Source organism: Onychomys torridus, chromosome 4, assembly GCF_903995425.1.
Source record: "Onychomys torridus chromosome 4, mOncTor1.1, whole genome shotgun sequence".
NCBI classification, from domain to species: Eukaryota; Metazoa; Chordata; class Mammalia; order Rodentia; family Cricetidae; genus Onychomys; species Onychomys torridus.
The window spans coordinates 1,773,677-2,062,034 of record NC_050446.1 but is presented as its reverse complement, the minus strand read 5'-3'; the positions used below and the strand labels follow the sequence as shown (position 1 = coordinate 2,062,034).

The following is a 288,358-nucleotide window of genomic DNA, read 5'->3' as shown; positions in this document are numbered from 1 at the left end:
TGCATCCCCTCAAGTCCTTTCTTCTAATGTTGTTTCTCCCTCTGATAATTTCCCCTCTTCAGTCTCACCCATATTAAATTTCAAATCTGCATCAAGTGCCCTCTCACATAAGCTTGCTGAATTAATCACTTGAACATAATTAGCTTTTCTACTGAGCAGCACATCTTTTCACCTACTCCTATGTATCCTAATGTTTTAAAAGAAGAAGAATCATACACCAAATGAGTTTGCACACATTTGTACTCTGAGGATCCCAGACATGAATGTAGAAAAGCAAAGCATGGGTTCCAGGCTAGCCTGATATACACAACATGGCCTGATTTAAATAGATAGATGATAGATGATAGATACATACATACATACATACATACATACATACATACATACTGCATACATACATACATAGATGGATACATACATAGATACATAGATACAAAATAAAACAATACACAAGGGCAGGCATACCTTAGAATTAATTCTCAAAATCTTCCGTTCGCTTTGAGGAGTTTGGTAGCCAGCTTCAGACAAGTACCTTGAGTGTTCATTATCCTCAAATAGACATATGTTATTTTCTCCCTACTCTTCCCTGGGTGCTCTAAGGCATTCCTGCTAGAGCTCTGGCCAACCTTGCCTGTAGCTTTTTATGAGTCTAACAGGAATGCAGGATCCCTTCTGGTTTTTGCTCTTCCCTTTTATCCTTATAGGGGAAAAAAAAGCCTTAACCCAAGTGTTCTCACGTTTTGATTCCTCATCTCCTTTCCTAAGGTATCAGCTATTACCTTCTCAATGAGACCTTTCTTCTGCTTAGTAAATAAGTCATTTTTTTCTGGAAATAGTTGATAAAGAAATATAAGCTATTCTAAAAATATGTGCTAAGTCTTGATTCAGAAATTGTTTAATTTTCCATGAAAACAGTAGACACGCATTTATTAAGATGAATATCCTCCTAATATTAAAAGAAGGGTTTTTAGCTATATGATGCCTTTAATTCCAGCACTTGGGAGGCAGAGGCAGGTGGGTGTCTGAGTTCAAGGCCAGCCTGGTCTACAGAAGTTCCAGGACAGCCAGAGCTACACAGAGAAATCCTGTTCTGAAAAGAAAAAAAAAGTGAGGCGGGGAGTTCATTATCTATAAAACTAAATCAAAATATTCCTCTTGAAATAAGAATCATCGATTCATTTATCTATCTATTGAGTGTCTTGTCCTCATAAAGACAGTACAATTGACCAGGTTATTACAAACCTGTAATACCAGAATCAATTGGTTTAGAAGAATATACCCAGCTAGTAAATAACTCTTTCATAATAGCAGAAGGCACAGGAGCCAGAAGCAGAGTAACAACCATATCTCTGCCTTCGTATTTCTAATAAGTAAATACAGAAAGCAAGAGCTTTTGCAACTTGATGCACATATTTGAAGAGCACACAGTTAACATTATTCTTATTCATAAAAGAGAGAGAAGAAGAAGGAGGAGGAGGAGGAGGAGGAGAAGGAGAAGAAGAAGCAAAGTTAAGGTTGGAAAGAGGACTCAGCAGTCAAGAGTACTTACTGCTCTTACAGAGGATTCAGCTTCAATTCCCAGGACCTATATCAGGTGGCTCACAATCGCCTGTAACTCCAGTTCTAGGAGATCAGAAGTCTTCATCTGGCTTCCTAGAAAACCTGCTTTACATGGTTTACATATACTCTGATACCTACACACACAGGTACACATACACATGTATAAATAAATAAATGAAGGAAGGAAGGAAGAAAGGAAGGAAGGAAGGAAGGAAGGAAGGGAGAGAGAGAGAGAAAGAAAGAAGTCTTTATGAGAAAAAACTTCCCCCTAAATGCAAGGATAATATAAAGATTGTCAATCTTATCACTTAAATTTCAATGTAGTAAAGGTTCTAGTAACAGCAATCAAGCAAGAAAAGGAAGTTTAAGGCTTCCATTTACAGGGAAAGGAATAAACAAATGAAAGATGACATGTGCGTGCGTGCGTGCATGTGCATCCTAAGAAATAAACCAAAAATATATTGGAAGTGAAAATTCCAAGTAATACAATCCCTTTAAAGTTTCAGCTGTCTCTTCCAGAAATTGACACGCCATTCTTAAAATCCACACACAAATGAAAGAGATCTTGACTGGTCCACTATCAAGAGAAGGTTCATCCTGTAATTCCCACATTTGAAGAGCAGTGTCTGGGCTTCATCTTTAGACTGAGTCTATTGTTTAACACGGAGCCATGGTAAGGGCCTGAAGAAAAAAAATCACCAGTCAAACAGCCTGTGAGCAATATGCCAAAGCCCCAGAGTGGGTTATAGCTGCGGGGGGGAGGGGTTGGAATAGCCTTTTGTATGCTGCAAATATGTGTTGCTTTTATTGGTTGATAAATAAAGCTGCCTTAGCCTATGGCAGGGCAGAATATAGCTAGGTGGGAAAGCCAAGCTGAATACAGGAAGAAAAAAGGGTAGAGTCAAGAGAGATGCCATTCAGTGATCCAAGAAGCAAGATGCCAGCAAACCAGTAATGCCACAACATAGATTAATAGAAATGGGTTAATTTTAGTTGTAAGAGCTAGCTAGTAATAAGCCTGAGCCATCAGCTGAACAATTATAATTAATATTAAGCCTCTGAATGATTGTTTTATAAGTGGCTACTGGACTGGGCAGGACTCGGAAAAGCCTCCAGCTACAGTGGGAAGTAGTTGAAAAGAGGAGAAGGGCAAGACAGGACAGCTCTGAGAACTCAATGAAGGAAGTTAAGCTCAGGCTCAATGGAAGCAGTAGTCAGTAGCCCTGCCTTCTTTGGCAAGGAACTGACGTGCTCCCCTGGGTCTAACACTGTGACCCAATCTCTGGAGCCACATTTCCATCATGGAGTCCAGTGCTAGCAGTACTGAGAGCTTCTGAGGCTCCCTTCCTTCCTTCCACTGCAGTGTTTAGTGTGGTGTGAGTTTTAGAAGCTGAAGCTCCCTTCCTTCCTTCCTCCCTTCCTTCTGCTGCAGTGTTTAATGTGAGTTTTGGAAGCTTGCAGACTTCCCTCTTGCACAAATGTAAGTGCACTCTTTTCTCCCTTCCTTCCAACAAAACTACAGGAGTCAAAAGATGCCTCTTAATAATAACCTTAAATGTAATTTGTATTATTTCTCCAATAAAAGATGTACACTAACTGTTTAAATTTTTTAAAAAAGTCCCAGGGGCTGAGATATGACTCAGTAAGAGCACTGTTGTTACAGAGGACTTAAGTTCAGTTCCCATCACCCATTTGGGTGGCTCACAATTTCCTGCAACTCCAGCTTCATGGGATTCCATACCTCTGACCTCCATGAGCACCTGCACTCACATGCACAATCCACACACAAATTCACTCAAACATGCACATAACTAAAAATAAAATAAAATCTTTATAAAAATAAGATACAGTTGCTTGTTGTGTGCAAGAAGTACAGTGCAGCTGGAGAGTCTCTCCAGCTCCTGCCTGGCTCAGGGTTAGGACAAATCTCTCTCACCCACCAGTCCCGCAGCTGCTCAAACCCAACCAAGTAAACACACAGAGACTTAGATTACTTATAAACTGTATGGTCATGGCAAGCTTGTTGCTAACTGTTCTTATATCTTAAATCAACCCATCTCTATTAATCTAGAAGTTGCCATGTGGCTCATGGCTTACCAGTATCTTAACATCTTCTCATGGTGGCGGCTGGCAGCATCTCTCTGCCACAGCCTTCCACTTCCCAGAATTCTCCTCTCTGCTTGTCCCACCTACACTTCCTGCCTGGCTACTGGCCAATCAGCATTTTATGTATACAGAGTGATATCCACAGCAGAACATCTCACTAGCAAAGACAGACTGAGAGTACAAAAATGAAAGTCAATATACCAAGCAAGGAAGTCTAAAACAAACATGAGTAGCTATATTCAAATCTGATAAAGTAGACTTCAAGCCAAAATTACTCAGTAGAGATAAACAATGTTACTACATATTAATAAGGGAATGATCTATGAAGTAGATATAACAATTATAAACATATGTATACCAAATGTTGGCACACCCAATTTCATAAAACAAACACTTGGATATAAATGGACAGATAAGTGTAGATACAATAACAGTGGGTGATTTAAATATTAAAGTATCATAAGTAGAGAAATGATCTAGACAAAATTCAACAATAAACTTCAGAGTTAAACTGCACCAGATAGCTTAGCAGACATGTAGAGACTATGCCAGCCAATAGCTGCAGAATCCATAGTCTTCTCAGTAGCTCAATGAACTTTTTCTAAAATAAATCACATTTTAGGCCATAAAACAAGTCTGGACAATATAAAAAAAATCAAGTGACTATTTGTATCCTTTATAATAATTGTGTAATAAAATAGAAATAAACAAAGCAAACTATATAAATTATACAAATATAAAAAGAAAACAATACATTCTTTTATTTTGAGACAAAGTCTCTATCCCAGAATGCCTTGAACTCTCAATGTAGCTAAGTGTGACCTTGAACTTCTGATCTTCCTGCCTCCCCCTCCTGAATGCTGAAATTACAGATACAGATTACCACCACCCTTGGTTTATGCAGTTCCAGGAATCAAGCTGGAGTCCCCATGAATGCTAGTTAAGCACCTTCTAAGCTATATTCCCAGCCCAAATTAAAAAAAAAAACACTTTTGAATGATCATGGGGTCATTAAAGAAATTAAGGGAAAAATTAAAGCATCCTAGAATCAAATACTACTGATTTGATCTTAATTAATTTCTTTCTTGCTTCTCTTTTGCTCACCTATTCCTATGAAATTTATTTCTTCCTGCAGTCTCATTATTGACTCTTTTTTTTCATTATTAAATCTTTTTAAATCTCTCTCCCATGTGCATAGGACTCCTTTAAATGTCATCTACAATGCTGGGTTGATGTAGATTGATTTAGACATCCTATATTGGTGTTTATAAGACACTGATAATTTTCTAGATTCATATAATCTTCCAAAATAAAATTGAAAGGATAAAAACAACTTATGCATCTCTATAATGATAAACAAGATTGAAGCAGTAACAAAGAATTTCTGAACTGGTAAAATCCTAGAGCCAGATAGATTTAAGCTATTAAACCACTGAAGAAGATCTAACACAAAATAATATGAAAGGTTATAGCTATGAGCACTAATTTTAAATCATCAGGGCAGGTTCAGATATTTAATTTATTGATGCATCTCTAAGTTTTTAAAAGCCAAACTATTTCACAAAAAAAAATTACATAAAACAAAGGGAAGGGACACTGCCAAACTCATTAATTAAAGTTAGTATTACTCTGTTACAAAAAAAAAACAAGTAAAGACATTAAAAAATTACAGTTATTATTGACCAATTTAACTGATATACAGATGCAAATATTCATAGTAAAATATTTGCAAACTAAATTCAACTAGACATGAAAAGGATCATACATTATGATCAAGTTGGTTTCATTCTAGGTATACACTGACAATTCAACATATGTGGGGTGCCCCAAAGGGAATAGCACTATTAGGAGGTGTGGCCTTGTTGGAGTAGGTGTGGTCTTGTTGGAGGAAGTGTGTGACTGTGGAGGCAAGCTTTGAAGTGTCCTATACTCAAGATACCATCTAATGTCACAATCCATTTCCTGTTGCCTTCTGACAAGATATAGCCAACATCATATCTGCCTGCATGCTGCCATGCTTTTCTGCCATGCTACCCAACATGATGATAATGGACTGAACTGTAAGCTACCACTTCAATTAAATGTTTTCCTTTATGAGAGTTGCTATGGTCATTGTGTCTCTTCACAGCAAGAGAAACCCTAACTAAGACAATATGAAAGTCAATAAATGTAATAAAGCACATAAATAAATTCCAGAACAGAAATCACATGATCATCTTAATAGATGACAAAAGGCCTTTGGCAATATTCAACATTCCTGTATGTAGAAAAGCCTAACAATGAAAGAAACATACTTTTCAGTATAATAAAGGCTATATATGGCAAGGTTATAACCAACATTATACTAATGGGAAAAATTCAAATTATTTCATCTAAAATCAGGGAAAGTATTCTTTCTACTGTAGTCTATGTAATATTTGAATTTTTGGTAAGCAATAAACAAAGAAAAAGAAATAAAAGGAGTTTCAAAAGGTTAAATTATTACCATATGCTGATGTTAATAAAGACTAGAGACTTTACACCAAAAAGAAAATTCTTAGATGTGATAAACATTGTATTAAAATAGAAGAATACAAAATTAAGATATAAAATTGATAGCTTTTCTATATATGAATAATGAACTTTCTGAGAAAGAATTCAGTTTTAAAGATCCATTCATAATAGCTTCAGAATAACTAACTAAATACCTCAGACCATAGCTAACAAAGGGAGTGAGAGGCCTCCACAATAGGAACTTCAGAATGCTGGAGGAGGAAATTAAAGCAGATAGTGGTGAGAATACAGAAAGACCTCCCATTCACACAGATGAGCAGGATCAGTACTGTCAAATGGCTACTTTACCAAAAGCAATCACCAACTCAATACAATTTCCATCAAAATTTCAATGACATCTTCACAGAACCAGGAGGAAAATCTTAAAATTCATATAGACACATAAAACATTCCCAATAGCAGATAGTTTCTGGAAGTACCACAATATCTGATTTTAAATTATATTCTAGAATCATAGTTAGAAAAACAGCATGGTACTGGCACAAAGATATTTACATAGACCAATAGAATATAATAAAGAACCAAGAAATAAACCCACGTAGCCAAAACCACCTGATTTTTAACCAAGGTGTCAAAAAACTTAGGCATTGAAGAAAACAGTTGGTGCTGAGGAAAACGGATACCTACATCATGATATGAATAAAACTAGGTACCTACCTCTCATCCTATACAGAACTCAATTCAAAGTGGATCAAAGACCTTGTCATAAGTCCTGAAGTCTAAAGCTGCTAAAGAAAAAGACAGTAAAAAAAAAAAAAAAAAACCATTTCAAAATACAGGGATGAGCAAGCACTGTCTGAAAATACCCCAGTGAGCCATAAAATAACAGCAAGAGTCAACAAAGGAGGTTTGACATTAACAGTTTCTACCCAGCAAATGAAACAATCAGCAGAGTGAAGAAATACCTACATGATGGAAGAAAAATCTTTTCAAACTATACATCCAACCCAAACACTAATATCTAGAATCTCTAAAGAAATCAACAAATTCAACACTGAAAAATCATCCAACTAATAGATAAACAAGTGAATTTAATAGATAGTTCTCAAGAAGAAATGCAAGTATGAAAGATGATCAGTATGCTTAGCCACTAGGAAAATTTAAATTAAAACTACTTTGAGATTCCATCTCACTTCAGTCAGAACGGGACACATAGAAAGATCCTGTTTCTGAAACAGATATGTAGAGGGAAGGAGTAACTCTGCCTCAAAGCTTGCTCTGTAACAAAAAGAATGGATATAAAAGGCAGGCAAAGATGTGGTGAGCATTACAAATATGATAACAATGTAATTTTATTAGAACTACAAAAATGAGTTTGTGTAGAAGGGCTCAAAAAATTTAAAGCATAATAAATAATAGTAATTGTTAATAACACATTAAAATATATGTTTGTATATTGTATTGATGTGTAAAATTGAGCAAGGGGACCCAATCGAAGCCTGGGGACTCCCTCAACCAAACTTCTACAATATCCCCAGAAGTCAAATAGAGTGAGTCATCTCTAGCATTCCCCAGCCGCCAGCTGTCACAGAATCCCCAAAGATATGGAGACAAGGGTCTCCAAAGACTCTGAGACTGTGGTGTGGAAAGGAGAAAGCAGAAAGAAAACAGAATTAGGTCACTCCCTCAGGGCCAGGAAGATTTTAAGGCCCCTTGTTCTTACTCCTTGGGTGGGACACAACCCTATTACCTTCCTCTGTTGTGGCTGCCTCAAAGGCTGGGCTGAAGTATCTCCACTACAAAAGCTCTCTGCACACCTCTGCTTCTTGGTATGTTCCCAAACCTGTAGCCACTAACCATCCTTGCTGTCTGGGATAAGGTACACTAAATGTCTGCATGTTGGGAAAGAATACAATGTTCGAATTAAGGAAAGGACATGATATATATTGAGAAACACCAGTCATTTTGCCCTCTCCAGATTTAAATGCATTTGTGAGTCCCTGGGGTCTGGATATAGGAGTTTCACAGAAAGAAGGGAGCTTGCAGGAAAGAGTTCAAAGATCCCTCCAGAAAACAGGAGTGCTGAGGTGTTACCCTTTATCACTGGGGTATCTACCGTGCCCAAGCCAGCAGCAGCAGCATCCTCTGCAACTTTGTTGGAAATGCAGAATCTCAGGTCACAGACTTTCTGAGGTAGACACTGCATTCAATGAGACCTCCAATTGGCCCTTATGCATGTTTATAACTGGGGATTGCTGCCAGGGAAGTCCAAGTCAGCTCTGTATCAATCAGGACCAGTACTTTCAGTTTTTTGGCTACAGACTTCTGAGCCTCACTCTAGAACAATTGTTGAGAACCTTGGAGCACTGTCTGTAGCAATCAGTTTTTTCACAAAGTTCCAACCTAAGTCCTAACGGCACCAGACCATAGAGTAGAGGTAGAACTGCTGACCTAGACCAAAGTACTCAATCTGAAGATGAGAGACTAAAGAAAGACACATAGAGACAGTATTGAGGTGTAGACAAGGAGGCTGTAGTTCATACCCCAATTCTGTCCTCCTTGTAGCTATACATCTTAGTCCTTTCTCTTCTTTTGAATACAATGTTCTTACTTTCCAGCTAAGATTGTCCTAAACAGAGGAAAGAAATGGCTTGAGGTTGTTACAGCAGAAGCTAGATGAGAATGCCTGCTGTGCCATCCACAGCCATCTAGCTAAAGAAAATCCTTTAAGGAGTATCAGGAAGAGAAGGGAAAGCTAGAATCCAATGAACATTGATCCAGACAGCCAGGCTGTTCTCAGTGAACGCTGAGAGAAGTAGAGAGTCAGACATATGAAGGCAAAGCCTTTCCTCAGCTAAAGTGGATCCCTCATGAACCTTGCTCAAGATGTGATGCTCATTTCCTGGGAAGAATGAATTATGTTTTGCTAAGTGTGAGTAGTAATCATCATGTTTTGCCTAAAACTGAGAAGTTACACAGGGCACAGGAATTTCAGAGGACAAAAAAACAAATCAACTTCAAAGTTCTGCTAATATTTTCCTCATCTTACAGATGGAGAAATGGAGAGATGTCCGAAGCAAATCTTCCCCTCAGTTTGTAAAGGTGAGTGATGTTTGCTTTTCATGTGGAAAGACCAAAATGTACAAGGGGTTGGCTATCAGCAGTTGACTTCATTCATGACAACATGTATATCTAGATGGAGCTGGAGCCTCATTGCTATTTTGCTAAACATAATATCTGCAGTTTTTACATTTTCCTGCAAGTGACAGAATGTCATTTTTCTTCATGGCTGAATAAAATTTATCAGTTACATTTTTCATTATCCATTCATCTGTTTGATGGGCATCGAAGCTGATTCCACATCTTAACTATTGTAAAAATATCAGCAATGAACACGAATGTGCAAGCATAGCAGGTGTGGCTCTGATTCTAGAGAGCAGAAGCTGGGGCTTCGGGTTCCTGTGTTTACACTGCACTGTACAGAGACATATGGATAGTTACAGGAAAGGGGACAGTTTAAGGGGCATATACAAAAGAGCAATATCTACCTGTGGCCTGGTGCCCAGAGAGCAAAAAAGTGGGGTAAGGTCTGAAGTGAGCTCTACAGTGATTCACAGGCATCAACAAGGTATCACAGCTTCCAAATTCTTACAGATTCAGCCTTTCAGAGTGTGCGCCCTTGGCTGAATGACACTCAGGTACACTGAAGGGCTGACAGTCTTTCACCTACAGCAGTCTCCTCCTCTCGTTGCCTAATCTCCTACCTCAAAAATATTTCTGGGATAGGATATTGAGTCCTTTGAGTGTTCAGGAATTGTACGGCTGATTACAGTAGCAGTTAGGTTTTAGTGTTTTGAGAAGCCTCACTCTGCTTTCTGTAAAGGCTGTACTAGTTTGTACTCCCACCAACAGCGGTTAAGGGGTTCTCTTTCCTACATCTTGCCAACGTTTATCTTCCTTTATTTTGTTAGTAGTGGCCATTCTGACTAGAGTGAAATGAAATCTCCAAGTCATTTTAATTTGCATTTCTTTGATGCTAGATATTGAAGGCGTGTTTAAGTTTTTAATGTCAATTTGTATACCTTATTTTGTGAGCTGTCGGTTCAGATCACTGGCTCATTTACTGATAGGTAATTTGTTGGGGTTTTTTCCTGATGTTTAATTTTTCTGTTCTTTGCTTGCTTGTTTGTTTTATTTTTGTTTTGTCGAGACAGAATTTCTCTGTGTGGCCCTGGCTATCCTGAAGCTTGCTCTGAAGATCAGGCTGGTCTTGAACTCACAGAGATCTGCCTGCCTCTGCCTCCCAAGTGCTGAGATTAAAGTAGTGCACCACCGCCACCCATAACTATTTTTTTAATAATTTTTATTTAATTTGATAATTTCAGATATATATATATATATATATATATATATATAAAATGATATTTTGATCATAGTCATCTCCCATTGCTTTCTCATATACTTCTCACTCCTTTGTCCCAACAAGTCCCTCTTTATTTTCTCTTATTTTATTTATGGGTGCCTGTGAACCACATGAGTACTTGGTGCCCCTAAAAATCAGAAGAGGGCCTTGGATCCCCTGGAACTGGAGTTTTTTTTAACAGTGTGAGCTGCCATTGGTACCGGGAATTGAACCTGGGTCTTCTGGGAGATCAATCAGTGCTCTGACCCACTGAGCCATCTCCCACACCCTAATTTTTGCAGTTCTTATATATCTTAGCTATTGATACTTGTCTGAAATATAGCTGGTGAAGAGTTTCTCCCATTCTGTAGTTTGCCTTTCTATTCTGTTAAGTTGTTTTGCTGTGGAGAAGTTTTTTAATTTCATGTGACCTTATCTGTCAGTTCTCAGGTCTGGTTCCTGTGCTACTGTATTTAGATTGAGAAATTTGTTGGCCATACCTGTGTCCTAGAGTGTTTTCCTAGGGTGTTCCTTTAGTAGTTTCGGCATTTCTGGTTTAGATGAAGGACTCTGATCTAGTTTTAGTTGATTTCCTGCAGAGTGAGAGAGAGGAATATAATTTCAGGCTTACACAGTTACAGGTGGATCTAGTATTGTCAGCACCATTGGTTATAAGACTGTCTTTTTCTAGTGCATATTTTTCATATCTTTGTCAAAAATTAAGTGTCTAGGGTGTATCTCTGGGTCTTCTATTGTGTTCCATTGTTGACTAAATCTTTCTAATATGTATATGTAGACCATAGCATCACATTCCATCCCTTAATGTACTCAGTTATTTACCCATTTAAAAAATTTTAGTAGGGGAGAGATGATTCAGCAGTTAAGAGCACTGGCTGCTCTTCCAAAGGACCTGAATTCAATTCCCAGCAACCACATGGCAGCTCACACCTATCTGTAACTCCAGTTCCAGGGAATCCAACACCCTCACAGGCATATATGCAAGCAAAACACTAATGCACATAAAATAAAAATAAATATTAAAAAATTTAGCAGAGGCTTGAGAGATGGTTCAGCCATTAAGAGCATGCACTGCTCTTCTGGTGGACCTGAGTTCAACACCCATATCAGGTCCAGGAAATCTGATGCCTCTAGCCTCTTTGGGCGTGCGTGCATGCGCACGCGCGCGCACACACACACACACACACACACACACACACACACACATATATATTTAATTACAAATAAAGTAAATCTAAAAGTTACTTTAATTTAAAAATATTTTTAGGCCACATGTGGTGGTGTACACCTTTAATCCCAGCACTTGGAAGGCAGTGACAAGCAGATCCATGTGAGATCAAGGTCAGCCTGGCTACATTGTGAGTTCTAGCATAGTCAGGGATGTGTAGAAAGATCTTATCTCAAATTGATAGATAGATGGATAGATAGATGAGTGAGATAGTAAAGTGGATATATGCTGCAGCAGGCACAGATGAGATGTTCAGTTTCCTTTGGGTAAATTATAAAGGTCTTCACACTGGAGATACACAAAGAAGTGAGTCCATGGATCCTAGATAAAGGAAATAAATGAAAAGACACAGGTGTATGAAGCAGCATTGCCCTGGGAGAAATTCACTATTTTTGATTACCTTAAAGCTGTTTCATTCCTGTATTGAGCTGCTGCATCTGATTCTGTTCACTGAAACTTTCAATGAAAGCTTGTTCTGTTCTAGGAGCTTTGTGAGATCCTTCACACACATTCTCTTACTCAGTCCTTGCCTCTTCCCCTCATTAAACAGAGAAGAAAAAGTAAGGCTCAGGAAAGTAAAGAGCCAACAGTCCCACCCTCATCCCTTCCACACCCCATTGTCTTCCCAAGACACCTGTCCACTCCCAATGGAAAGAATTTCTCTCCACAAACCTTAAATATTGCAATAAATTCACAAGAGTCTGGTTAAGGAGTATTAGGAAAATTTATTAGGGTAAATTGAGGAAATACACTCAAGAATACAGAACGGAGTAGACAGCTGAAGTCATCTTCTGATCTGACCAGAAGCGAATCCATCTGGCAGTTTGATCAGACCAGGCAGCAGGCAGCAGGGAGACAGGGTTTGTGACCTTTCTCCCTTTCCTTTTAAGAGGTCACATACAACAGCAAGCAGCATCTCCTCCTTTGGGCCTATAGCCCAAGATCATAGGTGAAGCAAACACCACTACACTTAAAGGCCATAATAGGGAGACAGTTTCTGCCCATTGCCTTCTTTCCTCCCTGGGAACTAGAGAAGAAAATGCACATAGAGTCATGACATTTTCAATCCCTCTGCATCCCATTCACCACCACACATTTTACAAGTATTGACACTTGCTACATGCCAGGCAGTGTTCTCAGTGCTGAGGACAGAGAAGTCAGAAGGACTTCTGCCTTCATGGAGATGGAGCTGCAGTGATTTCTCAGAGTTTGGAATGGGGTATGATAGTTATGCAGCTTGTCAAAGGCTACATGAGCAATTTTGTCCAGGAAGACTAGAAGCTGGATACAATTCTTCCTCCTCCATGATAGACAGAGCCTTTCTCTCATCCCCTCTTGCTTTCTCTCCTCTCAGTCTCTACCCAACAGGATGAGCTCAGAGAATTTCACATGGTCCAGAGTTACACCAGATGAATTCATCCTCTTGGGGATCACAAATCATTGGGACCTGCGCGTGACCCTCTTCCTGATATTTCTACCCATCTACTTCGTCAGCCTGCTGGGAAATGTGGGCATGGTGCTACTCATTCGTGTGGATGCCAGGCTCCACACACCCATGTACTTCTTCCTGGCCAACCTCTCCCTGCTAGATGCTTTCTATTCCTCTGCCATTGGCCCCAAGATGCTAGTTGACCTCCTAGTGTCCCATGCTACCATCCCTTATGTAGCCTGTGCCCTCCAGATGTTTGTCTTTGCAGGGCTGGCTGATGCTGAGTGCTGCCTGTTAGCAGTCATGGCCTATGATCGCTATGTAGCCATTGGGAACCCTCTTCTCTATACCACAGTTATGTCACCCCGTCTATGTCTGGCCTTACTAGGGGCATCAGGCCTGGGTGGAGCTGTAAGTGCCTTTGTACATACAACCTTCACCTTCCGTCTGAGCTTCTGCGGCTCACTGGAAGTCAACAGCTTCTTCTGTGATATTCCTCCACTGCTGGCCATCTCTTGCAATGACACCAGTCTGAACGAACTCCTCCTTTTTGCTATCTGTGGCTTTATCCAGACAGCCACGATATTGGCTATTGCTGTGTCTTATGGATTCATCGCTGGAGCTGTGATCCGCATGCAGTCAGCTGAGGGCCGTTGGCGGGCAGCTTCCACATGTGGCTCTCACCTCACAGCTGTGGCCATACTGTATGGGACCCTTATTTTCATGTACCTGCGTCCCAGCTCCAGCTATGCCCTGGACACTGACAAAATGGCATCTGTGTTCTATACTCTTGTCATTCCAGCTCTCAACCCACTCATCTACAGCCTTAGAAACAAGGAGGTCAAGGAAGCCCTTCGGCGTAGCTGGAATCGGTTCTGCAGTCCAGGACGGAGCACCAGTGATTGGTCACAAGAAGTGGGTTAGAAATGAAGACACTCTTTTTGTCGCTGTGTGTAAAGATAGGTGTTCCTCAGACTTGGATGTCTCCTGTCATTATTGAAGAGGCTATCAAAGGGGAGGGGAATGAAAACATACAAAAGGGAGGCAGAAACCTAGATATTCTAGAGCAAGACCTAAGAAAGCACCAAGCTGAGCTAATGTTGCTGTGGATGTTCCTTGGTGTTCAAAACACTTAAGTTCCTAGATATGACCGGGTGAAATATCAGAGATTTGTTTCCACCTGTGCATGTAAGATGCTGATTCCTAGAGACTCCAAATGAGATCCACATTAGTTCCAACTATCCCTAGATTCCTACCCTGGTAGATTCCTTCACTGCTGGTGGCCATGATCTTTGCTCCTCAGAACTTCAGGAAATTATCTTTGGAAACTATCACACCACAGTGAGAATGAATATGATGGAACAGGTGCCCAGCCTTGCAGCCTGTATGCTCTGTGTCCTGCAAGTGGATGAGCAAGTGCCATTCTGGGAGGTTGAAGAGGTCATAAGGGGCCATAGGCAGGTGAGAGAGACTTTTTCACCAGCACACAGGCCACTATGCAGACAGCCACCAGCAGACACACACTGACACACAGGCCAGCATATGGGTGGGCACAGATACACACACAGGCTACATGGAGATAGGCACATGTGCCTACAGAGAGACATACATGAAGACTGGTGAAGTCTAAAGTAAGACAAAGAACTCAGCCCCTGATCTCAAGGTCACATTTATACAGAATTCCACAATAGTGACATTCTGCCAGGAATAGTTATATAACAGGTTGTATCACTGCTTACTTTGGGGGTGGTTCCTGAACATTCAGTGTCAAGCATTTTGTGCCCCCTGACTGTCCGGTGTCAGTCATGTTTTAGCTGACTCATACCAAATATCCACATTAGCAGCATATTGTCTGAATATAAGTTTTTCCTATGGCCTTCTGTTTCCACCATTGAGTTATGGCCAAAAAAAAAAAAAAAATAGGTGTCTGATTGACATACTTTAAGTTACTTTAAACTTTTGGATAATTAATAGTGGTTAACTTTTCTTTAAGCTTAATAGTAGGGCTTAGTTTGTTGATAAATTTATCTAAATTTCATCAGGGATTACAAGTACTCTCAGATTAACATATAGATGGGCAGGGTTAACATCAGGGTTGGGTGTTTTGTGTTATGATATGCTATACAAAAATAAGATTGGGGTTAGGAAAAGAAATATCATAACTCTGACCTTTTGGGCAATGGTTACTATATTAGTTCTATCCTTCTTTTATTATTTTAGACAAAAAAGGGGAAATGTGGTGATATATTGTTTCTCAAATAAATTTGTCTGAAGATCAGAGGACAGAGCCAGCCACTAGATTAGAGGCCAGGCAGTGGTGGCACACACCTTTAACTCTAGCATTCTGGAGGTAGAGATTCATCTGGATCTCTGTGAATTCAAAGCCACCCTGGGCTACGTGAGATTGATCCATTCTAGGAAAGAAACAGAACCAGACAGTGGTGGCACCCACTTTAATCCCAGTACTTGGGAATCACATCCATTTAACGGCTGGGTGGAGAAAGGTATATAAGCCACCGAGTGTCCTTCCCACTCCCAGATCATTAATCTTCAAACTTTTCTTACCTGCTTTGACAAGAAGACAGTTGAACTGAACTTAGAGTCACCTGCTTACTAAGCTGATGTCACTTCCAAGCCTCCACACACACTTGCTCCCACTCCCCACACACTTGCTGCTTCTCAGTTCTCACCGTGTTATGAAGACCCACTGTATGCCATGAGTGCTCCTAGCAACCCCCTCCTCACTCCTATTCCAAAGTGCGGCTGTCCTCACAGTCTTCCTAAATGATGCACAAAGGAGTTTAAGAGGGAAATGCCTCATCTAAATTAGATGAGCCATACTAAGATAGGGAGAATTCTAGGGTAGGAACACATCTTTTTCTTCTTTAGTCTCCAGGTTCAGCTCTGTTACTGTCTCCCTGTCCCTTCCTCTTCTCATTAATTTATTTTCTTATCCATAAAATAGGCTCAACATAAGATGGCTTCATGTTTCTTTCAGTTGATTTTTAGACTTATAAAATTATGTATCTGACTTCTCCACTGATGTTAATTGTGTGGAAAGACCCAGGTACATCCTTCAGTACTAAGATGATGGGCAGTATTATGTATCTCTGGAAAAATTTTCCTCATCAAGGTGAGTCTTCATAGGGGATCTGAGCAGTACCAGGGTGTTAGGAGGACTTACCCTGTCCTCCTCTGGTCACACTCTCTTGGGATATTGTGTAGATGTTCTCATCATGTCAATTTAGATAGGTCTAGTAGTACACACCTGTAATCTCAGCTATTTGACAGGTGGAGGCAAGAGGATCACAAAATTTTGGCCTGCTTGGCTATAGAACAAGTTCAAAGCCAGCCTGGGTAACTTAGCCAGACCAAACATTTAAATAAAAAAGAGGTCTGAGAATCTAGTGCAGTGGAAGAAAGCTTGCTTAACATGTATGAGGCCCTGGGTTCAATCCCCACTACCACCTCCACCCAAACAAAAGGTTCTAATTCATGAGGAAATATTGCAATTAACCATCTTGCCCAGGACTAAGTATGACCTTAGGATATGGGACTTAAAGTTTAAGGCTGAACTAATTCTGAGCAAATAGGAATGAGGTGTTGGGATACCCATGATGTTCTTTAAAATGTAAGTAACTGTCTTAGCCATATCCTTTTCTTCATTAGCTAGTAACAGCTAAGAATACCATAGCTATACATAGTTGTACATATAAAGAAAAGATAGACTGAGAGAGGGAGAGAGAGAATCTTGTGACTGAAGTATTTATTATTTCTTCAATCTAAGTGCTAGATGACTGATTTCTTCTTGAAGTGGAGTATGCAAGGCAAACCCAGCTGTTGCATGAATCCTAAATGATCTTATAATAAAAACCTGGAATCATATATTAGAGTAAATGCTGAAAGATCAGAGAGACAAAGGAACAAGCCACTAGAGAAACTTCACACCACTACCAAATTCTCAGGCCAAATGGAAGGCAAGATCCTATCACCACAAATCCTCTAACTGAAAGCCTCTGAGGCCTCAGCTGAAAAGCCTCTAGTTCCTATCTCCTCTCACCCTATATGCCTTTCTTCCCCCAGCCATATCACTCCCTTCCTAGTGCTGGGATTAATGGTGTGTGTGCTTCCCAAATACTGGTAGCAAAGGCTTAAGATCTCAAGTGCTGGGATTAAAGGCATGTGACTCTCAAATACTGGGATTAAAGGTGCCACTGCCTGGCTCTGTTTCTCTCCTAGACTGGATCAATCTCATATAGCCCAGGGTGGCTTTGAATTCACAGAGATCCAGATGGATCTCTGCCTCTCGAGTGCTAGGATTAAAGGTATGTGCCACCACTGCTAGCCTCTATGTTTAATCTAGTGGCTGGCTCTGTCCTCTGATCCTCAGACAAGCTTTATTTGAGAAACAATATATCACCTCATTTCCCCCTTTTTGTCTAAAATAATAAAAGGTTATAACTAATAAAAGAAAAACTATATGCAGTATGTACAATAATAATATACAATATATATAGTCAAGAATTACATTAACAATGTCCAGTTCATTAACATTTGACAGATTCAGAGAAAATACTCCATTATTTGTCCTATTTTGGTGAGTCCAAAATGTTGTACCTAATTCATTTTCTATCCTAACTTGTATTACCAACCCAAAACTATCTTTTGATGATTTTTGAACTTGTATACTTTATATCTCTTTAGTGAGTTTCTTTTCAGAATTTGTTAATGAAGAAAACTATAAATATAACTATCTAGTCTTCAACTCCTTCAGAGACCCAAGAAGGAAATAATATTAACTGAGTAAGCAGGAAGTGCAAACAAATGACTTCAAAAAATATGAGAAATAACAGAAACAGCTGACTGCCTGGACAGTCACCCAAGTTTCCTCTGCAACATTGGGGCATCCATCTTTGGCCTACAGACCTAGCATATCTTATAGACTTTTCTGTGAAGAAGGATTTTCTGAAGGGCTTTCCTACATTGTCTTGGCAAAGTTTGGCTGTCACATTCTTTAGTGTCCTGCTTGTCCATTTTGGACAGCATACTGTCAGCAGTCTAGGCAAGGGCACTTTCTTGCCCAGTGGCTAAATTTTGCCACAAAGAAAGTAAACTCTATGTGGAGTTTCTTTGATGTTCATCATCCTCTCTGAAGTAGATTGGTGCTGCCAGGAGCAGACGTTTCACTGTCATAAAAAAAAGAATCTATGTTATTAAAACATCTTAAATGTTAAATCTGTAGATCTCTGAAGTGTTTGAAAGTGACCTGTGTCTAAAATATATGTTTGAACTTGAAAACATACCTAATCTGACAAGTTCCATTATAATAGATGACTAACAACTAAACTGCATTTTTTATTATCCTAAATAGTTGGTAATAATGATTTTCAAGGACTAGCAATGTGTATTACATTGTTAAATTAGCTGTATAGGTACAATACTTTGAACAAGAGTAGAAATAATATGTACAGTATGTTCCAACAAAAATAATCTCAAATTTGTATCAATATATACAATTTGTATATAATATACAAAAATCTAATTTCACTGTAAAATATTTAAAACTAGTAGATGCTTTTTAAAAGTAGATTCAATACTCTACCTTTTTAAATTTATCATATCCATATTCTTCCTCTTTTTCTTTTCACAGTAGATTCAATAATCTATCTTTTTATCCTATCATTTCTTTTTTTTGGGGGGGGTGTTCTGAGACAGGGTTTCTCTGTGTAGCTTTGTGCCTTTCCTGGATCTTGCTCTGTAGACCAGGCTGGCCTCGAACTCACAAAGATCCGCCTGCCTCTGCCTTCCAATTGCTGGGATTAAAGGCGTATGCCACCACCACCTGGCCTTATTCTATCATTTCTATATCTCTTTTTTTCAGAGGACATTCAATAATTTACCTTTTAACTTATCATATCTATATCCTCTTTTTTCTTTTTCTTTCTTTCTTTTTTCCAAACAAGAACCCTGAATCTAATCTTCTTTGTTTAGGTTTTTTTTCTAACCATTACCAATAACAACTTGTAATCATCCACCAAAACAATGACAATTATCCATAACCCATTGAATCACCAAAAATCACTCACTCTACCTCTTGGGAATGTGGGCATTGTGTTCTTTAAATTACTTCCTGCTGTCTGGGGGAGATGGCATCTTTAGGGGACTCAGAAAAGAAAACTTTGGGTTAATTGTCAAGTCCTGGGAGAGGCAGCTGTGTCATTTGTTATTCAGCCTCAGGGTAGTGAGAAAGTTCAGGGTTTGTCTCAAGTCCTGGCTAGAGCAGTCTGTGAGGCTGGATCATCTCAGCTAGCCATCTCAAAATTGATCTGAGCAGTTTGTAGTCCAAAGCTAATCTTTGGGTGGTATTTGTCAGCTTAATGGTGTTATCATCATCCGTGTGGAATCATCATTGTGGCATCTCACTATCCTTTTGGAAACTTCATAGATTGCATTAGGTCAAATTATTTCTTTTCTTGATTTTTTTTTCTGGGTAGTTTTCTCTTCTTCTTTGGATGCTTATTTGTCTGAAGGTCTTTAAATTCTTCAAGATGGTTATTTTTATTTTCTTGAAAAGACAAAAACAAAATCCTTCCCCAACCCTAGCTTTGAGAAGTTTCCAAATCTAATCTTTATCAATTTTGATTTATGGTTTCTCCTGATTTTTTTGTTCTCTCTTCTATAGTTGTTCTATCATCCAAAGCAATATGGTTTTTTACAATAGGCATTAGGTTCTTTAATAGATCTGGAAAGGGGTTTCTTCTATGATATCAGGAAAGGATTGAATGGAATGAGGCCCTTCAGGGAGTTCCTGATGACAAAGGCAAAGGATGACCTTGTCTGTCCCTTGTTGATCTGCATTCATTAGTCCAATGTCTGCCTTTACCACACCTTCTACATAATCCAGAAGGGAGGGGTGTTCTGTTGCCATTGTTCTTTGAAGAAATATTGTTTCTAGGAATGCCCTAGTTATAGCCCCTTTTTAGGTGACCTTGTTTATGGCAAGTAAAACATTTGACATTACTATTTTTCTTCAAACTTCTGAAATTCACCTCTCCTATCCAAGCATTATCATTGTTATGAGATTCAATATTGATTGTATCTTAGATCCATTCCTCCAAGGGTGCTGATCTTGCCTTTAATGGCCAAATTAGCCTTTTACATTGTGTATTAGCATTTTCAAAAACCAGAGATTCAATTATTATTTGTCTAGCTTCTGAATTTGGTATTATTCTATTTACTGCTGAAGTCAGTCTTTGTAAGAAATCAGTGAAGGTTTCTTTTGGGCCCTGTATAACTTCAGTAAATGACTCCATTTTCTTCCCTACTTCTTCAATTCTGTCCCAAGCATTCAAGGTTGCCATGCATCATGAAGATAGGGTGTGGTCATCATATAAAGATTGTCTTTATATATCAGCATAATTGCCCTCTCCAAGAAGCTGATCCTGGGAAATTTCCATACTCTAGCACTACTTCATTGTTCAATGGTCTTAGCCTCATCCTTCCACCAGGTCCTCCATTGTAATTGGGGAACAGTCTCTAAGACATCTGTAACCAAATCTTTCCAGTCTTGAGGGAAAATTCTATTACAAGTTGACCACGAGTTTAACATCTGCTTCAGATACATGAATGTATACCACATGAGACTATCACTTCTTTGAATTTCCTCAAATCTAACATTTGCACAGGAGTCCAATCAGCCCATACACAGTCTTGGGATTTTATATCACTTGGCAGTTCCTATAAGGTTATTGGATGAATTAAGGGATTTTACATCACTTGGCAGTTCCTATAAGGTTATTGGATGAATTAAGGTTGCCTGTTTGAAAGACTTAGGCTGTTTCTCCATAACCTTATAATGCAATGTTGAGATTGGTTCTCCTTTAAATTCCTCTGCCTGGGTCTGAATATCTCTGCAATCTGTTTTAATAAATTTTTCTAAGCCTTGTATCTTGGTACTCACATTAACCAACTTTTTAATGATAAAACAGAAATGATCAAACAAGTAATATTTATAATTGGCATTATATAAACTCCATCAACATTAATTATTCTCTCATTTAATTGTTCCATTTTTAGACCATCAATCACATTATCAAACAGAGACCAAACTCCTTCCATTGTAATAATGTTTCCCATTTTTTAATGTGGGGGAAAAAATCTCTTTTAACTAATTCCTCCTTTTAAGAAATCCTAATTGACTCACCAAATCTTCTGACAATGATGATTCAGATGATGATGTGCCAGCAGCCTGAGGAGGGGACCAGAGAAAGCCAAAGGGAAGAAACTAAAGAGCCAGCTGTCTGAACAGAGGAATGTGTGAAGAGAAAGCAGCTAATTCTGGCATGTTTGAAGCCTGAGCCTGGGCCTGGGCCTGAGCCTGGACCTGAGCCTGGACCTGAACTTGAGCATGAGCCTGGGCCTGAGTCTGAGCCTGAGCCTGGGCCTGGGCCTTGGCCTGAGCATCTAGCTACAAAGCCATAGGCAAATGGCTTTTTTGTGAATTTATGCCCCTAAAGTTGGATGCCAGATATTGCCCAAATGGTGAATGGTCTTGTAAAAACCCAGTGCCAGATATTAGGGTAAATGCTGAAAGATCAGAGGGACAAAGGAACAAGCCACTAGAGAAACTTCACACCACTACCAAATTCTCAGGCCAAATGGAAGGCAAGATCCTATCACCACAAATCCTCTAACTGAAAGCCTCTGAGGCCTCAGCTGAAAAGCCTCTAGTTCCTATCTCCTCTCACCCTATATGCCTTTCTCCCCCCAGCCATATCACTTCCTAGTGCTGGGATTAATGGTGTGTGTGCTTCCCAAATACTGGTAGCAAAGGCTTGAGATCTCAAGTGTGTAGTTGGAGAGCTTCTCTCCAGCCCCCGCCAAGCCCTATTAGTCCAACAACCCATTTATAAAATAAACACACAGACATATATATTATTTAAACTGCTTGGCCATTAGCTCAAGCCTACCATTGTCTAGCTCTTACTCTTATATTTAGCCCATTCCTATTAATCTGTACTTTGCCACATGGCTTGTGGCTTACCAGTACCTTATATCTTGTCATGGCAGCGGCTGGCCGTATCTCTATGCCTTCCCCTTCCACTTCCCAGAATTCTCCTCTCTCCTTGTCCCACCTATACGTCCTGCCTGGCTACTGGCCAATCAGCATTTTATTTATATAGATCAATATCCACAACACAAGTGCTGGGATTAAAGGCTTGTGACTCCCAAGTACTGGGATCAAAGGAGTGTGCCACCATTGCATGGCTCTGTTTCTCTCCTAGACTGGATCAATACCATGTAGCCCAGGGTGGCTTTGAACTCACAGAGATCCAACAGCTAGAGATGTAGGTACAGGACACTGGGTTCAATCCCCACTATCAAGGGGGAAAGAAAGTATGGGGCAGGGAGACTGATGTTAACACCTTAAGTTAAAAACAGAAAATAAACACACACACACACACACACACACACACACACACACACACACACACATTATTCCCTTCCAAACCCTCCCTTTGAAAAAGCTTTTACTTAATCTGGAAGAATGTTTCAGTTCAAAGGCTTTTGTAGCCCTTTTCCCAAAGGCCTTTGAGCTATAGAAAGAAATCAAATGACTGAGTGAGGAGTGTCCCCTGTCCTCTAGTTGGTGCTATTAACTGAATTGTGTCTCCCAACATTTGTACGTGAAAGCTCTAAGCTCAAAAAGACTGTATTAGAAGATAAGAGCCTATGGTTAAGTGAGGTCAGGTGTTTCATGATCTCCTCCTCAAATGACTGGCCTTTTCAGAACTGATTCAGCTCACCCCCACCTCCCAGCGTTGATACTTTCAACCCTACAGTCCATTCAAAATAATGTCTATTTTTTTCATTCAGAAAAAAAAATAGTTGCAGTTCAAGAAAGGAATTTTCAAGTCTGCCATCTACAGCCTCATTTTTAATATAACTTGTATCTTTATAGAATAAAACAGTCTTCATGTCAAAGGAACTGGAGAGATGTTACTAGAGAAGATCACTCAGATCATAAATGCAAACTGATTACTCTTTCTAAAGATACAAAAGTCCAATAGTCTATCTCCTTTCCAGGGCTTCCACAGGGAAAAGGCAGCCAGTAGAGCTGCAAAACGAAAACATGTTTTTCTCTATATAGAAAAGATTGCTTTAGAATTCTACAAATGGATCAATACTCCAAGCTGTTAAAGCAAGCTGTTAGCTCAGCATAAACAATTACTTCCTCATCCTAGCACCCCCACATGCCTTCTGCCCTGTTCCCTCCCATCCCTTTTCCCTTACATGCATACCCTATTTTCATGGGCCTTGGAAATTATATTTCTACTTCTCTCCCTATAATCTTTATCTCTCTCCCGAGAGAGGAACTGAGCATGTATACAAAAACCCTTGCCCTCACATGTATGAGAACCATGAAGCTATGGTCAAAACCAAAGGAGGTGTGGGGTTCACACCACTACCTCACCCCATTCTCCCCAGTTCCTCCATTCTTTCTGCTCCTTCTCCTGCCATGTCACTGAGCTATAGAGGGTTATATCAATGTCACATTCATGGCTGGGCATCCAGTCCCAATGGCTTCCCATGCTTTGATCAGTTAGTTGTTAGTCTCTGTAGTCACTACTGACCATGACACAAACTTTCTCTAAGCAAAACTGACAAGAACACTATACTACACTATTCAAAAGACGTCAACACAGCTCGTATAAAAGGTGATTGGGTCAAGGCAGAAATGATATATTTTGAGCCATGAAAATAACTTGCAGCCAAGATTATTGTACCCCCAAAACTTACCCTTGAAAAAAACCAAAGAATTAGCCACCTTTAATCCCAGCACTCAGGAGGCAGAGGTGGATGAATCTCTATGAGTTCCAGGCCAATCTGATCTACATAGTGAGTTTCAGGATAGTCACGGCTACACAGAGAAACCCTGTCTCAAAAACCTAAATAAACAAACAAACAAATAAATAAATAAATGAACTAAACAACACACATACCTCTTTACATATTTATTACAACCCTGTTCAACCAAGTTGTAAAATCAGCCCAAGTACCCATCCATTGGTGAATGGATGAAGAAAATGTGACCTTTACACACAATGGAATTTTGTTCATTCACAAAGAACTATGTCATGTGCAAGAAAATGGATGGAATGAAAGATCAGGTGTTAACTGAAATGAGCCAGATTCCAAACAAGAAATACCATGTTTCCTTTCATATGTAGAATTTAGGGTGGAGAGGCATGAAAACAAAAGAGGGTTATCAGGGGTGTATAAGGAAGTGGGGATAGAAGGCAAAGCAAGAAGAGATGAGTGCAGTCTATTAGATCTATCCACGTGAATCTATACAGTGGGCAATAGGGATTTATTAAGATATAAATGGAGGAAATACACTCACAAATACAGAACGGAGTAGACAGCTGAGGTTGTCCTCTGATCTGACTATGAGTGAATACACCTCATAGGCAGCAGGGAGAAGGGGCACATGACCCTTCTCCTTTACCTTATAAGAGGTCACATACAATGGCAGGAAGCACCGCCTCCTTTGTGCCTTATAACCCTAGGTCATGGGTGGAGCAAATATCACTACAGCAGTCCAACTACATCATATTCATATTTGAAAATTTTAAAACAAAGCCCATTATATTGCAAATTAATATATGCTAATTAAGCAAATGGGGTTATGGGATTTTTTAAGGAATATATTTGGAGAAAAAAGATGGCCACAGTATGTTATGTAGAAGGCAAAGTTTCAAGCAAAGAGAGCTACAGCCCCTCAACCACTAACTGCTGTAAGTCATGCCATCAAAATGAAATGCCAAGGACTAGAAATCCAAGAGCATGGTACCATCAGGTTGGCCTCTGGTGAGGGCACCCTACCTGACTTGCAGGTCCTCAAGTGGCCTCTTCTATGGGTACATTCAGGGAAAATGGGTGCACAGCCCTGGGTCTCTTCCTTGTCTTATAAGGGTATCAGTCCTGCTGGATAACAGCCCCATCCTTCTGATGTCACTTAAACATGGTTACTTCCTTAGAGGTTCTAGGTCCTAAGAGAGTTATATTGTCCTACTCCCTGAAACTGGAGTTAGAGGTTATTGTGAACCTCTCAATGTGAATCCCAGGGACCAAACTTAATTCCTTTAGAAGAGTAGTAAACTCTGTTAACTGCTGAGCCATCACTACACACACACACACACACATACGCACGCACGCACGTGCGCGCACACACACACACACACACACACTATACACACTCATACACAATATACACTATACACATTCTCACTATACACACTCACTACACATACTATACATATGCACTCACACACTATACACACACACACACACACACACACACACACACACACACACGCCTTTATTTTTTAAAACAAAACCTCTTATTAACCTAGAGCTCATCCACTCAGCTGGGCTGCTGGCCAATGGACTTCAGGGTTCTATCAGTCTTTGCTCCCTCACCCCTGAGGTTCCAAGCTCACCCACTACATTTTCTTGGGTTCTGGGTATTAAAATTCAATTCTTGGTGCTTGCAGCAGGTTCTTTGCCAACTGAACCATCTCCCCAGCCCCACGGCAGTTCCATGAGAAACCTCCACACTGATTTCCACAGTGGCTGCTTGAGGCTACAGTCAGTGTAGAAGGAAGGCCCTCTTTCCCCAGTTTCTCCCAGGATTTGTCATCATTTTGTTTCTTGATAGTAGCCATTCTGACAGGGTACTGTAGAATCTCAAAACACTATTTTTAGCTATTTTTTAAGTTAGCATATAAAGCAGTGGGCTTCATAATGGTATTTTCTCGCATATATGCCTTGATTTCCACATTTAACTCTTGACTTTACTCTTCACTAGCCCATTGACCTCTGAAAAATTGCTTAACAAAAATAGTTTGGACACTATCATTCAGAAATTGTTGTGAGAATTATATAATATAATTCAAATAAAGCTCTCACACATTGACATAGTAAGTCTCGACGCATTTGGGCACACTCACTAACTCAAGCTAACAAGTAATTAGACTGAATTTGAGCTAAATATATGAGCTCCCTCTCATCTAGGGAGCTACATCTCTGACCAACCTCAAACATCTCTCTTCTCTTTCTTGGCCTTTCTCAGCCTACTTAACTGACCAGAATCTGAAGGTAGTGGACATGTTGTAGTCACCAAGTAACATTTTATTTTCGCTCATCATATAAAGTGTGGGAGCTTGATGTTTTCTTGCCCCTATTTCTAAGAACAAATTCTCTGAATGTGTTCATGCATATTGCCAAACTACTAGTCTGAGGTGCTGATTAGCTGCCAGCAGCTAACCATTTATCCCTACTCCTCTGCTGCCACCATGTGACTGTAGCCAGTCATAACCAACACTTCCATGTGACTTGGCAAGATCTGGATTTTTTTTCTCCTCTTTTTATTTATTATATTTTTGTTTTAATTTTACACATCAGTCATGGGTTCCCTTGTCCTCCCCCCTCCAGCACCCCCACACACACCTTCCCCTTATCCCCTCCTCTCCATTCCCATCTCCTCCAGGGCAAAGACTCCCATGGGGATTCAATTCAACGTGGTGGATTCAATACAGGCAGGTCCTGTCCCCTCCTTCCAGGCTGAGCAAAGTGACCCTGTGTAAGCCCAAGGTTCCAAACAGCCAGCTCATGCACTAAGGATTGGTCCAGGTCCCACTGCCTGGGTGCCTCCCAAACAGTTCAAGCTATTCAATTGTCTCACTATCTGGAGGGCCTGATCCAGTTGGAGGCTCCACAGCTTTTGGTTCATAATTCATGTGTTTCCATTAGTTTGGCTATTTGTCCCTGTGCTTTTCCAGTCTTGGTCTCAACAATTCACATTCTTAGAGTCCCTCCTCTTTCTTGACAATTGGACTCCTGGAGCTCCACCTGGGACCTGGCTGAGAATCTCTGCATCCACTTCCATTAGTTATTGGATGAGAGTTCCAGCACGACAGTTAGGGTGTTTGGCCATCTGATCACCAGACTAGGTCAGATCAGGCTTTCTCTTGACCATTGCCAGCAGTCTACAGAGGATGTATCATTGTGGATTTCTGGGAACCTCTCTAGCACTTTGCTTCTTCCTGTTCTCATGTGGTCTTCATTTATCATGGTCTGATATTCCTTGTTCTCCCTTTCTGTTCTTGATCCAGCTGGGATCTCCTGCTCCCCTAAGCTTTCTTTCCCTCAAATCTTGCCCTTCATTACTCCCACTATCGTCTGAGTTGTTCATGTAGATCTCATCCATTTCTCTGACATTGGGCAATCCCTGCATCTTTCCTAGGGTCCCATTTTCTAGGTAGTCTCCCTGGAGTTGTGTAGCCGTCTAGTCATCTTTTGTTTTACATCTAGTATCCTACTATGAGTGAGTACATACCATGTTCATCCTTCTGAGTCTGGGTTACCTCACTCAGGATGATTTTTTTCTAGATCCATCCATTTGCCTGCAAACCTCATGATGTCATTGTTTTTCTCTGCTGAGTAGTACACCATTGTGTATATGTACCACATTTGATTTATCCATTCTTCAGTTGAAGGGCATCTAGGTTGTTTCCAGGTTCTGGCTATTACAAACAATGCTGATATGAACATAACTGAGCAAATGCCTTTGTGGTACGATTGAGCATTCCTTGGGTATATGCCCAGGAGTGCTACAGTTGGGTCTTGGGGGAGATGGATTCCCAATTTTTTAAGGAAGCTCCATATTGATTTCCAAAGTGGCTGTACCCATTTGCATTCCCACCAGCAGTGGAGGAGAGTTCCCCTTGCTCTACATCCTCTCCAGCATAAACTGTCTTCTATGTTTTTGATCTTAGCCATTCTGACATGTGTAAGGTGGTATCTCAGAGTCATTTTGATTTGCATTTAATGGATAATTAGGGATTCTGAGCAATTCCTTAAATGTCTTTCAGCCATTTGAGCTTCCTCTGTTGAAAATTTTCTGTTTAGTTCTATAGCCCATTTCTTAATTGGACTGTTGGGCATTTTGATGTCTAATTTCTTGAGTTCTTTATATATTCTGGATATCAGCCCTCTGTCAGATGTGGGGTTGGTGACCTTTTCCCATTCTGTAGGTTGTTGCTTTGTCTTGTTGATCATGTCCTTTACTCTACAAAAGCTTCTCAGTTTCAACAGGTCCCATTGATTGATTGGTTCTCTCAGTGTCTGTTCTACTGGGGTTATATTTAGAAAGTGATCTCTGGTGCCAATGCATTCAAGACTACTTCCTACTTTCTCTTCTATCAGGTTCAGAGTAACTGGATTTATGTTGTTTTTGATCCACTTGGACTTAAGTTTTGTGCATGGTGACAGATATAGATCTATTTGCAGCTTTCTACACGTTGGCATCCAGTTATGCCAGCACCATTTGTTGAAGATGCTTTATTTTTTCCATTGTACAGTTTTGGCTTCTTTGTCAAAAGTTATATGTTCATAGGTGTGTGGGTTAATGTCAAGGTCTTCAATTCGATTCCATTGGTTCACATGTCAGTTTTTATGCCAGTAAGAAGCTGTTTTTATTACTGTAGCTCTATAGTAGAGCTTGAGGTTGGGGATTGTGATGCCTCCAGAGGTTGTTTTATTGTACAGGATTCTTTTGGCTATCCTGGGTTTTTTGTTTTTCCATATGAAGTTGAGTATTATTCTTTCCAGACCTGTGAAGAATTGTGTTGGTATTTTGATGGGGATTGCATTGAATCTGTAGATTGCTTTTGGTAAGATTGCCATTTTTACTATGTTAATCCTGCCTATCCATGAGCATGGGAGGTCTTTCCATTTTCTGACACCTTCTTCAATTTCTTTTTTCAGGGACTTAAAGTTCTTGTCATATAGGTCCTTCACATGCTTAGTTAGAGTAACCCCTTAGGTATTTTATATCATTTGTGGCTATTGTAAAGGGTGATGTTTCTCTGATTTCCTTCTCAGCCTGTTTGTCTATTGTATATAGGAGGGCTACTGATTTTTTTTTTTTAGTTGATCTTGTATCCTGCTATGTTGCTGAAGGAGTTTATAAGCTGTATCAGTTCCTTGGTTGAATTTTTAGGGTCACTCATGTATACTATGATGTCATCTGCAAATAGGGAAAGCTTGACTTCTTCCTTTCCAATTTGTATCCCCTTAATCTCCTTATGTTGTCTTATTGCTCTGACTAGAACTTCAAGAACTATATTGAATAAGTATGTGGAGAGGGGACAGCCTTGCCTTGTTCCTGATTTTAGTGGTATTGCTTTGAGTTTCTCTCCATTTAATTTGATGTTGGCTGTTGGCTTGCTGTAGATTGCCTTTATTATGTTTAGGTATGTTCCCTGTATTCCTGATTGCTCCAAGACCTTTATCATGAAGGGGTGTTGGATTTTGTCAAATGCCTTTTAAGCATCTAATGAGATGATCATGTGTTTTTTTTCTTTGAGTTTGTTTATATGGTGTATTACATTAATGGACTTTTGTATGTTGAACCACCCTTGCATCCCTGGGATGAAGCCTACATGATCATGGTGGATAATTGTTTTGATGTGTTCTTGGAGTCTGTTTGCCAGTATTTTATTGAATATTTTTGCATCAATGTTCATGATGGATAACGGTCTGTAGTTCTATTTCTTTGTTGCATCTTTGTTTGGTTTAGGAATCATGGTAATTGTAGCCTCGTAGAAGGAGTTTGGTAATATTCCTTCTGTTTCTATTGTATGGAACAAATTAAAGAATATTGGTATTAACTCTTCTTTGAAGATCTGGTAGAATTCTGCACTGAAACCATCTGGTCCTGGGCTTTTTTTTGGTTTGGAGACTTTTAATGACTGATTCTATTTCCTTAGGGGTTATTGGACTATTTAAATGGTTTATCTTGTCTTGATTTTACTTAGGTATGTGGTACCTATACAGAAAATTATCCATTTCTTTTAGATTTTCCAGTTTTGTGGAGTAGAGGTTTTTGAAGTATGACCTGATGATTCTCTGGATTTCCTCATTGTCTGTTGTTATGTTCCCCTTTTCATTTCTGATTTTGTTAATTTGAATGCTCTCTCTCTCTTTTGGTTAGTTTGGATAAGGGCTTGTCTGTCTTGTTGATTTTCTCAAAGAACCAACTCTTTGTTTCATTAATTTTTTTGTATTTTTCTCTTTGTTTCTACATTATTGTTTTCAGTTTTGTTCTCTTCTGTAGCCATTTAATACTTCATGCCCACATACCTATGTATTTATGTGGGCGGCACATCTTCTTTATCTATTCAGCCACTGACAGGCACCTAGACAGATTCCATAAGTTGACTATTATGAATAGTCCCATGACAGACATGAACACATGGCTGTCTCTGTTAATGTTGCTTTTGACTCCTTCATGTATAAACCCAGGAGTAGTGTGACTGGATCATATAGGAGGTCTACCTTTAATTTTTTGAGGAACCTCCATGTTGATTTCTATGTAGTTGGACTGGTCTACCTTTGCATCAGAAGTACATAAGGTATCCTTTGCCTAGAGAACCATTATCCTCATCAGCATTTGGGGGGGTTTGTAGTGGGTAGCCATCCCAGCATTGGCCTGGAAGTTCCAACCCCCACTGAGGCTTCGGTAATGGTCACGCCCACAAGGCGGGGCAGAGGAGGAAGCGGAAGACGAAGGATCGGGAAGAGCTCTGTCTCTTGGTTCCCGGACTCTGGATGCTGGAGGTAGACCGAGCAGAGTTCTCCAGAGAACACCGCCGGACTGCGCTATACCCTTGCCAGACCCTGTAACCTACCCCTTCATTTGTAAGTTACCCCACAAAATAAACCTCCCTTTTAACTATGTGGAGTGGCCTTAATAATTTAACCAATATCTGGCGCTCACGTGGGGCAAATTCCAAAGGCCTAGGCGGCTCCCTCCCTCAGCCTCCTCCCCGGCTGGCGGGTACCTAAAACCGCCTGCAAAGTTCCATTTAACCAGGGGACACCTACACGGTTCCATTCCCAAAAAAGAGAGCAGCTAGTCCAGTCTCAGTTCCCTAGCTTATCCCCCAGACCAGCGAAAACCGCTGTGAGTGAGATCTTCCCACTCCTCCGAGTGCCTTTTCCCCGCCATCTTGGCTCCTGCCTTCAGCTGCCGCCAGCCAAGGTTGCCAGCAGGCCCTGCTTTGGAGCTATACCAACGCCTCCTGCTGGCTGAAAAGTGCTATTGCACCCACAAAAACCACGGAAAGGTAAGCTTCTTTCAAGTAAAAGTACTTGATAATTTTACACCTTAAAACTGACTAACAAATTTTGAGTAATTCTTGTAATATGGCTGACAACATTACCTCATAAGAATTTAATAACCTTTTTGCCTGTATGCTGAATGACATTTTCCTGGAAATATACGACCTCCCTAAGACATATCTGGCCTGTACCATTTTGACATTCATTGTAATAATTCACACAGTGTTCAAACACTGGTTTAATAATAAGAACAAAGATGAGTCATTATTGGGACTGATACAGGCTTTAAAAGATAACAATGAAGGCTTACAGAAAAAGATTCTGTCTATGGAATCTGCTGACCAGGACTTACAGAAAAAGATTCTCTTTCTGGAATCTGCTAACCAGGATTTACAGGCTTTAAAAGTTAGCAATGAAGGCTTACAGAAAAAGATTCTGTCTATGGAATCTGCTGACCAGGACTTACATAAAAAGATTCTCTTTCTGGAATCTGCTAACCAGGAATTACAGGTTTTAAAAGATAGCAATGAAGGCTTACAGAAAAAGATTCTTTCTCTGGAATCTGCTGGCCAGGACTTACATAAAAAGATTCTCTCTCTGGAATCTGCTAACCAGAATTTACAAAACAAGCTTGTACCCAAAATTGCTTTTATTGATAATAAATATGAGTATTTAATGGATAGAACACTAACTCTCCAGAGTGAAGTTGTAGCTACTCAGACAATATATAAGGAAGAAAAATTATCATTACTTGATAAGATAAGGTCCATGGAATCATGTGTTTCAGAAGAACATAAAAACTTCCATGATTCCATGAAAAATCTGGAATCCCTTACAAGAGAAGAGGTTTACTCCCTGGAACAGACCCTAGGTGCTCGTTTACAAGCCCTGGAAGAAACTCTAAATAAACATGACAAGGGACCTAATAAGCAGAAGGGCAAGACCATACAGGTTGTAACATCTCCAAATGGCTCTCATACAATGGCTTATCCTGTTATCATCCATGAGAAGCCAGCAGATGACACACACCCCGAGCCATATACGACATATACATTACAACCAATTTCAACAAGGGACTTTAAAAATATAAAGGAAGCAGTAGTTACATATGGGATACACTCCACATACGTAAAACAGATGTTAAATTCGTGGTCTACCTCACATAGAATCATTCCAGATGACTGGCATCAGTTAATTTCAGCTGTTCTAGAATATAGCCAGCAGTTACAGTGGAAAAGCTGGTTGAGAGAAGAGGCAAGAAATTTAGAACAACAAGGTAAACTCAGAGGTTTTGAGATCTCCCAAGATCAAATACTTGGTGAGGGATGTTTTGCTGACAGGAATGTACAAGCCATTTATGATGAGCATACAATATCCCTATGCCGTACAGCAGCTCTAAATGCTTGGGAAAAAATTCCAGAACCTGGAAAAGCAACTGAGGTATACACAAAGATATTTCAGGGACCACATGAACCCTTCACTGATTTTTTACAAAGGCTGAACACAGCTATAACAAAAGCTGTATCAGATAAAGAATTAAGAAAAGTATTAACTGAGTCCTTGGCATTCGACAATGCTAATGCAGGATGCAAAAGAATACTTACACCATTAAAGATCAGATCAGCTCCTTTGGAAGAATGGATTCAGTATACTAATAGTGTTGAATCTCTTAACTACAGTAATGAGGCTTGGATAGGAGAGACAAATCCCAGAGGTGAAAGAAGGCCCTGTGGTACCAAATGTTTTAAATGTTGTACACTAGGTCATATAAGTAAAAACTGTACATGGGGTAATCCTAGAAGTAATACTCCTTCTAGGAATAGCCTAAACAGAGGATCCCAACCACCTCCTGGATTATGTAGAAGATGTGACAAAGGCCGATATTGGACCAGTGAGTGCAGCTCAAAAATAGATATAGGAGGCAACCCTTTATTTGTGGGAAATGCCTTAGGGTGCCTCTTGCAGACCCCCAAATCAAATGTGGTAAGAACATTCCCAGCCACTGTGGAAGACATTCCTCTCCAGGACAACTGAATAAACCAATGTCTAATGTAAAAACTGATTCTGCAATGGATGATAAAACAGCTCTGATAGACGAATCACAGTTTACAAAGAACACAATAAAACAAATATTTTGGCAGACTTCCATAAGTGAACAAAGGCCAAAGCTTAGAATTCGAATTAATGGCTTGGTTCTGGAGGGCCTGGTAGACACAGGTGCGGATGTGACTGTAATTACACCAAAATCATGGCATCCAAATTGGCCTCTTCAAGAGGTAGATGTCCAACTTTTAGGAATTGGCACCCTATCTCAGATAAAACAGAGTTCGAGATGGGTTGAATGCATAGGGCCAGAAGGACAGAGAGGAAGGCTGAAGCCATATGTAGCAAATGTAGCAGTAAATCTATGGGGCTGAGATCTGTTACAACAGTGGAATACCCAGATTAAAATTCCTACACTCTCAGAAAAGGAATACAGGCCAATGCATGTTTCTAGGAATAATCTCATAAAATGCTATAAAAAACAGTCACCAACCATTCAGGCTGTACACAAACAGAGCACAACTGCTGTTGAACTCTCAGAAGTACCAACTGCCTTACCTTTAAAATGGCTAACTAATAAACCTGTCTGGGTTGGACAGTGGCCTTTGACAAAAGAGAAGCTACAAGCTTTAGAACAGCTGGTTCAAGAGCAGTTAAATGCTCAACACATTGAAGAATCTACCAGCCCTTGGAATTCTCCTGTATTTGTTATTAAAAAAAAGTCTGGTAATTGGAGAATGCTGACAGATCTGAGAGCTATTAATAAAGTAATTCAGCCAATGGGCTCCCTACAGACTGGGATGCCCTTGCCCTCTCTGCTACCCAAAGAATGGCCTATAATAGTTATTGACTTAAAAGACTGTTTCTTTACCATACCCTTACAAGAAAATGATGGAGAAAAATTTGCCTTCACAGTTCCTAATTATAACAATTCTCAGCCAGTCAAGAGATATCAATGGAAGGTCCTCCCACAGGGAATGTTAAACAGCCCTACCTTATGCCAATACTTTGTGCAAAAACCATTGGAGTTAATTCGTGTAAAGTTTCCACAATCCATAATTTTTCACTATATGGATGATATCCTATTAGCAGATCCAAAGTTAGACACATTAGAAAGCATGTTTGAAGAAGTAAAAAAAGTTTTGCCTCGCTGGGGACTGCAAATTGCTCCTGAAAAAATATAAAGAGGAGATTCTATTAATTACTTAGGATATAAGATAGAGTTACAAAAAATTAGACCCCAAAAGGTACAGCTGAGGAGAGATCGATTAAAGACTCTTAATGATTTTCAAAAGTTGTTAGGAAGCATTTCCAACTTACTGGGTATCATGGGAATACCCAAAGATGGACTACAAAATTTGGCTAATACTCTAGAAGGGGACAAAGAATTAAATAGCCCAAGAGAATTATCAGCCAAAGCTGAGAAGGAATTGGCTCTAGTAGAAAAGACAATTCGAGAAGCACATGTGGATCGTGTGGATCCAGAACTTAAATGTATTCTTGTCATATTCCCCTTCAGACATTCCCCCACAGGTATTTTGATGCAGAGGGAAGATATTATATTGGAATGGATATTCCTACCACGTAAACCAAATAAGAAATTAAAGACTTATATAGAAAAGATCTCTGATTTGATTCAAAAAGGTAAATTAAGACTTCGTCAGTTGACAGGAATGGACCCAGCAGAAATTGTAGTACCTTTAACTAATGAGGAAATTTCGTCACTATGGAAAGATAATGAATACTGGCAGAGAGCCTGCAGTAACTTTTTGGGAGAGATTAACAACCATTATCCCAAAAGCAAGAGAATAGAATTCATAAAGAAGACTGAATGGGTCCTTCCTCACATTGTACGACACAAGCCAATTTCTGGAGTCCTCACATTCTATACAGATGCAAATAAATCAGGGAAAGCAGGATACAAATCAGGAGACTTAAGTAAAGTAGTACAAAGTCCATACAGCTCTGTACAAAAGGCAGAACTGTATGCCGTTCTTATGGTACTGATGGACTTCACAGAACCCCTCAATATAGTCACTGACTCTCAATATGCAGAGAGAGTTGTTTTACACATTGAAACTGCTGAATTTATTCCTGATAATACAGAATTAACTTCATTATTCATACAATTGCAGGAAATCATCAGAAAAAGGGAACATCCTATATATATAACACATATCAGATCCCATACAGGTCTGCCAGGACCTCTAGCACAAGGTAATGATGAGATTGATCAGTTACTAATAGGTAATGTGCTAGAAGCCTCAGAATTTCATAAGAAACACCATGTAAATAGCAAAGGTTTGAAGAAGGATTTCTCCATTACTTGGCAACAAGCTAAGGATATTGTGAAAAAATGTCCTACTTGTTCCTTCTATAACCAAACTCCATTACCTGCAGGAAGCAATCCAAAGGGTATACAAAGAAATGAAATTTGGCAGATGGATGTGTTTCATTTTGCAGAATTTGGAAGATTAAAGTATGTACACCATACCATTGACACCTATTCAGGATTTCAGTGGGCAACTCCTATGAGTTCTGAAAAGGCTGATTCTGTGATTACACACCTATTAGAAGTTATGGCCATCATGGGAATACCTGTACAAATTAAGACAGACAATGCCCCAGCATATGTCTCCAATAAAATGAGACAGTTCTTTGCTTATTACAATATAAAGCATGTTACAGGTATACCACACAATCCCACAGGCCAAGCAGTCATAGAAAGATCCAATCGAACTTTAAAGGATATGCTAAATAAACAGCAACAGGTAACAATGACTCCTAGAAATAGATTGCATAGTGCTTTATTAACCTTGAATTTTCTCAATGCTGATGAGAAAGGAACAACAGCTGCAGAGAGACATTGGACGACAGACAAAACTCCTGAGCTAAACCAACCGGTTTATTTCAAAGATGTGTTGACCTCAGAATGGAAACCTGGATATGTCCTACGTTGGGGAAGGGGTTTTGCTTTCGTTTCTACAGGAGAAGAAAAGCTATGGATACCAACAAAATTAATAAAAATTCGATTCGAACAGGAGAAACCCCTTGATGAGGAGAAGTAAAAGATCATCCACCAATGTGACATCTCTTCAGGTTGTAAGAAAAAATTAACAATCAAAGGTTGGGGTAGGGTTCTGTTTTTGTCTTTCCAGGATAATGGAAATACCCATCTTCCAGAAATCATAAGGCCTTGGATATCCAGATGTTTACAGCAGAAAGAAAGAATCTATTGGTACCAATCTACACAGGGTAAGATATCACTGTCTAACATCTATATCTCTATCAATCTAGAATAGTTGTGGTTCCAATTTAATTATAAACCAAGCTGGATTTGGAGATGGAACTGGCTCACTCCTTCTCTAAACCCAAGAATATTGATAAAAGAAAAGGTTGAGAGATTCTTCAGTCCCATATCAGAAGAGCCCTCTGGTGTGAGACAGAAGGAAACCAATTATAAGGGACCATTATCTTCAAGATTCTAATTCTCTCCATGCTTACTCTTGATTTCTTGGAATCCTTTCTTACATGTCATGACATCTTTAAATCCAAACCTTCCATTCTGATAAAAAAATAAGTTTTTTCCAATAGCAATCTCTGAAGTCTCCAGAAGGAAGATGGGGCCCCAACAACAACAACTCTACCCAATCCAGAATGATGCCATGGTAATCATCATCATATTACACTTCTTGCCAAAATTTCAGACAATCTTACCCATTACTCTGAGAGTTGCTGCAGAATCTACAGTTAGTCTAACTGAGATTTAACTATCTGAGCTTTCTCACAATACCCAACAGAGAAACCATCGCTTCCTAAACAGCAGGAAGCAATTCTAAGAAAACGACGCCCCTTCTCCCTAAGGTTTCATATTTCTCAGGGTTATGGATAATGGTTCTAGGGTTGGGGGTGGAAGAAACTGTTAAACTCAGTACTCTCCTTAAGGAAAGAAAATATGTCTCAAAAAAAAAAAAGGGAAAAGAAGAAATGGAATGGATAGGTATAAGATATTATGGTAGACTGTCATATACATTAGTAAACAAATTTAGTAATATACCAGCCTTTGCACTGTTATGAATTCTTATATGTTGATACAAATATAAACTTTTTACATTCCTATTTAAGATAATTTGTATATTGATACAAAAACAGAACGATGTTTGTTATATTGTACATATATTTTTACTCTTATGTGAAATATTTGTATATTGATACAAATGTGAATTTATATCTGTCATACTGTATGTATGTTCTACTTCTGTTTAAGATATTCTGTATACTGATATATATTTAGGATTATTATCATATTGCATATTGCACTATACATTCCTACCTCTGTTAAAGATATTTTGTGTATTGTCACAATTTAAAGTCATTGTCCTTTTACTGTGCATTTGCTTACAGACTGTTTGCCTTATTTATAGGAAGCTTAGTCCTTAGGTTGTTTAGGTAGACAAGACTTACATAGTTATTGTCACCTATGCTTGTCATCTCTATAATTATGTTAGTTAGGTCATCCAGATTAATAAATACATAGGTCAGATGGACAGGTAATCTTCAAACACTTCATGGACCTAGAGAACATGGCATTTAAATAACTTAGAATTCTGTTGACGTGAGACACAATTGCTCCTGGCAGCACCAATTTGTTCCCGAGAGAATGTTGGGCTTCTAAGACATTTCCATTTGGAAGTTTGTCTTCTTGGCACAAAATGGCCTACTGGGCAAAGAACTGCCCTTGCCTCAACTGCTGACAGTACAAATGCTGTCCTTTCTGGACAAGCGGGACACAAGGAAAGCGACCACTATACTTTGCCAAGACAGGGTAAGATGGTCTTTCAGAATTCCTGCTTCTGAAAATGGTCTGTCAGATACTCTAGGCCTGTAGCCAATTTGAATGCACCAACGATGCTGAGAAACATTAGGTGACTGTCCAGGCTGCTAGCTGTCTCTGTCTACTCTTGCAAGACTCCCGAAAGTTGCTTGCATCCTTCTCCCATTTCTCAGGTATTATTATATTCCTTCTCAGGTCTTTGATGAGGTTGGAGATTAGCAGTTATAGTTACAACTTAGTATATATACATATATAATATCTTAGATAGGATATATTAAGTATTAGACTCAGGTTCTTTAGGATAGGACACCTTTTGGAATGATCTTTGTAATATGCCACCTACCCATGCCCTAGACTTCCCTGGATTTTACTATGTGTTTTTTGCTTGATATTGTTTGTACTTATTGTAATTCCAACTTATCTAGGTCATTATCCCTCATTACTCCTAGACAATATTTGATAAGCATCTCTTTGTATATAGTCTTGTATTAGGTTAGAGCTTTCTTATTTAGACAAAAGGGGGAGATGTAGTGGGTAGCCATCCCAGCATTGGCCTGGAAGTTCCAACCCCCACTGAGGCTTCGGTAATGGTCACGCCCACAAGGCGGGGCAGAGGAGGAAGCGGAAGACGAAGGATCGGGAAGAGCTCTGTCTCTTGGTTCCCGGACTCTGGACGCTGGAGGTAGACCGAGCAGAGTTCTCCAGAGAACACCGCCGGACTGCGCTATACCCTTGCCAGACCCTGTAACCTACCCCTTCATTTGTAAGTTACCCCACAAAATAAACCTCCCTTTTAACTACGTGGAGTGGCCTTAATAATTTAACCAATAGGGGTTGGTGCATGTGTGTGTGTATGCGTGTGCATGTGCGTGCGTGCGTGCGTGCGTGCGTGTGTGTGTGTGTGATATGCATATGAAGGTCAGATGACAAATTTCAGGAGCTGATTCTCTGCTTTTATTATGTGGACTACTGGAATGAAACTAAGGTCCTCAGGCATTGGTGTTAAATGCCCTACTGAGATACTTCAGAGGCCTATTCTTTAAAAAAAAAAAAAAGAAAAAAGAAACCAGTCTCATTCTGTAGCCCATGCTGTCCATGGCAATGTTTGTACCTTAGCTCCCAAGTGCTAGGATTATAGGTACGAAGCACCACACTTGGCATTGCTTTTATTTTCTCAGTGATAACCATTCTGCTTAAGTAGTAAGATGAAATGTCTTTGATTTGTATTTTCCTGGTTGCTAAAGATGTGGAACACTGAAACTAGATTCCTACCTCTCACCTGTTCAAATATCCACCCAAATAGATCAATGACTCTAAAGGTCAAACCTGAAACTTTGAAACAAGTAGAGGGGGAAAAAACACTTCGAGACGTGGGTATAAACAAAGACTTTTCTCAATAGGACTACAGTACCAGTGTTGGATTTCCTGCATGTAGTTTATGAGTGTGGCTGTACATAAAGATGTGAAGATGAAGACCAGGAGATGCCAGGAACATGTGACAGTCACCAAGGGAAACTACAAGTAACAAGTGGACCAAGCCCAAGTGAGAGTCATGTGTGTTACAAGCACACATGAGGGTGGGACTACCAAAGCCTTTTGAAGACCAACAATACCACCACACCCCATAAGCCAGATGTGGTACCATTGGCACTGGTATTCCCATGCTGGGTTCAGTCTTGTTTGGTCTAGTATTTTCTTGCTATGTTCCCATTTTCTTCTTTGGAGTAGGGATGGTTACTCTGTGTCATTGCATATTGGAAATTTACACAAACTTGTTTTTTGTAGAGGCTCACAATTAAGAGCCTGCTCGAACTTCAGAAGAGGCCTGAGAATATTCTTAGATCTGAGACAAAATGTACTGGTTGTACAAGATGCTGAGAATAAAGGGTGACTGAGGGCTCAGCTTCAGACAAGACATTTTTACCACCTCCCCTCATAAGACTCAGGAAATATTGTGGAAGAGGAAGTGGAAAAATGTGAGAGCTGGAAGGTGGTGAGAGTTGCTGAGAAATACCATCTTTTAACATGACATGGCCAAGGCAACCATGAACTCAACAGCAGCTGTACATGCTGGCCCTGGGTCCACAGACGTCAGGCCTTCCTCACAGTTACATGGAGTAGGAAGGGATGGGTGGCTTCTCTGTTTTTCCCCCTCAACTTTTTTGTTTCTGTGATAAAACACCATAACTGAAGCAACTTATATGAAATGAGTCTATTATGGCTCACAGTTCTGGGGGACAAGATTCCATCATGGTGGGGAAGCAGGGTAGCAGAAGCAGGAAGTTGGGTGCTTACATCTTTAACCACAAGCACAAAGTAGAAAGAAACGGCAAGCAAGAAGCAGGGTGAGAGACCTTAAGATCTCAAGCCTAGCCATAGTCGTAGTGCACATTCGGGAGACAGAGGCAAGTGGGCCTCTGAGTTTGAGGCCAGCACGGTCTATAGAGCAAGTTCCAGGACAGCCAGGGCTACACAGAGAAATCCTGCCTCAAAAGAAAAAACAAGTAAAAATGTAAGAGCCTGTGCATACTTACCAAGCCTTTTATTACCTGACGTGGCAGCAAGAAATTAAACCAGGCTTGGGCTGGAGGGGCCACAGCAAGACTGAGGTTGTTGCTGTTTTATTGAAAGCAATCATACTTGTTATACCTTTATCAGAAACAGAAGATAATGTCAATATCTGGGATCAAGACAGTTGTAGTTACCAAGATACAACGAAGATTGCAAGCTATACAGAGTACACAAGATTAATGTCCAAGACCAATTGTCCTATTAAGCTTCTATGCTTCCTTGACTACTAAGGAATCATACAGAGAAACATAAAGCAGCCTAAATGCTTCACTGCCTGAGAGTGTGCATCAGTCTCTCAGGAACCAAAAGGCACAGTGTCCCAGGAGCTATGACTCTAACCTTAAAAAACCTCAAGGCAGCTAGGCCAGGCCCACCCCAGTGACACACCTCCTTCCAGCAAGGTCAAACCTCCTACCCCAAACAGTTCCACCAATGGGAGCCAAGTGGTCAAATACTTGAGGGTCATTTCTCATTCAAACCACCACAGAACTCATGGGTCCATGTGCTGCTGATCTGCTGGCCACACACAGTCCAGTAGAGGGAAAGAAGGGTATCCAGCTGTATATCCCTTGGTGAGCCCACTAGGCTCTGATGGTAATTCCAAATTCAGGATCACACAGGTGCCCCTGATTTAGATCTATGGGACACTAAACAAAACCAAAATTAGTAAACAGGAAAAAGAGATTTATAACAGCAGAGGTTGGGGTGTTTTTAGAGAATGAAAAGGAAACTGGGAGGGGAGGACCAGAATACATAACACACATGTATGAAAGAATAAATGATGGCCATAGGCCTATGGGGGGGAGTAGACTGGAATGTCATGGCTTGGATATAAAAATGTCCCCCAGGCTTCTGTCCAAACAGTTGGCTCCCAGCTTGTAACACTATTTGAGAGGTTGTGGGATCTTCTAATATGAGGTTTATCTGGCAGATACGGCACCATAAGGACATGGAATAGCTGGTTCCAGACCTAGCTCAGGTCTCTTTTCCCTGACTAGTGCTATATGACAATCAGCTGCCATATGCTGCTACCAATAGAGCCACCTGGTGCTATGACTTCTCACTATACTGAACTGTATCCCTTGGACTGTGAGCCAAAATAAATCCTTCCTCCCACATTGCTTTTGTGTTCTTATTCTCTAAAATACCCTTGTTATTTTTGTTACACCCAATTAAGAGATCGCATCCTAGTGTGTTCCTAGTATTCTTTTTTTTTAGAATTCTGTTCTTAAAAGTCAAGATTCTGTTTGCATTTTTTCATCCCAACAAAAATAGGTTGTTGTTGTTTTTTTTTAATGTACTTTTCTGGGTCCCTAAATCTTTCTAATTTAGGGACCCTGCATGCTATGCTAATGACCTGGAAGATAAGACTGTTATGTTATAACCAACTTCTTACTGACTACATTTAAGGCCCACTTCACAGGAGGGAATTCATATCTATTATTTCAAACCTAGCCAAAAGCCCATAGCTGAGGAGGTCATGGGCTCTGGAAGGAAAGTTATTTGTGCTAATTAGTTGTTTGTTTGGTAACAACATGAGCTGTAGTCATTTGGGAAAGCAGAACCTCAATTGAGAAAATGCCCCCATGAAATTAGCCTGTAGGTGTTGTGGAATTTTATTTTAAGATATAGTACTTTTGTTTATGTTGCATTTGTTTAACTCTGTGAAGCTGTGTTACTGTGCCTGTCTAAAACACCTGATGGTATAATAAAGAGCTGAACGGCCAATGGCAAGGAAGGAAAAAGGATAGTTGGGGCTGGCAGGCAGAGAGAATAAATAGAAGAAGAAATCTGGGAGGAAAGAAGCAGCCAGAATAAGAGAACTCTAGCACCCAGCCACCCAGCCACACAGCCACACAGCAAGCCACAGAGTAAGAGGAAGATTTACAGAAATAAGAGAATGGAAAAAGTTAAGGAAAGCTAGCAATAAATAAACCAAGCTTAGGCCAGGCATTCATAATTAAGAATAAGCCTCTGTGTGTGATTTATTTGGGAGCTGGGTGGCGGGTCCCTCAAAAGAGTGAAAACAACCAACAACATTTGACATAGACAAGACAATGTGGCATTTTCTTATTAATGATGACTGTGGAAGGGCCCAGCCACTATCGGTGGTGCCACCCCTGGGAAAGTGGCCCTGAGTTGTATAAGAAAGCAGGCTGAACAAGAGAAAGCCAGTAAGCGGTGTTCCTACTTCAGTTCCTGCCTCCAGGTTCCTGTCTTGACTTCCCTTAGTGGTAGATTATAAACTGTAAACTGAAATAATCCCCCCCCCAAAGTTGCTTTTAGTTGTGCTGTGTTTATAATATCAATAGAAAGCAAACTGTTATGTTATTAATACTGCCAGCCAAGATGTGCCCACTTGTGAAATAGTGGCATGGCTGTTACTGAAATAACAAACCACTTTCTTACTGAATTTGAGGCTCAACTCCACAGAAGGAATTTAAGCCTAGTACTGTAAATTTAGTCAAAAGCCCAGGACAGGGATGTCACAAGCCCTAACTACCATTGGTTTGCTAAATGATCATGCTGCCAAACTGCCTCATAACTATTTGTTTATACCCATAGATTATTGCTGCTCTAAACCTTGATCAGAGAAGCTCCTGTCTATAGTAAACCAGTTAATGAAGACTTGTAACTAGTCAAAATGCTGAGTGGTTGTTGAACGCTTATCTTAAACAGGACATCCATATCAACCCCTCCAAGCCTCAGTAAACATTGCAGAAAGAATGTAAGAGCTAGAAGATGGGAAGAAGTGTTGTGAATTGTTATCTTCTGGACACATCAGACTGTTGGACCCATGAAATGACAGTACCTTCCCAAGACTGGGTACTGTGGGATGTCTTTCTTACACTGCGAATATGTTGTTCCTATTGGTTAATAAAGCTGCTTTGGCCTATGGCAAGGCAGCTTAGAGGCAGGCGGGTAATCCAAGCAGAGATACAAGGAGAAAGACAGAGTCATAGCAGACTCTTCGAGCTGTGACCAGAAGCAAGATGTGAGGGAACAGGTAATGCCACAAAGCACATGGCAAAACAGATTAATAGAAATGAGTTGAATTAAGTTGAAAGAGCTAGCTAATATAAACCGGAGCCATAGGCCATACAGTTTGTAATTAATATACACCTTTGATTAATTATTTATAAGCAGCTATGGTACTACAGGTGGAAGAGATCTGTCCAGACTGCTGGGCAAGGAAGGACCAGAGGAATTACAGCTACAACTGAGCCTATCAACATCCCATCATCGATAAGAGAGGGGCTGGTTAAGTCCTACCCATCTCTCTGGAGATATAGGCAGTTAATGTTTGCTAAGTGGGGGAATTAGCCACTAAGTTGCCTTACTCAAGCAAATAACACCCCCACCCATGCTCATATAAGCAATTACATGCAATAAAAAGTACACACACACACACACACACACACACACACTCACACATACACATAAACCATGAAAGTAAGAAGGGGATTCACTGCAAAGGGATTCAGTGGGAGGGTGAAGGAAATAAGAGAAGATAATAGAGAATATGATCAAATTTATATATATGAAATTGTGAAAAAAAATGAGATCATGGATGAGAGAGGAGCTCATGAGACCCCCACCCTTCCTAAGGAGCAGTTAATGGTTGCTGAGAGAAGGGAGACATTTTCTTCAGTAGTGTAGTTTCTGGCAAGTTACCCATGATCCAGTCAATAACCCCTCACTCATGTTCATGTAAACAACCCTAACTAAACTCAGTGGACCATTAAAACCCCAAAATAAGATGGGCATGGTGGCGTACGACTTTAATCCAGCACTTGGGAAGCAGAGGCAGGTGGATCTCTCTGAGTTTGAGGCCAGCCTGGTCTACAAAGTGAGTTCCCGGACAGCCAGGACTACACAGAGGAACCCTGTCTCAAAAAACAAAACAAAACAAAGCCAAAAACACATCAAAGTAGAAGAGGAACTATTGGGGAAAAAGGAGGTCAGCGAAGTGGGAGGAAGAACATCATCAAAACAGTATATGAAATTATCAAAAAATAATTTTGTGAAGAAAAAAACATTTTAAAATGTGCCTGCCCATTTTCACAGTGAGTCTTCTGGACATCTGTACCAGGAGTTATCCAAATCACAGTACAGATCACAAAGGTGTCAAGTGCCTTAGCAAAATGCTGGTGATTTAAATATGTAACATGTAACATATGTAACATGTTGGGCTGGCTCAACATGGTATGGTTTATTCAAACGGTGAATCGTAAGCCACAGATTTATTCTTTTATAACATACCAAAGTATTTTAGTATATACTATTACAGAATTCAGTAACTGTCAATGTTATTAAAATTACTAAAAAGATTTTTTAAAAAGACTGGGAAGAAATAAACCAGAACACTGACATCAGTCATCTCTGCCCCTAGTGATTTTCTTGACATCCACAATGAGCTCCTTAGTTAAGCAAAACGACACACTCTGTTTTTGTTGATTAAATCCAACAGGTATGTTCAAGACTAATTTACTGTTAGTTTCTGAGCAACCAAAAAACTCAACTGTGAATACTAATGCTAATTTTACTTCCAAGTTACATTTCATTTCCCCTGATACTAGAACATATAATTTAAGGAATAATCAAAAGGAAACGAAAGTTCAAATAACAATGAGTTTTATAAATATACATATATACATAAAGCTAGAAAGAGATCAGTAAAAATGATGACAGGAATTATTACTAGTGAAATTTTATGGCTTTTAAATACCTTTTCAGCTTAATTTTTATTATATGTTCTACAATGAACATATAGCTTTCATAATAAAAAAAAGTTTGCCATCTTTCTAAAAAATAACCACCAAGCAGATTACAGCATATCTATCAATGGACTATTAAAATGTTACAGAAGAGTATTTACTAATATGAAAAAAATTCTGAAATGTTAGTAAGTAACCATAAGACCAGACAGTATGCTCAGAATGATCCCAATGTCATTTAAAAACAAACAAAAGCATCTGTATACATAAAAAACACCTACATATGAAATATACCAAAGCATAGTATTTAGGTGGTAGAATTATATATATATATATATATATCTTTAAGCCATTTTTGCATCTGCATTTTGGCCTATTTTCCTCTACTAAATATGAATTTTTTTCTAATATGCAAAAAAAAGCTTTTTTTTAAAAAAAAAAAAAAACTAGGTTAAATAAGAAGTTACCTTGTTAAGTAACAGCAATAGACACTGATGAGCAAAACAGAAAGGTCCTCCTACTGAAGCTTCAAGCTCTACCCACACCAGTGTCAATCAACAGGATGCCTGCCTTTCAGCTTGATGAGAGCAGTCAGCAAAAACCATTCTTCCTGCTCATACTTGACCATGCTGGTCTGGACCACTGACTCGTACAGCAGCAGCCACTGCTAATGGCAGCCCAGGTATCTGAAACCTTGTATTTTGTTTACTTTTGAAAATGCTGGGAATTAGATCTCTTGGGGTCCTGTATATGCTAGGTCAGTGTTCACCACGGAGCTACATCCCCAACCTTGTATGAAGCCTCTAAATCAGACTCTGGTGGAGAAGGGTCTAGAGAGAAAAAAAAACAGAGCTATGAGTCTGATTACAAATAAACATCATTTTCAATCAAGTGATTATAGAAATGCACTATTTATACTGCACATAACACACTCACTTGGGAATTCTACTCTCATACCTGGTAGAACTCTGAGGTCATCAGAAGACAATTTTCAAGATATTGCCTTCAAGGGTGTCATGTCAATATTGACTAGAATCGTAACAGAGATGTTACGCCAGAAAAGTAAACAGCTCAAAAACCTAGTTTCCTGTTTATATAATTTAAAATCACTTTACTGCTAGCCACAAGTGAGTCAGCATTCTGATTTAATCTAAGAATTTCTTGACTTTCCATATACTAAACGAGATTACAAAGAACAGCTGTCAAGCCAGAAGATGCAGGAAAGACAGAAATAAATACAGACATGTGTCCTCCAGCCCAAACAATGACATAGCTATGGAACTAGATTATCAGTTCAATCTATTTCCAGATCGCTGTCATCACTGTGACAGGTGGCAGAGTTTCGCACAGATGTCAGCACCAAGACTTCCTTTTCTGGGAGCAATCCAAATTCCTGTAGGAAAGCTTCAAGGTCTACAGCAAAGAAATCTTCCCCCAGCTGGTCAGTGACGCGAACAAAATTGCCAATCAATTCACCCGCCTTGTAGATGAGCAGAGCTGGAAGGGCATTCCGGGTAAAACGACTGCTGGCCCCAATAACTGAGCTCCTCACTCGGCAGAATTTGACAGCCGGGTACTCTGTGGCAAGGCAGATCATACAGCCATTCATGGCTTCAGTCCCCGGGATGCCATCTTCATAAATATGAACCATGATAAGGGTGCTTTTCTGTTCTTTATCAATCATGTCTAAAAACCCTTCTCCACTGGGGATCTCAAAAACTTGCTTAAACTGAGGCCCTTTATGAAACTGCTGCCGCATCTCTTCCATTCTCTGCTTCCGGTACTGCTGCAGAAATTCTTCGTCATCCAGGTTCTTGTCCATGGTAGCAAACTCCTTCAGAGTCATCTGCAGGAAAACCAGCCGGTAACAAAGACAGACACGAAATTTAGTCAATGTGGAGATGTACCCTGTACTGAAATGCATGCGGCACTTTCAGTTAATAATGTTAATGTCTTATGCATATTATGTCATTTCTCTCGCTTTTAAAATTTAAAAAAAAATTTATGCCAGGTGGTGAAGGCAGAGCCAGGCGGATCTCTGTGAGTTCAAGGCCAGCCTGGTATACAGAATGAGATCCAGGACAGGCACCAAAACCAAAACTACACAGAGAAACCGGTCTTGAAAAACAAAACAAACAAAAAAATTTTATGTCTAGAGGTGTGTTACATGTGTACCATGTGCATGCTGGTGACTGTGGAAGCCAGAAGAGGGCACTGGATCCCCTGGAGCTGAAGTTATAGAGGTTTCAAGCCAACACATGGGTGCTGAGAACCAAACCTGAGTTATCTGTAAAAATCAATTTTAACAGCTGAATCATCTTTCCTGACCCTCCTGAAAGTTTTTCAATTACTATTACATTCAGGGGGCATGCCCATACCATGGTGCTCCTATGAAGTTAGTTCTTTCCTACCATGTGGGGCCCAAGAATGTCTTTTTTCCCACCTCTCATTAAAACAGGGTCTTATTATGTTGCCTGGACTAGCTCTGCCATGGCCTCCCAAGTAATTAGGACTACTTGCCCATGCCATCACCCTTGAATTCACCTATCACTGAATTCTCAAGTTAATCTCATAGAAAGAACTTTAATAACCCCATTTTGTAAATGTAGGTTTAACCCCAAGACTTTACATTATTTGCACAAATTCACAGAAGCATAAAAAGTACAAGACTAGGATTCAAACTGGACTTTTTAAAAATTTATTTTTATTATTTTTAATTATATGTATATGGGGGCGGTTAGTGCATGTGAGAGCAGGTGCCTGCATAGTTAAGAAGGTGTCAAGATTTCCAGGAGCTAGAGTTACAGACAGTTTAAACCGGAACCACACTGGGGTCTCTGTAACAGCAGTGCCCGTTCTTATCCACTGAGTCATCGCTCTAGGCCCTTAAACTGGATTTTAGAAACTCAGGTTTTCAACTACAATATCATATTGCCCCTCATTCCAAAACAGGCAGCGTCACGAATCAGTTCTCTGATGGACACTTTCTGTCTGTCTCAGCAAGTGCTCTTTTAGCCACTTTCCCTTTTGAAAAGACAACACATTACTCTTCCAAAGGAACACACCTCATTGCTGCTCTGCTCATACATCCACAGGGCACAAACTCTAAATGTTTTCTTTCTTCTTTTTTTTTAAAGATTTATTCATTTTATGTACAAGTGTTTTGCCTGCACGTATCTATGTATACCAAATGAGTGCTTGGTGCCTTTGGAGATCAGAAGAGGGTACCAGATCTCCTGGAACTAGAATTATAGATGGCTGTGAACCACTATGCAGGTGCTAGAAATCAAACCCAGGTCCTCTACAAGAACATGTGCTCTTAACCAGTAAGCCAGCTCTCCAGCCTCCTTTGGTTGTTTTTTGTTGTTGTTTTTCCTTTTTTTTTTAAAAAAAAAAAACATGGTTTCCTTATGTAGAACAGGCTGGCCTGGTACACAAACTACCAATCCCCCATCTTAGCCTCCCATGTACTACTAGGCCCAGCTTTTTTTTATTTGTTAGTCAACTGGCTGTAGTTGTCTTGCTTCTGTAGCTGCAGCTGTGGGTATCTCATAACCTGTTTTTGTCTCTAATTAATGTTAACAATACTACCTTTAATCCCAGCACTTAGGAGGCAGAGACAGGTGGATCTCTGTGATCCACTGCCTGGTCTACATAGTGAGTCTAGGCCAGCACAGTGAGACCCTGTCTTAAAAAGAAAAAAAATTTCCTCATGTTTCCGTATACATATGTCATACTTAACTTACTCCCAGCCTCATTTCTGCCAAGCACACAGCTTCCAGTTCTGGTCTACTATAGGCAACTCAACCGGTCAGGGACAGAATCTCTCCAATCTCATGACTGTCGCTTCATTCTGGTCTCTCTGCTCAATGGCTGTGAGCAGCAGGCACAGTGTGCTACAGTCAGCTTTCCTGACAGACATCTTCTTGGATCCAGCCTATTTGGTGTTCTGTAACCTTCTTGTATCTTCTATGATTTTGTTGAATATGTTTTCTGTGCCTTTGAGTTGGTCTTCTTCTTCTATCCCTATCATTCTTAGGTTTGCTCTTTTCATAGTGTTCCAAATTTCTTGGACGTTTTGTGTTACAACTTTTTTAGCTTTAGTGTTTTCTTTGACTGACGAATCTATTTTCTCTATTGTGTCTTCAAATGTCATCTCTTGCATTTGGTTGGTTATGCTTGCATCTGTAGTTCTTGATCGTTTAGTCAGAATTTCTATTTCCAGCATTCCCTCAGTCTTCTTTTATTGTCTCAATTTCAATTTTCAAATCTTGAACTGTTTCTTTCATATGTTTAATTACTTTTTCTTGGCTTTCTTTGATTTCTTCCAATTTTTTGTTTGTTTGTTTGTTTTGTTTTGTTGGTGAGGGAGCAGGAAAAGATAGCTGTCTGGTTCCTGGGGCTCCACTGGCTGGGGCCTAGGGGGTAGAGACTTGGTCTGCCGGACCAGAGATGGGGCCTTACCTGTTCCCAGTTGGTGCATAGTGGGCTTATGATTCTGGTGATCTGGTTCGGTGGCTGGGTGATACCTTCTCTTTCGTTCTCAGGTCGAGTTTTGCTCGCTCATCAACTCCTCAGCTGATCTTGTTTCCTCAGACTGCAGACTATAGGCTTCTAAAACTTCTCCCAAATGGATCTCAGCTGAGCAGGTTGATCAGTAGGGCAATCTCACCAGCACCTCCAAGTTGTTCGAATTTGTTTTTTATTCTTTTTTTTTTTTTTAAAGATTTATTTATTTTATCCATAGGAATACTCTATCTGCATGTACAACTTTATGCCAGAAGAGGGCATCAGATCCCAGTATAGATGGTTGTGAGCCACCACGTGGTTGCTGGGAATTGAACTCAGGACCTCTGGAAGAGCAGCCAGTGCTTTTAACCACTGAGCCATCTCTCCAGCCCCGTTTTTTATTCTAACTCAGATTGTGGCTGTGTCTTTTCTCCATTGGCCTGAACCCAACCTCACAATCCTATATGATTGTCTGAAAAGAATTGGCCCACTACACCAAATGGAAGATGGGGAGGGGATCACTGCTCCAGACCATCCAGTCGACAGACATCTTCTGCCTAATGTTGTATACACTAGGGGTGGTAACCAGGGACCACACCGGTGCAGAACACTGAGTCAGCACTGTGTCATAATTAATCAGCGCCCTCTGAACTCTGTCTTATTACCAGTGTTCTTCCCACCACTCTAACCTGGGGCTGTCTTGCCTGGCCAACCTAACGATACAGCTTTTGTCCAGGTTGTATGTCGTAAAATCATTCCCCAGTCAAATGATAAACTCTTGGCTTAATGCTTTATCTGTACCCTCATGTTGGCTGATATTTTTAAATGTCAATTTACGATTATTGTGTGTGTATATGCATACATGTGCAATGAATGCATGTGTACACACATGTAAATGTGTGGGTGCATGTGCTATAGTATGCAGGTAGAGGTCAGAAGACAGCACAGTAGATCTTGTTCTCTCCTCCCACCTTTACACAGGTTCTGGGGATTGAACTCAGGTCACCAGCTTGCACAGCAAGCACCTTTCCCCACTGAGCCTCCTCACTGGCCTGTGCTTGATATTTAAGCCACAGCTAATTGATCTTAGGCACTCCTGGACATTTCTTCCTTGGTCAGAGGGGACAAGAAAGACCTTTAATACTGATAAGGAGGTGTCAGAGACCTGGGCTCAAATATTTCCTGGAATGTCTGTTCTACTGTACTGCTTCCACAAAATAAATGCTCATGAATATGATTAAGAAAATAAGACAGACTCCACAATTTCAACAGGCCAATCTCTAAGATGGATATTTGACCTGCAGAACCCTGGGGAAAGGTAATGACCTTATTTAGCCAAGCCCAGATGCACCTGAGTTATGACAGGACTCTCCCCTTTGCCCTGCACTGCAAGTCAAATCCAGCTTCCTCCCCTCTCACCAAGCCCACTTCCACCAGCCAGGGAAGTGTATGAAGATGCCATCACCTTCCCACCGATTTTCTCCTGGAGGTCCTTCTGTTTCTGTTGCTCCTCCTCTTCGTCCAGATGGGACCTGCAGGTCATAGACAGCTTTTGGATCAGCCGCTCCATTTCCCGGCACTGCTCCTCCCTCTGCTCTGTCTCCAACTGCTTGAAGCGGCGCCAGTCATTGATGACACCTTTCGGACCTGAGGAGGGCAAACAAACCAAGAAGCTGACATCTGTAAAACTTACATCTGTATGAAGCTTGCTCTATCTACGACACAGCAGGAGCCTCCATACACCCTTACACAAGGCAGAATGTTCTACATACAATGAGGTTTACTACAACATAGTTTGCAAGAATTAAATGGCCAGCCTAATATCCAACACTGTATAAAGTATGATTCATCTACTCAAAGGTAAATAAAGACACATTTAGGAAGGGAAGGTAATTCTGGACAGAGCTTGATGGCCCATGCCTGCAATGCAAGCATTCCACAGGAACAGGAAGATTACATGTTCATGGTCAGCTTGAGCTATAATAAGATCCTTCTCCAAAAACCAAGGGCTGGGAATGTAGTTCAGCTTAGAGAATACTGACCAAGCACTCACAATGCCCTGGATTTGATCTGTAGTACCAAAAGGTAAGACGGGGCAGGATAAGAAAATTCTACATTTCTTGACATGAATGATACTCCAAATATATTAGGGAAGAAAAAATCAAAAACAAAAACAATGACAAGCTAGGCATAGTGGTACATACCACGAGTATGCTAGAAATCCCTACTAGAAAGCTGAGGATGGGGGATCATTTGAGTTCGGTTCAAGGCAAGCCGGGGCAACACAGTGAGACTCTCATCTCTAAAAAGAAAACAAAAATGGCTATTTCTAATCCAACAAGAAGGCACCAATCTAGAAAGTTGTTAACACAGAAGGGAAAAAGTGGAAGGAAAAATATTGTATTGCTTTCTGGACTCTTAAGCAGCACCTCAACTTATAGTGGACTGGGGGTGTAGCTCAGTTGTAGAGCACTTGCATAGCATGAACAAAGCCCTCAGTTCAACTCCCAGAAATACAAAGTTAAAAACTAAAAACAGCGGGCGTTGGTGGTGCACACCTTTAATCCCAGAACTTGGGAAGCAGAGGCAGGTGGATCTCTGTGAGTTCAAGGCCAGCCTTGTCTACAGAATGAGTTCCAGGACAGGCTCCAAAGCTACACAGAGAAATCCTGTCTCAAAAAAAAAAAAAAAAACCTAAAAACAATACACCACAGTGTAAGAGCCACTAAGGTGGCTCAGAAGGTAAGGACCTGCAGTCCAAGCCTGGAGCCTGAGGAAATTTCCTGGAATTTAACTGCAAAGGTGGGAGAACCAACTCCAAAAAGTTGTCCTTGTATCTCCATACTGGCACTTTGGAACATATGCCCACTCACACTGACCATACATATACAATAATAATAGATTTTAATTTAAAAAAACCAACGGTGTATATATACCATTACTAGGAATTAATCCTACCAGTCTACTCCCATGTATGACTTATGGATTCTGAAACCCAGTCCAGCCTGTTCCCTGCCATGCTGCCATGCACACAGATCTGTGCTGCACAGAGGAGGGATGGAAGCAAGCACAATGAATGCCAACACTGTGTTGTCTCTGAAGTGGGACTGGAGTTGGACAACAGAGAGCAGAAGTTTCCAGTGGATGCACACTTTACAGGCCCACTTTGTGTCAGTTTCCAGAGCATGGAGCTTTCCAGTACCTGTATTGATTGAAATGCCTTCACCTGCCAGCTCAGCCTCTGCAGGTGTGGAGCTTCTGGCCGGGGCTCCACTGCCTCTGTCTCTGTCTTCATGGTCACTGTCCTCATCCTCGCTGGTGCTGTAGTAGTACTGCAGTTTCTCCCCCAGCAGTTTATCATCCAGAGTTGTCATGGTTCCTAAGACGGCAATGTATCAGGGATTTCTTTCCAGCTTGAGCAAGGGCATGAATCTGAACCACACAAGGTGCACTCATGCTGACATCCAATAACTCACAGGAATCTAAAGTGTTCTCATCAGCAGAATCTCAACAAACCTCAACCCTAGCTCTATGCCACAGTTTACATTTACATATTACAGGCTTCTATTATAGAAGGCAAAACCAAGGCTCAACAACAGGTTCTGCTAACAGATCCCTAGAGCTGTGTTCCTGTGTAATTGTGTGCACTGGGTAAGAGCACACTGGTTTCTATTCACGTGTGCTTTTAGTTTTAAGACTGCTAGCTAACAAACTGGGGAAACATCAAAAGGACCACCAAGGGTATAGTTGTTCACTCTTCTGCCTCACTAAGCCTGGATATACGTCTCAAGCTGGACCAATTCTGACCAGCTAAAGCAAGTCTCCATGACAAGATCTAAACAATAACCAAATGTTTAAAGAAGGCCCAGCTATTTTGGGGAAAGTTCAGCTCCTTAAAAGTCTGTTTGAGGACCCGGCAGGAATGACTAGAAAAAAAAGAATACCTTGGGCATGATGGCACACGCCTGTAATCCCAGCACTCAGGAGGCAAAAGCTGGCAGATCTCTGTGAGTTCAAGGCCAGCCTGGTCTACAGTGGGAATTCCAGGGCAGCCAGTGCTAGAAAGAGAAACTCAGTTCCATAACCTCCCTACACACATACACATACACACACACACACACACACACACACACACACACACACACACACGGAAAGAATGAAAAAATACAAAGCAGCCCTTCCTCTAAGCATACAAACACCATGCTTCAGGAGAAACTTAACACGTGGCTTTTACACTACTACAATGTGCCTCTCTCCCACAGAGCAGGAATCCAATAGTCAAGACAGAGTACTGTGCAGGTCGAGGGGAAGAAAACTTAAAAAAAAAAAAAAAGACCTCTTTGACAGGGATGCACCAGAGGAACCAGAGATGTGCAATGGATCAGGAGAGTAGTGTGCTGAGCAGGCTGAACTGCTGAGGTGAGGAAGGCCTGCATTCTGGCAGAGAGAACAATACTATGTTGCGCAGAGCAGAAGGTAAACCTTAGGTGGGGACAGTAAGCTTAAGGTGGAGAATCAGGAAGAGGGCAGGGCTAAGGAGACAGAAGGCAGTGAGATAGGCAGGGCCAGGGATAGGCTTGCAGAAGAGGCAGGAAGGAGGAGGGCAGGGTTGGGAGGAGTGTTCCAAGAAGGTAGGGCAGTGAAGAGGACAGGGCTGGGGGGGGGGGGGGGCGCAGAGCAGGGCGGGGCGGAGCTTAGGAGACAAGCAGAGCTGGGAGGAGGGGGCAGAGAAGGCAGAGCCAGATGGGGGGGGGGTGCGTGAGGAGGGCGGGGCCAGAGGAGAGGAGCGGCGAGAAGGGCGGGGAGGAGGCGGGGCCGTGGAAGATGGGGCTGGGGAGGGGCGCAGTGAGGAGGGACGTACTGAGGGGGGCGCGCGGAGTCTCGCGGGAAGTAAGAAAGGCCCGAGGAAAGCGGGAGTCCAGGGGCCCGGCGGCAAAGTAGTTCGAACCCGGGCTCAGCCCTGCCCCACCCATGTCCAGGCCGGCCGCTCCCCACGCTGACGCCTGTGCAGTTACCTCGCCTCGCTCAGGCCGTTCCCTCCGGACTAGCAGCTCCAGCCACCAGAAAGGAAGGCTCGCTTAGAGAAAGAGAAGCGGCTGAAGGCCTTGGGCGAGAGAAAAGCCGCCGACAGTGGACTGTGCGGACCAATTAGGTGGCCTTCCGGCGTCTTGACGGACGCACGCTGCCCAATCACAAGAAGCTTCTCCGGCGTCTGAGGAGACGCTACCGGTCCTATTTTAGGACAAAACACTTCGAGATTAGGTTTGTACTATGAATTTCCAGCTTTGAATAAGAAAATGTTATCAACTTCCCTTCCAAATTTCGAAAGAAATTCTAAATGCATTTTCTTGTTTGTTCTTGTTTTTAAAATCATGACTTTTATAACGAAGAAATGAGCCGGGTGGTGGTGGTGCACGCCTTTACTCCCGGCACTCGGGAAGCAGAGCCAGGTGGATCTCTGTGAGTTCGAGGCCAGCCTGGGAACAGAGTGAGCTCCAGGACAGGCTCTAAAACTACACAGAGAAACCCTGTCTCGAAAAAAGAAAAAAGAAAAGAAAAGAAAAAAAAGAAAAATGGGGAAAAAAGCGAAGAAATGGCTCAAAAGCATTAATTTAACCCCGGGCAGTGGTGCCTTTACTCCCAGCACTGGGGGGCGGGGAGGAGGGCTGACCTCTGGAGGCCAGACTGCTCTACAAAGAGAGTTCCAGGACAGCCAGGGCTGTTACACAGATAAATACTGTTTCGAAAACAAAAACAACAACAAAAGATTAATTTCTTCAAGAATAAGTAAGAAATTAAAACTTAAAAACTACAGATCCAAGCCCTTAACAACCAAAAGCTTTCTGACATCTGAACTGGATTACTGGACAGGAAAAGGGTATAGACAACTGAAGAAATTTGAATAACTCCTATCAACTAATATTAGTTAAACAGTTGTTGAATCAATAATTTACTGCAGTTATGGATGGTAATAGCCTTTGAAATTTCTAGATAAAGAGGTCAAGAAAACTATCTGTGCAAAGTTTTGTTAAACCTTTGTTAATATGATTTAGAACTGTGAGCCTCAGTTGGGCTGTCCAATACACAACTGTGCAATTTCTTATTCAAAACTGTACACAAATTAAATCATATAAAATATGCTAGATATATATAAAATGCTCTGTTTAAAATGGGGTTCTTCATTTGAAAAAGGAGGATCACAATTTATGGTTCCAAGATCACCTAAATGTTACTGCAAATTTGTCTATGTGCACATTTTCTTTAGAAGCTAGTCAGGTTATCAGAGACAGCATCCTCCAGCCCACACACAAATACACACACACACACACACACACACACACACACACACACACACAACAATTTAAAACAGTTCATTTTAAAAGCTCCTATGGGAACTTTTATAGTTTTGTTTGCAGAATAAATACCTTATGTTTTTTCAGTTTTGTGTGCCTAGTAGGTTTTATGTTTGTGGTCTGCTTTAAGAGGCACAGCCAACACTCAGAAGGAGTGCCTCTGCCAAAAAAAAAAAAAAAAAAAAAGATCGCTATAAATTTTGTTTTTTTGTTTTTGTTTTTGTTTTTCAAGACAGTCTTCTACTGTGTTGCTTTGGAGCCTGTCCTGGAACTCAGTCTGTAGACCAGGCTGACCTCAAACTCACAGAGATCCTCCCACCTCTGCCTCCCGAGTGCTGGGATTAAAGGCTTGTGCCACCATCGCCTGGCTAAAATGCTACAAATATTCACATGAACATTTTTAAAGATCTATTTATTTATTATGTATACAGTATTCTGTCTGCATATATTCCTGCAGCCAGAAGAGGGCACCAGATCTCATTATGATGGCTGTGAGCCACCATGTGGTTGCTGGGAATTGAACTCAGGACCTCTGGAAGAGCAGTCAGTGCTCTTAACCACTGAGCCCTCTTTCCAGCCCCGATCCTTATAAATATTTTTAATGAATACTTGAGGGCCAGTGAGATGGCTCAGCCAGCAAAGGTGCCTGGGGACCTGAGTTCAATCCCTGGGACATGCATGGTGGAAGGCAAGAGCTGACTCTGGAAAGATATCCTCAGACTGCTACATAGGGTCATCCCTCACTCCCCATGTAAACAAATAAACAAATGTAAAAACGTTTCTCATATATATTTGGTAAATGCTTTTGCTTTCGTTTTACTTTTACTCAGTTCTCCCTAATGAGGCCGTCTTCTTCATATATAGCAGTACCTTGTCCTTTAAAACTCACTTCAGAGCTGCCCAACAATCCTCCACTTCCTTGGCAACTACTTCTCTCACTTTAAGAAATTCATATCTTTTCTTTCAAATTTCAATACCTCTTCTCCCCTCAAACAACTTTGACTTTTTTACCTGAAAAATAAAAACAATCAGAAGAGACCTGCACTTGATTCAACACCCAAAATGCACCCAATGTTTTCCTACAACCATTAACTAAATGAATCACTGATACAGCAGTTCCCCGTGCCTTGAGCTAATAACGCTGTTTTTCTCTTGCGTTATCAGGCTTCCTTTCTATGGCATACTAATACACTTTCTCATCCTTAAGACAATAGGACACTACTGTTTACCTTTCTGGTTATTAAAAGTCTAAAATTGAAGCCGGGCAGTGGTGGCTCATGCCTTTAATCCCAGCACTCAGGAGGCAGAGCCAGGCAGATCTTTGTGAGTTCAAGGCTAGCCTGGTCTACATAGTGAGTTCCAGGAAAGGCACAAAGCAACACAGAGAAACCCTGTCTTGAAAAACCAAAAAAAAAAAAGTCTAAAATTGAGGGATATCTATCAATATTGCAAATGTGTACCTTTTAGGCTCATTCCACTTATGGAGTTTCATCCTATAGATAGGGTTGAAGGTATATATTGTTTCATTTAATAATGACTTATTACTTATTAATAGAATAACTAATAAGAAGTGTGGAAGGTACATATCTGCAGAAGTCCTAGTACTCAGGGACAATGAATCAGGAGGGTCACTGGAGCCCAACACCAAGTTGGTCAAAAGAGACCCTATCTCAAAACAGCAAAATAAATAAATAAATAGATCAGTATATGTCAGTCTGATTTGTATATAAAAAACATACAAACAACATTTATTATACATACATGAAGACAAAGACAGAGGGGTTGGGGATTTAGCTCAGTGGTAGAGCGCTTGCCTAGCAAGCGTAAGGCCCTGGGTTTTGTCCTCAGCTCTGGTTAAAAAAAAAAAAAGACAAAGACAGAAAGCATTGGCAATTGGCAAATATATAAGAAATAAAAGTTACCTGTGAAGAACAAATGGGAATCAGAAGTAGAGGGAACATTTTTTTTCCAAGACAGCGTTTTTCTGTAGCCCTAGCTGTCCTGGAACTCACTCTGTAGACAAGACTGGCTTCAAACTCACAGAGATCCCCCTGCCTCTGCCTCCTGTTTGCTAGGATTAAAGGTGTGCGCCACCACACAGCAACAAGTTTTCACACTATTTTTATATGCAATTTTCAGTCATCTAAAAGGCATTACCTATTATAATAGTGTCTTGGTTGTGGTTCTATTGCTGTGAAGAGACATCATGACAAAGGCAACTCTTATAAAAGAAAGCATTTAATTAGAGGCTGGCTTACAGTTTAGAGCAATGTTTCTCAACCTGTAAGTCAAGACCCCTTGGAAGTCAAAAAACCCTTTCATAGAGGTCACATATCAGATATCCTGCATATCAGATATTTATTTACATTGCAATTCATAACAGTAGCAAAATTACAGTTATGATGTGTTAATAAAAATAATTTTATGGTTAGGGGCACCATAACATGAGGAACTTAAAGTGTTGAAGTATTAGGAAGGTTGACAACCACTGGTTTAGAGGGTTAGTTCATGATCATCATAGCAGGAAACAGACAGACATGGTGCTGGAGCAGTATCTAAGGGTTTTAAATCCTGATCTACAGTCAGAGAGTGACACTGGGCTTGGGGTGGGCTTTTACACATCTCCTCCAGCAAGGCCACACCTCCTAATCCCTCCCAAATAGTTCCATGAATTGGGACCAAGCATTCAAACATAGAAGTCTATGAAGGAGATTCTCGTTAATAATACCACCATAAATAAACAAACTCATGTTTTAAAAATATAAGCCACTTTCTCCCTCCCCCATCCCACTGATCATATCTCAGTTTTCTGACTCTTCTTATAAGACCTCAAAAGTTCTAGATATCCCTTCTTGCATTTATTTGTCACACACACTATAAGTTAAGGCCTGTTCCCACTAGTCCATTTTGAAGCCATGGATATCACAGTAACCATAGATTTCACTAGGCAGTCAGTCTTTGTAGATCCTTCTCTAGTTTCCTTTTTTGTTTTAAAGATTCTAAAACATTTTTTTGTTTTATTTCATTTTTTAAAAAAAGTTTATTTTGCTAGGCGGTGGTGGCACATGCCTTAATCCCAGCACTCGGGAGGCAGAGACAAGTGGATCTCTGTGAGTTCAAGGCCAGCCTGGTCTATAAAGTGACTTTCAGGACAGGCTCCAAAGCTACAGAGAAACCCTGTCTCAAAAAACAAAAAACAAAAACAAAATAAAAAGGTGGATTTTTTTTTAATGTATTTAAGTGCTGTATCTGCATGTATGCCTGCATAGCAGAAGAGGGCATCAGATGCTGTTATAGATGGTTGTGAGCCACCATGTGGTTGCTGGGAATTGAACTCAGGACCTCTGGAAGAGCAGCCAGTGCTCTTAACAACTGAGCCATCTCTCCAGCCCCCTATTTTATGTGTATGAATGTTTTGCCTACATGTATATATGTACCACATGTGTTCTGTGCTTGCCAGATAACTGTCATGTCACTGGAACTGGAATTATATACAGTTAACGCTGTCATGTGGGTGCTGGAAACCAAATTCAAGTCCTCTTCAAGAGCAGTGATTTTTTTTTATAAATTTTTTATTTAAAATTTTTTTTTCATTTTACATACAAACCCCTGTTCCCCCTCCCTCCCCTTCTCCTGCCCTCCCACCTCCCTCCATCCCCTCCTTATAGAGGGTAAGTACTCACTTGGGTAGTCAACACAGGCTAGCATACCATGTTAGGGACGGACCCAGCCCCTCCCTGCTGCATCAAGGCTGAGTAAGGCATCTCACCATAGGGAATGGGCTCTAAAAAGCCAGTTCATGTACCCAGGATAGGTTCTGGTCCCATTGCCAAGGGACCCACCAACACATCAAGCCATGCAATTTTCACCCACATTCAGAGGGCCTAGGCTCCCCAGAGGTCAGAACAGAGTCCATTAGCTCCTACTAGGTTGGGTCAGCTATCTCTGTGGTTTTTCCCATCATGATCCTGACCCCCCCTTGATCCTATATTCCTCCCTCTCTTCAACTGAACTCCAGGATCTTGACCAAATGCTTGGCTGTGGGTCCCTATATCTGCTTCCATCAGTCACTGGATGTAGGTTCTATGATGACAATTAGGGTAGACACCAATCTCAGTGTAGGGGAAGGCTAGTTCAAGCATCTCTCCACCACTGCTATGAGTCATAGCTGGGGAAAATCTTAGTTGTGAGTTCCTGGAATTTTTTCCTAGCTGCAGCTTTCTCCCCATCCCCATAATGGTACACTCTGTCAAGAGATCTCTTTCATTGCACTCCTCCTCATCTCTCCACCAACTCCATCATCTCAAGACCTCATGTTCCTACCTCCCATCCCTTCCCCTCTATTCCCCACTCCCAGTTTACTTATCCCTTTCCACTTCCTGGGGTGATCCATGTGTGTCCCTCTTAGGGTTCTCCTCTTTACCTAGCTTCTCTGGGGTTGTGGATTGTAGTATGGTTATCCTTTGCTTTACGTCTACTATTCACTTATGAGTGAGTACATACTGTGTTTGCTTTCTGGGTTTGGGTTACCTCACTCAGGATGATTTTTTTCTAGTTCCATCCATCTGCCTGCAAATATCATGATGACATTGTTTTTCACAGCTCCATAATACTCCATTGTGTATATGTACATTTTCTTTATCCATTCTTCAGTAGAAGGATTTATAGATTGTTTCCAGGTTCTGGCTATTATGAATAATGCTGCTATGAACAGAGTTGAGCAGATGTCCTTGTGGTGTGGTTGAGTATCTTTGGGGTATGTGTCCAGTAGTGATATTGCTGGGTCTTGCAGTAGGTTGATTCCCAATTTTCTGAGATACCATCATAATGATTTCCAGAGTCAGCCAGTGATTTTAACCACTAAGCCATCTCTTTAGCTCCATTCTCTGGTTTTCTTTCTTCATTCACTACTTTCTCCCATTTTTACCAATTCCATTGAGGTTCTTGGTGAACTCTCTGCTTCCTTGCCTCTAAATAATGCTTTGCCCCAGGACAGACAGACAAACACACACACACACACACACACACACACACACACACACACACACACACACACGAGTTGGGGGGGGGAGCCTCTTTCCAAATAAGATGGAGGTGGTAAATTATTTATATTCAAACATTTACTCAAGTGAAGAAGTTAGTAGATGTATGTCAACAAAGGTTTAAAAACTTAATTGATGTATAAAAGAGGTGGGGGCCAGGCAGTGGTGGCGCATGCCTTTAATCCCAGCACTTGGGAGGCAGAGGCAGGCAGATCTCTGTGAGTTTGAGGCCAGCCTTGTCTACAGAATGAGTTCCAGGACAGGCTCCAAAGCTACACAGAGAAACCCTGTCTCAAAAAAACAAAAAGAGAAGAAAAAAAAAGAGGTGGGGAAAGTGAAATGTTGAGAAACCAAGGTGAGTCTGGGAGAAATTGACAAGGAGGTCAGTTGGAAAGCAGTCATTATAGGGTGAGGAAGTTGGCCTTTGAGAGTGGCTCAAGTCGTCAAGGAAAATAATGATAGTTGTTTATTTATATTGTAAGCACCTCTATTTTGAATAGCTCTGCCATTTTTCCCTGTCAATTTTTTTTCACTATTGGTCAGAATTCTTCAGATAAAAAGAACCAGTAGGATAGATGGATAGACAGACACATCCATCCATCCATATATAGAGATATAAATGATAAGGAATTGGTCCATGTGATTATGAAGGTCAGATTTTTGTTGTTTGTTGTTGTTGTTGTTTTGTGTGTGTGTGTGTGTGTGTGTGTGTGTGTGTGTGTGTGTTTTATTTTTTGAGACTGGTTTTCTCTGTGTAACAGCTCTGGCTGTCTTGAAATTCTCTTTGTAGACCAGGCTGGCCTCAGACTCACAAAGATCCACCTGCCACTGCCTCCTGAGTGTTGGGCGTGTGCCACCAATACCCAATGAAGGTCAGTAGTTTTAAATGATGTATTTGCTCCTTGTCTGATGGGTTAAAAGTGGGCTATTATTATATAATACTATTTTGGTAAATGAATAAATTTGTAGATCACTATGACCTTGAGCTCAGAGATCTACCTGCCTTTGCCTCCCCAGTGCTGGATTAAAAGTGGGCACTACCCTGGCTTGGAAGATGAAATTATAATTATTGGCAATTGTGATATTTGAGTTTTCTGTGTATTATTTGGGTCACAAAGAAATATATATTTTATTTATATATATAATACTGCACATTTTGAGTGGAGCTTGCACTTGCGGTAATAATCCTAGTGCACGTCACTGAGATTTGGTACAGACTGATATCAGTGTGACAGAATGAAGCATCACTAAAGAGAAAAGTCTTCAGACATGCAGTAAGGGGTATCTGGCTAGGTTAATTGAGGTGGGAAGACCTATTCAATGGGATGCAGTCCTGGACAGAAAAAAATATAGAGAAAGTGCCGGGCTTGGTGGCACATGCCTTTAATTCCAGCAGTTGGGGAGGCAGAGGTATGTGGATCTCTGTGAGTTCCAGGACAGGCTCTAAAGCTACACAGAGAAACCCTGTCTTGAAAACAAAACAAAAAATGTCAGTCACAAAAAGACCTGTTGTTTCGTGTTTCGAGACTGTCTCACATTGTGGCTTCAGCCGGCCTGAAACTCATAGTAAAAGCCCTACCTCAGCTTCTCAATTGCTAGGATTGCAGGTATGAGCTACCATGCCTGCCTAAAGATTTAAGAAGCTGGAAATGTTAAAAAGATCTCAAATTCCCATTACACTGATGTTGAGAGGATAAAAGACCACTGAGTGTATGAGAAACATAGTCAAATTTAGTTCTGAGCCTTAAAATCATGTAACAAATGAGACATAAATATATTAGAAAACAATTGGGTTGTCATTTGTATTATTAGACCAATTATTTTTCTTTTTTTTAAGATTATTTATTTATTTTGTATACACATGCCAGAAGAGAGCACTAGATCTCATTATAGATGTTGTGAGACACCACGTGGTTGTTGGGAATTGAACTCAGGACTTGGGATCTTAACCTCTTAACCTCTGAGCCATCTATCCAACCGCCAATATTTTATTCTTTATAAAAATATTTCCCTTGAATTTCTTTACACTTCCAAGAAATGTAAGTGTAGCTATTAGTCATTGCTGTAATACAATGAATACCCTAATAACACCAGAAGAAAACAAAAAAACATGATTGCAGAGTTACGTGGCTCAGGTATCTGGGCATGTCTTGCTTGCTAGCTGCCTTTGCTCAAAGTCTCTATGATACTGAAGTCAAACTCACTGGAGCATCAGCTGGGGTGGGGCAACGGAGCAACAGGGCAATAGAGCAGAAAGTCACTATCAAGCTGGCACTCATGGTTGATGGCTGATTTGATTGCTTAACCATGGGTTTCCCCATAAGCTTATTTTCCCTTGTGTGTGGTGTGTGTGAGTACAGGTACACATGTGTGACATTAAGACTGGAGGTTGACTTCTAGAGTCCTCCAATCACTCTTTACTGAATCTACTCAGACAAGGTCTCTCATGGAACCTGGAACTCCTGATACAGCCAGTTTAAACTAAACAGCATTTGCAAGGATTCCATCTCCACCTTCCAAGTACTGGAACTACACAGGTGGGCCACCATGCCTATCCAGCTTTCTGAGATCTGAATTCAGATCCTTATAGCTGAGCAGCACAAGCACTTTAGCTGCTGAGCCATCTTCCCTGTTTGTTTCAGCTCTGTTTGTTTCCTTTTGGTTTTGGTTTGTTTGATTTGAGGTTTCTTATTTTGGAGTTCTTTTGGGGAGGTGTTGTTTGGGTTTTAGGTCTTTTTTTGAGACAGGAGCCTCACTCTGTATCCCCGGCTGACCTTCCAAGTACTGGAATTACAGGTACCCACATGCATTGCATTTATAGAAGGACACAGAAGAAAAAGAGGAAGAGGGAGAGGAAGAAAGAGAAGAGGACCAGGAAGATGGTTCAGTGGGTAGGGCTCTTGCCACCAAGCCTGACAACTAGGGTTTGATTCTAGACCCATATAGTTAAAGGAGAGAACTGAGTCCATGGCATATTGTGAACACACACACACACACACACACACACACACACACACACACACACACATGCTCACTCACTTTTTAACTATTTAAGGAGAAGAAATCCACAACTAAAATGGAGGAGCTGAAGAGGTAGCACAGATGTTTTTTTGTTTGATTGTTTGTTTGTTTGGTTGGTTGGTTTTGGTTTTTTTCAAACAGGGTTTCTCTGTATAGCAGCTCTGGCTATCCTGGAACTCAGTCTATAGGCCAGGCTGGCCTTGAATTCACAGAGATCCACCTGCCTCTGCCTCCTGAGTGCTGGGCTTAAAGGCATAGCACAGAGGTTTTAAGAGCATATACTGTTCTTGTAAAGAACTGAATTCTGTTCCCAGGATCCATACAGCTGCCTATAACTCCAGCTCCAGATCTGATGCCCTCTTCTGGGACAATGGGCACTGCATTCAACATTCACAAACCCACCCTCAGACATACACATATACATATATTTAAAATTTAAAAAAAAAAAAAACTAGCAAGGTGGTGGTGGCACATGCCCTTAATCCCAGCACTAGGGAGGCAGAGGCTGGCGGATCTCTGTGATTTCAAGGCCAGCTGGATCTACAGAGTCATTTCCAGGACAAGATCCTAAGCTACACAAAGAAAACTTGTCTCAAGAAACAAACAAAAAAGAAAACAATAACTAAAAAAACAAAAACCCAGCACCTAAGATCTAAGCCATGCTTTTATAATCCAACCTTGTAAATGACCTACTATTATTTGCCTAGGATGCTTATGTCCCTGGATTCGAGCCCCAACAATGGGTTTGGGAAAGTGAGCCAATGAGTCCAGCCCACATTCAATGGGGGAAGACTATTTAAGTCACAATTTTTACATGACTATGAAGTTAGAAAAGGTTGATTGTCATTATATTATTTGAAAAAGGCAACTTAAAAGCTTAAGAGAATTTATATGAAAGAAAGCAGTTGATACAGGAATCAATAAGATAAAACTCAAGAGAAAGAAGAGAAACTTAGAAAATACATGCAAATGTAATTTTATTGTGTATGCATGTTTGAATATGGGTTTGTGTGCATTAATGCACACCTCTTGGTCCAATGATGGCTCTTTGTCCAATGAGAGCTCTCTCTTTCTCTGGGCCATGTGGGAATTCTCTGGGCTTGATGGGAGCTCCCTGGGCCAGATGGGAGCTTCAGGGGATCTGACACTCAGGCCACCATTATTAAAAAGTGGAGGAAATCAATAAAGAAAATGAAAAGTCAAAAAATGAGAAGAACGCTATTAAAAAACTAGAAGAAAAGACAAATAAAGCAGAAGAAAACAATAAATTCCTTAAAGAAAACCATGAAAAAGAAATGAAACAGATGAGGGAAACAGTCCAAGACCTGAAAAGATAAACAGAAACAATGAAGAAGACACAAACAGAGGGAATGCTGGAAATAGAAAATCTGAGTAAACGAACAGGAAACACAGATGCAAGCAAAACCAACAGAATATAAGAGATGGAAGAGAGGATCTCTGGTGAAGAGGATACAATAGAGGAAATGGCTTTGTCAGTCAAAGAAAATACCAATGCCAAAAAAAATTATAACACAAAATGTCCGAGAAATCTGGGACACCATGAAAAGACCAAACCTATGAATATAGGGATAGAAGAAGGAGAAGAATACCAACTCAAAGGCACAGAAAATATATTCAACAAGATCATAGAAGAAAACTTTCCCAAATTAAAGAAGGAAATACCTATGAAGATACAAGAAGCCTATAGAACACCAAACAGACTAGACCTCCCAAAAAGTCCCCTTGCCACATAATAATTAAACAACTAAACGTATAGAATAAAGAAAGAATATTAAGAGCAGCAAGGGAAAAAGGTCAAGTGACTTATAAAGGCAAGCCCATCAGAATAACACCCAACTTCTCAATGGAGACTTTGGAAGCCAGAAGGACCTGAACAGATATAATGCAGACACTAAGAGACTATGGATGCCAGCCTTCACTAATATACTCAGCCAAACTTTAAATCATCATAGATGGAGTAAACAAGACATTCCAAGACAAAGCCAGATTGTAGTTAGAGTTTTCCTGCCTGGCCCAGTTAGGACAAATCTCTCTTACCCTCCAGTCCCACAGTCGCTCAGACCCAACCAAGAAAGCACACAGAAACTTACATTGTTTAGAAACTGTATGGCCGTGGCAGGCTGCTTGTTATCTACTTCTTCTCTCTTAAATTAACCCATTTCTGTTAGTCTATACTTTGCCACATGGCTTGTGGCTTACCGGTGTCTTTACATGTTGTTTTTCATGGCGGCGGCTGGCGGTGTCTCTCCAACCTTCTACTTCCCAGAATTCTCTACTCTCTTGTCCCGCCTATACTTCCTGCCTGGCCACTGGCCAATCAGAACTTTATTTACACAGAGCGATATCCACAGCACCAGATTTAAACAATACTTATCCACAAACCCAGGCCTACAGAAAAGAAAGCACTAGAAGGAAAATTCTAACCTAAGGAAGTCAGATACACCCTCAAAAATACAGGCAACAGATAACACCACAGCAGTAAACCCCACAGAAGAGAAGTACACACACACTACCACCAAAAATAACAGGAATGAACAATCACTGGTCATTAGTATCCCTTAACATTAATGGACTTAATTTGCCTACAAAAAGACACAGGCTAACAGAATGGATATGAAAGCAGGACCCATCTTTCTGCTGCATACAAGAAACACACCTCAAATTCAAAGATAGACACTACCTAAGAATAAAAGGCTGGGAAAAGACTTTCTAATCAAATGGTCTTAAGAAGCAAGCTGGTGTAGCCAGCCTATATCCAGCAAAATAGACTTCAAACTAAAACCAATCAAAGGAGATCAAGAAGGGCATTACATACTAATCACAGGAAAGATCCACCAAGATGAAGTTCCAGTTCTCAACCATTATGCCCCAAACACAAGGGGAACCACATATATAAAAGAAACATTACTAAAGCTTAAATCACATATAAAACCCCACACATTAATAGTGGGAGACTTCAACACCCCACTTTCACCACTGGACAGATCAGCCAAATTGAAACTTAACAGAGAAATAAAGGACTTAACTGATGTTATGACTCAAATGGACTTAATCAATATCTACAGAACATTCCATCCAAACAAAAAAGAATATACCGTCTTCTCAGCACCCCATGGAACCTTGCCTAAAATCAACCACATACTTGGCCACAAAGCAAATCTCAACAGATACAAAACAATTGGGATAACCTCCTGTGTTCTATCAGACCACCATGGGTTAAAGTTAGATTTCAACAACAACAAAAACTACAGAAAGCCTACAATCTCATGGAAACTGAATAATGCTCGACTGAATCACCATGGGTTAAGGAAGAAATAAAGAAAAAAATTAAAGACTTCCTAGAGATCAATGAAAATGAATACACCACATACCCAAACTTATGGGACACTATGAAAGCAGTACTAAGAGGGAAATTCATAGCACTAAATGCCCACATAAAGAAGTTGGAGAAATCTCACACTAGTGACTTAACAGCACACCTGAAAGCTCTAGAACAAGAAGAAGCAAAGTTTTCCAGAAAGAATAGATGCCAGGAAATTACCAAATTGAGAGCTGAAATCAATAAAATAGAAACAAAGAGAAGAATACAAAAAAATTTATGAAACAAAGAGTTGGTTCTTTGAGAAAATCAACAAGACAGACAAGCCCATATCCAAACTAACCAAAAGAGAAAGAGAGAGCATCCAAATTAACAAAATCAGAAATGAAAAGGGGGACATAACAACAGACAATGAGGAAATCCAGAGAATCATCAGGTCATACTTCAAAAACCTCTACTCCACAAAACTGGAAAATTTAAAAGAAATGGATAATTTTCTGGGTAGGTACCACATATCTAAGTTAAATAAAGACCAGATAAACTATTTAAATAGTCCAATAACCCCTAAGGAAATAGAATCAGTCATTAAAAGTCTCCCAACCAAAAAAGCCCAGTACCAGATGGTTTCAGGGCATAATACTACCAGATCTTCAAAGAAGAGTTAATACCAATACTCTTTAAATTGTTCCACACAATAGAAGCAGAAGGAACATTACCAAACTCCTTCTATGAGGCTACAATTACTGTGATTCCTAAACCAAAGATGCAACAAAGAAAGAGAACTACAGACCAATTTCCCTCATGAACATTGATGCAAAAATACTCAATAAAATACTGGCCAACAGACTCCAAGAACAAACACATCAAAACAATTATCCACCATGATCAAGTAGGCTTCATCCCAGGGATACAAGGGTGGTTCAACATACAAAAGTCCATCAATGTAATACACCATATAAACAAACTCAAAGAAAAAAAAACACATGGTCATCACACTAGGCACAGAAAAGGCATTTGATAAAATCCAACACCCCTTCCTGATAAAGATCTTGGATCGATCAGGAATACAGGGAATATACCTAAACATAATGAAGGCAATTTACAGCAAGCCAACAGCCAACATCAAATTAAATGGAGAGAAACTCAAAGCAATACCACTAAAATCAGGAACAAGGCAAGGCTGTCCCCTCTCCCCATACTTATTCAATATAGTACTTGAAGTTCTAGCCAGAACAATAAGACAACATAAGGAGATTAAGGGGATACAAATTGGAAAGGAAGAAGTCAAGCTTTCCCTATTTGCAGATGACATGATAGTATACATAAGTGACCCCAGAAATTCAACCAAGGAACTGATACAGCTTATAAACTCCTTCAGCAACATAGCAGGATACAAGATCAGCTAAAAAAAAAAACAGTAGCTCTCCTATATACAATGGACAAACAGGCTGAGAAGGAAATCAGAGAAACATCACCCTTTACAATAGCCACAAATGATATAAAATACCTTGGGGTTACTCTAACAAAGCATGTGAAGGACCTATATGACAAGAACTTTAAGTCCCTGAAAATAGAAATTGAAGATGTCAGAAAATGGAAAGACCTCCCATGCTCATGGATAGGCAGGATTAACATAGTAAAAATGGCAGTCTTACCAAAAGCAATCTACAGATTCAGTGCAATCCCCATCAAAATACCAACATAATTCTTCACAGACATGGACAGAATAATATTCAAGTTCATATGGAAAAACAAAAACCCAGGATAGCCAAAAGAATCCTGTAAAATAAAACAACCTCTGGAGGCATCACCATCCCTGACCTCAAGCTCTACTATAGAGCTACAGTAATAAAAACAGCTTGGTACTGGCATAAAAACCAACATGTGGACCAATGGAATCAAATTGAAGACCCTGACATTAATCCGCATACCTATGAACATATGATTTTTGACAAAGAAGCCAAAACTGTACAATGGGAAAAAAAGCATCTTTAACAAATGGTGCTGGCATAACTGGATGTCAAGGTGTAGAAGGCTGCAAATAGATCCATATCTGTCACCATGCACAAAATTTAAGTCCAAGTGGATCAAAAACCTCAACATAAATCCAGTTACTCTGAACCTGATAGAAGAGAAAGTAGGAAGTAGTTTTGAACACATTGGCATAGGAGATCATTTCCTAAATATAACTCCAATAGCACAGACACTGAGAGAAACAATCAATCAGTGGGACCTCTTGAAACTGAGAAGCTTTTGAGAGCAAAGGACATGGTCAACAAGACAAAGAGACAACCTACAGAATGGGAAAAGGTCTTCACCAACCCCAAATCTGACAGAGGGCTGATATCCAGAATATATGAAGAACTCAAGAAATTAGACATCAAAATGCCCAACAGTCCAATTAAGAAATGGGCCATAGAACTAAACAGAATTCTCCACAGAGGAAGCTCAAATGGCTAAAAGATATTTAAGGAATTGCTCAACATTCCTAATTATCAGGGAAATGTAAATCAAAATGACTCTGAGATACCACCTTACACCTATCAGAATGGCTACGATCAAAAACTCTGAAGACAGCTTATGTTGGAGAGGATGTAGAGCAAGGGGAACTCTCCTCTACTGCTGCTGGGAATGCAAGCTTGTACAGCCACTTTGGAAATCATATGGTGCTTTCTTAGAAATTTGGGAATCAATCTCCCCCAAGACCCAAATGTACACTTTTGGGCATATACCCAAGGAATGCTCCATCATATCAGCTTTGTTTGTAATAGCCAGAACCTGGAAACAACCTAGATGCCCTTCAACTGAAGAATGGATAAAGAAAATGTGGTACATATACACAATGGAGTACTACTCAGCAGAGAAAAACAATGACATCATGAGGTTTGCAGGCAAATGGATGGATCTAGAAAAAAATGATCCTGAGTGAGGTAACCCAGACTCAGAAAGACAAACATGGTATGTCCTCTCTCATAGGTGGTTACTGGATGTAAAACAAAGGATGACTAGACTGCTACTCACAACTCCAGGGAGGTTACCTAGAAAGCAGGACCCTAAGAAAGACACAGGGATCCCCCAACGACAGAGAAATGGACGAGATCTACATGAGAAAACTGGATGTGAGAGGGGGTAATGGTAGGCAAGAGTCGAAGGAAAGAGAGCTTAGGGGAACAGGAGATCCCAGCTGGATCAAGATTAGAGAAGGAGAACAAGGTAAATGAAGACCCCATGGAAATAGGAAGAAGCAAAGTGCTAGAGAGGTTCCCAGAAATCCACAAAGATACCTCCACAATAGACAACTGGCAATGGTCGAGAGAAAGCCCAAACTGACCTACCCTGGTGATCAGATGGTCAAACACTCTGTCGTGGTAGAACTCTCATCCGATGACTTATGGAAGCAGATACAGAGATCCACGGCTAGGCCCCAGGTGGAGCTCCGGCAGTTCAAATGGCAAGAGAGAGGAGGGATTGTATGAGTGAGAGTTGTTGAGACCATGATTGGAAAAAGCACAGGGACAAATAGCAAAACTAGTGGAAACACATGAACCAATAGCTGAGGAGCCCCCAACTGGATCAGGCCCTCTGGATAAGTGAGACAGTCAATTAGCTTGAACTGTTTGGGAGGTCCCCAGGCTGTGGGACTGGGACCTCTCCTTAGTGCATGAGCTGGCTGTTTGGAACCTGGGGCCTATGCTGGGACACTTTGCTCAGCCTGGGTGATGGAGGAGGACGTGCCTCGGCTGAATCTACCAGGCTGAGCTGAATCCCCAGGGGAGTCCTTGCCCTGGAGGAGATGGGAATGGGGATGGGGTGGGTTGAATGGAGGGTGGGGGTGGGGTATGTGGGCTGTGGGGGGTGGGAGGACAGGGGAATCCATGGCTGATATGTCAAATTAAATTAAATTATAAAATAAAATAAATAAAAAAGAAAGTGTGAGCTGTCTGATGTGAGTTCTGGGAACCAAATCTAGGTCCTCTAAAAGAGCAGTATGCACTCTTGACCCCTGAACCCTCTCTCCAGCCTTGTAATGGATTCTTATCCATTAGTGTTACTGTGACCAAAATATCTAGAGCATTCTTTGTTTTGGTTCACAATTTCAGAAGGCTCAGGCTATCATGGCAGGGCAGATATGGCCATCTGGTGTTCAAGGTTTTTATTCCATCTGGGCCCTAACCCGTAGGATGTTGCCATTGTGCTCAGCTAACAATCCATGAAAATACCCTCACAGACTGAGACATGCTTCAAGTTGGCCCAAGAAGATTTACCATCACTTCATTCAAAAGAAGCTGCTTACACCTGGTTTTCTTTTCTTTTCTTAAATCTTACATGAGTTTTTAAAATAGGCCTTCTTCTATCAGAGTATGGCTTGAGGTACCCACATTCGCCATGGCAAGACACTTTAGAATGTCACCTTCTTGCTCCCACTGGGTCATGGGGGTGATGGAACAGGAGGGCTGGATGGATCCTCAGACCTGGCTAAGCTTCCAAAGTCCACCCAGTTGACCCAGGATTAGGCTGGGGGTTGGGCCAGGCTCAGGAATGCAAGAGATCTCCTTAGGCCACCTCACTCCCACCACTACCCCTGCAATATGAGTTCTGTAGAAGGAAGACATACTGTGGAGCTCAGGTTGGCGTAGGCCTGGATACCTCCAGCTTGAGGGCCAGGTAGGAGCTAGAGTGGAGAGAATCTCAAAGGGGACCTGTGGCTCATTCAGGATGTTCTCTTTGGAAAGATGTTGACCAAGAAGACCATCTGCTGCTTTGATGACCTTCAGCTTAGTTTCAAGATCATGTGTAAGCTGAGGTCTCTGCTGTAGAAGTGTGTGGAGGAAGTAGACAAGAACCTTTCAAGAGAGATGCAAAGCAGAGACTCTGATGAAGGCTCACAAGAGAAAGCAAATGAATGTAGCCAATGGATGGGTTAGCTTGTTTCCACCCAGCACTTAGCAAGCCTAATTAGTTAGTTAATTAATTAACTGATTAATTTTGTTTTCAAGACAAGGTTTCTCTGTGTAACTTTGGAATCTGCCCTGGAACTCACTCTGTAAACCAGGCTGCCCTGGAACTCACAGGGATCCCCCAGCCTGTGCCTCCTGAGTGCTGGGATTAAAGGCTGCCCCTTGGCTAGCAAGCCTATTTTTCACTACAGCTTTTGTCTTACTCCCCAGTTCATACTCCAAATAATTAACTGATAAAGTCAGCTTGAAAAGAACATTACAGGAGATGGGGGTGGGGAATCAGAGATCACGATCACTCAAGTGGCCTTCTAATCTGTCATCTTCCTTCTGGCTTATAGAAATCAGTAATGGGCAAGTCCGGAGAGCCTGATGACCTGTGGACAGCATTGAGGCCATATCAAGAAGACTGATTATTGCAAGAGTGCCCATGGTGCCCACCCAGCTATGACTGAATTTAGACTCCTCAGAAGCCACATATAGTTTGCACTGTGACCCCGAAAAGGAGGAATTTGGAATAAAAGCCCTTCATCTTCCAACTCAATGGCTTGTTGCTAATAATGGCTTTCCCATCACTTTGTCTATTGACAATAGAACACCAGAACAAAATGTGGCACAAGAACAGAACCTTTTACAGTTATGTGATGAGATAACCCACTGCTAAATGTTGGAATTTACAGATATTAAGGTTGCTAATCATTTTACTTCAAAATAAATAAATTACCCTTTATTTTGTCCAAAATACAATTCTCACTTCAAAGGGAATAAGAAGAGAGTTTATTCTGGAGCCAAACATGAGTGACCATGACCCAGGATTCAGGCCACCACCAAGACCATGTTCAACAGTTTCATCAAGACTGTATATTTGCAGAACAGCAACAACAAAATCACCAATGAAGACACTTTTCTAATATATTGGTGGGTACATCAGGTAGGCAGGTTTGAGTAACACAAAGAAATCTCCGCTGCAGGTTTCAGACACTATCCAATGACATGCATTGCTTTTGCAATGGTGGAAGCTAGGGCTATACTAATAGATTTCTAAGTTTTACATGATTGTCACAGGATGTGAGGTCTGACAGAGGTGGACAATGAATGGCTACTAAGGAAGTTAAAGACACCCCTCAAGATTATTTGATTCTGGATCTACAACTCTCTACAGCCATAACATTGTAACCAATCAAGTAACCTTGTAGAATGTTTAACAAAGGTGTTTTGTTTTGTTTGTTTGTTTGTTTTCTGGCATGACAGAAGCCAGGAAGCATTGAAGTATACAAGGAATTTAACATTTCAGTTCCTGGTCTGAATATGAAAAGGGAACTAAGTGAGAGAATGTGGACAGTCTAAATAAACAATGAACCTCAAGGCTGGTAGCTTACAAGAAGATGGGGACTTGAGACATACAGCAAGGAGCTGAACTCTCTGGAGCAAAATAAGTGTAGAGGTGGATTCTTCCTCTAAATAAGTGTAGAGGCTCCAGACAGGAATGTAGGCCCACAGACATCTTAAAATTTCAGCCCTGTGGAAACTGAAATAATAAATTTGTATTGTTTTAAGTTAACAAAATGCAGTCATTTGTTATGACAACGAAAGAAAAAAAAAACTACACACTGTGCATATACACTCATACAGACATGTAAGCTGTAAGTATGTTTCTTTTTTAATGTTTAAAAAAGGTAGAAAGTGACTGACACCCAGTGTCAACCTCTGGCTACTACATGCATGCACACATATATTTCTATATGTACCAGCATGCATATACACACATATGAACAACGTAAAAAGTAACAGATGTTTTTTGTTTGGTTGGTTTTTCCAGACAGGGTTTCTCTGTGTATCCCTTGCTGTCCTGGAACTCACTCTGTAGACCAGACTGGCATCAAACTCAGAGATCTACCTGCCTCTGCCTCCTGAGTGCTGGGACACCACTATCTGACCACCTTCCTTTGTACATTTATAACAAGTCTTCCTGGATTATATTGTTATGTAAATTTAGCCATGTACCAAATAATGACATATTGGTTAATAAAGGGCTGCATGCATGTATGATGGCGGTCTTATAAAGATTATACTGTCTGGTGATTCATAGTCTTTTTAGTTTCTATAGCATGTTCCCAGAAATCCCCTAACGTGTGTACCAGAGTATGTCCTGCTTTAAGTGATGTAAGACTGTATTAAAGTCTTAGTACTATCTGAAACACCCAGTCTGGCATGGTCATCTCCCACCCATACTGCTTCTTCTCCTTCCCTCTTTTTCTCTTTAATTGTGTAAGAGGTTCCATTGGTTATGACTGAATGTCCTTTTTTTTTTTTTCTTCTGAATGTCTTTCTTAATTGGAAATCTAGAATAAACAGCCTTAAACTAGTATCTTTGGTATGGGCTTAAGTGAAAGTTCTTTAGATGTTGTATTATCTTAAGGCAACAATTAACTTTCTGATTAAATCATGAAAAAATTCACAAAAGCTTGCTTTCAAGGCCAGCCTGGTCTACAGAGTGAGTTCTGGGACAGCCAGGGCTGCTGTTACACACAGAAACCCTGTCTTGAAAAACAAAACAAACAAACATTTGTGGGGCTAGAGAGATGGCTCAGCAGTAAAGAGCACTTGTTGCTCTTGCAGAGGACCTGGACTTGGTTTCCAGAACCTACTGTCTAAATACATACACTGAGGTGTAACACTTAAACACATAAATGAAACTTTAAAACTTTTTAAAAAAGAACATTGGTGTTTTCCTTATTTCTGTATATAACAATTAGAATGGAGCTCCAATAAATTTTAAGAGACTTGGGGTTGGAGAGATGGCTCAGTGGTTAAAAGCCCATACTGCTCTTGCAGTGGACCAGAATTCAGTTTCCAGCACCTACAATAGGCAGCTCATAACCACTTGTAAGACCAGATCCAGGGGATCTGACACCTCTTCTAGCCTTCACAGATGCCTGTACTCATATGAACATACCCACACAGAGACATACACATACATGTAATTAAAAAGTCTTTTAAAAAAATTAAGGGACCCTCTAACAGAATATAAAAGCCTTATTCTGTTACTATGCTCAATTACAGATTTTCAAATTCAAAACCATCTTGCATTTCTGAAAAAAGCCATGTTTGGACTTGATACATTTCATGTTTACATACTAATCCTTATGTATATGATATATTAAGAACTTTTTACATCTATGTTCATAAAGAAGTTTTGGTAATGTCATTGTCTGGTTTTATTGTCAGAGTTACTTTGGTATCTTGGTTTGTTGACACAAACCTAGACATTATCTGGGAAGGAGTATTGAGAAAATGACTCTATGAGACTGGCCTGTAGGCAAGCCTGTGGAGGCATTTTCTTAGAGGTTGATGTAGAAAGGTCAAGCCCATTCTGGGTGGTGTGCCTCTGAGCAGGTAGTCCTGAGGAGAAGCAAGCCAGTTAGCACTCTTCCATGACTTCTGCTTCAGTTCCTGCTTCCAGGTTGCTGCCTTGAGTTCCTGCTCTGACTTCCCTTGGTGATGGAATGACCTGAGAGTTAAGAAAAACCTTTTCTCCCTGTTGCTTTTGGTCGTAGTGCTTCACCACATATACAGAAACCATAACAAAAACATGTGGTTTAATAAAACTAGTTGGAAGTTAACTCCTCCACTTTTTTAAGAGATTTTGTAAAATTGGTGTTATTTCTAAGTATTTAATAGAATTGACTTAAGAATGGGTCTGACATTTTGTTGAAAGGTTTTCTGTAACAAACTCCATTTTTATAAGCAAGTATAGCTTATAAAAAAGTTCTTTGGCTGATCAATTTACTGCCTGCCTCTCAGTTCCCAATTCAGTTTTCAGTCTAGACTCTGTGATGATGGCCAGAGTTCCTCAAAGATTTCTCCCTGCTCTGAAATGACACAGGGATTTTCTCAGTAGAGGGTACTGGAGGGATACCTGAGGTTTTCCTGCAGCCACATGGAAGGCCAGTGATGTTGACATAAGGACATCCAGTAGGGCACTCCCCCATTCATGCATCTAGCATGTGTGGTCCCTTGTGGGCACTTCAACCTAAGACTTTTCTGGTACTCTCTCAATGCAAAACTGGTGTCTTAAAGCCTTCTGCTCCCCTCCTCCACCTTCCGAAGACCTGCTAAGAACCCTAGTGCCAATTTCCTCCGCAGGCTGCATATTCCACCTGTGGCCTGGAGAATGGCTCTGCCTGCCACCAACTAGTTTGGGCCTGAGTAAACCAGCAATATTTTGCCTACTAGGCCTAGTATAGCATCTCCATTGAGGTCTTGAATCCCAGCCTTGTAAAATGGCCTCTTCCCAAGTTTGTCCTTAGAGACCCTTCCCTGAACCACAGTGTGCTCTATTTTATCTTTAATATTTAGTATTCAAAAAAATATGTCCCATATAACCACTACATGACTTCTGTCTCCTGATTGGACAAAATCCTACTCCCAAAACAAACCAAAAAACCTGTCTCTGGGATTCATGCTGTTGTATAAATCTCCTTGCCTCAGGTGTGGACTTGACCTAGGGCCTTTCTTCTGAGGACTATGCCACTTCCAAGATAAGGTTGTAAGACTAACTTCTCAGCTTTCTTGCATGCTCTATGGCTTTTCTTGCCACTTAGATGATCCAATCTCATCTAATATCCTACTGTGAGGTGTCCTAGGAGGTTTTTCTGGCAAGGAACTGGCAGCCTGGGCTCCAAAGAATAGCTAGCAAAAGTCTGAGACTTTCATTCCAGCTGTTCATAAGGAAGGAGATCCTGCCAAACATCTTAAGAGTGAACTTGGAAGCTTATCCTTCCATACCTGAGCAGTAAAACAATGGCAATGCCAACTAACTTTTGGAATGCAGTTTCTGAAGAGACTCATAGGACCCATTTAAATCACATTCAACTTCCTCACCTACAGAATCTGAGATACAAGTAGTTGTGTTACATTGCTGTTTGGGGGTAATTTATGTGACAATAGAAAACTAATACAAGCTGGGCAGTGGTGGTGCACACCTTTAATCTCAGCACTTAGGAGGCAGAGGCAGGTGGATCTCTGTGAGTTCAGGGCCAGCCTGGGCTACAGAGTGAGTTCCAGGAAAGTCACAAAGCTACATAGAGAAACCCTGCCCCAAAAAAAAAAAAAAAAAAAAAAAAAAAGAAAAAAAACAAAAAACAAAAACGTAATACATGGAAATGACAATCACTTTATCATTTATGTATCCATTTTTGCAAACTCTATTTTTAAAAAATTTCTTTTTATGTGTATGGGTATTTTTGCCTGCACATGTGTCTGTACACCATGAGTGCCTGTTGCCCATGGAGCCCAGAAGACATCAGATCCCCTAGCACTGGAGTTACAGCTAGTTCTGATTTGTCATCTGGGAGCTGGAAACCCAGGGCCTCTGGAAAAGTAGCTAGTGCTCTTAACCACTGAACCATCTCACCAGCCCTGGAAACTGAATATTTAGGGAATTCATCCAAGTTGACACTTCATCATCCTCTTCAGAGGTAGACAGTAAATACCAGCTTATTTATTCAATATTTCAGAAATAAAAACTATATCCACACAAAAGCACTTATACAAATGATCATAGCAGCTTTATTTGTAACAGAAATTTGAAACAACTTAAATGCCTTTTAATGGATGATGGTTAAACAAACCATGATATATCTATACTATGGCATATTATTCAGCAATATAAAGAAATGAGCTATTAATACATGCAACAACTTGGATGAAGTTCAAGGTAGTTGTGCTGAACTCAGTAAAAAAAAAATGTGAATATTAAGGGAGAAAAGAATGAATGAGAGGAAACAGTTGCTATTTTAGCAATAGGTTTCCCACACACTTAAGAAAATTGCATCAAAAATGCATCCACCAATTGCATGGGTGGGCATATACAAGTGAATACACAGGAAGGTGAGGAGGGGTAAATAAGGTCTATCGATTGCATATGATGTCAGTTTTCTGGTTCTGATATTGTACTAGCTATGCAAGATACTGCTATGGGACACTATGTGAAGGGGACATGATAATGTCTGTACTTTCTGTAACTTCCTATCAATCTGTAAGTATTTCAAAATGTAGTTTAAAAAATACTTTAATAGATGTCCATTCTCTTGAACTCAGATATCTATTTTAAACTGCACCTCGTTACTCTTCATCTGATCCTCACTGAGGTTTGATTTTGAAAAAATCCTTAAAGACCTAGTCATGAAGCTATCTCATGGGCATTTGAGCTACTGTTAAGCATGTTATTTCAACAAGGATTAACTGTAAATCTCTCTGAAATTTTATTGCTTCCATGCTTCCTTTCCCTGCCGGGTGTAAAGTTGTACACTTGTGATCTTAGCACTCAGGATTGTGAGTTCAAGGCTAACAGGCCTATACAAGAGCTACCCCTGTAGTAACTCATTTCCTCTGCCTGGTTCACCTCTTCATGGCTTTTCTTCTCCCTTCTTCCTATACTTTAAAGTCACTCTGGGGCTTATTCAAGACTGCATGTGACAATTATGTCTGTCCTCAGCAAAACAAGGTTTGTAATCTTTAAACAAATTGCAATCACCTAATAATGTCCAGATGTCTAGTGCACTTTTTTGCACAGCAAACCTGGTCAGGCGTTCTTCTCAACTCCAATTTTCACACTCATCTCTTTTCCTCTATCCCTGCATGTTGTTCATGTAGTCCACACTTCCTTGCAGTATTAACCCTGCCTCTTTGCTGGTATATCTCCAGCTTCATCTTTCACATCATTGCCCAAGTATCCTTTCTAAAATCTTACAACATTCAGCTTATTAACTTCCAAGATTCTCTGAGGATCACTTTAGTATGGTATTCAATGCCTATCTCCCTCTTCTGGCAGTGTAAATTTGGGCAAATTCTCAGAAGTATCTATATTCCTTTGCTTGTCTGGAAATGGTGACAATAATCTACATTGTAACACTTAGTGCCCTGGAACATACTAAGTGCTCTGGGAACTAGCTGTTTATATTATTACTCCATGAAGTCCCATTTCTCAAATCACGCTTTCCACTTAGGTGGACATGGATCCAACTATCATCATCATTACCTTTTTGAGAGACAGAAAGATAGCAGAACTCTGACTCTATTACCTTCTGGTTATGAAATCTTGGCAAATTACTTAACCTCTCAAATACAAAATAGGATTAAAATACAAAATGAGGTAAAGATCAGGGGGTCAGGAAGGTAAGCTGTTACTGATAAAAAATTTTATGCAGGATTTAAAGTCTAGCCAGAGGTTGCCTCACAGAGAAGCACCTCCTCTGGCTCAACATAGCTACAAATAGCCCCTTTGTATGTAGCTTTCTGAGCTATTCAACTTGGTCTTTCCCAGAGCTCATTTCATTGACCTATAGTCTTAAAGACGGGCACCGACAGGGCGTATGACATCATATCTGCTGGGTGAGTAAATAAAGGGATCCAGGGGTCAATGACAATGGTGCTGAGATTCAGGCCACTGGTTGTTGTTGTTTTTTTTAATTCTGAAGCATACAGAATGATTTTCACACTTTTATAACACAAGATTTTGTCCTATTTATGAATCTGTCCTATTATTTCCCAAAGATGGTAAACTCAGTATTATTTTTTTACACCACCTCTCATTTTTAAAGTGCTCTATTTTGAATGAAATGTCAGACAACTACATATTTCAACTTCCTTGGACCTACTTACTTCCCAATGATATACCAACAAAAGTGATCATTTAAGTCCCTACTTAAGGAGTGTCTTTCCAGCTTTATTAAGAAATATCAAGAAAATTAGGACAACTAAAACATACCATAAACTTAACATTGACACTAAGCAAACAACTTTTAAGGTGGACAAATAATTTTATTTTGTGCATGCAAATACATGTCAAGTACTGCAAACTTTTTCCATCAATTTTTCTCTCAAACACTGAAAATCATGATGCTCTATTTTGTGAACAGCCAAAGCTAATATCTCTTCACTTCAGTGCTACAGCAAAAACACACAGAATTCACTCTTTGCTATTCACTATCATCACAACCCTCATTGTTCCGTCTCTGCCCACCCCCCACATACAGGCCTTAGAAGTCCTAGCCTTCCCGCTTTAATCCTATTCCTATAGCACAAAGGGAAAATTACAATTTGGAAATTCAAATTGAAATAAATGGAATAGAATTTATTCTCATATATATTCCCCATTTCATTGTACAGAATTATTTTATAGTTTTAAATAGAAGCTGAGTATATGCCTTAAAAATGAGCATTAAATCCATCTTAGAGATGGTGCCTGCTTTTTACATGATGGGTGTACACCATCTTTAATTTCATTTACATTTCAATCGAACAATAGATTTGCAAAGAAAATGTCTAATACAGACGTAAAAATATTCACACTAAGCTTCACAATCGGTTGTACAATTGACAAACAGGCCTCTTTTCCCAAACTTTCCAGCTAAGCAAATTTATAAAATGTAATCAATGCAACAAGAAAAACATTTCTCTTTCACTTCCAGGGAAAAGAATATGCAATAAACAGTATAAATGCAGACAGCAGTTGCTGCAAGCTAACCACGATACTCCCAAGTGGCTGTACAGTGGGTATGTGCAGTACAAATAAAAGCCACATGTGTTGTATCACAACTACAGTATAATTGTTTGCCCAGCTAAGAGAATGCATGCACTTCCATGCCGTGGGTTATAAAGTGAGGCCTAATTCTTGACAGGTTGATGGAATATGTGCAAATGACCTTGGCTTTTGGCAGTACTAAGTGCAGCCAGTGTCTGTTTTCCACTGGTTTAGGGAATATTTTTAAAATTTTATATAAGAGAAAAAAAATTGCCAGTTTCAGACTTGGGGGGACTAACTCCCCTTAGAGTAAAAATAAGTCTCCACTCAAATGTGGGGTGTTCTGATCTGTGGTTTGACTCCTTGTACTCCCTTGCCAGCAAAGGGATACAAAGAAACAGCCAGTGTAAAGGAGTTACTAGCAAACAATCTCTAGAAAACGGGATACTCCTTGAGCATGTTCATTTGTGTTCTGCTTGCAGAAGGGGCCCTTCTGTAGAAGGAGTTACATACAGTAAGTGATCCCATCAGTACTCTTGATTCACCAAAACACAAGGAAAGTTCTAAGATACTAATACATAGCTGCAATGCAACTTTTCTCTTTAATGATTTGTTACCAATATTGGTGACAGTCTGCTCAGAAAACGACTCAAAGAAACAAGGGAAGAAATACTCAGATTCACAGCTGAAATCATACACTGAATCTGACTGTTACAAGTTCCGACCCTGGCTAAAAAGACAACATGGGCTGTATCACATCTAAAATTCAAAAATAGGGTATATGGTTTTTAAACAAATTTTTTCAAATGGTTAAATGATCCCATTCAAAAGTCCTACAAATCACTGCATTCTGCAATCTTCTGTATATAAAATCAGGATGTGCTTTGTAACTCAGCATCAACTTGAAATCTGGGTCAAAGTGACTAGGATCCATACAAATGGGAAATTTTATTTTATTTTATTTTTGTATGAGAGGTTTCATTTAATTCTCTTAATAGAGCAAAAAGCTATGAAAGGAGAGAATCAGTGCCACGGGCCTAGAAAGCTACCTTTTTTTTTTTTTTTTTGAAAATTACAAAGTACAACTGTCCCACATATCCTGGTTTGTTGCATGGCATTGAAAAAAATCATGGTAGCAAAGGCAAGAGAATCTAATATGTTTAGGTATCAAGTAGAAAGAATACACATAGAACTCTTAGAATTCATAAAATGAAACGACCCCACACAAGACTAATGATGTTATATTCACAGCATCTGAATGTGGCACACTGACTAGGAACTGGACTCAGAAATTGGAAAGAAAAACAAAAACAAAACATAAGGAAACCCACACCATTTTCCTGCTTTTCAGACTTCAGACTGTTTTTTCCTGATTATACCCATAGGCAACACATGCAGTTTAGATATCAACATTACAAATTTTCTCTTCTATTGCATTATAGCCTCTGATCCCAAATGCAAGACAAGGATTATTTTAAGTGTTTGAGACATACAAATAAGGCTGGCAGGTACACATAATGTCTTGATAAAGGGTCAAAGTGATGATTGCCCTCAATTTTAAAAGCCATGTTCTAGGTCTGTTTGTACTATTTTCCTCTATGACATCAGTAGGTACTACTCTGAAGAAAGGTCAGATGAACTGTTCTTTCTTCTCAAGTGGCAGAGATCCAATGGCTTTATTTCACATTAAACCCACCAAAACAGACAGTAGGTTGTCATCACATAAAAGATGCAATACATAATAATATCAACACAGAAACAATTCCTATGTTGTTAGTGAGAAAGAGTAAAACTTGAAGAATAGGGAGTTATTATTTTGTGGGATCATCTGCTGCAAGACAAGCATTACTTTAAGTGTTTGAGACATACCAATAAGGTTGGTAGGTATACATACTGATGCAAATGTAATTACTGAACAAGTAGGCAAACACCTAAGCATCCCAACCCTCCAGCAGAGCACAACCACGCTTCAAATTTTAATTTTAAAATTAAAAGGATAAGGTTAAATACACAAGATCAATTTATGTAGTATATAATCACCCTCAGAAAGTGCTGAAGATGTTTGTGTAGTTCTGTTGCAAGGAGGGTTCTTTCCCTGAGGGCACATAAGGAGCTCTCAATTGTTAATAGGTCTCTATTTTGTAACAAAATAGCAATTTTAAAATCTTAAAAAAAAAATACATTACCTTCAACATGGAAGATCTCACTATTAAATATCCATGAAATAGACAGACAGGTTTACATAACCTTTTTGGAATTACAGACAGGAAAAAAAAAAAAGAAGAAGAAGAAGACTGGAAGCATTTCAAATGTAATAAGCTCATATTCATCGAAAGGTTCTGATATAAATTATATAACAATCATGTTCCTGTAATATCCTAGGCTAATTTATAATGTCAGAAATAAGTTAATGTAACATGGTTTAAAACTCTTGTTCCTATTCATTTCAGGTTACAGAGTGAAATAAATAAAATGTCTTTGTAGGGATGGGGAGCACTGGCCATGGCAAAAAGGTACAGTACTAACCAAAGGAAACTAAGTCAAGGCTACTGTGCTGTTATGCTACAAACAAACATCTTCATACACTAAGTATTAAATAAATGTGTAAGATCTTCCATACTGACCCCAGAATATCAAAACTACCCCTTTGTTTCTCAGGTATTATTTACAACTTATCAGTCACCTTATGAGCATGTTCATTAAGACAGTTATCAAACACCAGTATTTACTCATTCCAATCAAGAAATTTCAGGGAAATGTCAACCCTCCCACCCCTGGAAATGTGCACGAAACTTTTATCAAAATCTTACAATGCTGTGGTTTTTGTAAAATAACTAAATAGCTCAGACGACCAATAACATGATCCTGTTTAAGCATCTTGCTAGCAGGAGAAGCCCTTACATACAGTACACCTGGTGAAAGATCAGCTTGGCTTAAAATATTCCAGTACAATTTTTAGAGTAAACAACTTCACAGAAGTTAATTAAAAAATAATGAAAGTCAAACTAATCTTAAAGAAATAGAGGAAAAACAAACAAACACAAACAAAAACAAACTATAGGTAAGATTACCACCAGGAAGGAATGCCCAGCTTTTGTTTTCAAATGTTGACTGAAATTTAAGCTTCAATAAAATATCATCCACAAATCTGAGACATGGCTGGTTGAACATACTGCATATTTTCAGATGCCAAGTGAAAATTTCAGTCACATTATGGCAGGGTGGAAATTATTCATGTTTTTAAGTATGGGTAAATGTTAGCCAATGTTCTACTACTACATGGTTCAAAATCTTATCAAACTAATAGTCAGAAAACAAGTAAAATTAAACCCAACATGAAGTTAACAATAAACAATATCTAACTAAAACAATGCAATGAACACCCAAATTAATTTCTTTAAATTAAAGACCCAGCAATACCATCTTGTTAGTCAGTGCAAACGCTACATACAGGGTTTTCTCAAGAAAGCTGAAAGCACCTGATTCTTTTGCCAAGTCATCAGATTCAATAATGTACAGGCTTAAATCTGCATTTTAAAAAATTGCCATTACATTAGTGCATAATTTATCAAAATTGTAAAAACGGTTCTGCATAACTTAGGAGAATTTAATATCTAGTACATCAGCTGAAAGACTTAGGCACTTGGTTATATTTTTAATTAATTACTTCAACAAGTAGCCTGTGTATAAATATTAACAAAGCAGAAACTAGTCTTGAAAACGAAAAATTTAAAAAAATTAAATGCTACAGATAAAAGCACTGCACCACACTTCTACATATAATGCAGTAAAGAAAGCTACTATATAACCCTGTAAAACTCTATGGTAAGAACAACTGATTCCACTCTTCAAAAACGAAAAAGAAAAGAAAAAAGAAAAGGAAAAGAAAAATCCATGCAACGTCCAATAAAAAGATAAATAAAGCAGCTGGAATGAGATGGAAATTTCTCTCAGTGAAACATAAAATAGAAATAAATTAGTTAATTAACTCTACTTTCACTAGATGTATCATTGTAGGATCCTGCTAGTTTAATAACTGAGTTGTTAATTTACTGTAGAAGCCATTTAAAATAGGAAATGGCTCAGTTACTGCACCGGATTGCTACAAACTCATAAAAAGCTGCTTGAAGCTTAAGTTAAATGTTGTCCAAATTCCAATAATTTCTGGAAAGTGAACATTACCCTAGTAAAGTAAATTTTCTTTTTTTTTTTTTCATAATGCTAATGCAAGAGGGCTTGAAGTATCAAAGAGTCCACAGGAAATGGATGCCCCCGGTAATATCTTTTTTTAAAAAAAATATACATTATATAATATATATTATATATATAAAAAGCTAGTGTAAATGCTTCCATGGTGTGGTCACAAATTTGAAAGATGAGCCTCCTTTCAGCTGTTAACCATCTTCCCATTTGCAATAGGTTTTAAAAAGTCGTTTTTATCTTCAGGCAAAACATGAGTTTTCAGAATGAGGTTGCCAGCACTGACAGATGTGGTGATGGGGAGGCAGCCTGCACTGCTAATAGATACTGGGAGTGGCTGGCTAAAGCAAGACGTTACCGGCAGAATTGTTTTTTGCTCCTCCCTGAGAGAAAATAAATGATAGTGAAAGCAAATTAACTTTAAGTGCAGATATTTAAGAGTTATCATATATGCTCTCTAAAAGCTATTTCAAACTTTAAGAGCCCACAGAAAAAGCCTATCTTCTTTATCAAGAAAAGTATCCAATGGGGACTGGAGAGATGGCCTCAGCAGTCAAGAGCACTACCTGCTCTTCCAGAGGACCATTTCAACTAGGACCCAAGTGGTAGCTCACTACTGTCTGTGACTCTAGTCCTAGGAGATGCAATGCCACTCTGGCCGCTCCAGGTACAAAACTTTACATGGTGCACAGACATACATGCAGGCAGAATACCCATACACATAAAAATTAATAAATAAAAATTAAAATGTTTAAAATATCAAAAGTCTCTAAAAAGGTCCTATTTTCCACATTTATGAGAAAAATTTAAAAACTGATTAGATGACATATAAATTGTCAAGCTTAAGACCAGGCCCAAATCTCTGGCAGTAATTAAACAAAATGGCAATATAATAGCCAAGAAAATCATAACATGATTCTTAAAACAAGAAAAACTTAACATAGTTTTTGTTTGCACTAGTTTTATGATTTTTTTTTTTAAAAGTATGTTTTATGTGTACAGGTGTTTTTGCTTTCATGTATGTATATGCACCACCGCATGTGTACAAGGGGGTGGGCTCTCCTGGAATAGGAACTATGGACGGTTGTGAGCCACCATGTAGATGCTGGGAACCAAACCTGAGTCTTCCGCAAGAGCAACAAGTGCTCTTAACAGCTAAGCCTCTCTCCAGCCTCTTATGGTTTGTTTTTTAAACAGGGTCTTGCTATGGATTCCATGACAGCCTAGAACATGTAGGTAGCCCACTCTGACTCTGCCTCACAAGTGTTGAAGTTACAGTTGTGTTAATCTAGGAATTAATTTTCCATCTACAAGTTTGGCCAAATTGAAGAAGTATAACCTAGAAACAATAGAACTTTCATCCCAACAAATAGTTAAGTTTTGCGTTATTAAAATAAACTGCTTTACTAGTTCAAATTTCCCGAAAAATATGGACTGACCAGATCATTACTTTATTATAGGTAAGGTTTCACCCAACAGTAAAAAGTCAAAATGAATCTAATGCTGCATCTACTTCTCTAAGTATTTACACCCTATGCCCCCTGCTTATGAAGGGTCTGTCTAACACTCACAGAGTCACATGGTCTTCACCTAAACTCTGTCTCTTCTGCTTCACTGGGTCCTTCTGCTGCTTCTGGCCGGGATGGCCATTTTCCACTGCTGTTCCATTCAGCAACTGATCATTTTGAGAACTGATACCAAGTTGTATGTCCAGGATTTCCTAAGAAAATAAAACGTTAACCTTTCAATATGACAGTATTTTATGCGTTTTAATTTACAACAGAACAAAGCCAACTAATTATCTAACTCTGGTACTTACTTCAATTTGTTCAGTTTGTCCATCAGGTTCATCAGTATCAAGTGCTGAAAGCTCTAACTCAATATCTCTATCAGGTTTCGTATCTACTGTGTCTTCTGTATAATCACTCTATAAATAAGAAAAATATTAATTTTACACTTGCAGAACCTGGAGTCTCCTTTAAATTAAAATGGGAATCCTAAAGAATTAGTTCAGAAGTCTGAGACTATTATTGCTACTCTAAGTTTTAAAAAGTAATCAATCATTTATCTGGAAAATTTACTAAGACATAGTATATCCCAGTACACAGCCACAGAAAGCAAATACATTAACATGAAGTCGAGACATCATTCCCTTACCTCTCCATTTCTCAGTTCAATTTCCTTGCTTAGAAGATTTAAAGTAAGGTGACGGCCTTCATCCAGAGAATTCCACTTCTGCTGCATTGCTAGAGCATTAGCTTCCCTCTGAAGAAGTAATGAGTTACTCTTGGCCTCCATGAAGAAAGAGGAAAAAATAAACTTAGCTTTCTATTAATATTTTACTTTTTAAAAATCAAAGCTAAATAAACAAGAGCCTACCTGCTGAAGTTCAATACTCAAAAGGTCTCCAGTACTGGAATGCTTTCTATGGCCAGACAAATCAGTAACAATGAATCTGTCCCTTTAAAAAGACGTATGTTTATTGTAGTTAAAGTGAGATATAAAGCAACTAAAACATTAATGACTATATGTTCTTTGAATGTGTTTAGTCATCATATCATATACATATGTTTCAGAGATTTTTTTATACAGCTCAAATTAGCTGTGTATCTACTGTGGCTTCTTTCATGGACAACCAGTTATTTGTCCATTATATACATATATCGCTGTATATAAAATGTATATATATAATTTTTCCCCCCAGTTTTTCAAGACAGGGTTTCTCTGTGTAACAGCCCTGGCTGTCCTGGAACTCACTCTGTAGACCAGGCTGACCTGGAATTCACGGAGATCCCCTTGTCTCTGCCTCCCAAGTTATGGGATTAAAAGCGTGTGCCACCATCACTCGGCTGTTTTCTATATTTTAAAATGCACGTCGTTTGAAAGTAAAGACTCTTAAGGAAATGAGAGTAAATTTACCGCTCAATGTAGTGTGCTGATGATGTGGCCTCACTGCCATATGAACTCCACCTTGAATCAACAGCATTGACATAAGGGACATAATCTGTAGGAAACAAAAAGAAACAATTATTAGAAAAGCAGAAAATAAGAGCTGGGTGGTGGTGGTGGCGCACGCCTTTAATCCCAGCACTAGGGAGGCAGAGCCAGGCAGATCTCTGTGAGTTCAAGGCCAAGACTGCCACAAGTTTGAGGCTAGCTCAGAACAGAGTGAGACCCTGCCTCAAACAAACAAGCAAACAAATAGAACAAAGAAATGTAAAAATCAATATGCAGGCATGAATGTACTTTTCAATGGCTGTGTATTTCCCCTAGCCAAAGGTGTTGTTGAAACTACTCCATTCTCAGTTTCACACGGCTACTAAATGGAGTGTTTTCTACCTCACAGGTTAGGAATAAAATACACGGTATAAGTTCTTTGGTATAATTACTAAAACGGACCACCTGATACACTGATGGGCTTAGTTGCACTTCCTTGGGAAGCAGTGGCCTGGACAGGATCTGTTGTATGGTAACCTGTTCGGGAGGATCGGGAAATTGCACCCCATTTTGAGATAATGGGTCCATCACTAAAGGGAATAATTGGGTCTTCTTCTTTTGTCCTTCTCTGAGTTTCAAATAAATGAACTCTTCTCTTAACATCCCCACTGTCCAGGTCCTGTAGAAACCAAAGATAATCAGTCAGAGAGCTGCTGGTGATTACTGTAGACTAACGATAAAGCATGTTCTTTTTTCTTTATTTGGAGCTAAGGACCGAACCCAGGGCCTTGCGCTTGCTAGGCAAGTGTTCTACCACTGAGCTAAATCCCCAACCCAAAAAGCACGTTCTTAAAAGACACGTAATTAGACTTTTCTGGTCAATTTTACACTAATTAGTGGATCTCAATGGTATGTAACAACCATATTAAACTGCCAAACTATGAAACAACATTCCATGAAGTTTGTTTTAATTTGTTAAAATATTACCCTGTTACTTACAGGTAAGTTATACTGTCAGAACATAAAAGACTAAAGCCTTCATTTTAAAATTTGAGACATCAACATTATCTTCCCTACCTCCAAAGCCCCCTCCCTTTTCCCCAATCAAGCAAAATCATACCATTAGCACAGCATTTGAATTAGCAATAACGTCTCTGGGCTCTGAATCAATGGCATTTATACAAGAGCCTATGGTGCCGCAAGACCAGGGCGAGTAATGGGAAAGATGGTCTTCCTCCAACTTTGTGCCACTCACACTCTCAGAGAACTGATGAAAAGAAGGAAGAAAAGGTAAATTAGTATGAAACCTAACTTTACAAGCTTGTAACAACATTGAATATTACACAATTAAAGGATCATATAGTTAATAATTAAACTCTTTTCATAACTAACGTAACAGCTGGGATGATGGCTCACTTCCTTAATAACTATCATTTGGTGGCCTGAGGCAGAACTACATGTAGCTGAAGGTCAACCTAGACTATATACTGAGTTCCACAGCAGCCTGGCTGTGTGGAGCAGAACCTTATATCAAATGGAATAAAACAAATACATGAATCAGCTCTAAACAATAATATTCATATAATAGAAAATGCACACCTTCTTTTCCTTTGTCTTGTAAGTTATTTATTCTTTATCTTCTTTCACTTTTGTCCTATTAAGTGATCTTTAAATTTTTTAAAACAAATACTTAAACTTCATTTTCATTACTTACTTATTTAGTGTGCATGTACACAGGTACCATAATTTGTGAAGAGAAGCCAGAGGACAACTTGTGGGAGTTGTTCAGTGGTAAAGAATGTGCAAGGCTCTGGGCTTGGACCTAGCCCAGAGCACAACAGCCAAGACACATAAAAATAAAAATATAAAGTATTAGGTCTACTGCTGCGAAGCTTTTGAAATCCTGGCAAAGGATTCTTAGATTGAGAATCTCTTCACCTAGCCATAGTTTACACTCTGTTTACTGAGGTAAATTCAACTCCATAGAAAACCATTCCTGGGCGGTGGTGGCGCATGCCTTTAATCCCAGCACTCAGGAGGCAGAGCCAGGTGAATTTCTGGGAGTTCCAGACCAGCCTGGGCTACCAAGTGAGTTCCAGGAAAGGCGCAAAGGTACACAGAGAAACCCTGTCTCGAAAAAAAAAAAAAAAAAAAAAAAAAAACCAAAATAGCTAACACTAGTTTAAAGTCAGCTGTTTGACCATTCATGATTAATAAGCAGTTAAAACCTTTCTTACATCTGTTCGGAAGTCCACATTGAATAGAGGAGAAGGTGGTGTTGGTGACTGTGTTGCCACAGGAAGGGTTGAAGAGACAGGTGCTTTCTGGGTATGGTACTGTGCCCACTGATCTGGCTTTCTTCTTATCTGCTCCTCACAAGCCGTCTTCAAATGACCACAAGGCTCCTAAGAGGGACAAAAGAAAAAAAATTTTGGTCACTTGTAGAGTGGTAAATAAACTTAACTAAATTCTATGAGAATAAGGTAAAAAAGCTTCATATTGTTGGGACGCACACACATACACAAAGAGCAGAGAAACTGCCTCAGCACCCTAGTGTTCTCTCCGAACAAAAAGGTTAACATATGTTCAGCTGATGGCAAATATAATGTGAGCACTCATTTTTCTACTGTAGAAGTCATTTGTATATATGTGAAACTACTGAAAAGAGGCCTTGTCCTTATATCTTCAGGATTGTTTACAAACTTCTGTATCAGTTTCTGGCTGAATATAACATTTTTTTTTAACATTAGTATGTACAAAGTCTAGTTCTCAGAGCTTTTATTTTTTTTAAATTAATTCTCACAACAGCATTATGAGTAGGTACTACTCTTATTTCCATCAAACAGATGAAAAAACACAAAAGCTGAGCCATACAAAGGTCAAGTAACTTCTCTAAATCACATAGTTAGTGAGAGTATGCTTGGTTTGACTCAAAACACAAGATCTCAACACACACATGACAGTAACATTTCTATGTTCAACATTATTTACCCTTGGTAAAGGCACAGTCGTCCTTGGCTCATTTGGTGGTTGACAAGCCACTGAATAATATCCATCTAATGAGTTGTATCTTTCCCGTAAAGATGTCTGATAGACAGATGAGTGCATCACATCCATTGGAGGTAAAGAATTGCTTCTAATAATATCATCTCGTTGATACATAGCTGGGCGCCAGATGCGCCTGCTGTCATACACAGGAGCATACATTCCAGAAGGTACTGGGGGAACGGGTCCATACTGCTGTGGGGGAGGAGGCTGGTAAGGAGAAGAATTCATTCGGTCTCGAGGGGAAAATGTACTGTAATGATCGGCATATGGCATGGAAGCAGGTGGGAGGGAGGACTCTGGAACATTATTGGACCTCACAAAGCGAGGAACACAAGGAGTCACACCAGCTGGTACCGTTGGAGGTGGTGGGTAGTATCCTTGAAAATTGGAAAGAGGAATATTCAATGTAACATCCTAGTAAAAACCAATATAAAGCAGCTCTGATTGTGGGAAAATACAATCAACGTTGACCTTTACCTTGATATAGAAACTGCATTATTATCAAGATACCATTATACTAATATCAACATTCAACACTGTTAAAACTATTCCTTAAAATCAAAACACAGAGCTGTTGGCAGATGACAGACTGATTCCTATTTAATGAATCTTCTCTCTCGACAGACTGATTCCTATTTAATGAATCTTCTCTCTCTCTCCTCTCTCTTCTCTCCCCCTCTCTCCCCTGTCCTCTCCTCCCCTCCCCTGTCCTCCCCTCCCCTCCCCCCACCCCTCTCTTTAAAGGTTTTTCAAGACAGGGTTTCTCTGTACCCTGGCTGTCCTGGAACTCACTTTGTAGACCAGGCTAACCTCAAACTCACAAAGCTCCCTTCACCTACCTCTCTGCCTCCCAAGTGCTGAGATCAAAGATGTGTGCCACCACTGCCCAGCCTGTTAAATGAATCTTTTGCATGAGGTTTCTAAGTAAGTAATTAGTTATATTATTGGTTCTTATTAAGCATTTGGGTACAGAGGTTAAAGATCTATTTCAGAATTCATTATTCATTTTCTTTTCAAATTGTTAAAAAAAAAAAAAAAAAAAAGATGTGGTGGCAAGCTCCTTTAGTCCCAGCATTCGTGAGGCAGAAACGCAGGTAGACCTTTGAGTTTGAGGCCAGCTTGGTCTAAGAGTTTCAGAGCAGCCAGGGCTACATATAGTTAGACTCAGCCTCAAGAATAAATAAAAATAAAAAAGCAGGGTTCTAGAGATGGCTCAGTGGTTAAGAGCACTTGTTCCTGAGGAGGACCTGGGTTCAGTTTCCAGCAGCCACAGAGCAGCTCACAACCATTGGTAACCCCAGCTCCATGTATACACGTAAGAATGAAAATAAGTCTTCTTTTAACAAAGCACAAAAACATTATATTTTATATACCATTTCATTGAGTTCATTCATGGGACTCTATATTTGATTCTTACAAATGACAACTATTAGTATCTAGGTAGGAGAATGAAAGACTCTTATCTCTAACCAGTTATAAAAATTAATTCTGTATAGGTTAACGATTTCTATGCATCACCTATAATATAAACCTACTAGAAGAAATCATGAGAGATGCTTCAAGGTACTAGAACAAGCAAGAATTTTTTTTGGAAAGACCTCAAAAGTACAAAAACAAAGGCAAATCAGGTAAGTGGAACTGTATCAAACAATAAAACTTCTCACAGGAATAAAACCAGACTAGAGGCAACCTACAGCATGATAGAAAATACTTGCAAGCTACATATATGACAAATGCAATAAAAAACAAATCAACTTGATAAATATAAGCAGGATATCTAAGTAAACATTTGTCAAAGATATTCAAATGGCAAACTAGTATAATAAAAATGCTTAACATCAGTAATATTTTGGAATATACGAATAAAAACCAAAATGAAGTATCATCTCACTCCAGTACAAATGGCTATTAATTTAAAAAGAAAAAGGTCAGGACAGCAATATGGCTCAGTTTTTAAGAGCACCTACCATGCAGACCAAAATTCAATATAAGCTTACTCCCACACCACTCCCCAAACGCACATGGTAGAAATAGAGGACTACCATATGCACACTGTAGCATGAATGTTCCCCCTTTATTACATACCCTCACCCATACACAAAATACCAAAGATATCAAGTATTGACAAGGATGTATAGCAATACAAATCCCTGTATACTACTGGTGGGAATGTAGAAAACATACGCATCTAGGTATATAATGGTGCAAATGTTAATGTAAATGTTAATGAAAATGAAAATGAATAATAGCCTTTGTTGGTTGGTTTGTCTGCTCTGAGAAAGGGTCTCATGTAGTACAAGCTGGCCTTGAACTCACTATGTTAGTTGGCTTTGATTTCTTGATTCTCCCTGCCACCATCTACCAAGTGGTAGAATTACTAACTAAAAGGAAAGATTTCTTAGAACAGGAAGAAAATTTATGGGTCAGAGTGGAATTAATCTGTTAATGTAGATAATCTAGAAACTCATTTATTTAGGGTAATAAATACATACTGTTTGCTTCTTTGTTCTTAGAACTGACTAAAATTCCTTACCTGTTTGTGGGTATTGTGGGACTTCAAAGGGTATCTGAGTCCTTGGATCTTGAAAATACTGAATGCCTTCAGAATGTTGAGGATATACTGGAACTCTAGTAAGAAACGGGCTGGATTTTGGAGGCACGGAGCTCAGCTCTGTTCCAAAATTAGAGGGCCCAGCGGAGGTAGCTGCTGCATTACTTACAGGGGTCTTGGGTGGAGAACCAATTTTACTAGAGAGAAAAATCAAAGGAAGAGCAAAGGATAACTCAACTATGATTGCTAAGTCTTCCTCAGAAAAATTTCTCATAAAATTGTAATGCAAAACTATCAACAGAAAACATGTCAGGTATTTTGACAGGAGCAAATACATTTGGCAAGAAATTCCACTGTCTCCTACACTGTAATTCACAAACCTATATAGTAACACTTCTCATGTTCTGATGAGGCTAACTGCATATAAAAACAAATTCCAGGCACTAAAGTGGCTGATTTTACTCATTCTTTAAAGATTTTTCCTGTTTGGGGGGGGGGGGGAGGAGACAGAACCAAAAATTCTGCTCAATAAGTTTAAAAAGTAAACAATAAAGTCTATCAGTATAAGTCTTTGGGGCAAAGAAGATAGACATAGTAAAAAATAATTTGATTAGCTAAAATGTAATATTAAAAAAAATCCCATTTTTGTCTGTTAACTCTATGTGTGTGACATCAAGACAACAGTTCCTGGCTTGGAGTAGGCACTCAGTAAACATTTGCTGGACAAATAAATATAAAATTCTAGCACAAAGTGAATACTTAATATGTGTTGGGTGGATGTAGTGCCAATTAATTTGTTTTAATACAAAAAGGATTTTCTTGGTTGAATAACCAAGTACTCAGCACTAGAGAATATTATCATGATATTTTTGTTCCCTTTCAAAAAAAGCTTTAAGAACTCTGGCAGGTGATGGTGGCACACAACTTCAATCTCAGCACTTGGGAGGGAGAGACAGGTGGATCTCAGTGAATTCAAGGCCAGCCTGGTCTACAGAGCAAGTTCCAGGACAGCCAGGGCTACAAGAGAAAAAAGCTTTAAAAACTCTATAGAGGGCCGGGCAGTGGTATTGCACAGCTTTAATCCCAACACTTTGGAGGCAGAGCCAGGAGAATCTCTGTGAGTTCAAGGCCAGCCTGGGTTCCAGAGCAAGATCCAAGACAGGCACCAAAACTACACAGAGAAACCCTGTCTTGAAAAAAACCAAAACAAACAAAAACCCCTAGAATGAGCTTTAATTATGTTTTTCCCCAAGAGATGATCATGTTAATTATGTAGGAATTCAATATATTACAATCCAATCACATTAAGAAGCTTTTTTCCAGCCAGGTGGTGGTGGTGGATGCCTTTAATCCCAGCATTCAAGAGGCCTCTTACAACACCTCTCCCTAAAGAACTGAGCATACATATTCCTGTGTTCCAATAATACAAAGCCTTTCCAAGAGTAGGATACAGAATCTATTTATATATCTAACACCCAAACTACACTTAGAAGACTCTTAGCGAGGGGCTGTATCTAGCTCATTTTCATTAAGAACATCAGTGTGTCATGTGTTAGGTAATCCATATATTTAAATGAATAAGTAGTTTATATCTTAAAATTGTTCATTACATCTTATTTACTCGTGTGTTCACGTGTGCATCTGTTCACGCACAGAGAAGTCAGAACAGCCTGTGATACATTCTATCCTAACAGAACTGTGCTAGGGACCAAACCAAGGACAATGTGCATGCAGTACATATGAAGAACAGGAGGGTAACTTTTAGGGAGTCCCTTCTCTGCTTCCACTATATGGTTTCAGGGGACTGAACTCAGGTCAGGCTAGGCAGCAAGGGCCTTTAGCAATACATTCAATCACTGCACCAGCCCTGTCTGTTTCTTATGTGGTAGAGCAGGTGTCTAAAATATTGAAGGATCTGGGCTTGATTCCCAGACCAAAGGAAAAAAAAAGTTAAGAACTTGAACTATAATTCATGGTTTTGAGGTATGTAACACTGGCTTTCAATATAAGATTTCCAACTATCTAAACAGAAGCCTAAACCCATTAGCATTCACTCCTTATGTCCATTCTTAGCTCCAACAGTGACAACTGCACGTCTTACTCTCTAGTGAACTGCAAATTGCATTCTGCACTTGGCTTCTTTCAGTCAGCGTAAGTTTTTTTTCTCTCTTGAAAGTGGATTTAAAAGTAGGGCCTTGTACATGTTGGAAAGCATGCCATGACTAACCTATATATGGGGGAGGGGAGAAGGAATTGACAAGGTCTTACTAATTTGTTCAAGCTGGCCTTGAATTTCTTCTGTATCCTAGGCTTGCCTTGATCTTGGGATTCTAATAACTCAACTTACTAAGTGCCTAAGACGATACAGCTGCACCACCAGGCCTGGTGTAGCATATTTCTAAGGTTGATCAACATGTACCTTACTATAGTACCTTACTAATTTTTCATGGCTGAATAACAGAACCTACTGTTATGAATATAAGTTTTGTAATGTTACTTTGCCAAAATCTTCAGTATTCTATTTTCTAAACATGTAGCATAAGGGTTTTATATTTTATAGCCTCATAAGGTTTCCACAGCCTCATAACAATCAACTTACCATAAGCTTATTTTATGTATCAGTCAGTAACATAAACCTTCAGATATATAAATGAGTATATGGTGCTAGGGACCAAACCAAAGACACTGTGCATGCAAGCAAGCACTTTACCATTGAGCTAGATCTCCAGCACAAACATTCAGTTCTCTAAGGCTAGCCCTAACACTTCACATATTTACCAATAAACTTACACCATACTTTTTCTCCCTCAAAATTTTTATACTATATTAGGAACATGGAATACTCCTATCCTTTAACTAATATGCTTCATTTGTGTAAATGCTGCATCCATACCTACAGCACTGAGTCCTTTAAAAGCAGAGAAGTCTATTTTTCAGGTATTTCTAACTGCCAGTGACAAAGCTTGGAATGAAGCAGTAATATTTTTGATGTGTCGTTTCTCAAATACATTCCAGTGAAGATTATCCTTTTAATAAAGAATTTCTCCCACTAATATACTGAACTATAAAAGTTGAAAATATTACATTTAACTTATATTGTCTCCATGACATAAAATCAGTAAAAGTTTACTGTGTGCCAAGCATGCTTTTTTCCCACAGTAGGCACATACTAGTACTGACAAACTTACTCAAGGGCAATGAAATTTGAAAATGCTTTAACTTATATTTTTAAACTTCAAAATATGATATTCCAAAACTTTAAGTAACTTCCAATTATCTGAAAGTTTCAACACTTTTCATAAGGGAAAAAAATACCTTTATTAAAAGAAATCTTACGTCTACAGCCAACAATAATGGTAGTAAAAATAAAGCAGATATTACTGAGTGGCTACTAATGGACAAGTACTGTTCAAAGCACAGTACAGCATTAACTCATTTGAGCTTCACAATCAATATATGAAGTACCTGACCACTGAGCTGCACACCTAGCCCATAAAGAAGATATTGTAATTTTATGAATAATTTGAGGTAGACTGATAAACAACTGGCTTAACATCCAATAGTAGGAAAAAGTGAGCCATAAATAAATAAATAAATGAACGAAGTGAGCCATAATGTGAGCCCAAGAGCTTGGCTCCCAAGAGTCTGCCCTTAAATATATTACAGAGAAGCAGTGGAAGCTGACTGAAACAGAGCTAGACATTCAACCTTTTCACTCGTTTAGATTTCTACTTAGCATCTCTATGAAATTAATACTGACACTCAAGAAAAAAAAGGTATGGAAACCCTAATTCTGGTCCAAATTCCCCAATATAGTTGAAGAAAACAATACTCAAACAATTAGTGACTTTGCAAATTTGTGGATCTATTTAAATGCCTAGTGAAGATTAGAACTCGTATTTCTGTTAGTGGTGGTGGCACAAGCCTTTAATCCCAGCATTCAGGAGGCAGAGGCAGGTAGTTCGTTGAGTTTGAGGCCAGCCTGGGCTACAGAGTGAGCTCCAAGAGAGCAAGAGAAACCCTGTCTTAAAAGACCAACGGGAGAAGAAAAAAACCTCAAATTTCTTGGCATTTAGCATTCTTTCTCCCTTATTTCATGAATAATTGGGCATAAAAACTTTAAGTAGTGTGCCTCAGGATGAAGAAAATGAGGTCATTTCTAAAGGGACAAAGAATCCCACCATTTTCACCAACACCTACTTTTCAGAGACAGACTCTGCAGAGGGCCCAGCAGTATTCTGGCCACTAGTGCCAACTTTCCCAACTTTCTTCACAGTCTCCAGAGTCCTCAGTGCACTGTCAGTGCTTCGTGGGATTAGTTGGGAAACACTGCTTTCTGCATTTGAAATTCCATTTGTACTTGGAACAATTTTCCCAGGTGTTTCAGTACTTCCTATGACAGGAACGCCATTTCCAGCTGTGGTTGTGACAGTACTGTTTACACCAACTTTATTCAGAAGAGGAAATGTTCTTACAGTTGCACTCATCTTTTTGTTCCTTAATCGGTACCTGTTTAAAAATAATCAACGTATTTGTGATACTGTTACCAATTTTAATCTGCAAATACAGAAAGAAAATATTCTTTAAAAAGGAAACAGCTTTGAAAAATTTCTTCAGCTAAATAATACTTCTCCATGTCACATATATATGTAACATACATGCAAATACAGGCACAAAATTAATATAGCAAGCAAAGTATACATGTACTCCAAGCTTTCTGAAAGAGTGGGGTTTGAAAATCTTCTATTTTTATGTGGTACCAAAAAAGTACCAAATATTGAAAGTAACAGAACAAACAGAAAAGGATTCAAGAGTTGAACACATTCTCTGCTGTTATTAAATTATACAAGCAGAGTGTAATTTTAAAAAAACAAAAACTCAAACTCAATTTAAACTTTATACCAAAATATAGAAATTTTATATTATTCCCAAATGAGTTTATTGTCTAAAGAAAAGAGTATTTATTTAGATCACAAATTTTTCTGATATTAGTTTATTTATGGAGACTAGATATAATATTGTAATACACAAAACAATTTGGACTTGAATTTCATATAAAAATATTTCCATTTGTATATCAAAAACTTCATTCTGGGACTAGAGAGATAGCTGAAGGGTTAAGATCATGGGCTGCTTTTTCAAAAGACCTAGGTTTAGTTCCCAGGGCCCATATGGCACCTCACAACAGTAAACCCAGTTCCTGGAGATCCAATGCCTTCTTCTGGCCTCTGCAGGCACTGCATGCATGTGGTGGTACACAGTATACATGCAAGCAAACACTTAAAACACAAAATCATTAATTAAAAAAATTATTAAATTCTCATATTACATAGTCTTAGTCCTGGCCCTTACTTCCTATAACATTCTCTTAATATTTCTAAGTGACCAACATAATAAAAAATATTTGGGATCACTATGCTTAAATTACTCTATTACTATTACTCCAACATGGTAATAATGATGAATAATGCGTGTATAATATTTTCTCCTTTAGTTCTTCAGCATCTACAAACAGCTCTATTCCAACTGTTTCTCTATGTCTGTCTCTCACACAGACAGTTAGAAGAAAAAAATTCAGTAAAAGATGAGTGCCCAGAGATAAGACTGGATAATGGAGGAATAGAATGAAACAACAGAAAACAAAATGCAGAAAGCCAACAACCCTTATAGTGACTAGATCACACACCACATAGGCACAGGGGTCCAGGGCCGAATGATTATTTCTTGGAGGAGGAGGAGGAGGAGCATAAGCAGACTTATACTTCAGAGAGCAAACTGCTTTCTGTTTTTTTAAAACCAAGGGGTAAGGAATTCCTGTTTTCTTAAATATGTTCTCTGAAATGTTTTCATTTTATTCTTTAAAGTTCTTAAAGAAAATGGCCAGCTACTCCGTGCTTTCCAACTTCAAGTTGAGTACATATCCTCTCTCTTTAAAATTTATGTCTGTCTGAGTATATACACAAGTATGTGTGAATGTGCCTGTGCTCACGTATCAGGGAGACTGTCAGTCAGCAAGCTTGAGTCACACTCCTACCACTTCTGACTCTACTTCAATGCTGGAGTACAGGCAGCTGTGAGGATACCTAGCTTGTAACACTGCTGGCGAGATTCAAAAGTCCTATAAGTCCATATTCTTAAGGTTGTTCAAACAAGCAATAAACAAAACTTTGTTTATGAGACTCTAAAAGAAGGGATAAGTAAAATCATAACAAAATGCACTGAATCAGTGAAGAGAAGGTGTATGCACTGTCTCCTGGTCACAAAAGCCATGGGCTCATAGTCTAAACCTCACATTTGAAAGAGCCAATTCTTTTAAATCACCCATGAGCACCTTCTTCAAGTACTGCCTCTCTCCTTTTACACTCTACTACCAGCCACTGTTACCTCCTTTTAAGTACCTAGTCATAGGCTGTATAGGGAATGCGCCCCCTTGCAGAACTTATCTGACAAAATCCAGCTCAACTATTCTGTAATTATTCACAATTAACTAAATGTTGAGCAAAGAGGGTGCACAATCATGTTGTAAAGACCTTCAAATTTTGAGTATTTATTTAAAACCACTAAGCAATTCACTAATATACTTCTTTCCTAACTTTATTTTCTCATCTTTAACAGTCTTTCTTTCCACAGCTCCCCTAAACTGGACAATACTGCTTCCTTGTCAATAGAGAAAACATAACACAAAAGAACTATCACCAATTCTACTAATTTCCTGCACCTATAACAGTTCTTCATAATACAAAGAGCAGAGTTCCAGTTCCTAAGTCAATTTACTTGTGCTCCCGGCCCAAAGCCTATCTGCCTTCTCAAAGACTCCACTCCTGTATTTTATTTCTCCTTTTCATTGTAACTTCAGGCAGGTATCTGTCTAAATGTCATATCCTCTAATAACTGTTCACGAACTATTTATTCTTTAAAGATTTATTTATATACTTGTATTTATTTATTTGTTTGTTTGTTTGTTTGCTGTGTATGCGGCATGTATGCCTGCAGGCCAGAAGAGGGCACCAGAGAATTGAACTCAGGACCTCTGGAAGAGCAGTCAGTGCTCTTAACCTCTGAGCCATCTCTCCAGCCCTGGGACTATCTATTTATTTGCTGTATATGTTAGTGTCTAATGTAAGCTATGCAGGACAGGGATTTTTGTCTTTCCTACATGCCTTCTATTACCAATATATATTAGTGCCTTGTACATACCAGATATTCCAAGACACATTTGCTCCCTTGAATGAATTCTTGGCTTCAAATTTTGTATGGCCAAGAAAACAACCAAGTTCTCTGTCCTAACGCTTGCTCCAATTAAGTGAAAGATACAATTCAGTAATGGAAGGTAGAAAATTTGAAGCCACTGCTGTTTCCTTTGCTTCTATTTAAATTTTTTTTTTCTGTGTGTGTGTGTGTGTGTGTGTGTGTGTGTCTACACATGTGTGCAGATGCTCGCAGAAGTCAAAAGATGGTGTTGAATCCTCAGAAGCTGGAGTTACAGCGGTTGTGACATGGGTGCTGGGAACTGAACTCAGGTCTTTTGGAAGAATAGCAAGTGCTCTTAACTGCTGACCCATCTCTCCAGCCTTTTTCTTTTTTCTTTTTCTTTTTAAAAATAACATACAGTTAATATATTCATTGTTGTTAGCTCTACTTTCAAAATAAAACCTAATGACCATTTTTCATCATTCCTATTACTACAGTATCAAGACTTCTATTTCCAATCTTGCACCTGGACCACTGTAGAAGTTAAACTAGCTTCCAAGTATATAGACGTCAGAGTTACATTTCTCATTCCCAATGAATAAAGCTCTGCAGTAGTTTTCTATTGTGACCAGAATATAATAATTTTTTTTACCTGTGGCCACTGAATGACTGACATTGTTTATCTGTATGTTTACTGCTCCTCTTCAATCATTAAAAGCACCTCAGATGATACTGAGCATGTAACAATCTATTATAAATACATCTTGAATTGACTGATCTTGGGTTTTTGCTGTTTCTTAGATGGCAGTTTTGGGGGATTTTGTTTTTTTTTGTTTTCCTTTCAGACAGAATCTCTAGCCTTGCTGGCTTAATTTGCTATACAGACCAGGCTTGTCTCCAACTCACAGAAATCCACCTGTGTCTGTCTCCCAAGTGTTGAGATTAAAGGTAGGTGCTAACATATCAAGCTACAAGGCTGTTTCTTAAAACAGAGACAAAAAGACTTTTGGATGTCAACATTTTGTTTGGCTGAATAAAATCTGCAAGAGTGGTTTCAGTAAGAGATGGTTTATTCTCGGAGAAGTGAGCACACACACACACAGACAGGGACATGGAACCCCCACAAACATACAAATATACATATGCACTTAAACATAATTATACACACACACACATACATACACACACACACACACACACACACAAGACAATGTGATACAGTGACATTGACTCGTTGTTTTTCTAACCACTTTTATGACCCCTTTTTGTTTTTTTTTTTTGAAGATCAATATAAAAAAATGAGGCTAACTGAAAATATGAAACAAACTGTGGATTACCTGGTCCTTCACTGAAAACACTGAATTTACATGTGAAATATTGGCTAGGTACAAGAAGATAAAAATGAACACCACAAGAGATAAATGATGTCCAACGAAAACATACAGGCAAATGAATAATTAGGAAAAAGCAAGTTTACAATTATTAGTCATAGTAACTCTGTAAGGAACAGCACTATGATTTCAATGTGTTCTTCAAAGTTCAAGGTTAGAATCTTAATCCTCAATGGAAGTTTAAAAAGGTGAGACACCCCCCTCCTCCGCAAAAGATTTGGTCATGAGAGCCAATATGGTAGGAACATTTTCTCAATTGAGGTTTTCTCTTTTCAAATACTCCAGTTTGTGTCAAATTGACAAAAATCTAAGTAGGACAATGGCTAAATGTCATTACCATGAGAATGGGCTCCTAATAAAAGGGAGAGAGTTCAGTTCCATTTTCTCTTTTCTTCTCTCTTCCATGTGTATTTTTTGCCCTTCTAGTTAGGATGATGCTATAAGAAGGTTCTCACCACACATGGCCCTTCATTCTTGGGCTTCCCAATCTATACAACAGTAAGCCAAATACATTTTTTACATTATAAACTATCCATTGGGGTTTCTGTTGTACCAGAAGTAAACTAACACAAGTGCTTTGGCAGCATGCTGACAGAAGGAGCCAAAACTGGTCAGGCAAGTTGGGGACACCTACAGAAGCAAGAAGACACCTGAGTATGATTACACACAGAGAAAAATGTACAAGACAAAAAGAGTAAACAAATGCATAGTTGGGTGACGAATAGCATTGTCAACTTTGAAGGACCTAAAATCACCAAGGAGACAAGCTTCTGGGTTTATCTGTGATAAATTTTCTAAACTTGAATGGGAAGATCCACACAACTGTAGGTGGCATTATCACATAGTCAAGGGTGCAGGATTGAATAAAAAGGGGAAGTGAGATTCATTGCCCTTTGCTTCTTGACTGTAGATGCACAGTGAGCAGTTGTCTGTCACTATGACTTCCCCATCAGGATGAACTGTGCCCAACTGTGAGTCAGAAGAGTCCCTTCCTTCCATAAATTGTATTTATTAGTATTTCATTATAGAAAAAACATAAAACTGAGTTGATAAGCCTGATCAAATGGTTAGTTAAAGGCTTTTGAAACTAGTTTGTAGAAAGAATATAGAAAAGTTTGTAACTTTGGTCTAGGAAAGTTCTAGAACACTGTAAACAGAGGTTAACAGACCATTTTGGTAGAAATTTAGAAGACCACAATGTTGTAAAACCATCTTTTTCTACACTGTGAAGATTTGTCCCCAATTAGTTTAATAAAAAGCTGAATGGCCAATAGATAGGCAGGATTTCCAGGCATGGAGTGTTAGGGACCAAGATGTCAGGAGCCAAACATGAACCATGGAAAGTACTAGCTAAGCCAGAGAACAAGTCATAAGCCCACCGCCCTTCCCCAGATCGGTAACACCTGTTTACTAACCGGAGGCTCCCAAAGATAAGAACATTCCACAGTCAGGTGCCATGGCAACCGAATGTAAAGAGCATTCCATGGTCAGGTAGCCTAGCAACAGAACAAGTGGCCCCTGAGCAGTGACCTTAGCCGACATCTGGCAGTTGCATCTGGCAGTTGCACGACCTGCGTGTCTCCCATGTTCTGCACGCCTTTCACGTCTCTTCCCCCTCCCTCCTTCCTGCCCCATCCCGTCCTATGCTATATAAGCCTTTCAGAGAGAAATAAATATTGCAGCTTGATCAGAATCTTGTCTTGCTGTCAGTCTCTCATGTCCCCTGTCTCTCATTCGCTCCCACAGATGGGTCACCCCCATTGAAACCCCATTGGCCGGGGCAATGGAGGACACTGGGAAGAAGGGTGGAAACATCAGGAAACAGAAAGCAGCATGGACATTACAAAGTAAAGGTAACCGAGACACATAAAAGAACATAGATTAAAAGATTGGTTAATATAAATTAAAAGATCTGGTTAAAAACAAGCCTAAGCTATAGGCCAAGTTTTAATAATTAATAATAAGTCTCTGTGTCATGATTTGGGAGCTGGCTGGTAGGGCAGAGAAAGACTCACTACACACAATGCTAAGATAAATTTCAACAATGGCCAGGCAGTGGTGGCGCATGCCTTTAATCCCAGCACTCGGGAGGCAGATCCAGGTTAATCTTTGTGAATTTGAGTTCAGCCTGGTCTACGAAGTGAGATCCAGGACAGGCTCCAAAGCTATACAGAGAAACCCTGTCTTGATAAAACCAAAAAGAAAAAAAAAGAAAAAAATTTCCAACAATGAAGGCTCAGTTTATGAGGTTTTAGAGGGAAATAAGGACTCTACTGATTAGTAAGCTAGAGGTCATGTAATGTGATATTCTGGTAATGAATCTAGCTGTACTCTGCCCATGTATTATGAAGTAGAGTTAGGCTAATTCAAACTAATGGATTAATTTATTTGGCAGAGGAAATTTTAAAACAGTATAGTGTCCAGACTGTAACATAGCTATTTCTTAAAGTAGAAGACAGTATAGGGAAGCAAAAAAGGACAACTGAAAGATATAAAATCTGTGCAATTTGTTGAGAAAAAGTGTGACTTTAACCTTACAAAGCAGCAGCACGGTCAGAGAAACCTGGTGCTTTGAAATGGGATAAAGAAAAAGCTTCCTAAAAATAAGCCTCTACCTACTGAAATCTTTGTTGGCTGCAACCTCCAACTCACTCCAGCTTGATCTGGAAAGCTCCATTTCACTGTCTCCAAACCTGACCCTCTCAGAGAATCAACAAAGAAAAGGCGACAAAAAGTCCAGTTCCAAATTCTTGGCAGCTTTGGTAGCTCCTCCCAATGAAGTTGTCAGTGGCCCAAGACCTTGCCAAAAGTGGTCAGTTTTTGACCATACCTGGGCATAAACCCAGCTTGTGGTGCACATGCCATTACCCTCACCTACAGGGAATGTAAGTTCCCTGCTTTAGTCCAGCCCCATGACTTCTTCTGCCTCCATCACTGGGGCTGGGGGGCTCACCTGGGAGTTCTTTATTCAAATATATCTGGTTCTTTTACATTTTCAATTTGGTTTGATCTGGCTTACTGCGTGGGTATACAGAAAACCTATTATTAGTCTTCACCTTTTGAAAGTACGTTGGAAGAAAAATCTAAAAGGCTACTGAAAGGATATCCCCAGGGACAACATGTAGAAACTACTGCTACCATAGTCCAAGGGGCACAGGCTGTACCCTGCCAGTGTCACAGAGTTCACAGCCACTAAGGCAAGGTAATGTGTGGCAGGGATGTAGCAGAGACAAATTTCCTGGAGAGAGGCCCTGCAGGGCAACTAAAGGAAGCTGTAAACGTGTAATCAAAGCTAAGATGGAGTCCCCAGGATTTGGGAGTTGCCAGGACCATGGGGTACCCACTGCTAGCTGTTTAAATGTGTTTGATTTAGCCAAATTGGTAATTTAGTTATAAGCAATATGGAGCTGGCCCAAGAGAGAGATTGTGTGTTGGAGCTATACAGATGGGATTACCCAGATCCTCAGAGTCCAGGAGATTCATAGAACAAGCCCAGAGGTACAACACAAGCTATAGAATTTGAAGTAGGCCCTATTGGTTTTCACTGTTGTTTTTGTTTTACTTTTTCTTGCAGTGTCCTATGTTCCTCTTTTTTTGAGTGAGAATGTTTACTCTGTGTCATTTTAGGTTGAAACTAGCAACCCATTTTTCTTTTTAAATTCTACAGGGTAGAGGTTCTCAAACCTGTAGGTCGTGACCCATTTGGAGGTTGGCAGTCCTTTTCTCAGGGGTTGCAATGAGACATCTAGCACATCAGAATTTATATTACAATTCATAACAGCAACGAAATTAGTTATGAAATAGTCACTACAACATGAATAACTGTATTAAAGGGTTGCAGCATTAGGAGTGTTGAGAACCACTTGTACAGGGCTCACAGTTAAGAGATTGATTGCCTGAGGGACTGAAGAGATGGCTTCTGCAGCCAAAAGCACTTGCTTCTCTTGCAGAGGTCCTGAGTTCAGTATCCAGGAACCACATGGTGACTCAAAACTATCTGTAACTCCAGTTCCTAGGAATCCAATTACTTTATGGACACTAAGTGATGCATATAAATATATGCAAGTGAAACAAAAACATACACAAGAAATAAATTAAAAGGAGTTTTACTGCCTAAAACTCAAGAGACTTTCAAAATTTGAACAGTTGCTGCAGCTGTTGAAGGCCTTTTGAAGTTGGACTAAATGCACTTTGTATTATAAGATAGCCATGAGCCTCTAAAAACAAAAAGTTAAAAGTGATATTTGAGCATCAAACTGACAAAGGGTGGACTCCTGATGGTTAATACTGACTATAAACTTGACAGAATCCAGAATCATTTAAGAATGTCTGAGGGCGGGCGGTGGTGGCACACGCCTTTAATCCCAGCACTCAGGAGGCAGAGCCAGGCGGAACTCTGTAAGTTCAAGGCCAGCCTGGTCTCCAAAGCGAGTTCCAGAAAAGGCACAAAGCTACACAGAGAAACTCTGTCTCAAAAAACAAACAAACAACAACAACAAAAAAGTCTGAGGGATTTTGTGGATTAGACTAATTGGGTGGGAAGACACACCCTAACAGCGGGTAGCACCATAACATGGGGTGGAGTCGCAGGCTGAACAAAAAGAAGAATGCAAGCTGACCATCAGCACTCAAGGTTCTGTGCTTCCTGACTGTGGATGCAATGTGACCAACTACCTTCCCCCATGACTTCCTTATGACAATATCTTTGCATTGTAAGCCTTCAAAACAGTAAATACTTACGGCTTTATTGGCACAATACATAAAGGGGACTGAAAGGAAGGTTTGGACCAAATCTTCTAACATACTGAAGCATCAACTAACAATTTAAAACTAACATTTAAAGACAGGCTGGGTGGTGGAGGCACAGGCCTTTAATCCCATCACTCAGGCAGCAAAGGAAGGCAGATATCTGTGAGTTTGAGGCCAGCCTGGTTTACAGAGTGAGTTCCAGTACAGCCAGGGCTATACAAAAAAAACCCAGTCTCGAAAAACCAAACCAAACCAAACCAAACTTTTTTGTATGATGATAGAAATGTAAGACTATATTTTGACTCGATTCTGGTTTATAATATATTCTATGATAATAGAAGTTTAAATATCTATTCAGACTAATAAAAGCTAACTTAAGAGATTCACACCTATGTCTTTGCCAGATGTTTAACACCAAGTCTCTAGAAAATTTAAATAAATGTCATATGTTTGACAAATGGGGTATCTGAAAAACAAGATATATATTCATTCTATGATGAAGTTTCTAGTCCTCGGAGAAGGTCCTTTCTCAGAGATGGGCCACACCCCAACTCACAAGCCCCATTTCTCCTGTTCCCATTTGGCCCTGGGATCTTTCCCCCGTCGATCTTCTTTGCCTTCTCAAGAAACAGTAAATCCTAGTCAAATGAAAGCTGCTAACATATTGAAGACTGCTAGGGAACATAAGCTGATAGCCAGTCATTCATACCTAATAGACACAGTCCTTAAATGCTCAGAGATCTGCAGATAAAGCATTGAAAATGTGTAATTAAAAAGCTTTTCATGATGGAGAGACATGCTGGCTCCTAGCATCACTTTATTTCCTCCAAAGAAGATGGACGGGCACAAAAGAACCTCCAACCAGAACTTACTACAGAGTGGCAGCACCAGCCACCGAGCAAAAACTGCCTCTCACCTCAACTACTGCCTTGTGCCTCAGCTCCTGCCAGGACCTTCTTCAGACCCTGGACAACAGGACTCTGGGAATCGACTGCCTCACTTTTGCCTAGACAAGGTAGGCTGGTCTTTCCCACAGGTTTCTACCCAACAACTGTTGGATCTTCTGAGGCCTGGCAGCTGAAGACTAATGTTGTTTCCCTGAGACCTCTGCCCTCAATGACCATGGAGGACTGAGGTGACTGTCTAGGTAGCCAGCAGGTAAGTATGTCATTTTCAATCACTAACTCAGGTAAAATTTATCCTCAAATCTCTGATGTCATTTGACAACCAGATTTTGTCAGTCCAACAGCAGTAACTGAGGCTTCAGCTGCCTTCTCGGTTCTTTATGTAAAATTCACAGGCCTCATTCTCTTAGAGCTAATACCAAGTCTAGACACAGTTCAACTTCCTTCCAGACTCAAAAAAGGGATAAACTCACTTTGCAATGACTGCTCTCAGTGAATTAGAAAAAAAAGAAGCCAGGTGGCGGCAAGAGCACTCCTTTAATCCCAGCACTTGGGAGGCAGAGCCAGGTGGATCTCTGTGAGTTCAAGGCCAGCCTGGGCTACAGAGATCCAGAACAGGCACCAAAACTACACAGAGAAACCCTGTCTCAAAAAAAAAAAAGAAAGAAAAAAGAAAAAGAGAAGGTGCTTTAAGGTTTGTTTATGTGAAGATAGGTAGGAAATCTGTCTCACTTCTGTTCACTTACTTATCCTTCTCAGATCTGATGGTGTTTGCCAGTTCTAACAGCTCTCTCCACCAACGCCAAGGCACCTTGGTAGCTCATTAGTAAGTTTCCTGTTAAAAGTACAGACAGGTGTGCCTCATTCATAGACTTCATGATACAGGATAAACTGGTTTCAGATGTAACTTCAGAGGTTCAGAGTTTTAACAATGATAAATGCAGTTTTGATAAACTGATAGAGTACTGACTACAGACAGTCTTGGGAGTCTTTAAATTTGTGGACTTTACTGGTCCCAGCTTTTAGACACAGGCTAGCATTAGAGAGAGTATGGAAGCCTCCCTCCTCCTCCTTCACTCACTCAACCACTTCTATTCAGTAAATTTCCTCTGGATAGAGATTTAAAGATGTGTTTTACTGGGCTGAAATCAGGCCCTAAAAAATGTTCATACCTTTTAACCCCAAACCATAGCTTTTGCTATGACACCAAGATGTAAGTCTGTTCCAGTTGTTTTACAAACACAGGTTCCTGCACAGATCTACCCCTCCTGCCAGACTCATGCCAAGGTCAGACCCTCAAATGCCCTCCACTAAAGACACCAACCAGATGAATATTGGCAGGTTGGCTTCAGCCACATGCCCACTTATAAAAACTCCATTATCTCCTAATTTGTTGACACTTTTACAGGATGGATGGAGGCATTTCCTACCTCCAGAGAAACAGCAGATGTGATGGCTCCAGTACTCCTGATTTGGCATGACACTCCCCCAAGCTCCTGGAACAACACTGCTGGTATCACTACTCCAGACTCAAGGACATAACTGTGCTTTCATCTGGCTCATCCACACTACCCTTTCTGTACACCAGGGCACTTCTCCATCCCATTCTTTCTGGCAGTTATCACTCTTCCCTAGGGTAGCCCCATTCATGAGGCCGATGGTAACAATCTATTTTTTTCCCAAGCAACCAACTTTCTCCACTCCCTCACAGATTGCTTCTTCACTCATACCTCCCACTGTGTGTAACTCAAAACTTCCCCCTCCCCACTTCACTCCAGTCAGCAGGAAGAAGTTTTTCAAGACTGAGTTTCTCTGTGTAGCCTCAGCTGTCCTGGAACTCACTCTGTAAGCCTGGCCTCAAACTCACAGACAACTGCCTGCCTCTGCCTCCCCAGTGCTGGGATTAAGGGCATGTGCCACCACTGCACAGCTTACATTAAATTTTTTTCTTTTCTTTCTTTTTTTCTCGAGACAGGGTTTCTCTGTGTAGTTTGGTGCCTGTCCTGGCTCTGTAGACCAGACTGGCCTCGAACTCACAGAGATCTACTTGCCTCTGCCTCCCGAGTGCTGGGATTAAAGGTGTGTGCCACCACTGCCTGGCACTGCTAAAAATTTTTAACAGTAGCACAAGTCAGTTATGAAGTAGCAACAAAAATAATCTTATGGTTGGCAGTAACCACAACATGAGGAAATGTATTAAAGGGTTGCAGCATTAAGAAAGGTGAGAAACAGTCCTAGAGCCTAAAAAAAAAAAATGGTTCAGTGGTAAAGAGTGTTTACTGCTCTTCCAGAGTATCCAAATTCAGATTGGAGTACCCACATCAGGGGGCTCACAAGTGTCCCTAACTCCAGCTCCAAGGGACCTGTGCCCTCTTCTGGCTTCCATGGGCATGCATACAAAGATGCATACACATATATAAGCCAAAAAAAAATTTTTTAAACTATATAATACAAATTCTAAACCCAGAGCTAAGCCTATGAACATAGCAGTCTTTTTGCAGCTTTTCGGGGGCGGATGGGGGGTGGGGAGTGGGGGGGGGGGCTCAGAAAAGAGAAACATATTCCTAGTCTTCTCTACACACACTTTTTCTTATCATGGTGCAGCTACAGAGATCCTAACATGCTGACCACAGAGGAAAGGAGGCAACAATAAATTATACAAATACACATATATGTATACTAGAGATATATACAGTATAAAGTATATACAATATAAAGATGTATATACATAGATATACATATAAATATATAAAGCTTACACTTATGGAAGACAGACAATAACTACATTAGGAACTGGTAACTACAAAACATGAGCCAAACCTGCTTATTTTACTAAGTAATATTTACATCTGTGCCCACTTAACACATTATCTGTGGCTATTAAGTGGTTATAAAAGAAACTATTTAGCCTACAAAGCCAAAAATATTTTCTATATGGACCTCATAGAAAAAGAATGTCAACTTCTAAAGCAGAGCTTTCATTAAATCCATTAATAAATGTGACAAAGACTCTAGCTCACATGAATTAGTAAAGGGATCCTGCTGAAAACATGAATGAGGAACAGGGTAAGGAAAAGCCCCAAAGGGAAGGCTAGAACAGCACATGGGGATGATATGAGGGCTAAAGCCAGCACTCAGGAGCCAGAGGCACATCTGAGTTCAAGGCCAGCCTGGACTACAGAGTGAATTCCAGAACAGCCAAGGCTACACAGAGAAATCCTGTCTCAAAACAAACAAACAAACAAAAAAAAAACAAAAACCAAAAAACAAAAAAACCAACAAAAACAAGAATAGGAGAGATCAAAAACTTGTGATGATACTTAAGACCCAGGAAGCTGGAATGGCAGAACTTGGTCAATGACTGACTATACAGGAAAGAGCACAGGGAGATTGCTGACAAAGGAGATTCCCAAACCATGCCTGGTATAACTAATTTAAAAGGCAGAAACCAAAAGCACAAAGACCCTAAAGGGATATCAGGAGACAATTAATTCACTGAATGCAAAATACAGATGCACACTAAGAGGTGGTAAAATGTCAGTTACTTAACAGAAAGCCTAAGTCACTTTTTTGGTGGGTTTTGATGAAATCTCTTATCATAATTTACTTTTATGTCCAAAGTAAATAGACAAAGAAATAGTAACTGTTAGAGGTCTCAAACCCAGGACAAATGGCTGAGGTGTCTATTTAACATATCAAAGCAGACATAACTACCAGGTTCTACCAACTGCCCTCTCAGTCTCAGTCCCTATGAAATCCAGACATTTTTGTTACCCAGTCCTTTTTGTCTACCCTGTACCCTCCTGGCCTCTTGGTCTCCTGGCTCCCTATCCCCACAACTCTCTTCACATGGGCTGGCTCAGGGTCTGGCTCACTCTGGACTCTCCCAGATGTCTCTGTCTCTGGCTATGCTCTTCTTTTTATCAACAGTAAATATTCTCCTCCACCATACCTAGGAGCAGTCATTTCCTCCTTTTATATCTTTTATATTTCTTTTTTTCACTCAGTAACTTACAGAAAAATGTTAAAAGTAAAATGTGAAAATGTTAAAAAAGCAAAAGTCAGAAAAATATCTACATTTTGCCTGGAATTTTGCTGATATGTTCAACTGAACCTGAGTAAATAAGATAAAGGCAAACAGTACTTTCATTCTACACAGGTTAAGAGACATGGATTCCAGTTATCAAAGTTTCTAAATATGACTCTTTTTTCAAGTATGACCTTTTATGCTAATCTTATTCCTAGTTTAATCTTCTCATGGATTAAAAAAATAGCTATTTTGCAATTCACATTACTTATATTTTGAAACATCATAAAAGGTAGCACTGTATATAGCACTCCCTCAATGAATGCCCCTATATGAAAGACATTTCTCCAGACTTACTTTTCAAGCTCTTCCTGAGAATGGGCAAATGTACAATTTGTTCCTCGTGGACACCCCCCTTGTTGTCGCAAATCTCGGCACATGCTAGTTTTGTACTTGCTGTTTGGCTGAGGCTATACCGACAAGCATTTAGCAAATGGAAAAGAGAAGACATCAGTTACTATTCACTCTTTGGACTTCAGAACTAACTTAGTGAGTAGACCACCCTTAAGTCTCTTTCACAACAGAGAAGGAATTTTCATGCAGAAAAAGTTCCACCCATCATTTCCAATTGTGAGAGTGGCAGACACTCCGGAGGGAGCCTTCAGGCCTTTCCAAAGGTTAGTTGAAACTGACTCAAATTTATATCTATTTATTTCTCAGGCAATGTAATTTTCATGGAAAATATTTCTCAATTTATTACTATCTTCAAATTGTGATAACGAAATGCAACAATTTTTAAAAGCACTTAAAAAAAAAAAAGCAGACTTGATCTTGATCTTTACCCATTTAAAACCCTCCCAGAAAATGTTAAAGGGAAAATTATCACTTCATTAGTTCACTTGCATGATACTGATGAAAGAAAATGAATCTTAACTGCTATAATGTGCATCAAAATCTAAGAAGTTGCCCTTATTTCTGTGACCTTAATAAGATAAAGCATTCATCATTCAGCTGGCACCTAAATATTGTATTTTCTGAATAAAATATAGATAGAAGAGTAAGAAGTTATCAGATTTGGGAGTACTTTCGACCCTACCTCTTTCAGATACTGATAACATACCCTTTAATATGATATCTAAACCCTTTAAATTTCTGCTTGGCAACAGCAATTACACTCCTGCTAGTTGTCAGGATTAGAAATAAAATATGTAAAACATTGTACACAGGAAGTGGCCCAAAACAACTCAACAAATGGAAGAGTCATTTGGATAAGGAATTATATTTTAACTTCCCATTCTAAAGTACACTAAAAATATTGGGGAATTTCAAATTCCATATATATTACAAAACAAATTCACTTGAGAGATAACAAAGGAGTAAAAAACTTTCTGCTGAAAAAAAGAACTGGACAAAATGTTTGGAATGAATCAATACATTTGCAATCAGGAATTCATGTCCAAACACCCCATGAACTCATTATATACTGAAATGCTAACCAACTCCAATAAAAAGTGAGTTTTTCCCAAAAGCACAGAATCCAGTTTCCAAGAAGGCTAGGTATGTCACTCAGTGTCAGAGTTGTAGCCAAGCCTTTCAGGCATGGAGCCTTGGGTTCAATGCCTGTGCAGCCACACATGTACATCAACACATGCACATCCCCCTCCTACACACACAACTTCTAAGAGGAAAGGGATATAAGGAGTCTTATTATTAGCTAATGCAAATATGTTCAGGATGAAACTCTGTTGGACACAGAAGTAGTCAAAAGTGTAATATATCAACTTACCTGGGGTGTCTCATGGCCTTTTCTACTATAATTTTGTATGAAGTCCACAAGACCATGAACCACTGTTTTAACAGCAACCATTGCATTTTCCAGCTGTTCCCAAGTTGGTGAAACAGCATCTAAATTAAGAGCCAAAGGGATGGAGGAGACAACATATCAACAGTCATTCCCTTGTGATATTTACACAGAGTTCTATAAAGTACAAGCACTGGTACATTTTTCCCACATACCTGGATTAGGGTCTATGTTTGCAAGAAGTTCTAAATGAGGCCTCAGTCTATTTAAATTAGCTGGGTCACCTGTTCGTTGTAAAACAATTGTCAATTCCTGGACACTCTTTGCAAATGATTCTGGAGACTGTAGCTAACAAACAGAAAAGAGAATGACTTTTATTCTGGATTTTAGAACACACCTATATTCAAATGCTTTCCAATAGATTAATTTTCTTAATAAGTTTTCAAGTGTCTTCAGATTTCATAATAGGAAGATCAATGATGAATTAAATTTTCACCTCAGAATCTGCCCTATGAAACTCATCACTAGACACTTAGAAAACCTATTTATGTTATACTAGCTCTCTAATGCCAGAATGTAGATAAGTTTTCAACCTTACAACGCAATAAAAGCAAAACATATTCAGTAGAAAGTGTTCCACACTCTACATTTAATTTTTCCCAGATGAGTGATATGAAGTACAGTATTCACATTGTGATACAATGGAACTGAGCTGTAGCTCTAAGTGAGCCACATAATTGCATGAGGGTAAAAGCCAATACTCCACAAAGTCCAAAGTGTACAATGCTGCTAAGTTATCACGTTCACTAGGTTATACGTGTGAAATGAATGTCTGGGTCAGGTGGGCACATTGGGTTATAAACAGAGGAGTGTATGTGTTATATTACTCTGTAAAATAGAAAGGGTATAAGATCAGTACCTCTAATTTCACAAACCTTATCAATGATAGATTGCATGTGTGATTTATGAGCCAAGTCCCCATATAGCAGCGAGGACCACTGCTCAGGTGAAATACGGAGTCCTGCTTCCATAGCAATGTGAACAATTTGGGCATCATGTTCTCTGCGCAGTGCCTCATAACTCCGAAATTCCTCCTTTAGCTGCATCAGGGAAGAGTCTTCATCCCTTTTAGTAACCTAAAAATGGAAAATAAAACAAAACAAAGCAAAAACAAAAAAAATCCAAACTCATTAGAATTATCCTCTTTCCCCCTACCCAATTCATTTACTTTGGATGTGAGGGTAGGGGTCAAAGGAGATATATACCAAACACCACACAAAGTCAACACAAATTCTTTTCAGGAAAAAAAAAAAAAGAAAGAAACTATGTAACTATGTATTCATAGTCCTTGTCTTCAATAAGTTCATCAGCATTTGGCAGGGAAGAAAGACTTAGAAAAAGAAAATTATAGTAATGGTGCTGTTATAGGGTCCATAGCAACACAAACAAAAGGCAATTAAATATGATGAGTAAACAGAAGAAAATTGTTCAGAAAAGGTTTTCTCTTGGCTGAAGACTGTATGACCTACGTCACGAAAAATAAGATTTCTTTAGGAAAAGAGGGAAAACCAAATTCTAAAAAAGAAAAAGGTAAAATAGAAAAATGAATAAGCAGAGGGCACAGTTAAATATTATTATTATAATTATTATTATTTTGTTGAAAATTATTATATTGGTCAGTGAAGACTCAAAGACGGCCTTAAATACGAGGGTATTAAATCCTGAAGTGAATAGAAAGTCACCTAGAATTTTTACAGAAGTGCTACAAACAGATACATGTCTTTAAAAAAACATCATTTTCCTTGGTTGGAAAGTTTTTTGGTTTTTTTTTGTTTGTTTTGCTGTTTTATTGAGAAAGAGTCCCACTTTCTTGTTTGGGGGGGGGGGAGCAGGGCTGAGTGCATTGCACCTTTTTATTTACTGTGGTTCCTTAAGAAATGAGATATTGCAGTTTCAGAAAGTAGAGTCCTGTTTCTAAGGTTAAGATTGTCTTTATACAAAGAACAGTGCTGTGTAGGATGAGTACTTGTTCTTGTTTTTGAATTGTGTGCAGGTCAGAGGACAACCTTGGGAGTGGGTACTCATCTTCCTTCTTGTCTCTGCAGGCCATGAGCTTCTGAGGAAATTTCCTTTCACGTTCTATCCATCTCACTGTATAGGCTCTGGGATTTAAGATTCAAAGCACATAAAACCACAGCAAATTCTGAGATTCAGACTGAACAGACCATTTGATCTATTCAAAATTCAGCTTTCCTGCTGAAACATGAGGGTGCATGCTTAAAATACCAGTAGTCAAGAAGCTCCAACAGAAGAGTCACAAGCACAAGTTTGGCTTGCAATATATAATAAGACCTTGTCACAAACAAACACAACTTTGTATTCCTCATTGGTGAAAGTAAAAAGCTCCAGATTACCTCAGTGGTTGAGTGTATTGAGAAGGTCTGCCTCTGCAGCCTAGCCTAGCCTCAAAATTGCAGAAATTCCCTTGTCCAAACCTCTCAAGTGCTAGGATTACAGGTGTGGACCACTATGCCTTGCCTTAGTAACTATTTTTATTTCTGCTGCTGATACATCCAAAAGTAGTAATATGTCCCTCAAAACATCAACATGAGGAAATCGGCCATCACCTCAGAATCAATAGATCATATATTCTTTGGGAATTTAAAAATACTTAAGAGTTTGGGACACACAAAATGTTAACTAAGATACTCTTTTATTTATTTTACGTGTATGAGCATTCACCTGCATGTATATATGTACATCACAGGTATGCTTTGTGTCCACAGAGACTAGAAAAGGGTGGCAGATTCCCTGGAACCATCATGTGGATCCTGAAAACTAAATCCAGATCTTCTTCAAGAGGAGCAAGTAATCCTGTCATTGAGCCATTAGACACTCCTGCCCCAATCAATAGAATCTTAAACATTTAATAATGAGTGGGGTGTGGATGTAACTTAGAAGCCAGTATTCTTCAATAACCCACTTTAAAAGAACATCAGAGAAACAAAAGGAGGAATTATTAACTTAAATGGGGGGTAGGGGGACTAAACTAACGATCTAGAGGATTTTAACATACCTCTAAGCACCATATAGTGCACACATGCCCATGGGTAGCAAGAGCACCCATGAACTTGAAGACTTGGGTAACTTACAGGGGCTGATCCAATTAGTATTAATATGCATCAAAATCATTTGTGAAGGGCTGCTGGAGATGTACCTCAGTTGATAGAGTGTTTGCCCAGCATTCACAAAGCTGGGGTTTGAGCCTCACTACCACATAAAAACTAGGCATTAAAGTGATACACTCACATAATTCCAGCAGTTGGGAGTAAAATGAAGAGGATCAGAAGTTTAAAGTCATCCTCAGCTACAAAACAGGTCAGCCTATGTTACAGGAGAACCTATCTTTTAGAAAACAAACATAAAAAAGTAAAATTTGTGAAGCTTTGAAAGACATACTCTCAAATTCTGAATGAGAATTCTTGATGGTAGCGCCCAGGAACATACACATAGATAACTCCAGTGAACTTTCAGTTGGGAACCACTACTCTAAGCATGAAAATCATTAATTCCCCTTGTTCTGATTCCATGCTTGGTAAACAAAGGATCTCTACAGGAAAATATATACCAATATAACATTATTTATTTGGTGTGTATATTTGTGGACATGCATGTGCTATGAGAGGACAAGTATCAGGAGTCAGTTCTCTCCTTCCACCAGGGATTAAATCTTTCATCTGATTCAAGAGCCAGTACCTTTACCCACAGAGTCATGTCATTTGCCATGAATTTCAATCCTCATTAGAAATTATTTAGGTTGGGCAGTGGTGACACACACCTTTTATCCTAGCACTTGGGAGGCAGAGGCAGGTGGACCTTTGTGACTTTGAGGCTAGCCTGGTCTACAGAGTAAGTTCCAGGACAGCTAGGGTTACACTGAGTAATCCTGTCTCAAAACCTGCCCACCCCCTCAAAAGAAATTCAGAAACTGAGAAGATTGCCAAACCGTTCGTTATTTGGTTTGATGGAATGTGAAGACTACTTTGGGCCACTGAAAGTTAGAAAAGCTACCTGAATCCTTGTTTTCTGTTATTAAAGTGTGGGTTGTTAGCTAGCACCTGAAAAATGTAGAGATTTGTAAATAGACCTCTTGGATTTTGTGAAAGTAAATCACACACATCTAGGTTCCTTTGGTCATTTTAAGGCTCTAAGATTGAAAAAGATTTTCTTGGAAGTACTCCAGTTTAGAAAATAGGTGGTTGATGATGGAAGTATGTTCAAATGGGTTCATTTACCTTTGCTAATGAGGTTGGGACACACTCTCATAGTCGTAGTGCTTGATTTCATATCCTTAAAGGAGGTTATCTGTCATTCACACTTGACTGACTAGGCTTTCCTATGGTGTTCACTAAAGTATCCAATTCTTTTTTCCTACAGGTATCAAACTTCTCTGTGGTTTATGATTGTTACATACTTATAATTTTCAGTGTTATCTGGCATTTGCATCACACTAACTTAGGATATATTTCAATTTTCTCATTTCAGCTTTATGGCCCTGTAATTTAAAATGCCAAATGTCTCACTTAAGTGACATTTACTTTTGGAAAACTAATCACTGTCTAATACCTTTTAATCAGCTTTGCCAGTTTAGTAACCAGATTTTTGTAGGTGTATGGTCTTTCCTCAGGATTAAGATTATTGTAATCATAATCACATATACAGATCATCAGTTTATTTCTTTTCTCTGTTTTCTTTTGGTTTTTCGAGACAGGGTTTCTCTGTATAACAGTCCTGGAATTCGCTCTGTAGACTAGGCTGGCCTCAAATCACAAAGATCCACCTACCTGTGCCTCCCAAGTTATAGGATTAAAGGTGTGTGCCATCATACGTGGCTAACCTTGAATTACTTGTGGACTATTTTCACATTAAAGACTTTTATCACTACACAAAAGATAAAAAACAGAACAAAAACAAAAAATCCCAATGGATAACAAGTATTTCCTATTCTTTTGAAGTCTACAACATAATTTGGGACTCCTTGGTGTTTTGTTTTGTATTATCAAGACAGGGTTCTCAGTGTATCCCTGGTTATCCTGGAACTCACTCTATAGATCAGGTTGGCCTCAAACCCAGAGATCTGCCTACTTCTGCCGCCCAAGTTCTGGAATTAAAGGCCAGTGGGACTCCTTGTTTAAAACAACTGATATAAAGAAGTGAGGCTTCTTCGCTTTTGTAGGGCAAAAGACATGGTCAAAAAGACAGCATACAGAATGGGAAAAGACCTTCACCAACCCCACATCTGAAAGAGGACTGCTCTCCAAAGTATATAAAGAACTCAAGAAACCAGACATCAAAATACTGAACAATCCAATTAAAAAATGGGCTAAAGTGCTAAACAGAGAATTCTAAAAAGAAGAATCTCAAATGGCTGAAAGACATTTAAGAAATGCTCAACATCCTTAGTCATCAGAGAAATGCAAATCAAAATGTCAGAATGGCTATGATCAAAAACACTAATGACAGTCAATGTTGGAGAGGATGTGGAGCAAAGGGAACACTCCTCCACTGTTGGTGGGAATGCAAACTTGTACAACCACTGTGGAAATCAGTATGGCAGTTTCTCAGAAAATTGGAATCGATCTAACTCTACCCAAGGAATGCTCAATCATACCACAAAGATACAGGCTCAACTATGTTCATAGCAGCACTATTTGTAATAGCCAGAACCTGGAAACAACCTAAATGCCTGTCAACTGAAGAATGGCTTAAGAAAATGTGGTACATATACACGATGGAGTACTACTCTGCAGAGAAAAACAATGACAGCATGAAATTTGCAGGCAAATGGATGGAACTAGAAACTATCATCCTGAGTGAGGTAACCCAGACCCAGAAGGACAAACATGGCATGTTCTCACTTATAAGTGGATACTAGATGTAAAGCAAAGAACAACCAGACTGCAACCCACAGATCCAGGGAGGCTACATAGCAGAGGGGACCCTAGGATGACTGTGGCTTATAATAAGTTTTGATTTTACTCAATCATTGGGCAAGCATCAGTGAAACATTTCACTATTAGGGTAAGAATTTGTACTGTACCAAGTTGATGATAGGAAAAAAGAAAAAAAAAAAAAAGTGATGCTTCTTCTTCTTTTTTTTCAAGACAGGGTTTCTCAGTGTAGTTTTGGTGCCTGTCCTGGAGAACACTCTGTAGACCAGGCTGGCGTTGAACTCAGAGATCCACCTGGCTCTGCCTCCAGAGTGCTGGGATCAAAGGCCTGCCACACCATCACCCAGAAAAGTGAGGCTTCTTTAGTTCACGTTTACAAGTTCCTGTAAGAATCTAAAGTTAAGAGTTTTACATATATTCAGTTCAATGCTTCTAAAACCAATAGGTGGTAACAAGTACCTGGTATCAAAAACTAATGCCGAAGGAAAAATGAGAAAAACAATTCTCCTCAATTTTGGAAGTGTTCTGCATGTCTGGGGTCACTACACTGGGTAACATGGATTCTAGGAGGCCTCTGTCTTACATGTAAGCATGCAATCTTCAGAGTTGTACAGCACTTACCTTAAAACAAGAAGCTCGATATAGTAGCTGCACAACGTGACCAATACTTGTTTTTGATGCCTGAGGAAATCTTGGTTCTAGTCTTTGCACAACAAAAAGCACTAGAACTTTCCTTGAGAGGGCAGAACCATCTTCTAATGCCAACAATACCAACTTCAAGGCTTCTTCTTGCATAGCTAGAAACAGTAAAGGATCGAAGATTATACTTATGATTTTTGTCAAAGTATATTTGAGTATCAACTTATGGTAGTACACTATGAACAACATGCATCTAATTAGCATGAAAAAAGGAAATCACACACATACAAAAACAATTCATCTTTAAATTGATCAAGGGCCAGCAAAATGACTCATTTTGCTTTTCTTGATCAAGGTTAGCAATCTGAATTCCATCCTCTGAGCCCAGGTAAAGATGGAAGAAGAAAAAAGACTCCACAAAATCGTTCGTTCCCCAATCTCGACAGGTATCAAGATACACTAGCAGTTAAACAGATCCAACATACACATACAAACAATATTAATTTTTTTTATTTTTGGTTTTTCAAGACAGGGTTTCTCTTTGTAGCCTTGGCTATCCTGGAACTCTCTATATAGACCAGGCTGGCCTTGAACTTAGAGATCTAACTGCCTCTGCCTCCTGAGTGCTCAGATTAAAAGCATGCTGCATTATGCCCAGCTTGCAATATTTAAATTAAAAAAAAAAAAAAAACTTAGATTTATGTGCATGAAAGTTTTCTCTTCATGCACCATGTGTGTCTGGTGCCATGGAGAGTCAAAAAGGGTATAGGATCCCTGGAACGGAAGTATATAAATGGTAAGTCATTATGTGGGTACTGGGAATTGAACCTAGGTCCTCTGCAAGAGCAAAGACTGATTTTAATCAATAAATCATTTCTACAGCCCCATAAACAAGAATTTTAAAAGTTACCAAGTAAAAGAAAACATACTTTGCACTAAATGACCAATCAGAACACAGATGTGAACAGGACTTTATTTCTCTTATTATTATTTTTAATTATGTATGTATGAGTATTAGTCTAGTTATCTGTGCAGGTGCCTTTTCAGGTTAGAGGGATTGAATTACAAATGAGTCACCTGCTACAGATACTGAGAATTAAACTATAGAAGCAGTAACTGCTCCTAATTACTGAGTCATGCTTCCAACACAGTGAACAGAATTTCTAATAAAATATCTTCTATAGGTATACAACAGAAATTAGATAATGATGTTAATGGGAAAACAATTCATAAAACAGAGAACTACTTTGGCAATGATAACTTGCAAAGGATATACATATTTGGCTTATATCACAAAACAGTTAATGTGCCTATCAGAAACTATTTATCTATAATTTTAAATAATATTAGCCTTTGGGTAGAATACCTAAAGAAGCCATTAGCTTCACTTATGTCAACTTATTTATTATTTATTGGTTTTTCAAGACAGGGTTTCTGTGTAGCAGAAATCTTAAAAGTTCTTACTAATGAAATCAAACCTGAGGCAGGTAGTGAGGTGAATGCTGGAAGATCAGAGAAGCAGAACAAGTCACAGCTTCCTCACCTTGCCAGTTCTTCAGTTGAACCTGTTTCTTCAGACTGAAAGCCTCTGAGTCCTCATCCAGAATGGCTCTCAGCAGAACTGCTGCTCAAAGCCTAAAAGCTTAACCAGCCAAATGCTTCTAGTTTCTGGTCTTCACACCTTATATATCTTTTTACTTTCTGCCATCACTCCCTGGGATTAAAGGCTCACTTCTTGGGATTAAAGGCGTGTATCACCATGCCTGGCTGTTTATAATGTGGTCTTGAACTCAGAGATCCAGAGGGATTTCTGCCTCTTGAATGCTAGGATTAAAGGTGTGAGTGCCACCATTTTCTGGCCTCTATGTCTGTCTAGTGGCTGTTCCGTTCTCTGGCCCCAGATAAATTTACTAGGGTGCACAATATTTTGGGGAACACAATACCACCACATTTCTGTATAGCCCTGGCTATCCTGAAAGACAGACTGTCCTGTGTAGACCAGGCTGGCCTCAAATTCAGAGATCTACCTGCCTCTGCCTCCCAAGTGCTGGTATTAAAGGCATGTACCAGGACTGCCTGACTACTTATGTTGTTTTATATTTAGGGAAATACAGCATATTCTCAATCAAATCAGAAGGGACTACCAGGTAAATCTAGAATGACAAATGTTCTATAAAATGAATGTTCTGTATAATTCTAGAATATCAGTGCCAAGAAAAGACTGATAATGGTTCAAGATCAAAGAATGCTAACAGCTGGGCATGGTATCACAGGCCTATAATACTTGGAAGGCTAAGGCAAGAAGCTCTTGAGTTCCAGGTTTGCCTGGGCTTCTGCATACTGGGACCCTGTTTATAAATAAACAACTAAAAAGATACATGATGACACAGTGATTGTGAGCTGGTCTTACACCAGAAGAAATGTCAGAAAATGTATTTTGAGAATAGACACCAATAAATATGAACAGACTGTAGGACTACACCATCTTAATTTTTTTTTTTTCCTTTTGAAACAGGGTTTCTCTATTTGGCCTTAGATATTCTTGGCTGTCCTAGAACTCACTCTGTATACCCTGCTGGCCTCAAACCCACAGAGATCCACCTGCCTGTCTCCCAAGTGCTGGGATTAAAGGCTTGAGCTGCCATGGCCACCACCGCCGCCACCATACCACACAGCTTGGTGACATGACAATTGTTTTAATTTGATGAATACACTCTTTTCACAGAGCAGTATTCTTGCTTTTACAAAACACTAAAGTATTGAGTAAAGGAAGGAGAGTAAAACATGCAACCTATTTTAAAATATTTCAAAATAGAAAATAAAAAATAATTACCCAGTATGGAAGAATATTAAAACTGATGAATATGCTTAAGGATTATACAGGTAAGTTTCTGTACTATTTTTGCATGTTTTCAGTGAATTTAAAGTTATTTCAAACTAAGAAATTAAAAATATATTATTATCTATCAAAACAATGGAAATTTAAAACTGAGATATCATCAAGAGTCTAGAGTCAATCCAATCCCTTTTCCAAACTGAGGGTATTGTCAATCAAATGAGAAAAATATCATGGCACCCTCATTAGTCAAGAACAAAATTAGAGTTACTTGAGGACTTTACAAAAATTTTAGATAGACTTCTCATAAAATTAACCACTTAAAAAAACAGAACTAGGAATATAAAATAGAGTTCCTTCTTGCCTAGTATATGCCAAGGCCCTTAATTCAATCCCAGCACTGAAAAAAAAAAAAAAAAAAAAAAAAGTAAATAAATAAAATAAAATGTAAAAAAAAGGTGGTTTGCAATATTTAGTACATTCACAAGATTATACAACCATTAACTGTACCTAGTTCAAAGACAATTCCACTGCTCCAAAGGAAAACTCAGTCATCAAGCAGTCATTTCTGGTAACCTTTTCTTCTTAGCAATCACTCATTTCCTATCAGGTTTCCCTCAAGTACCACAGTATTTTCAAACACTGAAAGCAGCAAGTATCACTTCATTTCTTGGTTATGGTTAGATAGCACTTTATGAACACATTATGTTTTAATTATGCCTTTATTAGTTGACTGACAAATAGAATGCTTCCACCTTTTTATACTTTAAAATAAATGGTCTATATTCAAGACTACCCCTATCATCAAGACAATTTAGGAAATGGTTCCAGATAAAAGAACACTAAAGACCAAGCATGGTGGCATAGTTGTGAAATCATCACTGAGGTTCTTTGAGAAAGAGGCTTGATATGTAACCCAGACTGGCCTCCAACTCATCTTCCTACTTGATCCTCCTCCCCAAGGGCCAAGATAATAGGTACGCATGATTATGACCAGCTTGTGCCTACTTTCCCCTCTATGCCCCACCCCCATGTGTTTCTACCATTGCCAAATTTTACCTGCCTACCTTCTAATCATTGTAAATACTAGTGCTATAAACATGTGTCCAAGTATCAGTTTGAGTATCTGGTTTCTATTATTTTGGAAGGACCACTGAACTCATGGGCCATGTTTAGCTTTAGAGGGACTGCCAAGGTTTGTTCCATACAGGAGAGCGCCATTTTTCTATGTCCACATTCTTTCCAACTTATCAGGTGGTTTTCTTTTTAGTCACAGCAAACTAAACATGTATGAAGTAGTATGTCACTGTGGTTTATTATTGCATGTGCATGCCCATGTTCTGGGGAGCAACCCCAGTCAGGGCCTAACACAAGCTAGGTAAGCATTACCACAGAGTTCCACTCTGCAGTCCCCTGCTGAGTTTGATCTACATTCAATACTAATTAAAGACTTCCAGTGTCCTACCTAAGCTTGTTCTCTACCAGTCTATTATTTGGTTGCTAAGTCTCTGATCTACTTTTGAATCAGTTTTTGTCTTTTTGAATTACAATAAGTAATGTCAGGTATCTAGTGCTTCTACAGGTAAAAAATAAACATGAACAAATATTCAAAAGTATCATCCATAAATTAAATTCATAAAGAATGAAGTTTTTTTTGAAAATTTTAAATTTAACTCTGATTTGTGCAAAATTTAAAGCATATACATTTAACTATCAACATAGCTGCTTTCAGAAAGGTTTATCTACTTTTTTACTTTTCTAGTTTATTTTACCTTGTGTTTTGGTATAAGTCCCAGACAACATTATTTGTTTATTTTACCTTGTGTTTTGGTATAAGTCCCAGACAACATATTATTTTACCCTTAAATACATATTTGTAATACATGACGGTTTTTAAAATTTTAACTTACATAAGACCACATCCAACAAAAGTAATGTATTTCCTTAATTGAATATCCAATCCACATTTCATTTTTCCCATTGTCTCAAAAATATTTATTTGGGTTGGAGATTTAGCTCAGTGGTAGAGCACTTGCCTAGCAAGCATAAGGCCCTGGGTTCAATCCTCAACTCAAAAAAAAAAAAAAAAGCAGCACTCAATTCTTTTGCTACATTTCAGTCTAGCTGCTCCAATGTATCTCATTAAAAATGTTTCCTGCTGGGAGGTGGTGGCGCACTCCTTTAATCCCAGCACTTGGGAGGCAGAGCCAGGCGGATCTCTGTGAGTTGGAGGCCAGCCTGAGGTACCAAGTGAGTTCCAGGAAAGGCGCAAAGCTACACAGAGAAACCCTGTCTCGAAAAACCAAAGAAAAAAAAAATAAATAATAAAATAAAAAATGTTCCCTAATACACTGTCTCAAAAACAAAACAAAACAAACAAACGAACAAAAACAAAATAAAAACAAAACAAGAAGTTTCCAAAGAGCTAAAGAGATTGCTCAGTGGCTAAGAGCACTACTTTTCCAGAAGTCCTGAGTTTAGTTCAAGTACCCCTGTCAGTCAGCTCACAACTGCTTCTAACTCCATTCCAGGATATATGACACCCTCTTCTACACTCCTTGCTGAATACATGTGACACACACTCACAGGAACAAAAAAATATGCAGGCCAGCCTGCACTACACACAAAGTATTCTAGGTCAGCCTTAGCTAAACAGGAGACTATTTTATAAACCCCAAAATAATTGAAACAAAATGTTTCCTATATAAATTTTATTCAAATTACAGTTCTAAATTTAAAAAAAAAATCCCAACTAACATATAAGTACTTTATAACTTGGTATAGAGATTGTTTTAAATAGGACATTCATAGCATTGATCATTAAGAAACTTATTGCTGGTTTCAATATTTACGTTTTCCAAGTGTTAACAATCAATCAAAAGTTTAGTATTTATATTATACTGCCACCTCCCAAAAAACTTTATCTTCCCTGATGTACACCTATGCAGTAGCAGGCCATTTCATAAATCGGTTTTCTAATTTGCAAATTGCATATGAGTCCTCACTCACTGATGCCTAAGAAATAAATGAGAAATTTCTTCCAAAACACTGGCTATAAAAATAGACTGATTTGGGCTGGAGAGATGGCTCAGAGGTTAAGAGCACAGACAGCTCTTCCAGAAGTCCTGAGTTCAATTCCCAGTAACCATATGGTGGCTCACAACCATCTGTAATGAGATCTGGCGCCTTCTTCTGCATACATAATAAATAAATAAATCTTAAAAAAAAAAAAAAAAAAAAGCCAGGTGGTGGTGGCGCACGCCTGTAATCCCAGCACTCGGGAGGCAGAGGGAGGGAGGTGAGTTCCAGGCCAACCTGGTCTACAAAGCGAGTTCCACGACAGGCTGCAAAGCTACAGAGAAACCCTGACTCGAAAAACCAAAAAAAAAAAAAAAAAAGAATAGACTGATTTACCAGTCAGCAGTAGCACACGCCTTTAATCCCAGCACTCAGAGGTAGAGCCAGGAAAAACTGTGAGTTCGAGGCCAGCTTGGTCTACAGAGCGAGATCCAGGACAGGCACCAAAACTACAGAGAAACCCTATCTCAAAAAACAAACAAACAACAACAACAAATTGACTGATTTATAGTTTACAATGTCAGTATATGCAGGATTTTTTACTTGGCCCTAAAAACTGGCATCCTCAAGATCTGATGACTAGTAAAAACACTAAGATGGTGATCTATTTTACCTGGCCCTAGAAACTGGCATCCGCGAGCCCTGACAGCAGCCCACAGGTTGGCGGATAGCTGCTGAGGGTTCTGGTGCTGCAGGATCAGCTCTGTCACAGTTCTTTCTCCTAGGGAACGGGCTGCTCGCATAGCTCGGACACGACCTTCTTCCTCCACCAGTTGACAGTTTACAAGTGTAACTAGTTTCCTTTGCATTGGACGGCTCAGAGCACTCTGGTTCAAACTAGCTACACCTTTAACAAATGGAGACAAAAGAAACTCAACATTTTTCAATTAAAAAAAGACAATTTTCATTATCTGTATTTAATTATTAAATAAGTTCTTTATGAGTCTGTTAGATGATCTGATTTTCTAACTGAATATTATGCCCCTGTTTACTACCATTCTATAATAATAAAGAGCCTAGTTCTTAAATATTTCAGATTTTATTTAGGTGTCTTGTTCTATAGGCTGGATCTGTCCAAAGACTCTATAGGGATTTACTTTACTCTCCACCTTTAATAAAGTATATGGAGATAATATTTACAGACAAATGAATATAAATTTTAATCTTAAAAGTAACAATTAATAATGGTTATTTTAAAAAAAAAAACATTGTCCACAATAAATGTTTAACACTGCTTAAATGTAGTTCTTATTCCCTTCCTTTGAACCTGCTCAGGGCACCACTCAGAAACCCTCCCCTTGGGCTGGAGAGATGGTTCAGAGGTTAAGAGCACTGGCTGTTCTTCCAGAGGACCTGAGTTCAATCCCTGGCAACCACATGGTGGCTCACAACCATCTGTAATGAGAACTGGTGCCCTCTTCTGGCATGTAGACAGAACATCATTTCCATCAGCAAAATACTTAAGAACAAATATGCCAGTATTCCATTCATCTTAAAAATGTTTTTGTCTTTGTTTTTGTTTTTTCTTTTTGAGACAGGGTTTCTCTGTGTAGCCCTGGCTATCCTGGAATTTGCTCTGTAGATCAGGCTGGCCTTTAACTCAAGAGATCCACCTGCCTCTGCTTCTCAAGTGTTGGGATTAAAGGCGTGTGCCACCACTGCCCGGCTGTAAACAGATTTTTTTAAAGTGATCTTCCTTTACTAGTTGTTATATTTCTTTATTTCCTTGTGTAATAAATCTTCTATTATCTGCCTTTCTCCCTCACTGCTCCGACTTTGGGAGACACTCTTAATATATAGCCTAAGCTGGCCTTAAACATGCTATGTAGCCCAAGCTGCCCTCAATTTCAGATTCTTCTGCCTTCTGCCTGGCTATCTTGTGCATTTTCTATTATACACTATTTCTAGCATCTTGCTTTACAAATCTGGAAAACCTATTCCAATTCAAGATTTTGCCACACTATCTCTTACACCAAACTGTTCATCGAGACAATTACATCTACTTTGCTAAATCCAGTTAATCTTCATCGCTTTATTTCATTGGACTTTTCAGTAACATTCAATATGGATGACTTTAGTCTTTTAAGCACTTTATTTTGGTTTCCAGAACATTCCATTTTCTTAGTTTTCTCCCTTATAATATCTTTGATAGCAGTTTTTAGCCCCCTTACCCTGACCTACCAACATTAAAGAGACTATCTTATAAACTCATTACACTGATGATCTCTTCCAGTCTCATTGCTCTCCAAAACATTCATATAATAATCTCCAAAGCTACAGACCATGCACTTCATCTTAATTCAAAACTTATACATCCACTGGTTACTAAGTATCAGCTACTCAGTATCAATATCTAATAGCAATATCAGCTATTAGATGAATCTTGGACATCTAAAACTTAATATAACCAAAACTGAACGTGAGCTTCTTAACCAAACCTGATCCACCTCCACTATTCCAAAAGCTGTAGCAACTCTCTTTAAAAGTACTCAAGCAAAATCTTCGGTAGTTACACTTGCCTCTTCTGCTCTGCCTCTCCAACTCCAAATCCAGGAAATATTTTTTGTTTTACCTCCAAATGCATCCAAACTAGGTACCAAGCTCCACTTTTGCTAACTGTGCCTCAACCGCTTAACTTTTCACTATCCCTTTTGTCCTTCTATAAAGTCTCAAGAGAACAAAGTGATCCTTCAATGTTAGTCCAACTATGTCACTACTCTGTTCAAAACCACCCCGACTTTACTAAGAGCAAAAGCTCAAGTCTGTAAATGGTCTGGAAGTCGGCATACCACCTTGCCTCACCATATTCCATCCTAACTTTTCTTGTAATACTCTCCGCACTCACATTACTCCAAGTACACTCTCTCCTTCCCATAGGGACAATACAATGGATTGCTGTTCCCACTGCCTAGAAAATACTTTTCCAGGATCTTCTTCAGTTACCTATCTCATCTCTTTTACCTTAATTCAATTTCAAGAGCCACATTCTAAACAAGGACTTCACTAGATATTCTTAAAATCTGTAATCTGTCTTTATCCTCTCACCATGACATTTAAACCACTGTATTTTCTTTTTATACCAATTACCATTAACAATATATAACCTAATTCACCATACTGTTTATTATACTTTTTCCTTTTACTGAAATACAAGTACTACATTTAGGTTCAGGTTGTGTTTTCCTGTTTACTGAAGTATCTCAGGCATCCTAAGTCTATTCTTAATTAACAGGCACAAAATAAATATTTGATTCATTCAATAATTATTATATTTGTAATAAATAGCAACAATAAACTACAATTCTGCTTTCATCAATGCAATTAAAAAAATTATTATACTTATGTACCCATCCAATAGACTGTGGATTCCATGACAGGCAGTAACTCTAGTCAATGTTAAAAGAGTTCAATACTTAACACTTGATCAAGTCTTACACACTAATAAGAATGCATCTTATGAACTTACCTTTACCTCCACTCAGTGGTTTTAAGTAGAGTGCCAAATCTTCAACACATTTTTTTGCTACTTCATAGTGTTTATTCTCACCTAGATTACTTAATTTTATTGATTGATGATCTGGTACCTAAAAATTAAAATATTGCAGAGATGAGTTCAAGCAACTTCTCTTTATGTATCTAATAATCTTAGTGAATATAAAATGTTATAAAAAGATACAAAATCAAAGCCATTTAAGTGAACTTAAAAATGAAGTTGGGGGCTGGAGAGATGGCTCAGAGGTTAAGAGCACTGAATGCTCTTCCAGAAGTCCTGAGTTCAATTCCCAGCAACCACATGGTGGCTCACAGCCATCTGTAATGAGATCTGGTGTCCTCTTCTGGCCTGCAGTCATACATGTATACATTATAAATAAATCTTTAAAAAAAAATGAAGTTGGAAAGTTAATAGTATTTTATCAATGTTAATCTTCCAAACAAAATTAAGAGTCAGAGATTCTGCCTTCACCCCATACAATTTAGTACTGACTCTTTTCTTTTCTTTTTTTTTTTTGTTTGTTTTTTCGAGACAGAGTTTCTCTGTGTAGCTTTGCGCCTTTCCTGGATCTCACTCTTGTAGACCAGGCTGGCCTTGAACTCACAAAGAGCCACCTGCCTCTGCCTCCCGAGTGCTGGGACTAAAGGTGTGTGCCACCTCCACCTGGCTTAGTACTGACTTCTACATGATTTACCTATTAAATTTATAATTTATGATCTACAACCCCTTGACAAAATGTAAGTACCAAAGATGTAACTCAATGATGAGAATTCCCAACTAGCACATGTGAGGTCCTTTGTTTAATCCCCAGCACAAGAAGGGGGGGGAAAAAGTGGGTAAACTTTAGGCTCTGGTACTATGTGTGACCCTGAAAAAATCATTTAATTGGTTTATATCAATTTTCATATCTGGCCGGGAGGCAGAGGCAGGTGGATCTCTGTGAGTTCTAGGCCAGCCTGGGCTACAGAGTGAGTTCCAGGAAAGGTGCAAAGCAACAAAGAGAAACCCTGTCTCGAAGAAAACAAAACAAAACAAAACAAAAAGAAAAACAATTTCCATATCTGCAAAATGATGTAACTGTAATGGGATTCATTATTTTGCGTAAGAATTTATAACATTAAGAAAAATTGTTTTGGGAACACCTCACAAAAATTAAATACCTTTTAGGCTTTAAATACCATTCAACATATGCTGTACTGGCTGATGAACTAATTTTGACAACTGATAGACTAAATCAGTAAAAATACTGGACATTTACCTGGGCTCCAACTAACTGAAGAAGTGCAAAGTTGACAGGGAGCACATCAATGTCTGTGTTTATGGCAGTCTGGTCAAAAGGACACGCTTTTCGGTGAAGTTTATTCAAGCAGGTCTTGCAAACTGTGTGTGAACAACCTAAACTGATGGGCTTGTGCACATTCTCATCAAATTCATTATAGCAGATTGGACAGGACAGAAACTCTGTCCATTGAGCTGCCTGCACAGGCATTGTGGAAGCTGATGCTCGGGTTAGCAGTCTAGCAAATCATTATTTTGCTGTGTAGTGTTTTATAAGCTGCAAATAGACAAAAGTAATAATTAATGATGTATTTATTAGTCATTCAGTTAATTGTTAAAATCAACTACTATCACTGCAGAATCTGAATATAGGCTTTAGATGTTTCTATAATAACAAAACTATATATTGAATTAATTTTGAAAATTTATCCAGAAACAATTTATTAATATTATTCCTTTCAACTAAACTCTGATTTTTCATGTAATAGTAAACAAAACCTCTGTGTATTTTTCTTAGTGACCAAAACATGTTTTCACATTCTACTTTAGTAAAGCAAGAATCAAAATCTAAATTATACTACTTAATTCATAAATCCTCAATATTTTCCAATTTAAAACTATGTAAAGCCAGGCAGTGGTGCCGCATGTCATTGATTTATCACAGTACTTGGGAGACAGAGGCAGGTGGATCTCTATGATCTACAGCCTGGTCTAAAGAGCGAGTTCCAGGACTGTTACACAGAAACTCTGTCTCGAAAAACAAAAGCAAAAACCTTATGTAAGTGTGACAAAGGCTATTCGGTAAAACAACAAATCTAGGTATTTAGAGTAACTGAACAGCCAATACTTTATTTCATAGAAATGTTTACCAACCCAATACATTAGCCATACAGAACATTCAATGCTGGAAAGAGTAGTCAGCATCAGGAGAGAGACACGAACAAGCACTCTCCAGCACCCAAGAAACAAACCAACAAAAACTCTAGTGCCTCTTACTATTCTTTAATATTTTTTAAAAAAATTAAAAATTATTTGGTAAACATAAATTACAGGTCTTACTATATAAAAAAGCATCCCATACAATACACAAATCTTTACTAAACAGCTTTAATGAAGAAAAATATTACATATTATTATCAATATATTTTCTTCTAAGCAACTCAAAATTTTCAAATTATTTTTTACACTTTATCTTCAAATTACCAAACTGATTAGAACCACTAATCTAAAAACCAGCTAGTCTGCTTCCAACTTTAGAGACTGGCAACAAGCAGGCGAGCAACTCCTCCCTGAAACTAACATACTGGATGTTCTGTCTTCTGGATGCAGAATCATCAATCCAGGAAAAAGATGAATTTCATTTTAAATCTACAACTGGAGCTCTGAATGAATAACATGAAGTGGTATTTTCAGACAGATCCTAACTGAGTTAGGCTATTACAGGCTGCTGAGGCAACAACAGACTAAGAACTAACTCTCCTTGGTTTTCCAAGAGCACCTGACAGCTCTCTAGTTATATATATATATATATATATATATATATATATACACACATCAGAGCTTTTAATATTGCTGGCAAGTCTAGTTCATATTTAGAAACTAAATAAATGCCTCTAAAATATAAAGAAAAGCTCTAAATCAAACTTTGACAATAATTATTGAGTGTTCCCCCCGCTGTATGCCAAATTCTAACAGCAAACTTACGAACTAAACTTTCCTCATATATTTCATATTCTTAAGAATGTTTTCCTTCAGTACCGTAATCAACAAATTCTAGGCTACTCAAATAAGAAATTAAGGTTTTTATCTACAATATAGAAACTTGTATAACCCATTAAAATATTTAATTGGTGACAAAATTGGAATTTCAACTCTCATTTTTCGAGACACGGTTTCTCTGTGTAGCTCTGTCCATCCTGGAATTTGCTCTGTAGACCAAGCCTGCCTCTGCCTTCCAAGTAGTGGGATTAAAGGTGTGTGCCACTAAGCCAAGCAAAAGGTCTTTTTTTTTTTTTTTTTTTTGAGCTGAGGATTGAACCCAGGGCCTTGCGCTTGCTAGGCAAGTGCTCTACCACTGAGCTAAATCTCCAACCCCAAAAGGTACTTCTTAACCTTACTTACAAAATACTTTTACAACTGCCCAAAATGATAGATATCCTATTTTTATATTTAAGAGAAACATATAAATAAGTAATAGAAAGATAGGTGTATTAATTTATAGAACTTTTAGGCTTACAGTGATGCATTTTAACAATTACTTGATTCAGTGGTTATCTTAATTGCTGCTAACATTTACAGTGACTAGAAGTACTTATCCCTAAATATACTTTCCAAATGTTTCAAGTCCAGGGTAAAATGGATTCAAAAGTCTAGATGCCTACTAAGTTTAGTAACTAGTTTTAAAAATCGAAAAAGCTAAGTTACCCGGGCAGTGGAGGTACATGTCTTTAATCCCAGCACTTGGAAGGCAGAGCTCTGTGAGTTTGAGGCCAGCCTAGGCTACAGAGTGAGATCCAGGACAGGCTGCAAAGCTACACAGAGAAACCCTGTCTTGAAAAACCAAAAAAGAAAAAGCATAAGCTAAAGCACAGGAGTAAAAAGGCTAACTTAGAGGTGGAATCTGAAATAGTCTCAGATCCTTGCGGTGAGTCCAAACTTAGGATATACAAAGAGTAACTGACTTGTCTTACAGATGCAAACGAGAAACTTCTTTACCAAAATAAACAGCATACCAGCTAAACACTTCCATTTTCTGTTACTTATATTACACAATCAGTTCAGGACAACATTTACTTTTAAAAAGTCATAGTAGAATATATATTCCTTTTTCACTGCATTGTGTTAACATACAGCATTTTATAATTCTGTTCATAAAAATATACTTTTTAAAAATCACTATTTATATTTGAGTACTATAAGCTACTGACATGGACTACACCAGTACTTCCCTATGTAGAACATATCAAAGTAATTAGCTTTGGTCAGGGATATGGCTCAGTTGTAGAACACTTGCCTAATGTTTGTGAAGCTTTAAATTCAATCCCCGGTACTGCAAAACAAAATAAAACAAAACAAAACAAAACACAGCTTTAGATTTAAAATCAGACTGAAGGCATCAGAAGTACAATGTAAGACTTAACCTAAAAACAAGCAAACAAGAAAAAGCTAAAGAAAATTACCTGCAAATTCTACCCCTCAGAACTCAAGTACAACAGTCTGGAGAAAAAAGGAGCTGTATCACAATGTAAGAAACTGCTATTTTGTTTAAAGCTACGAAATGGATGAGATCAAGTTTTACTCCTCAAATTAGGGGTTGAACCAAGTTTTTAAAGATAGAACTTTTAATGCATTCTAATAGGAAAAAAACTTGCAATTTTAACTAACAAAGCTCTACTTCTTTAGTGATGGCTAGATTTGAAAAAATACTTTGTGATGGAATTTAATTATGCGTTCTATACTAGATAACTTTATACTGTTTATTACTAAAGTCCTTAGGCCTCTAATTATTCTGATTCTAAAAGTATACTATCAGGAAAGTTTTTGGTTCTGCACTTATTTATTTATTTAGTCACTATGTGGCAGATGTACTCAGGAAGTTCAGGGCAAGAAGATGGCCCAAGTTCAAGCTAGCCTATGCTACACAGTGAGTTCCAAGTCAGCCTGGGTTAGAATGAGACCATGAATCAAATAAACAAAACAAAACAAACCTACAATAATTTCTGATTGTCAAATTTTTAAAAAGGAAAAAGAATAAACTAGGTGAGTCAATTTTAGTGGTACATTTTATATAATCTAACAAGTAAAATATCATTTTAACCTGCAATCACATAAAAAACATTAAAATGTTATAGAATTTTCCATTAAGTCTTTGAAATATGGTATATCTTTTGCACTTCCCAACACATTTCAAGTTACACTAGCTCCATTTCAAGTCCTTAATTGTCACATGTGACTATCATGTAGTACAGGTAAATCTAGACTACAAATGATTATAAAGTAATACTCAAAATATAATTTTTATTAGGAATTTTGAGGTAAAAGTCACACATTTAAGGTTTTAATGGATTTGGAAACTTGACCACAAAGATGAAATCAACAACATTCATGAGACTGGGTACAATTCATTTTTAATTTCCAATTAGCTTTATTTTTCCATAGACTTCCTTTTTCCAACACTAGAAAGTGAAACTTCAACCCAGTCCAACAAAAAATAAGCAAGTACTTATTACAACTTTGTTACCGCCAGGCATGGTGGTGCACGCCTTTAGTCTCAGCACACATAAAGCAGAGGCAGAGGTCTACATAGTGAGTTCCAGAACAGTCAGGGCTACATAGAGGGGATCTTGTCTAAAAAACAAAACAAAACAAAACAAATTAATAAAAAAAAAAATCTTGTTAACAAATTTATAGCATTCTTAGCCATCACACACAATGTAGAGGTTCTAGTCTTAAATATAAAATCCTGAGGGTAGAGAAAAATGCTTTTTCCAACTGGAAGGCAGCAAATTATAAACATAGAAAGTGAATTAATGAAAACATGAACAACGAACATTAAGCCTTCTTGCATGTCAGACTAACACAACAATAACAGATCAAGAATAATTCAAAAGTTCCACTAATGAACTAGACTGCAAACAGATTCTCAAGGAATAAAAGCCTGTTTGAATTTGGTCTCTGCCTTTTCTAAGCAAGACTGGGAAATATATTTAACGTTTTGTTCTTCTAGCAATTTTCCAAAGTCTGATATTGGGGAGACAAGAATCTCCAAATCCAAAACAACAACAAAAAGGGCAATATTGGAAAATAGCTTTTAATAGGATGTCATGGCCTCTATTTTTTCAAGAATGGACTGTGTTAGTAAACAACTTGTCAGTAGTGATGTAGTTTTTTCTTTTTAAAGCAGATAAAAGGTGGAAATGTGGAGATTTACAAACTATTCTTGATGATTCTAAGTCTTAGGCTGTGAATACACTTCACTATAAAAGGACTGGACCCACGAACTAAAACATTTGTTTCCTGCCTTTTGGGTCAAATTTTATCACTTTAGTGTGTCGATATTAGCTTTCTCGGGTTAACTAAAAGTTTTTTTTACTGGGACTTTAAAGTGTGACTAATAAAAAATGATGGTAAGATTACTTAAACACGTTATCTGAGATACAAAGTCACTAATCACAGCAGGTCAAGGTGAGAAGAAATTACTAAAAAGGATCCTAGGTAAGAGGGCAGTCGGATTAAAAAACAAACAAACAAAAACCCGAGGTAGAGCTTAAACAAAAATATAAACAGGCTGAGAATCACTGAATTTGATTATGTCTGTGATTACTTGTGGCTATTTTGGTGTGAATTCTGTGTCTGCCAATATCTTAAAACTCTGGTGATTTCAAGGATAGAAATGACAGCTACCCTTATCTCCTTCCTTCTTGAAGGCTAAGGACAGAGAAAAGTACAGCTGTTTCTCTGAGAAACAAAGATGCTTTCTACCATTCTCCTAAGATGGTGGAAGAGTCTCCTCAAGAGGCTTCCCTAAGGAAAATAAGGCGAAAGAGGTAAAGAAAGGCATAGCAGAATTCCCTGGCTGTGCTTCATGCCACGGCTCCTATTCACATCCCCTGAGCACCCTCTCTGGTCCAGCCATTTCCCTCCAGGGAGGTTAAACCCTCCCTGGGCATTGTTTGGCCAGGGTCCCTATTTACACCCGCAGACTGCCTCCACCATCCTCGATCTGGGGTCTCGGTAAGCCCCGAGGTTGAAAGAGGAAACGCTAGGACGGACGTGATCTCGGGGACCTCTTCGGAAGGCCCTCTTCGTAACTGGGGTAAGCAAAGAAGGAAGCCGGGCTCTGCTCGGGTGGGCTCCTCTGTGGTCAGGGCCGTCCCTTCAGCCGGTGTTAGAGGAAGGTGGCCATTTGAGCGTTTCGCTTCTCATCAAAGCCCTATCGGAGCGAGGGGCCTGCGAGGGGCCCGGGTTCCGCCGAGTGTCAGATGCGGCCCGCGGTTCCCAACCCTCGGGGCACCGGCGGCCACCATGCACAGGCCGCCGGGCAGAGACATCTCCCCGCCCCACCTCTGGGGACCGGGCAGCCGGGCCGGGGCCACAGCCGCATCGTGCCCGCCCCCGCCCTACCTGAGGGGCCCGGGCGGGGTCGCTAAGGGCCGCTCCCGGGGGCCCCGCGACGGCGCGGCTCGGCGACGGAGGCGCCTCGTCTCGCCGGGGCAGAGCTCGGCGGCGGTTTCAGGGCCTCAAACTCCATCGGGAGCTACAGGGACAGCCCCGTTGGCGGCGGCAAAGGCCGCGACGGGGCCTCCTCCTCCTCCCTCCCTCCGCCTCCTTCTCCTTCTCCTCCTCCTCTTCACCACGGAGGCGGACCTGGAGGGATCCCGATTTAGCTCTCGCGAGATGATACTGTTCACTTCACGCGAGATTACGCAAGCCCGGGAGTTGGGGTGGAAGGGAAGCCTAGTGGCCCCGGCCACCTAAACTGAAGAAGAGAGCCACCCTCGTCACATGACAAAGGAGCCCCAGAGTACTGTGGGAGATGCTGTGAGGACTAGGCAGGCCAAAGAGACTTATGGGAAACTCCCTGCACAACCATCTAAACCTTGAGCCAGGCGGCTTGTGTGGTTGAGCCAATGTTAAACTTCCATTGAGCAGAACCTGATACATCCTACTGCACTCTTTTGTGAGATACTGACTAGATAGCTAATAATATTCCAGTTTACCAGGACCAAAGGGAAACGTTTGTTTGGCGGACACACCTATTTCATTTAAAATCCCAAATGCCTCAAAAGGGGGAAGGACCAATTTATAAGTTTAGACACTTTGATTTATAGCAAACTGTAAGGTGGGAATTACCTTCTATGTTCTTATAAATGAAGAAACACTGAGAATAAGGACGAGGAAAGCAACAATTATGAACTACTATATGCCAGGCTATAAAAGTAATATTTTTAAAGCATTTTAGTTTTATTTATAATTAATTTACTTATCAATACTAAAAGATTGATACTGTGTAACCTTTGTTAATGATGTAAAAGTGAGGAATAAAGGTTAATGGTTATGCCTTGTAATTAAACTCATTTTCCAATGTAAAATGAGATGTTCAAAAAAAAATCTGAGATAGTTATCTATACGTAAATTAGAATATGGAAAAGTGACTTAGATAATGAGCCTTCAAAATACATGATTTGTAAGCCAGGTGTGATGGTGCATGCCTGTGAACCCAGCAACTGAAAGGCTGGGGCAGAATCATACACTGGGCAGCACAGGAAGAATTCTTCCCACACCCCAACATTTGTACACACACACACACACACACACACACACACAAACACACACACACACCCTCCATAGCCACAGCAGCTCACAACTGCCTGCAGCTGTAGCTCATGGAGGGACCCAAAGCTGTAGACAAATGTGACAAGAAAAGAACAGATATTGTGGATCATGGCCATCCATCTTACTTCCACTTGTTATTCCTATTTTCATTCCATGATGCTAATCAATAAACAAAATCCCATCATGTGTACATTTCTGTATTTTCAAATGGACAGCGATGAGAAAATTAATATTTACACGTTTCCTAACCTAATTGAGTTCTTTACAATTCATAAAAACACACAAGCCCAAAGTTCTTCATTCTCATCTCCAGTTTATTATGTTTTATACAAACATAATTACATCCAATGAAAAGAGAAAAGGATTTTTCTTTGCAACAAAATAACTACCTTTTCAAGATCTTTTACATATACAAATGCAGTAAATAAGAGACTCACCCAAAACATTTTTCTGTCATAAACAGCTAAAAGTATTTAAAAATTAATAAATGCTACACTTTATCATATCTGCACAGGTTCTACTTGGCTGAATTCTTTAGACATGTCATGCAAACAGACACTCTCCCAGGAATATTTTTTGTTTATGTACTTTTTTGTTTTTGTTTTTCATGAAACAAGGTCTCCTGTAGCTGAGGCTGGCCTCAAACCTAGCTATGTAATGAAGACTAGCCCTGATTGACTCTCTTGCCTCAACCTCCCAAGTGCTGGGATTACAGACAGGCATGTACACTTCACCCAACTCTTAGGAATGTTTTGAAATCAACCTGTGCACATAACAGAAATAAATAGTATAAATAACAACCACTTTATAAAACACCCTCCCCACAAGCAAAAATTTCAAAGTGCTCACAAAAATTTTTACAACAATCTTACAAGGCACAAATCAAACTTAAAACACTTTCAATTGAAATGTCCCAAACATTCAGTATAGTAAATACCACTTCCTTAAAAAAAAAAAAAAAAAATCAGTTTTTTACTGTAGTTAACCCTCTCCACCCATCCCCAGCCCTCCCCTCCAAAATCACTCAGGAAACAAAATTAAGAGAAGTACTTCAGTCTCAAGTAAACAATTTCTCAGAAGAAAATGCTTTCACAACTATAACTGACCGTTCTTAAGTCATGTGGGTAAGGAAATTAACCACTAAACTGGTCCATTATCCAATGGAACAAAGTTTTTACCTTAGAAAAGTTCTGTCTCCAAGAAAGTACTCAAATACCAGTATTCATAGACATACATGTCTCCTCTGTTCACATGAAGAATATAAATTTGTAGAAATTTAGAAATAATTTAGATATTTAACTTTAAAGAATTTAAATAATCTAAACCAGGCGGTGGTGGCGCACGCCTGTAATTGTGAGTTCGAGGCCAGCCTGGTCTACAGAGCTAGTCCAGGACAGGCTCCAAAACTACAGAGAAACCCTGTCTTGAAAAAAAAAACAAAAACAAAACAAAACCAAAAAAAACCCAAACAAACAAGAATTTAAATAATCTAGAAATAATTCTACAAATTATGAAGATCAAAATTATTTTATATAAAATTAAGAAAAATTGAAGGGCAAGTGACCTGCTCGATGTCATTAATTAGTGACTTGGTTATGAAGTCAATTGTGAGACATAGATTCTTTAAAGTCTCTCCCAGAGTTCAAAATCTACATAGAGCATTATTACAAAAATTGTATTTAACACATATGATTTTCAAAACTCTTTTGTAGTACAAAGTATATTACAAGTTAAAATACCAAACTGTGAGTGTCAACAGAACTTAATTACAGTTGAAACTCTACAGAGAGCTGAGTTACAAAGAGAAATAAGACATCTTGAGTGCTTCCTATGGTCAGGGAAGGTGATCTGACCTGCAGTGAATTTTGCTCTTCACTCTAAGGGCAAAAAAGTTTTGAATTTAGAGGTATTCATATAAAAAGGACATTATAAGTAATTATAGCTTTCTAAATTTATACTATTCACCTGGTGACTGCTTGAGAAGAAAATGTAAATATAAGGCAATTCAAACCAAAAGAGGCCGGCATGATCCCAGTGTTCAAGAAGTGAGACAAGTTTGAGCCGACCTAGGCTATATAAATTACATCAAAAGTTGAGTAAAAGAGAGATAAAAGAATGACTTGTTAATAGACACATAAATGAAGTTTAAAGGCATTATGTTGTATAAAAAAAAGTATCAAAAGGAAACATACTAGAAGATCCCAGTTTTATATCGCCCCAGATTTGAACAAACTATAGTGAAGAACTATTGCTAGAATTTAGAGTTGGAAGAGGAGATGATAAGAAGATCAGAATCAGGGCCTTCCAGAAGGAGCTGGAGCTATTCTGTGTCCCAGCTGCAGAAAAATATTCTATGTGTTAAATCCATAGAAAAATAACTCCTCAGAGAAAGGTCAATTTTAGTGCATGTTAAACAAAACAAACAAAACAAAAAACCCTAAGTAAACAGTAGAACTTGTCTTTACTTAAACTGGAATATTTAACAAAAGTAACTTGCAGCTGGGCATAGTCGTACGTGCCCTTAATCCTAGCACTTGGGAGGCAGAGGCAGGAGGATCTCTGTGAATTTGAGGCCAGCCTGGTCTACAAAGCAAGTTCCAGGCCAGGTAGGGCTACACAGAGAAACCCTGTCTCGAAAGACCAAAAAGAAAAGAAATTAAACTTTCTAATCTAAGCCACAGAGTTCTTAATCCAACTATATTATATGTAATCAGGAATAGGGTCTATTACATATTGGGTATTTTAATAATGCAATTCTAAGGACAATCTGCTGGTCCCATGTGAATCTGAATATAACTTGGTGTTCTAGCTACAATCCAAGTACACTGGTTAAACATTAAAAAGAAAACTGTTAGTCCTACATGTTGTCAAAATTAATAGTAATGGACAACATTATACTTTCAAGTCATTCTAACTCATTAAATTTACTATATAGATTCAACATTAAATCACTTATCTAAAAACTACAAGTCAGAATCTGTAATTACTGCTGAACAGAAGGCTAATAACTAATGTTTGAGACAACATAGAATCCCAAAAACTTAATTACTTCATTCACAACTTCTTAACTATTAGAAATTCAGAATGAATAACACGTAGGAAGAACAAAAATGAAAGCTAAAGATTGGCGGGGAGGCACACTACCAACACTGCATCTTTAAAAAGAGACATGCCTAACCGAGTGATTCTATGCTTTCGTCACAAGTTCCTGGTTTGATTACAGTAAATTCTGCCTTTTAAGATCAGGCCTAGATAGTTTTTCACCACTGCTTCTGCCATGAACAGAGGTTAAGTGCTTTTTGAGAGCAGATTTGTGTTTGAAGTCCATATCACAACAATGGCATTTATATGGCCGGTCCCCACTGTGTATGTTCAAGTGGTCCTGAAGTGTGCTTTTAGCAGTAAAGGTCTTCAAGCACACGGTACACTGAAAGGGCCGTATACCCATGTGTCCTCGAATATGCCGGTTGAGATTTTTCTTCTGTGTAAATGTTTTCCCACACTGCAAGCACAAGAACAGTTTATGCATCTTAAGGTGACGGAGATAGTTTTCTACATGAAGAAAGCCCCTTGGGCACCTGGGGCACTGGTGCCTCAATGAAAAACTGTCATCGAGATTCTGGATCTCATTTACTGTGCCATGACTTCCATCAGTATTTTCACAAAATAACCCTTGATTTTGATTTCCAGGAACTTCTGCCACTCTGCTCTCAACTGTAGAATTGATCAGTGAATGCTGTGTTTCCGGGAAATACATGCTTGCTTTGGATGAGGTGCAAGGCTGTGGAAACTGCCCATTCTCTACATCATCAGTACTGATGGACTCTACGTGAAGGATACAAATTTCATTCTCTTTAAAACCACTGTCTACTGTAGAGAGCTCTGGTGACTTCATTCCCCTTCGCTCTGATGTCAACCTCTCCACAGCAGACTGTAATGTATTACTTTCCTCTTCTTTAACATGGAAATCTAGGTTTACAGGACTATCTTCTGAAATTTCAATTATCTCACAGTCTTTATCAGAATTTTCTTCTTCATTCTTAACATCTGTATCCGAAGATTGACACAAGTCAGTGTGTTGGTTGTTTTTCATAGAAAGATCAATTTCCAGATACTTGGACAAAGCTTCTGTGCATTTTTCAACAATGTGAACCATCTGGAGGTAGCTGGCAGCAGTCAGGTATTTCAAAAGCTCTTTCCTTTTCACTTCAAGTGCTCCAGTATAGCAGGACAGCAACAACTTTCTGCCAACTTCTGCACTCTGCAGAATGGTGATCCTGACGTGTTTTGACTGTGTGAGTAGAAACTGATCTCTCATGAAAGTGGAGCAAGCAGCTAAAATCACCTTGTGCCCCTGGAACTCAGTATCATTAATGTAAATCGATACATCACAAAATAAATTCTGCTGTCTCAAGAGATTCATTTTCTGTAAGACCACATCTCCTTGCTGTTCAAACTGGAAGTGTAGAACATCAGACTCTGCAGCCATGGTCACAATCTATGCAAAACAGAGCACAACCATTGATACAGGACAGGCAATGCTTTCCCACATTATTATGGAAAGAGCTCCCCACTTCCCAACGTGTATAGGGAAAAATGAAGACCTAAACTCTACTTTGAGTGCTAGAAGTGAATCTGTCCCCAAATCACCATCTATACACAAATCCAGAAAGTCACAATGCATTTCTGTATCATCTCATGGTACATAATCTTTAAATACCAGTAATGGGTACAGTGATACTAAAAAGTACACTTAACATCTTAAATTAGAAAATGTAATCTTTATTTATTATTTATTTATTTATTTTGGTTTTTCGAGACAGGGTTTCTCTGTAGCTTTGGAGGCTGTCCTGAAACTCGCTTTGTAGACTAGGCTGGCCTTGAACTCACAGAGATCCACCTGCCTCTGCCTCCCGAGTGCTGGGATTACAGGCGTGCGCCACCACCGCCCGGCCAGAAAATCTAATCTTTAAATTGCCTATTGCCCACCACTATTAAAAGTTCCTGGTCCTGCCTTGACCATTGTAATGACTTTCAACAGGTCTCCTGACAAAGCACTCTTTAAATATTCTGAACTACCATCCCGAATTCCCGCCGGAATTAACATTATTTAAAAAGGAGGAGAAAGAAAAAAGAAAACACTTCTGCTTTAAACCCATCGTTCCCCCCACTTCCTGGACAGCCTTTCATTCTTATAGAGAATGCAATCTACTTCAGGATTTCGCTGTACCCCACCTTTTACAGAACGATCTTGGTTCGTTTTTAATATATTCATCACTGTACAGATAAAACCATGCGAACATCCCATCTGTCGATCTATTACATTCACGCTTCCTGCTCCATTTCCCAATTCGTGCTTTACCTCCGTTGAACCCAAACCAGAGATTAACGTGACTCCTTGTCTCCCAGAGTCTTTTGCTCCAGATTCTGTGTTCATCAGTGATCACAGGGACCCACACACAGCAGGAGCTGAAAGAAACCCAAGACGAAGGAACGGCCAACTCCCTCCAGCACCGCACACGGTTCCCAAGCCCAGCCTCCAGGTCAAGGCCTGGCCGGGCAGGCGGGGACAGTGCCAGGCTGGGGCTGAGGCCCAGGCCGCGCCCGGATGCACTCCAGAGCAGCGTCGTCCTCTAGCCTCACCCCCCAAGGATGTCTCCTTCACTTTCACTTACCGACTCGCAAAACTGGCTTGGAGGCTTCCGCGGCAACGGCGGCCCGGGCCGGAAGATGGACCTTACCCCGGGAGGAAACGCTTCCGGTGTCAAGCAGATTTATTCTACAGGAAGACTGTCTGGACGCCCCGGAAGGACATCCTGAGCTGCTTTTCCTTCCTCACTTTGTCCGCTCCTGGAATGACAGAAAAACGTCAGAATACCGGCGTGCAGGGTCTTTTCTGACCGTTCCCGCTCCGCTGTAAAGATAGTTATAGCCAGTGAAGAGCGTTCAAGACCGAAACCGCAGACGGACTGAGGGGCGGGGCCGAAGGAAAGGAACTCGCTGTGCTGTATTGGGGATGGCCCCAACCCCTGGGCGCACGGCTTCACCAGTGTCTCCGCCCGCCCCCTCCTTACCCTGCTTTAGACAGCCTGCCTCTGACAGTGCTACTACTTTGCCCAGCAGATTTTCCCTTTTTTTGGGTGATGGGAATTGAACATTGGGCCTTTCTAACGCAGAACACTGCTTTGCCACTTACCCTTCAAAAACGGTTTATACCGATTACAAATGATCTCTAATTGCTCAATAAGTTGGGATCCAGTTGGAAATTATTTATCTTCAAAACTGAACCTACATCGAAATATATGCCACTTCAAGGGAGACATATTAATCAGGGCAATATGTACCTATCTTTCCACTCACAGAATTTAGTATTCAGAAAGCTATTTGCAGAGTGAAGATTTTTTTGTTCGCCTGTTTCCAGGATCAGAGCCCAGGCTTCTGGAATGCTAGGCAAACACTCTACCAGTGAGTCACATACACCAGCCCTGAAACTGGGATTCTGTATTCTCAGCAGCTTCATAAAGAAATAACTGTCTCTACTAATATCTAGTTTCTGGTTAACCCATACTTTCTTCAAAAGGCAATCTCAAATTTTCCCCCTAGTGCTAAGGATCAGACCCAGGGTTTTTGCATACTGGGAAAACGCTATTAATAAATTGCATTTTCAGCCCCTCAACAATCCTTAAGATGTGTTTTAAAGAATAAAAACATTCCCGATCAGTGGTGGTGCATGCCTTTAATCCCAGCACTTGGGAGGCAGAGACAGGGAGTCAGTCCCAGGACAGCTGGGACTGTTACACAGAGAAACTCTTGTCTTGAAAAACAAAGACAACAACAACAAAAAAGAATTGAAACATTCTTGAATTTAACTCCAAGCAACTAAGGAGGGAAGACAGTAAGAAAATAAGTCAATGACACCAGTTTAATTGTCACACTTTTATTAAGGAAACTTCCCCATTTTGAGTAAAGAGGTAGTTCAAAGTATGTCTAACATACAACAGATTTAGAACAGCCATTCATGAGCTGAAATAAAATGTTCTAAGTAGTTTGTTTAGGACAGTATTTTAGAAATGGTGACACCAGCCACCTTTCACACACTTGATTTACCTCACAGCCACTTCAGTTTGGAGCTTTTTTAATATTAAATAAATAAATAACAGTAATTTTAAAAAAACCAAACTACAGTAAAGAGAGTCCTCTTCCTTTTGAAGTTTTCCTAGAAATCCATACAACACAAAAAATTGAACCTGGCATGGTGGCACACGCCTTTAATCCCATCACTGGGGAGGCTGAGGCAGAAAGGGTGCATAGTAAGAACCTGCCTCAAATAAAAAAGACCCAAATAATGAGTAACTAAGGTTTACACTCGACTCCATAGAACCATGACTAGTGTTAAAAACCTCTTCCACTATAAAATAACTTGACCTCTTTGCAATAAAAATCTGACAAATGTGTAAACAAAGAACCCAAGTCCCACCAAACTTAAATGTCTCACAGAAATAAGACCTTTCCAGCCAAGAAATGGAAGAGACCATAAATTAGGCAAGTGGTTTGCACTTGCAACAGTGAGAAGTAAAAATTTTAGTAAAGAAAAACCCTAAGAAAGCTGTCATTAAGTCAGTGGTTCTCAACATTCCTAATGCTGCGACCCTTTAATATAGTTCCTCATAATGTAAATATCTGTGTTTTCTGATGGTCTTGGGTGATCCCTATGACAGGGTCATTCAAGCTCCTCTGCCCCCAAAGGAACTACTGCTTTAAATGAACAAAGACAACAAGGCAGTCATTCTTGGTTATGAAATAAATTGGAGATCTTATCTCACTAAAATCACTTGACACAGTAAGTCCTATAACAACAGGGATTATATCAATCTTACCTCCCTATCTTCAGAATCTAACATAGTGCCTGGAAATACCAGTTGCTTATTAATGTTTCTTGAGGCTGTGGGAGTAGCTCAGTTGTAGAGAACATGGTTAGCATGCTTGAGGCCTTGGGTTCAAACTCCCCAGCATTTAAAAAAAGAAGAAAAGGCTTCTGAATGACTGAAATAAATCAAGACACAGCCTCCAACAAGGGAGAAGAGTATTATTTGAACCCATGCTGTTTTTAGTCCTTAAGCTACTAACAGTAACCGGAATAACAACATGTGGAGCCCCGTGATTTTGAAATGTTCCTATTGAATAAAAAGTTTCTGAGAAAATATTCAAAACACTGGATGACATGGCAAAGTCCCATTGTTGCACAGAACTGGTGCTCTTTGGATAACTCACTAAAATTCAGAATGCTAGAAAGCATTATTAGACCATACAATGAGTGATATTGGGCATAAACTACCTACAAGTCTTATTAGTTAACTGTATACTTATTTAAATATTTAGAAGAAATTATGCCTCAAATCTGAGCCATGTATATATATCAAATTATAACATCTATATATAAATTAGGTTTAGTTTTTGGATTATCTGTGCATGTACTCTCATAGCTCAAAAATAAAAACAAAAGTCTAGTGGGAATAAAGTTTCTTGGACAAAATCAGTTACACATTTGGATCTATCTCACATTATTCTAACTTTTCCTTCCCTTCATACCCAAACCAATCACTCACTTAGAAACAATTCATCTAGCTAAAAACAGTTAGCAGGCTAGGGCTGTACCTTAGTGGTAGGTTCAGTGCTTGCCTAGCACATGTGAGACCCGGGGCTTGACTTCCAGCACCAACACAGTAAAATTACATTTATTTAGGTCTTAGTCCAGGCTGGCCTCTAACTTACAGAAACCCACCTGCTTCAACTTCATAAATTCTGAGATTACAGGCACAAGCCACCAAAGTAAACAAAGTTTAAATAAATAATTATCATAAGTCCTTCTGTGACATTTTGTTGGCAAATGTCAGGCTGATTTCAAAAGCCAAAAGGGATCAGTGAAACAAAACTGGAAACTTTGTTAATGTATTATTCACCATCTTTTAAAGCCAAGGTATAGCAGAAAAGATGTATTTTGTCCAATGGTGGCCAGGTTTCCCATTTGAATGTTCCTACTTAAATGACAGAGATAGTGTAAACAATCTTTCAAGAGTTTCTAAGTTCTCTAGCAATCCTATACTTTACTATAACCCCTGGGTCAGAAAAAAGCTCAAAATTATATCTGAAATGTACTTTAGAATAAAGAATTGTTTTTTCCATTCTTGAAGATCAACTATGAAAGGTGGCAAAGTGGACAGTGTATCATTGTATCTCTAAGATTACCTAAATGCAAAAATTCTGGTTATTCTTCTGTATCCCACTTAATTTTTTTTTTCATCTGTTGAGAAAAGGGAAACCAGGAGACACTGTAAACTACACAAAAGCCATGGCCAAACTCACCTTTCTTATGTAATAAACTCTGAGATGAAGTTCAGATTCCAATATAGTCCATTCCTACAGAGACCATTCATTATTCTTTAGCTCACTTAAATATGCCCAAAGTATTTCCAATTATAAACAGGGTACATACATACATAAGCAGCTAGTCTCTTGTTGGAACATAATAAGGTTTAGGGAACCTTCCATGTGCCCACTGTTGTTTTATTATACTTCTATTATTTGCTGATTTTCCTTCCCATAGTGGTCCCTATTTGTCTGCAGATGTTGCTGAAAGGATTGTATTCTGGGTTATAATAATTCAATGGGCTGTGTTAGTGTTTAAAGAACAAACCAATATACATCTTCATAGCAGCTCCAAAAAAAGTACAAATGGTAGGAAGCAGAACCACTCATCAGTCTTAGATGAATCACAGTAGACAAACAGAGGCTCTATCACATATTTAGGTCAAAAGCAGTGTAACCTCATATCACAGACTCATTTTCCCCCAAAGAAGAAAATGAACTTTTCTAAGCACAGCATCGATTAGTGGGAAGTAGGTGATGCTATTTGTTAGTACCTTCAGAATATGCTTGGTAAAAAGATTAAAATAGTGTCAGTCTAAGACACGTATTGACACTAGGTAGACAAATGGAATTATTCCTTAGGAAAGGAAAACAGACATCACAGGATAAAATAACTCAAAAAAGAACCTGGAGAGAGCTAAAAGAAAGCAAAGCCACTACAAGTGGGAGCTGCCTGGTCTATTGGTGCTCACCCACAACCACTTGCTTGGAGGCTTTGAAGAAGCTATCCAAACCACTCCTAAAGAGACTTAGCACTATTGCCACACTCTGAGTCGATTCTAGCTGTGAGCACTGGCCCTCCTCAGTTTACACATGTACTCTCACTTCTTAAGCTGAGGACAGCTTGGGTCAGTTTACCTGCATCCAGGACCTGTGTTGCATCAGGTTGTGGCTGACAACCTTTAGAGTCTGTGACTGTTGTACATGCAAAAGAATCAAAATCCACTGTGAGGTCTTGTACATTCCTCTCATTGGCATTATCAAAGCTGTTTTTGCCATGCAGCTGTTTAAGGTGTTTCCTCAAAACTGGCTTATGTGCAAAAACCATGTCACAATAGTTACATTTATGGGGCTTATCTCCACTGTGAAGGTTAAGATGGTCCTGTAAGGAACACTTCTGAGAAAAGGTTTTCCCACAGATTTTACACTGGAAAGGTTTAATTCCGGCATGTACACGCATGTGTCGATGAAGATTGCCTTTCTGAGTGAAAGTCTTGCCGCAGAGTAGACACATAAAGAGTTTGTGCATTTTTAAATGGTTGGCGTAGTTCTCCAGGTGACGGAACACCCTGGTACACTTTGGGCATTGGTGATGCCACTGTAAGCTTTTGTCTACACCTCGAATATTAGGCCCAAAGACATCTTTTGAGGTCATGATGATGTCATCATTGTCTGTGTAAGAGAGGGCGTAATTGTGGAGATGGCTCTGGTCTAGTTCACTTACTCTGTTTTCCACAGTTGAGTTTATCAGGGAGTGCTGGGGCTCTGATGAATGTAAAGCAGTGGGTTCTGAAGAAATGTACTGGTTCTGATCTTTTTTACTTCTAACCTCTGATACATCCCCAATAGATTCTACCTTAACAATCTGAATATCACTGTCCTCCATATCCATACTGTCTTCAGATGGATGAATACAAGGTAAGTCCTGTTTTGGAGAGCCTCTGGCATCTCCCTGCTGTTCTTTCGACTGGGGAGAAGCACTCTGTGGTTCACATCCCTCTTTACTATCCATTGGTTGTTTGGGCTTTATAAACTTCCACAGCGCCTGTGTGCACCGCTCTACAATGTGGCTCATCTGAAGAAAACTCGCAGCAGTCAAGTAATTTACCAGCTCCATCTCAGGGAATTCCAGCACACCACTATAACAGGATAAGAGCAATTGTCTCCCCACTTCAGAACTCTGTAATATGGAGATTTTCACCTCTCGGGAATCATTCAGTAAAAACTGGTCTCTTAAGAAGGGGGAGCCTGCAGCAAAAACAATTTTATGCCCCTGCACCTCAACATCATCTATGAGAACTGTAACATCACAAAATTTATTCTCTTCTCTTAATTTGTTCATTTTTTGTAACATTGAATCTCCATAATTTTCAAACTTGAAGTGAAGGAGATCTGATCTTTCAGACATTTTGGCAGACCTAAAGAACAGAAATGTAAAAAAGGTGGAATTTAAGAAAATTTAAACAATTTATAAAACTGGATTTACCTTTCAAAACCAAATGTGTTGTCATGTCTGTTTGTATGTATCCAAAAAGCTATAATATGGCCAGCTTTCAAAGGCCATTAAAACTTATTCTTTACCAATATCAGGTGCCAACTGTACCCAAAGAGAAGACATATAGAAATGTAAATAACTGGGTTTCACTCAACTTTTTAAGACACTTAACAATGCTCGAGTTAGTCTAAGAAGTTTACTTTTCACTTCTCAAATGAGAATTCTATTTTGTCAAAAGAAAACACCACAGGCCAAGTACTAATGAAGACATTCTATTCTTTTGCATGAGTGATCTACCTGCTTTTTCCCAAAACAAAATGCTCTTTTCTTTTGGTCCTGCTTTTATTATTGTTGTGCCTGTATGTGTATCTGTGTGCCACAAATGTGCCTGATCCCCACATAGGCCAGAAGAGAGCGTCAGATTCCCTGGAACTGGAGTAATAGATGGTTGTGAGCTGTCATGTGGATACTGGAAATCGAACTGGAGTCCTCTGGAAAAGCAGCAAGTGCTCATAACCACTAAGCTATCTCCCCAACCCCTTTCTTTCTATTTTAGAGACTACAGGGGCACTGTTTGCTGGGAACCGCCCCCCTCCTTTTTTTCCATTTAAACTGGTATGAATTTATTCATATAACTATTTCTGTGATAAAAGTCACAGACTTGGCCTGACGGTGGTGGCGCATGCCTTTAATCCCAGCACTTGGGAGGCAGAGCCAGGCGGATCTCTGTGAATTCGAGGCCAGCCTGGGCTACCAAGTGAGCTCCAGGAAAGGCGCACAGCTACACAGAGAAACCCTGTCTCGAAAAACCAAACAAAAAAAAAGTCACAGACTTAAAGAGATGGTGTTTGGTTATTGATAAAGGCACAATTCTTTATCCTGTGCACTATGGATAAATCTAGACTCTTTTGTAAGGAACATTTCTTAAAATGGAGAACAAAACACTATCAGATGAACCAATCAGTGGGGGGTATGAGCAGGAGCAAGTACAGATTCAATACTTACTAGATTGTGCTCTCCTTCTTACCCCTATGTGCACATCATGTCTCATGTGGACTAAATGTGTTCCTTGAATTCCAACTCCTCTTCTCTAAACTCAACATACTCAGCACATTTCAAAATTGCTAGGTTGTATCTAACCCATCTAAATCTCTTCAGTAACTCCCCAATGTCTTTTGGATAAAGGTTAGCCTTTTTTTTACAAGTCAATTAACTAAAAATTGGTATAACATGGTCAACCACAGAGAAGGTTTCTTTGCCAAAACTCTCTGCATAGGGTTAAGAATATCTATAGCTCAGTAGTAGATAATCTGCCTAGCCATTGTGTGAGGCTGGGTTCAATCCACAACACTGTTAAAAATATGCAAATGAAACTAATTCTGCGTATTGTTCTGTTTATATAATAAATCTTTTCTGAGAAACCTCTCCTGTTCTGATTGCATTCTTTCCAGGTTTTCTCATGACTTGGCTTCTCATGTGTCTTTCTAAAAGGGAAGGATGAATTAGCCACACCAACACTATAATTCCAGTCTATTAATCACTAAAAGTAACTGGTATTCTCTTTTAAGAAACCAGTCTTCTATCAGGTCAATAGGTAAGGCAATTCTGTCTTGGAGAAACAGTTCTATAATCTCAGTGTGTTAGGAAATCCAGCTTTAATTTTGTGTATTCAACAGTTCCTTGCTTCATGGGCAAGTCAGACAGCCAGCTTTTCCTGGATACATCAAGATATATATATAGATATATAGATATATATACGTATATAATATATATATAGATATATATAGATATATATATCTATATATATATATATAAAGAGAGAGAGAGAGAGGGAGAGAGAGAGAGAGAGAGAGAGAGAGGGAGAGGGAGAGAGAGAGAGAGAGAAGATCTTTCTATGTAGTCCCAGCTGTCCTGGAACTCTTTTTGTAGACCAGGCTGGCCTAGAACTCACAGATAATCCACCTGCCTCTGCCTCTGCTGGGATTAAAGGTGTGTGCCCTATAAACCAGGCATCACATCTAAATTCAGAAGCCCAAAATTCATAATCTTAATTTTTCAGAAAGTGTCAGCTCCTGATGGCAGAGTCCAGGTGTTACTCCCCAGTGCTTGGTTCATAACGTATCTACTTGCTCTAAGCTTGCCACACAAGTTGCACTAATCTAGAACACTGCACGTTAGCCAGGCTAGTCTCCATTTCCTGAGAGGCACTTGTCCAACCACCCAGGGCAAAGAGTTGTCTCTAGGGCCCTCAGCACAATACTTCTATATAACACTCAAAATGCTTCATCAAATAATTCCTTCCTGTCCCAACTGAAAACTCCCTGGCATTAGGCAGCAGCACATGCACCTTATTCCATGGGACTGAAGCTGGGAACAGTCTACTTTACTTCAGTTCTTACTGTGGCCACCCTGCTTCCCCGATTGGTGACCAAACTCTGTTCAAACTCATGCACACACACACACAGGAAGGGCTCAGTATGCAGCAGTTAAACCTACAGGATTAGTCTCACAATAAAAAGAATTTTGTTAAGTAGACCAGATTAATATCTATGGAGGCCACATATTACTTAAGTGAGGCTACAAGGGCCTAGAAAGGAATGAAAATGGTAATTTAAAAAACAAACAAACAAACAAAAAACCAGGGCCTGATAGCACACATGGTACTCAGAAGCTGAGGTAGGTAGATTTCAAGAGCCAGGCTAGCCTGAGCTACATGGTGAGATTATATCTCAAAAAAATTCTAAATCTCAGAATTTAGCTGAGTATCACAGAAAGAGGTAACATTTAGAAGGGTATGGCAAATGTATGTTAATAAGCACAAACTGTGTTTAAGGTTTTCTCCTGTATAGCATTCTGAATGTGGGGATAATAAATGATTGTAATAAAGATTTGGAATTGCACTGGGACAAGAGGAATGCAGAGAAGCAAATGTGTTAGAGAAATCAATGAGTTTCAAACAAAGAAAAAATCTAGAAAACACAGCAAATTTTTTCAGCATTTAGAAGCAGCCAAACTATATTATCACTGGTCAGTTTCAGTGGCAGTAGCTTAAAAATATTCACTCTGTAATTTGAACAGTAATGTCCCAATTTAACCAGAAGTTATAAAAATGATTGTAGTTTCAAGTGGCCAAACAAAAGTGGCATTCTCTTTTTAGAGTTGAGCTGGTCTTAAATTCACTAAAGCTCAGCTGTATTTTCCTAGTCATAGTAAAAAATGAACATTAATTGTTTCCAGCTAGAGTATGGCAGTATTAAGAATGTTTTAAGTTAAATGTCTTTGGGGAAACTTGTTCCTTGTTTCTCTACAGAAGAGCCAGAGTTCAGTTTCATTTACATCCAACTCATGAGCTCTCAAAACTTATCAACAGGGTGGGGCTGTGGTAGTGCATGTCAGCCTGGTCTACAGAGCGAGATCCAGGACAAGCACCAAAGCTACACAGAGAAACCCTGTCTCAAAAACAAAACAAAAACAAAAAACCCACAAAAAACAAACAAACAAAACCTTATCAACAGGAACAGCCAAACAAGTGTCTCAAAAAAATCCCTGCTTTGATCTTCTTGCTGCAGTCCAAGAAAGTTAGGGAAGTCTATTGTTTACTTTAGGAAATTTTTCTTAATATCAGCCAGCCCAATTATCCCTTTAATAATCTATTCCCAGGTCATACACTTTTGACATTAGTTATTTCCTGACAAGGATCAATTGTTTATTACACTTTACATAGCTCATTAAACAAAACACAGCATTATAGTGACTCCTTGATATCTGCTGTGAAATTATTATTGACCTATAATAGAGATGATTTTCTTTTAAAGATGTATTTATTATGTATTCAGTGTTCTGCTTGCCTGCCAGAAGAGGGCGTCAGATCTCATTACAGATGGTTATGAGCTACCATATGGTTGCTGGGAATTGAACTCAGGACCTCTGCAAGAATAGCCAGTGCTCTTAACCACTGAGCCATCTCTCCAGACCATAGAGATGATTTTCAATGCCATAGTATCCTCTTTTGAGGACCTGGAGAACTCTTTAAATCATGTAGAACCAAATTTGCAATACCTTTTTTTAATAGAAAAAAATCTTTTAAATAATTAATTGCTCAGTAGTAGAATGTGTACTTAGTATATAAGAATTCTAGGTTTAATCCCAGCACCAAATACATATGCAAATAGGTAATATAAATGTATGTGCACACACAACCAAACAAGTAATATAAAATTGTAATAATTAGCAGAAGTGGGGGTTGGGGGATGGCACACACCTTTAATCCCAGCCTTCAGGAGGCAGAGGCAGATGAAGCTTTGTCCAGAGGCACCCTGGACTACAAAGTGAGTTCCAGGACAGACAAGGTTATGCAAAGAAATCCTGTCTCTGGGGATTGATGATCACCTAACAGGATTAATGGATTAATTCCTTTCACAAAATGATACCTAATGTCTTCTAAATTCATGCCACATTCCAAATATACTTTACCTAAATTAATTCATTTAGTCCTGAAAGTTTTTACTGGTATGTTATTATTATCCCCAATTTGACTACAAGAAAATGAAGTTGAGAGAACATAAATAATATGCTGAAATTAATAGAAACAGAATTGCTAATTGTTAGAGCTGAAACTTGTGCTCAAGCTATGAATCAATACATGAAACAAATGGGCAAGGCACAGCTTAGCTTAAGAATGTATCTGAACTGTGTTCAGATTTTCCTTCTCATTTTTGGAATCACTATGGAGCACTACATTATGATCTGTAGATTTTTGTATTTTTGTTATACTTTAATAAAAGATTTACATCTAAAAGCAAAAAGCGCAAATTAAAACCAAATTTAAGTACACAAGACTATAATGACAAGTCATTTATGTACTGATTAACACTACTAACACACACACATTCTTAACTGTATCTTAAGCCTTTGTTCTCCTCCTACTGATCTCAAGGGGTTTTTGTTGTTGTTTGTTTTCTTTTGGGACTTATTTTATTTTTGTTAATATGTGTGTCTGTCTGTATGAGTATGTGAATGCACATGCAGGTGCCAGTGGAGGCCAAAGGACAATATTGGATCCCCTAGAGCTAGAGTTACAGGTAGTTGTAAGCCAGAGGATGTGAGTGCTGGGAACCACACTGTGGTACTCAGCATAAGGAGCAAGTGCTCTTATCCCCTAGCCTCCTCAGCCTTGGACTTAGTTTCATTTTTTTTTTTTAACCATTACTTTGCTAGTCTGTTTCTGAAGTATTACTAAATTGTGCAAGGGTAAATGCATTCCTAAAAGCTGTTTTGTTTGTTGCTGTGCTTTGTCAAGATTTAATTCCACAGGAAAGCCTGTCTTCTCAGTTGTATTCCTTCCCTATGGTAAGAATTCCTGTTCCTATCCTGTTACTAAACCTAACCAAGTTTAATCTCCACTTAATTATACTTGAAAATACCTGCTCTAAGTATTTAACATTTAAAAATGATGATGCTTATGCTCTTACACTATTCAAAGTTCAGCAATTTGAAAATAAAATATATAGGGAATGACTTAGTGAACAGCCTTTTACAATGCCATCACTTCAACAGATCAAGACAGAAATGATGAGACTGTGACTACAGGGAGAACATTTAAAAATAATCTAAGCAAACAGCCCCCAAACCAATGATCTTGTCAGCAAGGTAGAGAAAAAGTATCAAAAGAACTCTAAATATTTTGTCTCAAGTGATTGGTTATTTTTGAGTGTCATTCCGTAATCTAGAGACTACTAAAGGGATAATCCTAAGGCTGGTCATTAAAATATGCAGAGAGCCTCTGTGGCACCAGGGTAAAATCTAGAGAAAAAAACCTCAGTGTAAATCGTTAAGTAAGTTGTAAATGAAACACTACATTGGAGAATAATAAATCTACTTAAGTGAGCATCGAGAGTGGAAGAGGACCCTAGAACAAGACAGAGAACTCACATATACACTATAGCATAAGCTCATCGCTTACCTCTTTCAACCTTGCTATCCTGTAGGTCTCTCTTCTTAATCAATAAGCCTATCTTTCCTTCCAATGTTCCCACTCCTGGACTCCCATGTGGTCACCACACAGCACAGTAAGTAAAGCATGGACTCTGGAATCCACTATCCAAGGTGGAAACTCTGCTCAGCCATTTACCAGCTGTGTAGCTGAGGGTAAATTACTTTATCCAGTCTGTCTCAGCTTTCTTGTCAACCAATAATAAATTACTCAATGAGACTGCTAAGGGGAATTAAATAAGCCATCATTAAAGACTTAATTATTTTATATCATGAATGTTCTGCCTGCACAACTTATATGGTGTTTGTGGAGTCAGAAGTCAGAAGAAGGCATCGGATTCCCTGGAACTGGACTTATGGATGGTTGTGAGGCATGTCAGTCCTGAGAATTGAACCACTGAACCATCTCTCCAGCCCATTAGTTCATTTTCTAAAGAGCTTAGAATGGTGTCTGTTTATGTGCTCTTTAAACATGTGCTGAGTAAATAAACAAATAAGGTCTGTCAATTTTCTTTGTGAAATCTTCACGTTTTCCCATTTAACTTCAAACCAATTGAGGCCTCGGATATTTTATACTGCATTACCTCATCTACTATAATTGCTTTTTACCAGGTCACTGTTGGCCTGTTAATTTAAAAAGATGCTTTCTTTTTTCTTTCCCATCCCCTAGTAGTTGAGCATGACCCAGTGGACTCTCTTCAAAATTCTCTCTTGATATACCCAGGTCACCATAGTTGTGTCCACCCTGTATTCTTGGGCTTTCTTTTCTGTGGGCTCTAATTTGCTTTTCTGCTTTATTAGTGTAACCATCATCCTTCAAATCACCCTTTTTCAGTGCTCCCTCCTTGATGCCAACTCTTCTCATGGTGTCTGCCCACATGCTAAAATTCAAACGTTTTACTTGTAGCCACATGTTTAGGCTATCTCACATTCCCAACTCTTAAGCTGGACAGCTCTATGTGGCTATCCCTTTAGACATGAATTCAACATAAACAAAGACTGAGTTTGTATTTCCGCTAGACTTATGGTTTTATTTCTGATTATGGCACTACTATTCTTCAAACATCAGGTGCTTAAGACAGGCTTTTTTTCTCCTTCAATGTATAATTATCTTCAGGACATTAGCACTTTTCTTTCTTGTAACAATACCATAACTCTATTTTAGATTTTATTGCATCTCACCTAGATGACCTCAATATTTTTTCAAAATAATCTCCAATATTAGTGTCTAGATTTTAGTTAAGAGAGCTCAGATTCAGCTAGTTTCTACTCTACTGGCTTTCCTGAAAACAAAACGACTTTCTGCAGTACAAATCTGACCATATCAGTTTCTTGCTCAGAGAGCTTTAAAAAGATAACTCATCCCCTTTAGGATTAATTAAACCTTCCACTATATGGTCTTCACTTTACTTATCGGCTTCAAATTCCATTTCATGCACACAACCTTCCCCAACCCTATTCCTTCTTCTTCAGACACACAGTCTGTTACTTCTCAGTAGCACTACAACTTTTCCTTTTGCCAGAAAGTTATTTCCACGAAGTAGAATTAAAGAGGCCACTCTCTTTCTACAGGCTTCCCAGCAACTGTCCCTAGAGGAGATGATGTAAGTAACAGACTGCATACCCTGACCCCGATTCGAGCATCAATTTGTTAATATATCGTTTCCAAACTTGACCATGAACACTAGATATGTGATGAACCTCTAGCGCCAGTAATACAAAAGATGCTGTAGCCGGCGGCTGAGCAGGGGTAAAACCCATCAAAACCTGGCACTTACAGTAGTCTCGCGGTCGCCACTTAAAGCCTTGCTTTGGCTAGCTCCCGCGGTTCAGTTTTCTGCTGGCCCCAACTCCAGCACTTTTTACAAAATGCCAGAGTCTGGCGTCCTGGCCAGCCATAGGGCCCTAGGTAGAGGGTCCCAGGAGGCGGTCCCTGGGGCATCCTGAGACTCCCCACTGCAGATTCGGAAAGGGGAAGAGGGTGGGATGCAGCATGGGTCCAACGGCTTAAGTCCCCCGGGGCCTAGACCAGCAGCACCTCGGCTCCCATCCCAGGGTAGGTCGCGGGCGATCCAGATCCCCACGGGGGCTCCATTTCTAGAGACCCCGCACCCCAGCCCGGCTTTCAGGTCGCCTCCGAACTTACAGACCCGGGGGGAAGGCCGCCATCTAGATCTGGCACCGCCAGGAGCTCCGGCCCCTCGGGGCTCCGGGAAGGGGGAGGGGCAGGCAATCGGAGCCAAAGGGGGACCCAACGGAACCGGAAGGGCAGCCCTGGCCGGACAAAGACAACTTCCAGGTCCCATGGTCATCTCCGCCAATCGGAATGCTCGGAGGACGACGGGCCCCCGAGAGGGACTTTCCTCGTTGTAGACGGGGCACAGGCCAAGGCTGGGGCGTCAGGCCGTAGAGCGTCTGCTCGGTGTGCTCCACAGCCTCGGTTCTTCCGTGGGAGGCGGGCCCCAGCTCTGTTCTCGGAGGCTGCCGTCTCGTAGGGCTCTCGCTGTCCGCTGCCTGCATGGGCCTGAACAGCCTGTCTGCGCGCAAGCCGTGGTAAGTCCCTCCCGCCCAGGGATGTGGACTCGGCGCATGGGATCCCGGAACGCAGAAAGCTGTTGGTTCCCCTCCCTTGTGGGTATTGGTGTTTCTCAGGGAATCTTTCTTATGTATTCCTAGGTCGATCTCTTGCCTTCCATAGCTTCGGTTACCCTGGAGGTTCACAAATCTCTGGTCAGCCTGAATACCTCTCTTGAGCTCCAGAGCCAACCACTTAATTTCCTGTTGATTTTCTAGTGTTTAGTGTGCCGTTTGGAATCAAGTTCGTGCCCAGACCTACCCAGCTTTACTTCTTGGTTGGTGAAAGGAATCATCCACGTATTCTTCCCGATGAGAAAATTTGAGTATCTTTCTGAATCCCCTTTGCATTGCCAATCCCCTTGTTTGCTGCGTTATCTCCATTTATTTACCCTTTTGGGGGCGTTGTTATGTAAAACATACAGACTAATGATCATTTTAATCATTTGCCAACCTAAAGTTAAGTGGCTTTGTACAATGTTGTGTAAACCACTACTAGTTATTCCCGCTTTACCTCCCTTTATTCTTTTGTGGCTATCCACGTTCGGTAACATCTGTTAAAAACCTTTCGCCCATTGAGTGGACTTGATGAAAATCAATTAGTTTATGAGAGGTTTTTTGCCGGGCTGTCTTCGGTGATCTATATATTCATATGCTAATACCATACTGCTTTGCAGGTAAATTTTTGCAATTATTGAGTGTGTCCTCCATCTTTATTCAAGACTGTTTTGGTTATTTCAAGATATTTGGCACTTCATTTGAATTTGGTGCCAGGAATTGAACCTAGGGCTTTCTTTGCGCTTCATAAATACTATATTACTGAGCTACGTCTCCAACCCTACTTTCGTATTGATTTGAGGATTGACTTTACCATTTCCTGGAAAAGGGCTTTTGGAAATAGGGTTTTATGGAATCTGTAGGTCGCTTTGGATAGTGTTACGATTTTTGATGTCTTCCCGTCCATAGACACAAGACGCCTCTTTCTTTGGGTCTGAATTACTTTCAGCAGTGCTTTTTAGTTTTTACATTCTTGGTTCATTCACACTTTGTTGTTGTTTGAGACATTTCTGTGCAGCCTGGCTGTCCTAGAACTCACTCTGTAGACCAGGCCGGCCTCAAACTGCCTCCCAAGTGCTGGGATCAAAGGTATGCGCCACCACCACCCGGCTTCATTCAAATATTTTTATTGGAGTTGCATCTTTAATTTTCTTTTCATATTGCTTAGTGCTAGTGTCCAAAAAATAATTTAAAAAAACACTGATTTTTTTTAATGTGTTGGTATAATCCTGGCAATTCGTTTATTAATTCTGATAGTTCTCTTTTGCCTCTTGATTTTCTACGATAAGTTGGTGTAGTCTATGAACTGCTCATTCCAAACTGAGGAATGCTACCATGAACAAATACTGTCTCTGCATCAGTTGTGATGATCATATGCCCCATTCCTTTGTTGTATCGATGTATTCCATTGATTGATTTTGTTGAACCACTTTGCATCCATGGGGTAGGCTGAATCCTACTTGGCCATGGTGAAATTCTTTCAAAATGCTTTTGGGTTTAATATGTTTTTATTTTGTTGATTATTTTTATATATAGTTTTCAGTGATATTGATCCACTTTTATACTTATATAGAATGTAGTTGTCTGATTTTGGTGTCAGTAATGCTGGCTGCTTAGAATATATTAGGAAGCATTCGTTCCTCAATTTTTTGCAAAAGTTTTGTTAAAAAAAAAAAAACTTGTTAATTCTTTCTTTAAACATTTAATAGAGCTGGGCAGTGCTGGCAAATGCCTTTAATCCCAGAACTTGAGAGGTAGAGGCAGGCAAATCTCTGTGAGTTCAAGGCCAGCCTGGTCTACAGAATGAGTTCCAGGACAGCCAGAGCTGTTATACAAAGAAACCCTATCTCCAAAACAAAACAAAAAACATTTACTAGAATTCATTGATAAGACTATATGATGAGAGATTTTCCTTGTTGGGAAACTTTTTTGGTTTTTGTTTTGTTTATTTTATGTGTATTGGTGTTTTGCCTGTGTGACAGTGTTGGAGCCCCTGGAACTAAAGTTACAGACAGTTGTGAGCTGCCATGTGGGTGTTGGGAATTGAACCTGTGTCCTCTGGAAGAGTAGTCAGTGCTCTTAACCGCTGAACCCCAGGAAATTTTGATTGTATAGAGGTACTGAGGTTTGCTCTTGAACCAGCTTAGGTCGTTTATTTATTTCAAGGGATTTGTCCTTTTGTTTTTTGCTCTCTAATTTTTGACATATAGTTATTACAATTGTCTCATTAAAAAAAACTCTATAATATTGGTAGTAATATATCCCTAGTTTCTTTCTTTTTTTTTTTTTTGTTTGTTTGTTTGTTTTTTTGTTTGTTTGAGACAGGGTTTCTCTGTGTAGCTTTGGAGTTTGTCCTGGATCTCACTCTGTACACCAGGCTGGCCTAGAACTCACAGAGATCCACTTGCCTCTGCCTCCCGAGTGCTGGATTAAAGACATGCACCACCATCACCACCACCACCACCACCACTACACAGCTCATTTCTTATTATAGTTACTTGTATATTGTCTCTTTTCTAACTAATCTGGCTGTCAATTTTGTTGTTCTTTTTTCAGAATTTTTGTTGATTTTTCTCTTGCTTTTTTCAACTATTTTTATTTTTTGTTTAATCTTTTTTTAAAATTTTTGTGTTAGCTTTGCTTCTTCTCTATATCGTCCTGGCTGTCCTAGAACTCTCTGTGTAAACCAGGCTGGCCTCAAACCCACAGAGATCCACCTCTACCTCCCAAGTGCTAGGATTAAAGACCATGCTTAGCTTGCTTTGCATTTTATGTCCTTTTTGTAGATCTTTGAAGTGTAAGGTCTAAGTTTTTGATCTGAGTGTTTTGTTATTGTTGGTTTGTTTCTTTTGTTGTGTTTTTGAATTTTGAAATGGGGTCTAGACTGGCACTGATCTCACTGTTTAGCCAGAGACTGGCCCTGAATTTGTTATCCTTCTGCTCTGCCTTTCAAGTACTGGGATTACAAGCATGCACTGTCTACTCTACTGCACCCACCTCTGAGGTCTCTTTTTGAATGTAAATTTAGAATTAACTTTCCCTCTGATGATTGTCATGTATGTATGTTTATGTCGAAGTATTTTATAATTCCCTTTGGCTTCCTACTCTCACCTTTCCTCTTGTTGATTTCTAACTCCATCCTGTTATGTTGAGGGAAGGTCAGTAGTTGGTTGTTTTCTTATTCTTTTGGCTCTTTGGGGGCTGCCACCCAGCACACACACACACACACACACACACACACACACACACACACACACACACACACACGACATACACATGGGCGTGTGCTTACTCTTATGAATGCCTGGCCTTAGCTTAGCTTGTTTCTTGCCAACTTTCCTTAACTTAAATTATCCCATTAGCTTTCGCCTCTGGGCTTTTTCCTTTTCTTACTTCTGTAGTCTTTTTTTTTTTTTTTTCTATTTTCTATTTTTAATTATTAAGAATTTTTCTATTCATTTTACATACCAACCACAGACTTCTGTAATCTTACTTTCACCCTTACTCCATGGCTGGCTGTGTGGCTGCCCATCTTTTTTCCTCACTCCTTCATCCCTTTTTGCTCCTCTTTCCTTTAATGTTCTTCTCCTTCTATATATTCTCTCTGCCTGCCAGCCTCGCCTGTCCTTCTCCTTCCTTGCTATTGTTTGTTCACCTCTTTATTAGACCATCAGGTGTTTTAGACAGGCACAGAACACAGCTTCAGAGTTAAACAAATACAACATAAAAGAATGCAACACATCTTTGCATCATTAAAGCAAATGTTCCATAGCATAAACAAATGTAACACATCTTAAAATAATATTCCATATCAAAGATATGGGCTTGTTTTGTGATCTAACATGTTGTCTCTCCTGATGACTTTTGGATATAGGCTTGAAAAGAATGTGTATTTTGTGGTTAGTGTACAGAATGGTCCATAATATGTGTTAACTCTAGTTGGTTTTTGTAATGTTCAGTCTCCCACTTTACTTTTCTTTCCTATAGCTATTCTACCCACTATTGAACTTAAACTATTACAGTTTTTTGCTCTCAATTCTTTTGTTTTGTTTGGTTTTGGTTTTTTTGAGACAGGATTTCTCTCTGTGGTTTTTTTGGTGCCTGTCCTGAATCTCCCATTGTAGACCAGGCTGACCTTGAACTCACAGAGCTCCGCCTGGCTGTTACCTCTGGAGTGCTGAGATTAAAGGTGTGCGCCACCACCTCCTGGTTTTTGTTTTGTTTTGTTTTGTTTTGAGACAGGGTTTCTCTGTGTGGCCTTGGCTGTCCTGGAACTCATTCTGTAGACCAGGCTGGCCTCAAACAGAGATTCGCATGCTTCTGCTAGGATTAAAGGCAAGTGCCACCACCACCTACCAGAAAGACTTACCTTGACTCATGGTTTCACAGTTTTCAGTGCATCGTGGTCACAAAGATGTAACAGAGCAGAGCAGCCAGCCAATGGATGCTTGAGCTCTTTATTCTGTGGATGAGTTTCTAAACAGTTTTATTAAATAAGTAACATAGAGCCACATACAGAGGTAATAGCCAAAGAGATCAGACCGAATAGCCAGGACTAGCCTTAGCTCACAACCACTCAGTTTCCACAGAAAGAGCTTCTTATCTAAACTGAGCTTTTATTGCCTTCCTGTTCTGCCTTCTCATTGGCTCTAAGCCCATCCACATGACCTTCTCGTCACTGCCTGTCTATACAGATCTCCAGGTCTCTATGGTTGGTACTGGGATTAAAGGTGTGTGTCACCACGCTTGGCTCTGTTCCCCAGTGTGGTCTTGAACTCACAGAGATCCTGCCTGCTAAGTGATAGGATTAAGGGCCTGTGCTGCTGCTGCCTGACTTCTTTGTTTACTTAGAATGCCTTGCTATTTCCTCTGATCTCCAGGCAAACTTTATTTATTAAAGCACAAATAAAATGTCACCACAAATATTATTTTAAGGTGTGTTGTTGCACGAATCCTAATGGTCTTATTATAAAAACCTGGAGCCAGATATTGGCGTAAATGCTGAAAGATCAGAGAGTCAAAGGAATAAGCCACAGCTACTTCTTACCTCACCACCTCCACAAATCATGATTGAATGCCCCTGAGTCCTCAGCCAAAAGGGCCTACCTAATTCCTGTCTCCTCCCACCCTATATTCCTTTCTCTGTCCAGCCATATCACTTCCTGTCTCAACCTTCCTAGTGCTGGAATTAAAGATGTATGATCCCGGGGTTGGGGATTTAGCTCAGTCGTAGGGCATTTGTCTAGTGAGCGAAAGATGCAGGGATCCTGGGTTCAGTCCTCAGTTCCAAAAATAAAAAAGATGTATGATCCCAAGTGCTGGAATTAAAGGTGTGTGCCACTACTGCCTGGCTATTTCCTTTTTTAGATTGGATTAATCTCGTGTAGCCCAGTATATATATAGATTTATAGAGATCCAGATGGATCTCTCCCAAATGCTAGGATTAAAGGTTTGTGACCTCTATGGCTGCTTCTGACCTCTGATCTTCAGGCAAGCTTTATTTCTTAGATACAAATACATTACCACAGTGCGTTACTTTTGTTGATGTTGCATTTGTTTAGCTCTGTGAAGCTGTGTACTGTGTCTTTCTAAAACACCCGATGGTCTAATAAAGAACTCAAAGGCCAATAGCAAGGCAAGAAAAAGGATAGGTGGGGCTGGCAGGCAGAGAGAATATATAGAAGGAGAAATCTGGGAGATCTAGGGGTGAGAGAAAGAGGAGGACATCAGGGGCCAGCCTCCCAGCTACACAACCAGCAATGGGGTAAGAAAGAAAGGTATACAGAAATAGAGAAAGGTAAAAGCCCAGAGGCAAAAGACAGATAGTTTAATTTAAAGTTAAGAAACGCCGGCAAGAAACAAACCAAGCTAAGGCCAGGCATTTATAATCAAGAATGAGCCTCTGTGTGTGATATATTTGGGAGCTAGGTGGCAGCACCACAAAAGAGAAAAACCAACAACAGGTTTAAATTACCAACATAACAGCTCACACCCACTTATAACTCTAGTTCCAGGGTGCCTGATGCCTCCTTTTAGCCTCTGAGTGCCACTAGATATGCATGTGGTACACAGACATACATGTTGGCAAAAACACTCATATTTGTAAAAACAAAACAAAAATTAAAAACCCATCAAATAAGGGGGATGAGTGAGATCTTGATTTCTACAATCACCACATACGATTCAAATGTCTTAATTTTCAGTAAGTTCAAAAATCACAAAGCAGGGCTGGAAGGATGGGTCAGTGGTTAAGAGCACTTGCTGCTCTTGGAAAGGGCTCATGTTCATGTCCTAGCACCTACATGGCAACTTACAACTGTCTGTAACTTCATGTGCTGGTTTTGTGTCAACTTGACACAAGCTAAAGAGACTGGAGAGGAGAGAACCTCAACTGAGAAAATGCCTCCAGAAGACCAGGCTGCAGGCAAGCCTGTAGAGCATTTTCTTCATTAGTGATTAATTTAGGAGGACCTGGCCCATTGGGGGTGGGGCCATCCCTGGGCTGGTGGTCCTGGATTCTATAAGAAAGCAAGCCTTTGGCAGCAAGCAGCAAGCAGTAAGCAATGTTCTTCTGTGGCCTCTGCATCAGCTCCTGGACTTCAGGTTCCCAACCTACTTGAGTACCTGTCCTGACTTTCTGCAATGACAAACAGTGATGTGGAAACATAAGCCAAATAAACCCTTTCCTCCCTACGTTACTTTGGTTATAGTGTTTCATCACAGCAATAGTAACCCTAACTAGAACACTCCTATTCCAGGGGATCTGATTCCCTCTACTTGCCTCTACAGGCACCAGGCACACATGTGGTACACATAACATTCATGCAGGCAAAATCAAAATAAAATAAAAGTAAATAAATATTTTCTTAGAAGCATGAAGAAATTGTGAGGCATATAAAGAAATAGGAAAGTATGGTCCATTCAAAAGAAAATATTAAGTCCACAAATTATCCCAAGGAAGCTTAGATATCTGATTTAATATTTAACAAAAAATATTATGGGGTGTTGGTGTTAATCAAACCCAGAGACCCATGCATTTTAGCCATATCTGAGAACGACTTTAAAATATCTATTTTGAGGTTACTTGAAAAATTGAAGTAATGAATGAAGTCAAGAAAACAGTATATGAACAAAATGAGAATATCATGAAGGAAAAATATTATGCAAAGGAGCCTAAATAAAATTCTGGCATTGAAAAGTACAATAATGAAAATAAAGTATTGATTGATGGGGTTGAATGGATTGTTCACTAAGTTGGTCAAGTGTTTGCTGTGCAAGCAGAAGGACCCGATCCTTAGAATTCAATCCCCAGAACCCACACAAATAAATCAGGCCTCCCAGTGAATACTTGCAGTTCCAGTGCTGAGGAGGTGGAGTCTGCTAGGTCTTGAGTTTAATGGCCAGCCAGTGTATCCTAATCAGGGAACTCCAGCCAATGAGAGACCCTGTCTCAGAAAAAAAAAAAAAGAAAAGAAGGGAAGGAAGGAAGGAAGAGAAAGAAAGAAAAAGAAAAGTACAGTACCTGAGTAACATTTATGATGTCCTCTGGCCTCTACAGTACATGCTCATGTGCCCTCTTGCACACACATGTGCATATACACATACACACAAATTATTGGAAGACTTCCAGGGCAGATTTGAGCAACTAATCAGCAAGTTTGAATGGGGGTGTGTTTTAAATACCTCATCCGTCTTGTGTGTAATTTGTAGCTGGAGAGTTTCTCTCCGGTCCACCTGTACTTCCTGCCTGGCTACTGGCCAATCAGCATTTTATTTATCAATCAATCATCCACAACACTTTGGTTAACTTTCCTGATCTTATGCAACCTCCAGACTCTTAACCCCCTGTTTTGCCTGCTATTATTACCAGAGTTTTCTCTTAAAAACACCAAATATAGCCAGGTAGCATTGGCACAGCCCTTTAATTCCAGCACTTGGAGGCAGAGACAGGTGGATCTCTGTGGGTTCAATTACCAGCCTGGTCTACAGAGCGAGTTTCAGAACAGCCAGGGCTGCACAGAGAAACTCTGTCACAAAACAAAACAAAACAAAACAAAAAGCAGACTTTATATAATCTATTTTAGTGCCTACCAATGTCACGTGATAACTTACATTATTCACAGGAAACTAATTTTGGGTTTAAGTATGCTTAACTTTTACCAGCAGGTGGCTTTGAAACCTCAGATCATATTAAGTACAGCGTCTGAGTAGAATTTGGGGCTATTATAAGATGAAGTACTTTGGTAGGCAAGAGCCAGAATAATAAGATCTCTGAATGCTAAAAGAAGGAAAATGCATTTCAGTCAATAGACACAAAGGTGCCCTTGGATATGTGAAAGGACAGTAACAATATCGCTCTGTAGACCAGGCTGGCCTCAAACTCAGAGAGATCCCCCTGCCTCTGATTCCTGAGTGCTGAGATCAAAGACATGTACCATCACTGCCCAACATAATGTCTGTTTTTAAAAAGCACTCTAGTTACATGATGAAACCCTGTCTCAAAACACCAACAGTAAAAAGATCCTGTAGGGTCTGAGGATTTAGCGTAGGTAGTAGAGTGCTTGCCTTTTGGGCAAGAAACCTTGTTTGATACCCCACCCCACATATAATAAGATCAGAGGTCCAAGGTCGTCATCTGCTTTATATGAGGCTAGCCAGGAATACATGAGATACAGATAGAAAGAAAAAAGAGTCCAGGAGAGTATATAAACCAAGTATCTTTACTATTTCAGTGTCAATATCCCATATTATACACAACAAGTAATACTATATACTAAATAATTTGCATTGTATCTAGTATCAGGAAACAAGAAGTCTTAACACAACATCCTAAGTGACATGTATTAGTCCAGAATGTTTGTCTCAAATCCATTGAACTTTCTGATCAGCTTCTACCTTGTAAAATGTAGGATTTAGAAGACAAACTCAGTGACTTACTGTAGATTTCTTGAGGCAAACTTTATTCAAATCCAGGAATTTTGCACTTCAGTTTTTCAGGTATCTGCAAAGAGCCATTCATCTTCAAATTGCATATTTTAAAAACACCTAAAGGGCATAAGTAAATGCATTTAATGATCGAATAATTAGATGTAATAATCAGAAATAAGGTATATATTGTTAATTGAAAAAGGAGATTACTAACTGGTATGTTATTCCAGCATTTGGGAAATGGAGGCAGAAGGACCAAGAGTTTGAAGCAAGCCTGGGCTACATGACGCCCTTTGTCAAAAAAAGACATTGGATCACTAAACCAATCTTGTCAGCTGTTACCATTGGTGGTGAAATATGACATTCTTATTTGTTTTAACTTGTTTCTATTTTTTAACTGTAGACTATACTTACGAATCAAGGAATATATGAAAGTTGGCTACTAAGATAGAAAACATTTTGTGAGGAGTTCTCAAGGTTATACTTTCTTCTTCATATTATTTCAATACTTTAAAATAGGTATATAAGGAAATAGGAAACATCATCCTTGTCCCACTGGGAGTGTAGGTGTTTTGTAAAGGACAAGACACAAAGGAACTATAGCAATAAAACTTTTTTTAAAAATTGCTTTTCTGGTTCATGTTGTAAAGGACTCACTAGGAAAACAGTGAAACAGTGTACTTCGGATAATGAGTAAGTGGTTTTAGAAGTATAAATTACTGAGAGAGGAATGTAATGCGGGCTGAAACAGGAGCTCGGCCCTCTTTCAGTCTGAAGTCTCTCTAGTGGCTGCTCCTTTACTTCTCTGATCTTTCAGCATTACCCTGATATCTGACTCAGGGTTTTTATTATTAAGACCAATTAGAATTCGTGCTACAGTCTAGGGGGAAGGACAGCAGCAAAGTGCACTTGGGGAAGGAGCTGTCTCCAAGGGATGCAACCAGAACGGACCTGAACATTCTGCCTGAGGCCAATCCAGGGCCCAGCTCCTGATCCTGCAAAACCCAACAACTTAGAGGTGTTGGTAAGATTGCCCTACTGAACAACCTGCTCAGCTGAGATCCATTGGGGAGAAGCCTATAGTCTGCAGTCTGAAGAAACAAGATCAGCTGAGGAGTTGACAAAGGAGCAAAATTGTGACCTGAGAACACAAAAGAAGGCACCGCCCAGCCACCGAACCAGATCACCAGAATCATAAGTCCACCCTACACCGACTGGGAACAGGTAAGCCCCCATCTCCAGACCGGCAGATCAGGTCTCTAGCCTCTAGGCCTCAGCCATTGGAGTCCCAGGGACCAAACAGCTACCTTTCCCTGCTCCCTCACCAAAGAAAAAAAAAAAAACCCACAAACAAACAAAAACAACCCCTACGAACCCAACAACCACTGGAACCATAAGCACATCCTGCACCAACTGGGAACAACTGCTCCCTGAGACAGTACCTACTAACACTGATTGGACTAAGCTGCTCCCGGAGAAACAGCGCCCAGTAACACCAATTCTACCAAGAACCAACCCCTAGTGGACCAAGACTATCAATTAGAAGTATAAATTACTAAGTCTTGTGTAGTAGCAATGCCTGGCCTGGTAGCAAAGATCTGTTATCCCAGCTACCTAGGAAGTCAAGACTGGAAGATGAAAAATTCAAGGCTTCATTGCTTTACAAAGTGAGTTCAAGGCACCCTGTCTCAAAATTAAAAATAAAAAAGTCTGGGGTTATAGCTGCGTGGTAAATGCATGAGGTCCTGGGTTCAATCCTTAGTAACAACAACAAAATAATAACTTTTTTAAAAACTTGCACACTGCTTGTTTCGTTCTCTGCTACAGTATGTGTTCATTCCGGACAGGAACTCCAAACTTGGCTTTATTCCTGTTGCTTTGTATTCTGTTTTTGATACTTGTCAAATAAAATTCTCATCGTCGAGTTACGGTCTGAAAATATCTTATTCCTTCCTAGTTTCTTCAGTCCCTGAAAGAGCTAACTCTAAGGAGTTTGAAGTCTGAATTTGTAGATCGGATTCTATCACATAATCTTCACAGGTTTGAGGTAAAGCTGAAATGAGAAACATGTTTTTGTAAAACCACCTGTCATAATTCCAGGCTCTGCGCGCCTCAGAAACGTTGGGGGAGTTGAGTCAGCCTAAATTCTCCATAAAGGTGAACTTTGAGGCGCCTCCAGGCCTCTGGCTCCGACTCTGGTTCCAGCTCCAGCCCCCAGCTCCAGCTCTGGCTCCAGCCAAAGTGGCTGGCTGTAGAGGCTGAGCCCTGCGCGCAGGCGCAGATCCTCCGGCAGGCTCCGAACCCAGGTAGGGGTGCACGAAGGAAGCTCCGCCTCGCGGGAGGACGCGGGGCCTATCAGGTGGGGCGGGGGGCGGGCCAGAGGGCGGAAGGAGCCACTTCACGTGAGCAGGGGGGGGGGGGGGGGGGGGAGGCCAGGCGGCGGAGCCTCCCGGATGGCGCTCGGCGGTAGCAGGTCGGGTACGGTCGCCGTTCCCCTCCTCACTATGGTCTCCTCAGCCCGGAGGTGGGGGGCACTTCCGCCGCCCCGGCTGGAACCCGGGTGCCTTCTCCCGCCGGGCGGGGTCGGGCCAGGAGTTGCGGGGGCTCCCTCGACGGGCCGAGTTCTGAGGGGAGCGGAGATTGGGTGTGGGGAAGCGGCCGCCGAGGGCAGATGGCGCATGCGCGGGCCCTACCCTCTAGGAGCCCCTGCCCAAACCGGTTCCCCCTGTCTGGGAGGGTGTCTGTCTCCAAACCCTGTAACTGCTCCCTTTGGCGAAGTCTCTCCCCTCCCGGCATAGCAGTTTTCTCTCCACTTCTGTGTTTTGGTCTCAGTCTTGTTTGGGGATCTGCCTGGTGTGTGTGTGTGTGTGTGTGTGTGTCTGTCTGTCTGTCTGTCTCAGAGACACTGATTGACTGACTGACTGACGTTGGCTTGGGCCTTAAGCTGGCTTCCCTGGCTGCGCCTAATTTGAAAGACTTGCTCGCTTTCAGTGTCGCTCTGCTTTCTCTTACTGGTGTTTTCTGCCTCGTACTCTCCACCTGCAATTAAAGTGTCTTTGGCACCGCACTCTTTGAGTCTACAAGAAACAACTGCCTACTCCAGCGCCTTGTGTCTTGATTTTTCAGCACCCTTCAGGGTTACGTGAGTCAGCCCCAAGACTGTCCTCAGGCTTCCAGGAGTGCGCTGTCCATTCCCTAGTAGTAGTCAGGACCGTAGTTTTGTCAAATACCTACATTTGTAGTCTGCACCTGTTGTTGCAGGCATAACCATACCTGTGGTACCCGAAGGATCCACTTATCTTGGAAGCATATTTTCTAAGCAGACTATTAAATTGATCATGCTCGCATCGCAGCACTCTTTAAAACCGTGCTCCAACTTCAATTTGAGATTTGGGGGTTTGGGAAAGTCTGTGGGGCGTGGGTCCCACTCCCCCACAGGAGAAAACTGTCAGGGACAGTTTCACAGTGTATTTGATATTTTCATTTAGATCAACACATGTTTTTGCACTCTTGTGAATAAGAAGGTGATATAAGTACATGGGCTTCCAGCTGCGTTGTTTATTTAGGCAAAGAAACAATGGAAGGTAGTGAAACTCTAACTGAAAAGTCCTTTGGGGGAAAAAAGCTTTGTTGGCCAAGGAAGTGCATTTGTAACTTTTTTTTCAAGTTCACTGTCCTGGAACTCGCTCCACAGAAATGCGTGCGCCACCACCACCACCACCAAGTGCATGCTTAACTTTGTAACGTAAGCTAGGGACTCGTTTTAATTCATCTCTCTATATGGTGATATATATATATTTTTTTTGAGCTGAGGATCGAACCCAGGGTCTTGCGCTTGCTAGGCAAGCGCTCTACCACTGAGCTAAATCCCCCAACCCTAGATTATATTTTATATTGAAGATTTAACCAGAACTTACTTAGGAAATGAAAATGAACAAAAGAGAGTTCTTTATGATCATCCTTTATAGATCTAAATTTGAATTAAAATTTGGATGCATGATTGATTTGAATATATATATATATATATATATATATATATATATATATATATATATACATTTTAATTTACATGTCATGCTCAGTGGTTGAAGTATGAGGATCCTGAGTTCAAGGCCTGGCCTGGGCTACATACGTATTGATACGTTGTGGTACATTTTCCAGTTTCTTCAACTGTGTGTGTGAGTGTGTGTGTAAGTCTTGAGTTTAAAAGCTAAGCAAAGCAATGCTGGGCAGTGGGCTCTACCTTGGTAGGTCACAGAATTGCAACATTAGCCAAGCAGACTCACACAGACCCTCAAAACACAGCTGAAGAAACTGTTCTGACATAGGCTGTCCATAATTATCTTTGCTGCTTCCAAGATTGTCAGATATCATTAGGCTTCTTTAGCAAGTGAATAAATAAGTTATAAGATTCAATGTTTCTTGAAACTAGAACTCTGTTTACCTTCAGGTCCCTGTTTAACCATGTATCTAAATCATTTTTGTACTTTGTATGTATTGCTTTTGTTTTTTTAAACAAATTTTCATGGTTAGATCTTGAGGAAAGGAAATCCAGAGATAAGGAATAGATGTATATTCCTGAAAGGAAAATGCTACCTCCCCTAAGACTGTTCAGGAATGTTTTCATTTCTTCACAAACTGGTTACCTGGTTGTCTTCCTCCACTTTCATCATTTTCTGGTATTGTTAGTCTTAAAAAAACATGTAAGCAAAACAGTATTGATGGGTAAATTACACTTAGATTGTAGCCACTGTGTTGACAGCCTTGTTTCTAGATTGTAGCCACTGTGTTGACAGCCTTGTTTCTTTTCATGTGCCAAGATTAACCAAATATGGAAGTGTGCAAGTCATGGCCTAGAAGTTTCCCTTCTCTTTCAAGTTGACCATAACACTCTGAAGACTCTTTCAGAGTAGAGTTTTGTGAGACCCAAGTACCTCTGCCCCTTTTTTCAGTCATTAAAAAGTAAATAAAACCCTAATTCTGTCTTTAAAGTTCATAATTGACACTAAATAGTTGGCAATAAAATATGAAAATAAATTTTAATTGTTTGGCTACGCTGCCAAATTTAGAAGCTTGTACTTCCCCAAGAACCCAATGCATAATTGTTAAAAGTTTCTGGTTAAGGCTGTATCAGATCAGCCCTTACATCATCAGCCACTAGTCTTTGGGCTCTGTAAATCTTTGTGGCAATATATTTTTTTTTCATAGCAAAGTCTTACCTTTTTTTTTTTTTTTTTTTTTTTTTTTTTTGTAGCTAGGGTAGCCTGGGTATCCTTCTCTTGGCTGCTGGAAATGCATCTCACTGGTAGCTTGTGTTGGACTTTTATGGCATGTTAACTATGAGTTTCTGTGATAAATTTAACATTGTTATTCAAATTTAACAGTAATTTGTTTTTGAACTTTCTCTTTCCATTTCCATTATCCTCCATTACAGCCCACAGTGTACAGTCTGGATCTGCTTCTTCTAAGGATGAGTCTTGCCCCACTTAAAAGAAGTGTTATTGAAGGGCTCTAACAGGCCTGAGCATGGCGAACACTGCAGGCAGGTTTTGCCCTTTCCCTCTCACTTGCTAAAATCCCTGACATTCCTAAAGCTAGCCCCCAAGGCCTAGTCCCTTATTTGGCCATGACTCATTCTTGAAACAAAACACCAAGGTCCAACAATCAAAATTCATTATTTGACTAACTTGTCCAATCAGGATTTACCAGCTCACCCTAGCACAGACTCCCCCTTAAAAACCCACTCCTGCAAAAACACCCTCTCTTGCTTCTCCTGCTCTCTTGTTTTCTTGGCTTGTTTGCTGTGTTTGCTGCTGCCTTTGCACCTCCCCACTCCCTCCCCACTTGCCCCTCCTAGTAATAAATCTCCTTTGGGCTGAGAATTTGGTGATTGGATATGTCCTCTGCCAGTTCCAGGGGCCAACCTGGCTTCTGCGACTGAGAATGTTGTTACTGTTGTTTGGAGATAGGGTTTCAAGTCCTAAAAGCCAGTAGTAGACCAGGTTGGCCTTGAACTCAGAGATCCACTTGCCTCCCAAGTGCTAGTATTAAAGGCCACTATATCCAACTTGACTCAGAATGTTTGAAGTATAGTAAGTCATTCACATCTAAGTTGGATTAAATGTTGAGTATATGTAGGATATTGATGGAAATAGCCAATGGTTTTAATATTTTGTAATGAGCTCTGTGCCTTTGAAGGTATCCTGATGAATTAACTGTTTTCTGGCAATAGAGAGTAGGGATATGTCATATAAATCTCTTGCTGTGACCTAGGATTTTCTGTGTCTAGACCTCTAATTACTTGCAGAAGAAAAATTATTTCTTTGATGTTGTGAGTTACCTGTTGCATCCTCTGTGTATTCAAATTAAAGCTGATTTGGGGGGGGGGGGGGGGGGTGGCAATGGTGGTGGCTCATGCCTTTAATCAACACTCTGAAGACAGAAGAAGGCAGATCTGTGTGAGTTCAAGGCTAGCCTGGTCTATAGAGCTAGTTCCAGGGCAGCCAGGGATACAAGAAGAAACCCTGTCTTGAAAAAAAAAAAAAAAAGGCTGATTTCTGTCTGACTTCAAGAATCAAATACTTAACCAGTCCTATGTTTATAATATTTTGATTTTGATTTTGGCTTTAAGAAATGGTTTTTTCAGGTAGATTTAAAACATCTATGGAATTTAAATATTTGTGAATTTTGTATCTTCTTGCACAAATTACTTTTATTACAGTAATTTAAGATGCTAATGAACTGCCTTACCATGTGCTTGATACACTTCCTAATATCCGTCCATCCCTTTGTCAGTATGGACTGGAACTCTATCAAACTTTTCTGGTCTGCTCTTAAGATATTCCTCTGAAAAACAAGCAAGTTATAGAAAAACTGCTAGTACATTTCTCTGAGGTTTTAGTTTTCTACTGAAAGACTTGTTTGTTTGACATTAAATTCTCAGAGATAACAGAGGGATGCATAATCAGAAGTTTCAGATCTCAAGTACAGGAGGTGGATATTCATTTTTCTTAACTGTGCATGAGGGGGAATAATGTTGACTAATTTCCTAAAAGGACAAAAAAAAAATCTTTGATAGACCTTGCAATGCTTTAAAGCATTCATATATATTTTTTGAGACAGGGTTTCTTTGTGTAGTTTTGGAGCCTGTCCTAGATCTCACTCTGTAGACCAGGCTGACCGCTTACTCATAGAGACCCACCTGCCTCTGCCTCCCAAGTGCTGGGATTACAGGCATGTGCCGACGCCCAGCAGCATTCATATTTTTATATTTACACAGTGCTAATGTAAATTATATTATGCTTCTGAAATATATTCAGAAAAAAATGAATATTTGGGTTTTTGTTTGTTTGTTTGTTTTGGTTTTTCAAGACAAGGTTTCTGGCAGTCCCAGAAACTTGCTTTGTAAACCAGACTGTTTTTGAACTCACAGAGATCCACCTACCTCTGCCTCCCTAAGTGCTGGGATCAATGGTATGCGCCACCACTGCCCAACAAAAAAAATTTTTTAGATGTGCTAGCAGGAGTCAGAAAAATAAAATGATCTTGATAATAGTAGTAGTATGTTAACATTAAACTAATTTTCCTGTGTTCCTGGCAGTTTCTATTGTAAAAGGGGCTTTCAAATAGCAATTTAAATATTTAGTTTTAGAGGTACTTCTTTGAAGTGGCATGAAGCCAGCATACTTAGAGTTCTAGAGGGAAGAAAAAGTACTGTGTCCTGAAGTAGCCAAAGGACCACAGGAAGACCATTTCAGCCCTCCCACCCCCCCTCCCTCTTTTTTTGTTCGAGATAGGGTTTCTCTGTGTAGCCCTGGCTGTCCTGGAATTCTCTCTGTCGACGAGGCTGGCCTCTCCCGAGTGCTGGGATTAAAGGCGTGTGTACCATGCCCGGCTAAATAATTTATTTTTATCTCATGTGCATTTGTCTTTTGCCTGCATGTATATATCCATGTAAATGTGTTGGATGCCCTGAAACTGGAGTTACAGGCAGTATTGAGCTATCATGTGGGTGTTGGGAATTGAACCCAGGTCCTCTGGAAGAGCAGCCAGTACTCTTAATCACTGAGCCATCTCTCCAGCCCCTCATTTCAGCCTTTTATATTTTCAGTATCAACGTCTTTACATTCAGCTCATCAACACAGGTAAGAGAATTGTTTTACGTACACTTCTCTTCTACCCCTGGTACTTTTTCTTAGTAGTACCAAGGTATAGTGGAGGAATATTAACTTTGGGACCAGAAAGATATGGACATCCCAAAGTCTTAGACTTAATTTAATATGTGGTTGGAGGTAAACCTACTCTGTAAATTTGAGATTGGTGAGTTTTTTCATTGACTAAAATGGAGTGACTTACACCTAGTTCATGGGTTATTGTACTGCAAAGCACCTGGTGTTTTTTCCTTTCTTAGGTAATTCATAAAATAGTAAGGTTCTGTCCCCTCATTTTACATAACTGAAATCACATCACTGAGGTTTTAAGAAGAAAATCAAAATTTAACTCTTACCTTTTTTTTAACCTATTAGACTATATTGTTAACTTTTAGATAAATAAGAAGGCTTGATTACTCATGAGAAAATGGAAAATAATAAAAAGCATCAACTTTATGTAGGCATTTTACTATACTCATTTTGTAATGGCTTTGTTTACTTGTCTGCCTGAGCACCATCTGTGTGTTTGGTCTCTATAGAGGCCAGAAGAGGGTGTCTCATCCTCTGGAACTGGAGTTACATGTGGTTGTGAGTGTCCTTGTGGTGCTGGGACCAATGTCAAGCCCTCTGTAAAAACAGCAAGTAGTCTTAGCCGTTGAGACTTCTCTTCAGTCCCTTATTTTGTACATTTTCATAGTTTTAACCTGGTTTATAAGGATTATATATATATGACTTGTGATTCAACCTTTAAAAGAAAAATGCCTTTTCTTAAAAAATTTATGTCTTCTACATTGATTGACTTTGATGACATTGCACTAAATGAAAGAAGCCATCTTGAAAAAGACAGATTTTCTGTACTCCTGTTGTTTAAGAGGTTTCCAAAAGTATAATAGTCATGGTGACAGAAGATAGAATGGTGGCTGCAAAAGACTGGGGATGAGAGAAATCCTAGATGGTGGTGATTGGATGTGCTTAGTGCCACAAAACCTGACACTTCAACATGCCTCAAGTGATCAATTTTTATGGCATATGTTTGGCTGTGGTGGTAGAAAGATTGCAGCTTGTGGAACATTTAAAAGAAAACTTGGTCTCATAATTTGTTGAAGAATGACTTTTAGATAAACTGGCTTTTCTAATTTTTAATTGCAAGTATACCCAAGATAATTAAATTTTCTTTTGTCTTGGTTTTTAAAGTTAGGCTGAAATTAATCAGAAGACTTAACTTGCACATGATTCCATTACTTCCCTAATACAATTCAAAGCAGCAGTCCCAAGTTAAGAGTCAGACTTTAAAACAAAGCCATGCCCATCATTTAGCAATTATTGGTGGAAAATAATCTGTATTTGTAATGATGGGAGGGTTTTTCATTGAATTGGTTAAATCTGTATCATCCTTTTCAGGGAGATATGCTATTAGAAATTCATGTGAAAACTAGTGCAAGGAAAGAAAATTTAAAGACTGACAAAAAGCAAAGAACCTAGACCAGTCTGTATATTCCCTTATTACTCTTGCTTGTTTAATTTTGGTACTGGGCATCAAACCCAGAGCCTCACACATGCTGGGCATGTGCTCTGCCACTGAGCCCCTCAGTAGACCCTAATTGTTCTTCTTTGTGGGGTTATGCACATGTGCTTGTGGAAACTGGTGGTAGCCAGTGCTGGAGTTAGGGGCACATACCACATTTCCTGGCTTTTTCCTTTAAAATGGGTCCCAAGGATCTGAATGCAGTCCTCTTGATTGCCATGGCAATAATGACTTTTGCTGCTGACCTGTCTCCCCAGTACTTATTTTACTTTAAAAGATTTGAACCCGATGGGAATTGGCCTGCTATAACATTTTTGAGCCTTGTTTTGTTACTTCCTGTTGTGTTCTAGTTCCTGAACCAAGAGTTACCTTAACCAGAGTTGAATTTTAGAAGGACATAGCACAGAGGACAGGCAAAGAATGGAGATAGGGACACCACGCAGTAAGATACAGCTCAGAAAAGAACAGAAACACCTAGGTGCCTGGGTTTACACCAAGCTTTATAATCTCTGTGAGCTAAAGCAAGTTACTCAACCTGTCTTAGCTTTGGTTTGTTATAGAAAGTTAATATTCATCTGCCAAGCTTAGTGTAGCAGTGACTATAATGTGTTTAAGTCTTTCTAGTTCCACATTGGGCCTAAAATTGGCACTCATTAACTAATATATACTAGTATCTTTTTAGATTTAGCAAGATGTTTTAAGCATCTTCCTTAAGACTCCATAAAGTTGTACTAATTTGCTTACTGACCAACAAAAAAATGGTGGGGAATAGGAAGGAATCCATGAGTGTGTTTGTTCCAAAAGGAATCCAGGGTATGTTTTGAGACTCAGTATTGTTGAACTGTCTTATTGGCCATGACATTTGGGGTTTTGATAGAGTCAGAGATGTTCAAGGGATGTAGCTGGGGTAGTTGGCATACTCCTATAATCCCAGTACCCTGAAGGCTGAGGTAAGAGTCAATTTTAAGGCTAAATGGGGCTATGCAGTGAGATTTTTTTGTCTCAAAAGAATGTGCTGCTGTTGGGTTTTGAGTTTTTCCTATTTTCTGTAACTATATTCCCAAGTACTAACATATACTGTAGCATATTGGTCATTTGTCTTTCTATTAATAGATCCTACCATTACATTACACTCATGCAGTAGTTGTCCCCCACTATCTTGTAGGGCAAAGGATCAGTTCAAAGACTCTACCTATGCTAAAATGGTATAGTATTTGCATATAATCCAGACAGCTTTGCATATCCCACAGCCCACATACTTTATATTATCTCTTAGAATACTTGATGCAACATAAATAACTTTTTATTTGTTATGCTATATTGTTTAGGTGCTGTGGGAGAAAAGTACATGTGGGGTATGAGTATAATATTTTTTTCTGTATATTTTTGATTCTCAGTTGAACTGCATTGTGACCATGTTTTCCCAGCATGTATCATGGTAGTTTATAGTTAATATTTATTTCTAAAATGACTAGAGGGTGAGTATAGTAGAGTAGAAGAGAGGTGTAACTTACTTGTTATGTAGTATATATCATAATTCTTGTGATAAAACTTACAGGCAAACAAAACGGCTTAGAAGTCCTAGCATGAAATAATGAACATGTCAGAATAAGGAGGGAAAGACAGACTGCTTAACTATGTCACTAGATTGTTATTGGAGAGGGAAAAGAGCTCACTAGGAAAATAGAGGCACATTTATCACTTAGGAACCACCCATACAAACGTTTTCAAGCCTAAAAGGTTAGTGTAATATTTGGTTGATTGTGTAGTATGATTTGATAAGATTAAAATGAAAGCCAGGCTCAAGATTTTGAAGGCTAAGTAATTCATTCTCTCTCTCTCTCTCTCTCTCTCTCTCTCTCTCTCTCTCTCTCCCCCCCCCCCCTTTTTTTGGTTTTTTTGTTTTTTGTTTTTTGTTTTTTTTTGGTTTTTGTTTTTTTTTTTGGTTTTTTTCGAGACAGGGTTTCTCTGTGTAGCTTTGCGCCTTTCCTGGAACTCACTTGGTAGCCCAGGCTGGCCTCGAACTCACAGAGATCTGCCTGCCTCTGCCTCCCGAGTGCTGGGATTAAAGGAGTGCGCCACCAACGCCCAGTGAAGGCTAAGTAATTCAAAGAATTTAGGTTTCATTTAGTTTTCTTCCCTTTTTAATTTCTTTTTAATTTTTAAAAACATTTTTATGTGTATGGGTGTTTTGCCTGCATGTATATCTGTGTATTGCATATGTGCCTATGAAAGCTAGAAGAGGGTATCAAATTCTTTAAAACAGGAATTACAGTTGATTCTGAGTCACCAGGTAGATTCTGGAAATTGAAACTGGGGTCCTAGAAGAGCAGCCAGTGTTCTTTAACTACTGAGCTGTCTCTCCAGCCCACTTTTAATTTTTTTTTAATAGAGAATTTTTTTAAGTGTCATCTTAAACTGCAAGGATGTCTGTTAAACATCACAATTAAACATGCCAAAGGAAAAGCCATTATTTTGTGTGTATTGGTATTTTGTTTGCATGCATGTCTGTGTACCATGTACATGCCTGGTGCCTGCAGAGGCCAGACAAGGACATCAGATCCCCTAGAACTGGGTGAGTCACAATATAGGTGCTGGGAACCAAATTCCATTCCTCTGGAATAGCTGTCAGTACTCTCAGTAGTTACTCTGTGCCATCATCCTTGCCTTTTAAAGACTTTAAAGACATTTATTTGTGTATCTACTTACTTTGTGCATGTATAGGGATATCAGAGGACTAAACTAGTTTGTAGGGTCTGTTCTTTCATCATGGAGGTTCCTGAGGTATCAAACCAAAGTACTCAGGTGTGACAGCAGGTACCTTTATGCCCTGAGCCATCACACAGCCTTCATGCTGTTTTCATTCAGGAATTAGCAGAGATTTTGAGGAAGGTAGAGAAGGATTGGCTATAGGATCATATGTAATATTTAGAAATTCTGTAACTAGGAAATTAATGACCAGAGAGAATCGAGAGCTGCAGTTCTAAACCTGTGGGTCACCAAACGACCCTTTCACAGGGGTCACTTAAGACCATCAGAAAACACAGGTATTTATATTATGATTTGTAACAGTAGCAAAATTATAGTTATGAAGTAGCAACACAAGTAATTTTATGGTTGGGGGTCACCACAGCATGAGCTATATTAGAGGGTCACAGGATCAGGAAGGTTGAGAACCTGGTCTGGAGAGTGAAGCTTTTTGAAGAAGGATATGCTTGCTGCTAAAATTCACTAGAATTCCCAAGGAGCAGTAATAAAAAGAAGAAACAGCTGAGTGATAGTGCCACACACATTTAACCCCAGCACTGGGAAAGCAGAAGCAGGTGGATGGATCTCTGAGTTTGGGTCTAGCCTGGTCTGCAGAGTAAGCTCTGGGAGAGCCAGGACTACATAGAGAAACCCTGAATTGGGAAGAAAGAAAGAGGAAAAAGAAGAATCAAAATTGTTGTGTTTTGTTTTGTTTTGTTTTGTTTTGTTTTTTTCTGTTTTGTTTCTCTTGGATCTGTGGTTAACTAGGATAGAGAAAACCTGGAGGAATATAGTTGTATGAGACATTCAGGTAGAATGATTTGGTTTGAGATGACCATAGAGTTTTATAGTAGAACCTTGCCCAGGTAATAACCCCTGTGGCATATACCAAGCACTATACTGCAATACAAATACATTTTCTTTACTACTGTGGGTGGAATATTCTGTCGCACCAGTCAGCTCTGTACCAACAGCTGGCTCCCAAATAACCATACAGAGACATATTATTAATTACAATTGCTCAGCCAGTAGCTTAGGCTTGTTACTAGCTAGCTCTTACACCTTCAATTAAACCATATTTCTTATCTATGCTGTACCACATAGTGGTACTTTTTTTTTTTTTTTCCTCAGCACAACCTGTTCATCACCTCCTCTGCAGCTTGCTGGCAACTTCGCCTTTTTTCCTCCTAGCAATCTCCCAGTCTAGCTCCCTTGCCTATCTCTTCCTGTCTAGCTATTGGCCAGTTGGCTCTTTATTAAACTAGTGGGAATAATGCATATTCACAGTATACAAAAGGATTATTCCACAGCATACTAGAAGTGAGTATTTACCTGGCAAAGGTAAAAGGTATGTCTTATTTCTTACCATTACACTGCCTTGTAGGCTCCTGGCATAGATTAGACACTTGGTAGTGAATATAAAAGAAATAAAACATAACAGAAATGCTTATCTTGAATGCAGAGAAAATATGGGACTAGGGTAGTGTTAGTGTGTAATAGAAAGGTTGTCCTGGAACTCACTCTGTAGACCAAGCTGGCCTCAGACTCACAGAGATCTGCCCACCTCTGCCTGCAGAGTGCTGGAATTAAAGGGCAGCCTACAAGTAAGTTCACTGTTAACTGATTGATTTTAGTAACTAGTGCCAATACAAATGTTTAATAGTACTCTATCCAAAAAAATCTCAGCCCTCTTACTGTGAGAACTATTTTCCATTTCAGTACACATCAATGGTGGCTAGAGGAGACCAAGGACAAATATGCACCTTCAGTGTGATTCGGGTACATTTAAAAACCATTTTATGTGTGGAGAGAGAATGTGGGGGTGTGGGGGGCATTGTATGTACATGTGTACACACTTGCATGCCACAGTGCATGTAGAAATCAGAGGACAACTCCTGGGAATTGGTTTTCTTCTGTTGTATGGGTTCTGAAAATTGAACTCAGGTAACCAGGCTTAGTGGCAAATGCCGGTACACAGAGTCATCTCACTGGCCCTGAGGTACATATTTTTCCTATGCAGAAGTGCATAGTTGAGCATAAAATTGTCATTTGATGTCACCCAGCAGTGAATTTGAGCTGGAATTACATAGATATCTACCTGTCTTCTGTTAATTTTCTTTTTTTAAAACTTTTGCAAGAGAGTCTTATCATGCCCAGCCGAATTTGAACTCTTAATAACCCTGCCTCAGCCTTCTAAGTGCTCCACACTCAACTGGCATGTGCCACCTTACCTGGCCTGGCTGAGACTGTATTTCAATCAAAACCTCCAGTGGTGGGGCTGGAGAGATGGCTCAGTGGTTAAGAGACCTGCTGTTCTTCCAGAGGTCTGAGTTCAATTCCCAGCACCACATGTTCATCTTTAGATGCTGAAAAAGCCTTTGACAAAATCCAACACCCTTTCATGATAAAGGTCCTAGAGAGATCAGGAATACAAGGAATATACCTAAACGTATTAAAAGTAATATACAACAAGCCAACATCAAATTAAATGGAGAGAAACTCAAAGCTGATCTCCCTAAAATCAGGAATAAGACAAGGCTGTCCACTCTCTTCATATCTGTTCGTTACAGTACTCAAACGTTCTAGCTAGGGCTGTAGAGATGGCTCAGAGGTTAAAAGCACTGACTGCTTTTCCGGAGGTCCTGAGTTCAATTCTCAGCAACCACATGGTGGCTCACAACCATCTCTAGGAGGATCTGATGCCCTCTTCTAGCATAAAATCATACATGCAGATAGAGCACTCGTAGAAATAAATAAATATTTTTAAAAAAACTCCAGTGGTCTTTTATGAGTCAGTAAGATCAAAGTAATGAAAGGTCAGATGTTATGAAAAAATATACCACCAGCAGGGCAATTGTGGCCCAAGCCTTGAATTCCAGCACATAAGTGAAGGAAATTACCTTTCATCTCACATGACTTTATTTTTTATTTATTTTCTTTTTGGCTTTTTGGGTACCACCATATGTAGAAAAGGAAACATCCCAATGTTCTGTTTGATACCATGGTGTTCTTGGTGGCATTTGACGTTTATCACCTTTGTGAAAGCAGGAGACAAACTTGTAATGCCTAACTAACACCAAGATGTCCATGCTTATATTAAAGATGGGAGGGCTGAGGCTGTGTTCAGTTCATGATGTGCTTGTGTGATGTGCATGCAGACCAGAATTTGATCCCAAGCATTACATACACCAGGTGCAGTGTCCCACCTGTCATCCTAGGAGTCTCAGAAGTTCAGAATTATTCTCAGCTACAAAGTGAGTGACAGGCCATCCTGGACCATGTAGGACCTTGTTGTCATCCCCCTACTCCCACCCCAAAAGTGCTGATGTTCTTTCCTCTGTAAGTAGGATACATCTTACTCTGTAGTGCCGTACAAAATGAGACTTTTTCTTCTAAGTGTTCCTTTATATTTATTTAGATTAAAATAGATTACAATGTCCAATTAGGAAATCTATATATTTTGCTTTAGTAATATGCTTCATAAATTGGAATGTTTAGATTAGCTAATATCTAATTTGTTTTTAATTTTGAAAAGCTTTGGGCTGGAGAGATAGCTCAGAGGTTAAGAGCACTGACTACTCTTCCGAAGGTCCTGAATTTAATTCCCTGCAACCACATGGTGGCTTACAACCATCTATATAATAAGATCCAATGCCCTCTTCTGGCATGTGGCAGATCACTGTATACATAATAAACAAATATTTTTTTAAAAAAAAAAAACCTTTAATATTTGACTGTATGTAATATTCTGTGTGTATTAAGTCTTTTGTATGTATATATCAACCTAAAGCCCTTGATCATTTTACAGTAGCTCTATGAGATAGATATTGTATCACTTTTCTCTTATAGAAACTGTATAACTAGGCTGAGCAAGAAAGGAGTGGTACAACCAGTGTACTAGTGCATAGTATAAATGGAGTAGGGTGAGGTTTTTTTCTTGTTTGTTCCTAGTGCTGGGGGAATCAAACTCTGCACCTCTCACATGCTATGCGTGTGATGTTCCAGTAAGCTGTAACCCCAGCCCTAGGCATATTCTAATTTTTTTTTTTTTAACTTCAAATTGCATGCTTCATTGTCACAAATAAGAACAGCATTCAGGTGGTCACATGTTTGAAACAAACCTGGCTTATGTAACAAGACCTACCCCTTCCTAAGATACAATTTAAATGGTACTGGATACCCTTGCTCTGGTGTTTGTCCTGCTTCTTTAATAAACATTTGAATATCCACTGTGTGTCAGACTAAAAGCTGAGACAGCAATCATTAATGAAAAACAGAAAGGAGCATGAGTTTTAATTTATGTGATATTTAAAAACAAAAGGATAATACGTATTAATTGGTAAAGTGCCGTGGAGACTTGTAGTAATTAATGGAGATCATCAACTATTTTCACAAGATAGTTTGTACTTTATTGTCTATAGAAATTGGAATTAGAGACTGAAAGATGAAGAATCAAGAGTAGATAGCTTCTTGTGCTAACTGATAAAAATGGAATTTTAAAATAAAACAAGCCGGGCAGTGGTGGCACACGCCTTTAATCCCAGCACTTGGGAGGCAGAGCCAGATCTCTGTGAGTTTGAGGCCAGCCTGGTCTACAAAGCAAGTTCCAGGAAAGGCGCAAAGCTACACAGAGAAACCTTGTCTCGAAAAAACAAAACAAAATTAGTCCATAGTGTCTTAAGACAAAGACTAATTTAAGTCTCAGAGTATTATCATAAGTGGCATTAATTTCTGTGATGCTTCCTCATAGAGGCTGGAGAGGCTCTTATGGCCTGTCCATGGAGGCTGGAGAGAAAGAGTCTTACTGTATAGTGTTTGATAAACCTCATTCCTGCTGAGGGATTCAGTTAGTTTCAGTTAAAAAAAAAAAAAAAAAAGAAAGAAAGAAAGAAAGAAAGAAAAGAAAAGAAAAGTAAATTATCTTAAGTGTGGTTTTGTTTTGTTTTTAATCACCTCCTCAAAGAAACAAATGGAACTTTGAGCCTTCCAAATCTTAAACGTTGTTAGACTCTGGGGTTATACTCGAGAGAATTTTCATAGGCCTTCTGTTGTTGCACTATTCAATTCAGAAATAGGATGAAGACTTAATCAGCATGAAAAACTAACATAAAATACAAGCTCTAAAAGAAACTGAGGCATTAGATATTAAACAGTTATGTTTGTCTTAATAGAGCTCTGCTTTGGGACCGACCAATAACAGTACAATTTGTGCCTTGATTTCTGACAGTTACAATACCTTGACCAAGTCACACCATCACACTCACACTTAATTTATTATCTGTAAAATAGCAATGTGAAGATTAAATTAGGACTCATTCATCATGACATTAACAAACAACATACTGCTAAAAAAAAAAAAATCAAATCTTGACTGCAATGGGAGCATCAGCAAGGGAAGCATTTCCTTTGACTCTAAGTGGAAATGGGCACATGGACCCTGAAGACTCCTGGAAGGGGAGACCAAATGATATGATTTTGTACAGATGCCAGGGTTACTTAATCAAATCCTGAAGGTATTGTAGTTAGAGTTTTCCTGCCTGGCCCACAGTCAGGACAAATCTCTCTCACCTGCCAGGCCCATAGATGCTCAGAACCAACCAAGTAAACACACAGAAGCTTACATTGTTTACAAACTGTATGGCCGTGGCAGGCTTCTTGTTATCTACTTCTTCTATCTTAAATTAACCCATTTCTGTTAATCTATACTTTGCCACATGGCTCGTGGCTTACCAGTACCTTACATCCTCTTTGTCATGGCGGTGGCTGGCAGTATCTCTCCCCCCAGCAGAGACTCTTTTCCAAAGCAACATATCCTTATATCCAAATTTTGAAGTCAAGGTACCTTTAAAATTTACATATTTATTTAACTCAACAGCTTTTATGATCAAATCTTTTTCTGTAGTGAAAAATTCCAGAGACAACACAAACCAGATACTTTTTGTAATATCCATCTTTGTAAGACTGAAATGCTGCTGTGCCTGCTGGCCCCACCCACCTCAGCTTCCCAAAGTGGCGGTGGTACAGTTGGCCATGTGTACCATCAACTATCAGAAGCAGTTCTATCAAAGCAGCGCATAGCCTAGAAATCTTTTTTTTTTTTTTTTTTTTTAAACTAGCAAAGGCTAAATCTACCAAGCATCAGAATAAAGTGCCGCTTGTAGATTCCTCATTCCCGCCACATTGCAGGTCAGGTGCACATGCCAGGAGCCCACCATAGTAGCTCAAACTGGCAGGCAGGCTTCCAATAACTTGAGAGAGACAACTAGGAAGCTGTTTTTAGCTCTGTTTTAGAATCTTTTTTCTCAGGTTTTAGGTGGAAACTTGCCAACACGTTGGGTGCCATTTGTAAGTCTGTTTTCGGTAAAGGTCTAAGTTAGTGCTTACCCAACATGTCTCTTAGTTTGGTACCCTAAATCAGCATCTATTTGCCTCTGCAGGGACTAGAGAGACAGCTCAGCAGTTAAGAGCATTGACAGCTCTTTCAGAGGTCCTGAGTTCAAATCCCAGCAACCACATAGTGGCTCACAGCCATCTTTAATGGGATCTGATGCCCTCTTTTCGGCATATAGATGTATGTGCAGATAGAGCACCATATCCATAAAATAAATCTTTTTTTTAATGCCTCTTTGCTAAGACTTTGATTTGTCTCACTAACATGACCTTTACTATACCAGTTCAGTGTGTATCCATTCAGTGGATAAATGAAAACATTCTTCTATTGGCTTTTCCGAAAACTATTTTAAAGTATTTTTCGATCTGGTACTACTAAATATTCATTTAAATTTAAAAAATTTTACATTTATGAATATTTTACCTTCATGTGTTACGTATGTATATCACATGTGTGCTTGGTACCCATAGAGGCCAGAAGACACAGGGTTCCCCTGGAACCAGAGTTACAGATGGTTATGAGCCACCATCTGCATGCTGGGAAGAGAACCTGGGTCCTCTGCAGGAACCAAAAGTGCCCCTATTTGATCATTTTTGAAACAGGGACTTACTACATATCTAAGGCTGGCCTCAAACTTAGAATAGTCCTCTTGTCATAGCATCTTGAGTGTTAGAATTATGAATGAGGACTGCTATATTCTTCCCTACTATGTATTTATATTTGGGCTTGTAAAATATATTCCCTAGATAGTCTTTGTGTATTTTCTTGAGACAGAGTCTACCAATGTAGCTCTGGCTGGCTTAAAACTCAGCAATTTAAGACCAGGCTGACCTGTTGTGCACCAAGACCTTCCTGCTTCTAATTCTAGAGTGTTGGGATTATATGCATGTACCACTGTACCTGGCTCCGTCATCAGGTTTTTTCCAGTTATTTTATTTTATGTGCATTAATGTTTTTTGGGTCCCTCCCAGAACTGTAGTTACAGACAGTTGTAAGCTGCCATGTAGGTGCTGGGAGTTGAACCCTTGTCCTCTGGAAGAGCAGACTGCTCTTAACTGTAGAGACATCTCTCCAGCCCCTGACACTGTAATCTTAAAGCAGGAAACATAAATAAAAAGCAACAGAAAGTCCAGAAAAGAACCTATCCTTATCGGTGTCATTAGCTAGTTGAGTGATTCTCCTTCTCTTGGGGTTGTTTTCTTATGTTTAATATTACTGATGATTTCTGTTTTCTGGGTTTTTGTTTTATTCCGCGTAATATTTAGGAATGGTGCAACTCTTAATGATAGGTGCTTTAGTTGAGCCTTAGAAGAGAAAATAGTATTTGGCATATGATGTATGCTCAGTTACTATATGTTCAATTAAAAACCCAAAGCACGCCTGGCGGTGGTGGCTCACGCCTTTAATCCCAGCACTTGGGAGGCAGAGGCAGCTGAATCTCTGTGAGTTTGAGGCTAGCTTGATCTACAAAGTGTGCTCCAGGAAAGGCACAAAACTACACAGAGAAACCCTGTCTCGGAAAAAAAACAACAAAAAACACCAAAGCACAGGGGATGGAGCAGTGCCTCAGTCATTAAGAGCACTTACTGCTCTTACAGAGGACCTGGGTTCAGTCCCAGCACCCACATTATGGCTCAAAACCATCCTTAACTCCAGTTCCATGGGATCTGAAGCTCTCTCCTGGCCTTGGGTACTGTATGTGGTGTACATACATACATATTCAGAAAAAAAGTACACACATAAAATAATCTTTAAAAAAAAAAATCCAGCTAGGCAGTGGTGGTAAACACCTTTAATCCCAGCACTTGAGAGGCAGAGGCAGGAGGATCTCTGTAAGTTTGAGGCCAACCTGATCTACAGAATGAGTTCCAGGACAGCCAGGTCTGTTATATAGAAACCCTCTCGAAAAACCAAAACTAAAACAAAGCACAACAAAGCCTAAGCCAAAATTTGAGTTGTAAAGATTAAACACTTAGCTTTATTGATGTGATGAACATGAAGCTATAGTAATTTTTTTCTTTTTTTTTTTTTGTTGTTGTTTTCCAAGACAGGGTTTCTCCGGAACTTACTCGCTCTGTAGACCAGGCTGGCCTTGTAAGGTGTGGGGGAAGATTGAGTTTTTAATGAAAGATATTTCCAAGCTGTAGAATTTCTGCTTTCCCTGCCTTGAATTTATCTCTTTTGTGTATTAATGTGAAATTCTGTTTGCTATAGTCATCATAGTATTTAAAATTTTAGTATTGATGATTGTAGGGAAATGGAGTTATGACACTTTCACAATAACCAAGTATTTTAACTTTATGTGTAAAGCATTACAGATTAAAGGCCAGAGTACTGTTGAGTTCTTTGCTTTTGGAAGCTAAGACCTGAGTTGTAGTATGTGCCAAAGGCAGCCCTGTTGTAGGTAGGTAGGTGGGGTTATTGTAAGGAGTGTTTTGTTTTTGGAATCTGAACCATCTTGACCCAAATAGCACAGAATGCCCTTATTAGAATGAAAAGCCTAAATTACAAGTAGCAGGTGTCCTAATATTTTACAAGGTTTTTTTTAAAAAAAGTTTGTTTTTATTTTGTCCATTTTTTTAAATAATAGAGAGTAATTGAATATCTAACATACATTTTATATGAATCTTTGTGGTTTTTGTTTTCCAGGCATTTAAAAAATATTTAACCATTCATGAGTTGAGCCTCATTCTTGAGTTATGGATGACAAGGCTTCTGTTGGAAAAATCAGTGTCTCCTCAGACTCAGTATCTACTCTTAATAGTGAAGATTTTGTCTTGGTTTCCAGGCAAGGAGATGAGACACCATCCACAAATAATGGAAGTGATGACGAGAAGCCTGGACTCAAGGTAAAGCTTGACAGCCTAAATGTGCCTTGCTAAATCCAGTGCACAGCTTGGACTTCACAGGAGAAAGAGTAAGGGGGGAGAACAGAGAGTTAATAGATACACTTCTCAGTGGTGGTGAAGGGTTTTGTATATACTTATGAGTTATTTTTTATTTTAAGGATTTTTATTTTGACTAGCTTCTCTTAAATTTGTCAAAACTCTTAGTTTGTAAACATTTTTAACTTCAGGATTGTTCTTTTTTTCCTATTCAACAACAACACTTATTTCTTTCAGGCTTGTGTGTACAGTGTAAGGACACCGACAGGTCAGCATTGAGAGCCATGAAAACATGACATTTAGGCCAAAAACAGAGCTTTAAATACCTCACCTTTTGACCACTCTGTTTATCTTTTCTCAACTAAACAAAGAACCATTACTTCTTTCGACATACTCTGTTACAGTTCTGCTCTTCATGGATATAAATGGAAATACTACCTGTTGAAGTTTTTCATTTAAAATACAAGTTATTCCAATATTCTAGTTTCTACTGTGTCTATTCATTCAACAAATACTTCTTGAAAACTCTCTGTGCTAAGTACTGGTAAAGTGGTGGGAACAGCACACCTGCCCTGTTAGAGCATGTGTACTAATGGGAGGAAAGGATACAGGCAAATGAGAAAGTCATGTGACAGGAAAGCCCTGGGGTTGTGGCCTGGTAGCATGTTGGCCTAGCATGCAAGAAGCTCCAGGCTTGCTTTCTAGTACATAGAAAGCCAGGGATGTTGGTATATAATCTCAGCACTTGTCTGTAGAGGCAGGAGGATCAACAATTAGAGGTTGTCCTCTGCTGAGCAGTAAGTTGCGGCCAGCCTTCACTATATGGGAACCTGTTTTTAAAACTAATAATTTAAAACTTATGTAATTATGTTAAGAAAAATATGTGGTCAGGAATGAAAGATTTTTGTGGTCGTTTTTTAACTATTGCAAACTTTTGTCAAATTTTTAAAAAATTCTTTTAAAAATATTTTTCTGCGTTTGTGTGCCAAGCTCATCTATGACTGGATGTGGAGAGTTGGAAGAAAGCTCATGGGATTTGTTTCTTTCAGGACAACATGTGAATACGAGGAATCAAACCCAGCAGATAAAGCAATATCTTTTGCTGGCGGAGCCGTCTTCCCAGCACTCGCAAATATTTTTATTAGCTATCCCTTGTACATTTACAAGGGAATAAGTAAGAAAACAGTTGAAATAACTCCAGGTCTAGGAGATCTTACCCTCTTCTGGCTTCCATGAGCATCTGTAAAATGCAACATGCATTCACACAGATGTACACATACATATAAAATATTTAAAAGTTAATGACAGTTTTAATGACCAGTATTGAGGGGTGTTGAGTTCAATCCCCAGGACTTTTTTTTTTTTTTTTAAATAGAATCTTTTTTAAGGAAAGGAGAAAAAAAATGCATTTGAAGTGAGCCCTAAATGAAATGAAGAAAACCATGGAGAAACTTTCCAAAGGCAGTACCAGATATAGAGACACTGAGGGCAGCAGCTCCCAGCAAAGCCACCAGAATAAAGTGGAAGCCATGTGATCTGGAACGTGCAGGGCCACAAGATGACTTGTTTCTTTTGGAGCTTTGGTAGCAAATTTGGACTTTGTTCTAAACGTGAGGAGAATTTTTGAAAGTTTTGAATGGGGACATGATCTAATTTACATTTTAAAAAGCTAACTGGCTGAGAGTGACCTACTCCCAGAATCACTGGTGACAATTATTAAAACAAAAATAAAAAGTAGCATTTAAAGTCTCCGGAAATCTTTGAAAAGAAATGCAGCAAATGGGAAATCTTAGTCATGAAACTGTTAATCTCACTTTACAGTCCTCATCTTGTTCTCTCTCCTAACAGTCAACAGCTGTTTCTGCTCTACAGACTGGCATAATCAAGAAGATGGCCTGGGAGGAATGGGGGGATGGGATCAAAGTATGTGGTCAACATACTGAATGAAAAAAATAGTAAAAAGAAAAAAATAGGGGTCATGAAGGTTATTGAGCCTACTCCCAGTTCCTGAGCAGTGACTTGGATTTTTGCCTGTAGGGAACTGTAAGCCATAAAACAGCTCTTTTCACTGTCTTTATTGTCAACAAATGTAAACAATAAGAATTCCAGAAGTGGAGTCATCAGGATCCTAAGTCAGTACAATATGTTGTCTACAGTGTCTGGTTTCCAACAATAAGAAAAGATTGTGGAACATACATAGAAACAAAATATACATACACTGAAAAGAAAAACAGGCAACAGAAATTTCTAGTCAGTGACCATTAAATTTAACATATGAAACATTTCCAAGACAGCCAGAGCTACAGACAAATGGTATCTTATAAAAAGAAAAAAAAAAAAGCATTTCAAAGTAGTCTTTATTGCTATGTCCAACAAATTATAGAATATCGTGCTTATAGAACAGATGGATACATGACAGTGGCATCAAATACTATAGGCAGTATTAGTAAGGAGGCTAGAGACATGGCTCTGCAGTTAGGGCATTGTCTGCTCTTCCAGAGGTCCCCAGTTAGATTCCCAGCACTCACATGGTGGCTCAGTCATTAATGTCTGTAACATTAATTCCAGGGGCTCTGCCAACCTCTTCTGGCCTTCACCAGCACCAGACAGGCATTCAGGCAAAACCACCCATAAGGAGCTAGATTGTTTTTAAGGAGCTAGCTGAAAATTCCAGTTCACTTCCTTTTATGAGTAACTAATGATAAACCATTATGTCCTGGGGTATAATTTAGTGAAAAAAACAAAAAGAAAATCATTGGAATACAGCACTTCTCTTTCTCTGTCCTGACACACTCATGCTATCACCTTTATTCACATGTCTCAGCACTTTAAAGGCAAGTTCACATAAAACAAATGAGGGAGACTTCTCCAGAAATAGTGGAGACTTATTTATAGGAGTCATAAAATATATGTGAGCTTTTACTGTATTTCACATTTCTTTTAACTTTTGGAAGCAAGCACATTTTTCCTTAAGAAAACTATTAAACAGAAAACATTAATATTGTCATGTTGTTACCTATTTCTGAGTGTTGTTTTAGATGTATTGTACTTTTTCATGGAAAATTGAAAGAAGAGAGCAGCTGCAGCCTTTATTTGTTGATATCATCATTTGAGAGTGATGTCCAGCATAACATCTTTGCTGATACCTTGCTTCAGAACATGGACCCTCACTTGATCTCTCTCGCTTTGCTGATTGTGTGTATTTGTTACCCTTAGATTGTAGGGAATGGAAGTGAGCAGCAGCTGCAGAAAGAGCTCGCAGATGTGCTGATGGACCCTCCCATGGATGACCAGCCAGGGGAAAGGTCACAGCTGGATGGTGAAGGAGATGGGCCACTTTCTAACCAACTCTCAGCTTCATCCACCATTAATCCTGTGCCACTGGTAGGGCTTCAGAAACCAGAGATGAGTTTGCCAGTGAAACCCGGACAAGGAGGTTAGCATTACTGCCTTGCTTGTGTAACTGCTTGTGTTTTTAATACTGGAGTGTGTTCTGTCCTGTACTAGATTCAAGAGCAACATGAAAACTATTGTAGGTTCTCTAAAAGCTCGGAATTCTGTGTCTAAGAAGTTGTCAGATACATACGTCGTTCTGACCTTTCCTTTAACTGTTTGTTATATCAAAGAATGAAAGCAGTAGTTACAGGATACTGAGAAGAAAGTCTTCTTTATTTTTCAGATGTGTTTCAGGAAATTTGTGATGAGTTCAAAGCCAGCCTTTAGTATAAAACTGTGTTTCAGAAAATCAGAAACAACCAAACTTTTCCAGGAAAGAAGACTGATTATGATGTTAGAAATAGATGTTTGCTCCAGGCCTGCATAACCAGTCAGAGCAAGCTGGAAATGGGAAAAAAGCCCAGGATGGGAAGGGCCAGAAGAGCAGCTTATTAGATGGAAAGCAGGGTACTAACGGAGATCGTGAAGGAGCTAGCTGTTGAGAACATGGCAGCTGCGGTCAAAAGACAGATCAGGACTTGCAGGGTATTGAATACTAAACCTTTATTTGGTTTAGTTTTAAATTACAAAATTAAAACAAATTAGGAGATGGAAAGAGGAGTCAGATCTGAATTTCAGGTTTCATTTTAGGTTTGGAATTAACATTAATACCTGGAAATCTTGGAGTTCTAGTGTAAGCTGCCTAGCTTCTATGGGCGTATTTATTTATTTGTTTGTTTGTTTATTGCCCCCAGGAATATGGCATACTGTCTTAATTAGTCCTTGATTTTTGAACTTAAATGTGTCTTTTGGATGTTTATTTGCTGTTCACATCAACACTGTTTCAAAGAGGAGAAGCATATCCTTACACTTTGTTTCTTTCAGACTCTGAAGTGTCCAGTCCTTTCACACCAGTGGCTGATGAGGATAGTGTGGTTTTCAGTAAACTAACTTACTTAGGCTGTGCCTCAGTCAATGCTCCCCGGAGTGAAGTGGAAGCCTTGAGGATGATGTCCATCTTGAGAAGTCAGTGTCAGATTTCTCTGGATGTGACCCTCTCAGTGCCAAATGTATCTGAAGGAACTGTGAGGTAAGGCTGGCCTCTGACATGCTCTTGCACAAGGAAGCACTAGTGGGTAACATATGCCGTGTTCATAGCCTCCTTAAATTGCAGCCCTCATGGAAAATATGCTCATTTGTACATGCTCTACATCCCAATCCTGTTTAGAATATTAGAAATTTAAATAGTTTGGAGATAATTGAAACATACTGACCATGAAAGAAAGATTTTTCCCTTCTTTTTTAAAATGAGAAACCAGAAGGCTAGAGAAGTCTAAGAAATGAGTATTGTTTATACTGATTCAAAGAAATAAAGATAACCAAGTCAGATGATTGTTACCAACCAGTTAAATACAGAATTGCTAATTCAGAAAGTATGTTTACTTCAGAAAAATAACATGAACTAAAAAACTCTTAATTTTACTTTCCTGTTGATAAGCAGTTAAAATCTTGGCTCTTGTGTACTCTTTATGAAAGCTGAGGAAATAGCTGTGTTATTACAAGGATATGAATTCAAAGCATTATGGCACTTGCTTATAATCCCAGTGCTTGAGGGGTGGAGTGGGCAGAGATAGATGGATCCCTGGGGCTCATTGGCCAGTCTGTCTCAGTATGTATGTCTGTCTTTGTCTCTCTTTCTGTTGTTGTCTGTCTGTATCTCTGTTTCTGTGTGTGTTTGTCTATCTGCCATCTGTCTTTGTGTGTTTGTGTGTGTGTGTCTCACACAGAGTATAGATGTCTCCTGAGCAACAGCACCAAGGTTTTCTTATCTTCACATGTAGTTACATACACAAAAAAACAAAGTCCTTGTGGATATATGTGTGCTCACCTTTGTAGTGGGATAACAGAACCCTAGAGAAATGATTTAAAAAGGAAGTATTCATTTTGTCAAGTGGTTTCAGAAGTTTCAGTCCAAGGTCAGCTTCACAGTGTCTCTAGGCATGGTGAGGTAATATATCACAGCAAAAGGCCTTGGTAGAGGAAGACTTCGTACCTCATGGCAGTCATTAAGTAGAGAGAAACAACAGGTCACAGGGAAAAGATAGGCACGTCCCAGTGACCTGTTTTCTCTAGCTGTGTCCTGCTGTCCAAAGTGTCTACCACCTCCTAAAGTAGCACCTACAGCTTTCAGTGCATGAGTCTAGGAAGGTAGTTCATACTAAAGTCATATCTGGGCCTATGTCTGTGTATGTATTTATAAATGTGCATACACATGCACATTATGAATATATCAGTCAACATTTTTTCTGACAGTGGAATTACACATGATGTGCATTATACTTCCTTCATTTGCTTTTATATTGTGAACCTTTTACCATGTCAGTAGATTTGCTTAAGTTTTATTTATGACGGTGCATAAACAGATTAGTAACCATTTCTTTTTTAAAATTTTTAATTTATGTTATGTCTGGTACCCTGGAACTAGAGTTACAGACATTTGTGAGCTTCCATGTGGGTTCTGGGAATTAAACTCAGGACCTCTGGAAGAGCAGCCAATGCTCTTGACTCCTGAGCCATCTCTCCAGTCCAACTATTTCTTCTTGTTTTCTTTAGTTTCTTTTTGTTGTTGTTGTTGTTTTTTGTTTTGTTTTGTTTTGTTTTTAGAGACAAGGTTTCTTTGTATAACAGTCCTGGCTGTCCTAGAACTTGCTCTGTAGACCAGCTGGCCCCGAACTCACTTAGAGCTGCCCGCCTCTGCCTTCCTAGTGCTGGGATTAAAGGTGTGCACCACTGCCTGGCCAGCCCAACTATTTCTAATGTTAGACATTTTAAGGGGTTTTTCTTTTAATGAGAAAAGTACTAATAACATTATCAGTTATTGTATAGGCATCTGAGTGCTTTATAAGTGCGTGGGTAATTTGCTCGATCTTTATTTCCTTAGAATACATTCCTGATACTCTCACTGGCTCCAAAGTTTCCCCATTGTTACTGCTTTTGTTAGTTTAGAAAGAGTTGATCGGGTTTATACTTTGAGAAGAGCTTCCTGTGTTTTACAGTACCCTTAGAAACACGCTGGGTTTTCATAGTAGCAGCATAGCAGCTCTATCTGGTAGTAAGGTAGCAGAAGTTTCTCCAGTCCTACTCGGCTTCACGTCCCACAGTCACTTATAAAATAATCACTCAGAGGCTTATATTAATTACCACTGTATGGCCTGTGGCAGGGTTCTTGCTAGCTAGTTCTTTCATCTTAAATTAACTCATTTCTATTTATCTATGTATCGCCACGTGTTCTGTGTCCCATTTTGCTCCTTGGACGGCAGTTTGGCGTCTCCCCTTGCTCTCCTTTCTCCTTTCATTGTCTCTCTTGGATTTTCCCACCTGGCTCCATCCTGCACTTCCATAGGCCAGTGTAGCTTTATTTATCAACCAGTCAGAGCAACACATATTCACAGCATACAGAAAGATATCCCATAGCAGTAGGAAGCTAAATAGTTAATCTGAACATGTAATTTGTCTCTGAGCATCATTTTCAAAATCTCAAATTCTAATTTTAATTCTGATTACTTTTAATGTGCATTTCAAAGTAAATGCTTATTCTAACAACTGAAATTATACTTTGTTCTAATATATTTTCCTTTTGTAAGGAAATGAGAAAACATCTATCTTGCCCCACATTCTCAGTGCCTTTGTGAAAGTGTCTTTAGCGTGGGTTAGAGCTCCTTTTGAGTTCTTCCATTTTGAACCAGGCTCCTAGGACATTTTTCCATTGATGGCTTTACCCTGTAGGATGGAAATTGCATAGTTCCTTCTTGACTTTCATAACTGTTGTTAGTCCTTTAACAGAGTCTAGAACATTGTAGCTATCACATAAAAATACTTGTGAAGTGAGTATATTTGATTGAATGATGTTGTTTTGATGTGCATTAACTATCATCCTTTAGATTTAATGTGTGGTTTTTTTGAACACTGGTTTTTGTGTTCAGTCATGCACTGTGATTTTTTTTTTTAACTTTTATAAACAGAATATTCTCTTAAGAAGTAACCAGATGCAAAGGTTTCACAGTCTGTTTAGTTAGTCTTAATTTATGTACTGGTTTTGTCTTTATTTTAGTTGCAGGCTGTAAGAGTCATTTTTGCTGATGTTGATACCTTTCTATAGGCCTCTCTCAAACATACAAGTCTCAGATTGAGTACCATGGAATTATATGATCAAGATCTTCAACATCCCTATTTGACTTACATATCACAATTCAACATTAGCATGGCTAGCATACTAAAAGTGGCTTATATTGAATCCTAATATAAATACAGTCGAAATTGCTCATAATTAATCTTTTTTTTTTTGCCTCTAAACAGACTTTTAGATCCTCAGATCAATACTGAAATAGCAAACTACCCTATCTACAAGATCCTCTTCTGTGTCAGAGGGCACGATGGGACTCCTGAGAGCGACTGTTTTGCATTCACTGAAAGTCACTATAATGCAGAGCTCTTCAGGATACATGTCTTTCGCTGTGAAATACAAGAAGCCGTAAGTCTTTCTGAGGGAACTACAAATGAGGTTTCAGGACAGGGAGATGCTCAGTGGATAAAATGCTTTCTGCATACTCAGTCATGAGGACCTGAGTCCACCCTCTGCTTAGGTGGGTCCTGAGGCTTGACAACTAGCCATTCTAGTCTGAACAAAGAGTCCCAGGCTCAATGAGAGACTCTTTCTCCAAAAACAGAGAATAGCCACTGACCTGCGTACACACCAGTGAGCACACCCGTGCACTTGCACATCAGTGCTGTAAGAGACCTGTTGGTGATAGGTTGATTGGATTAGATCCACATTCTTAACCTAACGGTGATACATTTGCAAGCTGTTCTGTTCTAAGTGGGTCCTAAACTTGTTAGAGCCATGCTTGTTATTAAAAGTATATTTACATATACTTTATTCAGTTAGGCTTTTTCAATTGTGTGTGTGTGCGTGTGTTTTAATGTTTTTAACTATCTCTGTTTTTTAAAAATCTCTCTCTGATGATTTTGTTTTAGAAACTTAACATTAGATAATTAACTGAAAAAGGTAGGTAAGGGAAAGACAAGTAATTACCTTCTCCCAAGCAAATAGACATTTACCCTCAATAATAAGTAATTTCTGTTCATTTTATATATTTATTATGATCACATGTTTGTGTACATGTTAAGTGTGGAATGCAGTCGGCAACTTTGTACATTGGTCCTCTCCTTACAGATCTGGCTCTGATTACTAGGCTGGCACATAAAGTACCTTCATCTGCTTTGTCACCTCATCACCCCAGAAGGGCTTTGTGTAAAGTTCAGACCTCCTCAGAGGAAGCCTGATGGGTTTCTACTACTACCCAGATCAAGTTACAGAGCATGCCCAGCATTCGGGAATGATCCCTTTTCTTACACCCCCAATACCTGCAAAAACATAGCTGCTATTCTGGGCCATATCCCTGAAAGTTGATTCTGCTTGTTTCATGTAAAGGATATTGTGCGGCAAATGCTTTTGTGAGTCAGTGGGGGGAGAGAGTGTTTTCTGTCTTAACAATAACATCCAATTTCCTGACATGTCTGCTTGTAGGTAAGCCGGATACTTTACAGTTTTGCCACTGCCTTCCGCCGTACTGCCAAGCAGACCCCACTCTCAGCCACTGCCATGCCACAGACTCCGGACAGTGACATCTTTACCTTCTCTGTGTCTTTAGAAATAAAAGAAGATGATGGTAAAGGTTATTTTAGGTAGAGCATCTCACATTATTTATTTTGTTAATTTATTTAATACACTATTATCTATGGTACAGAAGAAACTGTAGCTGGAAGGTTTCCTATGTCCTGCCTGGCCCGTAGTCAGGACAAATCTCTCTCACCCTCCAGTCCCACAGCCACTCAGACCCAAGTGAACACACAGAGACGTCTATTATTTATATAAGCCATTAGCTCAGGCTTATTACTGTCTAGCTCTTACACTTAAATTAACCCATAATTCTTATCTGTTTAGCCACATGGGTTGGTACCTTCTCTCAGTTCTGCCTTGTTATCTTGCTTCCTCTGTGTTTGGCTGGGTGGGACTCCTCACTCTGCCTTCCTCTTCCCAGAATTCTCCTTGTCTGCTTGCCCCACCTATGCTTCCTGCCTGGCTACTGACCAATCAGTGTTTTACTTATCAACCAATCAGAGCAACACATATTCACAGCACACAGCATGACATGCCCCATCACTCCCCTTTTCTGTCTAAACAAGTGGAAGGATTTAACTTTAACCTAGTAAAATTATATATATCAAGCAAGAATTACAGTTACAATATCTACTCTATTTGTATTTTGTAAAATTAAAGAAAATATTCTATCTATATTTGTGAGTCTAAAGCTTCATATATAATTTATCTTTTATCATAACCAATGAAAATTATAACTGTCTAGTCTTCAGCTACATCAAAGACCTCAGAAGGTTATAATATTACTTAAGTAAACAGGAAGAGCATTGTAAGTAACTTCCAAACATTTTAGAATGACAGAGACATCTGGCTGCTTGGACAGTCACCCAAAGTTCTTCATGTTGGGCCATCCTTTCTTCAGCCTACAGGCCTAGAGTCTCTCGGTCACTTCTCTCTCTGTCCTGTAGAATGTCTGGCAGTTTCTTCTGCGAAGCAGGACCCTGAAGGACCATCTTGCCTTGCAAAGTTCAATGGTCACCTTCCTGCATGTCCAGTTGATACAACATTTTATGAAACAGTCCAAGCGAGAACAATTTCTTGCCCAAATGGCTGTTTTGCCAAGAAGATAAACTCCCTGTGGAATGTCTTTGATGCCCATCTTTCTCTTTGAAGTAAATCAGTGCTGCCAGGAACTGTCCAGAAGGTCTAAGTTTTTAAAACATTTTAAATGCCATATTCTGTAGGTCTTTGAAGTATTTGAAGATTTCCTACCTAATTGAATTCTATCTATGTATACCTAGAATACTTAACTAACATGACTATAAGTGTGATTATCATAGATGACTAATTAATCTGTATTTCTTAATTGTGGCCATTTTGCAGTTCTTTGCCTCTCACATCTGTAGTTTCCTTATTTGTAAAGTGCATTGGCCAGACTCAGAATCTTTCTGTCTAAAGTGATGGTTTCTTCATATAGCTCACATCAGAAAATGAATGCTTATAATTAATAGTTGCATCACAAATCTCTTCTACAATAGTTCATAAAATGGGTAACATCAAATTATGAGGAAAATGCACGTGGCTGACTGGTTTTTGTCTGAAAATGTTGTGTCTCTTTACTTTTCATGGTATCTGGTAGCCAACTTCATTAAAAAAAAAAAATACATCTTACATTGTTGTAATTACAAAGCAGCTTATACAAGTTTACCCCTGGGAAATGTTCCAAACGATTGGTTGGTTGGCTAGCTGGTTCATTGCTTCCTTGCTTGCTGGATTGATTGATTGATTGATTGATTGATTGATTTGTTCTCATTTAACCTTATGAGCAACTCAGTTGAAATTACACTTCTTAGTTCCATAAGGTGTACAGTGGGAATTGAATGTAAAGTTTCTCATTTGGGTAACATGGTCACAGGACGAGAAATGTAATTTGGCCCCCGGTATTCAGTTAAGTGATTTCCTACTAACTATACTCTCCATCTGCTTCCTATAATGTATCCATTTAGGTTGGTGACCTCGGAGACACTCTGTATGTACTGAGTCATGTCATTCCGTGGCACTGGACACTTGAACCCAGGGCTTATTAGGCAAGCACTCTACTGCTGAGCTGTATATTACTCAGCCTGTTAGTGTTTCAAATTGCTGAGAGAGAGTGTATTTGCTTACACTTAACCATCCTTGGACCATAAGAGACTAAGGTACATAAGGACACTTGAAAATTGAGGCCTGTCTGCCAGAAATATTTAACAGATTGGAATGCAAAATGTTTCCTTGAACATGGTTGTCATTTCTAAACTCGTTTGCTGGAATTTTTTGCTTTGTAATGAAAAGTGTTACAAAATATTGGATTGGCAAATACACAAATGTACATACATAAATACTACCTAAGTAGTATTTAGGTCATAAATACCTGCCAGTTTTCAGCTATTTATGTATTTTATCTACCAGTAGTTCCGTTGCCATTCAATTAGTATTTTAAAGCAGTAAGGTAATTTAGACTTGCTCCCTAAAGGCGAGTTGCCACTGCTGTTGTCACCTGGGAGGACAGTGCAGCTAGAGAGTATGTGGGAGATTGGGTCATTGTTCTGGTAAAGAGGCATTTTAAGACTATTTTAATCTCTCTTAAGCTGGCATTTGTTAGCAATAATTTTAATAACAGCGGCATTAATATTTAGAGCATAAGGTTATCACTACCTAAGGACAATAACTCGTTATGGTTAGGCAATAAATTAGTTACCTTTTTTTCCACTTTGTTATTCATACTCAGTTCTATTTTCTTTCTTGCTACTACTTATAAACCAGACAGAAAAAAATCAGAAATTTGAGATCTTTAAAATAATTGTTATGGTTTCTGACAAGAAAATTATTTGCAACATTAATGAAATGCGTTGGCCTTACAGTGCTGTTCCCAAGGACAAGGACAGGCAGTGCTTTAAACTTCGACAGGGAATAGATAAGAAGATTGTTATCTGTGTGCAACAAACAGCTAACAAAGAACTTGCTATTGAAAGGTAAACATTTCTCTGTATGTTTATCTTAAATATGAGTTTTGGCTTTTTATCTGTCTAGTGAAATAGTCATACACTGTATTAAAAATTCATTTGCAAAATATTTTGACTTATTGGTAATTCTTTTTTGGTTTTCAAGACAGGGTTTCTCTATGTAGTTCTGGCTGTCCTGGAACTCGATTTGTAGAGATCCGCCTGCCTCTGCCTTCTAGTGCTGGATTTAAAGGTGTGCGCCACCGCCGCCCAGCTCTTGGTAATTCTTCTGTGCTTATTGTAGTGACCGTTTCATTGCTCTGAAGTCACTCTTATAAATCTCCAGTTAATAGTGCTGATCTCCAGTGTGTGGTAATAAAAGACAAGATTTACTTAACTCAGGTACAGATGATGATTGTAATAGTACTGATTTATTAGAATGCCCCTTTTCCACCCAAAAGAAAATTACTTTTAAGTGACATAACTTAAAATATATGTATGCTGTTTGTTTTATCACAAGTTTATGTCAGTTATTTTTTTTTTTTTTTCCAGGTGCTTTGGTCTTCTCCTTAGCCCAGGAAAAGATGTCCGAAATAGCGATATGCATTTGTTGGACTTGGTAAGGTTCTTGTCGTGTGTTCTTTTGGTGGTTGGTTTTTATTAGAAGGTTATAAACTATTTCTGTTTTGTTAATGTATTGATTTACTTTGTCACTTTAGACTCTGGGATGTGGAAGAGATCATAAGCTGCTGTAGTTCTGGGTAACTCAAAATGGAAAATTTTTTCGGTACTTTAGATTACTGTATGGTTTTAGTATATAATTTGGAGACATCTGCATTGTGTATCATATATATATAAACTCTTAAAAATCAGTACAGTCCTCATCAAAATTATGTATTTTGAGAATTCCTGTTTTTTAAAAGCCTCAAGATGAGGATTAGCCCACTTTTACCTTAAGGTTTTTTTTACTCTTTTCTTTAGGAGTCTATGGGCAAAAGTTCAGATGGAAAGTCATATGTTATTACTGGAAGCTGGAATCCAAAATCCCCACATTTTCAAGTTGTGAATGAAGAAACTCCTAAAGGTGGTGCAGTTTTAAGATTTCCTTATTCCTACTTTACATGTATTGGTGTTTTGGCTACATGTATATCTGTGTAACACATTCATACCTGATGCAGACAGAGATCAGAGAAGATGTCAAGTCTCTTGAAACTATGGATAATTACAGATAATTATGGGCAGCACTCTGGGTGGTGGGAACTAAATCTGGCTCCTCCAAAAGAGCAGCAAGTACTCTTAACCACTGAGCCATCACTCCAGCCCACAGGTGATACTCCTTTTTTATTTGTTTGGGTTTGGGGGTTTTGTTTTGTTTTTGAGACAGGGTTTCTCTGCATATCTTTGGAACCTGTCATGAAACTCACTCTGTAGACCAGGCTGGCCTCAAAATCACAGAGATCCACCTGCCTCTGCCTCCTGAGTGCTGGGATTAAAGGTGTATGCCACCACTGCCCAGCAGGGTTTTAGGTTTTTAAGACGTGGAGTCTGTGTAGCCCTGACTGTTCTGGAACTTGCTATATAGACCAGGCTTATCTCAAACTCAAAGAGATTCTCTTGCCTGGACTCCCAAGTGCTGAGATTAATGGTGCACACCACCACACCTGGCCTGATGATAGAGATTTTTAACATAAACATTATTAGGAAACTTTGGTGAAACAAAAAATTTGAATAATTCTTGAGTTTCTTTTTATTTATTTATTTAATTTTATTTTTTTAAGCTGGGGATCGAACCCAGGGCCTTGCGCTTGCTAGGCAAGCACTCTACCACTGAGCTAAATCCCCAACCCTGAGTTTCTTTTTAAATTTTACCTAAAAACAATATCACTTTTGCTTATTTATTTTCTTTTGCTTCCCTTCTCATTTTTCATTCCCTTTTATCATTACACTTATGTGTATGAGCTGGGCAGGAGTGGCACACACCTTTAATCCCAGCATTCTGGAGGTAGCAACAAGCAGATTGCTGTGAATTTGAGGCCAGCCAGGGCAACATAGTAACAACCTGTTTTGGGGAGTTTTTTTTGTTTGTTTGTTTGGTTGGTTTTTTATTTAATTAACATTTTTTAATTTATTTTACATTCTGAGCACAGTTTCCCCTCCCTCCTCTTCTCCTGTCTCCTCCTCCCACTTCCACCCACCCCTCCTCCATCTCCATTCAGAAAGAGGCAGGCCTCCCATGGGCTTGAACATAGATAGCATGGCACATCAAGGTGAGGCTGGACTGAGCTCCTCACCCTGCATCAAGGCTGGGTGAGGTAATCCAGCATGGGGAACAGGTTCCCAAAAGCCATATAAGCACCAGGGACAGGTCCTGATCTCACTGCTCTGGGCTTACAAACAGACCAAGCTATGCTACAGTCACACACATGAAGAGGGCCTCAATCAGTCCCATGCAGTCTTTCCAGAGTCCATAAAATTCCACAAGCTCAGGTGAGCTGTCTCTTTGGGTTCCCCCATCATGACCTTGATTCCCCTGGCTCATACAATCCCTCCTTCCTTTCTTCAGCAGGACTTCCGCAGCTTGGCGTAGTGCTTGGCTGTGGATCTCTGCATCAGTTACTGGATAAAGGCTCTGTGATGACAGTTATGGTAGTCACCAATCTGATTACATTAGATGGCCAGTTCAGGCACCCTCTCCACTATTTTTAGGAGTCTAAGCTGGGGTCATCTTTGTGGATTCCTGTGGGTCTCCCTGGCACCAGGTTTCTCTAACCTCAAAATGGGCTCCCCACCAAGATGTCTGTTTCCTTACTCTACTCCTCCATCCCAACCAACCTGCCTCCAATACCAGCACCCAGCCCACCCAGCCTGTTCCTTCAAGTTTCCATCCCCCCCACCCGGGGGTGGGGGGGCTGGAGAGATGGCTCAGAGGTTAAGAGCACTGACTGTTCTTCCAGAGGTCCTGAGTCTAATTCCCAGCAACCACATGGTGGCTCACAACCATCTGTAATGAGATCTGGTGTCCTCTTCTGGCCTGCAGTCATACATGCTGCATACATAATAAATAAATAAATAAATAAATAAATGAATGAATGAATAAATAAATAAATCTTTTAAAAAATTAATTTAAAAAGTTTTTCTTTATCCATTCTTTGGTTGAGGGGCATCTAGGTTGTTTTCATGTTCTATTATGAATAATGCTGCTGTGAACATAGTTGAACATGTGTCCTTGTAGTATGATTGAGCATCCTTTGGGTATATGCCCAAGAGTGGTATAGCTGGGTCTTGAGGTAGGTTGATTTCCCAATTTTCAGAGAAATGCCATACTGATTTCCAAAGTGGCTGTACAAGTTTGCACTCTCACCAACAGTGGAGGAGTATTACTCTTACTCCACATCCTCTCCAGCATAAGCTGTCATCAGTGTTTTTGATCTTAACTATTATGACAGTTGTAAGTAAGAAAGTATCTCAGATTCATTTTGATTTGCATTTTCCTGATGACTAAAGATGTTGAACAATTCTTTAAGTGTATTTCAGCCATTTGAGATTCTTATGTTGAGAATTCTCTGTTTATATCTGTACCCCCACTTTTAAATTGGATTATTTGATAGTGTGATGTCTAGTTTCCTGTGTTCTTTTGTATATTTTGGAGATCAGCTGTCAGATGTAGGGTTGGTGAAGATCTTTTCCCATTCTATAGGCTGCTGTTTTGTCTTATTTACTGTGTCCCTTGCCGTACAGAAGCATCTCAGTTTCAGGAGGTCCCATTTATTAATTGTTGCTCTCAGTGTCTGTGCTACTGGTGTTATATTTAGGAAGTGATCTCCTGTGCCAATGCATTCAAGGCTACTTCCTACTTTCTCTTCTATCAGGTTCAGTGTAGCTGGATTTATGTTGAGGTCTTTGATCCACTTGGACTTGAGTTTTGTACAGAGCTATAGATATGGATATTTTTGCATTTTTCTACATGCCAACATCCACATTATGCCAGCACCATTTATTGAAGAGACTTTCTTTTTTCCATTGTATAATTTTGGCATCTTTATTAAAAATCAGGTGTTCATATGTGTGTCAGTTTTTGTCAGGGTCTTTGATTTGATTCCCTTGATCTGTGTGTCTGTTTTTATGCCAATACCAAGCTGTTTTTATTACTATAGCTCTATAGTAGAGCTTGAAGTCAGGGATGGTGATGCCTCCAGAAGTTCCTTTAACTATTCTGGGTTTTTCTTAAACAATTTATTTACTTTTATTTTATGTGCATTGATGTTTTGCCTACATATATGTCTATGTGAGGGTGCCAGATCCTCTTAAACTGGAGTTACATAGTTGTGAGCTTCCATATGGGTGCTGGGAATTGAACGTTGGTCTTCTGGAAGAGCAGCCAGTGATTCAAACCTCTGAGCCATCTCTCTAGCTCCTATCTTAGGTTTTTCGTTTTTTCCATATGAAGTTGAGTATTGTTCTTTCAAGGTCAGTGAAGAATTGTGTTGGGATTTTTATAGGGATTGCATTGAATCTCAAGGTTGCTTTTGGTAAGATTTTCGTTTTTGTTATGTTGATCCTATCTATCCATGAGCATGGGAGATAGATCTTTCCAGTTTCTGTTATCTTCTTCAATTTCTTTCTTCAAAGACTTAAAGTTCTTGTCATGCAGGACTTCCGCTTTTTTTGTTAGAGTTACCCCAAGATATATTATTTTTGGCTATTGTAAAGAGTATTGTTTCTCTGATTTCTTTCTCGGCTCATTTATCATTTTTATATAGGTGGGCTACTGATTGTAAGTTAGTTTTGTATCCCACTACATTATTGAAGGTGTTTATCAGTTGTAGGAGTTTCCTGATAGAAATTTTAGGGTCACTTATGTAGACCATCATATTGTCTGCAAATAACAAAAGTTTGACTTCTTCCTTTCCAGTTTGTATCCCCTTGATCTCCTTTTGTTGTCTTACTGCTTTAGCTAGAACTTATTTTTTTTTTTAAGATTTATTTATTTATTATGTATACATAAGAGGGCACCAGATTTCATTACAGATGGTTGTGAGCCACCATGTGGTTGCTGGGAATTGAACTCAGGACCTCCGGAAGAGCAGTCAGTGCTTTTAACCTCTGAGCCATCTCTACAGCCCTAGCTAGAACTTTTGAGTACTGTATTGAACAGATATGAAGAGAGTGGACAGCCTTGTCTTGTTCCTGATTTTAGGGAGATTAGCTTTGAGTTTCTCTCCATTTAATTTGATGTTGGTTTGTTGTATGTTACTTTTATTATGTTTAGGTATGTTCCTTGTATTCCTGATCTCTCTAGGACCTTTATCATGAAGGGGTGTTGGATTTTGTCAAAGGCTTTTTCAGCATCTAAAGAGATGAACATGTGTTTTTTTTCTTTCAGTTTGTTTATATGGTGTATTACATTGACACCTTTTCATATGTTGAACCATCCCTGCATCTCTGGGATGAAGCCTGCTTGATCATGGTGGATTTTTTTTATGTGTTCTTAGATTTGATTTGCCAGTATTTATTATGTGTTTTTGCATCAATGTTCACTACTGAAATTGGTCTGTAATTCCCTTTCTTTGTTGCATCTTTGTATGGATGGTTGGGAGACTTTTAATGACTGCTTCTATTTCCAAGGGGTTATAGTTCTATTTAGATTGTTTTATCTGGGCTTGATTTAAATTTGGTATGTGGTACCTATCAAGAAAATTGTATATTTCTTTTACATTTTCCAATTTTGTGGAGTACAGGTTTTTGAAGTAAGACCTGATGATTCTCTGGACTTCCTCAGTATCTGTTCCCCCTTTTCATTTCTGATTTTGTTAATTTGGGTATTCTCTCTGTGTCTTTTGGTTACTTTGAATAAGGGTTTGTCTATCTTGTTAATTTTCTCAAAGAATCAATTCTTTATTTCATTGTTTCTTTGTATTGTTCTTTTTGTTTCTAAGTTGTTGATTTCAGCCCTGAGTTTGATAATTTCCTGCTGTCTACTCCTCCTGGGTGAGTTAGCTTCTTTTTGTTTTAGAGCTTTCAGGTGTGCTGTTAAGTTGCTAGTGTGAGATTCCTCCAACTTCTTTCCTGTTCTTTTCTTTTCTTTTTTTTTTTTTTTGTTTTTTTTTTTGTTTTGTTTTGTTTAAGACAGGGTTTCTCCATGTAGTTTTGGTGCCTGTCCTGGATCTCACTCTGTAGACCAAGTGGGCCTCAGACTCACAGACATCCGCCTGGCTCTGCCTCCCGAGTGCTGGGATTAAATATGTGTGCCACTGCCACCCAGCTTCTCCAACTTCTTTATGTAGGCACTTAGTACTATGAACTTTCCTCTTAGTACTGCTTTCATAATGTCCCATAAGTTTGGATATGTTGTGCTTTCATTTTCATTGAATTCTAGGAAGTCTTTAATTTCTTTCTTTATTTCTTCCTTGACCCAGTGGTGATTTGGTTGAGCATTATTGAGTTTCCATGAGTTTGTAGGCTTTCTGTAATTTGTGTTGTTGTTGAACTCCAACTTTAACTCATGCTGACCTGTTAAGATACAGGGGGTTTATTCCAAATTTTTTTAAAATCTGTTTAGAATTGCTTTGTGAGTGAATATGTGGTCAAATATAAAGTTCCATGAGGTGCTGAGAAGACGATGTATTCTTCTTTGTTTAAGTGGAATGTCTTGTAGCTATCTTTTAAGTCTATTTGAGTCATAACATCTGTTAGTTCCCTTATTTCTCTGTTAAGTTTCTGTCTGGTGGACCTGTCCATTGGTGAGAGTGGGGTGGTGATGTCTCCCACTGTTAATGTGTGAGGTTTGATGTGTGATTTAAGCTTTAGTAATGTTTCTTTTACAAATGAGGATGCCCTTTTATTTGGGACACACATGTTCAGAATTGAGATTTCATCGTGGTGGATTTTTCCTATGATGAATATGAAAAGTCCTTCTCCATCTCTTTTGATTAATTTTAGTTTGAAGCCTATTTTGTTAGATATTAGGATAGCTACACCAACTTACTTCTTAGGTCCACTTGATTGGAAAATCTTTTCCCAACCCCTTTCTCTGAGGATATGTCTGTCTTTGAAGTTGAGGTGTTTTTCTTGTAGGTAGCAAAAGGATGGATCATGTTTTCATGTCTATTCTGTTAGCCTGTGTCTTTTTAAAGGTAAATTGTGTCCATTAATATTAAGAGATATTAATGATCATTGATTGTTAATTCCTCTTTTTTGTTTGTTTGTTTGTTTTGGACACCTTTTTTTTTTTTAAAGCAATTATTAACCAAATTTAAAATTTGAGAATGTAAAGGGTTTGTAAGGAGACTTATGAGATGTATAGCACTTTGGCAGAAACAGTCTGACTGTATATTTCTTTCTGCTGGACTGCTATCCCCCTCTAATTCTACTTTGGGACGCTACCTAGGATCAGAATTCTGACTTGATGGTTGACCTTAAGATATCTGGAATACTTAGAATTAAAATCAACTACTTCTTCAGTGGCTACATGAACAAATATATTTCCACCTTTATTTCTTTCTCGTTTCTCTCCTTTTCTAGATAAAGTGCTGTTCATGACAACAGCTGTGGATTTGGTGATAACAGAAGTACAGGAGCCCGTTCGATTTCTCCTGGAGACAAAAGTTCGAGTTTGCTCACCTAATGAAAGGTTGTTCTGGCCCTTCAGCAAACGCAGCACTACTGAGAATTTCTTTCTGAAACTAAAGCAGGTACTTTGTCTCCCAGGTACTGAGAAAGTAGGATCACACCTCACACCGATTGATCATTCATCGTTAGGTCTTTCAAAACAGTCGTATGCCTTTTAAATGTATTAAAAGAAACATAATCTCTTAACTTCTGCTCACCTGCTGTAATTTTTACATTCTTCCTTTTGTGACGACCCAGGGCTTCATGTGTCCTCATGCAAAGGACCCTCAGCATCTCTGGAGTGCGCGTCCGTGTGCTTGTCTTTGTAAAGCTGCCTCCATTACTCCGCTCTCAGCGCTGCTTTCACTGCATGGCGTCTGATGAAGGAATTGTTGTTATTTTTTTTTCAGTTTTGAACATACATTTTTCATTTTTGGAATGTCTAGCTAGTTCTTTGATGTGTTTTTCTTTTGTTTTAGTGGTTTGTATTGAGTATATTTTCTTTGAAACACTTGAGCAATTAATATATTATAGCTCCTTCAGAAATTACTGAATGATCCTTAAGGAATGATGAGTAATACCTTCCTCTTTGTCTGTGCTGTAATTTCAGATTAATTATTTAACAGTTTATATTCTGTTGTGTTCTTTTGAAAAAGATAATTTTCTTTTTTTTTAATTAAGATATTTTCTATTTTATATACCAACCACATGTCCCCCTATACACCCCCCACCCCCATTCCCACCTCCTCCAAGGCAAGGTCTCCTATAGGGAGTCAGCAGAGCCTGGTACATTCAACTGAGGCAGGTCCAAGCCCCTCCCTCCTGCACCAAGGCTGGGCAACTGTCCCATCATAGGCTCTGGGCTTCAGAAAGCCTGCTCATTCACCAGGGACAGAGCCGATTCCACTGGGGTGGGGGTGCAAACAGTTCAAACTAAACAACTGTCTCACCTATCCAGAGGGCCTAGTCCAGTCCCCTGGGGTTCCACAGCTATTGGTCCACAGTTCATGAGTTACTACTAGTTTGGCCGTCTCTGTACATTTTCCCATCATGATCTCGATATCCCTTGCTCATAGATAGAATCCCTCTTCTCTCTCATCGATTGGACTCCTGGAGCTTGGCCTGGTACCTGGCCGTGAATCTCTGCATCTGCTTCTTGCTTTTTCTAGATGGCAGTTAACTGTGACCAGGAGTCACTTGTTTTTCCTATTATGGCAGTAAGTCAAATATGGTATGTTCTTTAGCTTTCCTTGGCTCTCAATTTTCCCACCACATAGTGGTCCTTATTTTTAATCTCTTCACGGCTGCTTCTGCCATTGCAGCTATCTCCTTGTCCCCCTCCCTCTCCTCCATCATCCCTCCTGTCTTCCTTCCTTTTCTTCCTTCTTCCTTCTTTATTCTTCTTGTTGAGCAAGTAGTCTACCACTGACCTACACCATCAGCCTCTGTCTCCACTATACTTTCCTGTGTATCCAAATGTCTTGGAAGAAGTCATGGTCCCTGTTGACCTAAATTGCTAATCTGAGTTCTCATCTCTTTTTATCTTTCTTCAGCATTTGACACAGATGATCTCTCCTTTCTCCTTAAATACCTATTCCTCACTTCATTTGTAGGACATCTCAGACTTACCCCCACCCTCAAATGCTCTACTTATCTGCCTTTAGTGTTACAGTTTATGGCCTTTACCTAATTGTTTCTTAGTCCAAGAATTGTACTCTTTTATTCCTTGTGCTCCATATCCAGTGTTTATGGAAATCTGTTGACTCTCTGCACCTGAATTATGTTAGCCCTCATACATTGCCATCACTTTTCATCTATATTATGCTAACAACTCTTTTGTCATCTCTTTGTTTCCATCTTTGTGCCCTGTGGTCTGTTTTAAACATACCTACTTTAGGTCAGATCATATCATTCTTTTTTTCTATTTCAAACTCTTTATCCTTATTTTTTTTTAAGCCAAAATTCTTTCTTTTCTTTTGGTTTTTTGAGACAGGGTTTCTGTAGCTTTGGAGCCTGTCCTGGACTAGCTCTGTAGACCAGGCTGGCCTCGAACTCACAGAGATCCACCTGCCTCTGCCTCCTGAGTGCTGGGATTACAGGCGTGCGCCACCACCAACCAGCCTTGCTTTTTTTTTTTTTTTTTAGCCAAAATTCTTACCAGACTGTAATTGATGGGCTACTTTCTAGGTCCCAGCAGATATGTCTTTCTCATCCTTTTCTTGGCACACTGCTCTAGGCACATTAAGGGCTCAGTTGTCAGCTGTTCCTTATCAAATACTCCTTGGAGTACTTTCCCCTGGCTCTTGTTGGCTAATGCTCATCCCCTCATCCCGTGAACACTCAGATTCACTCATGTACTCCCCCTGAGTACCCAGTTAATTTGCCCATTCTTATGCTGGTACTGCCAGTGTCTTGCAACACAGAGCAACATGTGTGTGTGTGTGTGTGTGTGTAAGGGGGGGAGAGGGAGGGAGGAAAGGAGAGAGAGAGAGAGAGGGGCAGGCAGAGAGAGATAACATGTATATAACTAGCTTTCATATTTTCTGGTATGCTATATACCATGTAATATATTCTTATGTTACTTAGCCATTTTAATAATCTCTGCTAAGGCAATATTCACTGATTTATCCTAAAGACTTAGACCATAGTAGTTCTCAGTAGTTATTTTTATTTATTTTAGTATTTTTTGAATTGAATTTATGTACTTGTAACTTTGACTTTCTAGTATTCAAAATTAAATTATTATGTATGAAAGTATTATGTGTGGATTTACTTTATATCCAGATTAGTTATGATGAGTATATTTAGTCAAAAACAAGCCAAGTCAGAATAAGGGTTTCTTTCCAGCACTGTCTTAACAGACAGAGTAACCCTGAGTCTCCAGGAGCAAGAAATTAGCATAAGATCAGCATCCTGGGTTTAACCAATGGCCAACTTTATGACTTTGAGCAGTTTTCTTCAACTGTGTATCTCAAGTTTACTGACTTCTAAATTGGCCACAATAATAGAATCTTCCTCATCCTGTTACTGTGACATTAATGAGAAATTCTGTAAAGTTGGATTGAAAATTCTCTATGCCTTTTAGTTGAGAGGTACTGTGACACAATCAAAAAATTCTAAGTCATAAATGAGAACATTGTTTATCATTATTTATTTACTCGGTTAGAAAGCCCCATTCAGTCAAGGTTGGCCTCAAACCCTTAACCCTTCTGCCTCTGTTTTCTGAAACATGAGAATTAAAGACCTATGCCACACTTAGCAACATTCATTGTTTCGATGGAACAGTAACACCTAGGGAAGAACACTTCAAAATTAAACCAGTTCACAAGCATTACTGCACGTTCAGGGAGTAAGGGGCAATAATTCTTTAAAGTATATCCTCAGTGACTCTAGAAAGATGTCTCAGTGCTTAAGAGCAGTGTTTGTACTTCTAGAGAACTTGGTTTCATTTCCTAGTACTCTCATGGTGGCTTACAACCATCTACAACTCCAGTTCCAAGGGATCTAACATCCTCTTTTGGTCTCTCAGTCACTTATGCTCATGGTACACAGACATCAATGCAAGGAAAATACCCATATACATAAAGATAAATCATTTAAAAGTATCCAGTGCAAGAGGCAATAAATAATTTAATATTTAATTAATAGAAACTTATTATATAATGTTTATGTAGTAAGAAAGAAACTTGTAAGTTTCTTTCACTAAAGTTCTAGTTTATTAGTCTTGTGTTAAAGGACGAAAGAACTCTCCTGGTACTGGCATTTTTCTCGGAATTTCTGTTATCTTGGTTTAAGGACTGTGTGACCTGCTAGGCTGGAGAAGGTAAGTCTTATCCATTTTTAAAGACTGCATGGGTTTTTAGGACTATTATGTTTCTAGTTGAGTATAGAGTACCTCTTTATGGACATATTTGTTTTAATTCCATGAAAAGATTAAAATATATACCCTATGTTATTCTAGTACTTTTTGCTTAACTTTTTAAGTTTGGCTATAAATGATGTATTATTAGGATAAAAGTAGCCAAAATTACACCTATGAAGTAGTTGCTGGATTACTGTATGCTCTTCTGTTAAGGTTATAAACCAAATTTATGCTGAATTTCCAATTAATTTCTTTGTGAAAAAATGGTATATACATGTGAAAGCTGAAAGGAGGGCAGTAACCTAATAATTTTCAATTTTATCTGTTATGGATAAGTCTTATTTTATGTATGGGCCTGTGGATGTGGGCAGAATGGGGAGTGGGAAAATGTAGGTAAAGAGTTGAGACATCCTATTAGTTTTATGTAAAGTGTATTGAGTCTCTGTCCTACCAGCCAGCTCCAAAAAACTACACAGACACTTCTTATTCATTATGAAAGCTTGGCTGATAGCTCAGGCTTGTTTCTCACTAGCTCATATAACTTAAATTAACCCATTTCTACTCATCTATAGTGCTGCCACATGGCTTGTTACCTCATCACCTATATGTGGTGCTTCCTCTGTGACTCCTCATGACTCCGTCTTCTTCCCAGCATTCTCTCTGCCCTGAAAATCCTGCCTAGCTATTGGCTGTTCAGCTTTTTATGAAACCAATCATAGTGACACAGCTTCACACCATGTAAAAATATTCCTTGACAGTAAAGTATAACGTAGTTAAATAATTTTTCATAGTTTTAGATACTTGCAAACAGTCTTAATCACACTCCTTATTACTTAGTAGCCTACATTCATTCCTGTTATAAGTTTAGAGTGGCCATTGCTGTCTGTCCTGTGTAACTTTTACAGCAATCCAGTGAGCTATTGTACTATCCTCACGGGTGAGGAAACAGTTATCTAGAGATGTAAACTAGTACATTTTACAGAATGTGAACACAATAATGTCTCAGCCTTCTGAGTGTTAGCCAGGATTCTTCCACAGAGGCATGTTAGTTTTGTCTTTCTACTAAAAATATTTTTTAGGATTTACTTAAATTAAGCAGTAATTTAAAGTTGTAGCCCTTTTGATTTCTGATCAGACAGATAAGAAAATAGAACTTACGAGCAGATTATTTAAATACAGAATTTTTAAAATACAGTTTTTCATTGTGTTGTTGGTTTTTACTTTTTGTGTTTCTTTTTGCACCATAAATATGAGGAAGCAATTATGGAAATGTTGTTGTTGATGGTGGTGGTGGTAGGGTGTGTGTGTGTGTGTGTGTGTGTGTGTGTGTGTGTGTGTGTGTGTTGCGTATTTAAAACTTTCTTGTTTTCCTTTCACTAAAATTATCTGGTGATTCAGTAACTCCTTTTTAGGTTGGAAGCCTTTCCGTCTGGGATTGTTTTATGAAGCTAGAATCATATTAGAAAAGAATCTTAAATTAGTAGGGATAGAAAGACTGCATTCTTTAAGCTAATTGGTCAGATAACATTTACTAAAAAGGATCTCAATACTAACTATTCCGATAGTGGAATAAGTGAGTGTGAACCAGACATTCTTGGCAGTATAAAATCATGAGCCCAATCCCACTAATTGTCCTCTCAGCTCCACACAAGGGCTGTGGCATTGACATACATATGCACATCACACATTCCCATAATAAATGAAGAAACGTAAGTTTTAAAGAGACAGAGAAAGGAGCTGAAGAGATGGGTCAGGGGTTAAGAGCACAGGTTGCTCTTAGAGATGTACTGGGGCTAACATTTGTAACTCCAGTTCCAGGGAATCAATTACTCTTTTCTGACTTCTGCAGGTAAAAAATTTTTAAAGAGTGAAAAGATAAATAATTAAACTATAGAATTTGGGGGCTGGCAAGATACCTCATATTCGATTACTGAACGCCATTTTAAAAAGCCAAAATATGATCATGTATGTCTGTATTCCTAGAACTCCCTCAGCCAGAGGAGAGACAGAGACAGGAAATGAGTCCAGAAGCTGCAGGGCCATCTAGCAGTGTGGCACAAACAACTGGATAGCAGAAGGAGACTGATTCCTCAGAGCTGCCCTCTGACTTCCACATGCATGCATGTTCACACTCACACATAGTGTGGTAAATTACAGACTCCTTACTGCCCAATAAGCTATAAGGAATCTCATCTTGTGTGTAATTGTTATTTTACAAATGAAGTTAATATCAGCTGAAAAACTTAAGTGATATTACCAGAGTCATAGAGGTAATTAATTAATATTACTGTAACTGATAACCTGGGCCTTTTGTTCTCATTTACTCTGTGTGTGTGTACATGGCATATGCATAAACTAGTACACATCTGCCAAATTTGGGGATTGGGGAGATGGTGTTGTGGCTAAGAGTGCATACTGAACAAGCATGGGTATCTCAGTTTGAATTCCTGTCACCCACATAAATGGGTGGCTATGGCCCCACAATCCTGGAACCCAATTATTGAGGGGCCAAGGCAAGCCTGGCTGAGACGGTGAGTTTCTAGTTGAGTGGGTGATCCTGTTTCAAGGAAGTGAGGTGGAGAGTGGTAGAGCAGGAGCTATAAAGTCCTCTTCCGATTCCTGCACATGCTCGCGCGCGCACTGTCCCTCTCCCTCTCCCTCTCCCTCTCCCTCTCCCTCTCCCTCTCCCGCTCTCGCTCTCTCTCTCACACACACACACTACACAGACACACACCACAGTATACTTCATAGACATACAGACACACATATAACACAGACATACTACACAGACACACCCAAATACTACAAGCACACCTCCCCCCCACACACACACATACACCAAACACACATATACTACAAACATACTGCACAGTCATACACACACACCACAGAATACTACACTCACACGTACACATCACAGACACACACATACCACAGATATACTACACAGACACACATACCACAGACATACCACACAGACACACATATACCACAGACATGGTATGTGCATATACCATACACACATACACCACAGACACTAACTTATGCACTATATACTACACATATATAAACACCACAGACATACTATACACGTAAAATACAAAAATAATATCCCAGCATTTTTTAAAATCTATTTTAAAAATGTTTATTTTATGTCTGTTGATGTTTACCCTCATATATATCTGTATTCTACAATATACCACTTGGGTGACTGGTGCGCAAAGAGGCCAGAAGAGGATGTCTGATCTCCTAGAACTGAAATTACAGATCATGAGCCACTATATGGGTGCTAGGAAACAAAGTTGTGTCCTCTGGAAGAGCAGCCAGCATGTTTTAATATACTAGAGAGTTCTTTCACTGCTAATTTAGGAAATGCATGATACCTGATACCGGGTATTTGTACAGCTCTCATTAGGAATGTGATCCGTTAAGGTGTGGTTCACTAGCTCTTCTCTTTGTAAAAGTAAGTTTTTTCCCCCTTTGTATTTAGCTAATAGTTCTTGGTATAATACATTTTGTAGATTCTAAGTACAGTGGGTTTTTTCTCTTCCTTTTTCTTCCTGACCCTCTCCTGTCTCTTTCGTGTGTATAGACATTTTTAGTTTGTCACATGGTTTCTTTTTATATACTTGAATTGATCAAGTTTTCCTTTTAAAACTTGGGAATTTGGCATCAAAATTGAAAAGTTAAAAATAATTTTCACATTTTCTATGACTTGCTGTCATGATGTTTCCAGAACAATGACTCATTAGTGTTTCATGTACTGATCCTGCTGTTCACTGAAATGTGGGGCTGACTTTATCTCCCAAGGGCCATCCAGTTGTCCAGGAGAAATTCATTAACCATTATAACATCCGGTGATTATGGTGCTCCCTTTATCCAGTTTTCATGTAAGTTTGGCCCTCTTTGGGTTTTTTTTCTCCCTGATCCATTGATAATGCATTGATGTCAAAGACTTTATGTCTTTATATGTGGTGGGTCACTTTCCTTCTCTAAATACTCTGGTGTTTATGGACTTTTCTACATACTCTTGTTTATTTTTTAAATAAACGTTAGAATCCACTAGTTTAGCTCTGGGAAAAGATTACTTCTATTAAGGAGACATCATCTTACTCAGGAACAAGAGATGTCTTCATCTATCCATGTCTATTCTTTTGTCCTATCATAATGATTTTCTTATAATTATATTATTTATATATTATATATAATGCATATATTGTAACTTATTTTTGTTTATTTGAATGTATGATAACAGTTTAGAAACTTATATATTTAAATTATTCGGTATTTATAAAAGATATATGTATTGCAAAATGTAAATTTAAAAGCTTTTAATTATAGAAAATTCAAACAGAAGTTTTTTGAGTAGTTTAATGAATCCCATGCCCTTGAACAGTGAATATTTTCACATGCGATGTTATTAACTTACCAGCTTGATCCCATTCTCAACTCTGCATAACTTCACAAGGCATATTGTTATGAAAGAGGACTTTCTAGGTGAATGATATTGGTTACCTTATTTTTGTAGTCTTGAAGAAACAAATGTTTACTTGTTTTTGTATTCTTTTAGTATGTGTTGCTAATATTTCGAGAGTTTCAGATAGCAATTAAGTGATGTTTTAAAGAGCAATAAAGGCCAGGCACATTGGTGCATGTCTTTAAACCTAGCACTTGGAAGGCAGCAGCAAGTGGATCTCTGTTGGTGTCTTCACACTAGGCAGGCTGCACAGTGAGACTGTGTTTGGTTTGGTTTTCAGAGCAATTTAACGAAATTACATCAAAACAAAAGATTTAAATAGTATTTTCCTACAAGGGAAGTTTATAATTCAGGTTGAATATGTAGCAAGGATTTTAATATAGTTCACTAATGAATTAACCAATAAGATGATAAAACTTACTCTTAAGTATTTAAGATCTTGGGACTATGCAGTCCTTCTTTTAAAAAAGTTATATTAAGATTACTAAGGTTAGTATCCTACAGGTCACCTTTGGGTTGTCTTTTCTATTTGACAGAAATCATTTTCATATGTCCTAGACACAAACCTGCAGGTTGCTATGTCACCTCACAGAACCAGAGTCCTTTATTAATTATGAGCAGCTAAATTAGAAACAAATATATTAGTCTAGAAAGCTAAGCAATCCTGGAGTCAGGTGTGAAGTAATCAGATAGCCTGTGGTTGTCTGGCTCCGCATGATTACTTTCGGTGAGGTTTTGTTGTGCTTACCCTGTGGCTGTGCTTGGCCTCTCCTGGCAGAGAAGCTTAGGGACTGCTGACCTTCAGGCTAAGACTCCAGTATTAAACTGTGCTTCAGGATGATACTAGAAGGACATGTTACCATCATCTTGGCCTTACTCCCAAGACTGGGTAATGTTTCTAATGAAAAGCCAAATGGAGACTGGGATGGTAGAGTCACTCTGGTGTTCCTGTACCTTGTGGGGTTCCTCATCCTCCACTGTCTGCTGTGCGTGTACCTTTTTGTGCCTTTAGCCTTGTTCTCCATGTCTCATGTTAACCTTCTCTTCTCTTCCAGCTGGCAATAATAAGAATGTTATGGTGTTGAAAATATGTATTATACTGACAGAATTGTGTGTGTGTGTGTGTGTGTGTGTGTGTGTGTCTTATTTTTCTTTAATTAGACCTTTGTAAATTGTTTACAGTGCTTGCCTAAAAGTAAAAACCAATGTGTGGGTTGATTTCACTTAGCAAAATTGTTGGGATTTTTATTGATGTCTTTTCCCCACCCTGAATTGTAGCTTTGGAGGTAAAAAAAAATCTCCTGTGTACTATTTGAATTAACCAAGAGAAAAATAGAACTTTCTTAGAGCTAAAGTTTTAGATTGAATGAACTGTTTTGATATGTGGTTTTAAGTAGGAAACTTGAAAAGACACCTTAAATTTATTGGGAAGACACAGGACAGTTAGCTTTCACACTAACTAAATATTGGTGATTATTTTAATGACAGATAAAACTATAAAACACGTAAAGTGTTCAATTTTCTTTTCTTTTCTTTTTTTTGGTTTTTTGAAGCAGGGTTTCTCTGTGTAGCTTTGCGCCTTTCCTGGAACTCAATTTGGAGACCAGACTGGCCTGGAACTCACAGAGATCCACCTGCCTCTGCCTGAGTGCTGGGAAAGATTTAAGTCTTAATGTAAGCTTTTCTACTTACATTTGGTGTAGAATTCAAAAAAATACCATTTATTCTTACATTCAATACAAAATCAAAAGTGATAATTAAAACAAAGAAATTTGCTACATAATCTGTTCTTTCTTTTGTTGTCAAGATAAAGCAGAAGGAGAGGAAGAATAATGCTGACACTTTATATGAAGTTGTGTGTTTGGAAAGTGAGTCAGAGAGAGAGCAGAGGAAAACTACAGCCAGTCCTTCGGCTCGCCTCCCACAGTCTGGATCCCAGAGCTCCATGATCCCCTCTCCTCCAGAAGATGATGAAGAAGAAGGTAAGTGTAGACAGATTGGTTTGTGTGTAGGGTAGAGGGCTTCCACACTACTGCAGCTTCACCTGTTTTATGTTTTTATTTTTTTTAATATTTATTTATTTATTATGTATACAGTGTTCTGTCTGCACAGATCCCTGCAGGCCAGAAGAGGGCACCAGGTCTCATTACAGATGGTTGTGAGCCACCATGTGGTTGCTGGGAATTGAACTCAGAACCTCTGGAAGAGCAGTCAGTGCTCTTAACCACTGAGCCATCTCTCCAGCCCCTGCAGCTTCATCTTTATGGGGCTGGTGGTGGGATGTGGTGTTGGATGGAGTTCATTCCTTGAGCACTTGTGAGCATCCCCCATAGACAATAAAAGGAGAGGATGGAAAATAGTCAGCGTTGGCCCCTCTTCCTCCCCCTCTCTCTCTCTGTATTTACTTCTGTGTGTACATGGGTTTTTACTTGTATAACAGTGCACCTATGAAGGTCAGGGCCAACTTGGCTGGAATCTGTTCTTTCCTTTTACCCTGTGGGTTGCAGGGATTCCCTGAGGTCCCCAAGCATAGCAGCAAGCACATTTACCCAATGAGCTGCCTCACCAGCCCACATTTGGCATTCTTTAAGGTACTTGTAGTCAGATTGGGGAAAATGAGATTTTATAATCTGGTCACTATTTAATAGCAATACACAGAAGTGGAGACTAGAGGAAGTCTCAGGCACAGAAAAGGAAAGCATTCCACAGTGGCTGTCTAGCTCCTGACAGTACAAGGCTTTCATTTTTAATGAATGAAACTGATGATGGTAGAAGATCATTTGAGTTTGAATCTGTGAAGTTCATTTGAAATTTGTAAAATTCATTTTTCACCGTAAGGAGTTTGTGGAACATCATAAGAGTAATTTTTGAGCTGGAATTGAAAGTGCAAAAACTCAGTGGAGATGAATGAGCTTCTCTGAACATTCTGGCTAAGAAATCACATTAACAAAAATATAGAGGTACAAGGAATGATTAACTTTGTTAAAAGAGATAAATACCCATGATCCAGTGTGTGTTTTTAAGTTAGAGTAAGCACTGGCTTTTGAGGTACTCTTTTTTTGGGGGGTGGAGTGGTCAGTGTAAGTCCCTCTGTCTTGTGGTTATTCACCTTACGTTCAGTTTTAAGACTATTAATGTCTAATGATTAAATGCTTTTGTGTGGTAGCAAGGTGCCTTATTCTCATAATCCTCACAGTAAGCCTAAAAAATACAAATTATTATTGTCCTCATTTTTCACATCAAGATGTAAAATCAGAGAAAAGTAAATTTCAGGCTACATGGATAGAAAATGGCAATCATAATTTGAATCAAAGTCATGTATTTACAGTCTGAATGTTTTCATCTTCTGCATTTAGTTCTCATAAATCACACAAATGCAAAAAAAGGCTCATGTATTTTTTTTTTTTTAAGTCAGGTGCAGTTCGACATCCCCCTGCCAAACCTCTCTCTCTCTTTCTTTCTTTTAGATTTATTGATTTACTTTATGTATGTGGGTGTTTTGTCTACATATATGTCTGTACGCTAGAAGAGGGCATCGGATTCAGTGACACTACAAATTATAGATGGTCCCTGGGGAAAATGTCTAATTTCCAGGGAGGTTTCTCACCTACAAGACATCTGATAGGAAATAGAGCACTTACAAAACAATATTCTGAAACTTGAAATGACTTTTTATTCCCTTTCTCTACCCCTAACCTGTGTACCTGGGACTCTAAGGACAAATTCCAGGTTATTACTGTTGAGATCTATTGAAGGGTTTAGAGCAGTAGGAGAGAACTGTGAAAGATAGATCTTCCTCCTGCTTACCACCCCATGTAAATGTTAGCACATTTTTCTTGACATAACACAGATTTCATTGTATGATTGGATCTCACCATAGCCCTAGCCCATTTTAGCACATGTGTTTTGTCTTCTTCACAGGTTGTATGATGGATGTTTTAATGAATGGGAGATTGAGAAATTACAAAGTAGCGTCATTCTGGTGTACTAATGAATTTGTGGAAATTGACCTTAGTGTCTTGAGTTTTTTCTCTTCTTATTGTTAATATACAGAAATATCTCATTTATATTCAGTCTGTCTTCCCCTTGTCTCACAGTCAAAACTATGATAATATCTAAAATGTTACAATGTAGGAAATTTAAGAATAGGTGTCAAAGATTTATGAGCTCTGAAGTTGGTGCTTTGTGGCAGTCCTCTGGAGGAGAGGTGTATGGCATATGGTGATGCTGTCCTCACAGCTTTGCTGTGGAGATGTGTGAAGACAAGTGATGCTGTACCCACTTAGTGAGACTGGAAATTAGTCCAGCTGTTTGAGAAGACTGTTGGTCGGTGATTACTAAGTCCTGACAAGTAACATGGTGTTTTTAACTTAGGAAGTCCATTTCTAGGCATATGACGACTAAAGCAGTGAAACAACATTATCCTAAATACTGAAAGCAAAGCATTGAGAACCCTGCAGTGTCCAGAAAGTATTAAGTAGATAATAGCCATTGTCACCTTCTGTTTCCTAAGGTTTGGTGCTGGGTGTGACCCAGGGTCTCAGATATGCTAAGTCACTTGTCTGTCACTGAGCTATGTCCTCAGCCTTACTTTACCACCTGCATATTTTATATTCTCTAAATTCTTGATTAAGTTCTATTATGTTTTTCATGTGTATGGATATTTTACCTGCATGCATGTCTGTACACCATGTGCATTCTTGGTGTCCAAGGAGGACAGAAAAGGGTTTTAGATCCCCTGGAACTGGAGTTACAAATGGTTGTGAGCCACTACATGGGTGTTGGGAACTAAAACCAGTTTCTCTGGAAGAGAAGCCGCTGTTCTTAACCCCTGTGCCATCTCTCTAGCACCCTCTAAATTCTTAATTAGTTAATTTTAGTTATTTAAATTTTAAATTATTAATTTTGTCCTTTTAATGTTCTGTTTTCTGTTATAAATTAATGTCATTCTGTAGAACATTTAGAAAGTTGTAACATCATGAAAGAACAGAGAAAAATATTCATGGTAATTCATAATTCACTCAGGTAGTGAAATTAGTGTCTTAATATGTTGCACTGCCATCTGTTTGGTTTTTTAACAGATCATACTGGCAATTTAAGTCTCCATACTTTTATTATGTCATTATGTGAATACTTGCATTCAGTTACCTTGTATACATGTAAAAATTCATTATTTTTTTTAAATTAGTCTGCAAAGTATTAGGCATCATTACAGCATTTTAAAACATGAAAATGTAAAAGCGGGGAAAGAGTATTGGGGAGACGAACAGAAGAGAATATCCAACAACAAAACATCACTTACCACTACTCCTTTATTAGACTCTTAGGTATCTAAGTTTGTTGTTTACTATTTATATAAAACTGCTAAATGTGTTTGTATATAAAACTATGTACTTAGAAAAGGTGAAAGAACATGCCACATTTTCAGTTGTTTATTTTATAGATAAATGACTCTTTCCTATAATTGACATAATAAAGACTTACATAGAAAGCAAAGGAGAATTAAACAGGTTATAAAAGCATTGCACCTTAGTCAGGGTTTATACATCAATACTAAGGACATATATTAATGACTTTATAATAATTTAAATATATAATAAGATAAATATATAATAAAAGTTTGCATTTGCTTTTTATATTCCCATTTTTTGATAAACATGAATTTTGCTTATTACAGATAATGATGAACCTCTCTTGAGTGGATTTGGTGATGTATCCAAAGAATGTGCAGAAAAAATTCTTGAAACATGGGGAGAACTACTGTCAAAATGGTGAGTTATAGAATTGGTCTGCTGTTCATTCGTCACTCTGATTTCATGGATAGGGAATATTACCTAGTTCTCAATCTAGAACTGATACCAGAAATCTGCAAATAAAGCCTCATTTTAGAATCTAATAGACATTTATAAGGATAACATTGGAGATGTGAATCAGTCTAAGACTTATCAGAAACCTGGTAAAGTCTCATTGATAGAAAAATGTTCAGACATGGAATTCATAGGCAAGAGGGAGAGATCAGTCGGTCCTGTACAGTGAAGAAGATAGGACTGACCGACTGGTAAATTATAACAACAGAGCTATATTGTAGCTGCTACCTGCATTCTCTAAGCCAGAGCTGCCTCGCTTGCCAAGCTCTAACTGAAGGAGTATAAGGTCTCTGAACAATGACTTGCACAAAGGAGACTGTACCCCAAATCTACTTTTGGCTACCAAATCTGTTTGTGAGAGTGTGCCCTCTACTAGAGAGGTGTGAGGAAAGTAATGGTCACAGGCCTGATTCTATGGTACTCTGAAATTAGATGCTATCAGGAGTCCATTGGACTTAAAATTTAGACATCCTTACACCCTCTGGTGTAAGAAATTCCTTAGGGTTTCAAAACAAATACGTGCTTCCAAAATGTAGCTGTTAGGTGCTGTGCAGGAGGCAGATGAGGCCTGTCTTGTTTGCCTTAGTGAAGGTACCAATCTGCATAGTATCCAGGCCAAATGTTTATCAGTTACACCACCAGAAAACATCCTGTTAGCAGGCCATGCACGTGGTGAACTTGCTTAAGAATCCATCATGATGGGATTCATCATCTTCACAATGTGTTTTCCTCTCTTTCAATCATTGGTGATTCCCAGTGTCAGATAATTTTCCCTATGGAGTTTAAAGGAATCTAAGCACAATTGGCAAGTGGAAAACTAGGGGACGGAAATCAGATATTGGCAGTTTTCCCATTGCCATCTGTGTGGGAGATTTTAATATAAGTGTGAGGCCAAAAAGCATTGATATAAGTCAGAGTACTACTGTAAACAAAACAACAGTTCACCTTTTACAACAATTCTAAATAAATCTGTTAAATTGTTAAGAGGGGAAAAATTATACTCCCAGTGCTAATGCTAATACCCAATGATTAGAGAAGTTTAGAAGATGGTAACTCTGTGTGTGTGTGTGTGTGTGTGTGTGTGTGTGTGTGTGTGTGTGTGTGTGTGTGTTCTATAGTAAAAACCTCAGGTAGAGGTTTTACCTCTGTGACATAGGATACCTGGAATGGCAAAGCAAAGTATCCCAAGCATGATATGGGTGCCTTGCTGTATCCATTATTTTTATGTTATATGTATGTCCCCAGGTGGGTTTTGTTTCGTTTGTTTTTTGTTTTGTTTTGTTTTGTTTTGTTTTGTTTTGTTTTTGAGACAGAGTTTCTCTGTGTGACAGCTGTGGCTATCCTGGAACTCACTCTGTAGACCAGGCTGGCCTCAAACTCACAGAGATCCACCTGCCTCTGCCTCCTGAGTCTGGGAGGAGTGCTGCCACTGCCTAATTTATGTGTTCCCAATTTAGGCTTCATCTGGGAATATAATTCTGTAGTAGAGTATTTGCCAGGCCATGCCTAAGACCCTCATTTTAATCCTCAGAACTGCAAAATAAAATGTGGCTGATTCCCAAGATAGGCATAGTGGAGCATGTCTACAGTCTCAGCATTGAGCTGTGGAGGCAGGAGGATTAAGACTTCAAGTCCAGCCTGGGCTATATAACAAAACTGTGTCTAAAACCCAAGAATTTGGCTGGACATAGTGGCTCATACCTTTAAATACCAGCACTCCCCGGGTATGGTGGCACATGCCTTTAATCTGAGCACTCAGGAGGCAGAGGCAGATGGATTTATATGAGTTTGAGGCCAGCCTAGCCTATTCTAGAGCAACTTCTAGGGCAGCCAGATCTTTTATACGGAGAAACTCTGTCTATGGATGAATGAGTGAATGAATGAATGAATGAATGAATGAATGAATAGTAAATGCCAGCACTCAGGAGGTCGAGGATCTCTGTGAGTTTAAGACTAGCCTAGGCCAGCCAGAGACCCTGTCTAAAAACAAACAAAAAGGGGGCTGGAGAGATGGCTCAGCAGTTAACAGCACTGACTGCTCTTCCAAAGGACCCGGGTTCAATTCCTAGCACCCACATGGCAGCTTACAACTGTCTGTAACTTCAGTTTTAGGGGACACTCTCACATAGATATCCATGCAGGCAAAACACCAATGCACACAAAATAAAAATAAATATTTTTTTTTAAAAAAGAGTTTGACAACAGCATGTTTACAAAGAGTATATTGCCTTCAGGTGTTGATTAGTATGATTAGAGGTACTCATATATGTAGTATCTTTTCTTTTTTTGGTAGGATGTCTTAGAAGTGATCTGCTCATGTCTGTATTGCAGATGCTCTGTATCGGGGTGGTCATTAAAGCTCCCTGTGGGCATCATACATTAGGGTTTTTTCTCTTAGAAGTTTTGATTGTCTTTCACTGTATTTTTAGTAAAGCTATGTCTCAGCAGATTTCATGGCCCTAAGGGCCAGCACTACACATGATGATGCTCTCACAATGCTTTACACTTTGGACAAAACACTGTCGTGCATATTTGACATTTCTCAATGCAAAAAGAAAACAACAGACCAAATCATGAGTTGTCTTTAGATACGTGGCCTGTAATACATGAACTATGCAAAAGCCCTTGGGAATGTTTCTACTTAAATTTTGATGTTACTTTACTATCAAGAGTCATGACTTCTGATATGTCTATCACGTTCAGTTTCAGCTCAGTGAGTTTAGAGTATGTGGACTGCAGATGCAGAAATTTTATATATGTGAGATGTTTTGACATAATCAGTATTGACATAATTCAATAATAGCATATTTAAAATCATCTCCATAGTATTTACAGTCTAGAGCTCATTTTCTGTCCTGGAACCTACTCTACAACCCAGGCTGGTCTCAAACTCACTGTCTAGCTCAGGCTGGCCTTGAACTCAGAGATCTGCCTGCCTCTGCCTCCCAGTGCTGGGACACACCAGGCGAGAGCTCCTTTAATTCTATGAATCCAGCACATTCTATTTCATGTCTTTGTTTTGTAGTCAACTTTGTTCCTCATAGCCAGCTGTCCCACTCTCTTCAGTGCATTACCTGAGTTCCCATTTGTCTGGGCTGTCATTGGATTTTCTCCAACTGCTTCTGCTGTTGGAGTCATGTCTTCAGATACATGATAATCTATTCTCTTTCATCCATCTCACCATTTTTGTCTGTGTTCTGTGGATAGTAAGCATTGCAATAGCATGGAATTTAGAAGTTTGTAAAATTGCTAGTAGTCCTGTTGTTAAAAATTTATCAATTTCAAGGTTGTAGTAATCATAGTTTAAACATTTACCATATGCCAAGCACAGTGCCAAATTGTATGCACTCTTTCAACTATAATATGACAAATTTCTGCTTTTTCACACACAGGGTAAGCATTCTAATATGCAGAGCCAGAACTTTTTAACATAACAAGTCTGATCCTGAAGCTAGTTTATTTACAAAAGTAGATTTTAATACAGTATTAGTAAGTATCTTTGTGTGTCACTTTTCAGGCTCATTTGAATATGGTTCTTGGAAGATAGGAGCACTAATGGCCTTAGTATAAAATAGTATGCTAATTATACGTAGAGTTAATACTGTCAATGATTAATGTCATTCTGAAAGAAATTTAAGTTAGGGTTACCAAAATTTTCTGTGAAGGACCAAATAGCAAATATTTAAGACATCGTAGCCCAATGACAGTCTGTCACAGCTACTCACCTCTGCTACTAAAAAATCAAAACAATAATAAATAGTAACCAGAAAAATATTCATAACTGTGTGTCAGTAAAAGTTTATTTACACCCAGGCGGTGGGTGGCACATGCCTTTAATCCCAGCACTCGGGAGGCAGAGCCAGGTGGATCTCTGTGAGTTCGAGGCCAGCCTGGTCTACAGAGCGAGATCCAGGAAAGGCGCAAAGCTACACAGAGAAACCCTGTCTTTGAAAAACTAAAAATAATAATAATGAAGATACTTAGAGTGGTTTGCAGGTGCCATGTTACTGCTTCAGTTGTTGTTATTATTACTGGGTTACCTTCTCATGTCTTTGTAAACCGTTTCTTTTCATTAAAGACGTTTTCAGAGCATCTTCCTTTGATGAAGTAATGAATTGCAGCTTTATTTTTAGGCATCTCAACTTGAATGTGAGACCGAAGCAGTTGCCATCCTTAGTGAGAAGTGGTGTCCCAGAAGCTCTTCGTGGAGAAGTCTGGCAGCTGCTAGCAGGCTGCCACAACAACGACCACTTAGTAGAAAAGTACCGAATTCTCATCACCAAGGTGAGAGGATATGAATTTCAGAGTGAATAGTCAAATGTTTTGTAATTTATCTTAAATAAGTGTAGTTCAGAGATGTTTCTTCTCTTGGCACAAAGACGAATATATAAAGTCTATCTCTTCAGTTGAGTTTATCTCAGTGATAGGACATGTGTACTAACCCACTATGTGTCTCAATCCTTTCAGCCTAGATTAACATTATGAGCCACGTTACTTGTGTTATTCAGTGTATACAAATATTTTGCATTGTTGGTTTGGGGGATTTTGTTTTTAATTCTCATGAGTTTTTATTTGGTTGTTTATTTTATTTTGTTGGTGTAGTTTTTGTTTTTAATTTTCATGGGTTTTTATTTGGTTGGGTTTTTGTTTTGTTTTGTTGTTTTTTTGCTTTTAAAAAAATGGGTCCTTGGCTTGTCTAGAACTCACAATGCAGCCAAGATTGGCCTTGAACCTGTGACAGTCTGCCTACCTAAGGCTCCCACCAAGCTTTCTTTTTTTTTTTTTTTTTTTTTCATATTTTACCAAATGTGCTTTGGTAAGGAGGGTTTCTTTCGGTTTCCACACTTACAAGAAAATACTTCCAGAGCGTTACACTTTAACCTGCTGTGGCTCATTCCTCTAAGATAAACCTTGTTTGCACAGTGTCCCTGCTCAAGTGGAGGCATTCTTCAATGTTTCACAAGCAAAGCAAGAAAAAAATATTCTGTGTACAGTGTACAAAGATATAAAATGATTTCCTACAAGGTTAGGCAGCATTTATGCCCTTTTGTACCCATAAACTAGGTTTGGTTTTAATTTTCTCAAAATTTTGAAGTTTTTATCTGCTATTAAGTAGTTGGTCTTAATAGGTAAATTTGATATCTGGGTCATGAATATGTGGATTCTCCCATAGCACTTGAAGTTTCTTAAAATTTCATTTATATCTTATTTATTTTGTTTGCATCTGTATTGACTTGTTTGGCATGCTAGTGCCACAGTATATGTGTGGGTAGGGGCAGAGGAAAACTGGTAAGAACCCATTCTCTTTATTCACATGTGGAACCTGGGAGTTTTCGGACTGAGGCACCTTTAACCACTGAGCCATCTCACCTGCCCAACATGAGAACTTTTAGTATGACAAAAGGTAAAATCTTTTTAAATAGCTGGATGGTGTTGGTGCACATCTTTAATCCTAGCACTTGGGAGGCAGAGGCAGGTGGATCTCTGAGTTTGAGGCTAGCCTGGTCTACAAAATGAGTTCCAGGACAGCTAGTTCTGTTACACAGAGAAACACTGTCTTGAAAAATAAAAAATCAAGAAAGCAAAGCAAAACAAAACAAAAAACTTTGTTAAGAAAATATTTAAACCTTATTAGGAGAATATATTATCTTTTTAAAACTATTAACACAAAAAAAATCTTATAGGGAAACAACATACAAAAAGGAGATATGATCTCAAAAGAAAATGAATGTCTAACACAAACAAAGTTGTGGACCAAGGAAGCTAAATACAGGAACAGTTAAATGTCCTTTATTGAACTTGCCTGACAAATCACAGTGGGAGTAATAAAGGAGTGGTTCATTTTCTCAGGAGAACCCCAGGGTGTATGTACAGCTTTTGAGACAGGTTCTAGAAAAGAATTCATTTGTATCATCCCTCCAAGGCTCAGGAAATATGCAGAAGATGGAGGTGGAAAGGCTAAAGGAGCCAGAGAAAAGGGACAGGGACAGAGGGCTGTCTTCCAGGTACAGTGCAGCCCATGACACTCTTGAACTGTCAGTAGCTGAGGACATCTGCCTAAGACTTGCCCATGATCATGCCCTTGAGTATTCATTCCATCACGTAGAGAGGAAGTCTAACAAAGTCCTAACCCTCCTTGGATCTAAAGCAGTTAAAGATCACAGTGGAAGAAAGACACATTTTCTTCAGTGGTATAACCACTAGTGGGTGTTCCATGCTCCTGAAAATAACCCTTCACTTGTGCTCCTGTAAGTAACCCTAATTAAGCTTGTTGGTTCACAAGAAGAAAAATGTATACATAAAAGTACAAGAGAGTAGTAGTTGGGAAGAGGGAAGGATGTCCACAGGAGTAGGAGGGAGTATTTGTATGAAAATGTAATATATAATAATGTCATTACATATAATTAATACATGCTCATATACCTATAAAACAAAAGTATTGCAGTCAAAAAAATTCCCTTATGAAAGAACCTTAGATGCTGGGTCTTCCTGTGTTGTTGTCTGGTTACATGGAAAAGTCATAAGCTACCGATCATGTTCCAAAAAAGTGTAGCACGTACAGTTGCACATAGTCCATAAAGCTTGGTAATAACAGGTGATGGTGTCCCTGGATTATATATTTATTACACTTTTTATGGTTGGAGTATATTCTATCTACTTAAAACATCTTGAGTCTAGTGTTGTTAGCTCACTCCTATAATCCCAGCACTAAGGACATTTAGGCAGGAGGCGCTCAAGTTCAGCCTTGGCGATAGAAACCCTATCTCAATCCCTACCTTGCATAAAAATAATAAAGCCTCAAAAAAAAAAAAAAATGTTAAACGTTACCAAGGCATTTTCTGCATGGAGTCCAGAACATGCACTTGGGGTTTTTTGTTTGTTTCAATTTTTTGGTGTTTTTTTTTTTTTTCTTTCTTTTTTGTTTTTTTTCGAGACAGGGTTTCTCTGTATAGCTTTGTGCCTCTCCTAGAACTCACTCTGTAGACCAGGCTGGCCTCGAACTCACAGAGATCCGCCTGACTCTGCCTCCCGAGTGCTGAGATTAAAAGCGTGCACCACCCACCACCCAGCTAATTTTTTGGTTTTTGAGATAGGGTCTCACTATGTAGCCTTGGCTAACCTGAAACTTGCTGCATGGACCAAGCTGGGCCCACAGAGATCTACCTGCTTCTGCCTCCCAAGTTCTAGGAATAAACCACTACACCAGCACAAGCAATTGTAGATTCCTCTGGTGTTTGGTCCTGACCTCTAACGCACTTGTTTTAACAGAAGGCCAGGAAGTGATTCCCTCAGCCTGCCTCACTGATTGTTGCCTCATTTTTATGTTTGAATCTGGTAACACAGAAGTCTGAGTTGAAACACAGAAATCTGAGTTGAGCATGAAAGGGAAACAAGGTGTTTTCTGATTTACAGTTTCCAGAACCTTCCTCAGTCCCTTCTGTCTTTGACTATGTTTTATATTTTATGTCAGTGCCTCTTAGTGTTTCTTTTGATTCAATGTTTAGTATTCAAAATTTACAGCGAAACTTATACAGAAAATGCATTTTGTAGGAGAGACTAATGGATCAGCAGCACATCCTGATGTTCCTTCTTTCCACCCCCATGCTCCTTCTCAAACATGTTTGTATTCTTTCCTCTGCTGAGCTTTACTTTCAATTGTAAGACTTTCCTACGATTACAAGCTCATACAGACCCAAAGCTGGCAGCAGTTGTGTATCCCCAGTATGTTCTCTCTTAGTTGCTTGTCCAGTGGAAGCTGTGGGGCCCAGCCACATCTTATAGGTCTAGAATAGAGTGCACCAGTGACAGTGTTATCACTGAGCAGACTCTTTCCTTCTTAAATAAAAATATCTCTCTGGAATTTAATAAGCAAGGACTGAAACTGCAGGAATATAGCTCTGGGCACCCAGCACTGAAAGGCTGTCTGTTTAGCAGGAAGCACTTGGAATTGGGAAGCCTGAGCACTGGTTCAGTGCACCCACTCTTCCATTTATAAACTCAAATAAGGTTCTGTACCTTGGACCAACCATTGGGACATCAGATAAAAGCAGTTTCTGAATTTTTGGGTTTTGTATGCAGTGATAGAAAATCTTTTTGAAAATTTCCTTCAGTATCAATGATCTATGAATTTTTTTCTTATTATTTCTCAAACAATAAAATAGCAAGTATTTACATAGCATTTACATTATATTATGTATTGTAAGTAATTTACAAAGTATTGATATGTACGGAAATATGGGTTTTTGTTTCATTTTGGGTTTTTTGTTCTGTTTTGCAACAGAGCTTCTTTGTAAAATAGCTCTGGCTGTCCTGGAACTTACTTTGTAGACCAGACTGGCCTCAAAACTCACAGAGATCTGCCTGCCTCTGCTTCCTGATGCTGAAATTAAAGGCATGTGCCATCACTGCACAGCTTACAGGAATCTTGTGTATATTGTATATAAATACTTCCTCCTCCCTCTGTGTTAAAGATTGAACCCAGGATCTTGGACATGGTAGACAAGCACTCTACCATAGTCCCCATTCCCCACTGCATCTTTTTCTATATGGGATTTGAGCACTTATGAATTTTAGATCCAGTAGAGGTTCTGTGACCCATTTTCTTTGGATACTGAGAATTTGCTCTAGTATGTTTGAGTCTTACTTCAAAATACAGGCCATGATTCTGCCATTTCAAAGTGGATAGTCCTGCTGTATAAGAAATCATAGGGGCTGGAGAGAGATGGCTTAGTAGTTAGGAGTACTTATTTGCTCTTGTGGAGGACCTGCACATGCGACTCACAACTGTTGATAATTCCAATTCCAGGGTATTAGATGCCCACATTAATGTACATAAACTTAAACAAATACACACTCATATGCATAAAAATAAAAACAAATTAATTTCTCTTAATAGAAAGACATTATGTTGTGAGTTACCCTTTAAAATTCTATTTTCTGAAAAGAATTGGTACTCTGGGGTCAGGGTGGTTATAAGAGAGAAGAGTGGGAGGGAATTTGAACACCAAGTATAATGATATACATGTTATGAAAACCATTATTTTGTACACTAAAAAGTCTATAAATGAAATACAGGAGACACATACACACAAACTACCCTGTAGTACTGCTTCCAAAGAGCAGTTGCTATAGTAGGCCTCTTTAAATTACCTGAGTAGGGGCTGGAGAGATGGCTCAGCGTTAGGAGCACTGTCTGCTCTTCCAAAGGTCCTGAGTTCAATTCCCAGCAACCATATGGTGGCTGACAACCATCTGTAATGAGATCTGGTGCCCTCTTCTGGTCGGCAAGGATATATGCAGACAGAATACTATATACATAATAAATAAATAAATAAATCTTTAAAAAAAATTACCTGTGTAAATAAATATTCTTCATATCTTTGTGAAAATACTTCCATTGCATTTCCCATTGAGTTTCTGCATATCAAATCTGTCTAGGGAGTTCTAAGGTTTCCTGAATTCTAAAAATGTGAATATATTAGTTTGACCATTTTAAAATGGTTACTATTGGGGATTTTTTTCTTTCTTTTTTTTTTTTTTTTTTTTTGGTTTTTCGAGACATATTTTCTCTGTGCAGTTTTGATGCCTGTCCCGGATCTTGCTCTGTAGAAGATCTCACAGAGATCCTTCTGGCTCTGCCTCCTGGGTGCTGAGATTAAAGGCATGCACCACTACCACCCAGTTTTTTTTGTTTCTTTCCCACAGAAGTTTTATATCATTTAGCCTGGTATGGATTGAACATCCCTATCTAAAAGCTTGTAATCAGAACTGTTTCTGATTTGGGGGTTTTTATTTGGTGATGGTGATGTTTCTGGTTGTCTTTGTTTGGTTTGTGTAGTCTATCAATTAAACCACTCTGATATGAAGATATAAGTTCTGAAACCTTAGGCTAGTGCAAGTTTTTCAGTGCTTGCTTCTAGGTCCTAGACTTTAAGAATAGGAATGCCTACCTTGTATTGTGCGTACACCAGCAGTTATCATTGTAGCTTTATTTGAAAGCTATTTAAACCTAAAAACAGAATTCCTGTTGTATTTGACATGTGTTGTTCATTCACTTAAAAGAAGAATTGTTTCTCTGTACCAGTCCTGAGAAAAGTAGGCAGTTAACTATACACAAATAAAATTTCATATGAGTTTTAGAATTCACTTGACATTAAAGTTTTAGAATTCAGATGACATTAAAAGTTTCTTATCCAGCCAGGCAGTGGTGGTACATACCTTTAATCCCAGCACCCAGGAGGCAAAGGCAGGTTGGAGGATAGCCTGGTCTACAAGAGCAAGTTCTAGGATAGCCAAGGATACACAGAGAAACCCTGTTTAGAAAAAGAAAACAGAGGGTTTCTCATCCGAACCTTCTGGGGTCACCCTGGAGGTTGATCGTTGGGCAGAGTCATGTTGCAGTGTTGAGGAGGAGCGCTCACTGTTAGAGGTGAGGCATGCTGGGTGACTCCATGATGAGACTGAGGTAAGGCCAGCAGCCAGCGAGGGCCAAGTTCCAGAAAGTGACATTAATGGTTTTGTATAGCTGGATAAAAAAATTGAATCATTTTATTTCATATTTGTTGTATAGCATTTTGTATTTCCACTGCTGGCTATACATACAAGGCAAGTGCTCTACTGTTTAGCTGTGTTTCCAATCCCAACTGAAGCTATACATTTAGGTTTAAAAGGCAGTATAACTGGGCATGGTGGTACAGAGGCAGGCTGATTTTCATGAGTTTGAGGGCAGCCTGGTTTATATAGTGAGACTCTGCCTCAAAAAAAGCAAATAAATAAATGAAATGAAATAAAGTAAAAAACAAGATGGAAGATGATTTCATGTGTCTGATAAAAGGCAGGTTATCTTGCTTCAAATCCTAACTCCACTGTTTTCTGGCTGTTGTTGGGCAATTTAATATCCCTAGGCTAAAATGGGATGATAATAGAACCTTGCTTGTATGATTGTTAGTATTAATAGGGTAAATAAGTGAAAGTACTCAGAATGATTCATAACCATATTAAGTGTAAGCAGCTGCCTTGTTACTGTTATTAACTTGTTTATTTACCATTTTAGCTTTAGAATATTATTTTGGTTCCAGTGAAGCATGGCAAAAGATAATTGTGGCTTATTGTGGTGGTAACAAAGTCTCCCCTTAGTGCTGGGGACATGTTTCAAGACCTCCAGTGGTTGCTTAAAGCATTAGATAGTACCAGACTTGTAACTTTGTAATTTTGTGTTTTCCATACCTTCAATAAAATGTAACTTACAAAGCAGGCATAGTAAGAGGTTCAAAATAATAGATAATAATAAAATAGCTGTAACAGTTTATTGTGATAAGTTATATGGGTGTGGGCTGTCTCAAACTGCAGGATTTCCAGTCAGTGCTTTCAGACTACAGCTGAGTCTAGATAATGGACTATAAAATTGCAGCTCAGAAGACAGCTGCTCTACTGTGTAAGAGACACTCAAAGATAGAGCCCTTAGCATACCATGTGCTGTTGGATGAGTGTGGAAAGGACCCGGGCGAAGTAGGAATAGGAATTAGTACCTCACATCTTTGAGAGACAGTGGTTTAATATAGGAAGACACTGGTGTCCTCTGCTGAGGCCTGTCACTGCCATCAGTCTTGTGCTTCCGTGTGTTCTGAGGCCCTTGCTTCCCTATGGTAGACAGTGTTCACTGCTCACTTTCCACCAAGTTGTGATTGTAGGCATGTATACAGTAAGAATACAAGTTGGATCACATAGTGAGTTCTCTGTTTGGATATGCAGATCTCCTGGGATTATTACAAATGCCATCATTTGTTTTCTTTTGCTCTGCTGGGAGTGTGGGGCTTTATTCAGGCAGAAGTATATCATTCACATGGCACCTAATTCCTGGTATTGAAAAGTACTTTTTATGACACCTGAAACAAAATGCTGTATGGTTTCAGTTTGCATTGGATTAGATTGCACCCTAAGATTCAAAGACTTGTATCTGAATATCTGCAAGCTGCCTCAGGCTACCACTTTGGTGCAGCGCCTAACTAGACTGAGGGGAGAGGCAAAACAGCAGCAACAGGGCACCCTTTCTTCTTGGCCAGTGCCCAATAAACGGTAAAAGAAAATTGAGGCTGAATAGTTCAGTCTCCTTGTGCAGCTGAGTTAGAACTCCTCCACTGCCGTGTACTGTTAACACACTTCCTTTCTTTGATACTGTTCTTTGTTCTTGGGAAATGGTACACCAAAATAGGACTTTCCCCTCACCCTTTTGGTAGTGTGCTTCAGCTCAACTCCTGACTCCTCCCTCTCTCCCCATCCCCTCCTCCTTTTCCTCCTTCCCCACCCATCCATCCTTGTATTTTTCTCGCTAACAGTCTGGATCCTACTCATTTACCTAACAGGGGGATTCCAGACAGACAGGAAACGGCTTTCAAATGCTACACTGCTTGAAACTCAAATCAGTGCCCACAGTGCGGTCTGAAAGCTCAGGAGATTCCGGCAATGAATCCTAATGAGTTGCCCAAGATGCTGGAGTGTGTGTGAGCACAGCATTTACCTTCTCTTCCCTCCCCTTCTTCCTCTTCCCTCCCCTTCTCCTCCTGCTTCCCTCCCACTCCTTTACCCTCCCTCTGTGCTGGAGTTCTGCCACACAGGATTGAAGCACAGTCCTGTAGTGCAAGGCTTTCTGTTTGGGATTTATTGTGGCTTTTGTTTGGATTTCAGCATGCAGAATTACAGGTAACACTCTGAAATTGAGCTAAGCATTTAAATTCCATTAAGATGTTTTCACAAGTAAGATAGTATATTGGATTTAATGGAGAAAATTAATCTTGGTTAATTTTTATCAATGGTAATTGTAGCCAGATGTTTTTAGGATTGCTATAAGGAGATTCTCTCTCCCACAACAGGTTAAATAAAAGAGAATGAGGGTAGATGGATCTGCAATTGCTTTCCTTTTTATGTTGATCTCGGAAGTATGGTCTAGCCACTCCTCTGAAATAAGCGCCCTTTACAGATGTGCTGCTGAGGGTAAAGGGCTGGGGGTGGCAGTCAGTTCTTTGACTAGGACATGGAATGCAAAATGTAAAATGCTCTCTCCTTTTCTTCTGTTAGCTCTTCAGAGGAGACTCATTACAACTCCTGCTGAAGCTCCTAGCCTTCCTCCCTCTGCCTCTCCCCCACCCTCACTTGGCCTGAAGACACTGTCCCCAGTCTGCCTTACTCCCTTGGTGATATGTGTGCATGGTGAACATGGCATTATGGCCAAGTCTGGGACTGGCCAGACAACTGCTGTTGGCTCTCCCTGTTCCAGGAAGAATCTAAAGGGAAATTGCATGGCAGCAGAGCAGGAACCTGGTGACTAGGGTTCCTGGCATTGTCACACACACCCATGCACAATTGACTGCAGTGACAATAGCTGCTCCTGGGAACCGGGCAGCATGAAGTGAGAGCCAGCTCCTGAGCACGAACGAGATGAACTCCACCTTGGATGGTGATCAGAGCAGCCATCCTTTCTGTCTCCTTGCACTGGGCTACTTGGAAACTGTCAGTTTTTGTCTTTTGGAAGCACTGATTGTTGTCTTTCTAACCATATTGATTATTTCTGGCAACATCATTGTGATTTTTGTGTTTCACTGTGCACCTCTGTTGAATGATCACACTGCAAGTTATTTTATCCAGACAATGGCATATGCTGACCTCTTGGTTGGGGTAAGCTGCCTGGTCCCATCCTTGTCACTGCTCCACTACCCTCTTCCTATGGAGGAGGCCATGACTTGCCAAGTATTTGGCTTTGTAGTATCAGTTCTGAAGAGCGTCTCCATGGCTTCTCTGGCCTGTGTCAGCATTGATAGATATATTGCCATCACTAAGCCTTTAACCTATAATACGCTGGTTACTCCCTGGAGACTACGACTTTGTATTTTTCTGATTTGGCTATATTCCACCCTGGTCTTCCTGCCTTCCTTCTTCCACTGGGGCAAACCTGGATATCATGGAGATGTATTTCAGTGGTGTGCAGAGTCCTGGCATACCAATCCCTACTTCACATTGTTCATCGTGGTGATGCTGTATGCCCCCACTGTCCTCATTGTCTGCTTCACGTATTTCAACATCTTCCGCATCTGCCAGCAGCACACAAAAGAAATCACCGAAAGGCAAGCCCGATTCAGCAGCCAGAACGGGGAGACTGGGGAAGCCCAGACCTGTCCTGATAAGCGCTATGCCATGGTCCTATTCAGAATTACCAGTGTGTTTTATGTCCTCTGGTTGCCATACATCATCTACTTCCTGCTGGAGAGCTCCGCTGGCTGCAGCAGCCGCCCTGCATCTTTCCTGACCACCTGGCTCGCTATTAGTAACAGTTTCTGCAACTGCATCATTTATAGTCTCTCCACCAGTGTTTTCCAGCGAGGATTAAAGGGCCTCTCGGGGGATGTGTGTACTTCTTGTGCAAGTCACACTGCAGCCAAGGGCCCGTACACAGTTAGGAGCCAAGGACCCCTTAATGGGTGCCATAGCTGAGGGCTCATGTATTTCAGTCACTTTGTTTGCAGAGAGAAAGGGTGGCTTTGATTTTTTTTTTTTTTTTCCCATTTCCCTTCTATCTAGTTCACTAGGGGATCTAGGACAGGATAATTTGACTCTGAGCAGCTGCAGACTATCCAGATACCTTCTTAGTTCTCTTAGAAGTTGTTTCCTAAATGAGATTTAAAATTAGAAGAATCAGGATCATGAAGAAAAAAAAATCACTCTTGATGCAGTTTTTGAAATGTCATGGAAGTGACTACAGTTTCAGAAAGAATAAAGCCATAGCTAACACCTCTGCCAGCTGGTGTGACTGAACTGGGCGTGAAAAGCATTAGCACTTAAAAAAAAAAATCACCATTTCTTTTCCCTTTTCTGGATTCTTCCAAGCATCTTGGAATTTATGTGCAGTTGATATCTTTTAACAGGGAATATTAAAATAGACTGATGAACTAACAAGGATTTTCTTTATCTGTGCCAAAATATAACTGCACTGTAAGTGTCAGCACCCGTTTAGATAGTGAGATGTCAGGAGAGAAGTCTCCATGGGATGAATAATGTGAACACCGAACATTACTTTTAGAGTTCTGAAGTGAACCAGGAAGCAACCATGCAGTGAGGTCATATAGTTTGTGAGAAACAGCTGCTTTGACTCCATGCTTGAAAGCATTGTATACACAATGCACAGAAGTGACGGGGCAGTGCTTTTCTCTGTGCCTCCGTGTTTGTGAATATTTACATTGAGCTGAGTTTCTTTTATAACTAAATATTTACTCTAAATAAATAATAGATGGATAGCTGTCTATTGTAATGTGTAAGTGACTTTAGTATTTTCTGTTCTTTTTATCCAGTCTTCCATAAGAACTGAATCAGCTCAGTGTTGAGTATACTATCTGCCTTTTAAATAGAGTCATCCAACATCACAGTCACCAATTCATTTTGGAAAACATTCTTTCAGGTCCTATCAAGGAATCCCCTTTGAAGGGGAGAAGGGGATTCTGGTTGGGTCAAGTCACCTACCTGTGGTCCTCTTTTTGGAAAAAGTCCTTTGTCATATAGTTTTTGCCTCACTTGTCTGTTTTTCAAAAGCACTAGCAAAATGTATGGAATTTTATTGTTTAGGATTACTAGAATGCTTTGTGTTGATACATAGTGTTACCTTTGTTTTAAAAGTGACTGCTTTGGTAGCCAGAGAATTGTCTGTCTGAAAGGAGAGAGACCTATTAGCAACTGGGGTCAGAGTCCCCTGGACTTCGGGCTAGTTTTCCAGTAAACAGAAGGTATTGTCTCCCCCCCCCCCCACCCCCCAGTTCTTGTATTGCTCCTAGAGCCTTGTGCAAACAAAGCAAGTACCTTTTTTTATATTCACAGCTGAATTTATTTGTTCTGTTTTGCTTTCTAAGCCAGTGTCTCTCTGTGTAGCCCTGGCCACCTGGAACTCACTATCTAGACCAGGCTGGCCTTGAACTCACAAAGACCTACCTGTTTCTGCTAGAATTAAAGACCCACCATGGCCAGCTCCTAACCAGCTTTATGTTTTAGACATTGATTTTATTTTAGCCTCAAATATCTTCTGGTTTAAACTTGTTAAGTGACGGAAAATTATAAACACTTCAGATTCCAAGTTCTAAAGGTAGGTGGATCTCTGTGAGTTCAAGGTCAGCCTAATCTACATAGTTTCAGAACAGCCAGAGGTAAATAGTGAGATCCTGTCTCAAAAAACAAAATGGATTCTGAGTACTTCTCCAAATCTTGTTTGTTCTTTATAGTTAGTATTAGCAAATGTAACTCAGCTGTTTCAGAATTTAGAGCTCACGTTGAAAATGCTGGGTTAGAAATAGCTTTATTGCTGGGTGGTAGTGATGCGAGACTTTAATCCCAGCACTCAGGAGGCAGAGGCAGGTGGATCTCTGAGTTTGAGGCCAGCCTGGTCGAGTACCCAGGATAGCCAGGGGTACTCAGAGAAACGCTGTCTTGAAAAACAAAGAAACTTGGTTGTGTTTCATCTCCTCCCACCCATGTGCTGGAATCTCAAAGGTGCCACCACACTAGCTTTGTTTTTCATACATGCTAGGAAGTTTAATCTTTTCAAATTGGCATTATGCTTATAAAGTTTTAGTTCAGCAAACATGAGAATCTTGAAGATAGGTTTTATTAAAATGTATTAAATCAGTAGTAAGAGAAAGATTTTCCTTTTAGAAGTTAAGCCCTTTTCACTCTGGGAAAGAACATTGTTCTGGTAATGCCAACAAAGGAAAACATGGCTTTTTAAATAAGGTCTTTTTTTAACGGTTTGCTTAGTTTTTGCAAGTATCAAGTTCTGGTTTTGGTTGTTTGGTTGGTTGGTTGGTTGGTTGGTTGGTTGGTTTTTCGAGACAGGGTTTCTCTGTATAGTTTTGTTGCCTTTCCTGGATCTCGCTCTGTAGATCAGGTTGTCTTTGAACTCACAGAGATCCGCCTGCCTCTGGCTCTGCCTCCCAGGTGCTGGGATTAAAGGCGTTTGCCACTACCGCCCGGCTAAATTCTAGCTTTATTAAAGGCATTTTTTTTTTTCCAAAGTAGAGTCTCTCTTTCTCTATGAAGCGCTGAGTGAAGAATCAAGTAGTCGCAGTGACTGTAAGCAAAACAGGTAGACCCTTGACGATGCTGGGAACAGTGCGAATCTTCATTGTGCTGTGTGAACCTGCAAGCCTTAAGGAATCAGTTCTGTTATCCTCCATTCACTGTCTGCACTGCCTGTTTGTTTTTCATTTGCTGTGTGGTGTGGTGGTTAAGGATAGATGAAGGGGCAGAGTTACACAGTCTTCAGGGGCTGGGAGAATTCTCTGCACAATACATTTGAAGCGTTTGTGTTGAATCTTTTTATTCTGGCACGTTCAATGCAACATGTGATGACATTTTGTTTAAATACCAATCTGTCTATTTCAAAGTGAGAAAAAATATGTATTTTTAGACTCAAATACCTTGGATAGCTCATTTAACTCTATGGTATGTGACTAGTATCAGAATACATATATACTTTTAGAGATAGTGTTGAAGTTACTTCATAATAAAGTTTAAAGTAAGATCATACTCATTGTTTAACTTGTAAATGAATTATGTGTTATGCAGTTATTTCAGTGAGGAAGTTTTGGTCTTAGAATTGGGGAAATAGTTGCATGTCAGCCAGTGCCCACCTTAGAAAGAGCACTGGACAGCCCACTTCTTCACAGGCCTGCTGCTTCTTATTCAGAATCCTCTTTTGGACGGATTTCTTTTTAGCAGTATTGGTGGATAAATTCTTTTTGAGCCATTTTACAATGGCCTTTCCTTTGTACTTAAACAGTTTATTTAATATTTTTAGGATTGGAGGAACTTGAACTTTCATACTGTGAATGAACTGCCTGTCTCCTTGAATGTGAAATGGCAGGATTACCAGCCCAAGTGGTAGAATGATTTGGGGAGGGTTTTCTCAGCTTTTCAAAGGTTCCTTTGAAAAAATGTGCACAATGACTTTGTAGCAAATGTCTTAATTTCATTGACCATGTGCTTCTGTATTAAAAAGATTTGTGAAATAAGTTATTGGCAAACCAGAGTTTATTGGTATATGAGCAGTTTGGGAGACATTTAAAGATGGGGGAATTGTGGCATTGTTATGTTATGGTTTTGCATAATTTCTCTGTTTCAGGTTGAATTAAAATCAAATGTAAATATATTAAACTGTACATGTTGATACTATTTTGAAGACTCTAGAAGTGAGGTAGCTATTTCTCTTTTGGGGGGGTGGAGTTTGAGACAGCATTTCTCTCTGTAGCCCTGACTGTCTTTATAGACCAGGCTGGCCTCAAACTCAGCCAAGCAGGAAAAGGTTGGCCATGCTGTTTGTATTTATGCCTTATCTATACATGATTTGGGGCAGTTTTACCAAACATTGGCCACTTTTCCTGTGGGAAACTTGATCCCTAAAAGGAAATGGAGATAGCTAAAGGGCTACATGTCACATGGGACTTAGATTTATTTTTAGAATGGCATTATAATGCCATATTTGGTTTGAAACAATGTGACAGCGGTCCATTATTTTATTAAGTACAGAGTCATCTTTTCTGAAGTTGGCCACTTTCCCCTTACATTATCTACCATAGATAGAGCCATAGTGTCCGTGTGGTGCTCACATACTCGTGCAGTTGATCCATCCATAAAGGTCAGAAGTGCTTGTTGGCTGGTAGTTCTAGAACAGGCTTGCTGAGTTTAGTTTCTATGGTTAAGACTCTGGTCACAGTACATGGTTGTCTTTTTGTTTTCAATTTGGGGAAGGGTTGTTCGCTTTATTGGATGTTGGGGCCTTGAGTGAAGAGGCAGAGGCATTTGAAGTTACTCTAATTGTTTGTCCTGAAATGGGTCTCTGCCCCGAAGACTGGTTGAAATAAAATAAATCTAGCCAGCACATGTATTTTTTTCTTGAGCTCTGCAGTGTTTGGGTCAGTATGATTCATAGGCTAAAAGAAAAAGAAATCTTATTCTATCATTTATATTTTAAGTGTCAATTTTTCTATCTTATTTATCTTCTTTATAAATTCATTTGATTATAATGAAGTATGATATTGATGACATACAATAGGTTGTTTTTTAATTGCTTACTGTTTGGTCACAGATCTGCTCCTCTCCAGACCAGGCACTAAGTCCCAAACAGGAAACCTTGCCAAATACATATTTTTCTGTCTTGGCTTCTCCCTCAAGATGGGAAGAAGGCCAGCAACATCAATTTCATATCTAGTGGGAAGGGTTACTACTGATGTACCAGGCCTGTGTCTCCCACTTTCTTCCACACAGTGTGTCTTTCCTTTTTATAAACCCAGTGAAGCAAATAAATTCAGTTTCATAAACACATACGTTTTATAAGTAAGGACCTCAGAGTTTAGCTTAGGTAAGTAGCTTGCCCAAGGTTGTGCAAGTTAAGAAAAGAGAGGCAGTGCACAGACAGAGCTGCTCAAGACAGGGTTTAAGTCCTGCCCATTGTGCATTATATCTCCTTCTCTCTTTGTCAAAAGCCCAAGTCCAGAGGCCACACAATTGTGGCAAGGTTCTGAAGTACTTGTCACCCCTGTGTTCTAGGCTAATGGACATGGATTTCCAGGCTGCTCTGTGTTTTCTGTGATGGAGCTTTGGAAGGGAAACTTTGAAACATTAACTACTGAGTGTCTGTATTGTACTTTATGTTTTTAAATCTGTATAGCTCAATTCCCTGTCTCTCTTTGGCTCAGCTTTTAAATTCTGCTGTTAACTTTAAATTGTTGACAAAGTAATTGTCATCATGGGTACTTCCAACACCTGTCCAGTAACAGTTCTCAAAAATATGTGTGAAAAACAATCTCTGTCAACAAATTGATTTCTACTATCCATCAAGTTTGATTTCTACCAAAATCCCCTCTATTTGTTGATGTGGAAGAATAACACTATAGGACAAAAATCCCATGGTTCCTAATTGAAAGGCAAATAATGACTTGAGCCATGAAGGGACCAGTAAATGTTCATTTTCATAGCTACATAAGGTATATGTTGAACATTGAAAGCTCAAGTCATCGATAGAGGTGTTTGGTTTTTTGTTTTTTGGGTTTTTTTTTTTTTAGGATTTTTATTGTTGTTGTTGTTAGTAAATGAGCCCATTAGTTACATTTATTTCTAGGATTCATGTTTTGATGACAAAAAGATAATGGACACTGGGTCACTTTCCATGGAGTGGAAATGCTTACAATTCTTAGACAGTTTTTTACAAAGACATTAGTCATGTGGGTAGCCAGTATCCTCAACACCATGAAATGTAAAGGCCCTGTAACAGGTGCTATGTTTTGCCGTTTCCCTCCTTCCCTCCTTCCCTCCCTCTCAACAGTCTCAAACCATACTGGAGATATAACTTAGTGAGATGGTTCTGTGAGGACTAAGATAATTATGGCCTAAATACATTTCAGTAATTATGATTTCATGAAACTAAAGATATATATTTAAGCCAAGCAATGGTAGCACACACCTTTAATCCCAGCACTGGGAGGCAGAGACATGCTGATCTCTTGAGTTCGAGGCCAGCCTTGTCTACAGAGTGAGTTCCAGGACAGCCAGGCTACACAAAGAAATCCTGTCTCAAAAAACAAAAACAGGGTTGGGGATTTAGGTCAGTGGTAGAGCACTTGCTAGAGCTTGCCTAGCAAGCCCAAGGCCCAGGGTTCGATCCTCAGCTCCAAGAAAAACCAAACAAACAAACAAAAGCTATAGCTGACTCTTTAAAAGGGGCTGCAGACTGAAGGAGTAGCTCAGCAGGTACCAGCATTTGATACACAAGCCTGATGTTAGACCCTCCAAATCTGCTTTTGGAGCTGAGGCAATTGTCTCCTGTGGTGAGACAGGAGAGTCAACCCAGCTCTGAGAACAGCTAGGTTGGAGTTCACAGTGGTGGGAGAAATAGGGACTCTGACCCAACAATGTAGAAAGTCTCTCAGAAGTTGTCGTATGAGGTCCACATCCATGCCATGCCACATCTTACCTATACATGCACACACACACAACAAGGATACACAACCAGGAAAATATGCTTTATTCACGAAAATACATTTTAAAGACAGGGCATGGGCACTATATGCTGGCACACCCAGAAGGCTGAGGCCAGCCTGAACTATATAGTGAGACCCTGTCTAATGAATAAATAGTATATTTGAGTGGGATGCTTTTCTGTTTCATTAAGTGTTACATACGCTTTTACAGCATTTATAATGTTTGGAGTTATTCCTGAGAACTTGTTATTTGGGCAACAAACCACTTGGGAAATATAATCCTCTCTGCTCCTTATTTCACATGGCAGCCTTCCATGAGATTTCTTTTGTTTGGGTATTTTCTTTTTCTTATTGCCATTCTTAGCTTTCTATTTTCCAACTTGAGTTTACAAAGAGTATGTATTCAAAGGACTTCCTCCAGTTCCCAGTACCTTATTAATTCTGAGAAGTTACTTAGTCATCCAATTCTCATAGTAAGCTATAAAAATAGACATCCAGAAAGATTAGAGTGTGGGACTACTATGATTTGAACTAATATATAATTTTGACCTGAGGACAAATACCATGTGTTATAATTTCCCTAAATTTTAATCCACATATGGTTTTTAAGGAGCCTTAAAATGTCAGGATCTCAAATCCCACTCCCACATCAAGCATGGTGGGAGTTAAGGGGGAAGTCACTAGAAATGAATCACACCTGGCCTCTAGATAGATCTTGGTTATTAGTGACATCCTTAATGAAAGAAACAAGAACTATGTGGTGGTTTTAAGGGATACTGGTCAAGCATTTTGTATAATGTCCTTCAAGAAGTTGTCTGGTGTTTTTCTTGTAAAGCTATGAATTTGAAGCGGGAAGATATAAAATAAAAGCCATTCTTACAACATGAAGAGTGCCTACTAGCAGAATGACTTACCACTGTTAGTACTGATCTTGCCTGTCTACACCACCTCCCATTTCATCACTGTAGTGGAGCATTCCACTCTCACTTCTTTGATGACATAGTATGTACATAAGTTATTTGAAATGCTACCTGGGTGATTTATCTCTTTACCCCATTTATTTATTTAATCCATCATTTATTTTTGTATGTACAGACTCGTGGATATTTCTCTCATACTCAAGGCTGTAACTCAATATTACCGTATCCGTTAGTTGCTTAAATTATTTGGCTTACTTGTACAGCCACTTTGGAAATCAATATGGCGCTTCCTTAGAAAATTGGGAATCAATCTTCCCCAAGACCCAGCTAGCTGTAGCACTCTTGGGCATATACACAAGGAATGCTCAATCATACCACAAGGGCATTTGCTCAGCTATGTTCATATCAGCATTGTTTGTAATAGCCAGAACCTGGAAACAATCTAGATGCCCTTCAACTGAAGAATGGATAAAGAAAATGTGGTACATATACACAATGGAGTACTACTCAGCAGAGAAAAACAATGACATCATGAGGTTTGCAGGCAAATGGATGGATCTAGAAAAAATCATCCTGAGTGAGGTAACCCAGACTCAGAAGGACAAACATGGTGTGTACTCACTCATAGGAGGACACTAGATGTAAAACAAAGATGACTAGACTGCTACACAACTCCAGGGAGGCTAACTAGAAAACAGGACCCTAGGAAAGACACAAGGATCACCCAATGACAGAGAAATGGATGAGATCTACATGCACAACCTGGACGACCGTGGGAGTAATGAAGGACAAGGTTTGAGGGAAAGAAAGCTTAGGGGAGCAGGAGATCCCAGCTGGATCAAGAACAGAAAGGGAGAAAGAGGAATAACAGACCATGATAAATGAAGACCACATGAGAACAGGAATAGGCAGAGTGCTGGAGAGGTCCCCAGAAATCCACAATGATACATCCTTTGTAGACTGCTGGTAATGGTTGAGAGAAAGCCTGATCTGACCTAGTCTGGTGATTAGATGGCTAAACACCCTAACAGTCGTGCTGGAACTCTCGTCCAATAACTGATGGAAGTGGATGCAGAGATCCTCAGCCAGGCCCCAGGTGGAGCTCCAGGTGTCCAACTGTTGAGAAAGAGGAGGGACTGTAAGAGCGTGAATTGTTGAGACCAAGATTGCAAAAAGCACAGGGACAAATAGCCAAATGAATGGAAGCACATGAATTATGAACCAAAGGCTGTGGAGCCCCCGACTGGATCAGGCCCTCTGAATAAGTGAGACAATTGAATAGCTTGAACTGTTTGGGAGGCATCCAGGCTGTGGGACCAGGACCTGTCCTTAGTGCATGAGCTGGCTGTTTGGAACCTTGGGCTTACACAGGGACACTTTGCTCAGCCTGGAAGGAGGGGACAGGACCTGCCTGTACTGAATCCACCAGGTTTAAATGAATCCCCAGGGGAGTCTTGGCCCTGGAGGAGATGGGAATGGAGGGGAGGGGATGGGGGAAGGTTGGGATGGGGGTGGGAGGGGGGAGGACAGGGAAACCCATGACTGATGTGTAAAATTAAAAAACAAATATAATAATAATAATAAATGTTAAAAAACAAAAACAAAAAAATTATTTGGCTTAAGTCACTAGGAATGTTTTTCAGTATCCCTCTGTCATACTTCTATCAGTGCAGACATTCTGTTGTTGGTAGTGTTACTGGTATCAATTAATTGGCTTGGTTTGTGGTAGCAATAAAATTAAAAAGCGTTTGTGGGATTTTTTTTTTTCTGTTTCTTTTTTAAATTTTCTGGCAATAAAAATATTCCAGCCGGGCAGTGGTTGTGCACGCATTTAATCCCAGCACTCGGGAGGCAGAGCCAGGTGGATCTCTGTGAGTTCCAGGCCAGCATGGTCTGCGTTGGGAGTTCCAGGAAAGGCACAAAACTACACAGAGAAACCCTGTCTCAAAAAACAAAAATCAAAACAAAACAAAACAAAATTCCAGAGTTGTCTCTTGTGTTTTTCACCTCAATCTTAGAGTCGCTCATTTCTCTAAATAGCTCTTGTTCCTTTCCTTAGTAAATGGTATTAAACTTGTAGATGTGGGGTGTGCTGTGTTATTTACCAGAGTAATTGCATGATGTGTAGACTTGTCATTATTTGTAAGAGGTCCAGTTGTTGCATTACCTCACCAATGCTTGGTGCTTTCATTTTAGCCAGCCCTAATGTGTCAGTGTGTGTGCATGAATTTTCTGAGCTACTTTATATTGTCTTATTTTGTTGCTTAAAATGTAAGAGATAGATAAAACTACTTATAATATTTCATTTAAACTGTTACTACATTTGAATATACAGAAACACACAGATTTCTTGAGAATTGACTTTTGTAAATTGCAGCAAATACTGTTAACATTCATTACTATGTAAAAGATACGTATTCAAAAGGATGTTCAGGTTATAGCAGACTCTGACACTCTTTGGGGCACTGAGCATGTATAAACTTACTTGGCAGCAGCAAATAGGTGTATTTAAAATCAGTACCCAAATCTTCTCTTTGGTCACATTGTCAAGGACAAGGATTTGTTTTTAGAATTTTTTTTGAGATTTTTAATATTATTATTCTGACAAGAACTTATTAAACTCGTCATTATTAGAATTCAGGGGAAGGGCATGTGGTTTAGCCTATGACAAATCAAATGGATTCATTCCAAGTTTCTCTGAATATTTTGTAAGATCAAGTAGTTGAGGCAGTGGTTCCCATAGGACTCCAGTTTGTTACTATTTTTTGCAGGCTTCAGAAATTCATCCTGTGGTTTTTCATTGTCTGGTTCCATGGTCAGTGGGAAGGGCAGTGGATACATGAAAACTTCTGGGGATGTTAGAGCCAGCAGGGCACTGGTATGCATCATGGGTGACTGCTGGCATTAGTGACCACTCTTTTCCTCTGCAGAGAAGAAGAGGGCTTCCTCGTTAGGCATTTGAACTCCGTGCCATTTGCCCCTAGGAAACTCTGGTTAGGGGCCTTGGACCGTGGCTGAAGAGATGGCTCAGAGGTTAAGAGCACTGACTGCTTTCCTAGAAGACCTGGGTCCATTCCCAGCTCCACCACACATGAAAGGAATGTACATACAGAGCCTTGGACTTTTCCCACTTGGGAATGGGCATGAGCTTCGTTCCGGAGGGTAGACTAGGCATTGCTGTCTCTACTCAGTTTTCTGTCAGAAGCACTTTCACTATCCCGTGAAGTAAACTTGAATGTTTTCTGAGGGAAACCAATTTCAGCAGCTTATTTTCCTTTGTACAACAGAAAGTTCATTAGCCTCACTTCCTGCAGTGCACAGGGAAGAGAGCATGAGTGTGAGGGATGAAAATGGCCCTTTCCTTCCGTCTGGCCCACCCTCACTATACATTCCTCCTACAGATGGATAGTCCCTGAAGAGGCAGTAAGTGCAAGCATGAGTATGTTTGACCTTACAGCACTTCGTACGTAAATAATGGGACCCTTTTGTACAAATCCAAATAGATAGCTATCTTCTTAATGGCCCTGGTCCTCTCTTCCTCCGTTTCCACAGGAGTCTCCTCAAGACAGTGCTATCACAAGGGATATTAACCGCACGTTTCCAGCTCATGACTACTTCAAGGACACAGGAGGAGATGGACAAGATTCCTTATATAAAATATGCAAGGTATTTCATATTAAAATATAAAAGTATTGGTTTTGAATAACAGTTCTGGTTCTTTGAAATAATATAAAAGACAAACTACAAAATGTAATTTGGGCTTGTTTGGGGCTTTTGTTTTTAGTTTTTTTTGTTTTTTGAAACAGGACCTTGTGTTGTCTAGGCTATATTCAGTTTCCCTATACCAGAGGCTGACCTTAAATTCCTGTTCATCTTGCCTCCAGTTCCCAAATCATAGATTTACAGATGCATTCCACCATGCTGTCTACAAAGTGTAATTTGTATTTGATTTTCAGAATTGGAAAAGAAAGATAAAGACAACAAAAATGATTATCTGAAAGCCACAGATAACATAATTTTAGAGTCATTAAAAATCAGGAAATAACGAGTCTAGAGAAATGACTCTGTTTAACAGCACACACTGCTCTTCCAGAGGACTGGAGTTCAGTTCCCAGAACCTACACTTAGTGGCTCATCACTTCATGAACTCTAGCTGAAAGCACCTGTATTCATGTAGGTCATGCTGTTATGCTAGAAGTCACTCTCAGCCAGTTAGAAACAGGACATAAGAGAGGCTAGAAAGAAGGTAAGGGACAGAAAATACCATATTCTTGGTACAGTCTAGCCATCACATTATGAACTCATAACTACTGGCCTGCACAGGACTGTCCGTCAACAGCCAGTCATGGATGGGACAAGGACCTGTGGGACCCTACTTTTTCCTACTAAACTGATAGATAATGAAGGATTCTGGGAGAGCGTGAGTCCTCTTCAGTTGTGTTCCCACTATAAGCCCCACTGGCGAGCCCACCAAGGTCCAATGGAGAGTTGCAAACCCATGGTCATACAGAATCCTAGTTCAAGACAGCAGGTCACAAAAGCAAAGAGAGATAAATATGGGGAAAGGATTTGTCAGGACGAGAGTATTGACAGGTACAGGAGAAAGGTAAGGGGTTGGGAAGAAAGTAATTATTGTGTACATGCATGAAATTGTCCAAGGACAAATCTGATAAGACTGTTTGAAAACCAGAAAGAGCAAAAGAATAACTGAAGCCAGTGTAGCTAAATGTGACAATTACCAAGACAAAGTTCTCAGTGTTCAACAAACAGAGGAAAAACAGTGTCATCCTGACCCTTTATAATGCATATTTAGATTTTTTCAAATTTAGTTTGTAAGGCTCCTGGGAGCCGTGGAATGCTTATACACATTCTAGGTGCTGAAGTTGGCTCTGTGGATATGGCTCAACAGTAGGATGTGCCAATGCCCATTCAGGTGGATTTGTAGCACTGTTGCTTAATAAATAAGTGATGATAAATATTTATTTCTAAGATCTATATCTGAACACCAGAAAAAGAACAGTCTAGGGCCTGGAGAGGTGGCTCAGAGGTTAAGAGCACTAACTGCTCTTCCAGAGGTCCTGAGTTCAATTCCCAGCAATCACATAGTGGCTCACAACCACCTTGTAATGAAATCTGGACATAATGGATAAATAAATAAATTAATTTTTAAAGAAAAGTACAGTCTATTCAGTTGTAATCTTTTTTGTTTTGTTTCGTTTTTTTAAAGCAGGGTTTCTCTGTGTAGCTCTGGCTGTCCTGGAACTTGCGCTGTAGACCAGGCTGGCTTTGGAACTCACAGGAATCAGCCTGCCTCTGCCTCCCAAGTGCTAGGATTAAAGATGTGCGCCACTATGCCTGGCTGGTTGTAATCATTTTAAAACAGATTTGTTCTAATGCACATCAGAGCCACAGTGCTAAAAGGTTGGGAGCAGACCTTTTCAGTCTTGTCCTGATTTCAGAGCCCGTCTTTGATCTTTTCCTTCTCATAATTAAGTAGTTTTTTATAGTGTGTTCAGACAAGGCACAAGATGTGTCTTAAGGAACTTCCACTTTGGATTGAAAAAAAAGAACTATCAGCTGGCTTTAGGACAGGCTAGCAATTAAAGGCTTTACAGTGACATACTAGGTGATTTTAACTATTGGGGACAGTTAGACTTTAAGAAGCTGTTCTTTAATTTCTCTGTAATGTTCAAAGCTGTGATTCTACTGTAATCTTCTTAGGTCTTTTAGCCACTTGTGTCTTGTATCTCAGTTATATCATCCATGCAGTTCCTCCAGCCATTCCCCACCATGTTGCAGAATTCCCAGAAATTATGCCCATGTCCAATGCCTCTGCCTCACTTCTGTATCCAGTTCCCAGGTCTCAGTCTCCCTGCAGCTCACTGCCTTTGACTCTCCCCTCCTGGCTATCTCCCCTACCTTTTAGCCTCACCAGGAACTTTGTCTTTTCTCTCTCTGCCTGTCCACTCACAGAGACCTTCCCGTGGTACTCAGATGGAATCTCCAGCTCTACATGGGGCCCGTGAAGTCCCCCCACTCTCAGAGCAGAAGTTGCCCATTGTTAGACTGATGTGCCAAATCTGTGTGAGCTTGTTAAATCCTAGGTGCCAGTTAGCCTCTGTGAGATTCATGGAACAAAGTTGGTCTTTCAAGTTCACTTAAAAACATGTTTATTGTGAAAGCTTTCAAACACACAGAAATTGATTATTGTGGTGAATTTCTTTGCATTCTCTTCACATCATCTTCCTTCCATGTTGCTTCATCTGTCCATTATTAGCACTTCAAAATATATTGCTGCCTGTAAGGGAACCAGCCCTGAGCTGTCTTGGAGTCTGTGTTGTTAGCAAGGATAGGACTTTTCTATCTGAGGGGTTTTAAGGAAAGAAAGCATTACACATTCTTTTGATGGTTTCTTTTTGTTATTCCCTCACGTTGTTCTACTTCATTGCTCTCTTGTTCCCTTTCCCTGCACAGCTTAAATACTCTAACAGCATCTCTCAGGCAATGCAAAAATCATAAAAAAGTACATTCCATTTCTCTCATTATCCAAGAATACCTGCAGCCCTCATAGGGGCTACAGATTCAAATTATCTTCTCTAGCCTTGACTAGTCAGAATTTATTTTTACAAATTGGGATTAGGAATGAGCGCAAGGAATTAATCATTTGCCAGCTAGCAATAATTAGGATGTCTTTCTATTTACAACCTAGTCAGACAGGACAGCTGTGTGTCCTTGTGAACAAGATAGGGAATGTAAACCATAAGCAAGGCATCTGGTCTAATCTAAAGCTCTTTTGAAGGTTCATATCATCTTGCGGTGCTCATCCATAAAATTAAAGGAATTTGAGCCATTCTGGCTCCTAGTTTATCTTAATTTGAGCAGTGATCAGAAGCAGCTTCTTAGTGGAACACAGTAGGCCCTGACTATGTCAAAAATTATCTAATATCTTCCTGACAGTCCACAGATATAAATGCCCGGAAGATCTGGATGATTCCATGAGATAAACACATACTTTACAGGCACTCAGGAATTTCCCCACAATCATATACAGTATATCAAATACCAGAGAAAAGCATGTAAAGGTACAGCAAAAGCAAAAGATATTCTGGAGTCTTGCAAGCCCTGCTTAAATGAGGTATACCCATCAGAGTGTTTTTCTTCTGGTGGGCTGACATGTGCTATTCCTCTGTTATGTCTATTGGCTACCTACAAAAATAAAATTCAGAAATCTTGAACCAAAGTTAGACTATGGTCCATCTCAGCCATCCAGTGGTAGCTCTATATCTAGACTTCCCTGAATGCCATCATACAGCTGGCTGTGTCAGGGTCCATCAAGACCCTCCTCTTAGCTGCTACATCTTTTGATTGATGTCAGTCTTCCTTTCCCACCATGTCACATTCCCAGGTAGTTTGATGCAGTTGATGACCCTTAGAGTTGCACTTCCCTCTGTGTTTGCCCTCTTATGTTGCTGGCAGTTTTATAAAAACTTCCTTGAATTAGTCGCCCAGCCTTTAGGGTCTAGCCTGCTTTCATGTCTACTACAAAATTTGCTTCTTGTTTATACCAAAATTAGTTCATTTGTGCAGCTTCCACAGAAATCTTGAGCACTATAGTCATAACACAGTGGAATAAAATAAAACCCCCTGAGTTCATTTTCTGCTTCTGGATACCTTAGCATTGGTGTTGATTTGTAATATATCCTGGTTCAGATGAACTTCTGGCTTTACTGGACTTGAATGATTTGTGGGAATTCCCTCACTGAAGTTCTCAAGGACAGTAGCATGTGGCACACTGCTGAGCATATTACAGATGTTACTTGAGTGTCAATGAACTAATGAAATGACTTGCCTTCCTTTTCTTCGTTTTAGACCCTTGAATTTTATACTCCCACTGTTTCCCAAGTACCTCGTGTACTTTCAATACATGTGTGCGTTCATTTGGTCCCTTATCAGCCTGAATAGTATGTTCCTGTAAATAAATTTGTTGCAACTCTGTGGGTGTGGTCCCAGGTTTGGGCACCAAAATGTGAGTTTTGCAACTCTGGGGAAAGGTATGCTGACTACTTGGGGAGTCAGGCAACACCTTGAGCTGCTTAGGATAGCTATGACACTGGAGCTGCGAAAAGACAGCTCAACCCTGGAGGGCGAGGTGTCCCAGACACCTCAAGCTGCTCAGGACAGCTCTGCCTGGAGGTGTCCTGGACACCTAGAGCTGCTTAGGACAGCTCTGACAGCTGGTGCTGCAAAGAGACAGCCCAGCCTTGGAAGGAAAGTTTTTCTGACTGCTCAGCAGAGTCAGGCCGGGAACTGCTTCATCAGGGAAGGGTATCCTGGCTGTTTGGGAAAGTCAGGCCTGGAGCTGCCAAGAGCTCTGCAGGGAAGGGTTTCCTGACTGTTCTAAAGAGTCAGGCTATACCTGGTGTAATGGGGGATGGTCTCCTGCAGGATATAGCAATCCTGCTCTGCTCCTGGAGAGCCGCTTCAGCTGAGCTTTGCTCAGCCCCCACTTAAGGGGCTTCCCAGCAGAGCTCTGCTTCTCCCCCGGCCTAAGATGTTGCTGCTTTTGCTTTGCTCTGCAAAAGGGGAAAACCCCTGCAGAAATGTAGCAATCACCTCCGGCTCTCGAGAAAAGTGTTACTTTTTCAGCTCTCCCTTGCTCTGTCCACTGAGGGAAGTCTCAGCAAGGATCTTCTCTACGCCAGTAAATGAAGATCTTCACACCCAAAACTCTTTTGAGAAAGAGGTTTATTTGGGAAGGAGGGATCCAGGAGAGTAGCTGCCTCTACTAGGGTGGAGAGAACAGCTGTCCTTTTTAACTGACCAGGCAGGGCAGTTTATATAGGATGTCCTGGGAGTGGACAGGATGCTACTGTCCTGCTCTGTGATTGGTTTCACTAGTCAGTTGGCCAGGGACGGAGATGGCTCTGATTAGAGCCAAACTGTGTTTCTTTCACTGGCCTTACTTAGCTTTTTGACACCAATTTTAAGGCCAGGGCACATTTCTTTCACTGACTCTGATTCTAGGGACCAGTACTGTTTCTTTGGCACTAGTTCCAAAGTCAGGGCATGTTTCCTTGGTTCTGGGTTTGGGGATAAAGTGTTCATTTCTCTGGCTCAGGTCCCAAACCCAGCCTGTATCTCTTTCCCTGGTCCTGGACCCCTGGGCCAGGATTCTACTGTCCTTCTCTGTGATTGGTTGGTTTCACAAGGCAGTTGGCCCAGGGCATAAATGGCTCTGATTTGAGCCAAACTGTGTTTCTTTCACTGGCCTTCTCTGAGTCATCTTTCCCTAATTCTGGGATCAGGATGGGTTTCTTCAGCTAGCCCCTTTTCCCTACAGTTCCCTCTGTTCTCTACCTATGGAGAGTCCATGCATGTATATAAAGTTGCTTAAGCTGTGCTGAGCTCTGCCTAAGAAGGCTGAGTGAGGGCAGTAAGTCAGCACCACGATATTACTAGTGTGTATACGTAATGAGCACAAGATCTGGCAAAACTGACAAACACAGGCCTCTGACTCTGTAACTGATCAACTGCTGATGATACCAAATACTTCCCAGAGAAGTTGGCTCTCCATAGTGATAGTTTTCAACACACTCTTAGCAATATTGGCCCTAACATTAATTTTTATAAACTTAAGGTGTGGAAAGAGATGAGCCTCCTGGTGTTATAAACAGGTTCTTTCTAAAGCTCTCATTTTGTATCTTGTCTTTGAAATAGATATATGTTCTTCTTGTAGCCCTCGCATCAGACGAGCTATGAGGAGCTGGAAAGCCTACTAAAATTACAGTGACTTCTACCTGAGTTATGAAGATAGGATTATAAAGCTATGATGTCTCTAAAAGCTAATGATAAAATCTGCACACACACACACACACACACACCTATCATCTGACAAACACTGGTTTCTCATCTGCCTGAAAGACAAATTTTAAAACACCTAATTCTAAATTCCTTTCTTAGGACACAGGAATCTTAGTACACAGAAGTGGGAAAATAAAGGAAGTTTCATCTGTATATGGACTTTTCTTAACTGCCTGCCAGTTCCCAAATAACCAACACAGAGATTCAATATTAATTATAAATACTCGGCCAATAGCTCAGAGTCTTTAGTCTGGCTCTCCCACCCACCCTTATCTTGTCCAGCTATTGGCCAGTCAGCTTTATTAAACCAGTAACAGCATAATTTACACAGTGTACAGAAGGGTTGTCCCACAGCATTTTCTCTTTTTCCTCTAAATAAAAAAGGAGGATTTTTAACTTTAACATAACAAAATTATATACAACAACAGTTATTAAGTAAGAATTACAGTTACAATATCCATTCCATTTGTATTTGGCAACATCACAAAAAATATTTATCTATCTTATTTTTATGAGTCTAAAGTTTCATATCTAATTTACCTTTTTATCATAACTAAAGAAAACTTTTAAGTCTTCAACTCTTTCAAAGACCCTAAAAGGATGAAATGTTATCTAACGATAGGGACATCTGGCTGCTTGGACAATCACCCTAGGTTCTTCCGTAAGACTAGGGCATCCAACTCTGGCCTACAGACCTAGTATATTTGACAGACATTTCTGAAAAGCAGGGATTTTGAAGGATTGTCCTACTTGTCTTGGCAAAGTTTGGCAGTTGCTTTTCTTTTTTTTTCTTGTCCTGCTTGTCCAGTTTGGACACATTTCAGCCAGGGCTGTTTCTTTGCCCTTGTGTCTAGCTTTTGGTTCTTCAGTGCTCATCATCATCTTTTGAAGTAAATGGGTGCCGTCAGGAGCAGACATGTCTTACTGTCATGAAAAGCCTTATATTATTAAATATTTTAAATGCTATAGTCTATAGGTCTTTGAAGTGTTTGAAGACCATCTATCTATGTAAATATCTCTGTTTGACCTTGAAAACATACCTAGCATGAATTCAAGTTTGATTATAATAGGTGACTACTAACCTGCATTTCTTTTTTTTTTTTTCAATTTTTTTTTTTTTTAATTTTTTTGAGCTGAGGATCGAACCCAGGGCCTTGTGCTTGCTAGGCAAGCACTCTACCATTGAGCTAAATCCCCAACCCTAACCTGCATTTCTTTATTGTAAATTGTAATAATAACTTTCGAGGACTAGAAATTTATATGATATTGTTAAATGAGCCCCATAAGTACAATATTTTATACAAGAATAGAAACATGTACAGTATGTGCTAAGAAAAATGTTAAATTTGTATCAACATACAAAAATATCTTAAGTGAGTAAAAACATATATACAGTATAACAAAAATAACCTCAAATTTGTATCAGTATACAAAAATTCATACCAATGTAAAATATTCAAGACTGGTTGTTGATTTTTGGACTAAAGTAGATTTAATAATCTACCTTTATATCCTATCATTTCCATACCCCCTTTTTCTTTTTAGAACAAGATCACTGAATCTAATCTCCTTTGTTTAGCTTTTTGTTTTCTGACCATTTCCAATAACAATTTGTAACTAACCCCCTTAAATGATAGCACACATCCACCAATATTTTGGGAATGTGGGCACCATTCCCTAGACGACTTCCTGTTGTCTGGGGGTGCTGGTATCTTTGAGGGAACCTTGAGAAAGTTAGGATAATAATGAAGTCTTGTCAAGAGTAGTCTGTGTGGTTGCACCATCTCAGCCAACAGCTTGAAGCTGTTTTGGATGCAGAATTCTGAGGAGACTGTAATAGAGGCACTCTGAGAGGCTGGATCACCTGGGTCATCCGTTTTCATTGGTGTCTGGTCCCCTTGTTCTGAAAATACATAAATTTTTAAAGGTAGTAGTATCCATTACAGGTATAGAATGTGTGGCATGCACAAGTCAGTTAAAGATGATTTTTTGTTTTATGTTTGAGCAGGTAAAATACACATTGCTTGTAGTTCTTCTAGTTTTATTTCTTATGTCTGTAGCCAGGATTTCAGGGGGATCTTTCCCAGTCAGACCTGATGTTCTTTAACCTGGAATGAACCCACTGCCTCTTTTTTCCTGTGGAAATAAGAGTATAACCTCTCCCCCAAAGCAACATACCTTTTGACCTAATTTTTGAATTACAGGTTAGTTTAATCTAGCAGCTTTTATAATCCAGTGTCTCTTAGCAGCCAACAGCATTCAACAGAAATAAATTTGTCATACAGGGAATAGCATCATTACTTTATAGCAGTGGTTCTCAACCTTCCTAACGCTTCAACCCTTTAATACAATTCCTCATGAAATTATTTTCATTGCTACTCTTATGAATCATAATGTACATAGCCAGTATGCAACCCCAAGGGGTCATGACCCAGAGGTTGAGAACCACTGCTCTATGGGCTTTCCCCCTTTCTACCATAGTTTACATGAGAACTACTAACACTAATCACACACACACACACACACACACACACACACACACACACACACCTCAAAAGCAGCAGAGAAGGGACCATGGGGAATTGTAGATGTCAGTGTTCTAGTCAAGATAATGTTCATAGACAATGAGAGTAATCATCTACTGCCAAGAAAATTAAAAATAAGAATCCAGAGAAAGCCACAAAAGATTTTAGACCACCACTCTTATCAGAAAGCCTTTTATACAGATAGGTGATTGAATAATATTAACTAATCAGTAGCTAGCTGAATAACACATCATCTCACCTCTCAGGAGGCCTGGAGAAGATGGACACTTAAAATGTGGCCTAGTAAATGCTATAATAGCCATGTATGTTTAGCAAGTACCACAGAGTTACTTCTGGTTGAATTGGGACATTTTTTTGGGTTTAGAGGAAGAATACATTTTTCTGGCAGAGAAGAGCATCCCAGGGTGATCATATGAGCTTTTAGAACAAGAGCTGTTAGAATCTGATTTAATGCTCAACTCATTTTTGATGAACTTTCTCCTTGGCCACTGGAGGTAGTATGGTGACAGTTCCTTCACTGTAAGGATGACAGTGGGACTAGAGAGATAGATTAGCATCATTCTTTGGCCTTCAAAATGGTCCTGTGAGGTTTGGATAGCATCCTTTTCCTTCCTGTCTTCAAGGTCCCAGAGAGCAGGCATGGCGCATGAATGAGTCATTCCTTGTTTGTTTTTTTAAGACTGGGTTCCTCTGTGTAGCCTGGCTGTCCTGGAACTCACTCTGTAGACCAGGCTGGCCTCAAATCAGAGATCTATCTGCTTCTGCCTCCTGAGTGCTGGGATTAAAGGCAAGCACACACCCCCGCCCCCCAGTGAATGAGTCATCCTTTAACCCCTTGGCTTTTGTCCCCATGCAGGCATACTCTGTGTATGATGAAGAAATCGGTTATTGCCAGGGCCAGTCGTTCCTTGCAGCTGTGCTGCTTCTCCACGTGAGTAGTCGGGGCTGTGTCACAGCTGCACGAGCCTCTCTGGGCTGTGTGGCTAAGGTGTGGCAGGTTAGATTTTCTTTTTATTTTTCAGAAGATTAGACAAACTTCAGTATTGGTTGACCCTTAGGGACATTTTGTTGTCTGTAAAATAGCCACTGTCATTCATAACTGTTTGGAAGTTCATATGCTAGGAAGAGAGCAAGGCTTTCTTTAGTACCATTTTATTCATGCCTTCATTTAATGAAGACCTTTACTCTCCAACTTTTTTAAATCCATAGAAATGTCAGAACTACGTTAAGCTGAACAGCCATATTTAGTAGTCTTAATTTGACTTCCAGTTACTGATTTATTCTTTATCTTCATTTTCCATTTCCACAAACACAGCTTACTATCTTTTAAAAAGAAAGTAGCAAACCTTTGAGCTTGTGTCTTGTAAGGACCAGGGTATTCTACATCATAACTGTAACACTAACGTCCTGCCTGGCACACAGTCCGCACTCAGTGCTCCATCCCAGTACACGTGTGTATAATAACCATTAGCTATTGGTTATTCTGCTGTACTAGGGATTGAACCCAGGAACACATGCATACTAGGTGAGTTTCTTACCTATGAGCTATATCCCCTGCCCATATGCAACTCCTTTATGGCCATTACAGCAACAAATCAGATGCTGTACTTGTTTGTCTTTTGTTCTTACAAAACCACCCTATTGTCTTTATTTCAAGCCATTGACTCATTTAAAAAAAATTTTAAGCACATTGCCCTATAAAATATGTCACATTCTTAAGTTGCCTAATCATTTTCTTATTTATTTAAATGTGTGGCAAGAATACTCCCCAGGTGGTATCAGCAGTTCTTTGTTGTTGTTGTTGTTGTTTTTTCAAGACAGAGTTTCTCTGTGTAGCTTTGCGCCTTTCCTGGAACTGGCTTTGGAGACCAGGCTGGCCTCGAACTCACAGAGATCCGCCTGGCTCTGCCTCCCGAGTGCTGGGATTAAAAGCGTGAGCCACCACTGCCCGGCTGTATCAGCAGTTCTGACTGCTGCTGGAAATTTGAAGCTAAGAGTGAGCACAGGACAAACCTAGTGATTCCACATCTGTAAACAGACAAGCATGCTTGCAGGGATTTTAATGGCTCCATACAGATAAAATGCAGTGAACAGTGTAAGACTTTAACAGAGACCCTTGTTTAAAGGCTCCTCTTGGCAGATAACCAGTACAGTGCAGTGGACTCTGAAAAACAAGAAAGGCTGTCACTCTCTTGTGTGCTTCTCAGTGTCATGTAACCTTTTTCCTTGTTATGTTGCAGTAAAAGTCTTTTAACATAAAATAGAGTGGACTACTGTTGTCAATGGGAATCATATAGAATGTAAAAGCTGAAGAATCTCCTGTGTGTGGAATTAAAAGAGGCATCGTGGGGCTGCAGTGGGAGGGAGAGAAGACAGAGACAGTGTGAGAGAGTAGAACAGGGCCACCAGGAAACCATGCAAGCCAAAATAAAGCTTAAATGTTTGCTCTGAGAGGACAGGAAGTCTTAGGAGGATTTTAAGCCATTTTGTAAAGATGACCTTACAGGTCAAAAGAAAAAGCACTGTGTTCTTTATTGGGAGCTCAGCTTGGTGATGTCTGTGGCAGGTACAGCAGAGTTATAGAGAAAAGCAAGGTTAGTTATAGATGAATTCGAACATTGTGAGGAATTTGACATTACTAAACAGATCAGTTGTTTTTTTCTTTAACTTTGATTTGTTATTTTTGACAGACTTTATGTGTCAGTCTTACACACACACCTATATGGTTCATCTATTTATTGTAATTTCACACAAAGAACATTTATTCCCATTTAATTATCACCCCCCTTGAAAATGGTTTCCTCAATTGCAGTCCTATTTAGAACTCCTGCTGCTTCCTGAGTGTTAAGTGTTTGTTTTCCTGCAAGAGAAATGGGCAATCCCACATCAGAAATACCACACATAACAAACCTCTTCTCCCTAACATGTTCCTTCCACAACACAAATCTCAGAAAATCTAGCATTTTGCCCCAAACAGCCTGACCTTCCCAATAGGAGTCTGCCATGCTTTGCCCTGTATCACTTTTGCTGTGCCATTTCCAACTGGGCCCCATGCTCTGCACACCTCCAACGTCATGTTCCAGAGTAGCTTGCCCACTATCCTGACTTTTCTGAGGCTTGCTACAGTTACATGAAGTTTTAACATTGCCAGTGTTCTGTTTTGAAACTTAGACTCTCATATTCTTGGAAGAACGTTCCATAAAGCCATAGAAGATACACTTAGTCCTAAGTGGGCATTTGTAGACAGAAATGGAGGAGGGTCTGTGGTAATTCAGCACCACTTCACCACTGCTGTTATATGTTGAGTAATAGCATAGACTGGAAAATGTGGAAGGCTCTTCTAGAATAAGCAGTTTTGTCTTGTTTTTAAGACAAGCTATGTTTTAAGACTTATTTTTAATTTATGTGTATTTGTGTACCTGCATGAGCTTATTTGTGAGCCGCCATGTGCGTGGTAGGAAGCAAACTGAGATCCTCTGCAAGAGTAGTCAGTGTTCCTAACCATTGAGCCATCTCTCCAGCCCCACAAACTATTTTTTACTATGATAGGAAAGGAAAAATAATTTGCTAGAATGACATTGTGGCAAAGGGAAGACAAATGATTGAACAAAGGCCTCATTTCGGAAAGCTGAAACATACTGTGTACCAGCTTGTTTGTAGCCACCTTTAAACCTGTTCTTGATTAGCAAGTTTCTCTGTCCTAGGTGCTTACCAGTCCTTCTACCAATTCATAGTTCATTACACTCTTGCTATGGGGAAGGCAGTGGTAGCACAGAGTAGGCCTCATTTAACATTCTTTGCCTAAGTGAATTAATGCTATTAAATAAAATTTTGAGTCCATTTCCTGACAGTGGAGGGACAAGCTAGAGATACTGGAGTAATTGTTTTATACCCCACTCCTCCACTACCCATCTGTTACAGATGCCTGAAGAACAGGCATTCAGTGTTCTGGTCAAGATCATGTTTGACTATGGCCTCAGGGAACTTTTCAAGCAAAATTTTGAAGATCTACATTGCAAGTTCTACCAGTTGGAGCGCCTCATGCAGGTAAGGGAGCTCAGACTGGTTGGACAAATAGGTGTAAACTTAATGCAGATGGATGGAGGGACAATGACTTTTATTTCTATTGTTTCTCACTATGTGATAAGGATGCAGAGATTTAACAGCGCTGGGAATCTGAATGTTTAAGCTGAGTTTTCAGTTGTAGAAACAAGCTAAGAGCAAATTGTGTAGTCAGGCCCTTTTCTATAAATGCAGGGAGGAAATGTTCCCCAAGGCTACAAAGGGAAACAGACTTTCCCAAAGCATGTCACAACTTGGAAATAAATTTTCCCAAGTACTTGTCACTGTTCTAGGGAATTCCTCTTTCTTTCAGCTAGTTTGTAGTATGGAAAATAACTGTTAAGTGTTCCAAGCACTTTAGAGAGATTTAGAAAAAACACAAGTATATGACTTTTTGGGCTACTGCTGGAAGATTTATTAGCCTCCTAAGAAATATAGGATAGCTGCATATGTGCCCAGGACTAATCATCTTACTTTTCAGGAATACATTCCAGACCTGTACAACCACTTTGTGGACATCAGCCTTGAAGCACACATGTATGCCTCCCAGTGGTTTCTTACACTTTTCACTGCAAAATTCCCTCTCTACATGGTCTTTCATATCATCGACCTGCTCTTATGTGAGGTGTGTACTTAGATTATGTGTGTACTTCCACTATAAGCTCTATCGAATCTCTTGTCCTCTGTTTTGTTTTGGTATTGCCAAATCTGGGCTGAGGTGGCTCTTCCTGAGGCCAGTGTCCTGCTCACCCTTATCACCGAGGTTCTCTGCTAAGAAGAGACACATTAGACAGATGAGGTAGTGTTCGGTTTGGCTCTGGACACTGGGTAAATGAAATAGAGGTTTAAGACAGAGGTCGGCAGTGCCCTGCCTTTGCAGAGTCTCCCCGTTAGAACTATCTGTACCTCCTTCTGAGGAGATATTTGTTTACTGTCTCCCGGATGCAGAGAGCAGTTGTGTGCCACCACTCCTAACTCTGCAGTCTTCTTTTTAATGATAGCCCTTGCTGGAGGTCCTGCCCAGCATCTCCATTGAGTAGGCTGAGTTACGTGACCATATCAGCTAATGACCTGAGGAGTTGAGGCTGGGTGGGGATTTACTGAAAGAAGAACATTGTCACTGAAAAGAAACAAGGCAGTGTGAAAAATGTCCTTAGCCATGACATAGGTTGAGATTTGAAAGGTGTATATGTGTTAAGAAAGAAAGAAACAACTACTTTTACAAGAATGTGCTTATGGCAGACCTTCAGAAAATATGATAAAAGCAATTGAAGAAACGTGGATCTCCTGTTTGCACAGTTTAACTATATATAATGTTTTGGTGTACATTCTCCTGTGTGTATGTATATGGAGTTGCCATATTGAGAGTCACTATGTTATGGCTCTAACGTTTGGTCTGGAATCATGGGCTATTTGGGAAAAGCATTCATTCTCAGAATAGGGCTGGAGTGGCTTTCCTTTAAGTGGCCCTGCACCTAACAGAACAGAGCAGATATAGACACTAAAACTGTCTTGTCTCTTCTCTCTCAGGGAATAAGTGTCATTTTTAATGTTGCCCTTGGATTACTAAAGGTATGTCTTTTGGCGTCCTGCCCTATTCCATTGTGTCTGTGGTTTGGATCTCATGCTAAGTGGCTGTTGTGCTCTGTGGTTGTCTTTTCTTTCTTCAAGACTTCCAAGGATGACTTGCTGTTGACGGACTTCGAGGGTGCCTTGAAGTTCTTCAGAGTTCAGCTCCCTAAAAGGTACCGCTCAGAAGAAAACGCAAAGAGGCTCATGGAGCTAGCCTGCAACACAAAGGTAAAATAACATTTGTATTAATTCATTCTTTGTTTTTCAAATTAATGTCTCAGATTTTTTGATTAAATTGTTAATGCTTGTAATATATATTTGATAGTTCACGTTGAATGTCCTTTATCTTAAACATTTGCACATGAGTGTTTAGGAACTAATTAGGGGCTTCCTATTGTGTTTTGTTGTGATAGGAGTGGCATTGTTGCTATTTTTATTTTTACTGAACTATCCAGGGGTTAGAACTCAAGTGTGCTTCAAAAGTTCATGTGTATTTCATATATAGTTGGTTACAGCCTGAAGATAATTACATCATTGTTTAAATGTGCTTGTGTTTTGACTGTGATGTCACACATGTAGTCAGATAACATGTTATGTCAGTAATAAATTTTTTCAGATTTATTGAGCTTGGTGATATACACCTTTAGTCTCAGTGCTCAGGAGGCTGAGGCAGGAGAATCTTTAGTTTGAGGCCTGCCTGGGTTACATACATGAGCTCTCAGAAAACCTGATCTGCACAGCAAGACTAACTCACAAAACCAAACGAAACAAAAACAAAACAGTATCAATTTTGATAGCAGCAGGATTTCCCATATTCAAATTAAGGACTCATACCCCATAATAAGGACTTGTGCTTTTGTGTTGTATAGCTTGTACCTTTCTGTTTTCAAAACACCTTCATTATACAGTTGGCTTTCTCTATCTGTGGGTTTCCTGTCCATGGGCTCAACCAATTGTGGATTGAAGGTATTTGGGGGAAAATCCACGGATACAAAAACACAGATGATTTTCTCATTGTCTTTATTCCCTAAATGGTACACCAATTAATACCCAGCATTTATATTGTGTTCAGGTGTTACTGGTAATCTAGAGGTCATTTCTCTGTGTGGTAGAATGCATGCGGGTTCTACACAAGTACTTCACGACTTGATATAAAGAACTGAGCACGTTCTGACGTTTGGACCCAGCTCCTGTGGATCCTAAAGGATGACTGTATCTCACATCTTTGAGTTGAAGCTCATTGGCCCTGCTGGCCTGGGCTGTCGGAAGAGTGTTACTGTCCAGTTTTCAGACCAGTGAGACAGATGCTGCCGACACTGAGCTGGTTGGGACAGAATTGTGTTTTCTTGGTTTTTACTGTGTGCTAATTTCACCCTTTAACATTTATTGTTGTGATTAGAAATTCTCTAAGAAGAAGTAAAAAATATGTGGAGAAGCCTTATAATATAACTTAACATGGCGTCACAAGTTTTATGGGTTTTTATGGTTAAAATATAAACAATTGCAATGTACTCATGTTTTGATAAATTTGTATTTTTAAAGAGAAAATACTGTAGTTGAAGAGGCTTGAATTTGGAATTTCAGGATAGAGACAGACGAAATAAAAATCGCATTTAGGTTCTCATGAGGTTCAGGGCAGAGTTTGATGTCACCACTGGCTGTAGAGCAGGCGCTGGACTCAGATCTGAATACAGAGCTGTTTCCCCCTTCAAGGCTCCACTTTCTGGTCTGTAAAGTAACATTAGCCTGGGTCATGTGTCAGACCAGTTTAACAAAGACAACCCTCTGTTAACGCATAGGGAAGTGAGATAAAGTATGATCTAGAAAGTGTCCAAATACATGAATGCGAGAAACGTGAATGTAGGTGCTGTAAGAAAGTTGCTCAGTTTGTGTGAACCCACACATCCACATCCAAAGCACTGTGGAGCAGCAGCTCATCAGGGTCTTAGTGCTTACACATAACCATGTGGGTGTGACTTTGTACCTTGAGGAGTCAGGTAAGGATCAGAATGGCCTCCTGATCATTAAAGGAATGATTAAAAAAAAAAAAAAAAATCCTATTAACATGAGAAAAGTAAGGCTATCTGAGATTGTTTACAACATGCCACATGCCCTGGCTAAGTGCTTTTATGTGTGGGTTAACCATTATAGTATGTACATTGATTGATATAGTGCTTAGGAGTTAGTAAAGGTTCAAGAAGTGAGGGCTGCTGCTGGGACTCGCTCATCTGTTTCTGCACACAGATGACAGGCACTGTATGGTCGCATGGAGATGGGTTTGTACAGGGCACAGAGCCAAGCAAGCTCTGACACAGTCAGTTGTGTTCCTCATGGTTCAGCATGTGAGAAGGCCTCTCTTCTGCCCACATTCTTTCTACTTACCCTGTCCTTTCTTGATGGTCCTGTGGGCCAAGGGCAGGAACATTGCTGCCACTCTTGCTTCTTGTCTTCACACTCCACAGCCTGTCGTTAAAGTGTGCCCTGATTCTCACCGCCTCACTCCACTTCCTTTCTACAGTAGTCCTCTGTCTGTCTTTTCTCATCCCATTTTTCTTTGCTTAAAATTCTTAAAGTCATCTTATCTTACCACAGGACTTGGGAGTCCTGCTGAGGCTCAAGATCTGCCACAGTCGTGTACAAGGTCTTGACGGCCTCTCTGAGTCTGTCTCCTGCTTCTTTTACTTACTTGTTGCTTCAGACTCCCCTGGCTTCCTTGTGTTCTCAGACATATTCTGAGTATGTTCACCCCTCTGCTGTTTACAGCAGCTAATGCTTCTGCTTATAACTCTTGTACCAGCTGTGTACATGGCTCCACCACTGCCTTATCCAATCTTCCCCTCAGATAGCAGAAATGTCTTCTCTAATCACAGCATCTAACAGCTTTCCCCACCCTTTATACCCACAACTTTTATCTGACCTCATTGAAATAGAGTTGACAGCAGAGGAGAGACTAGTTCTTGCTTACTGCTGAGTCCTTAACACTAAGTGTAGTGTCTGATATGAAAATACTGCTTGGGTGGCTGGCTTGCAAGCTGGCTAGCTAGCTGGTTGAGCATGCTGTTGGGTTTCCACTTACTCTTTTATAAACATTTGGACAAGTCTTAATAAGAGGCTCCAGCTCTAAGTGTCATCAATTGAAAACATGTTAGTAAATAGGGTATTTTCTTCCATAGTTCAGATAAGAGGTGCTAATGTCCTTTTCCTTGACCATCCTTTTTAGTGAGTTCAGAATAACAATCTGCCTTCATAGTATTGGTATACCATGTATATGTCGTTTAGGGTATGAAATTCCTCCCAGTCCTGGAGAACTTTGCCTGTTTGGGGTATATTTTGGATGATTGCCCCATTTGTTCTTACTCTAGGTGAGGCTAATTTTTCCTGAAATTCATTCTGCAAGGGAAGCCTACAGCTTCACCAGGCTACAAGCCATAAACCTTTTCTGCTAAAAGATGAAGGAAAGCATGCACTGGAATAATTCAGTCTTGCTGGTGTACTGAACACCAAGATGTATTGAGGAAAACAGAGGGGTGGTTAAGTTATTGGCGTAGTGGAACTGCTTGATAGGGATTTAATCACCAGTAAATGCATCATGAGCCCTGTGTCCAATGCTGTGCCTATGGGACGAGGCCTGAGGTGGCACAGGAAACAGACACAATGAGCTGTGGGGTTGGAGTCTTCTATAGACATGGAAAGGTATTTTGTGCTAAGTAACTGGTGAGGTATGGAAACTAGATTGCAAACTTTTAAACTTTTTGGTGTAGAATTTTAAAAGTTTGGCTCTGCTATTCACTGGTATCCTATTCTGTTTTGTTGTTTGTTTTTTTTTTTTTTAATGTTTTTAAATTGTGGGTTTGTTTACTGGGTTGTACCTACTGATTAGTGTGAGAACTGGGAACACTTTGTCTCAAGTGACTAGAAACAAATACTTGTGTGTTACTGTGTTTCAAAACTGTAATAATGCTGTGGTTTCTGGTATACGGATAGTCATTTCTTAGAAGTCTTACTCTTCATGGTTTAGTGTTAGGGAGGGAGGATCTGAGGCCAATGGAAGTCATGTGGCTTACCAGGTGGTGTGGTAGTTAGTGACAGGAAGCTTGGTGAAGCCCCAGCCTCTGAGTCAGTACTCCCGGTGCTCCTCCCACCTTATGCCCCCGTCCTTTCTGAAAAAGTGCACTGAGGATTAAGTTTGATAAGGCAGTATCTGAAATGGCCACAAGATGGGTGTGTTGCTTAAAAAGCACCATGTTCTCTGGGGCCTGTGAGCCTTAATTTTCTCTATATTTCTCCTGTGCCTGTCTTTTTGGTTTCTTTTTTTGTCTTCAGATGAGCTAATGCAGGACTGAAGGGTTCCGTCTCTTGAGAAGTTAGAGCCCATGGCTCTTAATGTTAAGCTTAGTGTGTTATCAAGGCTCACCAGCCAGTCCACCAATCCTGTCAGTAGACAGAAAGAAAACTGTTCCCACTGCTACACAACATCCCCCTCGTGGGTTTCCTAGGAGCTCCATGACACTTTCATACTTGTGTGCCATGCATAATTTTTACGAGTAAGGAAAGTGAAAGAAGGAGTTTCTAGGCCTTTTAATTTTTGATTCAAGAACTATGTAAGGGTTGGACATCTGCCTAGAATCTCAGGACTTGGAAGGCTGGAGGCAGGAGGATCCCCAGTTCCTGGCCAGCCTTAGCTAAATTTTGTAGATGTTGTTTGCTGTCAAGGGAAGGAAGGAGTAGGGTCTAAACAAGTGTAAGATGTAAGACTATTTTAGATGAAAAGTCATTTGTGAGGTGGCTCAGCTAGTCTCTAGATGAAGCCTGAATATCTGCTCCTTTATAACAGAATCCTGCCTAAGGCAGAGTAGGGCCTGTGAACCATTGCATCCTGGGAATGTGATATCTCAGACATGAAATGAATGTGCAGGACTTAAGGCTGCCTGTAAGAGAAGATACTACTGCTGAAACCAATGATGGCTGGACCACTGAGATCTTAACCATCAATTGCTGGGGAGACAGAAAACCCTTTGGAATGCAGGATTTACTCATGAGCTAAAAGCAACACTAGTTTGTGCTTCTTTCTCTACCCAGACCATTTGTGTAGTGAGCATGTAGAGACATCTTAAGTGATATGAGGATAGTGCCCTCAAAAAAATTTTTGTTTTTGAATGTACTCACAGACTCTGAGAAAACATAATGCTTCACATGGTGAGATGGATCCTCATGGTGACCTCTAAGGTCTGTTTAGAGATGCCTAGAGTATAGAAGTAAATTGCCAAGGCTGTCAGTAGGGGATGACGTAGAGATCCAGACTCTAAAAAGTGTTTGTGTTTTGCTGTAAATAAAGGACTGACCTGTCTCAGTGTGGACACTTGCTCTCTGAACACAAAGCTGTGCTACTTTGTAATGCTAGGTAAGACCACAGTGTTATGTTCATAAGTGCGTCCATTGTAGAACTAGATTTTAGTGAGGAAATGTGTGCCTTGTTTCTAGTGATTCTTTTGTCTGTAGTGTGCCCTACATGCTGCTGGCTAGTGCAAGGCCAACAGCAAACATGCCTCCTCCTTTAACAAGTTAGATTCCCTTTGGCTGTCAGCTCTTGGGGCCTTGGCTACTAATTTGTTCTTGTATTATAGAAAAGCATTCGGGTCAGATTCAGATACTTGATTCTGTCTCATGATCTTTAAAGGAATCTGAGTATGAGCTATTTGAACAAATAAAAAGCTCAGAACTTTAATATGATGTTTAATTACATCAGGTATTTTAGAGGCCAGCCTTGGGCCTCTGCTGTGTGATACCGGGTAGACTAGACAGCAGTGTTGTAGCGAATGAGAAAGAATGGTGCCGTAAGCAGGGCTGTGCATAGGCTCTTCTGATGATAGTTCAGGTCAGCAAAGAGCAGGCCACAGAGATGGTAGGAAATAAGAGTCACCTAGACTGTGTTCTTGTGATATTGCCTGTGAACCTCATTTATACATGTCACAACTGATACCAAAAAAAAAAAAAAAAGGAGGCAATACCCTCTGCCTTGTCCACCTCAGGAAACTGTTGTGAGGCGTAAATAAAGTAGCAGGTAGAGAGGCACGTCCCTGACTGGAAGTCATGTGAAGCAGTGCCCCAAAGCACCCTTGAGCTGCAAGGATGGTCAGTGTCCAACTTGTTGAATTTACTTCATCAGTCCTACTCTGCATCAGGATCCCTACTGCACCAGACCTATTGTTTATTCCCCACTACCCACCAGGTCACCCAGACATTTGACTTCAATCTTGTCATGTAGCTCTAACTGGCAGCATAACTGAACTCCCTATGGCTCCCATACCAGGTCACCTCCTACCCCTGGAAAACTTTCTTAAGGCATTCTGGAAACCTGCCCTTCTTCTAAAGGGCCAGGATAGTTCATGTTTTTCTGTGTAAAATGGACTTCATTTAAGTGGTTTGATACATGCTCGTTGTCTTAGGGTTTCTATTGCTGTGAAGAGATGCCATACAACTCTTACAAAGGATAACATTCAATTAGGGATCACTTACAGTTGCAGGCGTATAACCCATTATCTTCAGGGCAGGAAGCACAGCAGCATGCAGGCAGACAAGGTGCTGGAGCTAAGAGTCCTTACATCTTGATCCAAAGGAAACCAGAGGTGAACTGTCTCACTGGGCGTAGCTTGAGCATCTGTGAGACCTCAAAGCCCACCTCCTCAATGACAGACTTTCTACAACAAAGCCACACCTAATGTGCCACTCCCTTTGGTACCTTTTTTTTTTTTTTTTTTCAAACCACCCCAGTGTATTCAGGAAGCTGCTCTGTTTCTTTCAGGTAAGTTGCCAGATAATAATTGCTACAGCAAATAACAGTTACTGTTTATTGAAAAGACCTTCCATGTGCTGCATAGTCTTCTAAGCACTGAACATAGTAGTTTTCTGTGATGAGATCCTCTTAGACACACTCAGAGGCACTATTAGTATTTCGCAGATGAGGTCATCTGCCAAGATTGGAGCTGTGGTGTGCTACTCACAGAGCACCTCAATGGAACCCAGGTCAGCAGTCACTCTCACCTCCTCCATGTACTATAGAGGCTGACTGGGGACCAGAATCACCGGGCAGATAGCAGATGTGTCAGAGTGCATTATCCAGTTCTCATGACAGATGACGACAAAAGGAGAGTTGCTGAACTACATTAGAACTTATACCAAGTACCAAGTCTTGGGACACTGAGAAGGCTCAGCAGGTATAGGTCATCACCACCAAGCCTGACAAGCCTGAGTTCAGGCCCCAGATTTCACATGGTAGAAGGAAAGGACCAACCGACTCCTGAAGTTGTCCTCTGACCTACAGATGTGATGCATGGCACATGTGGTAATGGAACACATAGACCTATGTGTGCACACACAGACCTATGTGTGCACACACAGACCTATGTGTGCACACACAGAACGAGTGTAAACAAATGAATGCAAAAAATAAAATTAAAAAAATGAACCAGTTGGCATGCATTAGGTCTTCACCATCTCCCTAATGTGAAGATTCTCACCTGAGGACCACAGTCTCAGGGGGCCCAGGAGCCCTCTGGAGGTATTTACAAAGCATTTTGCTAAGGGGATGAGTACAACTCTACCCCTGAGGGGGGGGGGGGGGGTCATGTGCTCAGAAAACCCTGGGTAGGGTTACTCTTCAGAGCTCTACTCTGACTACGGTGGGTATGAACCTACTTCACCTCAGTTACCAACCCACACTTGGAACAGGAGTTTGGTTTCTTTTTCTTGAAAGAAACTTAAAACAGGGCAAAGGTTCAGTTTCTACTTCAGTCTTGCTGAAGGATGACAGTACCTCCTTGTGTAAAGCTGTAATTTTTGAAGCCTTCTGATAGAAGTCAGCTAACATTAGCCTTCTGAGCACTGGAGCAGAATGCATAACTCATCTTTCCTTCTAAGTTTAACTACAAGAAATGCATCATGGATATCTGAGTGGGAATGTCACAGTAGAGCTCTGTCTTGGCAGAGTATGTATGCTGGTCTCTAGATAGTTCTGTGTCACAAATGCTATATAAAGAACATGGTCCACAGCAGACCCTGAAGGAGGCCTGACTGAGTCCTGTTGAAGCATTGCTTAGGCACTCAGGTGCATGGCAGTGAAACAGACATGGAGCACAGAGCAGGAAGGGACGGCACCTGAGTCATAGGTTCCAGGAAGGAGCTGATACCTCACCTGGCACTCACTGGACACCAAGGATGCTGAGTTTGCCAGTTTCAATCAAAGATAATAAAAGTTGGAAATTAGTCTTTCAAAATGTGTGGTTATGAGGAAAGTATTCATTCTTTCTTAGCCTTGCTTGATAGTGAAACACTGAAGTAACCTGAAGGTGTATGAAGATGCTGGTCAGGAGATGATGACTGCTCTTTCTTTAGAAGCAGCTCAAGAGAGCCTTTGTCTTGGCTGCTGTCACTTCTCTTTTGCCCAGACTTTGAAGAACACCGGTAGAAGAGCATGCTGTCCAGGAGTCTCAATTTTTTTGTTTTGTTTTTGTTTTTGTTTTGTTGTGGAGCTGAGGATTGAACCCAGGGCCTTGCACTTGCTAGGCAAGCACTCTACCACTGAGCTAAATCCCCAACCCCAGGAGCCTCAATTATTTCCTGATAGAATTGGTTTATAAATTTACTTATCTCACAGACGTTTTATTTGGGTATGATTTTTGTTTGTTCTGGTGAATCACTTAGGACAACAATAAAAGGTTAATGGGCATCTTTGTGGCAACTGTAGCCAGAGCCAAAGATTGCACCCTGACCACCGGCTTTAAGATAGCAATGCCAGACTCCAGGAGTATAGCTCCAGTTGAGGCACATCTGCTAACAGACCATACAGAAGTCAGAGCCAGTGAGAGAGGATCCTCCAGGGTGCCTGAGCTGGGTCAAAGCATGACCAGAAGGAAATGCAGGTGTTGCCACAGCGTGCTGCTGATGTGCACCTCCTCCCACTTCTGCTTGGATTTCTTCATCTGCAGTTCCCTGGACCTGTGGGCCAGGAGCAGATTGGAAAATGAGTCATTTGGTGCTGATAACTAAAGCGTTGAGAACAAAGAAGCACTATGCCTTACTGAACATGTCTGCTTCATCATGCTGCTGTTAGAGCTCATACTTTATATAATTTTAAAAACACAAGAAAATGGCTAGGTTTGGTGGTGCACACCTTTAATCCCAGCACTATGAGGCCGAGGTAAGCACATCTCTGGGTTCAAGGCCAGTCTGGTCTACAGAGTGAGTTCTAGTACAGCAAGGGCTGTTATTATAGAAATTAAAAACAAAAACAAAAACAAAAAAACAGAATGAGTTAGCTTTTTAGAAGGAATTGAACAAAGGAAAGCTAAATCTTGAAGTTCACTCTTACTTATGATTGAAGCAAAAGAAGTGCCTGCCAATACACAACGGGCTGATAGGTATAGGAAGAAAGCGAAGATTCCCCAGAAGAAAGAGAAGTAGTTGGTCATGATAGAGTATGAAAATCTAGGGAGAAGGAGGACTTGGGGAGAGAGGGAAGGAAGCATGGTAGCTTCAGAACATCCTTTGTCTACAGTCTATGGATTACAGTAAGAAAGGATTCCGTGAGATCTGCTTCTAAGGCAGAGAAACGTGCCTTTGGGAGGCAGAACACATAGTGGAAAGAGGGCTTGGGCTTTGACTGGAATCCAGTGGCCAGGCCTTCAGGCCAGATTTTACCATCACATCTTGATATCTTTAGTCATAAGACAGAACCTCTTGATCCCTCAGATGAGGAAGTGTGTACCTGGGGAGGGAGGAGCTCAAGTGGAAAGCATTTAGTGACATTTGGTGTGTGTTACAGAAAATGGTGGCTTATTATTACTAGGATCAAATAGACCCCAAAATTACATAGGCATAGCCTATAGACATTCCATAGAGTAGTGTTAGTAATAACTTGGGGGACCAAATATCCAAATGGAGTCTTGGGCTTATATTTGTCTATGAAGATTTGCGTCCCAAGGTAGTAAACTCCATGTGCACAGTAACTGGGTCTGCCCAGGTAAATGGCCGTGAGCACCACCATTGTCAGGTTCCTCATCTGTGCTGTGATGTTCTTGGCAGATTAGCCAGAAGAAGCTGAAGAAGTATGAGAAGGAATACCACACCATGAGGGAGCAGCAGGCCCAACAGGAAGACCCCATCGAGCGGTTTGAGGTTCGTATACAGCCTTTACTTCATAGGCCATAACTTGCTTTATTGAATCTTTTAAATGTTTCAAGCTTGGTTTTCAGACTGAGTTTGCAAATGAGAAAATAACAGCTGTTCTGCTCCAAAACAGCCACCCAAGTTCCTTGTTCTTTCCTCAGCCAGCCAGAGAGAGCTGCTGAACATGGCCACTTCAGGTTGCCGTGTGTGTCTTTGTGGAAACAGAAAATTAGAAATTGTTTATTGAGAAAAATGTGTGGATTGGGTGGTGTACAAGACTTGGAGACTTTTTTGAAAGCTTGGCCCTTGAGAAACTATTGTTTCCATTCAATTTGTTTTTGATGTCTATAACCTACTTCTTTCCCTCCTACAGCGGGAGAATAGGCGGCTGCAAGAAGCTAACATGAGGTTGGAACAGGAAAATGATGACTTGGCTCATGAGCTGGTCACCAGCAAGATTGCACTGCGGAAGGACCTGGATAATGTAAGTGTGACAGATGTGAGGAGACGGTTCTCGGCAATGACACTGATTTCAGTGTTGACTGCGGTGGTTCTCGTCAGACCTGCCCTGGTCAGGGAGTGCCACTGTGCTGCCCTGCCTTCCACCCTCTACGTGTGCTCACAGAGCCTGCCTGTTTTCCCAGACATTGAGAGGTAGTGGAGGGCTGTTTGCTTGTTTGTTTCTTTTTTTTTTTTGGGGGGGGGGGGCCTTACTAATTCTCATGCTGTTGATTAGCAGCATTCACCAGAGCTTCTCATACTAAGATGCACAGAGGTTTTGTTCCTCTTCCTGTTGAGGGCCTGCTTGTGGGAATCCATTAAGTGATGAGCAGCCTGTCTACTGGCAGATACTCCAGTTTTGTCTCCCTCATCCTGACAGAATGGCTTCCTGCTTTCTGAACCACGAGCTTCTCTTTACAGAAGTAGTCTCATTCATGGTGTAGGACTGGAAGACTTATTTTGTGGCAAGATAATAATGTTTAAGGTCTTTATTGCTGCTAGTTGATTCCATCGTTGATATAAAAACGGTTCACAGATAAAAGAATGAACATCGTTGTTGTCTAATAAAAACTTATTTACAAAAATTAGAGGTAGGTTGAATATGGCCCCTGAACTACAGTTTTTCTGAGTCCCTGGATTTAATCGCCCAATACCCTGAGATGACTTCTTTGTTAGTTTGCCAAGATCCTAGCAATATACTTAGGCCTCTCACATTCATATATATTCTATCCTTAGAGTATGAACTTAGAAAATTCTTGACATCCATCCAAGTATACAAACAGTGTGCATGTCATATACTTCCTTGAAAACACACACTTTCGTGTTTTTCGCAGAGTCATTAAAACATTAAAGGAAAATATAGCAGTATCTGCTAGTTCTTTTCATTTTCTTCAGAAATTAAAAATTTCAGACAGACCTTGGCTATAATCCCCTAGTCTGCTTTCTGTCCACCGTGGACACTGAGGTCTAGGCAGGAAGGGTAATGGCTGTGACCCAGGTGGAGTCGGGATTCCATAACTTGGCATACTGTAAAAAAAAAATGTGGTGGTGGCGCACGCCTTTAATCCCAGCACTTGGCGGGCAGAGGCAGGTGTGGATCTCTGTGAGTTCGAGGCCAGCCTGGTCTACAGAGCAAGATCCAGGACAGGCTCCAAACCTACAGAGAAACCCTGTCTCGAAAAGCAAAAAAAAGAAAAAGAAAAAGAAAGAAACAAAAAAACGCCTGCAAAGAAGAGTGGGTCAGAATCCCGGCTGCAGTGAGAACGGTTCAAGGCCATTAGCTCCCTGTGACTAGCACCTGGGCTCTCACTGCCATACTGCCACAGGCCTGCTTGTCAGGGTTAAGCTCCTTCCTCTCTAGAAACCTGCACACAGTTGTCACTGCTCAGGCATTTCTGCCTGAAGAGGAGCTGGAGCTGGTGTAAGTGCAGAGCCCGCCTCACACTTCCCTCCCAGCTGTGGATGGTGCTGCAGAAAGGATGTGAAAGTCAAGAGTCCCAAAGGTACAGCGGTGGCAGGTTGGCCAAAGGCTTAGGTGTGGCATTTTCTTCTCTGTAAGAACCAATGATAGCAGTCATCTAATGGTCTTGGTAAACTCTGGACTTGTTTGCTTTGGGGGGTTTGTTTGTTTGTTCAAGACAGGGATTCTCTGTGTAGCCTTGGTTGTCCTAGAATTCACTCTGTAGACCAGCCTGGTCTTGAACTCACAGAGATCCACCTGCCTCTGCAAACCTTTTTAAAAATCATCATTTAAAATTATGAAGCTGGGTAATGTAAGCACTGTCTTTATAAGGACAGCCCTGTTAGCTATTTACCTATTTTACTTCCAACTTACAGAGTTTTATGTAGTGGGAGAATCCATTGTCTCCTTCCTTGTGGAATGGCCACAGCAATCCTCATTGCTCTTACGTCTGTGTGTGCTGCATGGCAAGCATCTTTTGTGTCCTCTCCTTTTATCACACCTATTGTCTTTGTTATATCCAGGTAGAAATTTGTTTTCTATCTTGCCTGCTTCTTTTTCTCTTATGCTGCATCCTTTGTTTAATTGGGTATTTGCTTGGTCTTCCATCAGTCACATTATAGACTATTGTGACTTCTCTCTCACCCACAGCTTCTGCTACTTCAACCACCCAGGACCCGTAACCTTTCAGACATTCATTCTCTGATGTCTAAGACATCATCCTTCTGACAGAAGCCCCAGTGGCAGGAGAATGTACATGGTTTCTACTTGCCTCCTAGGGACCAGTTGTATCCCAGATGTTTTTCAGCTTTCTGATTGATTACAATGGAAGGGGAATCTGGTTCTATTCACCTTCATGACTACAAGTAGAAGCCTGGATTTATATATATTATCCCCAGATAGTCTCATTTCAGCTGCTTATGTAAACAGAGTAACTGCAGCAAGTGGGGTCCCATCAGAGGACTGTGGCTGGGGCAATCCAGTAGCCTCAGCGCACCTTGCCATCGGCACAGTGCTCAGAGTCAGCTAGAGTGGTGGAACACTTGCCCTGGACTGTGGAAGCAAAGCCTATAGCTGGATTAGCTCTTCCCCTGGCTGACATACGCTTAAAGTCAGCCTCACTGAGTCACCTCCTCCGTGCAGTGCTCAAGTGCTGTCAACCAGCTCTAGTCTCCTTGTCTGGTGTCTCCATTTTGCTTGTGACTGCCTCTTGGGTTTGCAATGGAGGAGGAAGTAGTGAACTGTCACTGGAAAGGGCAGCACTCACCTCTATTTATGCCAGCACAGTCTATAAGTAATCAACAGCAACTGAGCATGCTCATGTCATGCCTGTCTCACACTGTTTAATGTCAGAAAAGCTTGGGAAAATTGTCTAGGAACGGACTAGAAAAGACCATCCCCCTAGCTTCCTTGATTGATGTACAGCATGATAAGACACTCTTCAGTTATCTGTGAAGGGATCAGAGTCAGGAAGCACAGGGATAGCCCCCTGGGATTCACATCTCTACTCACCAGACATTTGTGTGTGCTAGAAAAAAAAGACTAAGGTGGAATATGGCCACTCAAAATGATACAACGTGCCTGAAAGAAGCAGCCTTCTCTATTTAGCAAGAACACACATGCAGGACTATTTGGATGCCTAAGAGAAAACTGGATTAGAATTCACAGCTACCATTCCAGTGTTCACTCTATGTTATGCTGGAGAGCCTGGAGCTTAGAAAGGGTCTCAGTAACTTATTCCTGTGTCGAGAGTCACTCAACTATGAGAGTTGAGACAAGTCAAAAGCTCAGTTCCTCACCACTGTGCTGTACTATCACACACTTCAAGTAGTCTAGGTGTGACTTGAGCTATCATTCCTGTCTGGATTGGCTTTTCCTACTTTCTTAAAATGGAATACTGCCCTATCAATTCTGAGCTTAGTTGAGAGCTCAGTGATGGCAGCTCCTCAATGTTTCAGGCAGAGGAGAAGGGAGATGCACTGAATAAGGAGCTGCTGATGACCAAACAGAAACTGATTGATGCAGAGGATGAGAAGAGGCGGTTAGAAGAGGAGTCTGCACAGGTGAGGGGATCCTTGCTCCATACACCTGTGTTTTGCAAATACTGGTGCGTTCAGCTAACCTCTCAGCACTGGAGAACCTGGACAGTGGCATTGGTTAATTTTCAAAGGCCTTTTTTATTTCCTCTCTAAAAACATAATGGTTCTTAACAACTAAAGCATGAGTTAGTGTATCATTGAGGTGGGAGAGGCTCCTGTATACCAACATGGAAAGCAAGGGGAGAGTGCTAGTGTCTGCAGGAGAGGGTGTATCTCAATGTTCAGTACTCCTGCTCTTGTCCTTGGTACCTCTGTCATGCACTGTGAGAGCTAAGAGTGCTATGGGACCCAAAACAAGCTCCTACCGCCTCTCCCCGCTGCACACCTGCAGAACCTCCACAACTATTGTCTCAAACAGGACTGGCCAGGGTGAGCCTGACCAAGCTCAGAGGCCTGTGTAACACTGCCCTCTCTTGCTGAGGTTTTCCGTCAATGTGGACTGCATTGTTTTTGAAGTGTCACTTTTCTCCTTCTATTGTCTTTAAGTACAGAAGATTAGTGTTGTATTGAGAGGAGGAGGAGGAGGATGTGGATGTGATGTGGATGTGGATGTGGGGGAACTAAGCCCAGCCAGAGTTAGGTGAGGCACTTTTTGGAAGGCTCAGCACTACACGGTTAATAACCAAGCTTCCTTTTTCACTTAAAACATTCACCTTTCTTTAATGTGCACAGTTAAAGGAAATGTGCCGCCGGGAACTTGACAAGGCAGAATCAGAGATTAAAAAAAACAGCTCTATCATTGGTGACTATAAGCAGGTGAGTTCCTTTACCAGGGCCTGGGCTGGGGACATAGTGGGGAGACTGCACTCTGGCCTCAGTGCAGAAGCACACTGGCATCAAGCCCCTGTTCCTACCTAGTCTCACTTTTGAACTAAGCAAGCCTGGGAAGGTTGTTGGGTTTCCACTAGGCATGCTTGGAAGAGTGCCAGCATGTGTCTGAATGTTGGCAAATCACCCCTCCAAGGCTGGTTCAATTTCACAAACACAGAACCATACTGAACTTGTTCCCTTCTATACCTGGGATCTCACAGTGGCCTACAGAGAACTTGAAGGCCAGTTCCCATCTGTGAGTATGTCAACCTCACCTGTCCAATCACAGAGTATTCTGGCTGCTGCTAGAATAGAATTTATTCAAAGTCCAACTTATATAGGTGGCATTCAACCTTTTATTTTTTTTTTCCTTTAGATTTGTTCTCAATTGAGTGAAAGACTGGAGAAGCAACAGACAGCCAATAAAATGGAAATTGAGAAAATTCGGGTAAGACTTCTTGACTAGGCAGATTTCATACCCTTTAGTTCATATTATGGCTTATCCTTGACACACAGGTCCAAGTGAACCAGACTGAGCAGTCCAGATAAACTGCCTGTCACAGCTTGGGTCTGTTTCCTCTGGAAGGATTGAGACTGAGACCAAATGTGCCTTGGCTTTAGACCTCACTTGGACTCCTGTCATAAACATCTTCAGGAAAGTGGCACCAAGTATTGCGTAATCTTCCAGTCTTTTCTGGTCTTAGTTTAAAATATAAAATTACATTCATCCCAAATTAGGTGTTCTTTAAACATTTACATCTCTAAATTTGGGATATGGATTTTTTTTTTTTTTTTTTTTTTTTTTGGTGGCATAATAGAATTTCCCAGTGGCAACCCTGTTTGGGTGAAATGTAAGATATTTGTGGCTGTTTTACATACCTTTTTATTTATTATTTTTAATAATTATAATTTTTCTTTTTATTATTGAGTTATGTTTATGGGAGATGGTAAGATAATTGCATTTGAGCACAGGTGTCTATGGAGGCCAGAGGCATTGTGTTACTCCTAGAGCTAGAGTTGGAAGAAGGTGTGGGCCACCTGATATAGTGCTGGAGTCAAGCTCAGGTCCTCTGGAAGAGTATTACATCCTCTTAACTACTGAGCCATTTTTCCAGCATCTATATCCAGTTTTTGTACCCTACTTCTTTATACTAGTATTAGTATTTACCCATTCTCCCATATTACCAGGCTCCCCTAAAGAAGCCCAGACCACCATCCCCACTGCTCCTAGTGGGATGTTATCTCTTATATATGCGCAGTACATAAAGGTCCTCGTGTGTGAGCCTTTGTTCTTTCCCCAGCACTCCTCACGGGGGACAGCAGGTCAAGAAGGGGGATTCTTACTGCTTTTGGTATGGAACACCAACCAGGTAGTCTTTGAAGTAGGTTGCTGACAGTTTCCCAAGAAAAACAGGCTTTTCTAGTACTCACAAGAGACACTGAGGCACAAGCAGTATCTGACAATTGCCATCTTTTGGGGCTCTCTACTTTTGTTGTTCACTTCAGCAAAAGGTAGATGACTGTGACCGCTGCCGAGATTTCTTTAACAAAGAAGGACGAGTGAAGGGCACCAGCTCAGTCAAGGGGGTTTTGGATGAGGACACGGATGAAGAAAAAGAGACACTCAAGAACCAGCTACGGGAGATGGAGCTGGAACTGGCACAGACCAAACTGCAGTTGGTAGAAGCCGAGTGCAAGATCCAGGTAACAGCAGTGAGTGAAGGCACACACCACATCAGCAGTCAATATTCCTGGTATGGGCTAGAGACCCCAGAAGTGACTTTTGTGGTTTTGATGTCATGTCCATTTGCTTAAACTGTGACCATAGCCCTTCTGGGTAGAACACGATCCTTTTTACCTACCAGAGTGTGTTGAACCATTTAGCCTGACCTAAGGATATAGACTTTATCATAGTAAGAATTACCACCAAAGCTTCAGTCTTTTTAGTGGGACACAGAGCAAGTGATTAAAAACGGTCGCTCTCCCATTCAGTCTGGGTTAGTAATCTCCATAAACCTCAGGTTCCTAGTGTCCATATAGAAATAAGAATTCTAATCTTTGTCAGGCTGTATTGAGTATAACAATATTATGTAGGAAGGGCCATATGTGGGTATGGGGGCTTAACAAATGCAAACCTTTTTGTTCTAACCTATCACTTAACTACTTTGGTGACTGTGGGCATATTTCCTAATTTATATGAGTTTCCAGCCAACCTTATTACTGGGGCAGCATGAGTGGCAGGAACCTAGTTCAGTTCTAAAACTTCAGACCAGCTTTCCCATGTCACAGGGCATTAATAGACACTTCTACTTCTGTCAGGTTCTGCCTTAGATTCTGGGAGAGGGCTTGCGGGACTGCCCAGCACAATCAAAAAGTCATCACCAAGATAGCAGTGTCTAAACAGTGGTCAGAGAAAGGACAGAGCAGCTGCAGAAGGACTGGAGCAATGAGCATTCTGGGCTGAGGGAGCAGCTCATACCACAACCTAAGGGAGAAGAGGCCAGCCTAGTGAGGAATCTCAGAAAAGGGATGAAAACCATTGCCAAGGCTATTGGAGAGCTTGTGGGTCTGGGCTGTAAGGCATCTCAAAGGCCATACTGAGTGAATTGGATTTACAGGGGATTTAATTAGATGGTAGTATGCCTGACAGTGAGTGAATCAATAGGCCGTAGTAACAGACTAGGCAAGAAAGGGCTTTACTAGGAAAGCTCCCAGATCCATAGGCACTGAAACCTGCCTCACGAGAATGAATGGATGGAGCTCTTGGTTCAGCTATGCAGAGGCTCACACTCACTGCTCTCTCTATAGGACTTGGAACACCACTTGGGCCTTGCTCTCAGTGAGGTGCAGGCAGCCAAGAAGACCTGGTTTAACCGCACACTGACCTCCATAAAGACAGCAACTGGAGTTCAAGGAAAAGAGACATGCTGAGAACAGCTGCTGCCTCCAGACACCTCCAGAAAACACACCACCTTTGGTTGCCTTCTTTGGCCAGATGTGTGATTCTGTGACATGTTCCAGGACCAGAATGTACCTAGGTCAGAATGTTAGGTCAGTGTGACAGGGCTCCTGCAGCAGGCTGCCAACCTGACTGATGTTCTGGACATGCACCTGCCTTTAGTGCTGTCCAGGCCTCTGACTACATGTAGGAACACCTCGCCCAGTCAGGAGTTGGGGCGTCCTCCAATGTGTTAGTTTTTGTTTTATTTTCTAAACCCTTTATTTAAAAAAAAAAAAAAAAAAAAAGACAAGAAAAAAAACACACTTTATCCTTTAGGCTGGGGGCAGGGGTTCAGTGCCAGCAGAAGCTCCCAGAGAGATGAGAAGCACTTTTGGGTATAAGAGTCTTGTAGTAATGGCTCAAGTCACCTAATTTTGTTAACCAGTACCATGCACAGGTTTGATTTGGCATTACTTACATTTCTGAGCAATTCTATGCAACTCTCATAGTCCTTTTTTTTTCTTCTCTTTTCTTTTTTGAAGCATTAGCTGCCAAAACGGCTTCAAAAGGCTGGAATGGGCCACATAAATGTGAGACTGAATCAATCATGACGTGGACAGCTCTTACTTTGTTTAATGTGTCATGTGTACATATATATGTGTGTGTGTGTATATAAATATATATATAAATATATATATATATATATATAAAAAAAAATACCTTTCCTAGTACCCTGCACTGACAGTGTTTAAATCCCAGACTCAGCCGATAATCTGTACCATTGCCGTCTGTGGTTACGAGGCACTTTCTGTTCTTCCTGCCATTGTGGAAGCTGGCAAGAGCTCCATCACCTCTAACGTTTGCACAAGTGAGGAAGACTGAGCTATGTGCCCAAATAAACAAGAGTGCACACACTGTATGGTCCCTACCTTCCTGGCCTGTCTCTCCCAGAGCTGCAAGTGTGGATCTTACTGGTCAGATGGGCTGCGGAGTCTCACTTCGAAGTTATGAGATGGTGGTTTTAGCACCTTTTTTAAAAACTAAAAAACAAAGCAAACCTTTTAACTTAATTTATGTGGTGATAGGCTAACAAGCAGTCTCACGGGGTTCATCCTTTCTGCTGTGTGGAGGTGGCGTGGGTTTGTATATAAGGACACTCGAGTCGCTTTCTTTCCCTGTTGGTTTTACTAATGCTTGATGAGGTCATCTACAGTGGGGAGAAAACAAGTGGCCAACCCTCCCCCAGACCATCCCCCACCAATTCCTGTGTCTGTATTGTTCAGTTACAACAGCTGTAAGCCCATCTAAAATTAGGTGTGTGGACATTGTGCTAGGGTAGTTTGTGCGTCAACTTTATGAACTGAAATATAAACCAGTAAAATTGTATTACTATTTCTTTTGTTTAACAGCATATTCATTAAATATTTTGGTACAAACAGCATTGCTTTGTACAAAGCTGTTTTATGATTGCGTGTTCCTTTCCCATGCTCCCATGCTCCAACAGCAGTCAGGACCGCATGTGCTGTCACATATGCACATCAGGCAGAGCTGAAATGTGCCAACCACATGGGGTAAGAACACACAGGTACAGGATGTGTTGTGTAAGAGATGAGTGCAGCGGTCCTCCCTGCGAAGTATAGTGCTGGGGTTGACAGGTGAGACACCCCAGTGCTTAAAGTCTATGGAAGAAAGTAGAATTATGTTTGGAAAGATAAATCATCTCACCAGTTGGAGATGGGAGAAGAAACAGCAAGCGAAGAAACTGAAGAGCAGAGCACCCAGGCCCTGGGATACTTGCTCACCCATAGGGAAAGCAGTGACAGTGTCTTCAACTGAGATTCCTTACCCTCTCTGGCTGGTCCTTTCAACATCATTACATCCCAGGGATGCAGGTAGCCAGGCCCTCTATTAGCATTCTTTAGCCTCACTTCTCTGAATGTCAGTGTTACTTTTCTAACCATGCTCCCCATTCCCCTGCTTGCCCAGACCTCCAGAACCACCATCAACTGTCTCAAAGTGGTCTCTGCTTGGCTTGCCTACATAATGGCTGATCCTTAGGCCCAGCTTGGAGAGGCCTGGATGGTGACTCAGAGCATACTCGAGACCCTTTCAATGTTTACAGCATGGAGGACATACTTCTGGGGTCCACATTTGCTTGCTAGCTGGCTCCATACTTTTCCAGGCTCAAGGGTCCCATGTTAGGAGTATATCTTGGCAAAAATCTCCATCCTAAAGCTACACCATCTGAGAAAGGAACCCCCATACACCAATCAATCTTAAGTGTATGGGCCTAAAATAACTCTGATAAGGATCTTGAGTTGGGGAAATACCTTACAGGTGTGTGACATGTTGCTGGACCACTGAAGGTCTGCAAAGGAGACGACAAGATAGGGAAACAACTCTGCAGCAACAGATAGGGATTTGCTGTGTAGAAGCAGGGAATCAAGGTATAGGAAGGAGAGAAAGAAGTAATCTGTAAGTCAGGTGGAGGTCCAGGCAAAGGAGCCTCAAAGTGGTGGAGGAACTACTGGAGATATTAAAGGCAGTTTGCATTGGGGGAAGTTTCCTACTGATCCTTTAGGGGGTTTAAAAAAAAGTAGAGAGTTCGCAGGGGTGACAGACTAGAAAGAGAACAAGAAAAGGAGTCAGTGAAACTTCATGGCACAGAAACCCTAGGAAGATAAATTTGGCTTTTCCTAGGTAGCCTTGGACAGAAGGCTGGAGATGTCTGGAATGTACATTTGCTAAGGAGTTAAGTCATCTAGTAGCACAAAGCTGCTCAATTTCAACACTGTTGACAGCTTTGTCTATTGATGCTGTCCTGTGTGGCAGTGTTCAGCACACACTCTTGTAACCTGACCAGGGATAGGGGAGCACAGGCACATTCAGGGAATGTACAGAGTACACAAGCAAGCACCAGACCCTGACAGGGGTCTAAGAACAGCTACACAATGGGGAAGAGTGGGACAAGTGTCTCAAGTCAAGGTCTGTTAGTGAGAGAGGAAGCAGTGTAGTTAAGCTGTTGATGAAGCAGATCCAGAAAAGGAGTGTTGCAGCAAGGGCAGAAGGAGACAGACCAAATAGGCAAACAGTTAAGATGGACAGAATGTGGGCAGGGGTGGCAGGCACTCAAGGGAATGAACAGGTCAGTTAAGAGCTGGAAGACAGTTTGCTCTTTGTGCTCAAGGGTAGTAAAAAATAGAATCTGCAGCCTGAAGGACAGACATCTTGGAGAAGGTCAGCCCCTTGTCAGCAAGAGCTCTGAAGTGCAGTGTAAGAGGAATGAAGAAAAGGAGAATCCACACAAACCCCAACTAATCCCAGAATACCATGTCCAGGTATGAATGACCCAAAAGCAACAAAAACCAGAACCTTTGTGAAGGGACGTTGTGATAAGAGTCTCCTCACTACTCAGAGTGCCATATGCTAAAACACTGATCTTCTAAGAATCACTGAGAGGAGGGGCCAAGGCATGAGCTAGAGCAGACAGGATTAAAACCATACAAAATGACTGGGTACAGGCTCAAAGAATAGAGGGCATAAGCACTAGGCTCTCTACCCTCCTTTTATGGGTGACCAGGCCACACACATGGAATGTTACCCTGTAGTTCTAACTCCCAGCAGTGGGGAGGAGATACATCATGCCTGCCTGCTGCCCAGGTGGTCTCTTCACTAGATGCACTTTACATGGAAATCAGGGACCATAAGAAAGTACAGCCCTGAACCGTACCCACTCAACCTTTCTCTACCTGCCTCATAGGGGTTGCTGAGAGCTACCCACTACGGGAGGCTCTTGACTCGAGTCACACCTCCTTCCTCCTCTACTCTTTCCCTTCCTGGTTCCCTAATAACCTTCTGCTGTGGGCTGAGCTCTGTGCCCATTATAGGAAAGTATGCACCCTTAGGCCCAGAGAATGCAGTTGTAATAGAAACAGGCTGCCAAGTCCAAGCTGATGACGTGCAGAGAGAACATGGGTCCCTAAGTTATAAGGTGCTTCAAGACACAACATCCAGCGCCACTGTCTACTTACCTAACTGGTGGGCCAGGGGTCACAGATGTCTCCAGCAGGTTTCCCACAAGTGGCTGCTAGGGGAAGAGCTGCATCCATCACCTTTGGAGTCAAACTGCTTGCTGCTGTCCTGTTGAAGTTCTATTCCTCTGTTTCTGGTAATGCCCAAGTCTTGCCAACCCATGGGACAGTTGTTAGGGTTACAAGTGAGGATGTAAAAAGGTTTAGACTGCACGCTGATGCAATATGATGCACAACTCAGTGCCAATTGGAAGTTTAATGTGGCAACAGACTAAATAGGCCCTGGGTCCACAGCCCAAATCACTGGGTATCTCAGGACACACATACAAAATGAATTCCTCCGTGTGAAGTGAAAAACCTCTGAGATGAACAAGTTTGCCTTACAGGCTCAGAAAGGGAGTGGGGCTTGTAGTTCATTCAGTTTTATTGATATGTCTCTGTGTGTTTGGGTATGTATGTATGTGTAGGTGCCCACTGAGGCCAGAAGAGGGCAATGGATCCATTGGAGTTGGAATTACAGGTAGCTATTGGTGGATGCTGGGAACTGAACCCAGACCCTCTGAAAAAACAGTGAGCTCTTTTTAACCACTGAGCCATCTCTGCAGCTGACACTGGAATTTTTCTTTCCAGCAGACTGAGTCCTGACAGAATAGTTCAGCCCATTCCTATTTTACACATAGCATTTATTTTTATTCATCCAAATGGGAAAGAAATGCAACATGTCAAGGCATTACAAACCGCGGCAGCCAGACAAAGGGGTCTATCTATGGCAGAGTCCAACATATTCAACACAAAGGAGCCACAGTGTAGGTGCTGCTTGCAGGGCTCGGAGCAGCAGGGTCCCTTTGGATGAAGGCCGGGCATCTCTGGGCGAGGCACTGATGATAGTCCACACATGCAGGCTGCTGCTTCAACCACGCTGACACTTGTAAAGTCCAGAGTCTACATGTCACCACAGGCCCAGAAGGCATGGGGCAGTCCATGGTGCTTGTGATTCCAATGTTTAACATAGTATACATCTTGAAGTTATTGCCAAAGACTTTGCACTGCAAATTATACTATTTACACTGTGTACTTGGGGAAAACAGTAAATACAAATTTTAAACAGACTCCTAAGCACTAACTTGACCAACATCAGACCGGAGTAAGCTAAACCTAGAGAAAAAATACCACCTGTAACTCTGCAATAGACAGGTTTTCTCCTCCTAGACCAGCAAAGTATTTGCCAGGGCCTTGGTGTTCTTCTTGAGGTCAGTACTTACCCCCAATTCCTGGGATGCAGAGCAAGTGCCTTGGACAGGCTGTGAGGATGCTCTGCCCCACCTGGCAGTTTCTACAACTGAGTGTGCTTTCCAGGAACAGGAATATGGATAGTTAAGCACCTCTACACCACCATGGTGTGGCCTGTCACTGGAAAGCTGTCATGTTAAGTAAGCTGGGAGGGGGAAGGGCAGCACTCCGAATCCTATTTAGGTGTCTTGTGAGGAGTGGAGGTGCCCAGTGGCACCAGGCTAGCCTGAGCAAAAAGATGAATGTTAGAGAACGGACTGCATGCATCTGGTATCAGCACTTTTGTCCTTGGGTCAAGTAACAGCAGAATACATGTGGAATGTGGGCTTACCACATCTTCATAGATGGATACCATCACTACCTTGAGGGTCAGCTGGGACATGATTATGTCCAGGGAACAAATTGACTTAGATCCTGAGTCTTGTTACTGATTCACTAGTAGAATCTTGTGTTTATGACAACAGAAACCAAGTTCCTTGGCCAGAGTAAAAAAGTATGCTCAGTCAGGAAGGGTGGAGCTTATCCACCACTCAGAGGAAGGCAAGGAGGCAGAAACTGGAAATGCAACTTTCTAACTACCTTAAACCTCCTAATGCTGTCCTTACTCCTGACTGATTTCCTTGGCCACTTGACAAGGAATGAAAACTTTTTTCTGGCTCCCAGTACAGAATAGTTAGGGCAGAGTTTTGTTGTTGTTGTTGTTTTTAATGTATTTGTTTTTAATTTTAACCATCATCTATTTCCCAAAGTAGGAAAACAAAGAGATGGCATTAGGCTTATAACTGAAGACTAGAACAGGATCAGCAGCCATAGCTCTATCATTCACTGACAGCCAGAAGACAAGAACCACCCTATGAGGCTAGAGCACAGCACAGGACTTAGCTGCCACATAAAAGGATATTCCTGGTATCAGCTATGGACAGAGTGCACACTCTACCAAAGACAGAGCCAGTCTCCATCTACTCCATGCAAAAACTTCCATAAATTTCTCTTCCATAAACTTAGAAACTTCTCTAAAAATATGCAAGGAATGTTCCTCCTATCAGCCTCAGAGACATGACCAGGCAGCACAGCCCTACAGAGCAAAGGTTCTCAACCTGTGGGTCAAGACCAACTTAACAAACTATGTCCCAAAAAAAAACACCCCTATTTACATTTCAACTAATAACAGTAGCAAAATTGCAGTTATAAAGTAGCAATGAAAATAATTTTATGGTTGAGGGTCACCACAACATGAGGAACTGTATTAAAGGGTCACAGCATTAGGAGGATTGAGAACCACTGCTCTAGGGGGAGCTAAGCAAGGCTCAAGACAGCCAGCAAGTCTCCCAGGCACACCACTTGCAGATCACAAAACCTTACTGAGAACAAGCCATTGTTGCTGGAACTGGGTTAAAAACTGCCCTGAAGTACGTACCTGGAGGAGAGAAGAGGAATTCTAAGGAGTACCCTCCAGGCCCAAGATTCACCTGTCCTCTAGAAGATTGCAAGGCCTGGCCTGAAGGGAGTCTGCATTCATTCCATACAGTTTCTTTACCCTGTGATTGGTTCTTAAGAGGGTGAGGAT

At 39.8% G+C, this 288,358-nt stretch overlaps 7 protein-coding genes and 1 non-coding gene across 18 annotated transcripts; 3 read left to right on the top strand and 5 right to left on the bottom strand.

The window, feature by feature from the left end:
* The first annotated feature begins 13,176 nt into the window (after positions 1-13,176).
* Positions 13,177-14,160, top strand: LOC118581296 (olfactory receptor 5C1). The gene has a single exon (XM_036183319.1). It carries the CDS (start codon positions 13,177-13,179, stop codon positions 14,158-14,160), a length of 984 nt encoding a protein of 327 aa, XP_036039212.1.
* Positions 14,161-44,801: 30,641 nt separating this feature from the next.
* On the bottom strand, positions 44,802-55,323 carry Pdcl (phosducin like). The gene is made up of 4 exons (XM_036185793.1): positions 55,116-55,323; positions 53,303-53,479; positions 51,566-51,747; positions 44,802-47,437 (listed from the first exon to the last, which is right to left on the bottom strand). Exons 2-4 carry the CDS (start codon positions 53,472-53,474, stop codon positions 46,886-46,888), a joined length of 906 nt encoding a protein of 301 aa, XP_036041686.1. The 5' UTR covers positions 53,475-53,479; positions 55,116-55,323; the 3' UTR covers positions 44,802-46,885.
* Positions 55,324-80,614: 25,291 nt separating this feature from the next.
* Positions 80,615-144,484, bottom strand: Rc3h2 (ring finger and CCCH-type domains 2). 6 transcript variants are annotated; one of them, XM_036183973.1, is made up of 21 exons: positions 144,424-144,484; positions 131,394-131,690; positions 130,109-130,226; positions 127,256-127,489; positions 120,711-120,886; positions 115,074-115,274; positions 114,354-114,486; positions 114,124-114,242; positions 112,695-112,807; positions 98,275-98,583; positions 94,057-94,271; positions 91,467-91,900; positions 90,713-90,880; positions 89,596-89,742; positions 88,938-89,154; positions 88,458-88,542; positions 87,918-87,999; positions 87,696-87,830; positions 87,358-87,465; positions 87,110-87,258; positions 80,615-85,921 (listed from the first exon to the last, which is right to left on the bottom strand). In XM_036183973.1, the coding sequence occupies exons 2-21, from the start codon at positions 131,622-131,624 to the stop codon at positions 85,726-85,728; spliced, it is 3,570 nt and encodes a 1,189-aa protein (XP_036039866.1). In that variant the 5' UTR covers positions 131,625-131,690; positions 144,424-144,484; the 3' UTR covers positions 80,615-85,725. The 6 variants fall into 6 exon arrangements, with proteins under 6 accessions (XP_036039866.1, XP_036039864.1, XP_036039867.1 ...); XM_036183971.1 differs by lacking the exon at positions 144,424-144,484 and adding an exon at positions 137,537-137,828; XM_036183974.1 differs by lacking the exon at positions 144,424-144,484 and adding an exon at positions 137,537-137,828 and having other exon boundaries at positions 88,941-89,154.
* On the bottom strand, positions 114,575-114,685 carry LOC118583304. The gene has a single exon (XR_004944888.1). It is a non-coding gene; the product is annotated as a small nucleolar RNA SNORD90 (small nucleolar RNA).
* Zbtb6 (zinc finger and BTB domain containing 6) lies at positions 141,361-144,489 on the bottom strand. 3 transcript variants are annotated; one of them, XM_036183982.1, is made up of 3 exons: positions 144,424-144,489; positions 144,111-144,217; positions 141,361-143,246 (listed from the first exon to the last, which is right to left on the bottom strand). In XM_036183982.1, the coding sequence occupies exons 2-3, from the start codon at positions 144,183-144,185 to the stop codon at positions 141,966-141,968; spliced, it is 1,356 nt and encodes a 451-aa protein (XP_036039875.1). In that variant the 5' UTR covers positions 144,186-144,217; positions 144,424-144,489; the 3' UTR covers positions 141,361-141,965. The 3 variants fall into 3 exon arrangements, with proteins under 3 accessions (XP_036039875.1, XP_036039877.1, XP_036039876.1); XM_036183984.1 differs by lacking the exon at positions 144,111-144,217 and having other exon boundaries at positions 144,424-144,479; XM_036183983.1 differs by lacking the exon at positions 144,424-144,489 and having other exon boundaries at positions 143,984-144,175.
* A 46-nt stretch (positions 144,490-144,535) lies between these two features.
* Positions 144,536-158,729, bottom strand: Zbtb26 (zinc finger and BTB domain containing 26). Of its 2 annotated transcripts, none has more exons than XR_004944715.1 (2): positions 158,527-158,586; positions 144,536-144,598 (listed from the first exon to the last, which is right to left on the bottom strand). XR_004944715.1 is itself a non-coding variant. In XM_036183981.1 (2 exons), exons 1-2 carry the CDS (start codon positions 158,547-158,549, stop codon positions 148,977-148,979), a joined length of 1,359 nt encoding a protein of 452 aa, XP_036039874.1. In that variant the 5' UTR covers positions 158,550-158,729; the 3' UTR covers positions 145,670-148,976. The 2 variants fall into 2 exon arrangements, 1 of the variants encoding a protein (XP_036039874.1); XM_036183981.1 differs by lacking the exon at positions 144,536-144,598 and adding an exon at positions 145,670-150,312 and having other exon boundaries at positions 158,527-158,729.
* Positions 158,717-282,909, top strand: Rabgap1 (RAB GTPase activating protein 1). 3 transcript variants are annotated; one of them, XM_036183979.1, is made up of 26 exons: positions 158,717-158,933; positions 189,403-189,602; positions 192,855-193,074; positions 193,959-194,163; positions 197,430-197,604; positions 198,661-198,818; positions 201,633-201,743; positions 202,266-202,332; positions 202,695-202,797; positions 209,235-209,404; positions 219,468-219,642; positions 223,338-223,431; positions 227,661-227,811; positions 249,008-249,121; positions 258,719-258,793; positions 261,784-261,909; positions 262,406-262,549; positions 263,455-263,496; positions 263,596-263,724; positions 273,577-273,669; positions 274,034-274,144; positions 277,579-277,683; positions 278,392-278,475; positions 278,906-278,977; positions 280,036-280,233; positions 281,338-282,909. In XM_036183979.1, exons 2-26 carry the CDS (start codon positions 189,453-189,455, stop codon positions 281,458-281,460), a joined length of 3,195 nt encoding a protein of 1,064 aa, XP_036039872.1. In that variant the 5' UTR covers positions 158,717-158,933; positions 189,403-189,452; the 3' UTR covers positions 281,461-282,909. The 3 variants fall into 3 exon arrangements, with proteins under 3 accessions (XP_036039872.1, XP_036039871.1, XP_036039873.1); XM_036183978.1 differs by lacking the exon at positions 158,717-158,933 and adding an exon at positions 170,355-170,412; XM_036183980.1 differs by lacking the exon at positions 158,717-158,933 and adding an exon at positions 170,398-170,417.
* Positions 236,097-239,415, top strand: Gpr21 (G protein-coupled receptor 21). The gene is made up of 2 exons (XM_036183985.1): positions 236,097-236,226; positions 236,602-239,415. The coding sequence occupies exon 2, from the start codon at positions 236,962-236,964 to the stop codon at positions 238,009-238,011; it is 1,050 nt and encodes a 349-aa protein (XP_036039878.1). The 5' UTR covers positions 236,097-236,226; positions 236,602-236,961; the 3' UTR covers positions 238,012-239,415.
* Positions 282,910-288,358: the final 5,449 nt, after the last annotated feature.

What these genes read in the sequence shown, in the direction of transcription:
- LOC118581296 (XM_036183319.1), top strand. Translation starts at nt 13,177, where the DNA reads ATGAGCTCAGAGAATTTCACATGGTCCAGAGTTACACCAGATGAATTC.
- Pdcl (XM_036185793.1), bottom strand. Translation starts at nt 53,474, where the DNA reads ATGACAACTCTGGATGATAAACTGCTGGGGGAGAAACTGCAGTACTAC. An exon ending in AGGCATTTCAATCAATACAG is followed by an intron (nt 51,748 to 53,302) that starts GTACTGGAAAGC and finishes TGCCCTCCTCAG; the next exon opens with GTCCGAAAGGTGTCATCAAT. An exon ending in AGGAGAAAATCGGTGGGAAG is followed by an intron (nt 47,438 to 51,565) that starts GTGATGGCATCT and finishes GTTTTCCTGCAG; the next exon opens with ATGACTCTGAAGGAGTTTGC.
- Rc3h2 (XM_036183973.1), bottom strand. Translation starts at nt 131,624, where the DNA reads ATGCCTGTGCAGGCAGCTCAATGGACAGAGTTTCTGTCCTGTCCAATC. An exon ending in ATCGAGCTTCTTGTTTTAAG is followed by an intron (nt 115,275 to 120,710) that starts GTAAGTGCTGTA and finishes TTCCATTTTTAG; the next exon opens with GTTACTAAAAGGGATGAAGA. An exon ending in CCCACAATACCCACAAACAG is followed by an intron (nt 91,901 to 94,056) that starts GTAAGGAATTTT and finishes CCAATTTTCAAG; the next exon opens with GATACTACCCACCACCTCCA.
- Zbtb6 (XM_036183982.1), bottom strand. Translation starts at nt 144,185, where the DNA reads ATGAACACAGAATCTGGAGCAAAAGACTCTGGGAGACAAGGAGTCACG. An exon ending in CTGGTTTGGGTTCAACGGAG is followed by an intron (nt 143,247 to 144,110) that starts GTAAAGCACGAA and finishes TGTTTTGCATAG; the next exon opens with ATTGTGACCATGGCTGCAGA.
- Zbtb26 (XM_036183981.1), bottom strand. Translation starts at nt 158,549, where the DNA reads ATGGCGGCCTTCCCCCCGGGTCT. An exon ending in GCGGCCTTCCCCCCGGGTCT is followed by an intron (nt 150,313 to 158,526) that starts GTAAGTTCGGAG and finishes TCTGTTCTTTAG; the next exon opens with GTCTGCCAAAATGTCTGAAA.
- Rabgap1 (XM_036183979.1), top strand. Translation starts at nt 189,453, where the DNA reads ATGGATGACAAGGCTTCTGTTGGAAAAATCAGTGTCTCCTCAGACTCA. An exon ending in CAGCTGTGCTGCTTCTCCAC is followed by an intron (nt 258,794 to 261,783) that starts GTGAGTAGTCGG and finishes CATCTGTTACAG; the next exon opens with ATGCCTGAAGAACAGGCATT. An exon ending in TTGCCCTTGGATTACTAAAG is followed by an intron (nt 263,497 to 263,595) that starts GTATGTCTTTTG and finishes TCTTTCTTCAAG; the next exon opens with ACTTCCAAGGATGACTTGCT.
- Gpr21 (XM_036183985.1), top strand. Translation starts at nt 236,962, where the DNA reads ATGAACTCCACCTTGGATGGTGATCAGAGCAGCCATCCTTTCTGTCTC.